Here is a 288,358-nt window from a genome sequence, read left to right as displayed (position 1 = left end):
TGAATCCAATGATTTGGAAGGGTGTCCAATACTTTTGGCGTGTGTGTGCAAACATGTCATTTTAGTGTCAATACATTTTCTGGGAGCCAAATCGGCAATGGCATTGTTGTACCAGTTATGCCACACTTTATAAGTGATATGTGTCGGTTTCTATTATTGTCTGATAATGTGTGCCAAAATTATCAAGTGCTTGCGTCAAAGTTCCAAAATGTACACAATTACCAGAGGGACATAACAATAAGCAGAGGTGTATGGAGGGACATTGAGGAAGAAGAGGTGTGTGTGTGGAGGGGCAATGAGGAGGGATAGGAGAGGTGTATGGATGGACAGTGAGGAAAAATTGTATGGATGGGCAACAAGGAGGGAGAGGAGAGGCGTGTGGGAGAGGAGAGGTGTATGGATGGGCAATGAGGAGCAAGGCGGTAGAGGAGAGGCGCATGGACGGGGAGCGAGGCAGGAGAGGCGCATGGACGGGGAGCGAGGCAGGAGAGGCGCATGGACGGGGAGCGAGGCAGGAGAGGCGCATGGACGGGGAGCGAGGCAGGAGAGGCACATGGACGGGGAGCGAGGCAGGAGAGGCGCATGGACGGGGAGCGAGGCAGGAGAGGCGCATGGACGGGGAGCGAGGCAGGAGAGGCGCATGGACGGGGAGCGAGGCAGGAGAGGCGCATGGACTTGGAGCGAGAAGAGAGGCGCATGGGCGAGGAGGGAGAGGCGAGGCGCATGGTTCAGTCCAGGAAGCCTCTTCCAATCTTTTTAGTCCAGAGGAATGCGGTTTGTGCCATCAATTAATTTAAAGCCCAGCTCTGTGAAATTTGAAAATTTAAAACTCTGCAAGGGTTAACTGCCTATTCTAGGGCAGAGTAAAAGCACCTCTACATACTTTTATCCTCTGCTTCCTTGGAAAATGGTGCTCCCACATGCTCTGAAGGTGGACAAGAAAACTGGAGACTGTTGGGCTGGTTTACTGAAGGAGCTGAGAATTTCCACACAGTAAATTGTATGCATGTTCACTTCAGTTATCCAATCATGTGAATAGTGGATTCTTCTGTACTCATTTCTTCTGCACATGACTGGATAACTGAGTGAATATTCATACAATGTACTGAGTTAGTTTTCAACTTCTTTAGTAAACCAGCCCCTAGCATGGAGGGTTTTTATTTTTTGTTTTGTTTTTTGTTTTCTAGCCAAGTGTTGCTGGGGTGATCTGAGCACACATTCTTGTATCTGAATTGCAGACAAATATCTGAATACAATTCTTCAGGTGTGTATGTGCATATTTCAAAGTCAGGTGATATGAGACACTAGTATCTAAGTGGAAGATATTTTTTCATCTGCAGCTATTCTTAACCCCAACCTGTGTGTCTTTTTATCTTACTACATTTTGATCTATCAAGCAATAATTCTCCATCCCAATCTGGGTAGCAGTTCATGTGGGATGTAGTGGTAACTCTACGACAGAACAATGATTCTGTCACTTTCTGCACAACCATGGCTGAGAACACATCAAATGAGGAGAGATACTATCCTGCTTGTAACCCTCTATTGGCAGTGGGAAGAGTTGCTAATATATGGTGGGTTTTTGGTCATGCATATTGAGGATTTTGCAGAGCAAATCTCATCCCAATGACACGCAAGTACAAAAGTTACCAAAACGTGCCTCTGCAGCCAGGGGCGGGCTGACAACTCATGGGGCCCCTGTGTCCTTGCCCAAACTCAAAAAAGCCTATAAAAAAAGTACCAGGGGCATCACATGGGGGCCCCCTACTGACCCCGGGCCCTCGGGCAGTGCCTGAGTTTCCAATTGGTCAGTCCGCCCCTGTCTGCAGCCATCACTTCTGGGCTGAAACTTTTGGAAATGGGAAGGATGACTGCAAGATCATGTGATCTGATTTTTAGATGACTGTTTTATGGTACTTGCATAAATTTATTGTTCTAGTTGAAAGTTTCTGTATTGAACTCTTTCATTATTCTGGTGTCTTGATTTTTAGTTTGTCTTTACAGCTTTCTCAAGATCACAGGCAAAGATGGCCTACCGTGCGGGTTCACTGAGTTGGGCTTTCATCCTTTTTTCCAAATAATGTGATCCTATATTATTCCTTTCCAAAAATAATCCATACGCATGTGCTACTAAAGGAGAAATTTTGGGGTATTTAAAAAGAAACCAACATCTATGCTGCAGCATTGGTCTGATGTTGCAGCTGTCCCACGTTGGCTCTAAACCAGAGAACTGATCTATTACATAACCATTGATTGCTCAGCTCTGTCTTCTCAAAGCGGAGAGCTGTGATGGACCTGCATTCCTTCTTTGCTATAAGCTCATGCTCCCTTCAGTGACTATGAACTTGCAGTAGAAATGTTCGGCAGACTCTGCTGAACAAAAGGATAGCTCTTATTAGTGGCTAACAAGTGGCTGTTGTTTTCCTCTGCGCCATTTTTAATATGGGGAAATTGAGTAACATTTTACAAAATATCATTAGTTGGTGTGTGGGGTTTTTTTTTTTTTTTTTTTTTTTTTTTTTTAATATACCTCCTGAGCTCTTTGCTGTTGCCAAGGGCAATCTCTGCCGCCTGTCTTTTTGCACTGTGGGTTGTGCCATTTCAGTAGGGGTGTGGTTAGTAGGTATATAAATATTCGCTGTCGCTATTGCTGGTTGCCTTGATAAAGGTGGTCTGTGCTCCACTAAACGTCACGCATATGATAATCTCCTTGTTCACCAATTTGCACCTGTGGCCAAGCCTCAGGTCACAGTCATCTGTCTGCATTTTTATAAAGTGTAGATGTAGACCCAGGCTACACTTCAGTAACATGCATAGTGACCACTGTTTTGAACATATAGCAGGTGATCTCTAGTTTCCTTTTTAACATACTCTATTGCTACAATTATTGGGACACTCCAAATCATTGGATTCAGGTGTTCCAATCACCTCCATGGCCACAGGAGGTGATGCAGACTTTCTATAAACATTTGTGCAAGAATGGGTCGCTCTCAGGAGCTCCATGATTTCAAGCATGGTGCCAGCTGTGCAATAAGTCCATCCGTGAAATTTCCCTGCTACTAAATATTCCATGGTCATTTGTTAGGCTGGCCATACATTATACAATTATCTGCAGATTTTCTGCCCAATTTCCTTTAGATTTACCTTCAACTATGTAGTGCAAGGGCCTGCCTAATTGGATACAACTGAAAGTGTTGTTTAGGTTTGTCCTCCTATTATATGGTTTTTGGTAAATCTAAACCAAAAATCTGCAGATAATTGTATAATGTATGGCCAGCCTAAGTGCTATTATAACAAAGTTGAAAGCAACTGGGAACAGCAACTCTGCCACAAAGTGGTAGGCCGAATAAAATGACAGAGCAGGGTCAGCACATACTGAAGCACACAGTGTGCAGAAGTTGCCAACTGTATGCAGAGTCAATAGCTTAAGACCTCCAAACTTCATGTGGCCTTCAGATTAGCACAACGGTGCATAGAGAGCTTAATGGAATGGGTTGCCATGGCCGAGCAGCTGCATCCAAGCCTTACATCACCAAGTGCAATGCAAGGGTCGGATGCAGTGGTATAAACCATGCCGCCACTGGACTCTAGAGCAGTGGAGACATGTTCTCTGGAGTGACTAATCGCGCTTGTGTCTGGCAATCCAATGGATGTGTCTGGGTTTGGTTGCCAGGATAATTGTACTTGCCTGACTGCATTGTGCCAAATTAAAAATTTGGTGGAGGGGGGGATTATGGTGTGGGGTTGTTTTTTAGGGGTTGGGCTTTGCTCCTTAATTCCAGCGAAGGGAACTCTTAAGGTGTCAGCATACCAAGACATTTTGGACAATTTCATGCTCGGAACAGTTTGGGGATGGCCCCTTCCTGTTCCATCATGACTATGCACCAGTACACAATGCAAGCTTCATAAAGACATGAATGAGCGAGTTTTGGGGTGGAGGAACTTGACTGACCTGCACCTCAACCCGATGGAACACCTTTGGGATGAATTTAGACTGGAGACTTCAAGTCAGGCCTTCTCCGACATCCGTGCATGACCTCACAAATGTGTTTCTGGAAGAATGCTAAAACATTCCCATAGACACACTCCTAAACCTTGTGGACAGCCTTCCCAGAAGAGTTGAAGCTGTTATAGCTGCAAAGGGTGGGCCAACTCAATATTGAAAAAAGGGGGAAAGTGCCATCCAATTTAATACGATAACCGTATCTAGATAATATCTCCGACTAACTTCAAATGAAAGTGTGGATTATAAACCGGAATATACTGAAACACAGAGAAAATGACAGTTGACTAGTGAAAAACTGCCTAGAAAGTGGTTTATTGAAATCCTATGCGGAGTAATGTCCCTACAAAAGTAGATGCGATATTGTATTTGTTCGATCTCAACTCAATATTGAACCCTACGGACTAAGACTGGGATGCCATTAAAGTTCATGTGTGTGTTAAAGGCAGGCAGCCCAATACTTTTGGTAATATAGTGTGTAGTAGCATTGTATCCCTGCTGAAAGAGCCCACTGTTCACAACATGCAATTATTTATTTTATTAATTTCAGGTACTTGTATAGCGCTGTCAATTTACGCAGTGCTTTACATATATATTGTACATTCACATCAGTCCCTAACCCTCAAGGGGTGTACAATCTAAGGTCCCCTAGCTCTTTCCCAGCCCATCTGCAGAGAAACCTCAATGGAAGGAGCTTCTAGTCCTCTGCTGCTGGTCACATGTTCAAAGAAAAAACAACCTTTGGAACAGAGGAAAAATACATACAGTCATGGCCGAAATTGTTGGCACCCTTGATATTTCTCCAGGAAATCATGTATTTCTCACGAAACGTATTGCATTAACACATGTTTTGCTATACACATGTTTATTCCCTTTGTGTGTATTGGGACAAAACAAAAAAAGGGAGGAAAGAAAGCAAATTCGACATAATGTCACACAAACCTCCAAAAATGGGCTGGACAAAAGTATTGGCACCCTTTCACAACTGCGGATAAATAAGAATGTTACAAGCATGTGATGCTCCTGTAAACTCACCTGGGGCAAGTAACAGGTGTGGGCAATATAGAAATCACACCTGAAAGCAGATAAAAAGGAGAGACGTTCACTTAACCTTTGCATTGTGTGTCTGTCTGTGCCACACTAAGCATGGACAACAGAAAGAGGAGACGAGAACTGTCTGAGGACCTGAGAACCAAAATTGTGGCAAAATATCAACAATCTCAAGGTTACAAGTCCATCTCCAGAGAACTAGATTTGCCTTTGTCCACAGTGCGCAACATTATCAAGAAGTTTGCAACCCATGGCACTGTAGCTAATCTCCCTGGTCGTGGACGGATGAGGAAAATTGATGAAAGATTGCAACGCAGAATAGTCCGGATGGTGGATAAGCAGCCCCAAACATGTTCCAAAGACATTCAAGCTGTCCTGCAGGCTCAGGGAGCATCAGTGTCAGCGCGAACTATCCGTCGACATTTAAATGAAATGAAACGCTATGGCAGGAGACCCAGGAGGACCCCACTGCTGACACAGAGACATAAAAAAGCAAGACTACAGTTTGCCAAAATGTACTTGAGTAAGCCAAAAGCCTTCTGGGAAAACGTCTTGTGGACAGATGAGACCAAGATAGAGCTTTTCGGTAAAGCACATCATTCTACTGTTTACCGAAAACGGAATGAGGCCTACAAAGAACAAAACACAGTACCTACGGTAAAATATGGTGGAGGTTCAATGATGTTTTGGGGTTGTTTTGCTGCCTCTGGCACTGGGTGCCTTGACTGTGTGCAAGGCATCATGAAATCTGAGGATTACCAAAGGATTTTGGGTCGCACTGTAGGGCCCAGTGTCAGAAAGCTGGGTTTGCGTCCAAGATCCTGGGTCTTCCAGCAGGACAATGACCCCAAACATACGTCAAAAAGCACTCAGAAATGGATGGCAAAGAAGCGCTGGAGAGTTCTGAAGTGGCCAGCAATGAGCCCAGATCTAAATCCCATTGAACACCTGTGGAGAGATCTTAAAATTGCTGTTGGGAAAAGGTGTCCTTCCAATAAGAGAGACCTGGAGCTGTTTGCAAAGGAAGAGTGGTCCAAAATTCCGGGTGAGAGGTGTCAGAAGCTTATTGATGGTTATAGGAAGCGACTGATTTCAGTTATGTTTTCCAAAGGGTGTGCAACCAAATATTAAGTTAAGGGTGCCAATACTTTTGTCCAGCCCATTTTTGGGGTTTTGTGTGACATTATGTCATATTTGCTTTTCTGCCTCTGTTTTATATTTGTTCCAATACATACAAAGGGAATAAACATGTGTATAGCAAAACATGTGTTAATGCAATACCTTTTTTGTGTGAAATACTTGATTTTCAGGAAAAATATCAAGGGTGCCAACAATTTCGGCCATGACTGTAACTATTAAATAATCATACAAATTTATTTGAACTGTATGTATTTGTATTTCTTCCAATCACAGCCTGTTTCTTGCCTGCTCATCCTGTGTCTATTGTTTGATGGAGGCATCGCCTCCCTGTAATTCTAAACACATTCAATCAACGTGATGGCCACCTCCAGCCATGTTTAGCTGTTTGATGGATTGAAGGAAGAGGGAGTGGGCTGTCTTTTTTTTTTTTTTTTTTTTTTTTTTTTTTTTATCTGAAGTGTATATGCCCACATGTGTGACTCTATAGTTATGTGGGAGGCACAGATAGGAGGAAATGAACAACTTTAGAAGGAAACTAGAGCATGCTCAGTAGATGTGGCAACGACTGTTCTACACTGTCTCCGGCTACTGTGGGGGCACAACTAGGAGGGAGGAACAGTGAACAGGATCAACCGGGCTTTTTTTGCAGACTACCTAAACCAAATCCCATAGTGACTGAGTATTAACAGCATGTACTGACAGGTGTGTGTTGTGGTGTGTTTTTTGTTGATATGGTTTTGAAGACACGTGTTTTTTTATTGTTTTTGTTCTGGTTTTGTTTAGTTTTTTTCAGATGTTGTTGCTTTTAGTAATGTTATCTTATGAAGGACACCATATCTGTCCAGACACCAAGATTTGTGCTTCTCTTGCAGTCTATTACAAAAGGCTACCACTCTAACAGTGTTGTGTTTACAATGTTTGCTAGGTTAATATTTAACTATTTGCTCATTGCTTAATAGGAGCAACTGTTTACAGCATTTTGATTGTGGTTGTTGTGTGTGGTGTGTTTTTGTTTTTTGTTTTTTTTTGTTTTGGTTTTGTTTGGTTTTGTTTTCTTAAATATTAGCAACTGTTTACAAAAGTCTCCCAACCCCCCCCCCCCCCATACTTTCTAATGTCTTTGACATTGCTGCATGTGGTATAGAAAATCCACATGTGTTTGAGCAGGCAGAGGGTGAGGTTTATGGAGAAAGCATGAGTCACTGGAAAAAAAAACAATGTTCTTGAGTGTTTGCTAATTTTGCAGCCAAGTGCTTTATGGAAGATTAAATATGATACCGACATCTTATCTCCTACCTTGTTACAGAATCTCTGGTATTCTAGAACTAAAGGCCTGTTCAGATAATGGAAACCATATTCTGTTTATGAACTGACCTGTTGTGCAGGGAGCCTATAGTAATGAATGGACATGCATTGGCTGTTTGGACCCACACAGCTGAGTTTGACATGTATGCAAAGACCGGTGCATGAGCCCCACTGCAGGGCCTGTGCACTCATCCCTGCCTACCTGTCAATCTGCTGTGAAGTTAGTTCTGCACAGCCGATGCATGTCCATTCAGTAGTATGGGCGGCATGCATGAGCTCAGTGCTAGGACAGAAAAGTAAACAAAGGGCACTTCACAATGTACGAATGTCTCTTATGAATAAGCACTAAATAGGTCTGTCACTGATAAAGGGGTGGGGAATGGAGAACGAAAGATTGCTAAAAGCTACAAAAGAAAAAATACCCAAGTATGCTATTTCTTCATGGCTTGAAAAAGGGTAACGTGTCCCTGTCAGCTCCTGGACCCCTAGAGTATGGACATGGCATTCCTTAACTGTTCCAGTTAAAAGTAGTTGGTTGGACTGACTCCATCTCTCTCCAGTCAGATGTGAGAGGCTGTCTGATGCATGTTAAACTGATTTCTGTAGACATGTTTAGATTTAGGGAAAAGCTCTACTCACACATGACTATGCAGAGTTGTGAGATACAAATCTGTATTTGGGATTGGTGTTCATGGAACTTCTTTTGGAGACCAGACTGATCTAGTCTCTATAGTAATTAGAAGCCAACATTATGAACTCTTCAATCCCCTAAGAAATTGTTAGTGCATTATGGCACATAACCTCTCCATTTGACAGGATAAAAAGGTTGCTGTCTACATAGAAAGTTGTATTTGCTAATACTTTTGTGCATCCTCATAAAACCTAACTTCAGGATTAATGTGATACACTAGTTATCACATTAATAATGTGTGAGATCCATTCACTGCAGTAGTATTCTGAACCGAGGCCAACGTGCTGACTCATTCATAGAAGAAGGCACTGGCTTTTTTTGCAGGTTTCCCCTGTGACCTCTGGGAACATCAAGAAGTACAGCTATGGCTGACTGACAGCAGAGAGAGCTGGGAAGGGTAAGTAAGAACAGCAAGGGACTGCCTCTTGCCATCAGGACATTAGCAGAGAGAGCATAACTTGTTCCCCCACCTACTAATGTGTGTTTTTTGCAAGACCTGACCACATGGGTGAATGACCCCTAGCATCATCCAGCTTCTGTGAGCCTAGGCAGTCAAGTAAATTTCCCATGGTTGGTGGTTGCATCATCACAGTGCCTGTTTTTTCTTTGGGCATTGCTGATAGAGACTAGGAATGCACCGATACCAGTTTTTATCGGCAAGTATGAGTGCCCATACTTTTTGGTCAAGTACATGCTGATACAGATTACCGATAAGAATAGCATGAGTTCACACAGGAGTGGTTCAGAGTGGGGGGATGTATACTCTGGAGGCTCCATATTCTAGGTGGTGGGTGAGGAGAGAGAGAGCAGCGGGGATATCAATTCTCCACCGCTTTCTTCTTGCAGGAATGACTGTTTGGGCTAGAAGACTGTTGATTGGTTAGCACTGTCACATGGATGGTGCTGACCAGTCAGATGCCGTCTAGCCCAAACTGTTATCTCTGCAAGGAGAGGAGAGAGAGCCAATTCACAGATCTTGGGATTTGAAATCCCTGTGGCTTTTTCTCCTCTCCTTTAAGTGATGACACTAAAGGCTAGACTGTATTTGATTGGTCAGTACGTCCATGTGATGGTGCTGACCAGTCAACTGCCCTCTAGCCCGAACTGTCATCCCTGCAAGGAGAGGAAAGAGTGGCAGGGATTTCAAATCCCTATATTTCTCTTCTCTCCTACATCTGAGACTCCGCATGGGATCCCTGCAGGGAGGTTTCCCACACTGCTCCTGTGTGAATTTGGGCTATGACGAGCCTGGATTCACACAGGAGCAGTTGGGAAACTGGCCAAATCGCCATTGATGCTATAAAGGTTCACCAAAGACTACAGGCACTATCGGTCACAAATGCTAGGTGTTAGACTGTGATATTCTACACGTTATTTGCGGTTGCTCTAAAGTTAGACCATTTTGGTCATAAATTACTGTGCAGAAGTTACCAACTGTCTGCAGACTCCATAGCTAAAGACCTCCAAACTTCGTGTGGCCTTCAGATTAGCAAAACAGTTCATAGTGTTTCATGGAATGGGTTTCCATGGCCGAGCAGCTGCATCCAAGCCTTACCTCACCAAGTGCAATGCAAAGCGTTTGATGCAGTAGTGTAAAGCATGCTGCCACTGGTCTCTAGAGCAGTGGAGATGTGTTCTTTGGAGTGATGAATCGCCATTCTCTGTCTGGCAATCCGATGGACATGTCTGGGTTTGGCAGTTGCCAGGAGAACGGTACTTGCCTGACTGCATTGTGTAAAGTTTGCTGGAGGGATTCTGGTGTGGGCTGGGCCCCTTGGTTCCAGTGAAGGGAACTCTTAAGGTGTCAACATACAAAGCCATGCAGACTTCCCAATACTTTTAAGCAATATAGTGTATATATTGTCGCTTCAGTGTTTCTGGTGAAATTTGATTTGAGCACTGCTAAAAAACACTTGCATGGCTATTTTCAAAACCATAGTGTTACATTGGACTTCTATTGAGGTCCTAGATATCAATGCATGGAAGTGTGTAGTATATGGTGTGCTTTACTCTTTCTAGAATAACATGAAGCTACAGTATGTTTTATTAAATCTAACAAAATTTGGGGTGAGTGGATAAGTTATTCATCTACTGTGAACACCATGACCCTGTCTAATGCTTCCACCCCCTGTTTTATGACCTTGCTCTTTATCTTCAGTTTTGTCAAGTTTGTACTCTTTACACCCCCCCCCCCCCCCAAGAAAAACAAATAAATAATGATCCTTTTGTGTTGACCTGCTCAGGAATCACACTAAAGCCTTTATGGCAATGCTGTTGTCCCTTTTTTTTGGAGTTTCACACCTCATTTCCTGAGGCATATGGGTAAATGTAGTCCTGTATAGTCTCTGCTGCAGTGTGTAGGAACTGACAAATCCGTTTAAATCATCCTTCTAATGGCTGCAAAAGCAATGGGTTCTTGGTTAAACTGGCCATACGGGGCTTGGATTTCAATGGATAGCTTGCTTAATTGGTCAAACGTTGCGCTCAGGATGGCCCCATCAGTACCGCTGGGCTCAGCAAATGTCGACTGGAAAATTGACGGAAGAGGGTAGAAAATTTGTCCACCGAACTGTAACAGCATTCAGTCTTGCTGTGGCTGCTTGGATACAATAATGGACTGAACAAGAAAAATCTAGCCATGTTCTGACCAGCTTTAATCCAAGGTCAGGAGTACTTGATGTATTGCAACCTGAAACCAGACATCTTTCAGCACCAATGGAATGCTGAGTAGACTCGTTCCTACAAGGGCTTAGGGTTAGACTGAAATGGTTAGCAAATTATTTTGAAGATTGCATGACTAAAGATTGGCTTTGTTTAGATGTAATTTTATATTTCGTTTTGTGACATTTTATTTTATTCTTACAACTGTATCTCTTCTTTTTCAGGATACATTGCAGCCCCACAAACAAGCTACCCCAACACTTACACAATAATCCAACAGCCAGTGGCAACGACCTCTGTGGTGGTGGTTGGAGGATGTCCAGCATGCAGGTGATTCTATGGAAAAAAAAAGCTTTGACAGTATATAACAATGGGCAGTGTTTTTGCGAAAAATGTTGCAAAACGTGTCTAAATGCTAATGCAAAAACACTGAAAAATGCTACCAGCGTTAATAAAATGCCCAGTGTGCATGGAGCCTAACAAGGCAGGCAAAGAACAGAATGCATTAACCATAAGAAGGAATTGGAATTTTGCTTGTAGTAAATTGACTTGTTCCTAGTGCACATAATCATCCAATTGACTACTTTTAGAGGAGAAGCTCTTTTGGCTGTACTTCTGTGGATCACAGGAGTGCAGTTCCTTCTGCTCTCCTGTGAACTGTTTTTAGCTGACAGGGCTGAAGCCTGCTGTTGGCTGATGTCACTCGTCCAGGCTGGAGAAAGATCCCGACTGTGTATGGATCCAATCCAGAGTCTGGAGTGGTACCTGGCTCAGTCTGTCAGTTAGCCTCAGAGCCTGAGCCAGCTTCTCCCTCCTCCTCCATAGCCCAGCACTCCAGTGAGCGTGGGGTGGGGGCAGAGCTGATAGTGGAGACTGACAGTCAATGCTCTCTGCCCAGAGTGGTTGTGAGAACTCGGCCCCATTCACAGACTTTCAGATCAGGTCCACCTGTCAGTTTTTCAGGTGGACCTGAGTGGAAGCTCCATGTAAGTCTATGGGCAGGTGATGTACATCAGTTTACGTCTGTCCTGGTCCTTAAAAAAAAAAAAAAAAAAAAAAAGATAAAAGTTCTGCATCCTTTCTTGTTTCGGGACCTAGACATGATGGAGGTAGTTTGCTGTAAAAGGACCATTGCATTCGGTTGCTTATAGATCTAATATGGGTCCTGAAAGCTTTGATATTTAAATGGAGGCAAATGCTGAATGGACACAAATGTCACAAAAATATCTGACCCGTTCTGCCTTGATTCAGGAGGGGATCTATTTAAGGACCTCTTGCTGAACAGACCTTGACAGTACCTGTATGAAACAGGCCTTGTTCATATCTTGTCCAAGAGTGAAAACTCTTCCTCACTGTGCTGTTTCTATTAAGGAGAGCATTGTCACCCTAGCACAGGAAGCATCTATGGAGGAGAGCATTGTCACCCTAGCATAGAAGCATCTATGGAGGAGAGCATTGTCACCCTAGCATAGGAAGCATCTATGGAGGAGAGCATTGTCACCCTAGCACAGGAAGCATCTATGGAGGAGAGCATTGTCACCCTAGCACAGGAAGCATCTATGGAGGAGAGCATTGTCACCCTAGCACAGGAAGCATCTATGGAGGAGAGCATTGTCACAATAGGGTTTGAAGTTTAAAGGATTAGTTCACCTTTGGGAACATGTTACACCCCCGTTTTTTAGGGTCGAACATATAACCTGTTCCCAATACCGCAGCCGATTGGACAACTGTCACTAAAGCTGTCACTTTTTAAAAATAGTGCAGCCACGTGGGGCTCCACCCAAACGGCTGTGTCATTCATTCTCGGTGAACTACTACGGTGCTGTGGTAGTTCCTTGACTCTCTGTCAGTGTGTCTGCTTGCTGGTATGGGATGTACTTGCAAGCAGATGCACTGATAGGTCTTCAGGAGATCTGCTGATCGCTGCTGCAATGCTTTACAGGCTCCTGCAACCAGAAATGATGCACACTTTTTTCTTGCAAAAAAATGTGCTTTTTATTTTTGGGGAAAAGGTGAACACTTAAAAGTTCACTTTTTCAGAAAAATTTAAAAGGTAAACTACCACCCTACAATCACTCTACCCCCTAGTCCTCACTAGACTTGCCTCTATGGGTGATAAGCTGTCCCTGCCCACACAGCTGGTGTAGTGGTCCGGGGCTTTGAGCTTCCCTTCTTTCTGCAGGGACTCTGGGATTGATGAGATCTGAATAACTCCTGCTCCGTCTCTGTTGTTTTAAGGACAAAATGGGAAGAAGAGGGATTTTTATTACAAATCCCTGGACTGGTACACTGGCTATGTGGGCAGGGACCGCTCATCAGAGGTAAATACAGCAAGCATCAAAGATGTGGGGTGGTTATGGAATACTGCAGGCATCACTAAATGGTGGACTGCGGTCTGGACCCGGACCAAGTGACAGTCTTGTCCAGACTGCAGCTGCCCCTTTATCAGCTCTCTGAGGTACTGCAGATCTACACAGAGAGCTAGAGCCTTTTCAAATTAACAAGCAGGTAATGACCCACTTGTTAACATAGTAAGTTGGACAGCTCCTGCCTTCCATCCAGATCTGCACTACCTCCTGCTCTGCTTTGAGGATGACAGTGGTGGCTGGGTGAGAGACCCAGGAGAGGACACCCCAGACTGATAAGTGCCTCTTCCCTGCCAAAGGTAGGACTGTGCAGGGGAAGCTTGCGCTGAAAGGGGCACTGCGATGTGAAGAAGACTGCAATGTAAAGGGGCACGTCAAGGGGGGAGGGGGTGTGTGATGTGAAGGGGAACTGAGGACACTGTGGGACTGCTTTAAAGGGTGCTATGGACATTGATGTAAATTGGGTGACTGAGATATTAAGGGGAGTTGTGACACGTTAAAGTGGAAGCATGAGATTTGGACCCATACCGGAAAAAAATTTGACTGACAGACCTCTGCAAACTTTATTTCAAGACCCCTGGTATACAGTGTCCCCCCCCCCCCCCCCCCCCCCCCATTTATGACTATGAAACAACTTATGTTCTAGAGATGAAAAGAAGATAAGGTTGGCGTCCTGCAGTTAAGAGAGAATTGGGAACAGCGCTGATGAAAGTGCAGCACAGGCAGGGTCCACAGGAAATTAACTGCTCACTGGATTTCTGGCAGGATCTGTCACCCTTCCTCACTTTATTTATAGCATCTGTTACATTCAACGGTTATTCCTCACATCAAGAATTTTCTGAGTTGCTTGTCATGTGAAGACTGTATCTGCACAGTGGTTATGCCTTTTTAACAGACTATGTTGAAAACTGTATTTGTGGCCACATGACCTGATGTAATATGAGAGGAGGAAGAGGTCACTGCGTTCTGTTTTTTTTTTTTTTTTGATCATGTGAGTAGACTGTCATGTCAGGATGCTGAGTGTAAACAGTAAGCAGCTATTGTCTCCCTAGGTTCATATGATCACTTGGAAATTACTTCTCCAATGTGTTTAGGACGTTCTATCTCTTCTCCAAGCTCTTTACAAGCATTTTCAAACAAATGTTGGTCACGGCAGCAGATGCATGTATGTGTTGTAAAGGGGTACATGGATTTGGGGGAGGCGACAAGTGGTCAGGGCTCCATACGGACAATCCATCCCCCCCCCCCCCCCTTTTTTTTTTTTTTTTTTTTTTTATATGTCGTTGTGCCTAGTGTGCGTATGTGGTCTGTCTCCGACACTGGAAAGGTAGGCCAATGCTCAGATGTTCGTCTATCTCAGGTGCACTCTGTTTTTGTGACAGACAGGCATTCAGGGGATCCATAGCTAATGGACATCCTGCTATGGAATATGAATCTAATGAAGATGACCGCAACCTTGACGATTGTAACAAGTAGGGATGAGGTAGTGGTGACAAACGTGTTCTGGTACAGGGACAGGCACTCAGCTTGTCTCTGTGTGCCAATTTACATTTGGTCTTTAATTGCCTCCATTGTTTTCATTATCTGTGATAACTGGAGGTAATTTTTGAATCTAGTGCAGCCATAGCTATAAGAATGGCACTACTTAGAATTACCTGAATCTTAGCTATGCTTTTGGTATAGCTGCCAAAACAAGCAGCAGGGCCTTTTTTAAAGGGCTATACAGCCAGCAAAGTGTTTGTAAGTGTTTTATTGAATCCCCCCACCAGTGTGTATTCTTTATTTTGTGTTTGAAAATTGCCTTTTAGATCTACTCCCAGCTTTTGTTCCCTTTAATTAAAGTGGTAGTAAACTTGCTTCTCCCTACAAGTTAAGAGCATAATAGGCTAGTATGCATCGCATACTAGCACATTATGAAAGCTTTACCTGAAAAATAAGCCCTCCAACAGAGCTGTCACGGCTCCCTTCCATGTTCACTCGGTCTTCCTTCTGGGTTAGCGGGCAGTGGCCATTTGATTGGCCAAGCCACGATGACGTCACTCCCATGCATGCGTATGGGAGTTCTGGCTGTGGCACGGCTCTCTCAATAGATGACACGCCATCCATTGAGGGCGCAGTGCGCATGTGCTGCTGACATCAGCGCTGCTGCAGTAAAACTCTCCTAAAACGGTGCACATTTAGGAGATATTTACAGTATCTACAGGTAAGCTTTATTAAAGGCTTACCTGTAGGTAAAACATAAAAAGTAGGGTTTACTACTGTTGCTCATCTAAATCTGCAGTTGTGTAATGTTCCGGCACGAAGTCGTCTTTCCTTTTTTTGGGTATCCACATCACATCACTGGTTGTGTGATGTGGACACTTCCTATTGGGCGTCTAGAGGTGGGGTCATCTTGGAATTCAGAAGCGTATGACATCAGCAAAACAGGATGACGCCGGCATATCTGCAGTGCTGAATTACTGGTCCCCCGCACCTGGAAGCTGCGCTGACCAGGAACATGGCTGACTTAGCATTTTTTTGCCTTTTAAATTATCTTCTACTCACCTGACTGGGTGGGAGGGAGGTTTTCTTTGGCCCACAAATGACCTTCAAACACTACAAACTTTTTTTCAAGAAATTGCAATGGGAGGTGGATAAGATTGGAAACCTCCCAAATGAAGACCTTTGCTCATGTTCAAAGTGTCTCGTGTTAACAGGCCCAAGTGAAGACTATGCCATTGTTCTTGTCCAAGCATTTTGCCAGTGCTTCAGGTAGGTATGTATGTATGTTGTCTTGCAGAGTAAACAGGCTACCATTTATGTTACTGAGTACCTTGGCTTGGTGCTCTGGGATTTTCTCAGTATGCACAATTAACTTCTGCATTCCTTTTGACTAGAGTGTTTGATAAAAGTTCTTGCCAAAGTATTGTACAGTCATGGAAGGAGGAAATGAATTTGCAGCTCATACTTCTCAGGTACAATGTATGTAACTGTGTGTGGCCAGGGGTGATAGGTGTTCAGCTGTTGCAGCAATCTGTTTGGAATCATTGATAGGAGCAGCCGTATGAATCTTCATGCACATCTGAGTGTTTGCATACATACAGTGCCTTGAAAAAATATTCATATCCGTTGAAATTTTGTCATGTTACAACCAAAAACTTAAATTTTTTGTTGTTGTTGTTTGTGTTTTTTGGGATTGTATGTGATAGACCAGCACAAAGTGGCACATAATTGTCAAGTGGAAGAAAAATAATAAATGACTTTCAACATTTTTGACAAATATCTGAAAAGTGTGGTGTGATTTTTGTATTCAGACCCTTTTTACTCTGATACCCCTAACTAAAACCTAGTGGAATCAATTGCCTTCAGAAGTCACCTAATTAGTAAATAGAGCCCACCTGTGTGTAATTTAATCTAAGTATAAATGCCGCTGTTCTGTTAAGCCCTCAGAGGTTTGTTAGAGAACATTAGTCAACAAACCGCATCATGAAGGCCAAGGAACAAACCAGACAGGTCAAGGATAAAGTTGTAGAGAAGTTTAAAGTACAGTTAGATTGTATTAAAAAAAAAAAAAAAAAAAAATATCCCAAGCTTTGAACATCGCACGGAGCACTGTTCAATATATCATCTGAAAATGGGGAAAGAGTATGGCACAACTGCAAACCTACCAAGACATGGCCGTCCACCTAAACTGATAGGCTGAGCAAGAAGAGCATTAATCAGAGAAGCAGCCAAGAGGCCCATGGTAACTCTCTGGAGGAGCTGCAGAGATCCACAGCTCAGGTTGGAGAATCTGTCCATAGGACAACTATTGTGCACTCCACAAATCTGGCCTTTATGGAAGAGTGGCAAGAAGAAAGCCATTGTTGAAAGTAAGCCATTTGCAGTCCTGTTTGCTGTGTGCCCCACTTGGCTTCTTGCAAACTGCAAACATGTGAAAGAAGGTGCTCTGGTCATATGAGACCAAAATTGAACTTTTTGGCCTAAAAAAGCAAAACACTGTGTGGTGGAAAACTAACACTGCATATCACCCTGAACACACCATCTCCACCGTGAAACATGGTGATGGCAGCATCATGTTGTGGAGATGCTTTTCTTCATCAGAGACGGGGAAGCTGGTCAGAGTTGATGGGAAGATGGATGGAGCCAAATACAGGGCAATCTTAAAAGAAAACCTGTTCGAGCAAAAGACTGGGGCAGAGGTTCACCTTCCAGCAGGACAATGACCCTAAACATACAGCCAGAGCTACAACGGAATGGTTTGGATCAAAGCATGTTCATGTGCTAGAATGGCCCAGTCAAAGTCAAGACCTAAATCCAATGGAGAATCTGTGGCAAGGCTATTTTTCAAAGAATGGGCAAAAATGTCATTCTCTAAATGTGTAAAGCTGGCAGAGACAAACCCAAAGAGACTTGCATCTGTAATTGCAGTGAAAGGTGGTTCTATAAAGTATTGACTCTGGCGCAGAGTACAAATGCACGTCACACTTTTCAGATATTTGTAATTGCATTTAAAACCATTTTCTCATTTTTCTTCAATTTAAAGGGGTATGAATACTTTTTTCAAAGCACTGTACGTACGTACGTACATTACTGGGATGGGTGCCCAGCCCTGGAAGCAGTCTGTGTCTGTATTTAAGTCCATGCATCTGTCCCTGTATGGATATATATGCTGGGATATGTAAGAAGATCTGTACAGCCTCAGTATCTGTCAGCCAGTCATTGAGGGCAGCACAGTGGCTAAATGTTTAGCACTTCTGCCTGGCAGTACTATGGTCATTGGTTCGAATCCCAACCATGGCACCTCCTCCCTGGAGTTTGCATGTTCTCCCTGTGCCTGCGTGGGTTTCCTCCAGGTACTCTGGTTTCTTCCCACACTCCAAAGACATGCTGGTAGGTTAATTGGATCCTGTCTAAATTGGCCCTAGTATGTGTATGTATGAATGTAAGTTAAGGACCTTAGATTGTACGCCCCTTGAGGGTTAGAGACTGATGTGAATATACAATATATGTATGTAAAGCGCTGCATAAAATTGACAGCACTATATAAGTACCTGAAATAAATAAGTGATTTTAACAGGTTGCTGGCAGCAGTTTCATGGAATGTCTGTCACTCCTGACCTCAAACACAGGCTGTACAGGTGACTAGTAATGCCTGATGTGTTTGGTACAGGGATCCATTGCAATCAACCAGATTTGTTTTGCCACATTCAGATGTTAGAATATTCCTGACTGGTCTATATAAATTGCTGCATTTATTTTTCTCTAAGTTTTTACGTAAACAGGGATATACAGTAAAAAAAAAATACTAGATATGAGGACTTTAATTCCTGACTTCTGAAAATGCTATACTCGAGATAAAATAGCCATGTGTATTCTTACTTTACTCTTGGTATGTCTTGTATATTTCTTCCAGATCAGTGCAGTAATCCAGTGTGAAACTTTGCCTCTGTGCTGGAGCTTCTTGTAACAAAGACCAGGGATTGCTGCTTTCTTCTTGTGCAAGGTGACTGGTCTTGTCTCCGCTCCCTCCTGTAGTTCTGCAGGCGGCCTATAGTGGGTGGAGACCCCTATAGGTGGCTGCTGCGTCTCCCACAGCTCTGCTCTCTGCAAACGTAAATGACTGTGTGCTGTACATAGGTTGTACAAAGGCATTTGGTGCATACAAAGTGGATTTAAATCCTTTGTGGGTATAGGAATACATTTCCATGAGACTTTTGTGCCTTCGTTCAGCTTCAAATCTTTTGCCTGGTTGGTTGGTTGTTTTTTTGGCTTTAGCACTCTGACTGGAAAAGGTATAGATCAGGAAAATTGGAACTACTTTACACTTGTAGCTCAACTGCACATTTTACTGCCCCCAACCCCCCCCCCCCCCCAACCCCCCTTCATAGGCTGCAAAGGCAGTGGAGGGGGTGTACATAAAATACAAAAACTATCCCTGATGTAGCGTTTGGGCAGTACCAACTGCAATCCATTCAACTGAACGGAAACACCCTGCAGTTGTGTGCAGTACGTGTGGTTGTGGCGCACTGATGTGGGGTCTTGAGGAGGCGATATGTCTTCTCACTGCCTGTGAAATGCCCTCTGAAGAGCAATCCACATTTGGGTCAATCTTCAGAAGGTAACAAATGTCTACTTGACAAAGCCTAATAGACTTCCACTGCAGAAAACACTAGGTGGTCTCTATTTCTTCTAAGTTTCTATTTTAAGAATAACTTTTGGCAGAATAAACTAAAAAGCCTGAAATGGCTGTGTGACTTGAATACCCCTGCTAGACCATATATCCAGCTAGTGAGTCCAGTTTCACAGCTGCAGTTGAACAGTACAGGTTACAGATTGAACATTGAGGAGCAGTGCTCATCACTATGTTCCTCCCTTCTATGATCATGCTCAGGAAGAGTGTGACGGCACTGCACATTGCAGTTGCCCATTTGGTTTACAGCTTTGATCTTCCCTTTCCCAGTACAGGGAACCACTAGAGGTTTTTATCAATACAGATTAAGTTAATTTATGGTAGCCATATTTTTTTTTTTTCCCTTTCTGGAGTTTAGCTTTAAACAATTGCTTTGCCAGTAAAGGCTGAGAAAGGGACCCAACACTGCAAGCCAGTCAAGCTTTATTGTTCTCAAATCAAATTGCATTCATAAAGTATTTGGACCCCTATCACTTCTTCTTTTAGTTTTGTTATGCTGCAGTCTAATACTACAGTCGTTTAAATTAATTTTGTTCTCATTGATCTACACTCATTGCCCCATAATGAAAGCAGAATTTTAGAAATGTCTGAAGTGAAAAGTGAAGTTTAATTAAAAAGCGAAACATCACGTGTTTAGTGTTACTAAACCCAGGACCCTGCATTCACACTATATGGTCTCCCACAGTACACTGAACATGGAAATGCAATTACAGGTGTGCCTCGGTTAACGTAATTTTTGGTTTATGAATGGAAATAATGCCTCCTATTTATGAATATTATTTTTTTTTTTTCGCAATGCAAAGTGTGTGTGTGTGTGTGTGTGTGTGTGTGTGTGTGTGTGTGTGTTTAAATGCAATTGCCGGCTTTTTTTATTCTTCACTATAGCTCACAGAATCAGCTGTCACTTTCCCGGAGTTAAAGAAACTTTGTTAGTTTTAAAAAATTTAAAGGAAACTTTTTTTTTTTTTTTTTTTTCTTTTAACTCTGGGGGGAAAAAAATAAAAGGTAACTTTCTTTCTTTTAGCTGGGCAAGTGACAACTTGATGATCAGTGCCCATCCGTGATGCCTGTCAATGCCCATCATTGCCACCTATCAGTGCAGCCTCATTAGCGCACATCAGTGAAGGAGAAAAATCACTTCTTACTAATTACAAAATTTTATAACGAACTAAAAAAAAAAAAAAAAAAAACTTAAGTGCTAAAAATTTCATGGGTACAATGTTGCATGACTGCGTAATTGTCATTCAAAGTGCGATAGCGCTGAAAATTGGCCTGGGCAGGAAGGGGGGTATAAGTGCCCTGTAGGCAAGCGGTTAAACACCGGCATCATAATAAATAAAACAACGTCGTGGGGTCCCCCCTCCATTCATACCAAGCCCTTCAGGTCTGGTATGGGCTTTGAGGGGAACCCCCACTCCAAAATAAAAAAAAAATAAAAAAATTGTCGTGGGGATTCCCCCAAGATCCACATGACCCTTTCCCGAGCATGCAGGTCAGGAAAGCTGGGGGGACGAACGAGTGGGCTCCCCTCCTGAACCATACCAGGCCACATTCCCTCAACGTGGGGGGGGGGTGCCAAAGCACCTTGGGGATAAGGGCCTCTTCCCCACAACCCTGGCCAGTGGTTGTGGAGGTCCGTGGGCAGAGGGCTTATCTGAATCTGGGAGCCCCCTTTAACAAGGGGGGGGGCTCCCAGATCCTGCCCCCCCCATGTGAATGAGTATGGGGTGCATGGTCCCGCTGCTCATTCACAAAAAGTTTAGTGTGAAAAAAGACAGGAAACTGTCTTTGACCAGTCCTTTTAATTAATTAATAAAAGAAAAAACTAAAAGAATGTCCTCCGCAGTAGATCCAACGTCAATCACAATGTCCACCGCCAACCTAAAAAAGGCTCCGCTCCTGGCCTTGTCTGCTCCTCTGGCATGACCGTTCTTAAATATGTAAGGGGTGGGGCCACCCTGTAAGATGTATGTGGCCTCACCTCCTTGTGTCATCAACCGGGGCATGCTGGGTTAATGATGTCACAAGGAGGTGGGGCCACACGCACGATGTCAGTGGGTGGCCCTGCCCCTTATTTAAGAACTGTCAAGCCAGCTCAGAGGCAGACTGCTGGGAGCAATCATTGGGATCAGAGCCTTTCTTTTTTTTTTTGGGGCGGCGTGATTGACGTTGGATCTACTGTGGGAGACATTCAATTTTTTTTTTTTTTTTTTTTTTTCCTTTTTAATAAAGGACTTGTCAAATACCGTGTCCTGTCTTTTTATCACACTACATTTTTTGTGATTGAGTAGCGGGATCATGTACATCATACACATTCACATGGGGGGGCTGGATCTGGGGGCTAACAAGGGGGCTTCCAGATACTGATAAGCCCCCTGCCCGCAGACCCCCACAACCACTGGCCAGCGTTGTTGGTAAGAGGTCCTTGTCCCCATCAACATGAGTACAAGGTACTTTTTGCTTGCTTATCTACCAACCCCCCCCCCCCTTCCTGACCTGACTGGCTGCATGCTCAGATAAGGGTCTGGTATGGATTTTGGGGGGGAACCCCACACTTTTTTTTTTTTTAATTTTTTTTTATTTTGCTGTGGGAGTTCCCCTCAAAATCCAAACGAGACCCGAAGGGCTTGGTATGGATAGTAGGGGGGATCCCATGCTGTTTTTTTCATTGCCGGCAATTTTCGTTAATGGTTCAGCTCTCAGCGGGGTTCCCCACTGACCGCTGATTGTAAACACATGGTTGTCACTATTTTCTGACCTCCGGAATGGATTAATTGGTTTTCAATGCATTCCTATGGGAAACGGCGTTTTGGTTTATGATTTTATCGCTATACGAAAAGTCCCCCAGAACGAATTACATTCATAAACCGAGGTATGCCTGTAAATATAAACTGATACCTTTTTTCTCATCAGCAGTTAGAGCAGTCTTGTGACTTCTATCAGTGTCCAGTAGAGAACTGGTTAAAGCTTGTAGGAGGAGTTTTCATTCTCCCCTGATTGAATTTTGATGCTGTATAACCCCTGACTCTCTGGACAGTGCTGATTGGCCCTGTACTGATCACAAGCGCACTCCCAAGTGAAAAGCTCTCTGGCAATACACACCAAACTGTGCAGCTTGCCCCAAGGCTCTGTTCCATCAGCACATTGATTGGGGACAGTAGAAGGGGAGAATCCAAAAAGACAGGTTCAAACGGCATTTTTACACACTGCGGAGGATTAACCCCTTAGGTTCCAAAGTGAGTATAACAAACCTGCTTTACTGCATATACAGACTGATTTTACTGTTGTGGGTTTAGTAAGTTCTGTGCTGGTTCCGAGCAACTTCTGAGATCCACACAGTGTCTCCTGCTTCTCGGACATCACTTCCAGCCTACCACCATGATGTAGTGGACACAGGACCAGGACCCAGAGGCTTTTTACTTTTATAAAATCAATCAAAAACACAAAATCAAGAAGAGCGTGCACTTTATAAAATTATATTTGCACTCTGCACTTAGATGGCGCTTCCTTTTCTTGTTTACATGTACAAATGTGAGCATAAGCCTGTACTGGTTTTCTGATGCTAGGAATGTGGTTTACCTTACATTTCTCCCCCCCCCCCCCCCCCCCCAACTGGGACATCCTTTTCAGAGTGGGCTTGGAAGAACTCTCTCACCAGTCTTGTGGCGTGAACATTGCATTTGCGCTCCCATGAGTTCTCCTCAGGATTATAACCTTTCCACTTGATTAAATACTGAATGAGGCCTCTCCTCCTTTAATCCACAGTGGCCTCATTTTCATACTCCTCTTCATTGCCAATCATGATCGGTGCTGGAGGATCCGGATTATGGCCAGGAAAGGGATCTGATACAGCAGGCTTTAGCAGAGATGCATGAAAAACTGGATGAATCCTATAGTTCCTATAGCAAAAGTTCATAAGCTGTTGGATTTATTACTTTTTACAGCAAATGGACCAATGTACTTGGGGCCAATTTCTTGGAATGGCAGACCAATTTCAAATTAGTAGTTGATAGCCAAACCCTATCCCCTGGTTTGAGGTCCAGGTCACTCCTCTTTTTAGCGAATAATTTTTTTTGTCCTGTTGGGCCTTGGCAGTAGCTTCCTGCGCAACATTGTTTGCAGGAACTTCAGTCGTTCTTGAACTGCCGGAACAGGTGAATCAAAGACTGTATCCGGTATGAAGGAAGGGTTAAATACAAAGTTTGCAAAGAATGGAGTTTGACCTGTAGCCAAATGGACAGAGTCCTTGGTGGTGAACTCTGCTAGAGGAAGGAGTGGAGCCCAGTCATGCATGAAAGAAGAAAAACACTGAAGATATTGCTTTAGAGTCTGGTTGTGTGTCTGACCATTTGTTTGAGACGTGGTTATTTTCGGCATATCACCCCCAATTTTAAGCTCTTTACAAAGTTCTTTCCAAAATTTGGACATAAACTGGTCCCCTCAGTAAGGTTGCATGAGGTTCCTTGGAGCATAACCTCTGACCATTTCTTTAACAAATGCTTGTTCAGTCTCTAAAGCCGATTGGTGTCCCAATCATTGCTAAATGCACCATCTTGGATAGCTGATTGACTATCACAAAAATAGTGGTAAAGTTTTCAGCTGGTGGGAGCTGTACGATAAAGTCCATGTTAATCATCTCCCAGGGCTTGCCAGGAATGGGCAAAGGCTTTAACAAGCCCCTTGTTGTCTCCTTTGCATTGGATGCAGACCTCACAAGCCCTTACATAGCCCTGGCAACCAGACTTCATGCTAGGCCACCAAAAGGACTGTTGTAAAATCTCCAAAGTTTTGTGAATCTCAAAATGCCCCAGGAGGCAGGGATTGGCAGATGCCACCCAGGTAGGCAGGATTAGCATTACTCAGCAGCGGTCAGTGTAATGGACAGAAGGGAGGAGACTGTACTACCTGTGATCCAGCCAGCATGATTGGCGAACCCCCCCCCCCCCCCCACTTCAGGATGTGTAGTTGAATGTGGGCTGAAAGGCACCACTATACATGGCCTGAGGAACTACACTTCCCTCGAGAAACTGCGGGGCCTCCGCCTGACAGAGCAGGTAAGTTGTTCCAAACCTCTTGGAGAACTAACTGCAGATTTTCTGTGGATGTAGGCTGCCTCAAATCCTTCTGTCTCTTCATGTAATCCCAGACAGACTTGATTGTTATTGAGATCAGGGCTCTGTGGGAGCCAAACCATCACTTCCAGTACTCCTTGTTCTTCTTTACAGGAAGTGTGTGTTTGTGTGTGTTTTTTTTCTGGAAAAAATAATCCATCTAGGGGCCAGTTTAATGCTGTTGTGCTTTCAGAAGAAGGGAAGTATTAAACTGTTGAATTGACGCTTGTAGATATAGCAGTGTAAACTAGGACATGTGTAACATGATTTGAGATTATAAAATTTTCCCAGAATTCCACAACCCTACAACTTGTACAAAATACAGCCTGGCCCCTAGGTTGCAAATTGCCTGCCTGCATTTGTTACATGTGGCTTCTCTGGCCTCAGATGAGGAATTATATTCTTGTTTCCTTTAATGAAACCCAAGAGTGGAAAGTTAGGGTGTGACTGTCTGTTACCATGTGTGTTTGTTGTGTGGGTTTTTTTTTTTTTTCATATCAAAGGAATATTTCAGGCTTCTTTGTTGTCTCTCCTACTGCAATACTGCTTTGTGAATGCTCATTTTTCTAGCAGCCCCAGTGCTCATATCAAAAAAGCAGGGTGAGAAAATGTCCTTTTGCACAGTAGAGGAACAGAGAAAGTATATCGGTGGTTTTAAAGTTGTAAATCAATCTGTCTGACAGCCTCCTAAGACACAACAGGAAATCGGCTTTTAAGTGGTGTACATTGGTTCTTTAGGAGAACTGTAGACCCAGCGATTTGTACATTTTGCTGACATCTGTCAGAAGACATTCTGTGTTTTATAGCTTCATTAACTCTCGAAGAAACCATCTGCAGATCAGAAGAATTTGGTGAAGGGAATTGCTGCTTGGGACAGTCTCCATATTTCCATATTTCTCTCTGCACGAATTGCCTATAACTTGCAGAATAAATCTAGTTGTGTGGTGGTGTTTTTTTTTTTTTTCTTCTCCTTTCTTCAGTTACTGGAACATGTCATACATCTCAGGAGGGGAAGGAGATGTTTTCCCAGCTAAGCACATGCTTGAGCTAAGGTCAGATGGATTCCAGAAAGCAAATGCTACATGAATCATCTGCCCTTATTCAAGATGGCCACAGCCAGAAATTCTAGTGTTTTTTGTTTTTTCTTTTTTCCAAGTGATTGCTCAACAAAATAAAGCATGGAGATGTGGGTGGATGGGAGAGTTTGCTTTGAATATTAAAAAAAATAAATGTATTAAATAGCATTTTTAGGTGCTTAGATGCAGTCCTCTTTAATACACCCTTTTGAAACTGGGTGCAGTTTTTATAAATGGCACTGGGGAAAATGACTGCAGCAAAATGTTATAATGGTGTCCAGGACCTAAAGCTGAACTTCGGGCAGTTCTAAAAAAGCACAAATAAATGCAGCTCTGCAATTAATAAATTTAACCTGATCAAGGCCTTTTGTACAGCAGAGAAGACTGGGAGAGGGGAAAAACCCGTACTGTGCTACAGTGCTCATGTCCTAACTTGGAACTGCTGATGAAGCAAACTAGAAATGGTCTATGTGCTGTTTTCTCCTTTTTAACTTCATTCACAGGCTGCTGCTTAAAGCGGTAGTAAAAATCTGCTGACAAGCAGGGTTTTTATAACAGAATAGACCCTAGTGGTCTCTTCTGTCATAAATGTCTCCCCTGCCTGTCAATGGGTAGTGAGATCTGAGCCTCACATGCGCAGCTCAGACCACATTACAGTCCACTCTGCGTGCTGTGGTGATGTCACTAGGGAGCGACCTCACCTGTGGCCCGATCATTCAGGTGGCTTAAGATTGAGAACCCAGAAGGAAGACTGGGCCAAGATAGAAGCTGCCGGAGACAAGGGAGAGGCGTGTTAGTGAAGTCAGCGCTGGAAGGCTCTGTCTGATGGTAGGTCTGTCATGTACTGGTATGCAGTGCATCCTAGTACATTTTGACCTAAGCCTGCATGGGGTACTTTTTTTTTTTTTTTTGAAAGAACATTACTTTATCACTTTAAGTCTGCATTCACACCTACAAACACGTCTGTCACCAAATTCATGTGGTTCTGGGTGATTTAGCTGTAGGAGGCAGCCCCATTGAAAGCATTAGGAGGCTGCTGGCTCCCACAGCTAATTGTGTCTGCTCACATATAATCGCTCATGCATCAATCAACTGCGAGTGATCGGCCCTGGATGCAGGCAGATAAAAATGAGTCTTTCTGTCCACCAGACAAAGCTATGCAGTCTTGGAACTGGATAGATAGATAGATGTCCAAATCCTTTGACAGGTAAACGGGGAATTTTCCATAACACCCTGAAATCCCCAGTATGAGGGTTGGGGAAGCTGAGTTGTGTTGCCTTGTGCAAAAAATTGTAGCTTTGAGAATATTGGGCATGAAGTTGGTTAAGTATTTGTCCTGTGTATTTCGACTCTTCTATACCGCATTCATTTTATATTTCATCATGGAGGTTGTTTAAACCTTTCTTACAAAATCTAGCTTGTCATTTCTAAAACCTAGTAACATGGTGGTATTTCTTCTCTTTTGCAGAGTTGGTGTATTGGAAGACTCCTTTACCTGCCTGGGTATCTTCTGCGCCATCTTTTTTTTCCCAATTGGGATCCTGTTCTGTCTTGCCTTGAGGCAGCGAAGATGCCCCAACTGTGGTGCCACGTTTGGTTAAGAAGACAAACTGAGGCAGCTTTCTTTATCCTCCACTTCTTAATTTCCTCTCAGTGCACAATCCCTTCTCTGTAATTTAAATAGCATCTTTGTATCCGGGTGTATGAATAGTCTAAATAGGTGGGGGGGAGAGAATGACTCTGTGCCATAGAGACACATGGAAGTGTAACCCTTCCAGACACCAGTGCCTTCAGAGACTGTAACAATATCCCAACCCTTGGCTGATGTCATCAAGATAGATTCCCTTTGCTCGTGCTCACCTTGTTCTATGTCCGTTTGTGTCATGCCTTCTGTCTTTTGCAAAACTGTTATTTTATAGTAAAATGATACAGCACTGTGATACAAGTTTGTCCTCATTGAGATGAACAAATTGTCTATGACACAGCTGCATCCTTCTTTCTTCTGTGTTTTGAAAGTATACAGATCCAAAGTGTTCCCATGATCCACTTGCATTGGGGAAGCCATTTTATCAACCTCTGTAACCCAAGTCTCTGTTCACACTACTGCTACCTGAAAGTCGCCAACTTGCAGTGCGACTTTGCCAGGCAACTTGAGTACTACTATGAAGATACTTTGAAGCAAGTTTGAAGCACCTTTCAGGGAATGCCTGGGTAGTATTCCTTTTATTGTCGGATCCAAATCGCATCAATATAGATAGATGTCGCCTGCAAGTCGAATCCTTATTAAAGTATATGGACAGAAGTTGCCTTGAAGTAGTACAGGAACCTTTTCTAAAGTCGTAGTGACTTCAATAGTGCTAATCAAGACAGCTCTCATTGGCTAACATGGGATTTCACATTTCATGCGACTTGGGGTCCCTCAAGTCGGATCCCAAGTTGTGACCGTGTGAACCGAGCCTCCGAAAGCAGCTTATTGATTTAATAAGAGCCAGTTATATTATTGCTAAACTAAATTTTTTTTCTTTTTTTTGATGTTTTAAAATGCCTATCTTTTGTAGAATACAGAATTCAGATGCTTGTTGTTATTATTTTGCTCTCCGGCTTATTTCAATTGGTGTCTTGCATGTGGGATGTATACCACTGGTTGTACTTGAATGACCTGGAGTCAAAGTATGGAGAACCAGAAGGCTCACACGACGCTGGTTCCCGCACAGTGGTGCATTGAGGTTTCCACTTTCTAAACTTTTACTTATCTTGACTGACTGGATACTTTCTGCCCAAGGAAAGTACTACAGATATTTTAATTGTAAAGTTGAAGCTAGCCAATTAGAAAGCAGGTGGATTTGATAAACCGTAGCGCAGACATTGTATGCTATTAAAAAAAACAACAAATTTTTGCAACAGCTGCCACTTTTTATTTCAGGGTCTATACTGTCAGGAAAATTTTTTGGGGAGTGGTAAGTAATCTTCAGCCATGTGCATTTTTAACAACATGTGCAAAACAAAAAAAATGGAAGGAGGGGGCTCCATGTCAGCAAAAGTGCTAAAGGAGGGCCGTAGTGAAAATACAGTTTCTAATGACACTTGTATGCCATTGCTGGGCGTCTCGAGCTGCATGTTATTTCAGCTTTTTATTGCAGCCTAGTTTACCTAAAATAAAATTCAGCACAAGGGACGCTTTCAGTGAGATGTGTTCCTTGTGCTGCTTTGTCCTCCTTTTTGCTGAAATCTTTTTCTTCTCCAGTGCCCCACCCCCACTGCTGTAATCTTCTTGTGTGACGGGGTTAATAGATCTAAGAGGCTGTGGTAGGCACGCCATAAAGATTGCCCAACTATGCCTGCCCTTTCCGGCCAGCTGCTCCCATTCATAGAAGTCATTACTACAGCTTCCAGGAATTAAACCGGATCTGTGAATAGAGGATAGGAAGATGATTGATAGGTCCGCCCCCTAAATTCATAGGTCCTGTTTTCCTTCATGGAAGGGGCTTTGAGCACCCTGAAACTGGGATATTCAAAGATATCCATCCAGCTACTGCAGGCTTGGGCCCTGTCCTGCTCATGGCTCACTGACTACTTGTAAGTTCCTGGAGGTGCTTCTTATGCCTCACTGACAAATTGTAAGGCCCTGCAGGGGCCAAGTCAAAACTTTTGATCATCATAGCTGGTTGAGTTTCTTAAAGGATCCCCATGGGTTAGAGCCTCTGAGGTGCATCATAAGATGGATGCAACAAACGGTGTTGAAAATTCACTCCCTGCTATGCTAGCTTAGGTTTTAGCTATCGTGCGTGTAAATTTTTTTTTCTTTTACATGAACTAGTTTGTAATTTTGTGTAATGGCTCTTTTTACTGTATCTCTCAACTTGTCAACTTCTGTTTCTCTGTCATCTGCAACTGTCACAGTACAGAGACCGGTATAAAACATATTGTATGTATGTGTAACAATAGGCAAGTCATGTTCACAGTGAGATGTATATTCCAATATGAAGGGCAAACCAGGAGAACTTGTATAAATGCAGTGGATAGGACCAGACCTGTCTGTATTGGGACAATGCTATGTGTGTAGTTAAGACAGTGATGTCAGTGTAACAGAAACAATTAAACCTTCACAATAAAACAATCAAAACTTCTTTAGATCTTGCTATATTTTTACTACAATTGATATATATAAACAGCAGTCTGAGATTATGTAATTCTTAGTTTAGGTTTGTATTGTTGTATGGTAACTTTTTTATTTTGGCTATTGCCAAATGAGAGGAAATTATATTGCACAGTCTTTAGAAACATAGGGCGATGGTACAAGAGATTGCAAATTGGGTTCCTTTATGGTACAGAAACACCTTTTTTAGGGTTCATGCACACTGGGCATAAAAATTCTACTTATACAGGTGTGGGTTTTTTGTTTTTTTTTTCCCCAGCCTCTAGAAGCAGCTCTGTTACCCTATGTGTCCATGCACATTAGGGAATTCAGGGACATTCGGGAAGGGCACTTAGTGGGGGAAGAAAAAAACCCCTTAAGCATTTTTCTGCTTGAAAGCACCTCTCAAAATTGCAATTCTGAACGCACATAAATGCAGCGTTTCCAGTGTACATTAAAAAATGAGCATAGGGGAATGTTTTTGGGCAAAAAATTATTATTAAAGCAAATGCCCATAAACCAAATCTTGTACAATATGAGCATTTTTTTTAATGCCGATCTTCTGTTCTTTACTTCTGCCAGAGTTTTTTTACTTTTTTTTTTTATTTTTTTTTTTATATAAACCCTAGTGTGCGTGTCCCTAATAGCTGTGATTTCGGCCATTAAGGATAAAGCGACCGATTCTGTTGGAAGAATCCCCTCCATCCACTCAAGCTTACCTATGTTGTGCTCTGTCGAAATGCTTAAAATACTGTAATGGAACTGGACCCCGACTGCGTTAGGGTATTTCCGTTAAGACTCCCGATTCCCTGTCCGAACACAGATCCACGGACACCACTGCTGATCATGCAGAAAATAAGACAGCACCAGACTCTCTTAAAACAGGAAGTCGACTGCTTTATTTTAACACAAACACAAGATCTATACACAGGGCGGGGAAATACAACCAGGAACAGGAAACACATCAGCAGGCCGACCCATCAGGGGGAAGGGCTGCAGGAAACACCCCCCCCCCCCCCCACCAAACCAAGACACAATAGAACAAAGGGTTACACCACATGGCAGTAGACCATACAGGAACACATACATCCCATAATAGTTTGCTGGCAACCAAGACACAATCGAACAATGGGATGCAGCACATGGCAGTGAACAATGGACAACCCCCACATAGGAGCTGAGACGGGTCCCCCCACCCCCAAAAGTCACTCCCGTCACAAATACCCACTGCTTCTGGGTTTGGGGAGGCATTTTGAAATCCTTTTGTAAATGTAACATGGAAATTGTGTAGTGTTTTGTACTCAATATCCAATGGAGGAACAGAATGATGGGGAAAGTGCTTGTAAGTTGACTACCAGTAGGTAGGAAGTAGTTTTTTATGAGTCAAACTGAAGTTCTGAAAATGGAAATGCATTAATTACTTCCACATTTCTGTTATGGCAGGTGTGCATGGCGTACTAGTTTCAAATCCAACTGAGCTTAAAAACATGAGGAGGTTGGTTATGCGCCTTACTGTGGCCTGGTAAGGGCCTCTCTAGTGTTGGAGCAGCTGTGTCCTCTGGGTGCTACATAATGTGGCAGTAAGGATATTTTGCCCTAACCCCATGGTCAGGAGACATTAACAAGTAGTATGTAATTCACGTGTCATGAAACCCACATCACAAAAAAAAAAAATCAAATGCTATATTACATGCTGTTCATACTCAGTCACTGTTGGATTCGTTTTCTGAATTTTACAAAAAAAAAAAAAACCTGTTTTGATCCTGCTGTTCTCTTCATTCTCTCCATGTCTCCAATGCAGTTGGGGATTTTGCAGAGCAGTGTTGGCAGCTAGTGCACATGCTCCGTTTTCAGTGAGTTAGTGTGCTCAGCATAGAAACTCAATCTCCCTATCACACCTGAGTAGACCAGAGTCATTTGTGGGTGTATACACAGTGGTAAATGACAGCCCAAGCCTTCCCTCCATGCCTAATAAATGCAATTTTTTTTTTTTGTTTACAGTTTTATTTTTCAAGGGTAGACTGTAGAACAACAGTACAATTTCAAGTAATGTGTACATTAATAAGGCACATTTGAAAAGTACATTTCAGAAGAGTACATATATGTAAAAAAGATAGGGAGGAAAATGAAAGAGAAAAGATTTTAAGTACATGAGGAATGTAAATGATAAAGTGGGTTGAAAGATACATCTGTCAATAGCATATGCCAAATAACCTTCAAATGGAATGCTTTTCAGTCATGTAATGAATGTCTATGAATCCTCCATGATTCGCATTTTTTATTAAACAAGTGTCTTGTCCAGCAAAATATAATGAATACGCTCCATGAGCATCACAGCGTCAACTCTATGTAAAGCAGAGGCCAAGGGTACCATGGTGGATTTCCAATGTAGGGCGATAGCCCATAAAGTGGCAATACAAATGGTATGTATCAATCTCATAACAGCATCAGAGGCCCCCGGAATATGAGCTCCCAGTAAACAGGACTGTATAGTTAGACGTACCGGGGCAGCTACCTCTGATATCCTACTCCAAACCAAGGATATAGTTGGGCAAGCCCAAAACATGTGAACCAATGTACCTATGAGGCCACAGCCCCGGAAACATAAAGGGGATGTTTGTGGGTACAGTACATGTAGTCTTGGCGGGGTATAATACCCTTTGGTTAATACGTTGAGGGCAGTCTCACGGACAGAAAGGCATCTCGAACTCTTACATATGTTATCCACCATGGAATCCCACTCCTCATCTGAGAAAGTGATATCACTATCCTCCTCCCATCTTTGTCTATATAAAGGGGGTGTGGGAGAGAAACTGATCAAAAATTGATGACAAAGGTCTGAGATAAGACCCCTACCCCTAGGAGAGTCATGGCTAAAACGTTCAAAGAATGAGATCGGAGAGGAGGGTATGAGAAATGCCAATATTTTTATTTTTTTTGTGGGGGGGGGGGTGTTTTACATCTTGATTAATGGAGACTTCACCAGTTATTCTAGATATAGGCTGGAGAGGCATGACACAGCCTGTGACTGGCATAAATCCGCCCACACCATGTTGCTGCAAATATATATTTGACAATTTTAAAGCAGTTTATTGATATTCATTAGTGTTTTTTGACCAGCAGCAGAGGCATAGAAGCTCCTCCTGCCACTGTTTCCCTGCAGACAGGCTGGGAAGGAGCTGGGCCATGTGACAGCTGTATATCGATTAGGGAAAAAAGGTACTTGGATTTTTTTTTTTATTATTAAAATAATTGCAGTGCCATCATCCACATAAAGAGAATAAAATTAAACCGTGTGTGTTTAGGATAACTTTAATTTAATGCTCCTGGACATATAATGTATGGTATTTCTAGCATGGTAGAGGGGAATATGTATTCAATTTGCATGTGTCAGTAGATGTCAGTAAACGTGTGGGTTTTTTTTTTAAATAAGAATTATACACAACAATCTTCTTTTTTTTTTTTTTTTTTTTCTTTGCAGTGTCATGAAGGCACACACCGTGTAAGTGAGGTGTATGTACACTGGTTGGGCTGGATCTGCTGCATCACCAGAGTTATACAGCATGCTTACAGAATAGCTATTTGTGTTCTATATGACATAAGACTCACATGTTGTGTGTGGTTTTTTTTTTTTTTTTCCTTCCTGTACACTTCTGTTTCTAAACTTTTCAGCTGACATGAGGCAGAGATTTTTCCCTGTATTCTCCCGTATGCTGAGCATTAATAGCTTTTATTAGTATTCTGCATTTTTAAACTGAGCAATTTTCTAGGTGTGCTACAGCGCTCACTGGTATTATGATGAGACAATGGGCACTGCTAATTGGAGAGAAATATAGAAACTACTAATGCTGATCTTGTTCTGAAAATACTTGTTTCCTGGCTGCTTTCTTATCCTGTGGATACAATACTTTTATATGTTGCCTACATAGGACAAGCATGCAGCACGTAAAGGAAGAGCTCTTGATCTGCATACCTGTTTTGGATCGGTGCTTTAGAAATAATTATATTCAATAGGTGAGCAGGCATCCTGGGAACTAGCATTTTTAGAAGGCATCGTCTGTGTCATAATGTCTTGTATTTTCTCTCATGACAGGTTTTCTTTAAAGCAGACCTAATGTAAAAAATGGTCCCCTGTCTCTCCTTGTTACCCTGTCCACCTCGCTGCTTTTTAAACAATAGATTGTAGAGTGCATGGAACAATTTTGGTATTCTGGAGAAGTAGTTTATTCAGTCGCCACATTCAGTGATGGGAAAACATTTAGCTCCGTTTCACGCTGCTGTAATTTATCATATGACCTACGACACAAAGTGGCATGACAAGTCAAAATGCATTCATTTCAATGGGTGCTGTCTTAATTTGACTCATGTCACAGTGACAAAAAAGGTTTCTGCAACATTTAATCACAAAAGTCGCAAGGAAGCTGCAAGGAAATTCCAAGTACTGTAAGTCGCAGGACTTTGGGGTCACAGCAGTGTAAACTGAACTTTTAAGGTGTTGGTCAGTCTGAGGCTTGATTGTACTTTGACACCTTCCCTTCAGCGGTGATCATGTTTAGCATTTTGTCATCATGCTGGCTGACATGGGATCTTAGAGCAGAAATTTTTGCAGCCAAGATAAGATTTAACAAAATGTTACTTTTAATTGGCTTTTATTGGAATAGTGTATGCAGGGTAGTGAGGATTTTCTTATTTGAAAGACAAGTCAGAGAAATCCACATGTGCAGAAGTTCATTTTTTTTTTTTATTTAATTTATTTTTGGTTGCAGGAGCCTGTAAAGCTTTGCACCAGTGATCAGTATATTGCTAATGCCATGCAGATCTGTCAGTATATCTGCTTGTCATATGCAATGTACAGGCAAGCAGATATATTGATAGGGATATGCAATGAACTACCATGGAGTTCCACAGCACTGGGGTAGTTCATTGAGAACTACAAGTTGACGGCTGCTAAGGCGGTCACGACTTGCAACTTATGCACAGAACTCTGTGAATGAATGATACAGCCGTGTGGGCAGAGCCATGCTGTTTTTAAAAAGTGACAGCTAGTACATGGAACTTCTCCTGGTACTGCTGTCACAGGGAGGGGGGGGGGCTGCAGCTGCAGCATTAGAAACATGTTACATGTTCCATCTTAAAAAGGGGTGGAACATGTAACATTCCCAACAATAAACTTATCCTTTAAGATAAGTTACAGCACTCTTTTATATCAACAAAATTGTTCTGGAAGTTACATTTTTCTCAATGTGTGCTGCAGTGATTTATGCATAGAAAGTGACAATTATATCACAACAGCTGAGAGCAAAGGTCTAATTCTAACCAATAAAAGAAAACGCATTATAGAAGGTGGTTGTATCCAACCATGCAAGTTCTTTCTGGAATCATGTGAAGCAGGGTCATGTGAAAACTGTCAACTTGTAAAGCCATAGTTCATGGGCCAAGCCTTTTTGATACTTTATTTTTGGTTTAAAAAGTGAATGCAAAAAGAGTGTTATTTCCATAACTTTAAATATGGAAATATATAACCTTTTTTGTATTTTTCTGCCAGAAGTGAAACACCGCTTTTATAGAGGTAAATTTTCTTCCTTTTTTAGTTCAAATACATCACAATCTCCTAAAAAGTGTGTGTATTAATTGTGCAAATGTTGTAGGCAGGTGTGAAAAAATGCTGTAAAGGAAGAGCTTTCAGAAATAAGTGTTCATAGTTGCTTTACTTACTCTTTAATTAAAAGAAACAGAAGTGCAATATAATTCTAATTCATATTTGGTGTGACCACCCTTTTCCTTCAAAAATGCATCAGTTTTTCTAGGTACATTTTCACATACCTTTTTGAAGCCACCCAAAAGGTAGGTGATTTCAAACATCTTGGGTAACTAACCACAGATAATCAGCATGTGGGCTGCCTCAAATCTTTCTATCGCTTCATGTAATCCCAGACAGATTCTGCTCACTGACACAGGGTAAGGGGGGTGAGCAGGGCACGAGTTGGAACATGTTCTATGCTCTATGTTGCACCCAATATACTCGTGTAGCATGTTCGCTTTTAAAACAACTAACAAGTGCCTGACAATAGAGCAGACAACAGAGAGGGATAGACTTACCCTATTGCACCCTAGTTTCTGGCAAAACATTGAAAAAAAAAAAAAAAAAGAGAGGGTCAGACAGAGAATGTCTTGTGATGGAACAAAGGCATCACTTTCTTGTTCAGATGCTAGCACCACTTCACCACCTCCTATTAATGGTAATGAACAAAGATATAATGGTGTGAACCTCCTGCGCTTCTACCTCTAATATGATAAAAAAAGAAGCTGCTAATATCCAATCATATACCAATGATCAATTAAATGCAATGAGAAAAAAAAGATGCAGCGCTACTCATAAACCATCATGTCACATATTATACTAATATATGCATAAAAATAAAAACTATATATATAAAAAGTCACAATGTGCAAAAAGAAAAAAAAAAGTGATTAGATCCATATGGGGTCTAAAGATATTACTGTGATCTGATCCTGACTGGATCCAAAGGTGAATAAGAAGTGACAAATACACAATCATATAAATAGTAATAAATATTTACACCAGGTAAGTAACAAGAGTGAGTTAATCCTAGGTAGGGTTAAATGGTTATGGTGAATAATAGTCCAAGATAAGGACTCATGAGCAAAAAATTGGACTCAATTTAAGAACAAATACATAAACATGCAAGTGAATATTTTTGCAAACCCGATGTGCATAAATAATGCCAGAAAATATAGACTCAAAACCCTAGATATGTATCTGATGTATACATCTTTATATAGATACACTATCAAAAGAAATTAAAAAAAAAATATCTGTGTAATCTAATTTAACATACAGCATGCAACAAAACGCATGACACAAAACAGAAAAAAATTGTGAAAAACAAGAGTGTACAATAATGGTGCTAACAACACCACGCAATCCAAAATCAAGATGTTCACTTGTGCCCGTGGATAGGGAATGTGCGTGACCACAGATGATTATCCGTAAGGAAAACACTAAGTGCAAAATTGGAATACTTTGCTTGCTTTTTAATGCAATAAAACATATTGCACCGTGGGAAGCTTTACTTATGTCTTTTACTGAGATATCGGCTTACACCTTAATCGTACACCTGGAGAGGATATTGCCACTAATACGCACACCCCAGAGAGGGAGTTTGTTGCAGGGAGAGGTATTCTGTAACAGAGGAACCATACACATGGAGGATCCAGTTTTTGTGATCCCAAAAGTGTTTTGACCCCTGCGGGTTGAAGCAATGAGGTGAGAGGCCAATCTAGCCACTTAAGGATAATCATCTGTGCTCACCCACATTCACTATCCACGGACACGAGTGTACATCTTGATTTTGGATTGCGTGGTGTTACACCATTGTGTATTTTGTGTCATGCGTTTTGCATGCTGTAAGTGAAAAATATCTGTGTAATCTAATTTTAACAATTTCATATATATATATATATATATACATACATTTTTTTTTTCTTTTGATATGTATCTGATGTATACATCTTTATATAGATACACTATCTAGGGTTTTGAGTCTATATTTTTTGGCATTATTTATGCACATCAGGTTTTGCAAAAATATTCACGTGCATGTTTATGCGTTTGTTCTTAAATCGAGTCCAATTTTTTGGACATATCGCTCATAAATCCTTATCTTAGACTATTATTCACCATCACCGTTTAATCCTACCTAGGATTAACTCTTTCTTGTTACTTACCTTTTGTTAATATTTATTACTATTTTATGTGATTGTGGATTTGTCACTTCTTATTCACCTTTTGGTTCGAGTCAGGATCAGATCACGGTCATATATTTTTAGACCGCATGTGGATCTAATCACATATTTTCTTTTTGTATGTACTCTCCAGCACCTCAGGATATGCACAGCCAAAAGGGAAGCCAAGGGAACCAGGACAGCGACAACCAAAGGAAATGCTTCAGGGGTGCAGCCCTCCTCAGATGGGGAGATCAGCCACTAGATCAGTGGTTCTCAACCATCCTAATGCCGTGACCCTTTAATACAGTTCCTCATGTTGTGGTGACCCCCAACCATGAAATTATTTACCCAGTAATTATAATTCATGAGTGTCGTTTTACCTCCAATACTGCTGCTTTCAACACAGTAGCTGCTTTCAACACAGTAGGTGCCTTTAACAGAATAGCTGCTTTCTACACAGTAGCTGCTCTTTACACATCAGAAATATGTGTTTTCTGATGGTCTTAAGGGACCCCTGTGAAAGGGTCGTTCGACCCCCAAAGGGGTCACGACCCACAGGTTGAGAACCACTGCACTAGATAGAGAATAAAGAGGTGGTGCACACACCTAGTGCATTATCCAAGGTTTATTGAAAGGTAAAAACCAGCAAGCCTCCCATCATCCATCCACTACACATCTGCACCAGAGGCTGGTCAGTAGCTCTGAGGAAAGGGATTTGTCCCTGAAACTTGTCAGCCATTTGATCGCACTGACAGTTGGAACACCTTGCTTGCCGTTGTGGCCATCGCCATTATGCAAATGCTTTTTAGATACATGCTTCGTCTGTGAATATGTTTTTACCTTTCATACCTTTCAATAAACCTTGGCTAATGCACTAGGTGTGTGCGCCACCTGTATATTCTCTACATATTTTCTTTTGCACATTGTGACACTTTTTATATATATATTGTTTCTATTTTTATACATATATTAGTATAATATGTGACTTGATGGTTTATGAGTAGCGCTGCATCATTTTTTCTCATTGAAACTAGTCAAGATGGTATGTGGATAATAAGTATATTGGGATTTGAAGTGATAACTCTAGTGCTGCTAGGCCACTACCAAGCCACTGTGCAGCATGTCCAGGAGATGCATTGCCCTCTGCCAACAAATCAAAACAAAGACTTGGTAACCAGAAGATGTTGGTGCTGGTGAGGGAGCCCATAGACGTAGTGTCACTGCAGCAGAGGTACCCTGAGGACAATACCCAGTCCCACTGTTTGTGGCTGGCCTGTAATGTTTGCTTTGAGCACTGGATCATACACTAGGTGCTCAGTTTTGCACTAAGGGCTATGGTGCAGAGTGCTATACAAGCCTATGATCCATCTCTATGGTGCACAGACCCTAAAGACCCCTCTAGGGTCTGCCCACCATGGCAGGTGAAGTCTGGACACCTAACGGGCTAAGTGACGTGGATATTAATAGACAACCCACAGTCGTTGGCAAACATATGCTATATATAGACATAGGAGTGGAGTTATTTACTTTTTGTGTTACTTCCTTTTTTACTTGTATCCAATGTTTTTGGCAGTATAAATAATTTTTTCACCATCAGGACTTAATTTTGATGTTGCAACATGCCTCCTGGCTGATGCACATCAACCCACCATATCTGCAGGAAGACATGTACAGCAAGTATTCTTGTTTCCTTCTGCTACAGCCACAGGAATTTGGTCAGCTCCTGGGCTATTGCAGCTTCTGGCCACTCATACACATTCCTTTCTTATCCATTCTGTGAATACCCCACTGGGGATCCCCTCACTTAAGCAATAGCGGATCACAGGTGCAAAGGACCTGGAACATAAAGGGATGAATAGCATGTATTCTGCAGATGGCCTACAGCAAACAAAGAACACCACTTGGGGTGATTGCTATTACCTTGTCCCATACCAATGCCTTTTGACGCCGCTCCATTCCTCCGATTTTACCACTCTCTCAAGTGCACATAATGTGGCCTATCTGATAAAAGCAGATTTCTCTGCCACTGTCTGAATTCTGAAAACTTGGGATGGATGCAAATATTGTAGCAGAAGCTACAGAGGATTTTGTCACCCCTGCATTTATAAGCCACAAGCTTTGGCTTCTTGAAAAATGCTCTCCAGAGGGGACACACTGATGCTGTGTAAACTAGTCTTTATTTATTAGCAACTAAGTCTCCAAAGCCAAAACAATGGGCACTGAGAGGCTGTCAAAATCAAAGAAGACATTTCCCATGCACGCTCAATTTGAAAGTGCACTACATTGGGACTGGCTTAACCTTGAATGGATATTCCTCCTCCTAAGCTCTTTGCTGAAATGTATCCTATGAAAAAGGAATTTAAGAAATATTGGCTGTTTAGGTGGCGAATCCTGATAATTCCAATAAACACTTTACAGTTTCTAGAGAGGAAGCCCTCTTAAAGGCCTCCTTTACACTTGCAGATACAGCTCTATAGTTGGTCATTTCTGCCATGTCTATTTGCCAAACTGTTGTTCGTCAAGACAAATGAATAGAGACCATGAACCTCTCTTTGATGATCCAGTTCCTTTTAGAATAATTGAGGCTGATGTTTTGTGCAGTGCACAGTATGCTGCATTTATGCAACAATAGAGCAACAGCTCCAGGATGGATCCCGCTGCGACAGATGTGAGGGGTTGCCCTTCTGGAAGCTCGCGTTCGAGATCTGGAGGAGTAAGTTGCAACACTGGCCAGAATCGACAACCTTGAGGAGTAAGTCGCAACACTGGCCAGAACCGACAACCTTGAGGAGTAAGTTGCAACACTGGCCAGAACCGACAACCTTGAAAGGGGTCTTCTGCTCTCTGAGCCGGTAGCTAATGGGATTGATGTGGAGGGTGGAGGGGTTAGTCAGGATTATCAGGTAGGAAGATGGGTTACTGTAGCAAGAGGGAATGGTAGGGGCTCACAGAAAAGGAAGGCCAACCCTGGGTTTGAACACCCAAACAGATTTGCCAAGTTGGGTGAAGATGTGGGGGTGGCAAGCTCAGGGATAGCAGTGATATCCAGGGCTACCACCTCTAACAGCAGGGAAGGCAGAACATCTGGGAGGGATGGTGAGGGTAGTGCAGGAAGGCCTAGACAGTTTGTGGTAATAGGGGATTCTATAATCAGACGGACTGATAGCAAACCAGTCGGTTGAGGCGATCCTGGTGACAAATTATTCTATCTCCAAGGTGCCAGGGTTCGGTATGTGGTGGAACGGGTTGATAAATTGCTGGGAGGGGCTGGGCATGACCTAGCTGTCTTGGTCTTTGTTGGAACCAATGACAGAATATATGGAAGGTGGAGGCTCCTTAATCAATTTAAAGAACTAAGCTGCAAGTTGAAGGTAAGGACCTCCAAGATGATGATCTCTGAAATATTACCTGTGCCATGCGCAATTTAAGAAAGACGGGGGGAGATTAGAGAACTAAATGCATGGTTTAAGACCTGGTGTAAGAGGGAAGAATTTGGGTTTCTAGAGCACTGGGCTGACTTTTCATTGGGGTGCAACCTATATTCTAGAGATGGTTTGCACTTGGGGCCTGCTGTGCTGAGGGAGAGGTTTATGGGGAGGCTGGAGTAGTAATTAAACTAGGATCAAGGGGGAGGGAGATCAGACAGGGGTCAGTCCTTATTGGTGGGTGGAATGGGGAAAGAGGGGGGTGAGAGCTATGGCAGGTATTAAGAAGGTTCCCATGTTACAAACAACCATTGGAGTTGATACCATTTGCACAAAAATAAAAAATATGCAAAATGTATGTGCACAAGGTGTCAAAGTGTTCACCAATGCCAGAAGTTTGCCAAGCAAAATAGGTGAGTTGGAAGCTTAGGTGCATAAAAAGAACTATGATTTAATAGGTAATGCTGAATCTTGGCTTCATCCTTCACATGGCTGGGCCATTAATATTTCTGGCTATGTTCTTTTTCAGAGACAGGGTAAAAAGGAAAGGTGGTGGTGTCTGTCTTTATGGGAGAAGTGACCTCAGTAAGTATGAAAGAGGACCTAGTTGATGGAGAGTGTGATGAGGCTGAAGCATTAAGGGTGGAACTGCACATGGGGGTGTGCACTACAAAGGTAGTTGTTGGAGTTTGTTATCGGCCACCCAGTGTTAATGAGGAGGTGGAGACTTTGCTCCTTAGACAGATCAAAAGGGCAGGGACAGCGATAATAATGGGGGATTTTAACTACAGGCATACCTCGGTTTACGAATTTAATTCGTTCTGCGGGACTTTTTGTATAGCGAGAAATTCGTAAACCGAAACGCCTTTTCCCATAGGAATACACTGAAAACCAATTAATCCGTTCCTGAGGTCAGAAAAAAGTAAACGCTACTAAAATACTGCATGAGTTATTTTATCAAGCCATGTGGTATTTTAGTTTTGACAACCATGTGTTTAATTTTTCAGCTGTCGGTGGGGTTCCCCACCGACAGCTGAATGTAAAAGAATTGCTGGCAATTAAAATAAATAAATGGTGTGGGGTCCCCCTTCCCATCCATATGAAGCCTTTTGGGTCTGGTATGGATTTTGAGGGAAACTCCCATGCCAAAATAAAATTTAAAAAAATGGCGTGGGGTCCTCCCCAAAATCCATACCAGACCCTTATCCGAGCATGCAGCCCGGCAGGTCAAGAAGGGGGTGACGCGCGAGCGCCACCCCCTCCTGAACCATACCAGGCCATATGCCCTCAACATGGGGGGGTGCTTTGGGGCAGGGGGGGCTCCTTCCCCCTAAAGCACCTTGTCCCCATGCTGATGGGGACAAGGGCCTCTTCCCCACAACCCTGGCCGGTGGTTGTGGGCAGGGGGCTTATCGGAATCTGGAAGCCCCCTTTAACAAGGGGGCCCCCAGATCCCACCCACCCCATGTGAATGAGTATGGGGTATATGGTCCAGATACTCATTCACAAAAAAACAAAAAGTGTAGTGTGAAAAAAGACAGGACATGGTCTTTGACGAGTCATTATATTAAAAGAAAAAAGTAAAAGAATGTTCCTCACAGTAGATCCAACATCAATCACTATACCTGCTGCCGACCTGGAAAAAAAAAAAAAAAAGCTCCACTTCCGATGATAGCCTGCTCCGGTGGTTTGACAGTTCTTAAATAGGTAAGAGGCGGGACCACCCAAGTGACCCCACCCCATGTAACATCATTGATGTCCCTGGGCGGCCCTGCCTCTTACCTATTTTAATAACTGTCAAACCAATGGAGCAGGCAGATGGCGGGAGCCATTGTCTGAAGTGGAGCCTTTTTTTTTTTTTTCGGGTCGGCGGAGGGTATCGTGATTGACATTGGATCTACTGCGGGTGACATGCTTTGTTTTTTCTTTTAATAAAGGACTTGTCAAAGACCGTGTCCTGTCTTTTTTTTACACCACACTTTTTGTGAATGAGTATCGGGACCATGTACTCCATACTCATGCACATGGTGGGGGTCCCCTTGTTAAAAGGGGCTTCCAGATTCCGACAAGCCCCCTGCTCGCAGACCCCCACAACCACTGGCCAGGGTTGTGGGGAAGAGGCCCTTGTCCCCATCAACATGGGGACAAGGTGTCTTGGTGGGGGCCCCAAAGCACCACCCCATGTTGAGGGCATGGGGCCTGGTATGGTGCAGGAAGGGGGGGGGGGGGCGCTCGCTCATCCCCTCCCCTTTCCTGACAAGCCGGCCTGCATGCTCAGATAAGGGTCTGGTATGGATTTAAAAATCAAACCTATGTGGCTGCAAAAATTGAAAACGAAGGACAGATTGCCAAAGATAACAGGACAAAGCCCCAAATAATCTTTAAATATATTATTAGTAAAAAGGTCAGGTCTGAGCATGCAGGCCTGTTAAAAAATAATCTATAGAGTGGGGGACTGCTATATGGTAAATGTCTGTGAGCAATATCCATCTGTAATATCGCCCATGCCATGTATGAATGCTAATTCACCCTGCACTGCTATATGGTAATCTATAGTGCTTTTAAAAACAACCTCTAATTGAAGCTGATTCATAACTATCAATGTTCCTATTGGTGATTCTTAATGCTTCCACAATCTTTAACTCTGTCCATATTACTTTGGTGTTTATTTTGCTCTTATTGTCTAACCCAAATTTATGAGCTGATCCTAATCTTTGCAACTCTGCGCTCCTGCTCTCTTGTAGTCCTCCTTTGGTGTGAGAAGTTTGCCCTGCTATCCATGTGTCTATCCTATGCATTCCTAATTGATTAATTGGCAATACCACCACCCAACTGAGTATAAATTTAGGCCTTCCTTATGGGCAGCACAGCCAGGGGTAGCATTGGGAACTATCATCTTGGATAAATTATTGATCTTGGATTAAGTATTGAGCATTTCACTTCGGCTCTGCATTTCAGCGAAAGCAAGAAGCAGACAACTTCAAATAATAAACAGATTACAGGTGAGCTGTTTCCCCATCCAGCTCTTACCCAGTCTGCTTCTTCATCTTACCTCTCTATAACATGCACTTCCTTCTCACAGTTGTATCCTCTCTTCAAACACTCTCCTTCACCCCTCTTCTCCACCCCACAGCTTTTATATATAAATATCACCCTCACTCCCATCGTCACCATATTACTGTACTCAACTTCTAATTCTGAACCACATAATAAAACCTCCAGGACACTGGGACCTGCCCCTCCATATACGTCATACTACCTCTCACCCTTCTGCTTCTCCTAACATCTGGAGACATTTCCCCAACTCCTGGACCACCATATTTTTCCTTTGACCAACCCCTATCCCCAAACAGCAGCTGCAATCCACACAATCTGGTTACTATTCCTCTTCTTCCTATAACCAACCTCCCCTTTTCCTTTGCCCTTTGGAATGCCCACTGTGATAAAAAGGTCATGGACAGAGGGAAGTTTGTTACAAAGTCCTTAACCCACTTGCAATCACGGAAGCCTGGCTTCATGAATCTAACTTTCCCTCTCCCATGTTGGTCTCCTCTGAACTCACTCTCCCAGGCCTAGTGGATGGAAAGGAGATGGATTTGGAATCCTCCTATTCCCTCACAGCCCTTTGCAGGTCTTTCATTCATCACCCTCTCCTCATTTGAAGTTCACGGTTTATGCTCTCCAGTTTCTTTAAGAATTGCTGTGATCTATCGGCCTCCCGGACCGATAGATCAAGCTTCCTTAATGACGTCGCAGCCCGACTACCTTACTTTCTCTCTTCTGAACTCCCCACAATCATTCTTGGTGACTTCAACATCCCTGTTAATCTTAACACTCCTGCTACCTCTAAACTTCTGTAGTCCCATATCTCAGTATGTTGGTTCATATCTCAGCAAGTCTGTGGGCTGGCTGACACTTGTAATCCATAGCTCAGCAGGTCTGTGGGCTGGCTGACACTTGGTAGTCCATATCTCAGCAGGTCTAAATGAATAGAAGAGAAATCCAAATCAATATTTGGCGTGACCACCCTTTGCCTTCAAAACATCATCAGTTCTTCTAGGTACACTTGCACACAGTTTTTGAAGGAACTCGGCAGGTAGGTTGATCCAAACATCAGAGAACTAAGCACAGATCTTCTGTGGATGCAGGCTGCCTCAAGTCCTTCTGTCTCTTCATGTAATCCCAGACAGACTCCCTGATGTTAAGATCAGGTCTCTGTGGGAGCCAGACCATCACTTCCAGGACTCCTTGTTGTCTGTGCTGCAGATAGTTCTTAATGACATTGGCTGTATGTTTGGGGTTGTTGTCCTGCTGCAGAATAAATTTGGGGCTAATCACAGGCCTCCCTGGCTTTAAGGCATGATGGATAAGTATGTGCCTGTATTTCATGGCTTGGAGGGCACCGTTGATCCTGACCAGATCTCCTACTCCATTTGCAGAAATACAGCTCCAAACTTGCAAGGAATCTCCACCATGCTTCACTGTTGCCTGTAGACATTTGCTCTCCAGCGAACAAACTGCCTCCTGCTACAGCCAAATGTTTCAAGTCATCAGAACAGAGCACCTGCCACCATTTTTGTGCACCCCAGTTCTTATGTGCTTGTGTATAGTTGAGTTGCAACTTTTTGGGAAAAATACACTTTGAATTTTAGTGTTTACAAAACATTGGGTGGTTGTGTTTTTATTTTTTAAGTATGAAAGATGTTACGCCGAGTAAATAAGCACCAAACATGTCATGCTATAAAATTGCTCACAACTATGTAAATTTTACTATCTATAGGTAATGCTTTAAAAGCCTTTACAGGTTACCCTATAGATTTACAGAAGACAGATGCTAGAACTTCCCATGATCTGACATTTGCGATGATACCTCACGTGGGACGATTGCTCTTTGCATGCGGGTGGGAACAATGCACATGTTCGCCTTTGCACACAAGCACGAGGGGATGGGGGGCACTTTTTATTTTTATTTACACTGTCGTCTTTAAAATCCTTCCCCTGCACTTGAAAGCATTCAAAACACCAAGATCTGTGTTTTTGAATGCTTTCGGATTTTTAAAAATGGTGCAGTTGACTGGAAGTAATGTCAGAGCATTGCTTCTGGTTTACTATAAGGGAAAGCCAATCAAAGTAGATTCTGGCTTTGTTTGGCTCTCCGGCCATCCAGTGGATACGCTGGCTGGTAGCTTGGCACTCCCTGTGAGACGAGAAATCCCAAAACAGCTGCAGAAGGGGACATCCCCTCCCTCTTCTTGTACAAACAAATCGAGCAGCTAGTTGGCCACTCTGATTGCTTGTACAACTGCCGGCTTAAAAAAAAAAAAAAAAAATGGTACGGTGCTGATGCCAGGAATCTGGGTGGATCCAGACATTCAAGTTGGGATCTCTTCAGAGTCTAAACCAGATAAGTGACGAGAGCCCTGGGTCACAGGAGTGCATAACTACGTTCACTCCTGTGGCCTATAGGGCAAAAAGAGCTTTGGCCATACTTCTCTTTATTATTTAAAGTGGTAGTATAGTAACTTTTTCCTACAGGTAAGCTTGTAATAAAGCTTACCTGTAAGTAAAACGAATATCTCTTAAACATTCACCATTTAGGAGATGTTCTATGGAGCAGCAGCCTTTGACATCACCGGCGCATATATATATATATATTTATTAGAGAGAGCGAGAAGAACACAGTAGCTTCCAGTGTCACAGAGCATCCCGGCAGCTCCATGGCAACCTGGGAAGTTCAGCACCCGCCACCTTAGCACGTGTACCACCTAGCCTACTCTGTGGTACACGGAACAAACACAAATGCCATGAATGTGGCGATTACCAACCCCAGATGCCAGCCAGCCCACCCACGGACCTACTGGGATATGGATTACAAGTGTCAGCCAGCCCACAGACCTGCTGAGATATGGACTACAAGTGTCAGCCAGCCCACAAACCTGCTGAGCTAAGGACTACCAAGTGTCAGCCAGCCCACAGACCTGCTGAGATATGGACTACCAAGTGTCAGCCAGCCCACAGACCTGCTGAGATATGAACCAACATACTGAGATATGGGACTACAAGCCAGCCAATCTATGCACAAGTAAGTCACCCCGCCTTAGAAATGTTTAAAACATGCATAACAATCCCTGCACCAAGGGAACCCACTGCACAGGGAGGTTTACAGCCCAAAGGAGGGGTCTTCTTACACAGAAGAGGCTGATCCTGGGAAGGAAATAGGAGAGAGATTTTTCAAGGTGTCCAGAGTGAAGACGAAAAAAGAATGCTGAGTGAGGGGAGACAGCTGCTCTTATAGGCAAAGAAAGAGGTTGTCCTGGAGAGGTCAAAGAGGGAGGAGCTGACCAGTGGTAGGCTGACATGGGAAGGTCCATATATATATATATATATATATATATATATATATATAAAAACATACATACATACACACTAATTTGCCAAACTGTAAAACTGGTGCATATAAAGAAAATTAGTAAACGTGGCTTTTTAATAACTTGTATCCAGCCAAAGCAATCATATTGTCCCCAAATGCCGTGAGAGTGATACTTATCCGTCTTGTAAGGAATCCATAATAGGTCCCTTCATGACTTGCACAGCCTGATCGATTTTGCCAGACCCACCCGGCTGCATCAGGCATGTCATTTTGTTTTTAATTTAAAATATGATATATGAATCCCGGAAAATGATTAAGGGTTTTTAGTGGGGTCTGTTATCTTGACTGTGTTTCTTTGTAATTTTAATTAATAAATGAAGAATTTTGTATGTTAATGTCTATTTTTTTTTCTTACTTTTATACAATGGTTGAAAAAGTGATTTGGGTATAGGTATTAAGCTAAATACATTTTTTCTTTTTTGTTTTTTTTAAATGACTGCCTATGTAGTATGCTGCCTCCCCTATTTAAAGAGATATATAACAAATACATTTGTGACCTAGTAGGATCAAGCATATTTTAATTTTTTGTGCATGTGTGGGAGTGACATCATTGGCAGCTCGGCCATTCAAGCAGCCGTAGCCCACGAACCCCGGAAGGAAGGCCGGGTGACGATAGAAACGTCTGTAGTGGTGACAGCGCACCGCTGGAGGGCTTAATTGTAAGGCAAGTCTTTCATAATGTGCTAGTATATGATGCATACTAACACATTGCCTTGCGTTTTTTTTCTCTATAAAACATGTTTACTACCACTAATAAAGGCTTATTGCATCTATTTCCTACTGACCTTTAGCCACATTATAATAATAAAAGCACAGACACAGCCTACTTTTGTATGAGAATATTTATTATTTCTAAAGATCTTACAACCTGGCATATTCTGATTTCATTCAAAGAAATATATATTCTTTTTCGGAAGCCATGGCTGTGTGCATATACATATTTATATTATACATAAAGGCAATTCACTTTTAATGTAATAACAATCAAAATAACTTAACTGAATGGCTGTCATTCTCTGACACTTGGAAGCATTAAACACTGAGTGAGTATGGTACAGAACATAAAGAAAATGTTTAAAATAACATTATTAAATGAAAAAGATCATTACATTCATAAGGTAAATTGTATTTAGCAGATAGCAAAATATTTGTATCAAAATATATGTATTGATAAATATTTGCTCTTTTGTCTTACAAGGAAGGATTATCCTGATTGGCTCAGATGACTGAGCAAGCTGTATAGCTCCTTAATAAACTGTATACATTGGATAACAAATGTGGACATCAGAAAGGCAAACTAGCTTGTTTCATAATAAAATGCAAAACTGAAGGAAAAAAAAAAAGCTGCAACCCATCAGAATAAAGATTTTTGCTGACTAGTTGATATTGGTTATTGTGCAAAATGATTGATTCGATTATAAACATTTTTATACTGACACGTGTGAATTAAAACTTATGAACCACCTGGCATGTCAAGATATGATTAGCAGCTGTGTGTAGCCAGTACAGAAAGGCTCCTCATTGCTTACTTTAAAGGGCTTCTGAAAAGGAAAATTCAAAATGGATCAACAGGAACAGTGAACATTCATAGATCTAAAATGTTACTTCGACAAAGCGGTTTCTTCTCGCATACTTCTTTTGTCCAATAATCTCATTGATGGGGTCTTTGTTGTCCTCCATAGTGGATGAAGCAAAGGGCTACACACTGCTACATTGCAAGCTTAAAGCTGAACTCCAGGCAGATAAAAAATATATTTCATACTGTATCCATAAACACAGAGCTGCATTAATTTGTCTTCTATAGGTGCAAGCAGTGTAAATACCGGAGATTGTTCAAGTATTTGATATCAGCATCTTGCAATCCCCTATCCAGCAGCACACAGACTGGAAGAGGGATGGGCAGGACTGGGAACCAATTAGGTTTGTCGCATGCAAACATGTTAACAAGGACCATAAGAGGACAGAGCAGAGTGACAAGAAAGAGGAGCTCATTGGTCTGCTGCTTCTCATTTCACAGGTTAGAAGGGCAGAATCTGTAGGTGTTACTTTACTGCAACAGAGAAAACTCAGGTCCTTTTTCCTGCCAGAGAAGCCTATGCAGTTATGTAAATACAGGTGTACCTCGGTTTACAAACGCCTTAGCGTAATTTTTGGTTTATGAATGAAAATCCATTGAAAAGATTGCCTCGGTTTACAAATTTTTTTTGCAATACGAAGTGTATGTCGGCGCCGATTTTTAAATGCAATCGCCAGCTTTTTTTCCCTTCACTATAGTTCACAGAATTAGCTGTCACTTTCCCTGGAACTAAAGAATACTTTGTTTCTTTTATCTCAGGAAACTAAGAGAAAACATTTTCTTTTAACTTGGGGAAATAAACTAAAAGGAAACTTACTTTCTTTTAGCTGGGGGGAAGTGACAGCTGATTCTCTGAGCTATAGTGAAGAAAAAAAAAGCCGGTAATTACATTTATAAACTGGCACTGACCTATAATGACAGCGACTTTTTTTTTTTTTAAACTCCTTTCTGACCTCCGGAACGGATTATTTGGTTTTCAATGAATTCCTATGGGAGACTGCGTTTCGGTTTACGAATTTTTCGCAATACAAAACATCCCAGGCATGCATTAAATTCATAAACCGAGGTACACCTGTATATGTATTTGGTATGTGCTTTTAGTGTTTTACCTAGATCTTAGCTTTGATACAATGTGCAATACCTCAAGTTAAACTGCTAAACTGTAATAATGTGAGTTTCCCAAAAGGCCAGTAATCAAAGAATGCAAACCTTTGCCTGCATAAAAATAATACATTTGATTTCAAATGTACTGTAAAAAAATGAAGGGCAGTATAAGAATGAACCATTTTATCTTTTAATTTAATCTTTTCATCCGAGATTAAAAATCTTTTATATTCCCCAGACAACAGACTTCCTGTTCCATAACCCTACTTGAAGCACCGCAAAAAATTAAATGACTCCATTACCAGAACAGTAAGGAGATTTAAATATACGCTTTGTTGACTCTTATTACCTACTTCACTGGAAGCAGTGTGTATTTAAAAAAGCAATGATGCCATTAGCAGATCCCTGTTGGCTGTAAATAAATGTATTTCCCCTTTTTATTTTTAATTTTGCAGACAACTTCTTTTTACATGTATCCAACCAACGGTGCATTTGTCTCAGATATCCAACACTGGCCTTTACAGAAATAAAGAAATATAGTTTCTATAGATTTTGGATTCCAAAATGATCATAGGCTTTATTTAAAAAGATAAAAAAAAAAAGCCAATCAACGCCTTAATTAATTCATGTCTTTTATAATGGACCATAATAGGACACATGCTTCAAGTCAGAATGTATATATTTTTACAGGAAGTATCGGCGATTAATTACAGCTTGAGTTTTATATTTTATAAATTGATACAATATTCCAGAAAGTCTCTTCCAAGTTTTTTGTTTTGTTTTTTTTTTTAGTTTAGCTGAAATCATTGCACAATCAACACAAAAACAATGAAGAAACAGAAACAATTACTTTACATAACTGAAGATACATAAAAGAATTAAAAATAATTAAATTAATAGGCTCTGCTTATCGAATGATTGGTGCTGATCGGTCGTTTGTGACGGTAGGTCGGAGCTTGACAGTAGCGAATGGATTTTCTCCACTGTAAAAGAAGAAATCCAAATAATTATAGAAAAAGTGATGGTGCAAAGAAAAGCATGCATTGTGTCATCAGAACTATGTACAGACCCCTTGCTTAAAACCTGTTACAAAATATAAAACATTCTTTAGTGAACGTGACTGAAACATTCCTTAATATAACGTCACATATAGTATACAGTATATCATAGGTTAGCAACTTTCACTAAAAAGGTTTTTCTTTTAACACTAAGATCTTGTGCATATATATTGTTTAAATATACAGTTGAAAATAAGACTGATTATGCCGAAAAAAACTGGCTTTAAGGATAGCAATCATATTATTATTATACAGTATTTATATAGCGCCAAAGGGTATGCTCAGCGCTGTACAGTAGCAGGGGGGACAGAACATGAGACAAGACAGTAACAATACAATACACGAGGGGTTCGAGGGCCCTGCTCTTTCGAGCTTACAATCTAGGAGGGAGGGGAAAGTGGTACAGGAGGAAATGGCTGTGGGGGATGGAGTGGTGGGAGGAGTGGAGGAGGTTAGTTGTTAGGTGAGGTCAGGTGTTAGGCGAGGTTGGGGTAGGCTTCTCTGAAGAGGAGGGTTTTCAGGGTGCAACTGAGGGTGAGGAGGGCAGGTGACAGTCTGATGGATTGGGGGGAGGGAGTTCCAGAGGATGGGGGAAGTCCTAGAGAAGTCCTGCAATCGGGCGTGGGAGGAGGATACCAGGGAGCTAGAGAGTAGGAGGTCCTGTGAGGAGCGGGGGGCACGGGTAGGGTAGTATTTGAGTATCAGGTCAGTTATGTAGTTTGGGGCAGCGTTGTGAATGGCTTTGTAGGTCAGAGTTAGCAGTTTGAATTTGATGCGTTGGGCAATCGGGAGCCAATGAAGGGATTGGCAGAGGGGGGAGGCAGATGTGGAGCGGTTGGTGAGGTGGATGAGCCTAGCCGTGGAGTGTAGGATCGACTGGAGTGGGGATAGTGTTCATTTGGGTAGGCCAGTGAGAAGGGAATTGCAATAGTCCAGGCGTGAGATGATGAGGGAATGTACAAGTTGTTTGGTGGTGTCTGGGGTGAGGAATGTGCGTATCTTGGAGATGTTGCGGAGGTGGAGCCTGCAAGATCTAGATAGCAGTTGGATGTGGGGTAGGAAGGAGAGGTGGGAGTCCAGGGTGACACCCAGGACTTTGGCGTGTGGGGTGGGAGAGATGGTGGCGTTGTTAGTAGTGATGGAGAGGATGGGGGGGGGGGCGCGGGGTGAGGGGAAGACCAGGAGCTCGGTTTTGGATAGGTTAAGTTTGAGGAAATGGAGCGACATCCAGTCTGATATGTCGTTTAGGAGGTGGGCGATGCGGGCAGAGAGTGAGGGGGGGGGGTGGAGAGGTAAATTTGGGTGTCGTCGGCATAGAGGTGGTAATTGAAGCCGTGGGAGTGTAGGTGGAAAAGAGGAGGGGCCCGAGGACAGAGCCTTAGGGGACCCCGACAGAGGGGGAGGGATGGGGAGGTGGCAGTGTTGTAGGTGACGCTGAAGGAGCGTTGGGAAAGGTAGGAGGAGAACCAGGAGAGAGCAGCGTCCCTGATGCCAAGGGAGTGCAGTTTGGCAAGGAGGAGAGGGTGGTCGTGTCGAAAGCCGCGGAGAGGTCGAGGAGCAGGAGGATAGAATAGTGGCCATTGGCTTTGGCAGTTAGGAGGTCGTTGAAGATTTTAAGTAGGGCGGTTGAAGCCATTATTATAGTAGTTTGGCTCCTTTTTAAATCATAAGAACAGAAATCACCCAAATGACCCTGACCAAAAGTGTACATACCCTGGAATGTTTGGCCTTGGTACAAACACCCACACACACAGGTTAAAATGGCAATTAAAGATTACTTTCCCACATCTGTGGCTTTTTAAATTGCAATTAGGGTCTGTGTATAAATAAATGAGTTTGTTAATTCTCATGTGGATGTACTGAGCAAGCTAGATACTGAGACATGGGGAGCAGAAGAGAACTGTCAAAACTGCGTAACAAGGTAATGAAACTTTTATAATGACCGAAAAGGATATAAAAAGATATCCAAAGCCTTGAATATGTCAGTCAGTACTGGTCAATCACTTATTAGGAAGTGGGAATCTCTTGATACCAAGTCAAGGTCAGGCAGACCAAGAAAGATTGCAGCAACAACTGCCATAAGAATTGTTTGGGTTACAAAGACAAACCCACAGGTAATCTGAGAAATAAAGACTGCTCTGGAAAAAGACGGTGTGGTTGTTTCAAGGAGCACCATACAAGGATACTTTAACAAAATGAGCTGCATGGTGAAGTTACCAGAAATGTACACTGTAATCTGGAGTAACAAGGCCAAAATAGAGCTTTATGGTCACAACCATAAGCGCTAGATTTGGAGAGGGGTAAAAAAGGCCTATAGTGACAAAAATACCATACCAACTGTGAAGCATGGCGGTGGCTCGCTGATGTTTTTGGGGGTATTGTGAGCGTAGGCAAGGGAACCTTTTTGAAAACTGATAGCAAGACGGATGCAGCATGTTATCAGAAAATACTGGTAGACAATTTGCATTCTTCTGCACTAAAGCTGCGCATGGGACGCACTTAGACTTTCCAGCACAAAGCTAAGTTAACCCTCCAGTAGTTACATCAGAAAAAGGTGAAGGCTCTGGAGTGGCCATCACAATCTGACATTAATATCAAGCCACTCCGATATCTCAAACATGTAGTTAATGCAAGACGACCAAAGACTTTGCATAACCTGGGGGCATTTTATCAAATGAGCAGCTATACCACCTGCAAGAATTCAGTGTCTCAGACAACTATTACATAAGTTGGCATGTTGTCCTGTCATTGATGATAAAAGGGGGCAATACACACTATTAGGAACTAAGGTATGCAGACTTTTGAACAGGGGTCATTTCATCTGTTTACTTGTTTCCATGTTTTGTTTTAGGATTGTGCCATTCTGTTATGACCTACAGTTAAATATGAATCCCATAAGTAAAGAAAAAAAAAAGCAAGCAAGCAAAACGCATTTCTTTTAAAATGGTACTGTATATTATCAATTCTCCAAGGGTATGCAAACTTTTGAACACGACTGCATATCTATACAGTGTGGGTTGGATTTACATAGGCCCTGGGTTATAGGCTGGTATCTTCAGGTGACTAGACACAGACAAATCTTTGCTGGACATGACCACCAGGTTTAGCCCCAATAATGCTAAGGTGGCCATCTGTAATGCTGATTTGGGCACTGGATCCTGCTGGGGCGCTCACCTCAGCACTTTGTGCAACATGTGTAAATAGCCACATGGTGCTATAAAGGTCAAGGGCTGTAGTCCATCCTTATGTAACCCAGACCCTGAAGACCTCTTTGGACCCCAATTAGGGACCAGCTACATGGACAGGTAAAACCGGTTTACCTTGTACTGGATTGGTACTGTACCTTCACTATTTACAGGTTTCCAAAATAGTATTTGTTATGTTAAAACAATAAGGAAATTCAGAATTTTGTTTGAAATGTATTCAGTTGTGTAATGTTAAGCTTTTCAAACTTGGTGGTAAAATTCCATCATTCAGAGAGTCGTCTCAGGTGGATGACTAAGGTATAACATCACACCCAAGGTCACAATATTTTCACCACTTTTACCTAGAGCCCTTCATAGGGTACTCAGGCACTTCCTTCTGGTCTATTGCCACAAAGACTTCTCAACAGAACAGTCTACATCCAGGTTGCTGCATACTCCTTTGGGCATGCTTACCCCATTTTTGCACCCTACCTTGTAAGTATCCCATAGGGGAATACTATCATGGATAGCAATGGTAAAAACCAGGTGCAAGGGAACTGCAGCACCAATTCAAGTGAACAGTCACTTTGCCAAAGGCCTGCAAATCACTTCACCTGCTCAAAGCGTGAACTCTGGAGTAGGACCCTATTTTCACACTGGTCTCTGCATCTGATTCTAGCTCTATCTCCGGCAGACGACAAACAGCCTACTTGACCACGGCAGTTTTTTCTGAAATATCGGACTTTCTTGGACAACTAACAGCCTTAATACATCTATCAACGTCCAGGGCACAAAAGCAACAAGCCCTATTCAACCCCCACTGTCTTCTCTGCATTTGGAAAGGACATACACATTGGGGGAAATGAAGAGAACCCAGAGTGTTAAAGGACGAGGCTGCGGAAGATTTTTCACCCCCATTCTCTTATACCCATAATGTAATTCCTTTATGCAAAATGCTTGCCAACGTAGATATGCTTACTGCTACTGTGCACAAAAGCCTCAGCATTGTCGCAATTGAGTCTCCTCTGTCTCACCTTTCTCTTGGGTAATATAAGACCAGATAAGTTTAAAGAAATTCTCCATTCATGAATACAATGGGCAATGTATGACCACCCAAAAAGAAAAAAAAAATTAGTTCACTAAAAAATTGTCCTGCTAGTAGACCCTGCCATCTCAGTCTTAAATCTTACTGTCCCTATAGATAATGTTCCTTTATCTAAGGTTTCAGCTGACAGAAAATTTGACACAAAAAAGCTTTGTAACATTGCAAGCCCATTTCTGCAACTGGCTATTGTTACAATTTTTGTTTGCCAAACCACAGCTAATTGGACTAGCTCAGGGGTGGGCAAACTTTTTGACTTGAGGGCCGCAATGGGTTCATATATTGGACCCGGGGGCCGGACCAAGAGTAGATGAATGATGTGTATGTGTCATCCATAGTAAGTATAGTAATATTCCCCCATAGTAAGCATAGTAATTAATCCCCCATATAGTAATTCATCCCCCATATAGTAATTCATCCCCCATATAGTAATTCATCCCCCATATAGTAATTCATCCCCCATAGTAATTCATCCCCCATATAGTAATTCATCCCCCATATAGTAATTCATCCACCATATAGTAATTCATCCCCCATATAGTAATTCATCCCCCATATAGTAATTCATTCCCCATATAGTAATTCATTCCCCATATTATTTCATCCCCCATAGTACTATTCCCCCCCAAGTAGTAAGCTAAGTCCCCCCTGTGTCAATTCACTTACCTTTGCTCCGCGCGTTCCTCTCGCCGTGTTCCCGCGCCGTTCCGGTCTTCAGGGCGGACTGTGAGAGGAGCCTAGCTCCCCTCACATTCGTCACGCTGCCCCGCCTACACACATCCTGACAGCCAATGTATCCCGCGCTGTTCCGGTCTTCAGGGCGGACTGTGAGAGGAGCCTAGCTCCCCTCACGTTCGTCAGGCTGCCCCGCCTACACATCCTGACAGCCAATGTATCACGCTCCGCGGGCCGGATTAAAAGGTCCGCCGGGCCGTATACGGCCCGCGGGCCATAGTTTGCCCATTGCTAGACTAGGGCAATGAACAACCAACAGGATCCTATCCCCCAGAATTGAACCTTGGCAGAGAACTTGCAAATACTGGTCTTCCTCTTTGTGTCGATACCTTAGAAAAAGTCATTACACAGATATCCAGAATGGCTCTCATTTCTATCCATATGTGCAGAAACTTACACCTAGACAACTAAAGCTGCTTGCAAATGTCACCTCACATGTATGTACTTTAAAGGAGGCCAATTTGGTAGGACACTAGACAAATCGCTCAAAGGTGACACAGGAGGAAAAATACTTCTACCACAAATGAAAGTTTCCTAAACATAGGGGCTACTGCCTCCTCAAAAAGCAATGTTCCATTGCTCTTCTCAAGCTTCAACTTCATAGCCAAAAACTCAGTCCTTCCTTTCGCAACAAGACTTGAACACAAAACCTACCAAATCCACCCAAAACCTTCTTCACAATGAAGGGCCCCCTCATTCCTAAGAGTGGGGAGACATCTGTTACAGTTTGCCTTTCTCTAAGTCCCAGACCTGTGGGTTCAATCGGTGCTGTCAAAGGGGTGCAAAATCTCTACTCCCTCTTAGTTTACCTCTTTCAAACCAACCAAAATCTCCTCAGGGACAGTCAGATATGCAGGCCGCCCTAAACAATCTCTTGTCCCAGGGAGTGGTCATTCTAGTTCCTCTGGAGGACAGGTTCAAATGATTCTATTGTACCATCTTGGAACTAAAATGCCCAAGCAAGTAGCTTCACATTCTACATTTTTCCATGGAATCCACAAGGTTGGTTATTGCCTCTGGGAGACAAGGAGAATACTTAGCATCAGTGGACATCCAAGATGCTTATCTACATATTTATATTTGCTCATCTTATCAGTATTTTACAGTAGGAGAAAAACACTTCCAGTTTGTTGCACTGCCATTTTGGTAATCCACTGCACTGTATTCACAAAAGGTACTTTTACACTTTTTGCCCTCTTAAGAACTCAGGGCATTCGGGTAACATGGTACCCACACAACCTTCTTCTGAAGAACTCATTTCCCTTTCAACTATCCATAAACTCCCAAAGGAGTACGTGGATACGTTAGGCTCTCAGTTGGGTGATCAACTTTCAAAAATCTGCTCTCCATCCTTCTCTTTAATTAGAATAGAGGGATCTAATTCTGGCCTAATTCTGAGTCCAGGCCAAAGAGTTTTTTTTTTTTCTTCGAGAAAACAAAATTCTCCAAGATCATATGCTTGGATCTTTAGATCACAGAGACATCTCTTGCTGAGATTATCTCTGAGAGGTTTGGGACTCATTGTAGCCTCATTCAAGGCAGTACCCTTCTCTTAATTCTATTCAAGGCAGTACCCTTCTCTTAATTCTATTCAAGGCCTTCCAATGCAATATCTTAACCTGGATCAAACACGCTCCTTCTCTTGACCTTATGGACTTCTATAGCCAAGCAAGGAACTCCCTTGCTTGGTGGATTTCCAATTCAGCCTTGACAAGACAGAAGTCTTGTTTCTACCATACCCATGGAGGGGAAGAACAGACACCAGACATGAAGGCTGGGGAGGAGTGTTCCAGTTTCTCAGAGTTAAAGGTCACATGGTCACCCAACTCCCTATCAACATTCTGGAACTCAATGATAAAGCTTACTCAAAAATAACTGAATCCCCATTCTTCGGTGTCTGATCAGGGTACAATCAAACAGTTTAATGGCTGTGACCTATATCAACCACCAAGGGGATATCAGGTAACTTTACTAGAAGTCTGATTATCCCATGGACAGAGAAGCAATGTCCAGCCCTGGCTGCTGTCTACATCCCAGGAGTGGACAATTGCCATCACTGTCTGGGCCAAGGGGAATGGGTCCTTCATCCCAATACTTCAATCTCAATGGGGAAACAGGTACTCCAGATGTGGACATCCAGGCCTCTGGGTACAGCAAATTATCCCGGTTTGTAGCTAGGACAAAGGATCCTCTACCACTGGAATTGAATGCTCTGATAACTCCTTAGACTGAACTCAGCCTTGACTGCTCCACAAAATACAGCAAGAGAAAAAAAAGTGCAATTTTCATTGCACCAGACTGGCCTAGGAGAACCTGTGCACAAACATAAAAATGTAATTGTGTCCATGCAATTGTGTCCATTAATATGAATAGCAAGCCAGCACACATCTGTGCATCACCCACAGGTAAACAATATGATGTATCAAACAATCCTGTGTATTCCTTTAAAAAAAAAAAATTGTGTCCTTAACCATTACACATAAATAGTCCACTTTCTATCTTCCAGAATCCTTATGTGTTACAAGTGAAAAGTGACAAATAATAAAAAGGTGACATAAAAGTTCATTTATCTTCAAACACTTGTGCACTTTTATACCAAATCTTCTGTTTGTTAGAAGGTGAACACCATGTCCAACACCACCACGCCCGTGTATGTGATTCTGCTCACCTTAGATTTGACCTCCAAATTATAAGATGTCAAAACGGCATCAAGACACAAACCAGAAATCACTCCATGCTTCCACCCTCCATGTTAACAAGGTATGTTGCTCAAACTCTTATCCACGTTTCTGCAAAGTCTGCTCAATTACAATTTAAATGTCCACCCAAAACAATAAAAAGCCACATCTAGTGCTCGCCATATAACATTTTTTTCATCAGAAGATAAATTCACATGCTCACATAAAAAAAAAAAAAAAAAAATTGTTAGCCAGCATATCATACAGATCAAAAAGAATACATCCATTTCTCTAGGGATCAAGGCTATTAAACAAATGCCAGATGAGAACCGCCTCTTGCAAAACAATGTATTGTGAGCAGCAGTATGAGAGTAGTGTTGGAGGTGTTCACCTTGTTACAGACAGAAGATTTTGTATAAAAGTGCATACGTTTTTGAAGATAAATGAACTTTTATGTCACTTTTTTATTATGTCACTTTTCACTTGCAGCATGCTGGATTCTGAAAGATAGGTGAACTTTATCATGTGCATTTTTTTTAGCACTGTACAAAATTATTTTATACGTCACATTGTACACAGTCACACACAAACTTACAGAAGGCCATCACTGGCCTCTTCATAACAGGCCAGAGCTTCTCTCAATGTCATTTACTTTTTACGCATTTTTCATGACACAGCACATAGACATTTTTGATTTTAGAATATTATAATATATAAATATTAGTTGCTGTTTTGGAAGAATATTTACAATTTTTTAGTTGATATATATCATTTTATGGTATAGATACTATTCTTGGTGCATTTTATTATGCTTTGTGTTTGACCATACCATAGTTGAAGGGGTGTCTGACATGTTGGCACTTTCCTATGATGAAGTGGATCTAGAAATATTTGACACTCCATCAAATCTTTGTTTGGCTCTCTCTCTTTCTTCTAATAATTGAGTCACTGACTGAAAACAATTCTGCAACAAGCTAGGTCAGTGGGAAGTCAGAACCTCTGATCTGCATACTAGATATGTGTCTAACTCTAAGAGTACTTAATTCAATGTACTGACATGACAGCCAGGTAACTGGCACTTTCAGATGTCGAAGCTGCCATAGCTGACCACTGTACCACTTTTTAAAGCAAAGAACAAAAATGTATACCTTAGGTATGGATGTTTCATAACCCCATTGGGTGTTGGTTTCTGTGCTGGTTTCTGGAAAAAGCAAGAAAAAAAAATTCCATGTGTTAAACAAGTTTTTTTTTTTATTTTTATGCTGTGTATAGACAATTTGTAAAATGACCAAATGTAGGTTTTCACCTATAACAATGAAAATTGTTTTCACTAGTCAGGGAATAGCCACTAGATGGCAGCAAGATGCCACAAGTTGTTCACAACATATCAGAAGCAGCAACTATAAAAGCAGTTGTAGAGAAGACTAACAATAGAAGAACGGTCCATTTATAAATGTTTTACCTAAGATGTCCACGTTTGTACACGGATTTAGTTGAAAAATTGTGAATCATTGGTGAAAGCTGTGTGAAAAAATATCTACATAGATCCCTATGTGTTATATGCATCTATTGAATCCTAAAACTTTACAGAACCCAGATGCAAACTAGACTACCAATAAATACTATAGCTGGGATCCTATCCATTGAGGTGAGGTACAAACAGAACCTATTTAGCACCACTCTTTCTCCATAAATTCACCATCAATTTGCCCATTGCAGCCTTTCCTAGTTAGTGTTACTACACCCACAACAGTAAAATCAGTCTGTATATGCAGTAAAGCACGCTTGTTATACTCATTGTAAAGCCTAAGGGGTTAATCCTCTGTATTGTGTAAAAAAGCTGTTTGATTCTGACTTCTCTGATCCTCCCCTTCTTCCAGTGTCCCCTTCTTATCCCCTGATGAGACATATCTAGTGGAGTCACTCTGCACATGCTCAGTTTGGTGTGTATTGCTAGAAAGGTTTTTTTTTTTCTTGGGAGAGTGCATGTGATCAGCAGAGGGCCAATCAGCACTGTTAAGACAGGGCTTAGGGGTTCTGCATCCTCCTAGAGCAGAATGAAAACTCCTCCTACAAGCTTTCACCAGTGCTCTGCTGGACACTGATAGAAGTCATGATATTGCTCTGACTGCTGAGAAAAGGTATTTTAGCAGTTTATATTTATGAAAATAATTGCACTTCCATGTTGTGTGTACTGTGGGAGACCAGATATAGTGGATGCAGGGTCCTGGGTTTAGTAACACTTTAAAGCAGGGCTTGACATATTTGCTTTGAATTAACCTTTTTCTTATTTCTTAACCACTTCCCTACTGGTTACTCCCCCCCCCCTTCCTGCCCAGGCCAATTATAAACTTTCAGCGCTGTCACACTTTAAAGGACAATTGCGCAATCATCAAACACTGTACCCAAATTAAATCTGTATTTTTTTTTTTCTTTTTAGACAGAGGTTTCTTTTAATAGACTTTAATCACCACTGAGGTTTCTATGTGTTACTAAATACACAAAGAAAAGACTGACAATGTAAAAAAAAAAAAAACTCTCTTCAAATAAGTAATTTTAATTCACTGATGTGTGGTTATAAGGTGGCACCAATGAGGCTGCCCTGATGGGGCCACTGATGAGGCTGCACTGATGTGGATGCACTAATGGGGCACAGATAGGTGGCCCCACTGGCTGTCATGAATATAGCTGGCTCATGGGCTGCCCAGACCTTACTGAGCCCATTCAGGGTGGGAACCAGAGTGCCTGGGGCATCACCTTCTCCAGCTTGGAGCCATTGCTGAGCTGTCAGTTTCTGCTCCGAGGTAAGGCTGAGAGTCTCCCCAGAGCAGCAGGTGTCCCCGAGAGCCGCACAAGGGACACTTCCTGTCACACCTCCTCTGGCATGCCCCTCCTACTAATGTACAATCCCACATCTCAAACCCAGCCTTCACATTCCCACCACTCTCCTCCTTTAACCCGCCCTCACAGTGCCGCTCCTCCCTACCCCCAGCCTCACACACATGGCAGTGACACCTGCAGGCTGCCCGGCAATGTGCTGCACCTGCCTGTGCTCCCCTATGCTACGCCACTGGCGCTGACAACAGCCCAGGTGCCAGGCCATGGTGACCTTGTGCCCGGGATTTGTCGAGTTCTGCTTTAAAGTCACATTACATGCAATCCAGTGCCGCTCCTGACACTGTGACAGTTGTCACTGGAATTCAATGTGTATTCTGTGTTGGTGGGTAAGGGGAGTAGTAATGTATTCTCACTGTCAATGGGAGGATGTCTCATGCTTTTCCCATACCCAGAAGTGTTTTCCATCCTACAGCAGTGAAGGCAGGAGAGGTGCAGAAACGCTAGTAATGTGAGTATAACAGACAGGAGAGGCCCTTAAAAAAACCCTGAACAGGCAAAGTGATGAGGGCTCTTTCAAATTTTATACCTAAGCAGGTCTACAAAGGGGGACAAAACATGTGACAGAACAATACCAATACAATGCAAAACATGAGGGGATTGAGGGCCCTGCTCTTTCGAGCTTACAATCTAGGAGGGAGGGGATGGTGGCACAGGAGGAGATAGCTGTGGGGGATGGAGTGGTAGGAAGAGTGAAGACAAACAAAATATTGAATGTAAGGTAAATACAGCACACGTTTGTTAAAACAGCGAGATAAATACTGCAATAAAACATAAAATTAATTAAAGTCAATTCACAAAAAGACACGCACATTCGTTATCACCTGGTGTTTGCTGGCGGTATTTAGCAAATGTATTATTATTATTATTATTACTACGAGTTTATATAGCGCCAAAGGGTTTGCTCAGCGCTGTACAATAGGGGGGACAATACATGGCACAGTACAACAACAACAAACAACGTACGAGGGGTAAGAGGGCCCTACTCTTACGAGCTTACAATCTAGGAGGGAGGGGGTAAAGGTACAGTAGGAAGTGGCTGAGGGGGATCAAGTGGTGGGAGGAATGAGGGAGGATGGCCGTTAGGTGAGGGTGGGGTAGGCTTCCCTGAAGAGATGGGTTTTGAGGGAGCGCCTGAATGTGAATAGGGAAGGCGACAGTCTGATGGATTGGGGCAGCGAGTTCCAGAGGATGGGGGAGGACCTGGAGAAGTCCTGCAGTCGTGCATGGGAGGAGGAGACCAGGGAGCAGGATAGAAGGAGGTCCTGTGAGGAGCGAAGGGTACGGGTAGGGTGGTACTTGGTGATCAGGTTGGTGAGGTAGTCAGGGGCAGTGTTGTGAACGGCTTTGTAGGTCAGGGTTAGGAGTTTAAATTTGATGCGTTGGGCAATCGGGAGCCAGTGGAGGGAGAGGCAGAGGGGGGTGGCAGAGGTGGAGCGGGTGGTAAGGTGGATGAGTCTGGCAGCTGAGTTCAGGATGGTCTGGAGCGGGGAGAGCCTGCACTTGGGTAGGCCAGTGAGGAGGGAGTTGCAGTAGTCAAGGCGTGAGATGATGAGAGAGTGTACTAGAAGTTTGGTGGTGTCTGGGGTGAGGAAGGAGCGTATCTTGGCAATATTGCGAAGATGGAGCCTGCATGTGTTTGTGAGTGATTTGACATGCGGTTGGAGGGAGAGGTTCGCGTCAAGAATGACGCCAAGGACTTTGGCTTGCGGGGCGGGAGTGATAGTGTAGTTGTTGGCGATGATGGATAGGATGGGGGGGGGGGGGGTGTTGGCAGGGGGAAAGATGAGGAGCTCGGTTTTGGAGAGGTTGAGCTTGAGGAAATGTAGCGACATCCAGTCTGAGATGTCATTTAGGAGGTGAGTGATGTGGGCGGAGATAGTGGGGGTGAGGTGAGGGGTGGAGAGGTAGATTTGGGTGTCGTCAGCATAGAGGTGATAGTTGAAGCCGTGAGATTGTATGAGTTTGCCCAGGGAGAAGGTGTAGATGGAGAATAGAAGGGGTCCAAGGACAGAGCCTTGGGGGACCCCAACAGAGAGGGGGAGGGAGGGGGAGGTGGCACCATTGTAGGTGACACTGAAGGAGCGTCGGGATAGGTAGGATGAGAACCAAGAGAGAGCAGTATCTCCAATGCCAAGGGAGAGTAGTTTATTAAGGAGGAGGGGGTGGTCAACTGTGTCGAAGGCCGCAGAGAGGTCCAGGAGAAGGAGGACAGAGTAGTCGCCCTTGGCTTTGGCGTTGAGTAGGTCGTTAGTGATTTTGAGGAGGGCAGTTTCAGTGGAGTGTAGGGGACGGAAGCCGGACTGTAGAGGGTCAAGGAGGTTATTGTCTGTAAGGTGGGCGCTTAGGCGATCGTAGACTATGCGTTCAAGGAGCTTGGAGGTGAGTGGCAGCAGGGAGATGGGTCTGAGGTTGTTGGGGTCCGCGGGATCCAGGGAGGGCTTTTTGAGGATGGGGGTGATATGCGCGTGCTTTAGGGGGGAGGGGAATACGCCAGTAGAGAGGGAGAGATTGAAGATGTGGGTGAGGGAGCGGATGAGGGAAGAGGGGGGTGACCGGAGGAGTTGAGAGGGGATAGGGTCCAGGGGGCAGGTAGTGAGGCGGGCTTTTGAGAGGACTTTGGCGACTTCCTCAGTAGTGACAGGGCTGAGGGAGTGCAGTGCGGGGGGGGGGGTTATGGTGGGCGGGGCATTGGGAGAGGAGGGGGGCAGTGCGGTTGTGAGGGCAGAGGAGGGGGGAGATGAAGGGGTGACGGGGGCGAGGAGGCTAGGCGGGGAGGTAGATTGCAAGTTGACGATGTCCTTACGGATAGCGTCAATCTTGTTGTGGAAATGGGTGGCAATCTCGTGGGCGGTGAGAGAGGTACTGAGTGGAGTCGGCGGGGGCAGGAGGAGAGGGTGTTTATTAGGTTAACAAAGTAGGCCTGCTTGGCGGCGTGGAGGGAGGAGGTGTAGATAAGAAATGCAGATTTGTAGAGGGAGAAAGTATGAGGAGACCTGGTTTTGCGCCACAGTCTCTCCAGTGCACGACTGCGACGTTTGAGGCGTTTAGTGCTGTCGGTCTGCCAGGGTTGAAGCGGTCTGGGTTTGATGATGCGTGTGGTTAGGGGTGCCAGAGAGTCTAGGGCAGCTGACAGTGAGTCATTGTACAAGGTGGTGGCTATGTCAGGACATGACAGTGGGAGGATGCTGTCGTGTAGGCAGTCGGCGGCAGAGTGGAGGGGGGCCGGGTTCAGGTTGCGGAGGTTGCGGCTGGTGATGGTTTGGCGTTTTTGAGGGGGGGAGTTGGGGGGAGTTGGGGGAAGGGGAGATGGAGAAGGTGAGGAGGTGGTGGTCGGAGAGAGGGAAGGGGGTGTTCGAGAACTGGTTGAGGGTACAGAGGTGGGAGAAGACAAGGTCCAGGGTGTTCCCTCCGAAGTGGGTGGAGGATTGAGTGTGCTGTGTGAGCGCGAAGGAGGAGGTTAGGTGGAGGAATTGGGAAGTAGCCGGGGTGTTGTCGTTGATGGGGATGTTGAAGTCCCCGAGGATGATGGTCGGTAGCTCAGAGGAGAGGAAGAAGGGGAGCCAGGCGGCGAAGTCATCCAGGAAGCGGGCTATGGATCCGGCAGGCCTGTAGATCACTGCGATCCTTAGGGGGGTGGGTGAGAAGAGTCGGATGCAGTGCGCCTCAAAGGAGGGGAAGGAAAGAGAGGGTGGGTTAGGGAGGACCTGGAAGGTGCTAAGCGGTGATAGGAGCAAGCCGACACCACCACCTCTGCGATCGCTCAGTCTTGGTGAATGGGTCCAGATGAGACCTCCATGGGTGAGTGCCGCAGGGGAAGTGGAGTCAGTGGCTTGTACCCAGGTTTCGGTGACTGCTAGGAGGTTGAGGGAGCGGGAGATGAAGAGGTCATGGATGGCGGTAAGCTTATTGCAAACCGAACGGGCATTCAGGAGTGCAACCGAGAGAGGGGGGATAGATATGGGGAGGAGGGGTACATGTATGAGGTTGAGGGGGTCGCGTCGGCTGGCGTGAGCAGGGGGGGCTCTAGGGGGGGTGTGAGGTGGTGAGGGGCCAGGGTTTGGGGAGATGTCCCCAGCTGATATGAGAAGGAGGAGGGTGAGGAAGGTGGCGTGGGAACGGGAGGTGTAGGAGCGCTTGGGTCTGAAAGTGGTGGCAAGTGGATCACCGGGAAGTGGAGTAGCAGGAGGAGGTGGTGGGTGCCATAGTGGGGAGAGGGGAGAAGTGAGGGGGCGATATAGAGCTGCTTAGCGGGGGTGGGTGGGTAGAGGAAGGCGGTTTTAGGGATGGAGGAGAGGAGGACAAGGAGGAGGAGCGCGGGCGGCATGTTGGGGTGAGCGGGGTGCAGGAAGGGTCGGGGTGGGTGAGGGGGTGCTGGTCAGGGATGGCGAAGCAGTGTCCGAAACGCAGTGGGAGGTGGCTGGTAGTCCCAGGTGGGGTGGAGGGCAGGGGATCCCTGGTGGGATGGTGGCCGTGCTATCCCTGGTGGGTTAGTAGCGATCAAAAACAATGAGAGAAACTCTGCACTGGCCAAGAAGTTAAAAGTATACAATGTATCAGGGTAGAAATGTTCTGCCCTGAGCTCATTAATGGAAATAAATTGTAACATTTCATCAGAGGGAGATCATTTTGTGAATGAACACACACTAGAATGTTCTCATAGTTTCACAATATTGCTGTGTGCCCTATGTTGCAGAGATAGCCTGCAAATAAAAATTTGCAAAAAACCCCGCCAAAACTAAATGCAAAATTTAAGAGTTTTAAATATCACATAATATTTAATGCATTTGGTAAATAAAGCAAGTTTTTTAGTGAATTGATTACTCGAGATAAATACCACATCAATTTTTTTTTAATCAAATGATACTGAAATAAAAGTAATCAGATGACTTCCATATTCACAAAATCAAATGTGATCTTATAGGAGTAAAAGTAAAAAGTTTACAGTTTCCTTTTGATACACAGCTTGCATAATCAAGTATGCTACTAATGAACCATACAGCGATATATAAAGAACAAAGGCTAAACATAAATGTACATTATTTCCCTGTTTTCCTCAGGATTCAGTAGAGGTAAAGGAAAATTCAGTGGAAGATCACCCATATTTATAGAATTTTTGGGGGCATCCTCTATGTTTGTATGTGAATTCTTCACTCTTTAATGGTGAGATTTATTGCCTCTCTCCAGTGCCTGCTTCCAGGGAACCTGTCCTGTTAAACCGCTTTATGGTCTTGGCCCCCGTGCTAAAGCTCAGTTTCAGGGTTTCGGCAATCTTCTTATAGCCTAGGCCATCTTTATGTAGAGCAACAATTCTTTTTTTTCAGATCCTCAGAGTTCTTTGCCATGAGGTGCCATGTTGAACTTCCAGTGACCAGTATGAGAGAGTGAGAGCGACAACACCAAATTTAACACACCTGCTCCCCATTCACACCTGAGACCTTGTAACACTAACGAGTCACATGACACCGGGGAGGGAAAATGGCTAATGGGTCCAATTTGGACATTGTCACTTAGGGGTGTACTCCCTTTTGTTGCCAGCGGTTTAGACATTAATGGCGGTGCGTTGAGTTATTTTTAGGGGACAGCAAATTTACACTGTTATACAAGCTGTACACTCACTACTTTACATTGTAGCAAAGTGTCATTTCTTCAGTGTTGTCACATAAAAAGATAGAATAAAATATTTATACAAATGTGAGGGTTGTACTCACATCTGTGGAAAACTGTACACACACACACACACACACACACGGGGAGGACCAGACCTGGGGTGTATACAGAGGGGAGGTTTATACCTTGGGTGTATATAGGGGGGAGGACCAGACCTGGGGCATATACAGTGCCTTGAAAAAATATTCACACCGCTTGAAATTTTCCACATTTTGTCATGTAACAACCAAAAACGTAAATGTATTTTATTGGGATTTTATGTGATAGACCAACACAAAGTGGCACATAATTGTGAAGTGGAAGAAAAATTATAAATGGCTCTCAAAATTTCTTACAAATACATATCTGAAAAGTGTGGCGTGTATTTGTATTCACCCCTAACTAAAATCTAGTGGAACCAATTGCCTTTAGAAGTCACCTAATTAGTAAACATAGTCCACCTGTGTGCAATTTAATCGCATTATAAATACAGCTGTTCTGTGAAGCTCTCAGAGGTTTGTTAGAGAACATTAGTGAATGAACAGCATCATGAAGGCCAAGGAACACACCAGACAAGTCAGGGATAAAGTTGTGGAGAAGCTTACGCCCCTTGACACCGATCGCACGGAAATTAGCGGCCTCACAGAATTGGGCTTTTTTCCATGGGGATGCTAGTTTACGTACCTGTCATTCTGTTGAAAGCGCGCTGCATGGCACGCTCCCAGCACAAAAGACCGGGGTGTCACTGAGAGCCCTGGGTTCCATTCTAACGCCACACTTTTCAGATATTTGTAAAAAAATGTTGAAAACCATTTATCATTTTGTGTTGGTCTATCACATAAAATCCCTATAAAATACATTTACGTTTTTGGTTGTAACATGACAAAATGTGAAAAATTTCAAGAGGTTTGAATACTTTTTCAAGGCACTGTATAGAGGGGGATGACAGGACAAGTGTGTATACCAAGCCAAGGTCAGGTAGACCAAGAAAGATTGCAGCTACAACTGACAGAAGAATTGTCTGGGATTCAAAGAAAAACCCACAGGCAACCTCAAAAGAAATAAAGGCTGCTCTGGAAAAAGATGGTGTGGTTGTTTTTAAGGAGTACAATACGGTGATACTTGAACAAAAATTAGCGGTTTCTTTCTGGCACCTCGACCATGCAGCTCATTTTTGTTCAAGTGTCATCATATTGTGCTCCTTTAAAACAACCACACTATCTTTTTCCAGAGCAGCCTGTATTTTTCATGTGGTTACCTACGGGTTTCCCTTTGTATCCCGAACAATTCTTCTGGCAGTTATGGCTGCAATCTTTTTTGGTCTACATGCCCTTGGCTTGGTATCAAGAGATCCCCGAACTTTCCACTTCTTAATAGGTGATTTAACAGTACTGACTGGCATATTCAAGGCTTTGGACATCTTTTTATGTCCTTTTCCATCTTTATAAAATTCCATTACCTTGTTACGCAGGACTTTTGACAGTTCTTTTCTGATCCCCATGGCTCAGTATCTAGCCTAGTCAGTGCTTCCACGTAAGAGCCAACAAACTCATTGACTGTTTATACACTGATACTAACTGCAATTTAAAAAGCCACAGATGTGGGACATTAACCTCTAATTGGCAATTTAACCCTTGTGTGTCACCTTGTGTGTCTGTACCAAGGCCAAACATTCCAGGGGATGTAAACTTTTGATCATGGTCATTTGGGTGATTTTGGTTATCAGTATAATTTAAAAAGAAGCCAAACAACTATTTGATAATAAATGGCTTCATATGATCATCATCCTTCAATAAAAGCATTTTTTGGCCTGATCAGTCATATTTTCAATATCAATGCCAAAATATAACAATTTCTGCCAGGGTATGCAAACTTTTGAGCACAACTGTACATTTTTGACACTTTATAACTAATGTATGTTGTTTGTTGAGGTTTGGAACAAGACTGTTATTGATGTACTAGTTTGAATAGCACTATAATAATTCCTAAAGGGGTAGTGCAACACAATTTTTTACTTGTTTTTATTTTACCTTGCATTCAGTTGAGACTCCCACCTGACTGATGTTATGCATTTTATTTCCACCTCAATGTGAGTTGCGAATTGTCTTTCAATAAATGGTATAATACCCACTGTGCACACTCTGCTGTGTTAGATATGGAAAATAACCAGAAATTATGCGCCAAAGTACACCAAAAGACAACATTCCATCTCATCATCAGCAATGCACTCATCAAGAATACAATGCACTGTTGTGTCACAGACTGAAACCTAACGCGTGGCAATGTTACAAAACATACAGTTTCAAAGTTTATGGCAGACACTCTCAATGAGTATTTCTCAATAGCTTGCTGTCACTTTGACCTCTTTAGGCAGCCAACACTGCAATACCCGAATGGTTGAATCACACATTTTTCCTTCTAGCGTTGTTGCTGGCAAATTCCGAGATGGCAACTCTTACTCATGGTAATGAAAGAACAGGAATACCTTTACATGTTTCCATACTGAATGATGCCAAGCAGTATCCTGGCCATTTCTATATTAAAGGGAATGAACAAAGTAACTGGTTCTCTTGAAAGAACAAACCCCACCCACTGATTAGAGGCTAAAACGTATGTAAGCTCCATATCAGAGCTTACACAGGGTTAATGGCCTTTTCCCCTCCCCACAGTGTTCAGGCCTGGCAACTGGCTACTCAAGTCTGAGCACTGCAACCAGAGAGGAAAGGGAGAAGGTGTCATGCCTCCATACCTGGGAGTGCCAGGTGTTTACTAAGGGAGGTGGGGGAGTGCAGGAAAGGCAAGTATCAGTGGGTGGAGGGTGCCCTATCAAAACCTGTTACTTTGCCCTTAATGGATGATTTTATTTCCCATTAATCAACCTGCTCTTCTCTGCAGTCTTTTCACATCTATGTCCCTTTTGTGAACTGGTGCTTCAAATATTAGGCCTTCCTAATGCTTTTCATAGAGGAACACTGTGTCTCTCCGGCACTCTCATCTATGCTTATTCAAGAGCTAGAATAGAAGCTGCAGCTGCCCAGTACCCAATTAAAGATTCCCCTATCTTTGAGACACACTCATTTCCCAGCAGGTAACCCACGGTGGGTTAGGTGTGCAAACTTGGACAACGTCAAAGCTTTGCCTGTCAGAGTGGCCTTAAAGCAAGCTGTAAAATTAGGGTATAAATCTGATACACCCCTAGGTGCTTGAATTGCATGCTTGCAGCAGTTTTTTTTTCTTAAAAGGATTCTCAGAAAGACTTCTTATGCTAAATTTTTTTTTTTTAAAACCACTTGCCAACCGCGCTGTAGCTGTCCTGAGAGGGCGTCATGACGTTCTCCCAGAACGTGCCCTCGGCGATCTCCATGATTGCTGTGTCCTACGGACACAGCTGATGACGTGATGTGGTAAAAGTGTCCAGCAGATCACTGGTAAATGCCGTTGCCGGTTATTGGCCGCACTTTCCTCATGCTGTCAAAGCGTGATGAAAATACTGGCAATAACTGGCAATTGTCAGAGGATTGGATCAGCACCGATCATCAGGGCACGGATGATTGGTGCCCAGATGATCGGTGCCCAGCAGTGCCACCTACCAGTGCCACCCACCGTTGCCCATCAGTGCTGCCTATCAGTGCCCATTAGTACTGCCTATCAGTGCCCATCAGTGCTGCCTATCAGTGCAGCCTCATCAACGCACATCAGTGAAGGAGAAAAATTACCTGTTTGCAAAATTTTATAATAGAAGCAAAGTAAAACATTTTTTTTCAAATTTTTTGCTTTTTTTGTTTATCGCACAAAAAACAAAACACCCAGCGGCGAGTAAATACCACCAAAAGAAAGCTCTATTTGCGTGAAAAAAATGATAAAAATTTCATATGGGTACAATGTTGCATGACCGTGCAATTGTCATTCAAACTGCAACAGTGCTGAAAGCTGAAAATTGGCCTGGGCAGAAAGGGGGTATAAGTGCCCGGTAGGTAAGTGGTTAAAGTGTGCTACATGTAATGTCTGTGCAAAATACTGAACCCAATGCAACAAATCAGCAGTCATAGAATGCGGAATACTGCAACAGACTGCAAGCCCATCCAGAATCTCTCATTGAGTCTGCCTGCAAGGGGTCATGGAATTGCAATTCAAATTAAGTTAATCCAAGTGGACCTTCTTACGGTGTAGATTTGCCTGCACTGCATAAAAAGCAGATTTCTCATCAATTGTATTTGCTGTATAAAATTGCTTATAGTGAGAGCTGAACTTGAACCTGTCCTAAATACTTACAGGAGAATCATTACTAGAGATTGAAGCAGTTTCTTTGGCAAAAGATGGAGTGAAGGAAGCTTCACGGTCACTTGAGCTGCTCAGTGAAGAGGAGTCTAAGTAGTCTGGTTCAGGAAGAACCATGCTATTCTTCTCAACAAGATTGGCTGAGCTGAGACTTCTCACTGGGACGGGACTGGGATTCATGCTAGAGAAGAGAACAGAGAATGATTATTAGAAAAATAGTAACTCACCGCGATGTGGGAATTTGGTATCCCACATACTATTGTTTGTGTTTAATACCTTGCATAAAGCAGCACCAGAGTCGCAAAGTCATCATAACACCAGTGTGCCAGCTGCTTGTTCTTCCATACAAAACAGTCGCAGACCTCTGACAACATGACATAGCCTGCAGGGAGGCATGTTTTAGGTGTGGCATCAAAGCTTGTCTGAATATCACACCCATATACACATTTGCTGCCTAGCATAATGTTTGTGGTTGTGTAAAACATGGCTGGGTGTACAATTATAATGCATAGACTGTTTGTGTTCAGTCACTAAGCCTACAATATCTTGCAGTAGTTGATAAACATTGAAACACATCAAGGTCATTATGTGTATGTATGGATAAGCTATAAAGCAATGAAAATAGCAGTGAAGATCTGTAAAGTGTGTAAATCCCATACCAACCAAACTGATATCATAATGTTGAACTGTGATGACAGAAACATACATATTGATTAGTTGCTATGGGTTAATAAACCACTTACCATCCACTCTATAGTACGGCTACAGGGCAGCACGACTGTGCAAAATCACATATATATCATGTGATTTGCATTTCTGCATAGGGGGTGTGCACGTGCCGCCCTATCCGCGCCACTATTGGTGGCTGGGGATGTCAATCGCTGGGTCCTGGCTGGCAATTCCTGGCCAGCACTCAGTGATAGTCAGCAAAGCTGACAGGGGAGAGACCTGTGTGTAAGCACCACAGGTCTCTCTCCTATCAGCAGAGACCAGGGGCGGACAATTCATGGGGCCCCCGGGCAATAGGGGATCATGGAGCCCGTGTCCTTGCCCAAACTCAAAAAAGCCTACGAAAAAGGTACCAGGGGCATCTCATGGGGCCCCCTACTGATCCTGGGCCCTCGGGCAGTACCCGAGTTTCCAAATGGTCAGTCCACCCCTGGCAGGGACATACTGCTTTATATTTCTCTGCACAGCAGACAGATACAAAGCAGGATGTCAACCAAGTAAAACAGCACACAATGTAAAACACATACAGCACACAGTTTACACAGATGTTAACCCCTTCCTGCCCAGTGTCATTAGTACAGTGTCAGTGCTTTTTATTAGCAGTGATCACTGTATTAGTGTCACTGGGGATGTCAGTGGCAGTTAGTCAGTTTCCACCTAGTGCCAGAATGCCCGCCGCAGTCCCCCTATAAAAGTAAATGGTCACTGCCATTACTACGGTAATATAAAACAAAAAAAAAAATTCCAGTATATATACTGCCATTTGTAGACGCTATAACTTTCATGTAAACCAATATAGAATTATTGGGATTTTAATTTTTTTTTGATATGTAGCAGAATACATTTTGGCCCAAATTTACAAAGAAATTTGATTTTTTTTTAAACTTTTTTACTGGATAAGTTCTGTAGAACAAAATATATATATATATATATATATATATATATATATATATATATATATATATATATATATATATATATATATATATGTAAAAAGAGGGCGCAGCGTTAGGAGAAATACAATTATCCCTGATAAATATACATATAGCAACATATATATAAGAATGTGTGATTAATATGTGCCAAACATTGTGCAAAAAAGCATTAAAAAGTCCTTAAAAAAATAATAAATAATAAAATGGTGATCCAAAAACGTGCGTCTTCCGGTGATCAAAATCAACTGAATCATGCACTCACCAGATGCATAACTCAAATATGCATGTAGATGATATCCCGATATCCAAGCGAAGTTATCTCAAAATCGGATATGGCATCATAGGATCATTGTCTAGGCACATCTGTCCATCCGAGTTCTCCTTATGGATCGTGTGTTTCCACACTAAAACACCTCTCAGCTGTCTCCCCAGGTGGCTCTGCGGGTAATGGACTCAGCAAGGTCCCAAGAAAGAAAGCCAGGATGGTGTGATATCGTTTTTAAACGGAGAAATTTATTGATCCAAAACAAAGACAAGGACTGAACAAACAAAACTGACCATAAAGGTGTACAAAGATGGCCGCCGCTCCATGCGGTGGCGTGATGTCTGGGGTATGCTGCTCTTACTCTGACGCGTTTCGTGCTAAATGCACGTATTCATAGGGAGTGTGTCAGCTCCCTATGAATACGTGCATTTAGCACGAAACGCGTCAGAGTAAGAGCAGCATACCCCAGACATCACGCCACCGCATGGAGCGGCGGCCATCTTTGTACACCTTTATGGTCAGTTTTGTTTGTTCAGTCCTTGTCTTTGTTTTGGATCAATAAATTTCTCCGTTTAAAAACGATATCACACCATCCTGGCTTTCTTTCTTGGGACCTTGCTGAGTCCATTACCCGCAGAGCCACCTGGGGAGACAGCTGAGAGGTGTTTTAGTGTGGAAACACACGATCCATAAGGAGAACTCGGATGGACAGATGTGCCTAGACAATGATCCTATGATGCCATATCCGATTTTGAGATAACTTCGCTTGGATATCGGGATATCATCTACATGCATATTTGAGTTATGCATCTGGTGAGTGCATGATTCAGTTGATTTTGATCACCGGAAGACGCACGTTTTTGGATCACCATTTTATTATTTATTATTTTTTAAGGACTTTTTAATGCTTTTTTGCACAATGTTTGGCACATATTAATCACACATTCTTATATATATGTTGCTATATGTATATTTATCAGGGATAATTGTATTTCTCCTAGCGCTGCGCCCTCTTTTTACATGTTCTTTGTAGGGTTTTTTTGGTACCTATTGGCGCATAGCAGCTCCTTATCTAGCGCTCACTTCCATTTTCCTTTGATTTAATATATATATATATATATATATATATATATATATATATATATATATATATTTTTTTTTTTTTTTTTTTTTTTCAAACTTGTCAGTCTTTTTTGTTTATAGTGCTAAAAAAAATACAAAAACCGCAGAGGTGATCAAATATCACCAAAAGAAAGCTCTGTTTGTGGGAAAAAAATGACAAAATTTCATTTGGGTTCAGTGTTGCATGACCGTGCAATTATCAGTTAACGTAACAGAGTCGTATCGCAAAAAATGGCCAGGTCAGTAAGGGGGGTAAATCCTCTGGAAGGCAAGTGGTAAGCACTGACCATTACACATTTCAAAATATCCATTTTTAAAGAGCAGTGAAGATTTTTAGTATTGCATGGCATACCTTGGCACCTGTATTGCTTCTCTTCCATTCTCTTCCAATGGTCTGGAATAGGATGATGGGAACCAGCCTTTGCTGCAAACAGAACGATATTATATGAGATAAAATAGCAATCTTTCTGCACAAAACAGGTAGGCCTTGTTTATACCAGCACTGCTTTGTAATGAGTGATCTGCAGTGGATTGCTTTTCACAGAGCGGTGGAAGTGATGCTGACAGACATTCAGTAGGCAATACTGAAACCTCTGAGTGCCTTTTTTTTTTGTTTGTTTTTCTAACAGTGAAACAAGCTTTTTGAATTGGAAAACTGTGGCGTGACTGTGATCCTAGTGCCTGACCTGCAGTTGCGGCGCAACTCCGTTTGCTTAAGTGTAAACTAAGCCATATGATATTCAGAGTAACAAATGGCCCTGCAGCAAGGAATAGAATGACTAAATACATAGGCAGCCCATGAGATCATATTGTTTAAAGCAATATTAAACTCAAAACCAAAAATGTATTATATTGAAAATTACCAATCATTAGATGTGGTGGCTACATTAGTTTTTTTTCACCTATTAGTTATTAATATGTTTTCACATATTAGAGTGCCCCCCACCTGGATGAAAGAGCACAGGGGCACGTTTGGACAGCAGCATCGCCAGTCTGGGGGGAGGGGAGTGTTAGATATACTAGCAGGTTTAAATACACTAACAAATAAAGCCAGACTTCAGCTCACACTGCAGTTACACAATCAGTTGCAGCAACACAATACTACATCTGCAAGAGAGCTTGTTCTGTTGAAAAACAAAAGATTTGACCCGACCCATACTTGTTATCAAATTCAGCCAGTTCAGCAGGCACCAGCCAAATTTCAATCCATCTATGGGCAGGCTAGTTGTATACATGCCAAACAACCAGCCTGTTGGGTTTTTCCCTGAACAATCAGTGCTGCTGGCAACAATGACTGCTGTATTCTGGTGGTGGGGTAGTCTTCCCCACTACCAGAATACAATACCACAGCGGGAGGGATTCCTCCATCCACATTTGATTGTGTGGATTGGGCAATCTATGCATCTTTTTTCGTTCACGTCGCTAGCTGAAGGAAAAAAAATTACATAATGTATGGGCTGCCTAGATGTCAGCATCACCAGGTGAAAATAAAGGAAAGAAAGCCTGAAAAGGAAAACAAATACAGCTATCCCATCTAAGAATTGGCAAGCTGGAATATAATAAAAGGTTTGCTTTTGGGTTTAATACTGCTTTAAAAATGTGTTATCTGTATAGTGAGGTGAATTTGAGTTCACCAGATTCAATAACCTAAAGAAAATGCACTCTTCTCTGCCAGATACAAAGAAAAAGATTTGTATAAAAAAAACAAAATATAATAAATACATATATTTTTGAAAGCCAATTGGTATTTAAGGCAAAAAAAAAAAAATAGTGCACAATGCTTTAAAAAAAAAAAAAAAATAGCGCATAATTGTGACCTCTTAAATAATCTCCAGCATTGTTTTGCAACTAAGTGTAATCTTGTTCTATAATGATATGCTCATAAAACAGGCTAATTTAGTATGACAAACAGCAACCTGCAAAGTTCAGTATCCCATAGCAACCAGAGTTCATCTGTCAGTGAACATATTACATTTGGTATAAATCTGACTGGCTGCCCCAGGTTTCAGCTAAATGTGTGATCTGTATTGCCTTAATAAATAACAGTGTCAATGCAAAATTTTGGTTTTATAAAGAGGGAATATGTGTAACTGTGGCAAAATCAACAAAAAAAGTAGCAACAATTGGAAAAAGCAATTATAACAGAGAAGAGAAAAGAAAGTGCCATGCTAAGAAGTCTACGATGACGCACAGAGACCCTACACTAGGAGCAGCTGCTATGCTGGCTTCACTTCCTAGATTTAACTGAAAAATAGAGTCACCCCCAGAACATCACTAACCTTAACATCCCCCCTCCCCCAACATAAAACTACGAAAGGATGATATTCCTGTTGCAAGACAGATGAAGAGTAATCTTGTTAGTAACAGGGTGAACTCCTATTCTATATGAATTGCACAGTGAAAATAAAATATAGTAGGGGGAAAAAAAAGAAGAGGTAAGGAAAAGACAGTAGTGCCAACTTTTATAAATCATTTGAAAGGATGGATGCCGTTAAACTCTTGAAAAAAAAATCCCATTTCTTATACACTATATTGCCAAAAGTATTGGGACACACCTCCAAAGCATTGGATTCAGGTATTCCACTCACCTCCATGGCCACAGATGTTGTCAGGGATCCCTCCTCCGTGCAGCCGTGCGTCGGATCCCGTCTGGCCGTGGCGGTGCGGGAGCGCATGTGCAGGAGCATGCGAGTGCGCGCATGTGCTCTAGCATACACATCACTGCAAGGTGGGCTATTTAAATCTCTAGTACAGTTTAGGCTATGCCTTCTGGTTTATAACGTTCTGCACTCCATAACCAGATTCTGTTGCCTGTATCTGATCTGACCTAAGAAAGAACTCTGCCTGCACCGACCCCGGCTTATCTCTGACTATCCGCTTGCCTGTTCCCTTGTACCTGATTTGCTCATTTGATCCTGACCCGGCTTGTCTGACACTGCTGCACATACATACCTGTATCTGCACCTGCCTGTATCCTTTTTGCCACCATACTTGCCTGCTGCTGCACCTACGATCCTCCACCTGGCCTGCATCTCAGTGACCGCCATACCTGACTGCTGCCGCATCTACGCTTCTGTGTCCGTTCCTGGTCTGCATCCTGGTTGCTGCCATACCTACCTGCTGCTGCACCCACGTTTCTGCATCCGCACCTGGCCTGCATCCGGATCTTCTGGGGCTTTACCTGCCTACCATCAGCTCCAGACCCACCCAGCCACTCCTGGCTCAGCGCCCTCTGTTCCCACTATCAGTGGCTCTGAGCGGGAGTAGTAAGAGGACGCCTCCTCTCCACGTCAGGCTCCCCAACCAGGTACATGACAGATGTATAACATCAAGCACCTAGGCATGCAGACTGCTTCTACAAACATTTTTGAAAGAATGGGTCGCTCTCAGGAGCTCAGTGAATTCAAGCGTGGTACCGTGACAGGCTGCCACCTGTGCAATAAGTCCATCCATGAAATTTCCTTGCTATTAAATATTCCACGGTCAACTGTTAGTAGTATTATAACAAAGTGGAAGCAACTGGGAACAGCAACTCAGCCACCAAGTGGTAGGCCACATAAGATGACAGAACGGGGTCAGCATATGTTGAAATGTACAGAGCACAGAAGTCGCCAACTGTCTGCAGAATCAATAGCTAAAGACCTCCAAACTTCATGTGGCCTTTGGATTAGCACAATAGTGCGTAGAGAGCTTCATGGAATAAGTTTCCATGGCCGAAAAGCTGCATCTAAGCCTCACCAAGTGCAACGCAATCCGTTGGATGCAGTGGTGTAAAGCACGCTGCCACTGGACTCGACAGCAGTGGAGATGTGTTTGCTGGAGTGACGAATCACACTTCTCTGTCTGGCAATCTAATGGACGTGTCTGGGTTTTGCAATTGCCAGGATAACGGTACTTGCTTGACTGCATTGCGCTAAGTGTAAAGTTTGGTGGAGGGAGGATTATGGTGTGGGGTTGTGTTTCAGGGGTTGGGCTTGGCCCCTTAGTTCCAGTGAAGGGAACTCTTAAGGCGTCAGCATACCAAGACATTTTGGACAGTTTCATGCTCCCAACTTTGTGGGAACAGTTTGGGGATGACCCCTTCCTGTTCCAACATGACTGTACACCAGTGCACAAAGCAAGGTCCATAAAGGATGAGCGAGTTTGGTGTTAAGGAAGTTGACTGGCCTGATAGAGTCCTGACCTCAACCCGATAGAACACCTTTGGGATGAATTAGAGCGGAGACTGTGAGCCAGGCCTTCTCGTCTGACATCAGTGCCTGACCTCACAAATGCGCTTCTGGAAGAATAATCAAACATTCCCATAGACACACTCCTAAACCTTGTGGACGGCCTTCCCAGAAGAGTTGAAGCTGGTATAGCTGCAAAAGGTGGGCCAACGCGATACTGAACCCTACGGACTAAGGCTGGGATGTCACTAATGTTCATGTAAAGGCAGGCGTCCCAATACTTTTGGCAATATAGTGTATATCTGAATAAGCCAGTAGAGCATTTATGATAAAACTTTAGCCTAATATTACGAATAGTATAGACTATATAATTTTAGATTGCCAATTTCTATTTTCTCTGCACTATGAAATCTGGCCACAAGATGGTGCCATATAATGTCAGAATCAGGATGCTACATTTTTCAGCAGGCTTTGCTCATCAATGATGATTCCTATTCAAGAAGGCCTATCCTAAGGGAAACGCATGGACTGTCTCGCATGGACGGTCTTTGCAGTCTCTCCTGACAAAGATGTATGCCTGGTTGTTTGTAATTTTTTTTCTGGCTTTCTAATGAGGCACCAACCTGGAAAAAGTATGCAAATCAGACAGACTGGATCACAAAGTCAGAACATATTGCAGCCATGAAAAAGGCTTAACATCCACACTAGAATTTTCAGGAGTAGTTAGAGAAATATAGTTCAAGCTTACTTTAAAGCCTAACTCCAGTCATTGTTTTCTTATAGAGTGAGGAAGACTTAAGAGAAGTATGGGTGTTTTATTTTTATAGTAATCATCAGGGGCGGACTGACAACTCATGGGGCCCCCGGGCAATAGGGGATCATGGGGCCCCTGTGTCCTTGCCCAAACTCAAAAAAGCCTATGAAAAAGGTACCAGGGGCATCTCATGGGGCCCCCTACTGACCCCGGGCAGTGCCTGAGTTTCCAAATGGTCAGTCCGTCCCTGGTAATCATGCTATCCTAGGTGGATACTGCATCTGTTCCCTGCTGGCTGGCTCTAAGGGCGAGAACTGAGCGATCAGACACCACTGATCTCACAGTTCTCTCTGCCGCTCTGAGCAGGCTGAGTGGAATCAGTGGAAAAGGAGTCACAAGAGTGCAGAATGAACGGTACTCCTATGATCCACAGAAGTACAGCCAAAAGAGCTTTAACATTTCTGTCAGGTATTTAATTCTGTATGTGACTCTACTGGGGAGATTTTCCCTCATGTCCTGTATCTGTGTTGTCTGCAGGAAAATGGGGTTGCAGACACCAAAAGGATAGGAAGGTATGGACAATAAAAACATTCTCAGTTGTTCCGACCCTTCTCCATTCTACTAAAATTGTGTTTTTGTCTGTGTGCCTCTTGGAACGACTTCCCAACACTTGCTGTCCTGACAATTAGTTTTGACACAAGTTGGGCTTTAAATAAAAGCTATAAAGTTAGATTTTGGTACCCTACAATACAAGGTTCGCAACCAGCTTTGGTGACTTACAGTTTTGTTGTGTCGTGTTCTCCGTACAGCCACCCATCCTTCTCTTCTGGGATAAGCAGAGTAATGATGTCACCTTGTTGAAAGCTTAGTAAAGTCTTGTTGTTTCCAGTATGAGGAAAGATTGTTCTGACCTTTGTCCTCTTCATTATGTTCAGCCCTGTGGCCATAGACATAGACCGAGGCAAACTGCTCTCCTCATTTTCACCTGTTAGAAATAATGAAAGTTTGGGGAGGAGTCATATGACTAAGTGTCCCATAGCAAACCCTCACATGCTCATCTCCTATATGCAGCACCAACATGTATATACTCATTTTAGGTTCTGTGCAATTCTTATCATGAAGCAACTACCAACAGTATACTGAAATTACATTTCCTTAATTCAAAGACTGGACTTTTTGGTAAACTTAAAGGGCCACTAAATGAATAAAGGCTAATCGGTGGTCTCTGTGATGCACGTAAATCTAACAAGCTTTTATTACTATAAAGGGAAATCAGATCCAAGTATTTATGGGTCACTACAAAGAAAATCAGATGCAGTTGTGACTAAAAGGAAACATATTTAAGAGAAATACCTGCCTACCTTCTGAAAACGCCAGTTGCCTGAATGTCAATCTAATATGCCTGTTGCCAATGCTGACTTCTTAAAACTATTAGGTGTCTGGCTTGCATACTAATCCGGTGGCTTCCTTACTTTGAGTTACAGATAAGCAGATTAGGAGTTCTGACTTCACATATTTGTTTGGGATCAGGGACAGCCAGTCCATAACCAGCAATTACAGGGACATTTGCGAATATTGGTCAAAAATTAAAAAAGAAATATATATTTAGCAGTTTTGCACTGGACATCATTGTCTGTACAATTAGCTCAGATTCCCAAGCCAATTACTAAGGGCAGCACCAGGTTCTGGACATCTGAAGCAAGAAAATGTCTCTCGTCCTTGCTGTTCAGTGTCTTGTAGCTGTAGAGTCCAATCCTGGTCATGTGAGGCATACTTAAGCTATGGCTAACCATGGCTAGTAGCCTGGTTGCTACACTGTTCCTACGCTTCAATGACCCCAAGCAAATATTTCATTTTCTGCATACTTGTTTCTGGTTAGGGAGAACTAAAATACTGAAAGCGTAAGGTTAAAATGATGGCCAGTCAGGAGGAGGAGGCATTGTTATTTCATGCAAAGTTTCCTTCAATCTATTAATCAGATTTTGTTTTAACTAGCTTTCCTTACTTTCTCAAAATTGCATGATGAAAGTTTCAGAAAAACTGCATTCTGAGCTCAATAAACTTGTTACAATTGTTGGGGTAGATGCCTAAGGTCTCAGTGACATCACTTCATATGTAGTGCTTGAAATACTGATTGCACTGGCCTGCTCTCTCTTTTGTGATATAATGTCAGACATTAAATAAGAGCCCTTGTTTGTTTTTTTTTTGCCTTCCCTCCAATCCACATGCATACTTACCTTGCCATTAAATCCTGTGGCAAAATCTTCTCTTCACAGTCAATCACCACAGACCTCTATGGGGCCATCTCCAGAAGCAGATAGTCTCATAGATTATCTCTATGGAGATCCATTAGGCTTGCCAGCAGAGAAAATTTCACCATAGGATATATAACATTGTGGGGAGCTGTGCTGTGGAAAGCTGATTAATATACATCTGGAGTAGAGAGAAGGATAAGTTCGCTTATCTTTTAAGTAATGTGCATAACCTATGGTAAACATGTCATTAGAACATGCCATAAAGTATTCTGGTTGTTACCATTACTGTGTTAGTATACCTGCAGGCAGGTCTCCCATACCTGGTAATGATTTTATCCGGTCATATGCCGGCTTCTGGGTAGCTTCTGGATAGTTGAACATATCTACTAGGGGACTGGGATGTGCCCGGGTTGGAGGTGCTGGAGGCATTCTTAATGTGTTCCTGGAGATTGTGTCACTATCTGCAGCCATCTGAAACATATCCGTAAAATTTACACTGTTAAGACTGTTACATTATTCACATAGATAGAGACCTTATATTGCTTATGTTACTCAAAATGGATAAGGACTACTAAACCATGCAATGCTGCAAACTATGAAAAGTTCTTAGTAATGTATCAGGGTTGAAAGCTAAACAAGTGAAAGCAGTAGATCATTATTACCATATACCTAGAAAAAGTAGATATACCTGTAATATAACTATGTTGACCACTGATACACATCTGAAATGTGAAAAGCAAAACAGTAAAACATTAAAACATGTATGTTTCCTGGTGACAGTGAGTCCTCTATAAAGTTATATTTATACTCTAGAAACAAGGAAAAAAAAAAAGTATCTAATTCTTTAATGTTGTTTGTATTTCTGAAAGTTATATGACCTATGAGTTCTGTACAGTGACCTATAAATTTGTTTAAAGTAGACTACAGCTTTAAAGTAGCCTGCAGGGATTTGTGTAAAATGCATTTTCAGTGTACTGGTCCAAGGAGAATTATATTCTTAACGTGGTTTGGTTGCAAAGGTAGAAGTTTTTTTTTACCTTCATGCCATTGTATGCATAAAGGTAAAAAACCTTCTACATGCAGCTCCCCCCACCCGAGCCTGATCTCGCTGATCCCCATTGGCTCCCACAGCTGTCAATCCCAGTGAGGAGGAAGCGGGGAACAGGGCTGAGACATGCTGTGTGTGACCTATAGACATACAGAGGTAGCTAGTAATTGAGTATTCAGGTGTGCCACCATAGGAAGCAGCTTCCTATGGTGGCACGCCAAGAGCACTGGCTGAGGACCCCAGAAGAGAAAGATCAGGGCTGTTCTGTACAAAAACCATTGCACACAGGAGGCAAGTATGACGTTTGTTATTTTTAATCACTTCCTGTCCAGACACTTTTACCCCCTTCCTGTCCAGGGCAATTTTCAGCTTTCAGCGCTATCGCACTTTGAATGACAATTGCGCGGTCATGCAATACTGTACCCATATGAATTTTTTACCATTTTTGTGAGACAGATAAAGCTTTATTTTGGTGGTATTTATTCACCGCTGGGATTTTTATTTTTTTTACTATGTAAATGAAAAAGTCCAAAAATGTTGAAAAAAAGTTTTTTTTTATAAAATTTTGCAAATAAATAATATTTCATCATAAATCTTGGCCAAAATTTATTCCGTTATTTTTTAGTAAAAAAAAAAAATCCAAATTAGTTTATAACCAAAAATTATAATTTTTAAACATTTTTATTTTATTTTTTTAATATTTTTTATTTTTATTTTTTTTTTTTTACATACTGTCACCCTAGCAGTACAGTGTCACCATGGTGACACTGTACTACTTGTGGGGGGTGATGAAGATTTATTTATTTTTTTACACCGATTGCTTTTACACCCATATAGGATGTAAAAGCAATCATTTCTCTTTCTCTCTGGCTGCATTCTTGCAGTCATTGAGAAGTACTGAGTGAGCTGTGATTGGTCACAGCTTGTCACATGGTACAAAGCTGTATTGAATAGCCTTATACCATATGACCTCTGTGATCATTCACAGATTTCACACGTAGTAAGCAATGATGTCACAAGTGACATCTTGCTTACTACTTTGCATGTGATCACTGATTCGCCAATCAGTGATCACATGATCGGGACATCATACAGAGGTCCCGTCCGACGATCGGTGTTTCACTGTGTCCGGAGGCCAGGGAGCGCGCACAGCTAGAAAAGGCGGGTGCCGTTTATGAACGGCAACCCGCCCCTGGAGTGCCACCGCCCTGCCGTTTATCAACAGCAGGCGGACGGCAAGAGGTTAAAAAAGAAAACTTTGCATTTACATTCACTTTTAATATTCTCACCATGTGTGGCAAGTCCTACCCAGGGGTGCTCTTAGAGTATCAATTCGTACGGAATTTACAGATATCACTTGTTTCCGGCCTCACCAATACTTAATGTTAATATTTATATTCAAGAAGTTATCTTATAATTGTTTTCAGATATGTTGTAGGTAATTTATGGGACAGAGGATTTTTTTTATATGTACATATCCATAGTCTTTGGCTGGAGAAGATTTGTAAATGTAGGTTTTGCTTCTTGTTTCTAGATTAAAAAATCTGATATTCCATAAACTGATTTACTAATATAAGCTGTGCAACTTGTACATTTTAGCGGAAACTTTGCGGGATTGTCCTGAAAACATCCTAAAGGATTCTGTTTAACTAATCGATGAAAGGATTTCCAGATAATGTTGATCATTTAGATATAGGTTTCCTAGGTTATTACCTACATAATGTTAATTAAATTGCAAAGACTGCACTAGAAAATGAAAATAGCACAGTCATGCAGAATATTGAGGCTTGGCTTGTAATGAATGCTTTATCATGAAGGCAATAAACTTGATACACTTTCTAACACAACAACAAACATCAGGATAATTTATTACTGGCAATCTCACTGAGATATGCAACTGGTTGAAATCATTCTAAACACCTTGCTGTGTGACAGGCTAAAAGCATCCAATGCCAATAGTAGTAAGGAGACATGTCACCACTAGCAGCTGAGCGATGCCCTATACTAGTCTTACCAGTGCCTTCTTGTCCATCAGTGGAGATGGTTCCGGGGTACCAGAAATAGGAGTGGTTCCAGGAGTCTTCAGATCTTGGATCATATTACTGATATTGTCTGGGACTTGTGAGACATCAGAACATGTTTCCTGCCACTTGGGTATTTTGGTGGTGAGCAAATCAGTACTCTGTCATGATTATAAAAAAACAATTGTCATAAAATGATTTTCAACAGTGTCTGTAAATTACAGCTCATCTCCAGCTTATTAGGGCTGATTAACAAACAGTGGTGCAAAATTCCAGTTCTTACCCATAGCAACCAAATCAAATTTACTTCCCAATTTGAAAGCTGAATCCTGCTCATATTGGTTGTTAGCTATGGGCAATCAACCCGATAAAAAAAAATGGATTTAAGAAAAATGGAGCAAAAGAACCCCATTGAGTTTCATGAAAACGGGCTGAACTTGTGGAAAAGGATTACAACAGTGCGGCAAAAAAATATTTCTCAAAAGGAAATTAACAATGAATCTTAATATCACTTGTAAAAATTGAATGAAACCAGAGCTCTGTAGAATAGGCGGGTGCCCATGGGCAGACGTATTAATGCTTATAGCTTGATCATAATGATTAATAAATAGAGTCAACAAATTTGGCCATACAAAACTAGAGTGTACATTTCCTGCCCCTGAATGTGCTCACATCTAGGGCCTGTACAATCAAACACATGTATAATAGGGCCAAACTTGGCCTCAAAAAGACTGATCTAAAAGTCCTGCATTGTTCACACCATTGCAGCACATACAGGACTTGTACATCTGTCCTTCTTAGGGGCATGGACTGGGAGCTCCTGTGGCGATTTGAAAATATACGTTTTTCATTACTACCTCGACATACTGGCTAATCTATGGTGTGACATTACTATTATATCATTTGGGCTTAGCTCTCACCTTTAAGATTGTGCCTGTTAGATCGGTTGATTCTTGGTCATATGCAGGTATCCTTACCCAAGAGGCAGTGGCTTCCTGCTTGGCTGATTGGGATGCACCTCCATGAGGAACATTTACATGATCTGAATTCCAGCTAATTGCATTGTTTGGTATCTTTCTACAAATATCAAGTGTGGGTTCCAATGTATTGATTCTCTCACGTGTTCTTGAGGAAGGATTTCCAAAGCACGTCGAATCTACATGTGAATTTTGTTGGATCTATATATATTGTGAACCTCTAGGTAGAGAGTATTTTAATGTGTCTTGTATTGTTTTTTTAATAGAATTTAAATAAAAACGGTTTTATTTACGATACTGTTTCCGCATATACACTCACCAGCCACTTTATTAGGTACGCCTGTTCAATTGCTTGGTAACACAAATTGCTAATCAGCCAATCACATGGCAGCAACTCAATGCTTTTAGGCATCTTGACGTGGTGAAGACAACTTGCTGAAGGTTAAACAGAGCATCAAAATGGGGGGAAAAAGGGGGATTTAAGTGACTTTGAATGTGGCATGGCTGTTGGTGCCAGACGGGCTGGTCTGAGTATTTCAAAAACTGATCTACTGGGATTTTCACGCACAACCATCTCTAGGGTTTACAGAGAATGGTCAAAAAAAGAAAAAATGCTGTGTGGATGGAAATGCCTTGTTTATATCACAGGAGAATGGGCAGACAAGAAGTTCAAGATGATAGAATGGCAACAGTAACTTAAATAACCACTCATTACAACCAAGGTATGCAGAATACCGTCTCTGAATGCACAAAACATTGAACCTTGATGCAGATAGGCTACAGAAGCAGAAGACCACACTGAATGCCACTCTTGTCAGCCAAAAACAGGAAACAGAGGCTACAATTTGCACAGGCTCACCAAAATTGAACAATAGAAGAATGGAAAAATATTGCCTGGTCTGAGAAGTCTCGATTTCTCTAGAGATGATTGTGCATGAAAATGCCAGTAGATAAGCAGTTTTTGAAATACACAGATCAGCCCGTCTAGCATCAACAACCATGCCTTGTTAATAGTCACTTAAATCCCCTTTCTTCCCCATTCTGATGCTCGGTTTGAACTTCAGCATGTCGTCTTCACCACGTCTAGATGCCTAAATGCACTGAGCTGCTGCCATGTGACTGGCTGATTAGCAATTTGTGTTACCAAGCAATTGAACAGGTGTACTTAATAAAGTGGCCGTTGAGTGTTTGTCCACATAAAGTCCATGACTACAAATTAATATTGGTGTTATAAGAATTTCTTTAGATTTATAATTTGAATTCTCACCTGTATGTGATAATAATTGAGGTAATTTGCAAAACTACAGTGCCTGTCCACCAGGAAGCAGAAACGTCTCTTCTCCTCCAATAGTGCGTCTTTGCAGCCCTCAGATATGAATTTCTGGATGTCATTCTGGCGGGAAGTGATGGTCTCCAAGAACTATATGTATAAAAGGAATAGAAGACTAATGAGACAGAGGTTAAAAACTGCTGTAATTCAAAGTATGACTTTTGATACATTTTCAACTTGTTATTAGTAGACAACACTGTTTTGTATACTCCTTCATTTAATGTACATTTTATACACCTTTGCACCCTGTGCAGAATAATCCCTTATTATTTCATACATCAACATATTTTACAATGCTGTATAAAGTGAGCAAAAGGGAATGGCTGGAGTTTAAAGAGTCTGTATAAGAAGGTGCTAGAATGTTGATGGCATTAGATACTGGAAATAGGATTTTAAACTTTACCCTGTTTGCTATAGGAAACTTGTATAAGGACTGACACAGTAAGAAGCAGAATTAATACAAATGAAAGAAAAAGGTAGAAAAGTTGGAGTTATAAATATCATAATAAATGTTGGTGAAAGACGGGCTGGTCTGAGTATTTCCAAAACTGCTGATCTACTGGGATTTTCAACCATCTCTAGGGTTTACAGAGAATGGTCAAAAAAAGAAAAAATGCTGTGTGGATGGAAATGCCTTGTTGATGTCAAAGGAAAATTATTACATAATGGAAATAAGACTTTAAACTTTACCCTGTTTGCTATAGGAAACCTGTACAAGGACTGACAGTAAGAAGCAGAAATAATACAAATGAAAGACAGGTAGAAAAGTTGGAGTTATAAATATATGTAATAGTTGCAAAGATGTATAGCACATACACTATTGTTTAACATACAAACCTCTGATTCCTTCATGTCATACTTGGCTGCATTTCTGGCCCCTTGGCTTTTTCTCCTCAATTTCTTTAGTTCTGACTGCGATTTCTCAAGAGAATCAATTTTATGTCTGTGTTCTGTCTGGAATCTCTTTAGTGTGGCCTGGCAGCAAAAGACAAAATAGGATTCAATATACTGAAAACACAAGCCTAGAATCCTTTCAGTTTTGTAGAAGGCATAGAGCATTGCTTTTATTTATCAAAATGGCAAACAATTTGGTGCAACATACCATGACAGAACCAAAATGCTCAAAAAGGTTTACAGAAATCTCCATTTAGCTGTATGCAGAATCATAAAGCATGAGGCCCTTTTGGGTGGTTTATTTGAAAATATCGCAATTGAAAGGTGAAAAACTAATTTTGGGTGTAGTCCTTGCAGTTAGCATGTGGTTGCAAGACATTGCCCAAATATATTGCTGAGAACCTGAGCCACTCAGTCTAAAGCAGAGGCAAAAATGCAGATGAAATTACAGAAATACAGAAATGAGTGCCAAACCAAAATCAGATAAAAGAGTCCAAGATAATTTTAATTGTTGGTTAAAAAAAAAAGTCATAAAAACATACAACACATTTTGGGGCAGCACCACTCCCCCTTCATTACAACACAGGATAAAACTTGGATGGACTCGGAGAAAACAGTGACTTCACAGTTCTAGATTAAAGCCAGTATTGAATTCTCCACATGGAGTAACAACTTGAAAGCAGTTGCTGAGCAGCTTCAAGGGAAGCCTTGCTGTGTTGAAGCCACCTCACCAGAGCTATTGAGCTTGTTTGAAGTTTTTCTTCATCTGACTACCTTTGCACATCTAGTTCCCATCTGGGGCAGATGTAATTATGACGCCCTTCTCTCTTCTTATCAGCTGGTATAACCTCACAACCGGAGTTCTAAGGTCTAAACAGAATTTTCCAAATTCTCAACAGTAAATTGCAAGTAAAATTATAAAACACACCTCAGTGTACACAGAAATAAAACCACAAGGTATACAAATAGCTAAACACAGTGGCAGTTTACCCATATATGTCAGAGCTATCTGGAAGGTATGAAAGACATACTACTGCAGCTCACATGTTGAAATCCTAACAAGCAATGTACTCACATTCATGTATTTGATATCTTGTTCTGTCTTCTTCTCTAGTTCTCCAATTATTTCTCGGTGGAACTTTCGAAACTGAAGAAAAAAAAATTTTTTAAAATAGACTCCCTAGAATGATGTGGTGGCCACAAATATTCTGTGTCTTATTTCAACAGATATTAGTGTTTTTGTTCCCCTATTAACCTACTTTGAGGTTTATCATGCTGTAAACAGCAACAACTACTACATGTTATAGTATAGCACAGTGGCAGTCAACTTACGTGACAAAGGGGAGGAGGGGGCTCAAGTGCAGATTGTGGCATCACCAAAGGGTATCACATAGAATTCAGTATTTAGAACATTACAGAAAGATGCCAGAGACTGCAGGCATGCTATAGCAGATGAACAGAGACTGAAAACATGCTATAGCTGTTGAAGACTGGGGACATGCTTAGGGAGACATTTAAAGACTGGAAACCTGTTTTAAGAGATCATGCAGCTCTTTGGTGATGTTGGGGCCCCACTTCACACTGCCACTGTACTACATCTGTCTCTACAGCTTCCCTAAAAAATTATTTGAGCCATTTTTATATTGATATTTCTCAGTGAAATTCTAAAAGAGAAGAGGAAAAACATATACAAGGGATGATGAACATTACAGAAAAAGTGAGTGTGTGAAATAAACCCATCAATTTACAACAGACCTACTAAAATCCAATCTAAATAATATTTTTCCTTCACCCTTTTGAGAAAGCAGCAAAACCCACCAAGGACTGCACAATAAATGTCAAAGTGCCGCAGGAGGCCGTTAGGGGCCCAAGGGTAGTGTACAACAGTCGAACGTAAAGCATGCATATGGTTTGCAGTACATTTGTTGAAAACCGTATACAATAATGTAATAAAAGGATTAATGTTAATGTAGTTTATGGTACTACCATAAACTTGGTGAGATTTTTTTATAAATGATTTATAAAATGTTCATATCCTGGAGTACCTGCAGAGGATAAGAATGACCAAATGAGTGCTCTATTGCTATGGACTATATTTGTTAAAGAAAACTTCAGGTAAATGCACGGTTGAGATCAGGGGCGGACTGACCATTTGGAAACTTGGGCACTGCCCGAGGGCCCGGGGTCAGTAGGGGGCCCCATGAGATGCCCCTGGTACCTTTTTCATAGGCTTTTTTGAGTTTGGGAAAGGACACGGGGCCCCATGATCCCCTATTGCCCAGGGGCCCCATGAGTTGTCAGTCCGCCCCTGGTTGAGATACATTTACATTATGTTTACTATTTAACCTGAAAGAGGATTTGTAATTCTATGCACATGATAATTTCACATATTCCCCATACAGCACAGTCACAGAATAAATATGTTATTCTCAAGCTTCCAATGCCACCGGTTCATCTCCAGCTTCCTCAGATAGTGCATCGTCATCATCATCACCACTGTCCAGTGAGCACAGAGCAGTAATGTTAAACTTAGTAGTGGAGTGATTTAAAATATCAGAAGAGGTGTGTGCATCATAAGATTAGCTAGCCAAAACTGCTGACCCTTTGCCAGATAAAAAAAAAAATACAAAGGGTGTTCAAGTCAAACTAGGACTTTTGAGTATATATAATAAACAAACAAATTTCAAGGAGTGTAAACTGCATTTATTTTTCTACATACTCCCCTGCTACAATTATATGCTTATCCCAGCATGTATCCAATGCCTGGAAAGCTTCGGCATAGAAAGATTTATCAGTATGTCTGAACCATCTTAGGACAGCCTGCTTCACTTCGTCCTCATTGTGTTCACCATTCCCACAGAAAGATTTGTGTTTTGTGCAATTTCACGACAGGTTAGGAGTTGATTATTCAGGATAAGGCGTTCCACATGCTGTTATGCACTGTGTTCTTTTTATGTCCTTTTCCATCTTTATAAAGTTCTATTACCTTGTTACGCAGGACATTTTGAAAAAATAAGACTGCGCTAGTAACAGATCCAGTATATACCCTAACATGAACACATGAAAATTTTAAATCATATCAATAAACAAATATAAAAGTCCCACAATATAAATCAATATTTGAAAGTCCCAAAAAATATATATGTGATAGTGAAAAAATAAAAATGCAATAAAATCCTTTTTTGAAATAAAATCCACCAAGTGAATCCACCACCAAATGAACTGAATAAACTCACCAGAGCAATATGCTGATTATATTATAAACCAGCATAAGCGCTTTTTTCTCTGGGAGCAACGATCTGCAAGCAGTTGAGACACAGCTTAGGCTTGGAAGAGATGATTTCCTAGAGCAATACTCTGCAGGAGACTCTGAAGATCCACTTTATTCACATCCCATCTTGTTTTAAGAGGTATTGGAATGGTCACTCGGAATATAAAAAAAGAAGCTCACGGTGCAGTACTTCTTAAAAACACTCTTTTAATAATGACAAAAACACACTTACAAAAACCAGTGTTCAACCGACACCAGCATATTCAGCATAGACAGAAGCCAAGGAGTAGACCCAGCCACAACACATATGCGCTTTTGCGATGTTAGGAGCACGCTGACGTCACACACTCAAACCACGCTCGGTGGATCTTCAGAGTCTCCTGCAGAGTATTGCTCTAGGAAATCATCTCTTCCAAGCCTAAGCTGTGTCTCTACTGCTTGCAGATCATTGCTCCCAGAGCAAAAAAGCGCTTATGCTGGTTTATAATATAATCAGCATATTGTTCTGGTGAGTTTATTCAGTTCATTTGGTGGTGGATTCACTTGGTGGATTTTATTTCAAAAAAAGATTTTATTGCATTTTTATTTTTTCACTATCACATATATTTTTGGGGACTTTCAAATATTGATTTATATTTTGGGACTTTTATATTTGTTTATTGATATGATTTCAAATTTTCATGTGCTAATGTTAGGGTATATACTGGATCTGTTACTAGCGCAGTCTTATTTTTTCACATTTGTATGCACTTTTACAAAGGATAGATCTTGCAGCTGGTTTATTGATTAATTTGGGTCTATATTATTATTTACTAAATTTTGTTGTCTGGCACCACCTATATTTATTCTTCAGTTACGCAGGACTTTTGACAGTTCTTTTCTTTTTTTTAATTTAAATATTTATTTATTTTCAGTATAATATACACATTTCTTCATCAGTTTCATATACAAAAAGATCATTTTCCAAAACCCTAAAATTACTTACAACCCCTAATTTCTTCCCTCAACCACCCCCGAACGCCCACCCAAACCCCCCCCCCCTACAATGCCTCCATTTTCCCAATTAATAAACCCTCCCACTCTGCCAGCTTCTAATAACTTTTCCCTAAATAAATATACAAGAACTTCCTCCTGAGATATTACTTCATAGATCTTGCTACAAAATCTTCCCATTTTCTCCACTTCTTAAAAAATAACCCCATCTTGTCTACTTGCATGTAGTATAATTTCTCCATCTTACATATCTGATTTGTTCTTTCTACCCAGTCCTCCTCTCTCGGTATCTCTGGTCTATGCCAAAACCTAGGAATCAGACCTTTAGCCGCATTCAAGTAATGCCATACACCAGAGTCTTTATATCTATTTACTGGTAGATCTGTACTATGTAATAGACACACCTCAGGGTTCAATCCTATTTTTATCCCAGTGATTATCAAAATTAATTGGACTATTTTCTCCCAGAAGGTTTGTATCATTGGGCACTCCCACCATAGATGATAAAAGGTACCTATTCTTCCACATCCCCTCCAACACTCTAAAACCTTTCCCCCATTCATCTTGTGTTCCACGTTTGGTGCAATGTGCCATCTCGATAAACATTTATAATTTACCTCCACCTCTCTCATACTTATATTTTCGTGTATCAACCTATATATTTTCCCTTGTTTTTCCTCATCTAACTCTAGTTCCAAGTCTCTTTCCCATTTTGCTATATACAGTGGCTTTGTGTGTGTAACTAACTTGGTGAGAATTTTATATACCTTAGCTGTGCCCCGTTTCCCATCTCCACGTGCATCTAACAACCTCTCAAACGGATTCCAATCCCTTCTCATTCTCAAAGGTTTCGGAAGATTTTTAACAAAGAGTTTTAATTGGTGATATCTCCATTCATCTATTTTAATAAAAAGTTCTCTTTTATCTGTTTTCAAGTCCTTAAGTGTTCTCAACTGCTGTCCATCCATTATATCTCTCAGTTGAATATCCTCTTTTTTGAACCATTTTCCTATACTCTCTTCCCTACCTGGGGGAAAAAAATCTGTGTTCCTAAGTGATATTAATTGTGAGTTGAAATCCCATTTCATATATTTGTGCAAATTATCCCACACCTTAAAAACATTTACTGTGAAAACACTCGTGGAATCTTTTAAACCTCTATACTTTGCTGGGACCCATATATTTTTACACAAGGTAGATCCGCTTAAATCATTCTCAATCTTAACCCACCTTTTTCCCTCTGGGTTATGTGTCCAATCGTACATTCTCGCTAAGATTACAGCTCTATAGTACCTCTTTATGTCTGGCATTCCCAATCCTCCCTTCTCCTTATTTCTACTCAGTAGGTCAGATGATATTCTAGGTTTTTTATTTTTCCATATATATCTTGTTAACATCTTTTTTATTACTTTAAAGAATGCCTCCGGGATTTTAACTGGGACCATCTGAAATTTATATAAGATTTTAGGTACAACTACCATTTTTATCAGGTTTATACGCCCTATCCAAGACGGGTCACCTCTTCCCATTTTCCTTAATTCCTCCTTGATCTCATTTAAGAGTGGAATATAGTTTAACTTATATAAGTTCGTATGAGAAGCAGATAATTTACCCCTAAATACTTTATCTCTCTATTTTTCCATATAAAAGAGAATTCTTTTTGTATTTTTTCTTTTTCACTACTTGGGAGATAACATTTAAGATCTCAGTTTTTGATGGATTAATTTTCAGGTTTGCTAGCTCCCCATATTCCTTTAAGCTCTTCATTAAGTTGGGAAGTGTTATCCTCGGATTTCCCACATAAAACAGCAGGTCGTCAGCGAAAGCTGCCACTTTATGTTCTTCGCCTCCTATCTTCACCCCTGTTATATCTATATTCTTCCTAATTGTTGCCAGCAAAGGTTCCAGTGACAGAACATACAGCAATGGGGACAGTGGACATCCCTGTCTAGTTCCATTTGACATTTCTATGGTATCCGACTTCTCCCCATTAACCACTATAACCGCGGAAGGCTCTCTATACAGCTTTCCTATCCACTCTCTCATTCTTGCTCCCACTCCTAAAGTCTCCAGGGTATCCATCATAAAGCTCCAGTTTACTCTATCAAATGCTTTTTCAGCATCAATCGAAAGCACCACTACTGGCGTTTTCCCCTTCTTGGCCTTCTGGATAAGCAACAGAGATCTTAAACCGTTGTCTCTACCCTCTCTTCCTGGCACAAATCCCACCTGATCTGGCTGGATCCAATCTGGCATTAGATCTTTTAATCTATTTGCTAAGACCTTTGCATATAACTTTGTGTCGATGTTCAGAAGTGATATTGGTCTATAACTAGAGCATTGAGAAGCATCCTTCCCCTCCTTTTGGATTAATACCACATGAGCCTGTAAAGATTCCCGTCTCATCTCCATCTCTCCTCCCAGGGCATTCATATATTTCTCCATTTTTGGTAGTAACAAGTCGCTATATTTTTTATAGTACCTCACTGTATAACCATCTGGGCCTGGACTTTTCCCCTTTATGGTACTTTTTAATGCACTTTTTATTTCTTCCTGTGTTATTTCCATATCTAGGGAATTCAAAAGATCCTCATTCAACTTCGGTAATCCTGCATTTTTAAGATACGCTCTTCTTTTTTCTCTACTCTCTTTCCCACCTATATTGACTAGGTCTTGAGGGGCAATATTATACAGCTTACTATAGTATTCTCTGAACACTGTAGTGATCTCTTTGGTAGAATAAACCATTTCTCCGTTAGGGGTCCTTATTTTTTCTACATAATTTCTATTTTTCTTTTCCCTCAGAGCTCTCATCAAATATCTACCTGGCCTATCTGCCCATCTATATCTCTCGCTAGCAACTTTATTAAAGATTCTTCTCTTCTCCTCCTCCATCAAAAACCCTAGTTCTCTCTTTTTTACCATCTTCTGTCTTATCTCCTCTGTTCTTTTAATTTTATGTATCTGCTCCAATTCACTTATTTCTCTTAACAGTCCAGTGAGTTTCTCTCTTCTTTCCCTTTTCTTTTTTGCCCCGATCGCAATCAGTATACCTCTTATATAGGCCTTATGGGTCTCCCACACTGTGGCCACCGACACCTCCCCTGTCTCATTCTCCTGAAAAAATCTTTCGATTTCTACTCTAATTTTCCGGTCGACCTCCGGATCTAGAAGGAGAGCTTCATTCAACTTCCATCCTGTCCCTCCTGACAAACATCTCCCCCACCTCAGTTTCAATGTAACTGGAGCATGGTCAGAGATAGAAATCTCTTCAATTTCTATTTTGTCCACCCTATCTATGAGTTGGTGATCAACTAATATGTAGTCCAATCTGGAATACATCCCGTGGGCATTAGAAAAGTAAGTGTAATTTCTCTCTTTTCCATGTGTCACCCTCCAAATATCCACTAATTGACACTCATACAACACGCCCTTCAGATTTTTCAAAGCTCTACCTCCCTCTCTCTGCACAGATGAAGTCGTGTCCATTTGTGGGTCCATGCAAAAATTCAAATCCCCCGCCACTATCAGAAGACCCTCCTTAAATGCCATCAATTTTCTCAGAACTCCCTTCAGGTATACCTCCGGTCTCTTATTTGGGCAATAAATATTCACAATAGTACCTTTCTGTTCTTGTAATCTACCCTTCAAAAATAGAAATCTCCCCTCCGGGTCTGTTACTCTATCTTCAATCTCCCACCTTATATTCTTTGCAAACCCTATTGCTACACCCTTAGCTCTTTTAATCGGGGAATCAGCACAGAACCATGTTGGATAATTTCTTGAGTACAGCTTTACATTTGATTTAATTTCTAAGTGAGTCTCCTGCAGAAAAACCACTGAAGCCTCTGCTGTAACTCCTTGAAAACTTTAAACCTCTTCCCTGGGCAGTTCAGACCTTTTACATTATATGTTAAAAATCGCAAGTTTTCCATCAGTCTTGTATCAATTTATTCTTATTCCCCGCTCTAGCATGCAGAGACTTAACCCTAAGGCCCCCCCTAATCCTCTTATCATATCCCTCCCCCCCGTTCCCCCTAATCACCCTCCCACTCTCACCTCTCCTACTCACTCCACCTCCCCCCGCCCCCCCCCTATTTAGGCCTTCAAGCCGCCTATCAATCATTTGTGGTAATGGACCCACCTTTGATTTTTATACTTGGGGATTGAACTCCTCCCATGTACGACTTACCCCACCTCCAACCACCACGGTTTCCCACGCCTGTTTTGTTTCTTTAACCTTAGCGGTGCAATTTAGTGAGTTAGGGAGAGAAGAAAAAAAAACAAAAAAACCTCTCACTCTCCCAACTAACTCCTCGCTACCCCTCCCCTACCTACTTCCTGCCATGTTTCTTTTCCCCCAAAGCCTATTTCTATCTCTGTTTCCCACCCACTGATCCTCATTCTCTGCAATTCCAGTCTGTCACAGAAGTCTCAAGTCCTCAGGAAATCTCAAAAATGCTGTAACACCGTTCTTCCATCCGATTAAACACTCTGGGTTACCCCATCTGTATTGCACATTCCTTGATCTCATCTGCTCTAACAGGGGCCTCAAAGCTCTTCTTCTCCACAAAGTCTCGTGCGATAAATCCGCAAAAATCTGGAAATTTATATCTCCATACTGAATAGTTGTTCTTCCTTTAGTCCTTCTCCAAATCTCTTCCTTATCTCCATATTTTTGCAACTGAACAATCACATCTCTTGATTGTTCCTTCGCTTTACCTTGTTGGGGCTTTCCTGCTCTGAAAACTCCATTTAGTTTAAGTTCCTCTGTTACAGGTCTGTCCATGATGGAATTTAACATTTTGCAGACTATTTCTTGTAATTCTCCCCCTTTCAGGATATCTGGGATTCCTCTTATCCTCAGGTTGCTTCTCCTGGACCTGTTCTCCTGTACTTCTATTTTATACTGCAGTTGTTTCTGCATATTCCTCATCAAAGCAGACTTTTTTTCTAAGTCTGTTATGTCTTGGGTAGGTTTGTTAATTTTTCCCTCCATTTCTTCCGTTCTCATTAGCAGGTGCCCTAGATCCTGACGTATCTTTGTCATTTCTTGTTTAATAGTTTTTTCCAGATCCTTAAACATTTCAGCCATCTCTCTTTTATTTGGCACTTGTAGATCTTTTACCAGGTCTATCCTCACGGAATTTTCTTTCCACTGTTGGTTACTATTTTCCGGGCCCAATGACAGTCTAGGACTGTTCTCCAAGGAGGTTTCCATTTCCCCTTTTTCATTTCCACTGTTGGCCCTTTCTGGAGTCGCATTCCCCTGGGAGGAATATTTTTTAATTGTACCCGTCTGGGACCCTTTAAGCCCACTACCTTTAACACTTTTATTCTTCATATCTTCTGCACTGACTGTGCTCTTTAATCAGGGGGAAATTTTAAACTGTATATTGGGGTAATGATGTCAAACAGGCTCTGTCAATATAACACTTCCTTTTCTTTTCCCACTGTTCACTTTCCAAATCCCCTGGGAATCCCCTTTTTTTCTTTATAGGCAATTTCAAAGTCCATTCCCACAGGTCAGCATGCTTAAACAATTATTTGCGTGTGGACTCACCCTTCTTCACCCACTCACCCAGTGGGTCGACATAGATCCTCAGCCGTCCACTCATTACATCTGGCCAATGTCTCTGGGGGATTCCTGCAGGGTCTCCTATGCACTGTGGGTCCTGTTCCTCTTTCCTCTCCTGTATGGTAGGATTGGGGTTTGAACCGGCGTCTCCGCTCTCCTGTTTGGGACCCGGCACTTGACAGGGAACCGGCCGGCGTCTCAGCTTCCCAGAGCTCCCTTGCGGCCAACCCACGTGCTCACTCCTCCTTACTCCATCTCCCCGGCAACCGAGCAGCTGATCGCGGATCTCCGCAGCACGCTCTCCTCCCTTAGCTCGGCTCCCGTCCCTTCAGAGCGCCGGCGTCTCTCCCCCTGGAGACCACCTAACTCAGGTAGGTCTCCACAGGACTAAGCAGACGGGGGTTTCCGTGGTGGTCTGGTTGACAGTTCTTTTCTGATCCCCATGGCTCAGTATCTAGCCTAGTCAGTGCTTCCACGTAAGAGCTAACAAACGCATTGACTATTTATACACTGCCACTAACTGCAATTTAAAAAGCCACAGATGTGGGACATTAACCTCTAATTGGCATTTTAACCCGTGTGTGTCACCTTTGTGTGTCTGTACCAAGGCCAAACATTCCAGGGGATGTAAACTTTTGATCATGGCCATTTGGGTGATTTCTGTTATTATGATTTAAAAAGGAGCCAAACAACTATTTAATAAATGGCTTCATATGATCATCATCCTTCAATAAAAGAGCATTTGTTGGCATGATCAGTCATATTTTCAATATCAATGCCAACATTTCACAATTTCTGCCAGGGTATGTAGACGTTTGAGCACAGCTGTATATAAAATGGCAATCTCTACCATTATCCAGAGAGAGCTGGTATGTCTGGGAACATATACAGTGAATGTCAGAATGAGGTCTTGCAGGCTAATTAGCCCATTGACACAAAGCAGAATATTTGTGTGTTGCCTATCCACATTCTGTAAAGTGATGTCATTTCCTAAAAGGAAAAAAAAAAAAAAAACTGCTCGAACTGGCTTGGGAAAATTAGCTATCAAAAAATGCAGGTAGGCATGCATTACATGCTAGGGCTGGGTTACTTAGGTGTCTAAAACATTTCTATTATTCATGTTTAGACATTCTTTTCTCAAACAAATTGCTAACTATGCATGTGGTTTTCCCTTGGGAAAAATTGTACATGTTGTAATGAAAACCATTTAATACATCTGAGATTCCAAAATGAGTTGACTCAATGGCAAGAAAGAATGTTTTGGTGAATGATTTTTCTGTGAACATACAAACAAAAATCGAACCATGTATGACTAGCTTTAGAAAAACTGTTATTTTCATGTTTCTGGGACTGACTGGATATTGTGCAGAACAGAACTTTAGTTTTGTGAAAATTATAGTCCCAAAACTTTCCAAAGTTTGTCAATAGTTTAAGAAGTATCAGAGGGTAACCTGAGCATTTATAACAGTATTTTGGGCCTAGAGATAACATTCCTAAACAATTCTCACAGAAGTTCTGTGTAGCAAAATAAATTAGGGAGAGTCTGGTTCTTCTGTGAATGCATGTTTCCCATACAGAGCTTTTCCAGATGTTGTAAGAGCCTTGTTTTACTGACATAAATCCTAACTGGTCAATGGATCAAAATAAATGTGTATTCATCTAATCTGTTTGATAAATGGGAAAAAAAGGTCACACCCATTCTAAGTTTAGCAAGAGCTAGGCAAGTAATAATTAATATTTAGCAGGTTCTTGTTAAGTTCACTGATTCCCAAATCAGCTATTCTAGAACCTAAGTACAGCTGGGTTACCCTTCAGGAATAAGGCAGGTCATACATTATATATATATTTTTTGTTCAACCAGAGGGTTGATCGAAAAAAAAATTTACCGCTTCCCCCATCCACACATTTGAGATGGATGGAAGAATCACTTCTGCTGTGCTATTGTGTTCTGATGGTGGAGAGCTTTCCCTGCCGTTAGAACACAATGATCAGTATTGCCGACTATAGCTAGCGGTGCTGATCGGAAGGAAAAAAAAGAATAAACTTTTACTATGCAAAATTAAAAATCGATACACCCATCACCAACAGGTTTGTTGGATTTTGCATGTGTATTGATATATACTAACTAGTGAAAGTGTAGCTAAAGAAAAAAAAGTAATAAGACACTCCTGAAATGTTGATTAGAATCTTCAGTATTTTAGAGTAGAACTATAGGCAAAACTTTTTTTCATTTTGGATAGAGCAAAAGGAGGGTTATAGCCCTTTTCAGTTTATTTTTGCCATCTGTGTCCCATTGCGGAGATTTACCTTTACTTCCTGTCCCATAGCCAAAAGAGAAAGTGAGAGATAATCTCCACAAATTAAGGGAATCCCTTGGAGCCCCCCAGATCACCAGAACTAGTGTCCCCATTATAAGATTTTTCATCTATTACTTTTCTGGGGTACAACCCAAATTTGTTTTGTTTTTTACTTTCACTTTCGATGATCGTGGTAAACAGGACGGATAGAGAGAATCTATCGCTCCAAAAACCAGGAGGTTCTAATCCCTCTCCACTTCATGCAAAACTAAAAAAAAAAAAAAAAAAGTTTTGCTTTTATTTATACTTTAAATAAACTTAATCCCGTAACACACAGATTATTGCATGTATACTTCTATATTATTTTTGTGCTTTTTTTGTTTTGTATAATAACCACTACAAAGAGGTTTCACTCGTTATGATTTTTAATTTATTTTACATTATGGGAAAAAAAAAGCAGGGGGCTAAGATTCTATTGCCAATTCGGGGCATCAAATTGTTGGTACTTTGTTAGGAATACTGTTCGTTTGTTAGGATATTCAACACAAAACATTTCTGGCATCAGAAAATTGAATAATTCCTTCAAGGCTCACAAACTATTACGGTGGTTTGATTAACATTACTACAAAACAATATATTAGCAAAATACATACATTTTCTTCTAAGCTTTCATTTAGCTTTTTGTGTACAGTGGAGATCTCCTGCAGGACCACACCTGTGGACAAAACACAATGTAAGATATATTTCTGAAATGTAATCAATATAACTATATAATTGTTCCTACCGAGCAAAGTACACAGAATAATCATATCATACAATGTATTTTGAATGCTCTAGCTGTTCTTTCTAGAAAATTCCATACAGGTCATACTTCAGCGAGGTCTACTACTATCTGTAATTATTGTAAACGGCCGATCAATATCTGCAGTACGCCAACGGTAAACTGTACAGCAAATGTATAATTCAACAACTTCTAGAGATAAGAGTAATTTTTCAGTGCATTCTGGGCATTTGGGAGGGTCTCCTGAGGTTAACTTTTAAAAACGCTTCTAACGTGCATAAACGCGGTAGGTAAATGCGGCTAAAAAAGTTTTTAACCTACATTTTCTAGTAGTCAGTTTCCAGCGGTCAGAAGAGTTTTTCAAACCCCTGTGTACATGAGCCCTAAGGAGGTCAGCCTCATAAAATAGATTATTATTATTATACAGGATTTATATAGCACCTACAGTTTGCTCAGCGCTTTACAATATAATGGGAGACAATACAACAACGATGCAGTTCAATACAAGAGGGAAAGGAGGGCCCTGCTCCTTGGAGCTTACAATCTAAGAGGGAGGGGCTAGTGGTACAAAAGTTAGTGACTGTGGGGGATGGACTGGTAGGAGGAGTAGAAGATTCAAGTATTAGCTGAGGGCAGGATAGGGTTCCCTGAAGAGATAGGTTTTCAGAGATCGCCTAAAAGTGGGCAGAATAGGCGATCGTCTGATAGATTGGGGTAGAGAGTTCCAGAGGATGGAGGAGGCTCTGGAGAAGTCCTGGAGACGAGCATGGGAGGAGGAGACAAGAGAGCTAGAGAGCAGGAGGCCGTGCGAAGAGCAGAGAGTACGGTTTGGGTGATATTTGGAGACAAGATCGGTGAAATAATTTGGGGCAGAGTTATAAATGGCTTTATAGGTTATTGTTTTGAATTTTATCCGTTGGGCAATGGGAAGCCAGTGGAGGGATTGGCAGAGAGGGGTGACAGATACAGAACGGTTAGTAAGGTGGATGAGTCTGGCAGCAGCATTAATGATAGACTGAAGAGGGGATAGCCTGCGATGAGGTAGACCAATGGAGGAGGGAGTTACAATGGTCAAGGCAAGAGATAACAAGGGAGTGGATAAGTTGCTTAGTAGTTTCCGAGGTTAAGAACGGGCGTATCTTGGAGATGTTGCGGAGATGAAGTCTACAAGATTTGGACAGCGATTTGGATTTGGGGCTGGAAAGACAGATGGAAGTCTAGGATTACACCTAGTACCCTGGCATGAGGGGAGGAACTGATAGTTGTGTTATTGATCTTGATGGAGAAGTCAGGGGAGGGGGCACGGGCTGGAGGGAATACTAACAGCTCACTTTTGGAAAGATTGAGTTTGAGGAAGTGGAGTGACATCCATGCCGATATGTTGCTTAGTAGGTTAGTAATGCAAGAGGAGACTGAAGGGGTGAGGTGAGGAGTAGAAAGATACATTTGTGTGTCATCAGCATAGAGATGGTACTTAAAGCCATGGAATTTTATCAAGTGACCAAGGGAGGAGGTGTAGATGGAGAAGAGTAGGGGTCCAAGGACAGAACCTTGAGGGATCCCTACAGAAAGAGGGAGTGGAGAGGAGGAGCCAGAGTTATACGTAATGCTGGAGGAGTGCTGTGATAGGTAGGAGGAGAACCAGGAGAGAGCACAGTCTCAGAGGCCAAGAAAGTGGAGTTTTTTGAGGAGGAGGGTATGGTCTTTAGTATCAAAAGCCGCGGTGAGGTGAATTAGTAAGAGTACGAAGTAGTGGCCATGGATTTAGCAGTTAGTAGATCATTAGTGAACATATTTTCGAGGAGCAGTGGATTCTAAAGTGTTACATATAAAGTGTATGCCCAGACTTTTTTTTTTGTTTATTTTCAATAGAGTGATGAAGGATTAGAACTCCTGTGCTAGGCCATAAGAGTTGGGACATTAGACACGAGTGTTCTTTTAAGGGTTCTTGCTATTCTTAACATTTGGGTTTTGCGGCCAGTTTAGAGTCACTAACTGTGCTTACAGACTTTCTCTTTTACATCAACTTACTATCAGCCTGTTAGCAGAGATAACAAATCGACACTAGGCTGATCTATAATACGAAACGGATGATCTGCATACCATTCACAGACTGCATGCGATTTTTGTTTATTTTCAGTTGTTCTTTTAACTCACATGATGAAAGGGAAAGGTGTGACCTTGCTGTGCCAAGCGATCAGGAAGCGAAGCTGCTCATACTTGCTCAGCTGCTTTTTAGTTTGTGTACCTTATTATGTATTTTTCCATTACAATTCAATGCAAGATGAATATTTAAGAGGCTCCTGGCATGTCTACAGAGCTGCACTACCACAATATGACATCAGATATTTGCTAAGACTGGTGCAGCTATTTACTAGGTGGAGTTCATTCTTCATGAAAGCTAAAGTTATATACACTACCTGTATAGAGTATGTATACGCTTGTCTGTCCTTCCTACTAGATTAAAGAAAAAAAAAAAAGAGCACACCTTCATCGTGAAGTCATGTTGCCCTGCTTCCTTGCGCATGCACATTTTTCACACCTGCCCAGATATGCTGCAAAAGCATGAGCAAATGAATGCTGAAACTCCTGCGCTGGATGATGAGCTCCACAAGGTCAGTAACCCCACATGGAGTACTATTTGGAAATGCAAGCCTTGCTGCCCTCATCGGACCAGGAGAATTCAAAGGAGCTGTGTGCAAAGAAACAAACAGAGGGTGCACGGGCCTAGTGCATTACCTTCTAAAAATGAGATTTATTGAATAAAAAGTAGTATACTCACAAAATAATAAAATCAAGGCACATCACAAAAAGGACAGCATGGTTCAATCTCCCTACATGGTGGCTATTGGGGAACTGTAGCTCTCCAAATGATTGACGCATTTCGAGGCTGAACCTCTTCCTTCGAGCCAAGGCTATGTGAGCCGGTAAACACAGCCCAGCTCTCGGCTTGAATTAAACTTGTGTTTCTGTGCCAGCAGCCATGGTAAACAGGATGAGGAGGCTGTCTTTCTGTAGCATACCTTTATTTCATTACTAGAAAAGGAAATCAGATGTGGGTGCTAAAAATATCGCCCATACTGTAATATTTATCAATTCGATTTAAAGCAGATCTCAGTCCCCCTCTGTACCAACTACGACCCCCCAATCCCCCCTTCGCTTGCACACCATTATAGCACGTGCACACAATGTGACAGTGGACTCTGCCTGGCCTTTGGGTCAGTGAAGAGGACATTTATGCACATGCAGGTGATTTCCCGTGCATGTTTCCACACAGCCCTGCAGCATATCTGGGTGCAAAGAAAGTATACTCACAAAAGAATAAAATCAAGGAACATCACAAAAAAGACAGCATGGTTCAATCTCCCTAGATGGTGGCTATTGGGGGACTGTAGGTCTCCAAATGGTTGACTCGTTTCGAACCTCTTCCTCAGAGCCAAGGCTCTGTGAGTATACTACTTTTTATTCAATAAATCTAATTTTTAGAAGGTAATGCACTAGGCCTGTGCACCCTCTGTTTCTTTGCACCCAGATATGCTGCAGAGCTGTGTGGAATACCTGCGCATGCACAAGTTTTGCAGTCCTTCCACATACACGGGAAATCACCTGCATGTGCATAAATGTTCTCTTCACTGACCCAAAGGCCAGGCAGAGTGCACTGTCACATTGTGTGCACATGCTATAATGGCGTGAAAGGAAAGGGGGCATGGGGGGAGTGATGTAGCTGGTACAGAGGGGGACTGAGGTCTGCTTTAAATCGAATTGATAAATATTACAGTATGGGCAATATTTTTAGCACCCTTAGCACCATTTCCTTTTCTAGTAATGAAATAAAGGTATGCTACAGAAATTCAGCCTCCTCATCCTATTTACCATGGCTGCTAGCACAAAAAAAAACAAAAAACTGTTTAATCCAAGCCCAGAGCAGGGCCGTGTTTACCGCCACAGAGATGTACAGGTTTCAAGTGCATCCTCATATTGGCAGTCCCATAGCTGTAATTTAGGAGGCAGTGGCTGCATGGATGTCACATGTCTGTGTCCGTACAGTCACTGCATCCCAACGGGACCGCTAGCACAAGGAAGCATGCAAAACCTTTGCATCCTTGTGCTGATAAAAACAGGACCCTGCACGAGGCATTGATTAAATGCCCTGTGTGAATGAGGCCTAAGGCTACATACAGTCAGGTCCATAAATATTGGGACATCGACACTATTCTAACATTTTTGGCTCTATACACCACCACAATGGATTTGAAATGAAACGAACAAGATGTGCTTTAACTGAAGACTGCCAGCTTTAATTTGAGGGTATTTACATCCAAATCAGGTGAACGGTGTAGGAATTACAACAGTTTGCATATGTGCCTCCCACTTGTTAAGGGACCAAAAGTAATGGGACAGAATGTTGACAGCAACAGATTCCAAATGCAAATAGCACACTTGAAATTAACTCTGGACTTTTTATCTGCTCATTGTAATTGCGATAATGAGGGAATAACAAACACCTGGCCATGGAACAGCTGAGAAGCCAATTGTCCCATTACTTTTGGTCCCTTAACAAGTGGGAGGCACATATGCAAACTGTTGTAATTCCTACACCGTTCACCTGATTTGGATGTAAATACCCTCAAATTAAAGCTGACAGTCTGCAGTTAAAGCACATCTTGTTCGTTTCGTTTCATTTCAACTCCATTGTGGTGGTGTATAGAGCCAAAAATGTTAGAATTGTGTCGATGTCCCAATATTTATGGACCTGACTGTAAATGGCAAACATCTCAGCACTGTAAATGCATGGATACTTTTACATACCTCACTCTGAACATTCTTAGCAGTTATATACTGTTAAGTATCTTGTTTGCATTAACCATAATAGTCCTGTAAAACAGACCTATATAATTTAATACTCACTAGCAGTTATCAATCTGCTAGGAACAATCAGCTGATGGTTTTATAAGTAAAATGTGCCTGTCACTGCACACCAGAACGCATTACATGCAGTGCCATTCATTCAGAATCGCACCTTAATGCACAGGAAATGCTGTAGGTGTGTGTTTTGTGGACTAGGTGAGCTGCCAGCCTATGCAAAATGAATGGGCTGCCATAATGCATGGATGGCATCCTAACGTGCCTAGGATTTGCAGGCCAACACCCTTGCATTTTAGCGTAATTCAACACAAAGGTGTAAATCATCCGTGCATTATGGCATTTTGCATAGTAAAAAAAAATGCTACATGTCCACTAAATGTGTGCAGCAGGGTGATGGCAGTCCATCATTCAAAATGGGATGCCTCAACACACATTAAATGCACATGTAATACCACTATGCACGAATGTAATCAGGCCCTAAGAATTCATACATCAAGCTTACAAATTCACAAACACCTAGCCCTATGTTTTGTACGATTGTTACCTTGTGTTTCTTTTATCTGAAATAATATTCAGAACTATATTTACTATATACTATGCCTTAAGCAGTGAAATTACCAAACACACCGTTGAATTCCATTCAGCCAATAAAAACCAGTTAATTTTAGATTGTCAGATTTCATTTTTGTTCTAGATTTCTCAACCAGGATTCCATCGAACCTTAGAGCCCCTCCAGATGTTGTTAGGGGTTACTTGAGCAGTGAGCAATTTTTGTCAGATAAGTTCCCACTGACACCACTGATCTGTAAGGGGGTAATTTTCCCTGCTGTCCACAAGTTTAAGGAGCATTCTTCTCACTGACCATCACACTAATGTATCATCAATTGTAGATAGTCATTTTTTTGAGACTGGAAAGTTATTTCAAAGGTTCTTCTCTGTAGAAAAGATTGAGAAAGGCTGTCCTAGGTTAATCTGTGGATGACAGGTCTTCTTCCATCATGTCCCGGAGGCCTCAGCTGTTGTCACCCTTCCTCACTCTACTCACTGTTACATGTGTCCCTCCCCCCAGGAGTGATGTTCACTAAATTTCCTGTTCAACAACCACTCTTGCTGGGAAAGGTAGTAAGGAAAATCCTTTGCAACAGACAAGAATACCTTAAAATCCTGGTATAGGTTTTAAGCCTTTCCAACTCTAACCAAACCCCCAAAAAAAGTTATTTTGGAATTTCCACTTTAAAATGGAAATAGTATAAGAACTGGGCATTCAAGTACCAGGTTTCTATCCACTGTCTGGTATAACCAATCATAATTAAAGTATACTGAAAAAGGACAGTCTAAGTGCCCCATTCATCTAACAAGAATTCATAGTGTCAGTTTAATCCTGGTCATTGTTCTCCTGCCAATAAACCATGAATGAGACCCAATAACCAGAAATACAATGCCTTAAGATGTAATTTGAGTATTTCTGCCCTTGTGTCAACCCAGTTATCGTCTACATCCAACTACGCTGCTTCTGAAGAACACAGTCTATGCGATCACCAACTCTAGTTAAAGAAACAGGGAGCCTTGCATTGTCTGGATGTCCACAGAAAATCACCAAAGGTGAGTATCTGATGAAAGCACAGTTGTGTGCAGAGAGACCAGGCACTGGTACAGAGTGTAGAACACCAGTACCAATGAAGCCTCATGTTTATTAAATATACATACATGCCTTGGTAATAAACATGAAGCTTCTAGAGTAACCTACAGACTATAATCAGATTAAACAGTCAGAAAGGGAATTAAAATCTTTGATCAGATTAACATTTTGAGCAGGGTGTAAAATGTTCCACTACCTGCCATCCACCTACTTACATACATGGCATGGAAGAACTTCTACATGACTTTGTTAACCCTTCCAGGTGTCAGTATAATAGTATTTAATACTCCCCGATGCCAATGCAACATTTTTACATTTAAACCATCTAACTACCGTGAAGTACATACATGAATGGATGAGGTGGAGGGCAAGTAACCCTCTATTATCAACATACTAGTACCAGAACTGTGGCACTTATAGTACTCCCCAGGGATGAGTGAAAGTAATAGTTTTAACTAACACAGCATAGCTTTTAAATCATATACTCATTATTGAGCGCTGTTCACACTGAATGCCATTTCAAAGTGATGCAATTTGGTCCCATTTGAAGCGCGACTTCAAATCAGCACTGATATAGACACAGGTGCAAAGTCAGTGCCATTTGCCTTACAGTCTATAAGCGTTAAATCGCACTGAAGTGGTGTAAAAGTAATGCAGGAACTATTTTTCAAATCGCTCTATTCAAAATCACACCTGTTAAGACCGTGCCATAGAAATACATTATATGTGACTTAAGGTGCATTTATAAATCACATGTTGCACCTAAAGTCACAGTGGTGTGAACCATGGCTTAAGGTTATGTATTTCTACACAGCAAATGTCCTAAAAATTGTTTTTTCTGGATTTCAGCTTCAAAGCCTTCTATGCAGTGGTCAACAACCCTCACTATTCATTGTATTTTTTGTGTATGAAGTACAGTATTTCTCTACCTATATAAACGTTTACCTAGGTATTTGTCCTCACAACTAACCCTGTATTATATGGATCGGTAATCCTGCACTCTCAGTGCATACACAGCATTCTAGCTCTAGCAATCTATTGGGAAGGCTGGCAGGTAGCTTGTGCCCAGTGTGGCGTGCTGGAGATCTGATACAGTGCAGGCTTTGAGTCAATATTTGCCAATTGGTGCAACATTAACCGTATTGTGCTTTCACAAAAGGTCATAGGAACAGATAACAATCAGCACAATGCACAGCTGATAGACTATGGCCCAAGGTTGGTGTTGCTGAAAAGAAATTGGGATTAGCTGTATTCCTTGGTGGGCCATCCTCCACCTGTAGAGTTTAGAAAGATTTAAGACAGCTGATATATCTGCCATTGTCACACAAGCTCAAAACCGCTCGGACCAATTTGGGGTGGGAAAGGTAACCTCCCTAGTGGTCCGATTATGTCCATATTTCTGTGCTCAAAGCGGTACATTTTTTTGCATGTAAATATGTATTTTTTTATTGTAGGCCTGTAATTTTTAGGAAAAACTCACTGAAATCTGTCCAAACAAAAGTCTAGTAAACATCCCAGGTAGGATAAAACTTGAAACACCAAATCATAAATTATAATTTAATAAATAATCATAAAAAATAATAATATAATAATAATAAATTTAATTCAATAATATAATCAAACCAAAAACACTGAAATTTGAAATATAGCGCCAAGTTCGCACATCACTGAGCAAAGTCGCAAAATTGTTTTCAGTGTCTGATGACAAATTTCCACACAAATCATTATCACTCAATTCTGCAAGTAGTTCTGATTTACTATCGCTGTTCTCTAGCTGGTCTAAAACCGCTTTTGACCTAAAGGGACGCTTTTTGGACGCCATGGACGTTTCTCAGTTTCCAGGCAGGAAGAACAGTAAAATTGCAGGCAGGGCACAGGACAAAGCACTCGGGACAAAATGTATGTGAAATGGTTTGATACAGTAATGTTATACTATGTGATTTTAGTGAATGTCACTTTTTGTCATTTTCAAAATTTCCCACCGTTCCGTCCCCCGTACGTCCCGACGCTCGCAGGGGACGGAACCCAGATGACAGATGCCGGCATCTGCCGGATTACTTTGCCGGGGACACTGCAGGAGGGACATCGCGGGAGAGCAGGACAAGGTAAGTGATCGAGGGATCGTGGAGCAGCGCCGCATGGTAAGCCCGAGTGTAGCTCGGGGTTACCGCTTGTGGTACTGAAACTTTACCCCGAACTACACTCGGGAATACCACCAGGGAGGTTAAGCTATAATGTTTTTGGGTTGAAAGAGCTTAGCAGAGAACTTGTAGAATCACCATATCTTGGTGAGTCCATGCAGATATTGATCCAAAACAGGAGTCTATGCAGGACCCCATTGCTGCAAACCAGGAGAAGCAAATTCAAACAAAAATCATCCACAGATAGAATGGAGGAGGAAGTGTAGCCACCCTAAAACCAGGATGTGTGTTACTGGCTAGATCGCCAGGTAAGAATAATGGAAAAAGCCCAAGCCCCTTTTAACACCTGAGTAATTTGAAGCACGGTTCCATGTTATTCTCTTTGTGCCTGTTCACATCTGAGCTAAGTGCTGTTGGTCACCACTCAGCAAAAGTACAGGAGCTTCTTTGAGGGATATTTGTGCCTTCTTGGCCCAAATAGCTATCAACTGCAAAATGCATGGAACGTGTTTTTCGAACCTTACAACAATTTCCTCCTCCTTATAGCTAGCTTTCTGTTGGCAAAACAAAAACACTTAAACAATAAAGTGTAAAGTGCTCACTCCACAGTGGAGATGTGAAACATCAATATATGCAAAAAATGTGTTTGGGATATGCATGCCCCAAGTTATCTATGTACATGTTTGACTCAAGGGAACTGCTTTATATTTGATACAGAAACGATTTTATTCGATATGACCTCAAAGTGTATGTTTATCTGTATCTAAGCATAATGGATATTTATGCACTTATTTTTCTATTTGTCCTCTGCAATGTACCTTACAAAGCTCGAAATCTTATGTTGGACTTGTGTATGGAGTCAAAACATTTTGTTGCAATAAAGAAATAAAAAAAAACAAAACAAAACAAAAAATCAAAATGTACAATCCTTATAATGATAGTCCACTCTGGCAAACAAGTGCAAAACAAAATGCTTCAATTCTTTGCAAAATTGCTTCTTTCCACCCGGACACCACAAGTGCTTGTACAAATTCCTCTGCCCTATGGGTAAACAATCACTAAACCGCCACGCCTCCCACGCTCATGGTTGGCATAGCTCATTTTAAGAGTTCCACATCTGCTCTCTGGTGGTTAATTTCTACTGGACTCCTCACTCCAATTCACCAAGTATCAACACCATAGAAAATGACAAACCTTCAAATAGTACAATAACCAATACAAAAACTGTATTTAACCGCTTCTCGACCACCCACAACGTACCAGGGATGGGCAGCAGTTACAGGAAAAGCTACTTACCCGTATGTTGCGCCGGCTGTATCAACACAGGGGGGCGCTGTGCGTCCCATGCTGGCGCGCAGCAGGTCCCGGTTAATGGGACCCAATGGTCATGTGATTACAATGTTAGCAAAGCTGTTATATATCAATCTGATTCATAACCGCTCTGTTTCACCTCCTGGTGAGCTGTGATTGGCTCACAGCTCTCACATGGTACATGGGGCCAATCACAGCACCCTGTACCATGTGACCAGCTCAAGCCAAACAGAGATCACTGTATTTTGAACTGTCATGATTGTAACCCATTCATGACAGTTCAAAGCAAGCTCTGCATTGCAAGAACAATCTTTATTGCTCCTGCATTGCAAAGTGGAAAAAAATAAATCCTGATCACCCCCCCCCCCTCCAGAGTAGTACAATGTTACTATGGTAACACTGCTCTACTCTGAATAAAGTTTTTTTTTTCTTTAAATAAAAGTTTAAGAAAAAATACTGTATTGAGAAATTTTTAAGGCCTGCAATGTGTGGGCAAGCAGTGGCTCTGGGCAATGTGATGTACCCTTATGTTGCTTTTTATTTCCTGCTGTCAGTCCAGGGAGAGAGGAGAGAACAGCACACTGAGTAAAAGCACTACATTTTACACACATTAGATTAGCACATATAACCCTTTGATCGCCCCGTCACCCAGCCAGTGCCATTAGCACAGTGTCAGTATATAGACTTTCAATGATCACTGTATTACTGCCACTAGTGACGTCAGATAGTGTCAGGGTCAGTTAGATCACGAACAGAACTATACTAGTGCCTCCTTAGTATAGTGTTCCCAAAAGTAATGGGACAATTGGCTTCTCAGCTGTTCCATGGCCAGGTGTGTGTTATTCCCTCATTATCGCAATTACAATGAGCAGATAAAAGGTCCAGAGTTCATTTCAAGTGTGCTTTTTGCATTTGGAATCTGTTGCTGTCAACATTCTGTCCCATTACTTTTGGTCCCTTAACAAGTGGGGGGCACATATGCAAACTGTTGTAATTCCTACACCGTTCACCTGATTTGGATGCAAATACCCTCAAATTAAAGCTGACAGTCTGCAGTTAAAGCACATCTTGTTCGTTTCATTTCAAATCCATTGTGGTGGTGTATAGAGCCAAAAATGTTAGAATTGTGTCGATGTCCCAATATTTATGGACCTGACTGTATTTTCAGCTGGCGGCCGACTTTCATGTAAAAGCAATCATAGCAGCTAACTAGCTGCTGGAACATTTTTACAAGTAGCGGGAAGGGACTGTGCATCCCACGCACGGCTTTCTCGGGCTCTCCTTTCCCACAGGGGAATCTGAGAATGCAGCCATAACAGAGCTGATCAAGACTCCTACATCTGGCTCTGCTCTCCAAGCCTCATCTTGATATACAGACACATCCTAGTTCATACTTCCTGATCCTACGGACTGAGCTGCTGCTGGACGCCTGGATGTCTCACCTGGATCTTAACACCACACAATGAGTCTTTTTAACTATTTATCTTGTAAGTGCAATTCATCTATTGTTAATTAATAAATTGTCTATACTGCACTTAGGAGGTGCCTTCTTCTCCTTTTCATGGTTAAAATTGAAAAGCCACTGACGAAAAAAAAAAAAAAGTATAAAAAAAACGCTCTTTTCAGTTAACATGTGGATAGGCATCAGGTGTGGTAGTGAAATAATGTCTCACCACCGCTGGAATGCTCAGATCACGTTGCTACGTGGCTTACAGTTCCAGTCCCGATGTCACATCAGGTCGACGTGGCTGTGTGGCAACTGGATGTGATGTCAGAACCAGAGCCGGAAGTACAAAAACACTCAAACCTACAACAGTGTCACTTGCACTGGCTACCACATAAATACTCAAGTCAACTTTAGAGCCACTTTAAGGGACATTGACAGACCTGGAACCTTCTCTTTTTGCATGAGTAGTTGGGGAATACATGGCAAGGCATCTGGGCTCCTGTAATTCTGCAAAGACTTTTTTGGGATTTTCTTTTTAGCAAACTGATACAAAGAGGATTAATACTAAGTAAAAAAAAACCTTATCAAGCCACATTTGGAGTTTACCAAGAGACATACTGGATACCCAGCAAACATATGAAAAAGGTTCTCCTGAGTGAAAAACGTATGGGCCAAACACAAAATACTGTTCATGGAAACACCTTCCCACAGTGAAGCATGATGGTGGTTGAGTCATAATGAGGGAAAGTTTCTCATTGGCAAGAGTGGAAACTGGTCAGGAATAAGGGTACAATGGCTGGAGTCAAAAACAGGGAAATTTGAACAGAAAATCTGTCTTTAAGAGACTTAACTTACAAAGCTTCACTGAGGTGGTTTAAACCAAGAGCCTGAATGTCGCAGAAAAACTGTGTCGAGCCCAGACTTCGAATCAGTTGAGAATTTTTGGACAGACTTTGAACTTGCTGTTCAGCAACGGTTCCTATCCAACCTCACAGAGCTACAGCAATTTTGCCAAGAATAATGGATAAAATGGAGGGGAATAGATGTGAAAGACTGGTAGAAATTAACCACAAAAGGCTTCCATTTGTTACTGCATCTATAGGTTGTTCTACTAAGAACAAATTTGTTGGTAAATTCCTATGCTGCCAACAGGTTTTTTTTGTTTTTTTTTATAACTTTTTACCCTTTAAAGTACAAGTCTAATTGTAAAACAGTGAACAGATCCCCTGCTGAATTGGAGCTGAATGGGTGTCAATTTTTACACAGCAGACATGGGTGGACCCATGATAACGCTATGCATGGCTGGATGTAAACGAAGCTGTGTCTGTTTACATCAAGCTACCACTAATCTGTCGTGCTTAGAATGCAGTCCTTTTCTGTTTTTTTCCCCCTTTTCTAGACCAGGACTTGGAAGTGGGTGTAAATGAATACAAGTCTGTTTACATCTACCTTCCCATAGACCCACATGGAGCCAATGTGAAAGGGCCCCTAATTCCAGGCTGTAACATTATAAAAACAAATTATTCAAGGAGTTGGAAACATACAAAATAATGCAACAGGCACACGCTACACACAAATGATTTCCTGTCCCTAGCTCACACAGTAAGCTATATACATTTAATCTATTGAAAAGCATAGATACACGATTTCAGTAACTGATATGGTAAACATTTTTTCACTGTCTGTCATCGACCCATTTGTTCCTCATTTTATGAGAGAAAAACTAAACAAATTACATTTTCAGCCTTTCGTAATGAAGCAGCTGAAATGGCAAAGGACAGCCCGGACCATTATACTTCACAATGACTTGTAATTGCCTAGCAGTATCTGGTTATTTGGTAGCTATGGACACAGAGCACACAAATACACACCCTATGTGAAAGTCAGGGAACTATACTGCGGTACTTAGGTAATCACTTTAACAGAACAAACTCAAATGTTCAGACAGGGAAGACATCATGTAAAGATACACCGCCCTTAAAAATCTACTTCCTACATGACACATGGCTGATCTATAAATCCGTGGTACAACTGAAAAGCACCAAAAAAAAAAGAAAACAAAAAAAAGGCCCAGTAACAAAACACTGAATTGTTATACAAATGTGGTTAGTACTTTGCTTGCTTTTGAAACAAGCAATCACCATTGGATGAATATTCGTTACTGCCAATCCTTGTTTAACCAACAGGCAATGGATGTGATCTGACCAGTGTTCCTTATCAAGCCATGCCGTTGTTTCTGCAGTGCAAGTTGACTGTCTGTGTCAGGGGTTCATGCATTCCAAATCCTTTGGCAAGTAAAACTGTTGAATATGTAAGTAAAATATGTATATGCTAATGGCCGTATTTTTAATAAAGCAGAATTAAAGATTAATTTAAAAACATTTTAATCATGTAATTAAAGGATTGTCAGTTCAGCTTAAACATCTAAATATGGATCCACTTTAGCATACCTATGGAATACAAAAATGTAGAAGACAACAATGTCTACATAATTATCTTTTTCTACTAACAGGAAAGTAAAACTATATGGCAATAAATCATTATTTGAAAGCAAGAGTATCACCACCATCTCTAGCTAAGAAACGGTGGTTTTCAGTTGTTTGTGGACTAAGGTTACCATTCGTCCCCATTTTACGGGGACTGTACCGGCATAATTCCCGGGAGCTTGGTCACATAGTACAAACCTTGCAGGGTACAGGCGCCAGCCCTACAGTGTCACTGCACAAGCATCAATTCAAATTAGCAGAGCTAGAGGGTTCATGGCAATCTATGTTTTCATGCATACACGGGTACCCCAGTAGTGCCATTTTCAATTGACACTTGTACAATAAACACTGCGCCTACATACTGAATGGTTTACGCTACGTTGCTGGGCTTACACGAATGATGCTGGGGGTTCCTGCAATGCAGAGAGATGGACAGACACTGGGCTTTCAGCAGGAGAAACCACAGAGTCAAAAGAATAAAAAGTGTTACTAAATCAAGGACTGAGTTTCAACATCACTATTATGGTCAGTAGCTGTTTTAGAAAAGATATCCTCAATATTAATCGATCTATTGTCTATGAACACAAAGATCAAGGACCCTACATTCACTATATCCAGTCTTCCACAGTACACAGAACATAGAAAAGAAATGATATTGGTAAATATAAACTGCTAAACACCTTTTCTCATCAGCAGTATACAGCAGTCTTGTGACTTCTAGCAGTGTCTGGCTGGGCACCGGTTAATCCTGTAGGAGGTAGGGTTGCACTGGTGTCGTTACAGAGTACTTGTACTAATGCTCCCGATACCTTTGCGGTGCGATTTGAGCCCATGTAACATGAATGTGCTCAAATTGCACTGCAAAGAACTGCATACTCTTTGAAGAGGAATGTGGTGTGATTCCTGTCCAAATCGCATGCAGTTTCCTGCACAGCTTCTGTGTGAACTCTTAGATTTAAGCCTGTGTTCACACGTTAGCGGTGTTGGAAACCTCCCTGCACGTTGGGTTCCACCAGCTCCCGATCCCACTGTGGACATCAGTGGCTGTGGCTTGGGCTCCTCTGGCCTCTTCCATGGCTCTCTCCCCCTCCAGCGGCTCTCTCTCCCCAGCCTTCAGTGGTTCCAGCCATCCTCCCCCCTGGTCCCGCTGTACCAGATTGCCGATCCCCCCGCTGTCAGACAATAAAAAGCTGCTTCACAGGTCTGGGGATTTGAAATCCCCACGGCTGTCTCCTCTCCTTACAGTGCTGACAGTACGGCCTAGATGGCTTCTGGTTGGTCAGTTAGAATCCCTATAGTTTGTACTCTCAGCACTGCAAGGACAGGACAGAAAGCCATGGAGATTTCAGATCCCCAGACCTGTGAACCAGCTTTTCATAGTCTGACAGCGGAGGATCGGCAATCTGGTACGGCGGGACTGGGGGATATGGGGTGGGGGTCCAGAGGATGGCTGAAATCGCTGAAGGCTGGGGGGAGAGAGCCATGGGAGACGCAGGAGGAGCCCAAGCTGCAGCCGCTGATGTCCGCAGTGGGATTGGAAGCCGGAGCTGGTGGAACCCATTATGCAGGGAGGTTTCCCACATCGCTCCTGTGTGAATTCAGGCTCAAAGTCACTATGACAAGCCTGTGTTCACAAAGGAGCCATGCGGGAAACCACAGGCGATTTGGACAGGAATCGCACTGCATTCCTGTTCAAATCGCATGCAATTCTTTGCAGTGTGATTTGAGCCCATTCATTTTGTATGGGCTCAAATTGCACCTCAAAAAGGTATCTGTACTGGTGAGTACTTGACCAAAAGTATCGGTACTTTCACTTTTTCCCCGCTAGCATATAGTATGAGGTTTCTAAGCTGTTTTTCTACACAACAAAGTGGATATGTGCTTCAGTGTGGCCTCCCGGAGTTTCCTTTGAATTATATCGGTACTTGTACTCGCCAGAAAAAAAAACAGTATCAGTGCATCCCTAGTAGGAGTTTTCATTCTCTTCTGAGTGTCCTATGAGGCTGCATGACCCCGACCCGCTTTCTGGACAGCGCTGATTGGCCCTGTGCCAATCACATGCACCCTACCAAAAAAAAGAAATCTTTAGCAATACACAGCAAACAAAGCATGTATATACTTGCCACTGCTTCTCTGTACTATGGCAAATGAATTGGGGACAGCAAAAGAAGGGGAGGATCAGAGAGAACAGGATTAAACAGCCTTTTTACACAATGTGGAAGATTTACCCCTTAGGTTTCATAGTGAGTATAACAAGCATGCTTTACTGCCTATAAAGACTGACTTTACTGTTGTAGGTTTAGTAACACTTTCAGTACAATATATTTTAAAAAGTCTCAGGTTTTATTCAACCATACTTTCCTTATGTCCCTCTCACTGTTAAGGCAATCTGGCTGCACCCACAAATTGCCAAGATGTATATTACATCATTCCTCTGTTCATAGTACATGTTGTCTTTATACCGTGAATGTCTTGCTTCTTGCTCCAAAAACCTTGGATCAATGGTTTTAGGGAATGTAAAAATGTGTGTGTTAAAATATCTATTTCTGCTTCCTTGAAAATACAGCGACCAGTACTGTGAAGGACATTGTATAGTACAATTAACTTGCACAACATATATATATATATATATATATATATATATATATACACATACACATACATACATATATACACACACATACATATATACACACACATACACACACACACATACATACATACAGTCATGGCCGAAATTGTTGGCACCCTTGATATTTTTCCTGAAAATCAAGTATTTCACACAAAAAAGGTATTGCATTAACACATGTTTTGCTATACACATGTTTATTCCCTTTGTATGTATTGGAACAAATATAAAACAGAGGCAGAAAAGCAAGTATGACATAATGTCACACAAAACCCCAAAAATGGGCTGGACAAAAGTATTGGCACCCTTAACTTAATATTTGGTTGCACACCCTTTGGAAAACATAACTGAAATCAGTCGCTTCCTATAACCATCAATAAGCTTCTGACACCTCTCACCCGGAATTTTGGACCACTCTTCCTTTGCAAACAGCTCCAGGTCTCTCTTATTGGAAGGACACCTTTTCCCAACAGCAATTTTAAGATCTCTCCACAGGTGTTCAATGGGATTTAGATCTGGGCTCATTGCTGGCCACTTCAGAACTCTCCAGCGCTTCTTTGCCATCCATTTCTGAGTGCTTTTTGACGTATGTTTGGGGTCATTGTCCTGCTGGAAGACCCAGGATCTTGGACGCAAACCCAGCTTTCTGACACTGGGCCCTACAGTGCGACCCAAAATCCTTTGGTAATCCTCAGATTTCATGATGCCTTGCACACAGTCAAGGCACCCAGTGCCAGAGGCAGCAAAACAACCCCAAAACATCATTGAACCTCCACCATATTTTACCGTAGGTACTGTGTTTTGTTCTTTGTAGGCCTCATTCCGTTTTCGGTAAACAGTAGAATGATGTGCTTTACCGAAAAGCTCTATCTTGGTCTCATCTGTCCACAAGACGTTTTCCCAGAAGGCTTTTGGCTTACTCAAGTACATTTTGGCAAACTGTAGTCTTGCTTTTTTATGTCTCTGTGTCAGCAGTGGGGTCCTCCTGGGTCTCCTGCCATAGCGTTTCATTTCATTTAAATGTCGACGGATAGTTCGCGCTGACACTGATGCTCCCTGAGCCTGCAGGACAGCTTGAATGTCTTTGGAACATGTTTGGGGCTGCTTATCCACCATCCGGACTATTCTGCGTTGCAATCTTTCATCAATTTTCCTCATCCGTCCACGACCAGGGAGATTAGCTACAGTGCCATGGGTTGCAAACTTCTTGATAATGTTGCGCACTGTGGACAAAGGCAAATCTAGTTCTCTGGAGATGGACTTGTAACCTTGAGATTGTTGATATTTTGCCACAATTTTGGTTCTCAGGTCCTCAGACAGTTCTCGTCTCCTCTTTCTGTTGTCCATGCTTAGTGTGGCACAGACAGACACACAATGCAAAGGTTAAGTGAACGTCTCTCCTTTTTATCTGCTTTCAGGTGTGATTTCTATATTGCCCACACCTGTTACTTGCCCCAGGTGAGTTTACAGGAGCATCACATGCTTGTAACATTCTTATTTATCCGCAGTTGTGAAAGGGTGCCAATACTTTTGTCCAGCCCATTTTTGGAGGTTTGTGTGACATTATGTCGAATTTGCTTTCTTTCCTCCCTTTTTTTGTTTTGTCCCAATACACACAAAGGGAATAAACATGTGTATAGCAAAACATGTGTTAATGCAATACGTTTCGTGAGAAATACATGATTTCCTGGAGAAATATCAAGGGTGCCAACAATTTCGGCCATGACTGTATATATCAATTGTTTTACTTGCCAATGGATTTTTGTAATTCTGTACAGCCATTTGTGTAATGCATACACCTCTGGGAGACATATTCTCAACTTGTACTACAGAAACAACAGCATGGCTTGACCATGAACACCGGTCAGATCGCATCCGTAGTGTAACGGTCAGATAACATCCGTAGTGTAACGGTCAGATCCCATCCGTAGCGTAACGGTCTGATCCCATCCGTAGTGTAACGGTCAGATAACATCCGTAGCGTAACGGTCAGATAACATCCGTAGCGTAACGGTCAGATCCCATCCGTAGCGTAACGGTCAGATCCCATCCGTAGCGTAACGGTCAGATCCCATCCGTAGCGTAACGGTCAGATCCCATCCGTAGCGTAACGGTCAGATCCCATCCGTAGCGTAACGGTCTGATCCCATCCGTAGTGTAACGGTCAGATAACATCCGTAGTGTAACGGTCAGATAACATCCGTAGTGTAACGGTCAGATAACATCCGTAGTGTAACGGTCAGATACCATCCGTAGTGTAACGGTCAGATCCCATCCGTAGCGTAACGGTCAGATCCCATCCGTAGCGTAACGGTCTGATCCCATCCGTAGCGTAACGGTCAGATCCCATCCGTAGCGTAACGGTCAGATCCCATCCGTAGCGTAACGGTCTGATCCCATCCGTAGTGTAACGGTCAGATAACATCCGTAGTGTAACGGTCAGATAACATCCGTAGTGTAACGGTCAGATAACATCCGTAGTGTAACGGTCAGATAACATCCGTAGTGTAACGGTCAGATCCCATCCGTAGTGTAACGGTCAGATACCATCCGTAGTGTAACGGTCAGATACCATCCGTAGTGTAATGATCAGGGCGTCTCTGGATTTAATTTTAAAGTCTGGTACCCCTATCGTGGGCCCAAAAATGTTAACGTTCTACTAACATTAACACCGTTCCATACATCCTGAAGATCTGTCTGTATCCTGTCTGCATACATGTAAAAGACATTATTTGTTTAGCCTAGTCAATGGAATGCTGCAGCCACTGCTTGGCTGGCTTTTCCCCACCCAACTCCTTCACTTTCTTAATGGAAGTCTGTCAAGCTGGGTGGTGTTGGCAGTGCCACTCATGCCCTGTACTTCGCACTGTTAGGCTCAAGCCGCTGTTTTACTTCATCCCTGCTCTATAGGGCAAGAGTTATTTTTAGGCAGCTTAAGGTTAGCATTGGTGTAGAACACAACCTGCTGAAGGATCTTAAGCTACTATAAAGTCTGAGCACACCTCCAGTTTGCGGAGAAGAATGGTTAAGTTCTCACACAAAACTACAAACTAGCACATAATGCATGAAACCTAGAAAGACAGGTGCTTGACTAACAAAGGCCTGAATAGGTTGTGCAAATGGCTGAGATGGTTCGTGTTGTGAACGCTGTGCAGAGAAATACACAGCAGCATGTTCGTACTGCAGGAGAGATAGCTGCATTTACACACAGGTCTCTCCCCTGTTCGTGTTACTTGGCAATCTCCTGCGGGGAATCTCCGTCTGCGACCCTGGTAATTGACATTAATAGCTGCCAATGGCGGCGGGGGTAGAATGGCGCACACGCCCCCTACCCAGAACTGCAAATCATGTATATATACACACGTGATTCTGCGAAGCCCTGCCACCCTGTAGCAGTAATTGTACTATAGAGCAGCGAGCAAGCATGCAGAATTGCTACACAAGTCATTCTAAGTGAATGTTATTAAAATGTTCTTTCCTTTTCAATCTGCAGCACTGTCATTTTCTGTAAAATGCAATGGAATATGGTGACCTGGAGGCGTTTTGTACACAGATGGTGTATGGAATGCCCCCAGAAATGTCATTTTCTGTTTGTGCGATTGGCTCACTGATTTTCCCAAAATTCTGCACTAAGCTACAAGTCAGATTTTTGGCACCCCCTGCAACAAAAATATACATTTTTGGTGAGATACTCCCAAAGGGAAATCACGTCTGAAGGGATGCAGACCCAACAATTCCCCTTTAGAACCATAGTGCAGCAGCTGTGACAAAAACGCTCACATTAAAGAGGAGCTCCAGCCTCCTTTGTAAAAAGTCAAAGTCAGCAGCTACAAAAACTGTAGCTGCTGACTTTTACTAAACAGCCACTCACAATCTGTGCTCACCTCAGCCGGTTTCATATCCTGTCTTCTGTCCCCAGCATCTGAACTGTGGGCACCCTGCTGTGACAGCTTGTGGCTTCATAGAATAGTCCTGCAGTCTTCTGGAACCTGCCACATGTCCCACAGGACTGCGGGGAGGGTGGGAGAACTTCCACTCTGATTGCCTAAGCGGTCGGTCGCAGCAGAAGTGGGTGCGGGCAACTGTCAAAATCAGGTACCCACTCTCCCCTCCTCCAAAAGTGCCATTTCATTACCAGGAGCGGGGGAGGAGGCCTTAAAGAGGAACTCCCCCTTGGGTGGAGCTCCGTTTTAACAGTCATTTTACACATGGACACAAACAGCTATTTCTTCAGAATAACAAAAAGGTAGGAATCTACAAAAACAAAAAAGTTTGTTAAAATCCTAGCAATGTACACTGATCACCCAGAGGGCAAGGTTATTTCTCCCAACAAAACTGAAGTTACTTTTTAAAACTGAATACTGGACTACACAAATATTGTATAAATACAAAAGGCACCCCCCCCGCGGAAAGAGTCTGACACTGATCAACACCAGACACACACCCCCCTCCGGAGAGAGCTTGACAGTGACCACCAACACCCCCCCTGCCCCCCCCACCCGAGAGAGCCTTCCACCAACACCCCCCCTCCCCCTGCAACAGAGAGAAAGGCACTCACTTTCACAGCTCTGGACATCCCCGGGAATGAGAGTCGGGCTCAGTGGCGGACTGACAACTCATGGGGTCCCCGGGCAATAGGGGATCATGGGGCCCCTGTGTCCTTGCCCAAACTCAAAAAAGCCTATGAAAAAGGTACCAGGGGCATCTCATGGGGCCCTCCACTGACCCCAGGCCCTCAGGCAGTGCCCGAGTTTCCAAATGGTCAGTCTGCCCCTGGTCGGGCTCTGCATACACCATCAAGCGGCCCGCAGCCTCTTACAGATCCCACCTGGTCCCCATGCCGCATATGTCTCCTCTTCCTGGGGAAGGGGGGTGCTTCCCCCCTGAAAAATGCCACCCTAGGCAAATGCCTTGTTTAAACTTGTGGTAAATACGCCCCTAAGTTCAGGAGGAAAACTCCTACACTGTGGTGTCTCTGTACAGGAGCTTCCTGTAATACAGACTGCACTCTCTCCTTGTGCAAGGTGACTGGTCTTCTACCTGCCCCCTGTAGTTTTCTGCATGGAACACGTTGGGGGTTCACATTAACCCCTTGACGCCGACGTCACACAAATATGCGGCCTCAAGGAAATGGGCTTTTTTCCGTGGGGCCGCATATTTATTATTTATTTCAGGTACTTATAAAGCGCCGTCAATTTACGCAGCACTCTACATATATATATATATATATATATATATATATATATATATATATATATATATATATATATATATATTGTACAGGGGCGTACAATCTAAGGTCCCTAACTCACATTTATTCATACACATACTAGGGACAATTTAGACAGGATTCAATTAACCTACCAGCATGTCTTTGGAGTGTGGGAGGACACGGAGTACCCGGAGGAAACCCACGCAGGCACAGGGAGAACATGCAAACTCTAGGTAGGTGGTGCCATGGTTGGGATTCGAACCAACGAGCCTAGTACTGCCAGGTGGAAGTGCTAACCATTTAGCCACTGTGCTGCCCATATTTGTGTACTTGTCTTTGTGCTGGTAGTGCGCAGCTCAGCGCGCTCACAGCACAAAGACCGCGGTGTCACTGAGAGCCCCGGGTCCCTAACGATCGGGACCTGGGACTCTCGATTCCAGGTCACATGATTGCTGTGATAGCCTCTGATTGGCTATCACAGTGATCAGTCACTGTCCATCCTGGCCCCCTTGTTTTTTTTCTCTCTCTATGAATGGAGAAGAGAGATACATTGTATCTCTCTAACTCCTGGCATAGAGAGAAAAAAAATGTTTGTAAAAAAAAAAAATATGATAAATATTAAAAAAGAAGAGACAAAATAAAGAAAAACACCTAGATCAAGGTTTGATCTAGTTCAGTGCCAGGGTTAGTGTTTGGGTCAAGGTCAGGGTCAAAGATCAGGATTTAAAAAAAAAATTAGTGTCAGTGTCTGTGTTTTAGGTAAAAAAAAAACAAAAACAATGCGTACTATTGTTTCTGGGCTGTATTACGGATACAAACAACAAATAACATACACATATATGGTATCGCTGCGATCGACAAGAGCTGGAGAATTTATTTTGGGTTGTTCTTTGGTGGTAGGTTATGGTAGTAATGGTAACAAGAAACACACAGCTAAATAAAAAATTTTTTTTTTTTTTTTACTATTTTTGGGCCAGTTTTCCTTTGATGATGATAATAAAAAAAAAAAAAAAAATCAGGAGCTATCTATTTCCATTTACCACCAAATGAAAGCCCAATTTTTCCTGCAAAAAATCAAGGTCTAATCCATCTGGATGTACAAAGTAGTTGTGATGATATGTACGGTTTTACTAACACATGTCAACGTTGCAGAATTGTGCTTAGGCATTAAGATTTGTTTTACCCTTAGGTGTGAAGGGGTTAAGATTAAGGAAAGCTGTACTGTGAAAAATAAGTAGGCTGCCATTACTGACTTTTCTGAAAATGAAAGTACCATAACTGTCTTTGGCTTTATTACTTTATTAGTCACTGGTCAGGTATAGACATGCAGCCACAGATGTCAGCGATAAAGTGGTTTTAACATCTAAAAGGTTTTGACCTAATTGCATCCTCTGCATTAAGTTAAAAAAACTCCCCATTGCCTGTCTTACTCACCTGTCCACAAAAACTTACCTGGCTCCATGTCATTGCTCCAGCGTTGTCTCCAGTTCCAGCAACAATAACCTTACTTTCCACTTTCACAAGAACATACTGTGCTTGTCCATGGACGCACACAGCCCTACTCAGAAGCACACATGCATAGGTGCCTCCTTAACACCTGCCTTGCTTCAAGAGGAATCCATAGGAGGGAGAAGCGGGGGACGGCCATTAGAGGAGGAAAGCGACCTCTCTGTGCAGTATCATTGCAGAGTAGTTAAGTATTTTTTTTTGTTAAATACAAAAAAAAAAAAAAAAAGTGTCTTTTAGTATCATATCAGAACGCCTGATATGAATGCTTGTAGTAAGCCAAACAGGCAATTCACATTTTCAGAATGAGGTTTGAGGTGGCCATCTACATATTTCTCTGAGCATAGGTTCCCTTCTATGTAAACACTGCAATAAAAATCCCAAATATGTGGTCTCTAAAAAAAAATATATCATACTTCTGCAAAGCTAGTTATTGGAATGCTCAACGTTACTCTGCTTTGCTCCATAGTTTCACATTTAATAATAAATGTCACTAACAGAACTGATTTGTATGCAATTCCACATAATCTGAAAATAATTTTAAAACATCTGAGAAACGCATTATTAAAGATAAACGTACCCAGAGAACAATCAGAACTCTGCTTAACAGTCTAGCTTCAAGGTTGCCCTTCATCCTTATTGAGCACAGTTTCGGTGTGCAAGAAAATTAAATGGTGTTTTCACGCTTAGGTAGCCTTGAGGACACGTTAACTGTAAGTTATCACTGTTCCACTTTGAATGTCTTTATCTAAGCTTATTCCAAAAACTAAAGATAAAAAGACAGTATTTTATGCAAGGCTACTATAAAAAATGTGATTTTTTAGCAGGATACAAATCAAAATATGGTATTTCTTTAATTATCATATTCTGCAACCTACTAATTGTAAATAGCAAGGCAGTCAGGCATTTTATGTAAATATACAGAATGCAGAAAGCACCCCACACCAGTGGTAAGAGTCCAAAAGTATATTGGATGATTAGCAGTAGAAAAAAAAAGGCTTGTTTTCATTGCTAATCAACCAATAAAATCTCTCCAGGCTCTATGACCATGGTTTGGTGTTTTCTGCACATTTGGATCTTCCAGGAGCCCCACTCCCTCGATTGGGATACTCCTGTTTCATGGGAGCAGTCTCACCGAACCAATCATGCCAAATAAAGGAAATGGTTGTCATGATTGTGGACATAAATCATCGAAGATATAGTACCTTTTATATATGTACTGTATTCGGATACTTTTATAAATCTACAATGTTGGTGCACAAAAAAACTACACATTTTATTCTTCTGCAGAATCACTAAACTTTCATCTTTTAAGCCAAATCTGTGTTTAAATATTCTTTTTGAAATGAATAGTAATTCTGTATAGCTGGAACCATAATAAAGTGCAGGAGATTACATTCACTGCTTAAGTAAACCTCCACAAACACCACTGTAGACCCCTAAAAAGGTTAAAGCAGAACTCAATACCTGAAACCAGCTTGGCAACTTTGGCATGTGTTAGTTAACTGCATATATCTTTTCAACTGCTTTGTGTATATATATGTATAATAATATATATATATATATATATATATATATATATATAAAATCAATATACTTCAGCACAATTATGTATCACCCTTATATACACTCCAAAATGGACTGCAGCTAATGCTATCTGCATTCCCAGATATATCAAAATCCAATACTACACACACATATATGTGCTAACAACACGTGCTGAACATACATAAATCAAATGCATAATGATTTTATGACACGGAGGTGTAGGTTATTAGTGGTGATATAGGACTCAGCTGCACGGTTATAGTGATACTTGATTGTGATACTTTGTGTATGAGTGAGTTTTTTTTTCAGGACAAAGAGGACCTTCATTTAGTTGTAAACGAAAGAAAAAAGACCCAAATTGTAAAAAAATAAATAAAAATGTTTAACTTTAACTACATTTCTTAACAATATTTCCCACCACAAACAACCACCCAAAATAAATTCTCCTACTGCTGATGAACGCAGCAATACCACATACAGGTGAAACTCAAAAAATTTGAATATCGTGCAAAAGTTAATTTATGTCAGTAATGCAACTTAAAAGATGAAACTAATATATGAGATAGATTCATTACATGCAAAGCAAGATAGTTCAAGCCGCGATTTGTCATAATTGTGAGGATTATGGCTTACAGCTCATGAAAACCCCAAATACACAACCTCAGAAAATTAGAATATTGTGAAAAGGTGCAATATTCTCGGCTCAAAGTGCCCCACTCTAATCAGCTAATTAAGCCATAACACCTGCAAAGGGTTCCTGAGCCTTTAAATGGTCTCTCAGTCTGGTTCAGTAGGAATCACAATCATGGGAAAGACTGCTGACCTGACAGTTGTGCAGAAAACCATCATTGACACCCTCCATAAAGAGGGAAAGCCTCAAAAGGTAATTGCAAAAGAAGTTAGATGTTCCCAAAGTGCTGTATCAAAGCACATTAATAGAAAGTTATGTGGAAGGGAAAAAGTGTGGAAGAAAAAAGGTGCACAAGCAGCAAGGATGACCGCAGCCTGGAGAGGATTGTCAGGAAAAGGCCATTCAAAAGTGTTGGGGACTTTCACAAGGAGTGGACTGAGGCTGGAGTCAGTGCATCAAGAGCCACCACATACAGATGGATCCTGGACATGGGCTTCAAATGTCATATTCCTCTTGCCAAGCCACTCCTGAACAACAAACAATGTCAGAAGCGTCTGTTGCTCAGTGATCCAAAGTCCTCTTTTCTGATGAGAGCAACTTTTGCATCTCATTTGGAAACCAAGGACCCAGAGTATGGAGGAAGAATAGAGAAGCACACACTGCAAGATGCTTGAAGTCCAGTGTGAAGTTTCCACAGTCTGTGTTGATTTGGGGAGCCATGTCATCTGCTGGTGTTGGTCCACTGCGGTTCATTAAGTCCAGGGTCAACACAGCCATCTACCAGGAGATTTTGGAGCACTTCATGCTTCCTTCCGCAGACAAGCTTTACGGGGATGCGGACTTCATTTTCCAGCAGGACGTGGCACATGCCCACACTGCCAGAAGCACCAAAACCTGGTTCAATGACCGTGGGATTACTGTGCTTGACTGGCCAGCAAACTTGCCAGACCTGAACCCCATAGAGAATCTATGGGGCATTGCCAAGAGAAAGATAAGAGACATGAGACCGAACAATGCAGAAGAGCTGAAGGCCGCTATTGAAGCATCCTGGTCTTCCATAACACCTCAGCAGTGCCACAGGCTGATAGCTTCCATGCCACGCCGCATTGAGACAGTAATTGCTGCAAAAGGGGCCCAAACCAAGTACTGAGTACATATGCATGCTTATACTTTTCAGAGGTCTGATATTGTTTTATGTACAATCCTTGTTTTATTGATTGCATGTAATATTCTAATTTTCTGAGATTGTGGATTTGGGGTTTTCATGAGCTGTAAGCCATAATCATTACAATTATGACAAATCACGGCTTGAACTATCTTGCTTTGCATGTAAGGAGTATCTCATATATTGGTTTCACCTTTTAAGTTGCATTACTGAAATGAATGAACTTTTGCACAATATTCTAATTTTACGAGTTTCACCCGTATAGCTGAGTACAGATGGGTACAGCCATTCACTTCTATGGCCGGCAGTATACACCACCTGTGGCACCCGGGCAGAGAAAAAGCTGTGATTTTGTGCTCAAGTAGAATTTAAACCTCAGACTGTCCATGTGCATGAGCCCTAGATAGTTTAAGCAAATAAACTGCACCTAAAGTGGAAGTAAAGTCAGCAGATACTCCCAATAAAGTCAACATCATCTCCCCTATTTCGTTTGGTGTGGGGGTCTTCAGCCATCTTGATTGGCCAGACCAGGATGACATAAATCCTGCGTGTGTGAAGCAGATTGCATTCTAAAGAAGATTGCAAACAAGCAAGTAAGTTTGTTTTATTACAGAACAGATATAGCAGGTCATGTCTGCAATAAAGGGCCTGTCTACTCAGAGTTGGTAAGTGGTGTCCCTAGGGGGGTGCAGGCCGCATTGGGCGACACCATCACAGGGGTTGCAGAATCAGGATGCCAGCAGAGGTTCTGGGTTCTGTGAAGGTCCTGGCCAGTTATTGGGGAGATCTCAGATTCCCGACACAGTGACACCTGCCCCCGGAGTAGCGGTAAAATGAGTATCCTGGACCCGTGAAGATATGTATTCCCTGAAGCAACTGCGCATGTATTGGTTTCGGGCGAAGAAGCCGACCTTAGGAACGCCTCTGGAGTTGGTTCATTTGTGACTTTCGTTCCACTTTAATAATGAAAGCAGCAATTTTTTTTCATTATGCAATGTGCACAGAAAAATATAACAAACATAAAGTAGGTGTTTACCAATTGTGCTGCAAAAATGTGAATACACTTTAAGCTGCTTCATTCGTAAAGGTAAACTACTGTCAACACTTAACATTTATCCCTGAGTTGCATGCAGGAGCATGTAAACTAGGTCAGCCCACAGCTTTAAAGTGTTATTAAACTCCCCTTGTAAAAATGTACTTTTGCTGTTCTTCCATTTTGCATTCTGGCATCTCCAGGAGTTGGTGCATGCAACAGTTCGTGATCAAAATGTGTGTTCCCTTGATTTCTACTTTAAGGTTGGCTACACTAACGTGCAAGGGCTCCCTAGAGCAATTTTCAAATGTATGCTGCTGGTGTGGACTAAACATGCTTGTGTCAGAACACAGATATGCACAAGCAGCATGAACCCCTAGTACTCCAATCTATGCACCCTCTGTGCCACCTTCATACGAGGTGTAAAAATTTAATTCCTAGATTGGACTGTAAATAAAAAAGTTCTCACCTATAAACTAGCGGCTGTTGGCGCCTTCAAAAAGTATTCTCCTTATGAAGTGACGTACTTCTCTAGATGACTATGCCATTGCCAGAAACATTCCTGGAATTTGTTTTTGAAACGCTATGCAGGATCTTTGTCACAGCACGCTGGATGTCCAGAATGTTTTCAAATCTGTGTCCTTTTGAAGGCATTTTTGTAATTTTGGAAACAAGCAAAAGTCACAGGGTGCTAAGTCAGGGGAATAAGGTGGTTGGTCAAGCTTCAAAATGGATTTCCGGGGCAGGAACTTGTGAACGCTTAACCCATCATGTGCAGGAACAGTGTTGTGGAGGAGAATCCACTTTTCAGGCCAGAGTGCCGGTCTCTTCCTCTGAACAGATGCCCATTCAGGCGTCTCACCACTTACAGGTGTCTCTAACAAGACGGAATTACGTCAGTTCCTATAGCTCTGCCTCAACGTACATTTTGTCATAATGACGTCCTCAGGAGGTGTTATCTCTCCTTGGGGCCTGCTCTTCTAATCCTCAGGAGCTGCTTCCACCAAACTTGAGCTTCCATAGGCTCCACACCAGCCTATAATCTGCTGCTGGTAAAGGTCACATATGTGCCTTATAGCTTTCCCACAACCACCACAGCCTATACTTTAATTTACCAAAAATATAGAGCTGGTACATGCACTAAGGAACTGCCTTAGGGTATACTGGTACAGACACTTTCCCCCTGGCGGGATTTTATTGGAATGGAACAGATGATGGGTGTCACAGCTGCTCCCCCTCTCAGCCCCCTTGCTCTGTCCCTGCCCTCTCTCATCCATACCCCTCTCACCTCCTGCAGAGATTAAAGGCATTCCTAAGGACAGGCTGGAGCCACGCCAGCTCTGGCCCGCCCCGGTTGTCTAGGCGACTAGGGGGGCATCCGACATCAGTTTAAGAGGCTGATGCCAGGGCTCCCGGGGAACGCACTGCTGTGTAGCTACGGAAGGAGCCCGAGCTATGGCCGGAACCTGCGTGGCCAGGCTCTGCAGAGACCCAAGCCTGCCTAAGACCCCCCCCTCAGAGCAGGGGAAGACTGCCTGCTAGCCATCAGAGATCTGTGAGTACATGCTCTCTCCCTGCTTCACTTGAACTGTTCCTGTGCTGACCTCACACCACCCCCCGGTTGGATTACAATTGCTACAGAGACTCACGCCAACCCCCCCGTTGGATTACTTGCTACAGAGACTCTTCCTTGGCTCTCAGTGTTGGACTTTAAGTGTGTTGGTTCCTCCTTGGTGCCCTTTACTGGCGTATTCACCCTCCCTGCGAACTCCCCTATTCAGTGACTGTCATCTGTTTGCCTCAATAAATCTTTGTGCGTTTGCCATCTACTCTGTGTGTTCTGTCCTGCCTACCCTCTGTCACAATGGGATACATTTTGAAAGGTCCATATAGAATTGTATAGCATAAATAGACAGGTTTAAATTTTCATAAATAACTCATTTAAAATGAGTTATTGCTAGCATCAAAGCTCTTGAGTAATTAGCTCAGGCCAGGGTCACATCAGCTGGGCTTGATTTATGCTTTGGCATGTGGTATGACAAAAGACATGACATGTTGATGGCTATCTATATTTTATGAGATATGAACATACATTTATAAAGAAGCATGATGTATGCAACACAGTCCCATTTATGGTAATAGTCAACTTTCCAATAATCTCTTATGGTATGAAAACTCTACAGAGAAAAGAGAATGATCCTTCCATGACTGACTAAAAACTCTTCCCTAGAATGCAGACACTCACATAGGACTCAGGGTCCTACGCATACAACGTTTTATGGAGATCGGGAGAGAGGCCTTGTCATTAATGTGCCCATCATTAGAAGTTACAAAATGGAATCTTACAGTCAATATTAGGTGGATTAAAAGTCAAATTTCATCATTCCTAACTGGAGGGTCTGGAAGCTCATGCCAAGGGGCAGGATTTGTTATAGCGGAGTTCCAGTCAGTCTTGTGTTTATTAAAAGTCAGCAGCTACTAAAACTGTAGCTTATGACTTAACAAATACACACTCACCTGGCCCAGGGTCCAGCGATGTGCTCACCTGCGCCATTCCTTCTCTGCCTCTTCTCTGCCTGGTACCGGCATCACAACTGTGGGCACCAGGCTGTGATAGCTTGCGGCTTCACAGCTGGGTGCCCACTGTGCAATGGTGAGTCGTGCTGCGCATTCTCATTGGTATGGCAGTCTTCTGGAACCTGTGAAGGGTTCCCAGGAGACTGTGGGAGGAATGAGGGGGGCCAAACTTCTGGAAAAAGTTCGCTGGAAGCGGGAGCAGGTACCTGTCAAAAACAGGTATCTGCTTCCCCCAAAAGGTGCCAAATATGACAGTGGAGGGGGGAGAAGGAGGAAAACAAGTGGAGCTTCCACTTTTGAGTGGAACTCCACTTTAAAATGCACCAGTTCTATTGCAGCTAAAGCTACCACACTCTGAGAAAAAAAAAAAAGAAAAAAGGCTTTAAAGGATGAACCCAGCATAAATAGGTCATGAGATGATCAGTTTATAAGCATGTAAATACTAGAAAGTTAAGAGAAAGTAGACTTTTTTTTTTTCAAAAATCTGGTAGGACAAAACATAACTAGAAGGCACTTTGCTTGAATAGATACATTTCCAATCTTCTATACATAGTTGCATAGCTTTACAAATATTTTGTATACTATTCTTTGTCGCCCAAAGCAATTTTAGCATTTTACAGCAAATTAATTTTGAAATTGGAAAAAGATGGACTCTGTGGGTGTTCTGTTAAGATGTTTACTGTTCATTATACAGTATATGTATCTGTAAGGATTTCTTTAATATGCTGATGCCACCCACATATATTAGGTTGTCATTAATCCATTTCAATCAAAACTGATTACCACAATCTCAAAACACTTCTAAAGATTGCCTAAAAGGTGAAAACCTCTTAATGGAGGACTATTTAAAGGACAAATAAAAATAACGCTAACTGCACAGCAGAAAGTAAATTTACAGCTGTGGTTAATAATTAATAATAATAAGTTTCACTAGAGAATGATACGAGTACAAGTCTTTCTATCTAATATCATTCCAACTGTAGTAATTCTAACTTTTTTATTTGCATTTGAGTACATATGCTCTTTTTATTAATACGCACATACAAAAAATCTAATGTTAAACAGGTGACGGACTCTGCGAAAGAAACAAGTGTGGGATGTTCCACTCTTTCATGATTTTGTTTTCAGGATACTCACACAAGTATAAAGTACAATATATATATATATATATATATATATATATATATATATATATATATATATATATATATATATATATATATATATATATATATATATTCAAAACCCTCACCATACAACTCATTTTGTTTCAAATAGAAAATAAAAGGCAAAACATTTGTGTATAGATATAAAAACATTATAAACACTTTCTTTTCAGTGATCACATACCCTGTTTTCAGCAGCATAAGACCTAGGGGAGGAGAAACAGCAAAACCCTGATCTTCCAAGTGAAAGACTGTGCGGGGAGGGGGGAGATCTAAGTGTCAGAAGTCTGATCATTGGAGGAGGAGAGCAGATGGAATTCCCAGCACAGCTAGAGAACAGATCACAATATTTCTTTTAATAAAAGTCCATGTATAGCAGGCACATATTAGGAATTTGAAATGTTGGCTTTACAAATTCTTTAAAGTAGAACTGTGGTCAGGCAACGGAGATATAAAAATTCTTAACAAGTAGTCAATGTTACAGAACATGTAAAGCCAACATTTCATATTTCTGATATGTGACCGCTATGCAATGTACTTTTATGAAGAGGTATCCTGTTCTCTTTGTATTGCTTCCTTTGTGTGAAATCCCTGGTGTTCCTGACAGTCCCTCTGCTTTCCAGGAGGACAACTTCCGCTTCCAATCAACTAGGCGATCGCAGGGGAAGTGGAAGCAGGTACCTGTCAAATTTGGGTGCCCCCCTCGCTCCCCAAAGGTGCCAATCCTTAATGGGGAGCGGGGGACAAAGGCTTAAAGCGGAAGTTCCCCTTTTGGGTGGAGCTCTACTTTAAGGTCTTCTGCAGGCTATAAACTTGGCAAACAGGTTGCACACCCAGGCTACCATACTGTAATATTCTGGGAAAATATGGTCAATCCAGTGGAGCTTCTGTAGCCAGCCTTAGGGCTAGTGTACCTGGGTGGCTAAGAGGTTTATAAAGTTTTAATACATGGTAAGACAATAGCAAATAAAGAAAATAAGCCGGCCATAGATGGTTCAAATCTCGGCTGGTTCAGCAGAGACTGGCCGAAGATTCGATCCATGCATGGGCAGGCTGTTTATACCCAAGTAAATTGATCGACTGACTTGGGTACAACCAGGTCGGATTTCTCACATGCAATTACTGCCAGCGACTACAGCCGCTTGCAAAAATCACTGTTCTCTTGGAGGAGCAACTCCCCGTGCCCCCCTCCCCCCACCAGGAGAACAAATTATCTCCGCTTGAGGGAATCCCCGATCAACACTGACCTGTGGTTTCTGGAAAGGAAATGGGTTCATCTACAGCCTGCTTTTGTGATTTTAGCTTAATCTATTGAGCTTTGTAAATGGGCTTTTTCAGCATATTTAAGAAAATAATTATAGATATGGTAAAAAAAAAAAAGAAGAAGAAAAAAAAAAGAAAAAAGGACAGCAACATAAAATGAAAAAAGAGAAGGGATGTGATGGAAAAAAGTTATGAGGGCACAAACCTGGTACACACATGGAAGCAAGGTATGTTATTTGCTTATTTATGTCCTTCCCAATTATCAAAAAAACTTTACAAAAACTCTTATATGAAGTCATTTTTGTTCTATGGTCCATCCGCTGGTCGAAAGCGCAACAAAAAGCTGCCTTGTCTCCCCTACGTGGATTTGTTTATTTGAATGATTCACATGAAAGCATCCTGTTTTTCTGAGTTAGGGTTATCTATATTGCAGGTAAGTTTGAAAAGAACAAGTTAAACTGGTTTTGCTTTTAGTTTCCATAAATGTCCAGTCCATCCATATCACTGACATGAAGAGTTAAAGTCAGCACAATAATTCCCTGTTATTATGGATGTTTACATCTCTTGTGTGTAATGAAAAAGGTATTTTAAGCCCAACTATTAGCCTGCTCTAACTATTTAGTTTGCTAACTGATGGATGCCTCTTAGCAAATATAGGAAATGGCAAAGGACATGAAGTAATCAAATGTCCCTAATTGATTTGATTAAAGTACTTTGTGAACAGTGATAACCCAGGAAAGACTTCTGCAAATGCAACTGTTCAAGCTACTAAGCACCTACTAATCCCAGCATGCATTGGCAGCTACAGGTTTGGCAGTGCATCAGCAGGCATTTTTTAATTAGAATCCCAAACAAGAAAGGTCTGTCTTATTCCAGAGCAACCAATGTGATTCAGACTTGAATTTTTCAGCGCTTCTAAGGGGCATGACAGGCAGCTGTTCTGAAAACACACAGATAAAAATATAGCTTAAAGCATAATTTGTTAGTCATCAAAAACTAGAGCTCTACAAAGCAGATGATCCTGTTGTTGGAGAATGCACTTTAAAAGGAATATTGACAAATATAAGCCGGGTTATCTAAAAGTGTTTTTAACTACCTGCGTGTACAAAGTTTATGGAAATTCTCAGAACTGATTATTTTCAAAACTACAAAATCAACCCTTACACTTCTGGCAATTATAAAATTTTTTGCATCATGTGTAGAATTATTTTGTTTCAGTCGAAGTTTAAACATCGAATACTGTATGTCTAAACCTTATTTTTTAAATTACTCTACAGGTTTCCTTGATTCAGTTGTCGCAGATGTAAAGCAAACCTGTCATGATGAAAATATCAAGGCTGCTATACTGACTTTTGCTCTTGAAAATACTATTTGGCAGGATCACAGGCTGACCCCTTTTCCTTATTACCCAAGCTGGGTACACAAGCAAGGTGGATGTGGATTCAGGAATCTCCACTCCCCCCACCCCCGAGGACTCTCCACTGTAAGCCCTAGTTCACATATATGCGGCCGTGCGGGCCTCATTTTGCGCGGGCACGAAAGCCCATTCATTTGAATGGACTTCTGTGCCCTGGAACACGAAGAGAATAAGTCCCTGCGCTTCTTCTGAAAATGCAGCCCGTATGGGAACCTTGGTTCCCAGTACGGTTGTGTTTTCCAGTGCGGTTAGCATGCCATTAGAACTAATGGCACCTGCCCACGGGTCCAAATTTTTCTGTGCGGGTGGTGCGACTGCAGGGATTTTCGTGTGGATCCGCAGCGGCACCACCCGCACAGATGTGAACCTAGTCTAAGAATACATTGATCAGCACTGCGGCCGACTGACTGCAAGCCACTGATTGGAGAAGGTTTCCAGCAGGTCCGATCAGCTTTATCAAACAGAGAGGGCTACATAAAGCACACATTTTGGCCGGTCTCTACTGAACTGGCCAGATTTTGATCCGTTTGTACCCAGCTTTAGAGTTACTAACCTGAAAAAATGGATAGAGATTAGGACTTTGGACCGTCCTCATCTACATTCATGCTCTGGGTCAGCGATTCAGAAAGTAGCTAGTGGGTCAGCAAAAAAGCAAGGCACCTAGCGGGGTCACAATGGCAGTCCCTGTGTCCCTTTCTTGATAGGTTCACTTTATTGTACAACATGTGTATTAGAAGGCGCTGTTCGCCAAAAGAAATAAATAGAATAGATGGAAGGGTGCTTCTAAGTGACAAATTGTAAAAAAAAGAAACGTTAATAAACTCAAATACGGGTGCACACAAAATATGTGTAGAAATAAAATGGTTATAAAAGTGACCCTGCACTATGGCTATGAGATTAGAGATGCCTTAACATACATGCCTTCCTCCGATCTAAATTTGCAGCTGCTATGGAGAAGAAAAAAAAAAAAAAAGGAAGGATGGTTTGCTCCTGTCCACCCTCCGGTATTTGCTGTTCTATGACCGCTGAATTGCTCACATGGCATTTTGCATTCATGTGCTTTCAGTCACAGAAATCCACTTCACTACCAGCAGAGCAGTTTCCCTGACAGTATAAGCAGTAGAAGTCCCTATTTAATTACAGCTTTCTCCATCTGCTCATGCTGTCACAGTTTATAAGCACCTTAAACAACAGGAAATTCAACGAGCCTTCTTAAGAACAGTGGCCTCTTATCTAAACAAACAAAATGGCTCTCAACACACAGCGTCAGCCAATGGGCATGTTTTGGTCTAAAGAAATTTGAACGTACATGCAATATTTGAACCAGCAACATCTATTGTTTAGAATTACCGGCATTATTTACAGTCCTGGCAGATTACTTTCACATATCTTGGCACAAGCCACCAGAGATACTGGTTTTGTAGCTGTGAAATCATCTTCTGCACGATTAAGAAATTCAATTTCTGTTGCAGGAACTAAGCACCTTCTCACACTGTGAGTCTGTGTTTAATGCTTGACTTTCAGAAATCAGTTAATCCAAATAGCTAAGCTGCTTGAAGCCAGTCTAGTAGCTTATGAGATCGAGGCACTTGACAGCTACTAGTTTAAAAAAGAAAAGAAAAAGAAATATCTTGTTTTCAAACAGAAAACTATGCCCTTAATAATTCATACAACTAAAAGGGCTTTAAGTAATAAATGAAGGCTCTGACATCTCTGGAGTAGAGATGAGCGAATCGAAGTATCCGAAGTGGAATTCGAGTCGAATATCGGAAAAATTTCGATTCGTGCCGAATCCGAAAAACAGCCTAATTCGGACGCGCGAATCGAAATTTTTCCGAAAATGGCGGCTGACATGTGCGGCGACGGAGCGGGGATGTCGGGGAAGGCGCGCAGACAAGGCGCGCTGCCCCATAATGCATTCCTCAACGACATGTGATCGCATCAGCCAATCAGCAGCCAGCCAGCCAGCACTGTGTAATGGTCGAGGTATATATAGCGGCCATTTTGGAAATCTTCATTTGCCTGCAGTCATTGAACAGAGGCAGACCGCTCTGTACTAGGGACAGGGACAGAGTTAGGGCCACAGAAATGAGAATTGGGGACAGAGAGAAGTTACTTAGGGACAGAGAACCATTACTCAGGGACACAGACTTGTTAATGAGGGCCACAGAATCGTTATTTAGGGACAAAGAAACGCTAGTTAGGGCCACAGAATTCATACTCAGGGACAGACAGAATTGTTACTCAGTGCCAGAGAATTGTTACTTAGGGCCACAGAAACGTTATTAGGGCCACAGAATTTTTACTCAGGGACAGACAGAATTGTTACTGAGTGCCAGAGAATTGTTACTCAGGGACAGACAGAATTGTTACTGAGTGCCAGAGAATTCTTACTCAGGGACAGACAGAATTGTTACTGAGTGCCAGAGAATTGTTACTCTCACAGACACAAAATTGTTACTTGCACAGACACAGAATTGTTACTCGCACAGAGACAGAATTGTTACTCAGGGCCACAGAATTCATACTCAGGGACAGACAGAATTGTTACTGAGTGCCAGAGAATTGTTACTCAGGGACAGACAGAATTGTTACTGAGTGCCAGAGAATTGTTACTCTCACAGACACAAAATTGTTACTTGCACAGACACAGAATTGTTACTTGCACAGACACACAATTGTTACTCAGGGCCACAGAATTCATACTCAGGGACAGACAGAATTGTTACTGAGTGCCAGAGAATTCTTACTCAGGGCCACAGAATTCATACTCAGGGACAGACAGAATTGTTACTCAGGGACAGACAGAATTGTTACTGAGTGCCAGAGAATTGTTACTCAGGGACAGACAGAATTGTTACTGAGTGCCAGAGAATTGTTACTCTCACAGACACAAAATTGTTACTTGCACAGACACAGAATTGTTACTTGCACAGACACACAATTGTTACTCAGGGCCACAGAATTCATACTCAGGGACAGACAGAATTGTTACTGAGTGCCAGAGAATTGTTACTCAGGGACAGACAGAATTGTTACTGAGTGCCAGAGAATTCTTACTCAGGGCCACAGAATTCATTCTCAGGGACAGACAGAATTGTTACTCAGGGACAGACAGAATTGTTACTGAGTGCCAGAGAATTGTTACTCAGGGACAGACAGAATTGTTACTGAGTGCCAGAGAATTGTTACTCAGGGACAGACAGAATTGTTACTGAGTGCCAGAGAATTGTTACTCAGGGACAGACAGAATTGTTACTGAGTGCCAGAGAATTGTTACTCTCACAGACACAAAATTGTTACTTGCACAGACACAGAATTGTTACTTGCACAGACACAGAATTGTTACTCAGGGCCACAGAATTCATACTCAGGGACAGACAGAATTGTTACTGAGTGCCAGAGAATTCTTACTCAGGGCCACAGAATTCATACTCAGGGACAGACAGAATTGTTACTCAGGGACAGACAGAATTGTTACTGAGTGCCAGAGAATTGTTACTCAGGGACAGACAGAATTGTTACTGAGTGCCAGAGAATTCTTACTCAGGGACAGACAGAATTGTTACTGAGTGCCAGAGAATTGTTACTCTCACAGACACAAAATTGTTACTTGCACAGACACAGAATTGTTACTCGCACAGAGACAGAATTGTTACTCGCACAGAGACAGAATTGTTACTCAGGGCCACAGAATTCATACTCAGGGACAGACAGAATTGTTACTGAGTGCCAGAGAATTGTTACTCAGGGACAGACAGAATTGTTACTGAGTGCCAGAGAATTGTTACTCTCACAGACACAAAATTGTTACTTGCACAGACACAGAATTGTTACTTGCACAGACACACAATTGTTACTCAGGGCCACAGAATTCATACTCAGGGACAGACAGAATTGTTACTGAGTGCCAGAGAATTCTTACTCAGGGCCACAGAATTCATACTCAGGGACAGACAGAATTGTTACTCAGGGACAGACAGAATTGTTACTGAGTGCCAGAGAATTGTTACTCAGGGACAGACAGAATTGTTACTGAGTGCCAGAGAATTGTTACTCTCACAGACACAAAATTGTTACTTGCACAGACACAGAATTGTTACTTGCACAGACACACAATTGTTACTCAGGGCCACAGAATTCATACTCAGGGACAGACAGAATTGTTACTGAGTGCCAGAGAATTGTTACTCAGGGACAGACAGAATTGTTACTGAGTGCCAGAGAATTGTTACTCTCACAGACACAAAATTGTTACTTGCACAGACACAGAATTGTTACTCGCACAGAGACAGAATTGTTACTCAGGGCCACAGAATTCATACTCAGGGACAGACAGAATTGTTACTGAGTGCCAGAGAATTGTTACTCAGGGAAGACAGAATTGTTACTGAGTGCCAGAGAATTGTTACTCAGGGACAGACAGAATTGTTACTGAGTGCCAGGGAATTGTTACTCTCACAGACACAAAATTGTTACTTGCACAGACACAGAATTGTTACTCGCACAGACACAGAATTGTTACTCAGGGCCACAGAATTCATACTCAGGGACAGACAGAATTGTTACTGAGTGCCAGAGAATTGTTACTCAGGGACAGACAGAATTGTTACTGAGTGCCAGAGAATTGTTACTCTCACAGACACAAAATTGTTACTTGCACAGACACAGAATTGTTACTTGCACAGACACACAATTGTTACTGAGTGCCAGAGAATTGTTACTCAGGGACAGACAGAATTGTTACTGAGTGCCAGAGAATTGTTACTCAGGGACAGTCAGAATTGTTACTGAGTGCCAGAGAATTGTTACTCAGGGACAGACAGAATTGTTACTGAGTGCCAGAGAATTGTTACTCGCACAGACACAAAATTGTTACTTGCACAGACACAAAATTGTTACTTGCACAGACACAGAATTGTTACTCGCGCAGACACAGAATTGTTACTCAGGGCCACAGAATTCATACTCAGGGACAGACAGAATTGTTACTGAGTGCCAGAGAATTGTTACTCAGGGACAGACAGAATTGTTACTGAGTGCCAGAGAATTGTTACTCAGGGACAGACAGAATTGTTACTGAGTGCCAGAGAATTGTTACTCAGGGACAGACAGAATTGTTACTGAGTGCCAGAGAATTGTTACTCGCACAGACACAAAATTGTTACTTGCACAGACACAGAATTGTTACTCGCACAGACACAGAATTGTTACTCGCACAGACACAGAATTGTTACTCAGGGCCACAGAATTCATACTCAGGGACAGACAGAATTGTTACTGAGTGCCAGAGAATTGTTACTCAGGGACACCTAATCGTTGAATTAAATAGTATGTCAGACAACATGCAGAGGAGTGGCAGAGGAGGCAATGTTTTAGGAGCGAGCAGACGTGGCAGCAGAGGAAGGGGTCGAGGCAGCAGTATTCGCAGCCAGAGGCCAGTGCTCCCGGTGTCATCCAGCGGTCGTGTCTCCACCGACAACCCTGCCGTCATTGATTGGTTGGCTCGGTCGTCTTCCTCTTCCCAGGTCACCTCTGACACCTACAGCCAACGGTCGGTGGGTACGTCAGACACAACCGTTAGTTGGCATGGCCCGGGACCAAGCCCACTGAAATCACGTGTCCTCTACCTGCCCCTGTCCTTTGCTGTTCCCTCACCAAGCGAAGTATCGCATGCTGTGGGCTCAGCCCCACTGTACAGTGAGGAAGAGCTAACAGAGGGCGGTCAGGAACGGGGGGAGACATCGGCCTTTTCAGCAGCCAAGCGAACAAGTACTGGCGAGGAGAGTGGCTCGGTAGCCGGTCTAGAGACAGGTCTGTCTCCTGACCCAGACGCAGCCGAGGGGGCTAGTAGTGAGGCGGAGACCCTACTTGATGATGAGGAGGTTGATCGCACTTGGCAGCCTCGTCGTCATCAGGCAATTTCTTCCGCATCATCAGGAGAAGAGGGTGGCAGCTTGGCAGCGAGCAAAACAGTCGGTGGGTTGCCCAGGAGACAGCAGCAGGGTCGCATCAGTGTCAGTGGAGCCAAACGTCCACGGAGTAGAGCACCAGCTCCACTGCAGCCTACCACCACGGCCAGTAGTGGTGCCGGTGCGCACGGAGGAAGTAGCAGTCAGCCAGTGAAGAGTAGCGGGGGCAAAGTTTCCTACTCGGTGGTGTGGCAATTTTTCCTCAAGCCGCCCGAGGAAGTAAACGTAGCCGTATGTCGACTATGTGGCCAGAAATGCAAGCGTGGCCAGGGGGCCCATGTTGGGACTACAGCGTTGCGTCAGCATATGCAGCGTCACCATTCGGTGGCCTGGGAAAACCGTGATAAACATACGGCGGTTCTGCCTGCCCCAGCCCCCGCTCCATCACCCGCTCCGTTACTTGCTCCGTCACCCGACGTCGTCAATCGCCCTCTATCAGCCAGTCAAGGCTCCAACACCTCTGCTGAGGGGAGTTGTCGCTCGTTGGCATCTTCCGCTCGTTCAGATGCTCCTTCTCCTGCTACTCCTCTTCTCGGATTCCGTCAACAGTCTTTCTTGGAATCCGTATCCAAGAGACAACAGTTTGCGAGCACGCACCCGACGGTGCAAAAGCTGAACGTCCTCCTGTCCAAGTTGCTGGTGCTGCAGTCCCTCCCTTTCCAACTGGTGGACTCAGCACCTTTCCGAGAAATGATGGCTTGTGCCGCGCCGCGGTGGAGAGTGCCAAGCCGTCATTTCTTTGCCCAAAAGGCAGTGCCAGCCCTGCATTCACATGTAGAAGAGATGGTGGGCCAGTCTTTGAGCATGTCGGTCTCTGCCAAAGTGCACGGCAGCGCCGACGTGTGGAGCTGTAACTACGGTCAGGGACAGTACATGTCATTTACGGCCCACTGGGTGAACGTGGTGCCGGCACAGCCGCACCAGCAACTTGGACAGGTCACGACGCTTTTGCCTCCACGTTTGCACGTCCTTGGTCCAGCAAGCATGTCCGCCTCTACCACCTCTTTTTCCGCCGTGTCCTCAGCCGCCACCCCCGTGCCAAGTCCCATTACCCGACCGGCATATCACATGTGCAGGGCGCAACGGTGTCACGCTGTGCTGCACCTGGTATGCCTTGGCGAACGTAGTCACACAGGGGAGGAACTGCTGAGTGTAATGAACAGAGAAATCGACAGATGGCTGTCTCCGCGCAAACTAAAAATCGGAACCATGTTGACTGACAACGGAAAGAACATGGTGTCTGCTCTGCGTCAAGGAAGGTTGTGCCATGCGCCATGCATGGCTCACGTGTTCAATCTGGTTGTCAAGCGGTTCCTAAAATCCACCATCCCACTGCAAGACATCCTTAAAATGTCACGTAAACTGTGCATGCATTTCAGCCATTCCTACACCGCAAAGAACACCCTCATTGAGCTGCAGCGGCAGAACGGAATTCCACAGCATCGCCTGATCTGCGACGTTGCAACAAGGTGGAATTCAACCCTACACATGTTAGACCGCCTTTACGAGCAGCGAAAGGCCATCACCGATTTCCTGATGTTACAAGCGGATAAAGGTACTCCCCTGTGTAACTTAGATGTCAGCCATTGGCAGCTCATGCGTGACACCTGCCGCTTGCTCAGGCCCTTTGAGGAGGCCACGCTATTCGTGAGTCGGCAGGACTATGGGATGAACGACGTCATTCCTCTGTTGCACGTCCTGGAACAAATGCTGTTAACAATGGCTGGTCAGGGTGCGGTAGACGTGGCGCACAGATCTCAACGCCACATGACCCCTGTGGGGGCAGGACAGGAAGAAGAGGAGGAGGTAGAGGAGGACATTTGTGCTCAGGAATTATTGAGTGAAATGGGTGGTTTTTCCACTCAGCGGACAGGAGTGGAGGAGCAGGAGCATCTGGTAGAGGAGGAGGAGGAGGAGACAGAGGACCCAGACGCACCGTGGCAGTATGCTGTGGAGATGGAGGCAGGGAGTCCCTCGCATTCCTTGGCACAAATGGCCCATAGCATGCTCGGTTGCTTGCGTAGCGACAGCCGAATAATAACCATCAGACAGAGGGATGACTTTTGGCTGTCCACCTTGTTGGACCCTCGCTACCGGTCCAAAATGGTGGCCTTTTTCACACCTGCTGAGAGGGAGGCCAAAATTACGTACTATAAAAACCACCTATGTAGTCAGTTGGTCTCTGCCTTTGTGCGCCATCGTCCATCCTCAGACACTGTGGGCCCTGTGCGCTCGCGTTCCGCTGGCATGGCAGCAGGGGAGGGGTGGGGTGGTAGGAGCAGCGGCAGCTCCACCAGCAGCGGCTGCCTCAGTCTGCAGTCGATGATGAGTAGCTTTCTTCACCAGCGCAGTGAGGAAACTACTAACCAGCCGCAGCAGCAGCAGCAGCATCAGGTGGACCTGGAGCAGGAGCTCAAACAACAGGCTTGGGCCTACTTGGACAGCACCCTGCCAACCGAGGTAGACAATCCCCTTGACTACTGGGCAACGAAACTTGACCTTTGGCCCCAACTAGCTGAATTTGCCCTTGAAAGGCTGTCATGCCCGGCCAGTAGCGTGGCATCGGAGCGCGTGTTTAGTGCGGCAGGAGGTATTGTAACTCCGCGGAGGACACGACTGTCCACCCAAAGTGTGGAGAGACTCACGTTTGTGAAAATGAATCAGGCGTGGATTAGTCTGGATTTCAAACCACCAGTTCCTGACACAACTGACTAAATCCGCCATGAATCATGCCTCAAACATGTGCCACTTTCAGGTCTCCTCACACTGCTGGTGTGTTGAATTTTTTGACATAGGGTGCTGGCAGATTACGGGCCTCCTATAGCTGCTGCCAGGCCCCTAATCTGCCATAGGCCCCTATATACCACCTCCTCCTGCTGCTGCCAGGTCCAGAGTCTCTCATGGGTCCCTGTACGGCCTCCCATTGCTGCTGTCTCCATCGCCACACTCTGCTGCCATGTGCCACTTTCAGGTCTCTTCACACTGCTGGTGTGTTAAATTTTTTGACATAGGGTGCAGGCAGATTACGGGCCTCACATAGCTGCTGCCAGGCCCCTAATCTGCCATGGGCCCCTATATACCACCTCCTCCTGCTGCTGCCAGGTCCAGAGTCTCTCATGGGTCCCTGTACGGCCTCCCATTGCTGCTGTCTCCATCGCCACACTCTGCTGCCATGTGCCACTTTCAGGTCTCTTCACACTGCTGGTGTGTTAAATTTTTTGACATAGGGTGCAGGCAGATTACGGGCCTCACATAGCTGCTGCCAGGCCCCTAATCTGCCATAGGCCCCTATATACCGCCTCCTCATGCTGCTGCCAAGTCCAGAGTCTCTCATGGGTCCCTGTACGGCCTCCCATTGCTGCTGTCTCCATCGCCACACTCTGCTGCCATGTGCCACTTTCAGGTCTCTTCACACTGCTGGTGTGTTAAATTTTTTGACATAGGGTGCAGGCAGATTACGGGCCTCACATAGCTGCTGCCAGGCCCCTAATCTGCCATGGGCCCCTATATACCGCCTCCTCATGCTGCTGCCAAGTCTAGAGTCTCTCATGGGTCCCTGTACGGCCTCCCATTGCTGCTGTCTCCATCGCCACACTCTGCTGCCATGTGCCACTTTCAGGTCTCTTCACACTGCTGGTGTGTTAAATTTTTTGACATAGGGTGCAGGCAGATTACGGGCCTCACATAGCTGCTGCCAGGCCCCTAATCTGCCATGGGCCCCTATAAACCGCCTCCTCATGCTGCTGCCAAGTCTAGAGTCTCTCATGGGTCCCTGTACGGCCTCCCATTGCTGCTGTCTCCATCGCCACACTCTGCTGCCATGTGCCACTTTCAGGTCTCTTCACACTGCTGGTGTGTTTAATTTTTTGACATAGGGTGCTGCAAGATAACGGGCCTCACATAGCTGCTGCCAGGCCCCTAATCTGCCATGGGCCCCTATATACCGCCTCCTCATGCTGCTGCCAAGTCCAGAGTCTCTCATGGGTCCCTGTACGGCCTCCCATTGCTGCTGTCTCCATCGCCACACTCTGCTGCCATGTGCCACTTTCAGGTCTCTTCACACTGCTGGTGTGTTAAATTTTTTGACATAGGGTGCAGGCAGATTACGGGCCTCACATAGCTGCTGCCAGGCCCCTAATCTGCCATGGGCCCCTATATACCGCCTCCTCATGCTGCTGCCAAGTCTAGAGTCTCTCATGGGTCCCTGTACGGCCTCCCATTGCTGCTGTCTCCATCGCCACACTCTGCTGCCATGTGCCACTTTCAGGTCTCTTCACACTGCTGGTGTGTTAAATTTTTTGACATAGGGTGCAGGCAGATTACGGGCCTCACATAGCTGCTGCCAGGCCCCTAATCTGCCATGGGCCCCTATAAACCGCCTCCTCATGCTGCTGCCAAGTCTAGAGTCTCTCATGGGTCCCTGTACGGCCTCCCATTGCTGCTGTCTCCATCGCCACACTCTGCTGCCATGTGCCACTTTCAGGTCTCTTCACACTGCTGGTGTGTTTAATTTTTTGACATAGGGTGCTGCAAGATAACGGGCCTCACATAGCTGCTGCCAGGCCCCTAATCTGCCATGGGCCCCTATATACCGCCTCCTCATGCTGCTGCCAAGTCCAGAGTCTCTCATGGGTCCCTGTACGGCCTCCCATTGCTGCTGTCTCCATCGCCACACTCTGCTGCCATGTGCCACTTTCAGGTCTCTTCACACTGCTGGTGTGTTTAATTTTTTGACATAGGGTGCTGCAAGATAACGGGCCTCACATAGCTGCTGCCAGGCCCCTAATCTGCCATGGGCCCCTATATACCGCCTCCTCATGCTGCTGCCAAGTCCATAGTCTGTCATGGTCCCTGTACGGCCTCCCATTGCTGCTGTCTCCATCGCCACACTCTGCTGCCATGTGCCACTTTCAGGTCTCTTCACACTGCTGGTGTGTTAAATTTTTTGACATAGGGTGCAGGCAGATTACGGGCCTCACATAGCTGCTGCCAGGCCCCTAATCTGCCATGGGCCCCTATATACCGCCTCCTCATGCTGCTGCCAAGTCCAGAGTCTGTCATGGTCCCTGTACGGCCTCCCATTGCTGCTGTCTCCATCGCCACACTCTGCTGCCATGTGCCACTTTCAGGTCTCTTCACACTGCTGGTGTGTTAAATTTTTTGACATAGGGTGCAGGCAGATTACGGGCCTCACATAGCTGCTGCCAGGCCCCTAATCTGCCATGGGCCCCTATATACCACCTCCTCCTGCTGCTGCCAGGTCCAGAGTCTCTCATGGGTCCCTGTACGGCCTCCCATTGCTGCTGTCTCCATCGCCACACTCTGCTGCCATGTGCCACTTTCAGGTCTCTTCACACTGCTGGTGTGTTAAATTTTTTGACATAGGGTGCTGCAAGATAACGGGCCTCACATAGCTGCTGCCAGGCCCCTAATCAGCCATGGGCCCCTATACCGCCTCCTCCTGCTGCTGCCAGGTCCAGAGTCTCTCATGCCATGTGCCACTTTCAGGTCTCTTCACACTGCTGGTGTGTTAAATTTTTTGACATAGGGTGCAGGCAGATTACGGGCCTCACATAGCTGCTGCCAGGCCCCTAATCTGCCATGGGCCCCTATATACCACCTCCTCCTGCTGCTGCCAGGTCCAGAGTCTCTCATGGGTCCCTGTACGGCCTCCCATTGCTGCTGTCTCCATCGCCACACTCTGCTGCCATGTGCCACTTTCAGGTCTCTTCACACTGCTGGTGTGTTAAATTTTTTGACATAGGGTGCAGGCAGATTACGGGCCTCACATAGCTGCTGCCAGGCCCCTAATCTGCCATAGGCCCCTATATACCGCCTCCTCATGCTGCTGCCAAGTCCAGAGTCTCTCATGGGTCCCTGTACGGCCTCCCATTGCTGCTGTCTCCATCGCCACACTCTGCTGCCATGTGCCACTTTCAGGTCTCTTCACACTGCTGGTGTGTTAAATTTTTTGACATAGGGTGCAGGCAGATTACGGGCCTCACATAGCTGCTGCCAGGCCCCTAATCTGCCATGGGCCCCTATATACCGCCTCCTCATGCTGCTGCCAAGTCTAGAGTCTCTCATGGGTCCCTGTACGGCCTCCCATTGCTGCTGTCTCCATCGCCACACTCTGCTGCCATGTGCCACTTTCAGGTCTCTTCACACTGCTGGTGTGTTAAATTTTTTGACATAGGGTGCAGGCAGATTACGGGCCTCACATAGCTGCTGCCAGGCCCCTAATCTGCCATGGGCCCCTATAAACCGCCTCCTCATGCTGCTGCCAAGTCTAGAGTCTCTCATGGGTCCCTGTACGGCCTCCCATTGCTGCTGTCTCCATCGCCACACTCTGCTGCCATGTGCCACTTTCAGGTCTCTTCACACTGCTGGTGTGTTTAATTTTTTGACATAGGGTGCTGCAAGATAACGGGCCTCACATAGCTGCTGCCAGGCCCCTAATCTGCCATGGGCCCCTATATACCGCCTCCTCATGCTGCTGCCAAGTCCAGAGTCTCTCATGGGTCCCTGTACGGCCTCCCATTGCTGCTGTCTCCATCGCCACACTCTGCTGCCATGTGCCACTTTCAGGTCTCTTCACACTGCTGGTGTGTTAAATTTTTTGACATAGGGTGCAGGCAGATTACGGGCCTCACATAGCTGCTGCCAGGCCCCTAATCTGCCATGGGCCCCTATATACCGCCTCCTCATGCTGCTGCCAAGTCCAGAGTCTGTCATGGTCCCTGTACGGCCTCCCATTGCTGCTGTCTCCATCGCCACACTCTGCTGCCATGTGCCACTTTCAGGTCTCTTCACACTGCTGGTGTGTTAAATTTTTTGACATAGGGTGCAGGCAGATTACGGGCCTCACATAGCTGCTGCCAGGCCCCTAATCTGCCATGGGCCCCTATATACCGCCTCCTCATGCTGCTGCCAAGTCCATAGTCTGTCATGGTCCCTGTACGGCCTCCCATTGCTGCTGTCTCCATCGCCACACTCTGCTGCCATGTGCCACTTTCAGGTCTCTTCACACTGCTGGTGTGTTAAATTTTTTGACATAGGGTGCAGGCAGATTACGGGCCTCACATAGCTGCTGCCAGGCCCCTAATCTGCCATGGGCCCCTATATACCGCCTCCTCATGCTGCTGCCAAGTCCAGAGTCTGTCATGGTCCCTGTACGGCCTCCCATTGCTGCTGTCTCCATCGCCACACTCTGCTGCCATGTGCCACTTTCAGGTCTCTTCACACTGCTGGTGTGTTAAATTTTTTGACATAGGGTGCAGGCAGATTACGGGCCTCACATAGCTGCTGCCAGGCCCCTAATCTGCCATGGGCCCCTATATACCGCCTCCTCATGCTGCTGCCAAGTCCAGAGTCTGTCATGGTCCCTGTACGGCCTCCCATTGCTGCTGTCTCCATCGCCACACTCTGCTGCCATGTGCCACTTTCAGGTCTCTTCACACTGCTGGTGTGTTAAATTTTTTGACATAGGGTGCAGGCAGATTACGGGCCTCACATAGCTGCTGCCAGGCCCCTAATCTGCCATGGGCCCCTATATACCGCCTCCTCATGCTGCTGCCAAGTCCAGAGTCTGTCATGGTCCCTGTACGGCCTCCCATTGCTGCTGTCTCCATCGCCACACTCTGCTGCCATGTGCCACTTTCAGGTCTCTTCACACTGCTGGTGTGTTAAATTTTTTGACATAGGGTGCAGGCAGATTACGGGCCTCACATAGCTGCTGCCAGGCCCCTAATCTGCCATGGGCCCCTATATACCGCCTCCTCATGCTGCTGCCAAGTCCAGAGTCTGTCATGGTCCCTGTACGGCCTCCCATTGCTGCTGTCTCCATCGCCACACTCTGCTGCCATGTGCCACTTTCAGGTCTCTTCACACTGCTGGTGTGTTAAATTTTTTGACATAGGGTGCAGGCAGATTACGGGCCTCACATAGCTGCTGCCAGGCCCCTAATCTGCCATGGGCCCCTATATACCGCCTCCTCATGCTGCTGCCAAGTCCAGAGTCTGTCATGGGTCCCTGTACGGCCTCCCATTGCTGCTGTCTCCATCGCCACACTCTGCCATGTGCCACTTTCAGGTCTCCTCACACACTGCTGGTGTGTAGAATTTTTTGACATAGGGTGCTGGCAGATTACGGGCCTCCCATAGCTGCTGCCAGGCCCCTAATCTGCCATGGGCCCCTATATACCGCCTCCTCATGCTGCTGCCAAGTCCAGAGTCTGTCATGGGTCCCTGTACGGCCTCCCATTGCTGCTGTCTCCATCGCCACACTCTGCCATGTGCCACTTTCAGGTCTCCTCACACTGCTGGTGTGTTGAATTTTTTGACATAGGGTGCTGGCAGATTACGGGCCTCCTATAGCTGCTGCCAGGCCCCTAATCTGCCATGGGCCCCTATATACCGCCTCCTCATGCTGCTGCCAAGTTCAGAGTCTGTCATGGGTCCCTGTACGGCCTCCCATTGCTGCTGTCTCCATCGCCACACTCTGCCATGTGCCACTTTCAGGTCTCCTCACACTGCTGGTGTGTTGAATTTTTTGACATAGGGTGCTGGCAGATTACGGGCCTCCTATAGCTGCTGCCAGGCCCCTAATCTGCCATAAGCCCCTATATACCGCCTCCTCATGCTGCTGCCAAGTCCAGAGTCTGTCATGGGTCCCTGTACGGCCTCCCATTGCTGCTGTCTCCATCGCCACACTCTGCCATGTGCCACTTTCAGGTCTCCTCACACACTGCTGGTGTGTTGAATTTTTTGACATAGGGTGCTGGCAGATTACGGGCCTCCTATAGCTGCTGCCAGGCCCCTAATCTGCCGTAGGCCCCTATATACCGCCTCCTCATGCTGCTGCCAGGTCCAGAGTCTCTCATGGGTCCCTGTACGGCCTCCCATTGCTGCTGTCTCCATCGCCACACTCTGCCATGTGCCACTTTCAGGTCTCCTCACACTGCTGGTGTGTTCCATTTTTTGTCATAGGGTGCTGGCAGATTATGGGCCTCCCATAACTGCTGCCAGGCCCCTAATCTGCCATGGGCCCCTATACCGACTCCTCATGCTGTGACGTTGCAACAAGGTGGAATTCAACCCTACATATGTTAGACCGCCTTTACGAACAGCAAAAGGCCATCACAGATTTCCTGATGTTAAAAGCAGATAAAGGTACTCCCTGTGTAACTTAGATGTCAGCCATTGGCAGCTCATGCGTGACACCTGCGCTTGCTCAGGCCCTTTGAGGAGGCCACGCTATTCGTGAGTCGGCAGGACTATGGGATGAACGACGTCATTCCTCTGTTGCACGTCCTGGAACAAATGCTGTTAACAATGGCTGGTCAGGGTGCGGTAGACGTGGCGCACAGATCTCAACGCCACATGGCCCCTGTGGGGGCAGGACTGGAAGAAGAGGAGGAGGTAGAGGAGGACATTGGTGCTCAGGAATTATTGAGTGAAATGGGTGGTTTTTCCACTCAGCGGACAGGAGTGGAGGAGCAGGAGCATCTGGTAGAGGAGGAGGAAGAGGAGACAGAGGACCTAGACGCACCGTGGCAGTATGCTGTGGAGATGGAGGCAGGGAGTCCCTCGCATTCCTTGGCACAAATGGCCCATAGCATGCTCGGTTGCTTGCGTAGCGACAGCCGAATAATAACCATCAGACAGAGGGATGACTTTTGGCTGTCCACCTTGTTGGACCCTCGCTACCGTTCAAAAATGGTGGCCTTTTTCACACCTGCTGAGAGGGAGGCCAAAATAACGTACTATAAAAAACACCTATGTAGTCAGCTGGTCTCTGCCTGTCTGCGCCAACGTCCATCCTCAGACACTGTGGGCCCTGTGCGCTCGTGTTCCGCTGCCATGGCAGCAGGGGAGGGGTGGGGTGGTAGGAGCAGTGGCAGCTCCACCAGCAGCGGCTGCCTCAGTCTGCAGTCGATGATGAGTAGCTTTCTTCACCAGCGCAGTGAGGAAACTACTAACCAGCCGCAGCAGCAGCAGCAGCATCAGGTGGACCTGGAGCAGGACCTCAAACAACAGGCTTAGGCCTACTTGGACAGCACCCTGCCAACCGAGGTAGACAATCCCCTTGACTACTGGGCAACGAAACTTGACCTTTGGCCCCAACTAGCTGAATTTGCCCTTGAAAGGCTGTCATGCCCGGCCAGTAGCGTGGCATCGGAGCGCGTGTTTAGTGCGGCAGGAGGTATTGCAACTCCGCGGAGGACACGACTGTCCACCCAAAGTGTGGAGAGACTCACGTTTGTGAAAATGAATCAGGCGTGGATTAGTCTGGATTTCAAACCACCAGTTCCTGACACAACTGACTAAATCCGCCATGAATCATGCCCCAAACATGTGCCACTTTCAGGTCTCCTCACACTGCTGGTGTGTTCCATTTTTTGTCATAGGGTGCTGGCAGATTACGGGCCTCCCATAGCTGCTGCCAGGCCCCTAATCTGCCATGGGCCCCTATACCGCCTCCTCATGCTGCTGCCAAGTCCAGAGTCTCTCATGGGTCCCTGTACGGCCTCCCATTGCTGCTGCCTCCATCGCCACACTCTGCCATGTGCCACTTTCAGGTCTCCTCACACTGCTGGTGTGTTCCATTTTTTGTCATAGGGTGCTGGCAGATTACGGGCCTCCCATAGCTGCTGCCAGGCCCCTAATCTGCCATGGGCCCCTATACCGCCTCCTCATGCTGCTGCCAGGTCCAGAGTCTCTCATGGGTCCCTGTACGGCCTCCCATTGCTGCTGTCTCCATCGCCACACTCTGCCATGTGCCACTTTCAGGTCTCCTCACACTGCTGGTGGGTTCCATTTTTTGTCATAGGGTGCTGGCAGATTACGGGCCTCCCATAGCTGCTGCCAGGCCCGTAATCTGCCATGGGCCCCCGTACCGACTCCTCATGCTGCTGCCAGGCCCGTAATCTGTCATGGGCCACTGTTGTCGCTTGTTGGCATATTCCGCTCGTTCAGATGCTCCTTCTCCTGCTACTCCTCTTCACGGATTCCGTCAGCAGTCTTTCTTGGAATCCGTTTCCAAGAGACAACAGTTTGCGAGCACGCACCCGACGGTGCAGAAGCTGAACGTCCTCCTGTCCAAGTTGCTGCTGCCAGGCTCGTAATCTGTCATGCGCCCCTGTACCGCCTCCTCATGCTGCTGCCAGGTCCAGAGTGTGTCATGGGCCCCCGTACCGACTCCTCATGCTGCTGCCAGGCCCGTAATCTGTCATGGGCCCCTGTACCGCCTCCCCATGCTGCTGCCAGGTCCAGAGTGTGTCATGGGTCCCTGTACGGCCTCCCATTGCTGCTGCCAGGCCCGTAATCTGCCATGGGCCCCTGTACCGACTCCTCATGCTGCTGCCAGGCCCGTAATCTGTCATGGGCCCCTGTACCGCCTCCTCATGCTGCTGCCAGGTCCAGAGTGTGTCATGGGTCCCTGTACGGCCTCCCATTGCTGCTGTCTCTATCGCCACACTCTGCCATGTGCCACTTTCAGGTCTCCTCACACTGCTGGTGGTTTCCATTTTTGTCATAGGGTGCTGTATGGCCTCCCATTGCTGCTGCCTTCACCGCCACACTGTGGCTCCACACTCTGGTTTTGGCCCCGTGACTGCCCAAATGAGTGAAGTGTGCGGTGATTCTAAGATCGACGGCACTCATCTGCATGTCATACTGACTGACAGTATTATTTCTCTTCCCCAGCAGACTCCAAGGGCATTTAAATTAAAGGTACAGTGTTCTGCACTAATATTAAGTCTCTCTGAAGCCTAGAAACACCCTTTTTTAAGTTAAATTCACAGCGAATTTATTCGACTCGAATCGAATATTGTCCACGAATTCGCCGAATCAGTCGAATCGAATTTTTCATTTCTTCGCTCATCTCTACTCTGGAGACTCTTGTAAAGAACCCACTCTAGATTCTGCTTGGCCCAACTTCAGTAAAGCCCCACTGCTTTTGCTACAGCACAGGAAATATCCTCTTCCCCAGTATACTCTCTCTGACACAAAGTAGATGAAAACCACTGATGGAGGACAACCAACAGGATGGTCTTGTTCCCATGAGCAATAAAGATTGTAGCATGGTCAAATCCCAGTGCGGCTTTTATCTGTTTAGGAATGATAAATATAAAGCTCACTTCCAGTTTCCTGACTGTCATTCTCAATACCTCAGAATTGGTCCTCCTTCCAAATTTCTTCCTAGTCATCTCTGCTTTTTCTTAGTAATCCCCCCCCCCCCCTTACTTCTTTTTCTTAACTCATTTAACTGTTGACATGTATACTACTCGGCTGACTAAGAAGCCATGTTGACTAATCTTAAAAAGTTTATCTAAAAGCCCTTCCTTCAGTTCTGGAAAGAGCAAGTTTGTGTTTCCCTTCACTTTCTGTCCCAGAGTGAAAAGGTAGTTAGTGGAAGTCAGTGGAACTGAAAGGAATTCTCCTTTAGACAGCTGACACAGGAGCAGGCATCCCCATTGCACAATTTACCATCACCTACTTTTCTGGTGACAACCCTAAAATTTTGGATTTCCCTTTACTTTCTGTCCCAGTGACAATGGACATCGAAATGAATAGCGGAGTACATTTCCCCAGTGGAGACAAAACAGCAATAAAAACTTGACAGTTGGTCTAACCAGTGCCCACTCTATTCAAAATTTTTTTAAAAATTGCATTTACATACACTTTACCTTTGATGTGTCTAACAGCTTTAAAGCAACACAATAGCAAATGTACACACTGTCGAGGCCTCTTTAGGAATACAACGTTCATTTTTTTTATACATAGCGGCTTGAATTAATATATTAGTCAGGAGAATGGATTTAGTGCACATTTCCCATATTATATTAACACTAAGCACATCTACTTAAAGGGTCTCTCTCTCTCTCTCTCTCTCTCTCTATATATATATAACTGTCTATATCTATCTATCTATATCAATCTCGTAAAAAATTTCAATTACAATATGATGTGAGCTGCACGTTATTAAAATGTACCTTTCCTTTTCAATCTGTAGCACATTCTGTACACAGATGGTGTACAGAATGCCCAATGAAAATGTAATTTTCTGCTTGAGTCTCCAAGAAATCTGCACTAAGATACAGTACAAGTCAGATTTTTGGCATCCCCTGCGACAAATTTAATTTTTGATGAGATAGTCCCAAAGGGAAATCACGTCCAAAAGGGATGCAGACCCTGCCAAGTGCAGCAGCTGATTGATAATTGTAAAACAACTCCCATACATACTCACAGACAGACAATCAGCTATTTCTTATGAATAAAAAAAAAAAGGTCGCAATCTGCAGCAAAACTTGTTAAAATCCTTGCAACGTACATGGATAACCAAGAGGAGAATGTTTTTTTTCTCAACAAAAGTGGAGTTATGTTTTAATATTACTATGTTTCCTGCCATGTTTTATAAAACATTTTACTTTAACTAAAAGGTATAGGGCAGCACTGTGGCTAAATGGTTAGCACTTCCGCCTGGCAGTACTAGGGTCGTTGGTTTGAATTTCAGCCACGGCACCTCCTGCCTGGAGTTTGCATGTTCTCCCTGTGCCTGCATGGGTTTCCTCCGGGTACTCCGGTTTCCTCCTATACTCCAAAGACATGCTTGTAGGTTAATTGGAACCTGTCTAAATTGGCCCTTGTATATTAAGGTGAGTTAGGGACCTTAGATTGTACGCCCCTTGAGGGTTAGGGACTGATATGAATGTACAATATATATATATATATATATATATATATATATATATATATATATATATATATATATATATATATATATGTATATGTAAAGTGCTGCGTAAATTGACGGGGCTATATAAGTACCTGAAAAAAATAAAATAAAAATAATTATATTAAAAATGTAACTGGAAAAGCGACCTCTCTCACAATGGCTGTTGCAGGTGGGTGCACTTGGGGGCATACAGACCTTTACAGGTTTGCATACCTATTTTAATTTTCAGAATAGAAAAATCGGGGAATCTGCAGTTTTATGAAGGCGTAAAACTCCTCTAACATATAATGCTAGTATTAGAATCACTTTTCCTCATCTTTACCGACTACCAAACTACTGCATCTGTGTTTTAAAGCCTACCCCCAAAATAACAGAAGTATTGAGAGCTTATACCAGACTTCTTTGTTTGATTAAAACAAATAACAAACAGGTCAGAATGTGAAATCCGGTCCAAGTCCATGAAATATGCTTTTGTAATACTGATTTGATCTTTGTTCTTTTTGTGCTTTAAACACATTTCTGCTGAAGGAAAATTTATTGTGAAAGACTTAACCTAATCCTTCTGTTTGATTACTCTGACCTGCAGCTGCTGCAAAAAGAACAGGGACTATAGGAGGCTCTGTGGCTGGATATATTATATAGCTGAGACTCATGCAATACAGAGAAGCACGGAAATTTACTCAAATTGGGCATATATGTGTCTAATCAATAACCGTAAAAGTCCTATGATTGAAAGAAACAGAAAAGAGTGAAGAGAAAAACTGACTGCCATCACTGACCTATTAAAAATGCTAATTGCCAGGCTTCCATTCTGATCCATCTCCTTCAATTTTTTGAGTTGCTGACTCTGAAGTAGTGTATGTATTAAACATTCTAATTTTATTTTGTCATCATTGGTTGCATACTTGTAAATACGCTAATCAGAAATATTAAATATCTAGGATAACTAAGCATTACAAGAAATAGCAAGTTTCCTTTACAGCAGTGGTTCTCAACCTTCCTAATGCCGTGACCCTTTAATACAGTTCCTCATGTTGTGGTGACTCCCAACCATAAAATTATTTACCCAGTAATTATAATTCAAGAGTGTCATTTTACCTCCAATACTGCTGCTTTCAACACAGTAGCTGCTTTTAACAGAGTAGCTATTTTCAACACAGTAGCTGCTTTAACAGAGTAGCTGCTTTCAACACAGCAGCTGCTTTCTACACAGTAGCTGCTCTTTACACATCGGAAATATGTGTTTTCTGATGGTCTTAGGGGACCCCTGTGAAAGGGTCGCTCGACCCCCAAAGGGGTCGCGACCCACTGCTTTACAGGTTAACTATCCTTTAGGTTATACTCCCACTGCCACCACTACGAACCTATTGGCCAGGCCCCAATTTATCTGCACATATGTGGAGAACATCTCTTTCATTCTAATGGAATGCTCTTCTGTCCTTGGGATGCTTAATGGACGGCCTTCTATACAGGAATTAATACGATTTTCTCAGTGCATCCACAGAAGAATTAAGGGTCCGAGAGTTGCAGTAGCCTCTGTGTAAATCTCTATGGGTTGCACAGTGCAGATCTCACAGGAGTGTGGACGAGTACAAGGCTTTTGGGAGGTATTGGGGATGGGGGTAACTTAAAAAGATAATTATACAAACATATATTTATCCTACAAAGCTGGGGTAGCACAGATTACCCAACCTTAAATTTTATACAGATTCACTAGAATACCAGATCAGTTCAAACTGACTAATGAATTGAGTTATAAAAAGACTATAAAAATTACTATGACAGAACATGAGCAGTGAGTTTGTCTTCTTTCCTAATACCTTCCAATCTTCAAGCTCAGAACAACAAAATATGGCTAAATTGGTCACCGATGAAGAGCCAAACTCCATTTAATGTGGGGATGTGTTTAAAAGAATCCTTCAGTCTGTCAAAAGGAGAAAACTGAAGCACACACCAGGAGCCATGCCCTGCTTACGCGTTTCACCATCTCATGGGCTTAATTGTAGAGCAGGTCACAGTAAAAGACTCCATTGCCATTGTAGCAATATTGAAGTGGAACTGCACTGCATCTGAGTACCACAAACCAAATATGCTATATAAATTCATTTTTAATATTCAAAACAAACTCCTCCATCCATCCATGTCTCCATGCTTTATTTTGCTGAGAAATAGTTTTGAAAAACACCTCCTGGCATTTCTGGGAGTGGTCATCCTGAGTAAGGGCAGATAATTCATGCAGCAATTACTTCCAGGAATGCATCTGTCCTTAGCTCAGGCATTGGCTGAGCTGAGAACCCTCCCCTCCTCATTACTCCTGGGATGTATTACATCATTTGCCTAGGCATGGAAACCAGGAAGTAAATGAATAAATGCAAAAGGCTAAAACAAGTAAATATGATATACTTTCCTATCTATTTACTAATGCTAGCAGCATAATGATTAGAAATAGTCCATGTTGATTGAGAGCGTGAAGTTCTGTTTTAACTTGTAGAGCCAATCATCACTTTTTAAATTCAAAAAAAGCAGATAGGCCCTGTTACTTCTTAGTAGACCTGCATGCTGAGGAATTTTCTATTGAACAGTGCACCAACATGTCTACCATCCTACATGATGATGTATGCACAACAATAAAGTGTTTTACCTACTGTTTCAGTACAAGGGGTGTGGCCTTGAAATCATAACTCAGCGTTCTGTGCCTGTGGCTATTCCACATACAATAGAGGACACAATAGTTCTGCTGCCATTAATCTTATGAGTGAATATATCAGGCCTCAAAGACTTCCCTATGCTATTGTAAGAGATTCTGGCAATGTTTTAAAGTAACCTCCCTGTAGGTAAACGCAGTGTTTCCTTATAATATTGCCACAAAAACATTATTAGGCTTTCTTCTATAACTTGATTATAAATTTATTAATTACTGAAATAACTAATAGATGTAACAGATGTGCCTACAGACGTAATTTAAGCAGGGGTAGTCAATAAATTGATATATCAATAACACTGATGAAAGCATAATAAAACAATATAAAAAAAAACCCCATCAGTATAGAGAATTATCCATTGTGAATGGAGATGGGATGAGGTAAGCCGTACAGAGAAGTGATTATTTGTAGGTCTAGGGCTAGTGATACTTGAAGCAGGGACTATATTCTCAATTCCCTGCCATTGTGTGTAGCAAGGAATCTATCACTGACTTAATTTTTGACACTCAGAGATAAAAGATGGTAAAAGATCATTAACCATTTTACTACTTGCTGACAATCAAAAAGGTGCAACCTTGGCTTTACCAATTCTTTACTTGTTTGTAGACACCAATATAAGCAAAGGCATGAAAGTCTTCAAACATGGGTAAACAAGAAGGCTTCCCCATACAGACATATTCAAATCTCCTTTTGAGCAAATAAATTGCAGGATGGAGTTTAACCACTGGGCATAGTTTTCTTGCTATAATAGAAACTAATTCATAGGTGGTTGTAGCAGCGCCAAAGAGCACGGAAGGAGCCGGGTGACCCAATCTCCTAAGTAGGAGCGAGTGGAGCTGTATGTTATCCAGCATCAGAACCATGAGTATACACCCATGATATGGGAAAATGGCGTTTATGTACTTTTTTTAATGTGAGTGGGCAATTGGCTTTGTTTATTTATATATCCAATAAAAAGCAGGATTACACTGTGGAGGATTTGTTCTGTTTTTAATATTATCCTACTATGGTCACGTGGATTTGAGTATCCCTGAGATAGGAGAAGATCCAGAAGCAATAAGGTCGTTATCCTTAGCATTCCATCCCTGGTGATATCTTTCCTGATGCATGTGGGCCACCCACAAAGTGAGTTGACCCGTAGGGTCGCAATAAGGAGGTGAGGGGCCATTTTGGCCATTTGTCTGCACATCGTGTGGCACTGTGATCACCCCACGTAGCTTGCTGTGTCGTTTTGGTCACTAAATTTGGAAAGTTTTTTCTTATGGACTTTCACATAGCATGAACTGCATTTGAATATATGAGCACATGCACTGTATCACTGTAATTAATAATTCCGTTTGTGTATTTATATTATTGTACACCCATTTTATTATGCTATCCATTATATTGCATTACAATATGTTTGTCCTAGAACAGTAGGTTATGCTAGCGCTTCACAATTTTTTCCTTTTTTGTACTTACCTTGTGGTTAAGGCGAGTGTGAGCAGCTTAGAATTAGGTTATCCATTTTAGCGCAGGAGGTCTTTTATTATTAATTCATGAACTCGGATTATATTTTGAAAGAGGACCAGTCATATACACATTACAAAAAAATTTCCCAGCATCTTAAAAACAGAGGATTTAGTTTGCACACATTTTCAAATCTATGTGTAAACTGCAGTGCCTACATCAAGGCTCCTCTGTATACCAAGGTCCTAACTATAGTATTGAAAGAGTCTAAGTTGGAGCACACATAGCAGTGGATAGATTAAGGGCAGGTTTGCTTGAAAGAAGCCCACCCTCCTTGAAGGCACAGGGATGCTCAGCAAGAGCACAATGGCAGCTGAAGGCATCCAGTGCATCCCCGCAGACCAGTCTTATATACCCTTTTGCAGGAACACAGAGCTTCCAGTGTAATATGTTTTCAGGTTACGTTTTTGCCTTTGAAGAAGGGTGTAGGATCTGAGCACGTTAAGGAAAAAAACTTCACTTCAGAGTCATCTGCATATTGTTTCCAGGGCAGTGACATCATTGAAAGTAAAGCAGAGTACATTTAAATCTGTGTCCAACAACAATCCTACAACTAACTCTCAAATAACGGTGGACATGATTGCACAACCTCCAAGAGGTACCTCAAATATACATTGTGCCATTTAACATTCGGCGTTTAGTGGTCCTTCAGGTAGTCTATATATAACCTTGATCTGTATTTTTTCTCTTTTGATAATCATTCTGCTCTCACAGTTGAACCAAACCAACTATGCAAACAGAGATATAAATTCTTCAGATGTCAATGTACTATGTTTGCTCCCAAACACACCTTTAGCAAGAGAACAGCCAGGAGAACACATTACTTTAGTTACATTGGAAGTTACAGATTCTCCAGTAACATCCAGAGACAGAAGACTATTTTACCCTCTAATAATTTTCCATTGAACACAAAACAGAAAAGAATGTTTCTTTCAGAACTTACCTAGTTCTTTTGATACTGGTGATACTGTAGTCATCTCTCCCACCCTGGCCAATCCATCATAATAAGCTTTTCCAGCTTGTACCATTGCTAGAAGAAACATACAATTAGTAAAAACAGGAAACGCACATGACATAATCACACTATTTAACCCACTTTATAAAAAGGATACTCTAATATACATTGCACAAACCCAGTAAACCGTAATTATAGAGCCCTTGCCTGTATACCAATATTTGTTGTGAAGATTATGGAACATCAATATCATCTCTGTTAAAGTTGCACTCCAAGTATGGATTTTATTGCATTGTCCAATCAGAGGGTGCCGTGTATTCATTGAGAAAAATGCAAGGCATTCTGTAAATGGCACCCGTGCACAGTGAGCGACCCCTTGTGTTTAATACGCACAATATGTACAATCTTACTATGGTAAAATGGTGCAGTGCTTATTATACCAAAACCTTATTATAAATGCATGCGGAAAAAAAAAATGATAAAAAGGCATGTAAACACAAAAATTCAAATAAAGTCTCTTGAACGCAAACTTTGTCAGGATATTGAATCACACAAAGACTCAAAACGTTCAGTGCCCTTTCTCGTAAGGTTTTTCCACCTTTAAAAAAGATGTGATTATCCTCATACATGTGTTGCCATCAACACCAGATGTCCTCTCACCTTAAAAGTACAACCTTACACATTATGCATGGTCAAATGTGCCTTTTGTCCTTTACCAGACAAATAATGGACCTCCAGATTCTTCAGATGATTCAGCTTTAAATTGCAATAATCCATCTTTATTTTATGGAACTTTCCCTTTACGACACCTTCTCATCTCCTTCTGGAATCAATGACCAGGCTATTTACTGCATGGTCAATATTGGCCTCTATCCCCTTTGAATGGACATGTATAACCATCAGGATTCATTTTCCAAAATTCCTCCTCCTTCAGGTTCCCAGAACATCAAAGTGCTATTTCATATACCAGGTCACTTTCCCTTTAAAGCCACTTTCTCCAGTTTTTCCTGCTCTCCTTCACTCAGCCACATACAAAAGGAAAAACTCCAGTAAGAAGGCTCATCATCCAATGTACCATTGTCCCTATGTGTTTTGTTGCCGGGTCATGCGACTTCCTCAGAGGGTTATGACTGGATGACCCATAAGTCCATCTTTACATAGTCCCTCAGGTGCCGTTTTTAGAAGACCGCACCATATTGCCATAGTCCAAATAGCATTGTACAGGCACTATTTTATTGTAAGTAAATAACCAGATACACCATTAAACACAGAGTTCCCAACGCCATCTTATCCTTTTTACATATAACCTTCCCAATAAGAAATATTGCTTATACAAAGCAAAGTCCTGTGTCCAGGTTGCGTGCGCGCCCAGGTGCACACACTTGTTAGCCAGATCTGAGCACAGTCCAGGGCAGTTGCTGCCATTTGGATTCAGAGCCCTGTCAGGAGACCTGCTGGTTGCATCTGTCTGACACTGCATCCCTGGTGAGAGGGACTTCTTGCCTGGAGGCACAGGGAACGCTGTGACAGCTACACAGGCATGGGAGACCAAGAGAGAGTCTAGTAGGCTGGGAAAACCATGACAGCTAGCAAGTCCAAGGGGGCTGGAAGAGGTCTGGAAGTCTCGGGAGAGTGAGCAAACCTGGAGGGGTTGGGATTGCTGGAGAATCCTGTTGAGTCAATAGTAGGCCTGTGCAGCAAGGAACTGCAAGTCAGGGCAGAGCAACCCTAAGAGCCAGGTAGCTTGGTATTTTTTTCCTTTTGTTTTATTTACTGGAGAAGAACCCCTGTGTGGGTAACTCATGTTTGTATGAACATTAATTTTGTTCCTTTTACTAAAAACAGACTGCCACACCCTTAAACCTAATAGCCGACTGCCGTGGACTCACTAAACAAAAACTTCATCTACCACCGAGCTAAACATCCCTCATATCACAGTGTATAAGTTAGCAGAGGGGTTGCTTCTTTCACCTCTCCTACTGCTTCTAGATTATTCTCCCATCAATGCTCAGTTCAAATATTATCAGGAAGTAGCTGTGACCAGAGAAAATGCCTGCCTCTACCAAGATGTACATTGGTTGGAACAAGGCGTTGCAAGTCAGTAATGAAAAATGATCAACTGCAGGGAGCCCACAGGTAAAACTGCAACTAGTCCTTTAACTTGCATTTTTGGGCACAGCCTGCATAGTACAGGTCCTCTTTAAGAGTTAGGTATTAACGCATGTAAATTACCAGAATTAATAGTTTGTCCTCTGCTGGCTTAGGACATTCTGTAAGAAGTAGGATTATTAAAATAGTACAGAAAAGCCACTGGGTGTATTTTATTGCAAAGAGCACAGATCTTGATAGCCAATAACTCAGAGTAAATCATCAAGAGGCAAGTCCTAGGCAGTAGGTAGGAATCTGCACAATGTTATTTTAGAAAGTCCTGATGGCAATGTACACTTAATCTATCTAAACTGCTTCAGTATTTGATACACCGAATCAGATTTCAACCTGCTACATTTCAGTGGCACACAATGTCTTAATTATTTAGGATAACTTCACTTAGATCCAGATACTACGCTCTGCACATGGCTATGCTTTCAAGCCTTAAATAGACACTGCTTGGCAGAATGAATGGACTTTCCAAATTTCAAAAGTATAAACTCAAAGTGAATAAAGGCAGAAACTTAAGGGAATGTATAACAATTTGTATACATTTGTGGTCATGGAAAATACTAAAAATATACACATACATATTTCATGCATACCTATTTCCAACCAGCAGCTGGAGCAATAAAAATCCTTTCACTGTTCTATGGAACCATCATATAGAATACAGAGCTCAATAGCTCAGAAGAGTGATTTCTTCCCTATCTGGCTGATCTGTTCAGATGGGTTATAATATATGGATTTTCCATCAAATAAAGGTGGTCTGAAGTCAGTATTAAAAGTTTATTTGTAAAATAAATATTTGATATAAACTGTGAAAATAAAAAGATATAAAACATTTGTTTTACATCATCAAGCCTTAAACAATGAAAGTAGCATTAACCCAAACGTTGTTGTTTCCATGTGAATCTGTGCTGGCAAAAATGTCTAATAAAATGATAGGATGCCTTAACAGTGGTTCGCTCAAACCATCTTACATTGCCTGTATTTGTACATTAACCCACCACTGTTCACCTCACAGCTCTGCCATGATTTACTCCATCTGTTATCACAATCCTAATGCAGGACCCTTGGTGGGCAACAGGGAGGCCACAAAATGATACTGTAAAATACACTATATTGCCAAAAGTATTGGGACACCCCTCCAAATCATTGGATTCGGGTGGTCCAATCACCTCCATGGCCACAGATGTATAAAAGTTCTACAAACATTTGTGAAAGAATGGGTCGCTCTCAGGAGCTCAGTGAATTCAAGCATGGTGGCGAGTCTGCAGTTGGGAATCCATACACCATTTGATTACCATAGCGTGCTTTGACCTCCCAAAACGGAGGTCAACACCTTCTGGTTTACCATTACACGTGGTGTTGAGAGAGAGGACTTTACATAGATTTGCATTTCAATTTTTATGCTTCAGTGAGAGCTACTATAAGAAGGGGAGACTAGAGATTCATCTTATGATGACACCATTTGATTACCATAGCGTGATTTGACAAAAGAGAGGTCAACACCTTCTGGTGAGTGGGAAATTCATTTATTACGCACGAGTGGTGGAGAAGAAATTATTGAATCTGTGCGACACCCTCCTGTGGGACTCTCATTCATCTTTAAGTTTTTGGACTTGATCATACCCTTTACCCTGAATTTTCCACAGGCGGAGTCCAATCAAGTTGTGGAAACATCTCAAGGATGATCAGTGGGAACAGAATGCACCAGAGCTCAATTTTGAGTGTAATGGCAAAGTCTGTGAATACTTATGTACATGTGTTTTTGTCCTTTTTTATTTTTAATAAATTGCAAAGGGCATTGTTATGAGGACTAAGTCAGAAAGCAAGTTACATTTGCTAATAGGTAAGGCTAGCATATAAAACAGCTCTGATACGTGTTGTTTTCATTGCCTACCTACCATAATCTCCAGAGATGCACCGAAATTTCAGCCGCCAAAACATATCGGACGAAAATAGCCCTATCGGCATTTTGCCAATAGGAAAAATGTAGCCGATACAGGTGCCGATACAAGTGACTGTGTGTACTGCAGATGTGAAGGGCGCGCGGTGGAGAAAGACAGGAGAGGAGCATTGTATACAGTGACTGGCTGCCTATATGTCAGTGCTGGTTTTTAAACAGAATTAAAAAACAATGCCGTTTTTTAAATGTAATTACCGTCTTTTTTTCCTTCACTATAGCTCAGAGACGGATCAGTCATTCTCAGGGAGCTAAAGGGAAAACTACCCAGTGACCCCGCCCCTTTGTTTCCTTTAGCTTCGGGGAGAGTGACAGCTCATTTTCTATGCTATAGTGAATTAAAAAAAAAAAAAAGCTGGTAATTACATTTAAAAACGGGCACTGACATACAGTGACAGCCAGTGAGGGAGCCTCTGTGTATACACTGCTCCTTCACTGTATACACTGCTCCTCTCCTGCCCCCTCCTTGCACACACTGCCCCCCCCATCCCCTCCCCCCTACAAAGAGGACCTGTCACTTATATGCTATCACATGGGGGACTATTTGTCCCCCATGTGATAGCAAAATCATAAGTTAAAAAAAAAAAATAATAATATACATTAACCGCCTCCCGCCCACCATATAAAGGTAATGAGGGGCGTAAGGCGGTTCTCTCGTTCTGGGACGACATCATATGACGTCCTCCCACTCTAACCGCGCATGCGCGGCTCCAGGAGCGCACAGCGCAGCGATCACCGATCAACAGAAAGAGCTGAAGATGTCGGCTCGGTTATGTGATTAGCCGTGTACAATCACAGCTGATCGCATGTAAATAGGGAAATGCCGGTTATCGGCATTTCTTTCATCACGAGCTGTCACGCTGACAGCTCGAGAGGAAAGGAGAGCCGGTAATCAGCCTTCCACAGAGGAGACATGTACACTGATCATCAGGGCACTGATGACCAGTGTGCCCTGATGATCAGTGTAGCCTCAGCAGTGCCATCTGTCAGTGCTAATCAATGCCACATGCCAGTGCCCATCAGTGCCTCATCAATGCCACATACCAGTGTCTAAAAGTGCACACCAATGCCACATATCAGTGCCCATATGAGCTGCCTTTCAGTGCCAATCAATGCCAGTCAGTGCCGCCTATCAGTGCCAGTCAGTGAAGGAGAAAAATCACTTATTTACAAAATTTTATAACAAAAAGTGCAATATGAGTGCTGCCTTTCAGTGCCCATTAGAGATGCCTGTCAATGCCCATCAGTGCCACCTACTAGTGCCTCCTCATCAGTGCCCATCAGTACAGCCTATCAGTGCCTCATTAGCGCACATCAGTGAAGGAGAAAAATCACTTATTTACAAAATTTTATACCAAAAATAAAGAAAAAACTTTTTTTTTTTTCCAAACTTTTCAGTTTTTGGTTTGTTTAGCAAGTGGTTAAAGCAGAAAAAAATACTGAAAAAAACTGGAGCCTCCCTACCCCCACATACACAGACATTTCGGTTATCGGCCACATGCATTCTGAATTTTCGGTATCTGTTTCAGCACCAGAATTTTCATTTTGGTGCACTACTAATAATTTCAAAACAAAACAGCACATTATACATCACCCTCTATTACCCCAGACTCTGAACCCAAAAACCACAACTTACTCATTACATGCCAATCCCTTTACATACTTAAGTTTGAAAACTCAAAAAAAAAATGTATTAAAAAGGTATGGTTTAATTTTTTCTAACACTGTTGCTTTAGAGTGGACATTTTCCTCCTTTCACAAACCCACATCAGCATTCAACTCTGCAAGCAGATAAGAAATCACCTTAAATTATTTAAACTTTGCTTTTACATACAATTATGATTTTTCCACTTCCTGGTCCTGGCCCTGACACACATGCATCCTGGGAAGGTTACATCACCAGTGCCCTCTCCCTCAGATGAAGTTATAGACAAGAGTTACAGGAAGTAAAGGGACATGGATTCATCTGTCTTATGCAGGCCATAGACAGTTCGTTTATCCGCCGATTTTTCCTACGAAAAACGAAACATCGGTCGTTCTGTTGCCACCAATGATTGCGAAAATCGGCCATTTTTCACAAATTTTCCAGCATGACCGATAAAAGAAATGAGGAGCCGCGAAAATCGGCCGATGCCATTGCCCCACTAACAGTGCAAAAATCAGCCTATTATTCTTTCGGACGAAAAATTGGTCGATAAACGAACCGTCTATGGCTTGCATTACTTAAAACTGATCTCCATGAAAAGAACGAGCAGGAAAGGGAAAATAAGGTATGCAAATCTTAAAAAGCCTGCAACTGTAATTATCTGATTGTAAATTGCCAATACTAGACATTTCTAAAACTGTAAATTTTTAGATAAGGGTACAGTTCCTTAACTATGCGGCCAAGATGAAGCAACACAAACTCAAGCAGTTTCACACTGTGAATAATCAATGGCCCTTGGTGCAAGAAACCATTGACTAGAATATTTGTGCAGAGATTTGTAGGATAGAATAAGATGTATACAAGATTTTCTGTTCAACAGCACTAATGTACAAGAAAAGTATGTGTATTAAAGTGGAAGTAAAGGCAAAACCTAACTTTATATCCTATGCCCAGCCACATTCTATGCAGGGTCAGACTGACCATTTGGAAACTCCGGCACTGCCCGAGGGCTCGGGGTCAGTAGGGGGCTCCACGAGGTGCCCCTGGTACCTTTTTCATAGGCTTTTTTGAGTTTGGGCAAGGACACAGGGGCCCCATGATCCCCTATTGCCCAGGGACCCCATGAGTTGTCAGTCCGCCCCTGATTCTATCCCTAATCTATCTAGCCCTGTAAAGAAAAGATCACTATACTTGCCTATTCTGCAGCCGCTCTGGTCCGGTCTCCAATCGTACTCTATGTGTGCAGGAGACAGACAAAAATGGCCAGGAAATGCCTGGGAAGTGATGTTGCCCATAGACTTACTATGGGGCCACCATTGTCAGCTAACTCTCCGACACCCTGAAGCTGCTGTTGACAGCTCAGCCTGGGACTGCACTGGAGCGACTGCTGATTAGGCAAGTATAGCGATGTTTTCTTTACAGGGGTAGCTAGATTAGGCTTAGAACGTGGCTGAGAAGAAGTTTAGAGCTAGTTAGGTTTTGCCTTTACTTCCACTTTAACTGGTTTTCTTCAGTAATTTGCCATAAGATGAGATCTGATCCTCATCTAAGTCACAACAGACAAACTTATTAGAGGGGATTCAGTTAAGCTGCTGCACCACTTTTCTGTCATTAATCCCTCTAGTTAATGTATTGTAGCTAATTCATGAAGCATTTGCAAAAGTTTTGGTTCTGACAGCGACTCGTGCACCCAGTTCAGATAGTTTTAAAATGCCCCACTTTTACAGTGTCATGGAATGAATGTGTCAATTTCAAGATAAAATACCACTACTTCATAACTTATGAAATTGGAGCTAATTAACACCAAATTTTTGGCGTCAAGGTAGAGAAACTGGTGCAGACAGATTTTGCAAAAGTGTATCATATACATTCTAAAAATGGTGCAGCATGCGCCAAATTCTAGGACAAGTTTTTGAAAGGTGCATAAATTTGCCACATTCTGCACCACTTTTAGAATGCATGAGAGACATTTTCGCAAAATCTGTCTGTGCCAGTCTTTAAGAATTCCAGGGAATGTGCTTAAGTTAATAACACGCAAATAGTTCTAATTTCTTATGTCTTTATTAACTACGCCCATTGAACATTCACAGTGCTGGAGGAAAAAGTATGTGAACCCATAAATTAATTACTTCAATGAAAGCTAATTGGAGTCAGCAGTTTGCACACCTGGAGTCCAATTAATGAAAGGCATTTGGAAGTGTGGTTTAGAGCTACTTTGATTGATAAAAAAAAAAAAAAAATCAGACATTTTGGGATTGCTGTTCATAAGAAGCATCAGCTGATTTGAACCATACCTCGCATAAAGGAGCTCTCTGAAGATATACGATCAAGAGGAGTTCATCTGCATAGGGCTGTAAGGGGATACAAACAATCTCAAAGTGTGTAAGCATCCATCAGATGACAACTAGATGAATTGTCTATAAATGAAGACAGCTTAGTACTGTGGCTACTCTTCCTAGAAGTGGGTGCCCAGCCAAGAGGACTCCCAAGGCACAACACAAAATCCTCGAGGTAAAGAAGAACACAAGAATGACAGCTAAAGGCATCACTGGAACTGGTAAACATCCCTGTTCATGAGTCTACCATATGCAAGTCTTTGAGCAGGCAGGGTGACCATGGCAGAACACCACGGAGGAAGCAGCTGTTCTCCAAAAGTTTGCATGCCTGAAGATTGTCGAAGAGAAACTTGGCAAACTGTAGTGCTATTGGGAAATTTTTTGTAGACTGTTGAAACAAAATATGAATTGTTCGGGAAAAATACTTCGCACTATGTATGGCTCGAAAAGGGCACAGCTTGCCAACACCAATGCATCATTCCAATGGAGAAGCATGGTGAGAGGAAACATCATGATTTGCTGCCTCAGGGCCTGGACCACTTGCCATAGAGGGGAAAATGAATTCCCAAGTTTACCAAAATATCCTATGGATCAATAATAGCAAATGCAGCGCTCAACAAATGATAAATAAATCGACATATATATACTGTAACAAACGTAAAAACATGCGCTGTGAAGCGCTATATTAGATTGTGATAATAACCATAACTTTAGTCATCCAATCAGTGAGAGCTAGCCTCTATTTAATCAGCCCTGATATGGCTGTCGTTACTTCCTAAAGATGCCGCCAGACGAAAAGTACGTCCAAAGCGTGATTCCGTCACTTCCAGGTTCCGGTGACATCACGTCCAACCCAGAGAGAGCGAGGCTTGTAACACACGTTGGCCATTTTCGATCACTTAGGCTGTACATACTGGTGCCGGTTAACAAGCCACCTGTACATGCGGATTCCTGTTATTTCCATTTTACACCTATGACTGGTCCTTAACACTGGATGGGATTTTTGCTGGAGAGTAATAGTCTGCTGATCACCTGATGTGCTGACATGTGCCAGATGATCCTCCGAGTTACCCTTTCGGATCCAGATGACCAGGAGTGGTTTGATGTACTCAAATGAGTGATTTATTGCACTTTCTGGTTAGTTAATATACATTCGTTTTCCAGCCACTGGAGTCACGGAATTCACTTTATGCTGATTCTTTGGATTTTAAATTTATATATTTATTTATCTTTGTGTCACAACTGCACTTTATACGTCAAATCAAGATATTATCACCATCTAATATAGCGCTCCACAGCGCATGTTTTTATGTTTGTTACAATATACATATATGTCGGTCTATTTATTTATCATTTGTTGAGCGCTGCATTTGCTATTGATTTATTGGAAGGATTTCAGGTTTTACCTTAAGGGCTCATTCACACTTGACTGTTTTACCAACGCTTGCAAACCCCCCTATAGCGCATGGAACGCGTTGGTCCGACGTTTGCGGAGCGTTTAACACTCGGCAAACGCCACATGTGCGGTTTAGTGGCAGTTGCTAGGCGTTTGCCGAGCATTAAAAACGCCCCACAATCGCCTATAATGAAGTTTAAATGGTGTTACCGCTCCACAAACGCCCCGCAACCGCACCGCAAACACCGGCCGGGCGTTTGCGGAGCGGCACCATAGACTAAAATAGGAGGCTTCAGCGCCTTCTGACTACTCGACCAGAGGCATCCGTTTTGCTGCGACGCTAATGCTTAGAACAGCACCATGTGCTGCAATGTGCAGAATTGTCCGAGGCATTTGGGAAGCGGTAAAAACATTTCCCAAACGCCTCTCTGCCACCTGCACACAACGCTAGTGTGAACGTAGCCTTATGCTAGCGGCTTACTTCTTTTACCTAGCGCTCGTTTAACCTTTATTTTAAATATCCTATAGAATGATGTCAGGATGGTTCTCCGCCATCTAAACCTTAGTAGAAGTTGGGTGATGCAACAGGACATTGACCCTAAGCATTGAAATAAATCCACCACTGGCTACCTTCAGGAAAAAAAAATGTGCCTTTTGGAGTGCCAGTCAGTGCTCAGACCTTAACCCCATAGAAATGTTGTGGAATGACCTCAAGAGAGTCATTCACACCAGACATCCTACAAACATGTCTGAGCTGAAGCAGTTTTGTAAAGAGGACTTTGTGCAGGTCTGATCAAGAGCTACCAAAGGCACTTGATGAAGTCACTGCTGCCAGCTATTAACTTCAAGGGTTCACCTTTTTCCTCCAGCACTGTAAATGTTTAATGGGTGTGTTCAATAAGGACACAAGAAATTAGAATTGTTTGTGTGTTATCACATTGTGTTTATGTATTGTGACTCAGATGAGAATTAGATCACATTTTATGGCACAGTACTGCAGAAAAGCAGGTAATTCTAAGGGGTTCACATACTTTTTCTTACCACTGTATTTCATGCGGCACAAATGTTCTTCGAGCTATTTATGTCATTGCTCCAGTCAAATCAGGGAAATTCACCAACAGACATACTACATGCAAATCAGTAAAAAAACAAGGAAAACACTGGCATGAAGTAACAGAAGGAAACCAATACTTCCAATTCATTATATGAACTCTTGTGCAGCCAAACTATGTTACTATGTAGGTTCCAGAAGAGACTGGGTTAATACACAAACACATATGGTAAACAAAAATATGCAAATAGGATATTCCAAATACATGGTGTCACGTGTTGATATGGTTGGCAGATATGCAAAGCATAGAGGAAGTTTCTAAAGCTAGGAATCAAGGGATTCGGAGTTATATTCATAATATTTATAGCATTAAAAAAAAAAAAAAAAAAGATACAGGAAAACATGCACATTACCAGTATTGGTATAATCAGTAGTACTAATAGTTAATACGTTGGGAGGAGGGAAAAAAAAATTAGCAACCACCAATGCACCGGGGTACCAAGGTACTGCAACAATCAGAAATGACAGTCAAGGCATTAACAATGGTATGACACTACATAAACACCCCCCCCCCCACCTTAACAGTACCTAAACAGCGTTATTCCATTATATTTCCTGTACCGTATCATGACAGAAGGCATCAATCACTCATCCGGCATCTTTTCAATTTACGCTATGTCTCACTTCTGTTACCTTCCTTAGTCCAGGGTTCGACAAATCCCAGGTGCCAGGTCACCATGGCAACTATAAACTGAATCCTGGCGCCTGGGTTTTCGTCAGCCAATTCACTGTTGGCACCAGGCATGTGATTCTGCATTTCTGCTTTGTTCCCACTGGCTCCCTTACATGCCGATCACCAGGTCCCGGACAATGATTCATGGCTGTAAGCTGCCGATCGTCGGAGAAAGTGACAGGAGAGAGATCTGTTTTGTAAACACAGATCTCTCTGACAGCAGGGATGTGCCAGTTTTTGTCTCCATGCTAAGCAGGGAGACAAAAACAGCACATCCCTAAGTAAAACAGTACACAGTGCAGTTACATTACACTCTCTAGGCACACAGTTAACCCTTTGATTGCCCCAGATGTTAACCCCTTCCTACCCAGTGTCATTAGTACAGTGAGTGCATTTTATTAGCACTGACACTATTAGTGTCATTGGTGATGTCAGTGTAAGAATGTACGTCTTACTATAACAGTCCCACTATAGGTTGCTGATCGCTGCCATTACTAATATAGAAAAAAAAATTCCAGTATATATTACACTGTCATTGTAGACGCTATAATTTTCACGCAAACCAATTAAGACTAGGTTTACACCTACGCAGGTTGCGTTTGAGCCATTTCTGCACTGCGTTTTGAGTTTTTGCAGTTGTGTTTTTGCCGCATTTTGCATTTTTTTTTTAATTTTTCTTGTTGCTAGACAGATTTAAAACGCAAAACACACCAAAAACGCAATACATGCTTTTCTGCCGCATTTCCTTTGAAGTCTATAGAAACAAAAACGCAACTTTTTGCATTAAAAAAAGTCCCTCACCCTTTCCAAAAAACCAACTGGGTGAAAACGCACAGGTGTGAACATGTCCCATAGGAAATCATGTTAAATGGACTGTACTGCGTTACTGCAAAACACTGCAGGAAACGTTTAGGTGGGAACCTCGGGTTATACACACACTATTTGGGATTTTTTTTTAACCAAAGACATGTACCAGAATACATTTTGGACTAAATTTATGAAGAAATGTAACTATTTTGTGGGATGTTTTATAGCAAAAAGTAAAAAAAAATATATTTTTTTCAAAATTTTCAGTCTTTTTTCATTTATAGCACAAAAAATTAAAAACCCAGCAATGATCGAATACCACCAAAAGAAAGTTTTTGTGCAATTGTCAGTTACAGAAGCTTAGCATTGTATAGCATAAAATGGCCAGGTCATGAAGGGGGGTAAATCTTCCGGAAGTCAAGGAGTTAACATCTAAAAGGAAGCTTTTTTTAAAATTCTTGACATACTGTCACCTCTGTGTATTCTCCACCCTTTCCCCCAGTAGATCCATTGCTGGTGTGCAGAGATTCTCCCACACTCCCCTTTCCTTTGGCATTAGCCAATCTGTGTGCATCGTGGTTATAAAGCTTTATTAGTTTAAAAAAAGCTGGCTCCTATATTCAACGCAAATTTTCAAGCCTTGCCTTAGCTGAACACTTCAAATTTAAATGATCTGTTCATGATACTCTTTGAGGCCCCATTCACATTTGAGGGTTTCGTAGCTCAAAGTTACAAAATGCTCAGAGAAAGAAAAAAAATCCAATATTCTCTATGGTGGTGGTTCACATCTGCACTCAAATGCCTGAAGCTCAAAAAAAAAAAAAAAAAGTTTTGAGAGCTACTTTTGTAGCTCAATTCAGGCAGATTGGTGCATTTTTTAAGCAGCTAAAAACCACATAGCAACAAATGATGTAAAAGGTGATAGTTTTCTCTATTGGCTAATACAAAAATGTCAAAAACACCAAAATCCTCCAATATACACGCAATAAAATGACCCAAAAAAAAAAAAAAAAACAGAAACATGACACTCAGGTAATAAAGTCACCTTAGTGAGCCACATTTCAACATCTGCATTCTTTTATGTTTTAAACTTTTCTTTTTATTTTAGATATGGATAGAAATAATCATTCATTTTGACTTGTATAATGTTGACAACGGTTTACACCTTATCCAAGCCACTTCTTCAGGTCTTGCGAATGTCAGGAGCATACCCCAACGTTTACAGCCACATGCGTAGTTCAAACACCTTAAGCTACAATGGAATGTTTCACAGCAGATCTTGATTGTCCAAAAACTAAACAAAAAGGTCAAAAAGTTTGTGGATCAAAATATATAAAGTGCAGCGCTCTCCACCTGTGCTGAATTCCCACCAAAAGAAAATGTGTATATATCAGAAGCAAAACAAAAAACATAAAAAAAAACCCCACATAAAACCTTCCTCGCAAATACTTGTGTGCTTTTAGCACACAAATCTCTATAAAAACACTGCAAAACCTTCCTGTGAATAAAACGTTCAAAACGTGCAAATTCAAAAAAATTTTAAATTACAACACATTACTCTAACTTGTGCTCATAAAAAGCAATATAAAATATATCATGAACTATAGTAAAGTCCCTAAATATTCCTCCATGTGAAATATAGTAAAAAGTCCACAGCAGAATTATACGATCTGAATATACACGATATACTGCATATATAAATATACATATAAATATACGCTCTGAATCCTTACACTACTAAAACACTACTACACACTAAGAAGAGTGTGGGTGTATTTGCACAAGAGGATTCAGATCATAAATAATCCTGGCACTGGCTAGAGCTCGTCTTATGGTGGAGGCACCTTTAGACAGCATTATCCATTTTGGGGCAAGGGAATACACAAGCAGATTTAGAAGAATTTGACTATCACATTAAAACCAAACTAATGCAAACACTTTTTAACCACTTCAGCACTAGTACGGTTTTAATTTTTTGCACATGTGTAAAAATCTGCATTATTGGCTATAAAATTATTTTAATCCCCCAGAACAGGACATACTTTCTGAAAGCACAGGACCTGTTACATTTTTTTATGTAGTATAGTATTTGCGTAACTGTTTATTAAATGCATATTTTCAAGAAAAAAATATAATTAAATGAATTTTAGTGCAAACAAACACACTAAAAGACTGATTTTTGGTAGAATATATAACATGAGGTTGCATCGAGTAAAAAGATACCAAACATGTAAAGTGTTAAAACTGTGCCCGTGATATTGCTAAAAACTATGGTACCTATAAATCTCCATAGACGATGCTTTAAAAACCTTTACAGGCTCCATCAACTGTGATCGCTGTTTACATACATGTGAGCGTCCTGTGGGCTCATTTGTGTTTGTGGGTGTGTGCAGGGCAACGGGAGTTAAATTTTTTTTTCTTAATAAGTTTTACTTTTGATTTTATTCATCTTTATTGCTATCACAAGGGGCTAACAAACCCCCATTAGGCAGACGACCAGTACTCTTTATGGAGACATCGGGGGGTTTAATAGACACCAATGTCTACTCTGCCCTCCAAAGCAGGTAACAGAGCTGAGATCTGCTTGGTTACATGCTTACCTGGCTGTATTAAGCTGATGGCTACTGCAGCCATCAGCTTGTGCCCAACTCCTAACTCTCTAGAAAGAGTCCAAAGAGCTGAAATGTTTTAGCATCAGCTTTTTCCTTACGGGATAAAGGTATTACATAAATGAATAAAATAGGGAATCCTGAATGAGATGAGGAATGGCACCTACAGAGTATTGATTAACAACATTAGTTATGTCTGGGAGCACATGAAGAGAGAGAAGTAAATGAAATAATAAAAACTGTAATTCGTTCTTTCGAGAGGTTTAGAACAACCTTCCTGCCGAGTTCATACATCGCTGCAAGGGCTCAGGAATACTTCCAAAAAATCCCCATCTGTGAACACAGTTTGCCGTGCCATTCAAATATACAAGTTAAAACTCTATCATGAAAAGAAGAAGCCATATCTCAACATGATCCAGAAACACCACACGCTTCCCTGGGCCAAAACACATTTAATATGGTCTTTTACAAAGTGTAAAACTGTTCAGCGATCAGATCAATCTATATTCTTTTTGGAAACCATTGGCACCGTTTCCTCTGGCTAAAGAGGAGAGGCATCTTCCAGCTTATTATCAACATTCATGTCAAAAGTCTGCATTCTCTGATGGTATGGGGGTGCATTAGCGCGTATGGAATGGGCAGTTTGCACATCTGGAAAGGCATCATCAATGCTGAAAGATATATCCTGGTTTTAAAGAAGCATATGCTCCCATCCAGATGTCTTTTTCAGGGAAGGCCTTGTATTTTTTAGCAGGACATTGCTAAATCGCATACTACATCTATGACAACAGCAAGGCTTCGCAGCTGAAGAGTCCAGGTGCTTAACTGGCCTGCCTAAAGTCCAGACCTTTCATCCAACTAAAAACTTTTGGCACATCTTGAAACAAAAAATAAGACAAAAGACGACCCAGGACAGTTAGAATCCTATATCAGGCAAGAACGGGAAAACATTCTTCTGCCAAAACTCCAGCAACTGGTCTCCTCAGTTCTCAGATGTTTAACGAGTGTTGTTAAAAGAAGTGGGGATGATACACTTTGGTAAACATGGCCCTGTCCCAACTTTTTTGAGATGTGTTGCTGCTATCAATTTCAAAATAACTTTATTTTTTCCTTAAAAATGGTACATTATCTCAGTTTAAACCTTTGAAGCTCTTTCCATTTTATACTGCAAATAAAATGGGTTTATGAGATTTGCGAACGTGTGTCCTAACGTTTTTGGAATTGGGGTTGTACATCCCGGAGTTAAAACTTCGTTCATAGGTACAGTATATAGCACTATATCTTTTATCATTTATAATTTTTACTTCACTCTTCAGCAAAGCACAGGGTACAGAACAAAAGGAAGCAGTCTTCCACACATGGCGGAACACTGTCAGTCCAGAACCATGTCATCTTGCATGACTCTCAAATCATTAGAGATCCAATTACATGGAAAACAGTAGTGCAAAACAAAGCCCCTAAAACATATAAATTCGTGACCACACAGTGCATGTCCACAAGCAGGGGTCCGACCCATGTAGGTTTAAGCCAAAAGAGCATTTTTAAATCCAAATTATATCATATATGGGTATCAGGAAAAAAATTAAAGTGAGAGAGGGGAAAAAAAAAAAAAAAAAAGTACTATATCTTTTCTCTTTATAAAGAACTTCTATGTTCCTCTTCTATGCTGACAGAGAAAAGTAAGGCCTCTGTAGTTTTATGGTTACCAGGGCAGAAAAGTAAGACCCACAGGAACCTGCACTGCTCAAAAAAATTAAAGGAACACTTTTAGATCAGAGTATAGCATCAAGTCAATTAAACTAGAATATTGATCTGATCAGAGGGGGGTAGCAGAGGGGGTTGTCAATCAGTTTCAGCTGCTTTGGTGTTAATGAACTAGAGGTGCACTAGATGGGCAACAATGAGACAACCCCTAAAACAGTTTTACAGGTGGAGGCCACTGACATTTTTTCCCTACTCATCTTTTCTGACTGTTTTTCACTAGTTTTGCATTCGGCTAGGGTCAGTGTCACTACTGGTAGCATGAGGCGATACCTGGCCCCTACAGAGGTTGCACAGGCAGTCCAACTCCTCCAGGATGGCACACTAATACATGCCATTGCCAGAAGGTTTGTGGTGTCTCCCAGCACAGTCTCAAGAGCATGGAGTAGATTCCGGGAGAGAGGAAGCTACTCTGGGAGAACTGGACAGGACCGTCCTTTGTGTAAGAAGGAACAGGATGAGCACTGCCAGAGCCCTACAAAATGACCTCCAGCAGGCCACTGGTGTGAATGTCTCTAACCAAACAATCAGAAAGACTTCATGAGGGTGGCCTGTGGGCCTGACATCCTCTAGTGGGCTCTGTGCTCAATGCCTGGCACCATAGAGCTCGAATGGCATTTGCCACTGAACACCAGAATTGGCAGGCCTGTCACTGGCACCCTGTGTTTTTCACAGATGAGAGCAGGTTCACCCTGAGCACATTTGACAGACGTGAAAGGGTCTGGAGAAGCCATGGAGAACGTTATGCTGCCTATAACATCGTTCAGCATGATCGTTTTGGTGCCAGGTCAATGATGGTCTGGGTAGGCATATTCATGGAGAAACGCACAGACCTCTACAGGCTAGACAATGGCACTGACTGCCATTAGGTATTGAGATGCAATCCTTGAACCTATTGTCAGAATCTACTATGGTGCAGTAGGTCATGGGTTCCTCCTGGTTCATGACAATGCTCGGCCTCATGTGACGAGAGTATGCAGGCAACTCCTGGAGGATGAAGGAATTGATACCATTGAATAGCCCCCATGCGCACCCGAGCTAAATCCAATAGAACACCTCTGGGATATCATGTTTTGGTCCATTTGATGCCACCAGGTTGCACCTCAAACTGTGCAGGAGCTCAGTGATGCCGTGGTCCAGATCTGGGAGGAAATACCCCAGGACACCATCTTTTGTCTCATTAGGAGCATGCCCCAATGTTGTCAGGCATGCATACAAGCACGTGGGGGTCATACAAACTACTGAGTACCATTTTTGAGTTGCTACAATGAAATTCCAGCAAAATGGACTAGCATGCAGCATCGTTTCTTCACTTTATTTTCTAGGTGTCTTTGAATTCAGTCCTCTGTGGGTTTAGAATTTTCATTTCCATCAAGTGATGGGGCATCCTTACAGTCCTAACACATTACCCAGTCCATATCAGTATAGCTATCTAGTGTGATATTTTTCCCCATTGAGAACGGATGTGTTTTCAAAATGTTGCTTTAATTTTTTTTGAGCAGTGTATAAATCAGATGCATTGTGGGACCCTTACTGACAACATGAGAACCAGCTGCAGATTCGAAATTCCCTGTACTATATGCAAAAACATAAAGGTGTAGCTACTGAGCTGTGCCACTAGGTCTCGGCTGGATATATTTGCAACTTTCTGTAGCAGCCCATCATATGGACTTGCGTCTACAGATGCCACTGGCAGGTAGCGCATTTTGAGATTAGCTTGAGGGTAGAAAACCTAAAAAAATTTGAGCAGAAGAGAAAACAAAATAGGAGAAAGATTTTATGTATGGTCCTGCATGGTATAGAATGACATTGGTGTAATAGGAGCAAGACTAGTCAGAAGTGCAAAAAAAGGCTTCAGGGAAGTGGTCCTCACAACCACAGCCAGCAGGGAGAAAGTTTGCTGGATTGTAGATTAACCCCTTTACGCCGGCCGCACATAAATGTGCGGTCTCCCAGCGTCTGGGCCTAGACGCCGAGCGGCCGGACATTTGCATTCATGTAACAAAAAACATATGTGCTGAGAGCGCGCGCCCTGCGCGCTCCCAGCACACGTGTCCGGTACTCATGGAAAGGTCCGGTCTGCTCTTTCGATCGAGACCTTTCCCGATCATGTGACCGCCTTGACGACGCGTCACTGCGGTCACATGATCCCTAAGCCACTCCCCACCCACCCCGCCTCCCGGCGTCTGAAACTCTTAAAGGGCCGGGAGGCGCCGGTGGGAAGGGGTTAAGTATTTCCCTCTATGAGACTGGCCGTAAAAAAAACCGAAGCATCTCAGATTGTAAGCTCCAAGGAGCAGGGCCCTCCAATCCCTCTTGTATTGAACTGTATTGTCTCCCTTTATATTGTAAAGCACTGAGCAAACTGTTGGCGCTATATAAATCCTGTATAATAATAATTATATCCTGCATATTGTGGATACATCATTTTTGTAACCGTCTGGAGTTGGAATTTTAAGTGAGCATTTCAATGCACTGCAGCAATGTAAATGACATTTTACATGCCGTAACCATTCTTTGTAACAGTTTAACAGATACATTAAATTTTTAAACTTACCAGAGACTGCTTTTTCATAATTTCTTCCCAAATTAACCAGATTCCTTAATCCGGGGTTGAACTGGTCCATAACATTCTGAAATATACATAAAATACTATCTCACTTAAAGTCAATAAAGGCAGAACATAAATTACTTCAACTGTATCAATGAAAATCAATGACCAAAAGGTAACTAGTGTTTAATAATTCATCATACATACTTTGTGCTACTCTTTTCACAAGAGAACTACGAAGGCTTCACATTGTAAATTTAATTATGAAATAATATACAGTACTTTAAATATATTTGACATGCAGATTCTGAATGATGTTAGCAATAATAGTAAGAATTTTATTCAAATCTTCCATTATATTATAATTCATAAAATAGGTAAACTGGAGATTACCTTCCAATTTGTACAGTATATAGTCAATACAAAACACCACATTAACCAAGAATATTCAGGCTTGCTCATTGAGGTGCTAATATCACCGTCATTAGCCATGGCAATCCGCCACAGCATAGTAAAACCTAGTACTAACCACAGATGGCGAGGAAAACCACGCCATCCACTGCAGTGCTTGGAATCTGCTAACCCCAGACAAAGAAAGAATTCACTGAAGCATCATCTACAAAACTGTGATCCAAATAGAACTGGCAGATGTACTATTTGATGATCCAAAACACAAAGCTGCCAATTCCACTCACGTAAAATGGACCATCACAAATTTAAAGAGGTTCTAAAGTCTAAATGTTTTTACCTTAATGCATTAAGATAAAATAAGTTCTCTGCATTACTTGTTTTCCCCCCATCCCTAAACACTTACCTGACTCCTCTCACCGCTCCAGCACTGTCCCGATTGCAGCACACCTCCTCTCACTTTCTGGTCTCACAGGAGACATTGAGGGCAGTGGGAGCCATTGGCTCCTGCAGCTTATCAGTCAAACTTGTGTGAGGAGGTAGCAGGACGTGGCTTACCACCGCTGTGAACGTCTATGGATGCACACAGTGAATGAATGAATAAACTACAAGTCCTGTCCGTCACCGTGGAAGATGATCAGCATGCTTGTAGTTCATTTACAGCTTAGGAACAGACTGCCCGTACAGTTTGTGCAGGAGCATGACATTGCACCTGTGACTGTGGATGTGGATGTAATGCTCTGCTAGCTCCTGTTAAAAAAAAATCTCATCTTATTGCATTTTTTTTTTTTAAAACTTAAATTTTTGTCTTTTAAATTACAGGTGACAATTATGGACTCATCTCATGGCGCGGATACTTGGCAATTGGCTTAGGGCTGTTGAACAAAGTTACACGCACAAAAGGGGAGTATGTGCTGCTGGGGAGGAGAAAATCTGTTGCTTTGGCCACCAATGACCAAGTGCATGCTTGCTTAAGTCCTCATGCACACTGGACGTTTTGATAACGCTGGTAACGTTAGCGGTGTAAAATCACATTAAAAACTGAGTTTTTCAGCTTTTTTTTAGTGTTTTTGCATTAGCGTTTACCTGCGTTTGCGGTTTTTACAAAAAAACCTTTTCGGGGGTCAAAAAAACGCCCAAAAAACGCTGATTTGCGGAGTTTTACCGCATTTTGCAGCGTTAGTGCGTCTGTCTAAAACTAGAAAAAAATAAAACAAAAAAGGTTTTGCCATTAGTTATATTTTAAAGCCTAACTAAACCCAAGAGAAAATGTAAAATACTAAGGCTCCTCAAGCTTCTCAGTCCTTTGATCATCTTTTTTCGAACTTTTTCCTTTATCATCATCTGGTGATCCTACCTGTAACAGACTTCCTGTTCTATGGTGACAATTATCACTCCCCTGTATCTATAGAAGAGCACGGTTGTCACCCCGGGGCAGGACTGCAGAACACCTCCCTTTCTCTATAGTCCTCAGATATCTGGGTGTTAATGTACCTTATAAAAGTGCAGCAGAGGAAGTTATCAGTTCACAAGGTTTCTGACAGGATCAAGAGGTATAATAAAATGCTTTTAGACCAAAGAAGAAGTTCATTGTTGCTAACTAATCAGTGCTACATTCTTGGGTAGATAAGGCTTGGCATTATCTGCATCACAAGAAAGGTTTATGTCCTACTAGGAAAGGATACGTCCTTTCATGTACAGTATACCTGTGCGGCAGCAGTCCAAATTCCATGTAAAGACTTCACAAGCAGTAAACTATCTTTGAGCTGTTAAGGCGGCCATGCATGGATTAAAATTCAATAGAGACTAGCCGAACATCGATCCATGTATGGGCAGACAGTTTTTTCCTGAACGATCAATGTATTCTGATGGAAGGGAATGCTCCATGTTGTCAGTCAGAACACAATAATAGCATAGCGGGTGTGATTCCCCCATCCACATTGACTGTGTGGATAGGGGAATTGAGTCACCGATTTCTAAAGTACTACATGCATTACTTTTCATGCGATTTGCATAGACATCTGTGTCAAATGTCTTGCAACTCCCACCTGAAATCGGCATGTCCCCCGACTCTGAAATCACGCGACTTCACTGTAAGACGCATGATTTCAAAGTCGGACTTGATGTGACCGGGGTGTTAGGGATTTTTCACACAGGCGTTGAAAACCGGTGGCTGGGTCGCATTTTTACCGCTTCCCTACCTCCTATCAATGCCAATGGGAGCACATCGTTGCTGTGAGGCAAAAACAATGCTGCCTACAGTGCTCAGCTGGCATTCATGCTTTGCAACCACCTCCATTCACTTCTACTGACACATACCACAAGTGCTCTGTAAAAGTGCTATAAACATGCCTATGGTGTTTGCAACCGCACCTTAAATAAGATGTAAAAAGTGTCAAAAGTGATCATTTCCCATTTGAGGCTCCATGTACACAGGGCATATTGCTAACGCTGGTAACATTGGCTAAATGGTTAGCACTTTCGCCTGGCAGTACTAGGGTCGTTGGTTCGAATCTCAGCCACGGCACCACCTGCCTGGAGTTTGCATGTTCTCCCTGTGACTGCGTGGGTTTCCTTCAGGTACTCCGGTTTCCTCCCACACTCCAAAGACATGCTGGTAGGTGAATTGGACCCTGTCTAAATTGGCCCTAGTATGTGTATGTATGAATGTGAGTTAGGGACTGATGTGAATGTACAATATATATGTGATGCGCTGCGTAAATTGACGGTGCTATATAAGTACCTGAAGTCACGTTAAAATGTTTTTCAGCTTTTTAAGCATTTTTGCATTAGTAGCGTTTTTCCACATTTGCGTTTTTTAGCTTTTTTTTTTTACCCCCCCAAAAATTTTTTGGGTTAACAAAACGTCCAAAAACGCTGGTTTGCGGTGTTTTACGTTTTGCCGTGTTTTTCATCGTTAGAGCGTTTTTACAGCTAAAAAACTCCTAGAAACCCACAAGTCCTGGGTTTTTTTTCCAGCCAAAAAACGATGATTACAGTCTGTGTGTGCATGGACACACAGGATAACATGCTGGGGGGTTTATTTGCTGTAGAAAAAAATGTCAAAAGCAGCTGTAAAAACATCAAGTGTGCAAAAAAAAAAAAATTCACAGGGCATCTGATATACATTGCCTGATATGACGAACGCCCATGCAACACTATTAGTATTATTATTATATAGTGGGAGACAATACAGTAACAATACAGATCAATACAAGAGGGATTTGAGGGCCCTGCTCCTTGGAGCTTACAATCTAGGAGGGAGGGGCTAGTGATACAATAGGTAATAACTGTGGGGGATGGAGTGGTTGGAAGAGTAGAGGATTCCAGTATTAGCAGAGGGCGGGATGGGCTTCGCTGAAGAGATAGGTTTTCGGTGATCGCCTAAAAGTAGGTAGAGTAGGCGATAGTCTGATAGATTGGGCTAGGGAGTTCCAGAGGATGGGTGACGCCCTGGAGAAGTCTTGGAGATGAGCATGGGAGGAGGAGATAAGGGAGCTAAAGAGTAGGAGGTCTTGCGAGGAGCAGAAAGTACGGTTTGGGTGATATTTAGAGACAAGATCAGTTATGTAAATTGTTTGTGTTTTGAATTTTATCTGTTGGGCAACTGGGAGCCAGTGGAGGGATTGGCAGAGAGGGATGGCAGATACAGAACGGTTAGTAAGGTGGATGAGTCTGGCAGCAGCGTTCATGATAGACTGAAGGGGGGATAGCCTGCGATGAGGTAGGCCAATGAGGAGGGAGTTACAATAGTTGAGGCGTGATATGACTAGGGAATGAATAAGTTGCTTAGTGGTTTCTGGAGTTAGGAACGGTCAGATCTTGGAGATGTTGCGGAGGTGAAGTCTATATGATTTTGTCAGCGATTGGATCTGGGGCTGGAAGGACAGATGGGAGTCTAGGATTACACCTAGTACCCTGGTGTGAGGGGATGGATTGAGGATTGTGTTATCGATATTTATGGTGAAGTCAGGGGAGGGGGCACGGGCTGGGGGGAATACACTCATTAATGCTATAGTTTTGTTAATGCACATTAAAGGTTACTTTAGAATTCAACGCTTGTGTACAAGGGAGCCTCATTAACACTTGCGCTGCTCCCTGAAGAGAGATTTTTGTTCAGATCACTTTTCAGAGTTCATTTGACAGGCAGTGAGGAGGTGTTGTATTGCCTCCTTGCCACCTGTTAACGCCACACTACTGCCCTGCAACCACACGCATTGCGTGGCCCTATTCACTTGATTGAGTTGCATTCGGCGGGCAGTGACTGGGTATAATTCTTGTTGCGGCTTGGATCTGCTAGCGCTTGGATCTGAATAATCTGTCACCAGGTTAGAAAACCCGGGCATGGAGCAACACCATCAGACGCTGAGCTTACTCAGACTGCAAGAGGGAGAAGTCCTTCATCTTCCACCGTAGTGAGCTAGGAAATGTCAAGGACATCCAGGTAACACGGCATGTTAAAGGTTGGCTTTTCACATTACTTCTGGATGGAAAGGCAGCCTCTCGCATGGTTCTGTGCAATCCAACCACATTCTGTGTTTGGTATAGAGGACAGCGGTCAGCCTGAGAACAAACCAGCCCTAGTTTCAACAGGCTCAGGATACCAGCAACCACAGGAATTTAGCAAACAGCAGAGCCAACTGTACAAGAGGAACGCCAAGATGAAAATTAAAGCACCACGAGGCGTGTAGTGTCCCCGAGTTCAAATGTTACACATCCAAATCTGAGCAGACTACACCTTTAAATGGATTGTTCTCGGTGTAGGGTATACACACTGGGTAAAGGAGTGGCCAGAAAGATTAGTAAACCCTTGGGAACCTGCTGGCACATTTATTTTTTCCTCCTTATCTTTGGCATTTTTACAGCTTCAAGATATACGCATAGCCTACTCCATACATCCAGAGTTTATTGCACTCAGTTACACAGACAGCACAATTCAGCCTGGGTTCACACATATGTGGTGTGGTATATCGCATGTGATTCGCACAGGATCAGCACCGCATTCCTGTGCAAATCACATGCGATTTGTGTGCAGTGAGATTGGAGCCATACATTTTATATAGCTCTAAATCGCGCCGCACCTAAAAGGTGCAAGATCCTTTTTTTGGTCTGCACTAGAATTGGATCACATGGGTATTCACACCTATGCGATCCGATTCTGCGCATCGCACATTTTGTGGTCTGCTTTCGGAGTGTTAACTTAAAGTTGAGTTGCACTCACCTGTCAAAAAATAAGTCAGCAGCTACAAAAACTGTAGCTGCTGCCTTTTAAAAAACAGCCACTTACCTGTCCCTCGGTCCCGCGCTGTGTCCCCTGCAGCCCGTTTCACCGGCCGTCCTGGATTCCAGGAGGCTGGCATCTTCAGTGTGGGCTGTGATAGCTTGCGGCTTCCACTGCGCATGCGCGAGTAGCGCTGCGCTTCATGAATGGTCCTGTAGTCTTTTGGCAGCTGTCACGTGTCCCAAAAGAAATTGAGGGAGGACACCTTCTGTTTCTGATCGCCTAGGTGATCGGACCAGAAATGGGAGCGGGTACCTGTCAAATTCGGGTACCTGCTCCTCTCCACCCCCCAAAGGTGCCAATCCTTAATGGGGAGTCCTTAAAGCAGAACTTCCCCTTTTGGGTGGAGCTCCGCTTTAACATACACACCCTCAGAGGTTCGCATGATCGGGGTGCGATTCTGATGCAGTGTGGAATTCGCACAGAAAATGTGAAACCCGCACCGCATCAGTTTGAACCATTGCTAAAATAACTTATTGTTCATTCCATATTGTTCAGGCTTTTCCTGGCTTCTCATTTTATTACACATAATAGGAATTAATGTTTGTACCTGCAAGATTCACACAGTTCTTTTGTCTGTATCAGAAGCAACTATCACAACAGCAGTAAGAAATGAAGTTTTAGTTTGCACTGAAAACCCATTGGGCTGGTTGATAAAGAGATAAAATGATAGAAAAAGGTGTGCTTCATAACAGCCATACAATCCAAGCCAATACATTTGATTAAAATGGTTGCTCTAAGAAAAGTCTCAAACTTTTTAACTCCAGATAAAACTCACTGGATTGGAATGGAGGAAACCAGCTGCTGGAGTCTAATGCTGATCTGATGATTCAATACATACTAATGCACTGACTTACAAGTGTGCAGGTCAAGAGCATTGATTTCACCTGTTTTGAACATGCATGCTTGTGCGAGGTCACCAAGAAAGTTTTAGGGCCAAAGATGGCCAGGGAACAGATATTTTTAGAGGAAGGTTGCAAATGATGGCCATGTTTCTCTCAGCACAGGTTTTCTTTTATCTAGAGATGAACTAATAGATGGAGGTGAGTCTGAAAACACAAATATGGTGAAAGGATTATGTGCAAAGCCCTGTGAAGATCACATGCACCCTCCCCCAAAAGATCTCTCTAGCAATGCACAACAAACTGAGCATGTGCAGAGTGTCCCCTAGGGCTCTGTACTATCAGCAGATGGATTGGGGACTGTGGAGGAAGGGGAGGATTAGAGAAGACAGGATCAAATAGCCTTTTTTGCACAATGCAGAGGATTTACCCCTTAGGTTCCACAGTGAGTATACCAAGCATGCTTTAATGCATATACAGACTGATTTTACTGTGTGGGTGTAGTAACACTAAGTTCGAAGGCTGTGTTTTCTCACACGGGGATGCACAGGTCTTCCATGTATCCTGTCCCACCCTATCCTGTCAGTGGCAATTAGTTCCCTCCCCAGTGTCAGAATGCCCACCGCAGTTCCCCTATAAGTTGCTGATCGCCGCCATTACTAGTATAAAAAAAAACAAAAAAAAACAACAAACATTTATACCACCATTTGTAGACACTGTGACTTTCACGTAAACCAATTACTGTATTTTTCGCTCCATAAGACGCACCTGACCATAAGACGCACCTAGGTTTTAGAGGAGAAAAACAAGAAAAAAAATATTCTGAACCAATGGACTGCGGACACAGTACGGGAGATGACCAGAGACTGCAGACACAGTACAGGAGATGGCCAGAGACTGCGGACACAGTACAGGAGACGACCAGAGACTGCGGACACAGTACAGGAGATGGCCAGAGACTGTGGACAGTACAAGGGATGACCAGAGACTGCGTACCTTTGGGGAGGGAGGGGTAGCGGGTACCTGAATTCGTCCTTCCTTCTTCCCGCGGTGGCTTCTAAGACAGCCGGGTGCCCACTGCGCATGCGCGAGCAGCGCTGCGCTTTGTGAATGGCCCGGAGCCTTCTGGGACCTGTCATGTGTCCCAGAAGACACCGGACCATTCACAAAGCGCGGCGCTTCTCGCACATGCGCAGTGGGCACCCGGCTGTCACAGAAGCCGCCGTGGGAAGACTGCAGCGCTGGAGCGAGGAACAGGTAAGGTCCTGCAGGAGAGAAGAGCTAAGCGGCCGGCCCGATATTCTGACATGGTGGCAGCAGAAATACCGGACCGGCCGCTTTACATTCGCTCTATAAGACGCACTGACATTTTCCCCCCTTTTTTGGGGGGAAAAAAGTGTGTCTTTTGGAGCGAAAGATACGGTAATTTACATGTAGGGATTTTTTATTTTTAGCAAAGACATGTAGCAGAATACATTTTGGCCTAAATTTATGACAATTTGATTTTTTCAATTTTTTTTAGTGGATATGTTTTATAGCAAAAAGTAAAAATAGTTTTTTTTTTTCAAAATAGTCGGTATTTAATCACCTGTGCGTTTTTTTTTTTGCGCAAAAAAAAAAAGACCACCAAAAAAAAAAGCTCTTTTTGTGGGGAAAAAAAGGTGGTTAAAATGCTCAAGGTTAACTTATAAAGGCCACTAAAAACAGCTCTAATATCTACTCAATAAGTCAACAACTTCCTTTTTCAGTATACAGGGCAATCTTTATTCTTCCATTCCCAGAATATTTGTGCAACGCCCATATTTAAATACCTGGCACAAAAGCCCCTTTGCTCCAGGCTCTGGGCTGTTTATACAAGCTTTAAGCCTCTGGGGTCAAAGGTCCTGACAAACCACAGACTACAGCTATATGAAAAGAGGGACAGAAAGACTCAGAAAACTGCACTTTTCAACTCCTGTTCTGTCCCAACCGAAACATTTTCTCTGAATCACAAATGGAAATAAACTTCAAAATCTTCTAATAAAACACACTTTTCAGAGTGTTGGAAAAATAAACCATCAGACAGGTGTGACTCAGCTTTATAAATAACACATGTTGTTCTATTCCTGTTAAAGAGGTTCTCCGCAGTTATTTGGCCAATGGCAGAGATACAGATTTCTTCCCTTTCTGCTGATTTCCATTTACTGTGCTTACCATAAATACAGCTGTTCAAAGAATCGCTGGCTTGCTAGGGACTTTGCTGCCAAGCAAGAGACGTCAAATCACAATATAAAAGTCTAAATGTGTTTATTTGTGCATTGCTTCCAGTTCTATGCAGTAATCCAGTGTGAAACTTCTGTGCAGGAGCTTCCTGTAATAAAGACCAGTCACTGCTGGACTCTCTCCTTGTGCACGTGACTGGTCTTGTCTCCGCCCCTCCTGTAGTTTTCTGTAGAGGATGGCGACTGCTAGGCCCCTCCCACAACTATGCTATTCGCACAGGAACAGCACAGTGATGACATCACACCTACTTTTACATGGTAATATCTACAATTATAAAGACATTTGATGGGCAAAGTCGATTTATATACGTTGTGGCTATAATATATTTAAATGAAATTTTAGTGCCTGGATTTCAACTGTAAAGTGTATATCAAAAAAGGCACAGCACAAAAGGACATTTGTTGATCCTGACGGGAATCCAGTGAGCTCCTTACTCTGTTGAGCAGAAGATGTTGCCTCTGCTACAGCAGAGGTGAGAGATTCCACGCACTATTAGCCAACACGTATGTTACTGACATGCAGAGAAGGGAAGGTGTTCTGTAGTTCAGCAGGGGAGAATTCAGTGAGGTATGAAATAACTGTTTTGGATCTCAATACAACAGAAGCAGCATTTTCATCAGAAGAAAAAAAAAAAAAAAAACATACCAGGAGCCCATTAAAGAATATGTAAACCCAACATTTTATATTCCTGATATGTGCTTGCTGTATCATTTACTTGTATGGAAAAGTATCCTGTTCTCTTTGTATTGCTTCCCTTGTGTGACATCCCTGGTGTTCCCTTGTGTGACATCCCTGGTGTTCCCTTGTGTGACATCCCTGGTGTTCCCTTGTGTGACATCCCTGGTGTTCCCTTGTGTGACATCCCTGGTGTTCCCTTGTGTGACATCCCTGGTGTTCCCTTGTGTGACATCCCTGGTGTTCCCTTGTGTGACATCCCTGGTGTTCCCTTGTGTGACATCCCTGGTGTTCCCTTGTGTGACATCTCTGGTGTTCCCTTGTGTGACATCCCTGGTGTTCCCTTGTGTGACATCCCTGGTGTTCCCTTGTGTGACATCCCTGGTGTTCCCTTGTGTGACATCCCTGGTGTTCCTGCCAGTCCCTCTGCTTTTCTATTAAATACTGACCACACTAAGCAGGAGAACACACAGTGGTCAGTTTTCTAGCTGTGCTGGGAATGGGAACTGATCGGACCTCTGCTCACACAACCCGCACACACAAAGGGGGGGCCCTCGTCTGCACAGTCATTCACTGGGAAGCTCAGTGTGCTGCTGTTTCTCCTCCCCTCCCCCCTTAGCTCTCTGTTGTCAGCTACATAAGGAGAGCAAGTAATCACTTCTAAAACGGGGGGGGGGGGGGGAATGTATAATTTTTTTTTATATCTCATTTCATTTCTATTTTAAACTGAATGGGCTGTTTGACAAGGGGATGGTTTATATATACTTTAAAGTGATACTAAAGCTAAATTTAAAAAAAAAAAAGCAACACTCGTTATACTTACCTGCTCTGTGCAGTAGTTTTGCACACAGCTGCCCCGATCCTCTTCTTTTCGGGTCCCGCGCCGATGCTCTCGCTACTCCCCTTTGAGCAGTGCCCCCAGAGAAAGCTGCTTGCCCTGGAGGCATTCCTACGCACTCGCTCCTGAGCCACTGCTCTATGCGTTCTTAAGACACAAAGCCACGGCTCGGCCTCGACCCCCCGCTTTACTGGCTGTGATTGACAACGGGCTCCCCTCTGCTGTCTCAGCCAATGAGGAAGGAGGGTCCCCCTACAGTCGAGGCTATTGTGAACACTGCTGGATCTGAGGGGGCTCAGGTAAGGATGGGGGGGGGGGGGGCACAGCAAACAGAAGACTTTTTTTTTTACTTTACCTAGAATGCATGAAGGTAAAACATCTTGAGCCTTTACAACCACTTTTAGACCTCTGCTGTCTACACTTGTGGTGACAAAGGATACGCTGACAGGAGGAGTGAGACAAGTCTACGGCTACTCCTTCACTGTCCAATCACATGCTGGGGAAAGGCAGATAACCAAGTTGTAATGTTTAAAAGCTACCTACGGTGGCATCCACAGCATACTCACAGCACAATGGCTAAATGGTTAGCACTTCCGCCTGGCAGTACTAGCGTCATTGGTTCGAATCCCAACCAGGGCACCACCTGCCTGGAGTATGCATGTTCTCCCTGTGACTGCGTGGGATTCCACCGGGTACTCCAGTTTCCTCCCACACTCCAAAGACATGCTGGTAGGTTAATTGGATCCTGTCTAAATTGGCCCTAGTATGTGTATATATGAATGTAAGTTAGGGACCTTAGATTCTACGCCCCTTGAGGGTTAGGCTGGCCATACATTATACAATTATCTGGAGATTTTTGGTTTAGATTTACCAACAACCATATAATAGGACAAACCTAAACAACACTTTCAGTTGTATCCAATTAGGGAGGCCCTTGCACTACACAGTTGAAGGTAAATCTAAAGGAAATTGGGCAGAAAATTGTTAGATAATTGTATAATGTATGGCCAGCTTTAGGGACTGATGTGAATGTACAATATATATGTAAAGCGCTGCGTAAATTGATAGCACTATATAAGTACCTGAAATAAATACTCACACCCAGCAATCCTAGCAGTGTGCTGTGATCTGCTATTCCTCTGCTGTACATCAGGTCCTGCATCCATTCTACTCTTAGGGTCTGTTCGCACTGCCCTGCTGCACAAAACGCTGCTGCTTGTACAGCGTTTTGAGCTGCAGAACCGTGTGGCATGGGGTGGTGTGATGCACATTTTATCGTATCACACAACTTCACCCCCCGCCTTTTTTTAAATAAAACTTTATATGTGGGCACCACAGTGGCTCAATGGTTAGCATTTCTGCCTGGCAGTACTAGGGTCACTGGTTCGAATCCCAAACATGGCACCACCTGCCTGGAGTTTGCATGTTCTCCCTGTGCTTGCGTGGGTTTCCTCCAGGTACTCCGGTTTCCTCCCACACTCCAAAAATATGCTGGAAGGTTACTTGGATCCTGTCTAAATTGGCTCTAATATGTGTAAGATTGTAAGTTGGGACCTTAGATTGTATGCCCCTTGAGGGTTAGGGACTGATGTGAATGTACAAGATATATATGTAAAGCGCTGTGTAAATTGACGGCGCTATACAAGTACCTGAAATAAATAAATTTGAAGTGTACAAAGTGACACTTCACGTCATTGCACAGCTCTGCTGTACTCTACACTTGCTGTGCAGTGACAAGAATAAAGAGGAAAGCTTTCCCTGGGGACACTATGGGGACAACTGAAAGTGGGTATTTCCTTCACTTTGAAAATATATCCTCGCTCTTTGATTCTACAGGACAGGAAATGAATGAAAATTCCACAATGAGAAATATACGGCAAAAAACACCCCCTACTCTTTTCAAAAAAAAAAAAAAAAAAAAAAAAAAAAGATTTTGCAGATACATTTTAAGAAGATAAAAAAGATTTGTCGATGGGCACCTATAAAAACAAATCATTCTTCCAGTATGTAAAGGAAGTTTCCATTTGCCACACATTTGCAATATAGTAAAATAGGAGCTTTTTCCTCTTCCTCTTGCAAAATATCCAGAGATGCAAAGCCTGGAAGAAAAAAACGCAAAGAAAAAAGTACGGCTTTCATTTACTGCACATGTAAATTCACTAAACAATGGCCAATGTGATTTTAAAGTAGAACCCCTGACAAGAGTTGCTTGGGACTGTGTGAAGCAGAGTAAGGGCTCATGTACACTGCAGCTGATAAACTCATGTTTAGGAGCTGTTCAGCGTTTTTTTCAGCAGCCCCTGAACTCTCCCTAATGTCTTCCTATGTGTCCATGTACAGTGGGGCAAAAAAGTATTTAGTTAGCCACCAATTGTGCAAGTTCTCCCACTTAAATAGATGAGAGAAGCCTGTAATTGGCATCATAGGTAGACCTCAACTATGAGAGACAAAATGAGGAAAAAAATCCAGACAATCACATTGGCTGATTTGGAAATAATTTATTTGCAAATTATGGTGGAAAATAAGTATTCAGTCAATATCAAAAGTTCATCTCAATACTTTGTTATATATCCTTTGTTGGCAATGACAGAGGTCAAACGTTTCCTGTAAGTCTTCACAAGGTTGGCACACACTGTTGCTGGTATGTTGGCCCATTCCTCCATGCAGATCTCTAGAGCAGTGATGTTTTGGGGCTGTCGCTGGGCAACACGGACTTTCAACTCCCTCCAAAGGTTTTCTATGGGGTTGAGATCTGGAGACTGGCTAGGCCACTCCAGGACCTTGAAATGCTTCTAACGAAGCCACTCCTTTGTTGCCCGGGCGGTATGTTTGGGATCATCGTCATGTTGGAAGACCCAGCCACGTTTCATCTTCAATGCCCTTGCTGATAGAAGGAGGTTTGCACTTCAAATCTCAGGATACATGGCCCCATTCATTCTGTCCTGTACATGGATCAGTCGTCCTGGTCCCTTTGCGGAGAAACAGCCCCAAAGCATGATGTTGCCACCCCCATGCTTCACAGTAGGTATGGTGTTCTTTGGATGCAACTCATTATTCTCTCTCCTCCAAACACGGCGAGTTGTGTTTCTACCAGACAGTTCTATTTTGGTTTCATCTGACCATATGACATTCTCCCAATCCTCTTCTGGATCATCCAAATGCTCTCTAGCGAACTTCAGACGGGCCCGGACATGTACTGACTTAAGCAGGGGGACACGTCTGGCACTGCAGGATCTGAGTCCCTGGCGGCGTAGTGTGTTACTGATGGTAGCCTTTGTTACGTTGGTCCCAGCTCTCTGCAGGTCATTCACTAGGTCCCCCGTGTGGTCCTGGGATTTTTGCTCACCGTTCTTGTGATCATTTTGACCCCACGGGGTGAGTTCATGCGTGGAGCCCCAGATCGAGGGAGATTATCAGTGGTCTTGTATGTCTTCCATTTTCTAATTATTGCTCCCACAGTTGATTTGTTCACACCCAGCTGCTTGCCTATTGCAGATTCAGTCTTCCCAGCCTTGTGCAGGTCTACAATTTTCTTTCTGGTGTCCTACAACAGCTCTTTGGTCTTCACCATAGTGGAGTTTGGAGTGTGACTGTTTGAGGTTGTGGACAGGTGTCTTTTATACTGATAAGTTCAAACAGGTGCCATTGATACAGGTAATGAGTGCAGGACAGAGGAGCCTCTTAAAAAAAGAAGGTACAGGTCTGTGAGAGCCAGAAATCTTGCTTGTTTGTAGGTGACCAAATACTTATTTTCCACCATAATTTGCAAATAAATTCTTTCCAAATCAGCCAATGTGATTGTCTGGATTTGTTTTCTCATTTTGTCTCTCATAGTTGAGGTCTACCTATGATGCCAATTACAGGCCTCTCTCATCTTTTTAAGTGGGAGAACTTGCACAATTGGTGGCTGACTAAATACTTTTTTGCCCCACTGTACATAGTCGTTTACAGGCAGTTGAGTTTACAGTCGTTTTTTTTAAACGCACCAAACTTGCGTTCAGGAGTAGATTTTACCGGCATTTCAAACACCAAACGCTTCTAAACGCGTATAAAAGCGGTTAACCCGTTTATAAGCGTTTGTGTTTATAAGCTTTTTTTTTTTTTTTTTTTTTTTAACTGTTCCATGTCCAGATGCTGTCTAGAGCCTTTTTTCATCATCAGAAATGCATGCAAAGTGTTTTCCGTGTATTCAAATGAACCCAGTACACCAGCACAGTCAGTTCCAGGTTTCGCGTGAAGGAAACGGTAGAACGTGCTGCATTATGCTCATGATGGGATCCATAGTGAATAAAACCAGAAAAGACAGGTCATCTCAACACATACTGCTCTCTCTGCTTCTGCTCTCTATTTCTCTTAAAATGTCTGAAATAGTTAATTCTGTACTATTTTTCAGTGCATTCTGGGCATTTTGGAAGGTCTCCTGAGATTAACTTTTAAAAACGCTTCTAAACATAAGTGCGGCTAAACTGACGTTTTTTAACCTATGTTTACCAGCAGTCAGTTTCCATTGTTCAGAAGAGTTTTCCAAACGCCCCGTGTACATGAGCCCTTACTGATGCAACAAAACATCCAGTCTCATGTCCGTTGCTGTGATGGTATAATCAAATGCACTAGTGCTGGCAGAGGTAACACCTAATTGGATAGAAATTGTAGAATCTCTTACCCTAAAACCCGAAAACAAAAATGTAATCTACTGCAGCTCAGCACTTCGATGTGGTGGCAGCATTTATTTTTTTCAGGCTTTATTTTAACTTGGTGATCCTACCAGTAACACATCTGGGGGAATTCAATACAGCATCACCCAACTCTTTTGGTGCTATGACCCTTTAAAATATTCCATAGGAGATGGCCTGGGCTAGATTCAAAAATCCCTACTGCCTATTTCAGTAACATTGGTGACAGGTACAACAGATTCAGGTAGTTCTTACAACACGCAGTAAGCAGATTCTAGAGCCAATAGCAGGCTGTCTGTTGCCTAAGGACCCGCTCACTTCTTGCTGTCAATCACAAGGAGAGCTGAATGATGGGGAAATTTTGTCTGAATCCCCATCAGGCTCTGCCCATCCAGATTCAAGATTCCTACTGCTCTGCTGCCTGTGTGACAGCCGCACCAAGGCTGGACTGTCAAAATGAATGCTCAAACATTCCGGATCCTAGTGTCTCAGGCACTTGATATTGTCATACGGTGACAAAGTCCACCCACTGTACAGTATTTGATGGGCAGTGTTATTACCCTAGAACAGGACTACAAAACATCTTCCCTTCATCTTTTCTATTGCATAGGGGGGAGGTGTTCTGTAATTCACAGAGTTAGCTGGCAACGGGGCAAACTGATAATCAGCAGAGGCAGGGAGTACATTAAAGTGGTTATAAAGGCTCAAGATTATTTACCTTCATGTATTCTATGAATGAAGGTAAAAAACCATCTGAGTGAAGCACCCCCCCAATCCTTACCTGAGCCCCCTCTGATCCAGCGATGTTCACGATAACCTTGGCTGTATGGGGACTCTCCCTCCTCACTGGCTGAGACAGCAGCGGGAGCCCATTGGCTCTGGCTGCTGTCAATCACAGCCAGTGAGCCAATGAGGAGAGAGTGGGAGGGCCAAACTGCGGCTCTGTGTGTCTTAAGGACGCATAGAGCAGCGGCCCAGGGGCAAGCAGTGATGCCCCCCAGGGCAATTGGTTTTCTCTGGGGGCACTGCACAAGGGGGAGGAACCAGAGTGCCAGTAGGGACCCGAAACCACTGCACAGAGCAGGCAAGTATAGACATGGTTATTTTATAAAAAAAAAAAAAAAAAAACACAACAAAGCATTAGTATCACTTTAAAGCTAGCCATACATCAGAACTTTGTTAAACTATTTTGTTCTCTATCCAGTCGCTCGATTTTCTAACACTGGAGTTTGAGGAGTCAAATCAAAGTTTGATTTTGACCATTGCAACGAGAAAATTCAAAGGAACTGGATGAAAATTTTTCTCAAAATAAACTGCTAACAGTGTATGTGGTTTTCTTTCAGCAAATTCCACTCATACTGAAATCAAATGTTAAAAAGCAAACTAAATGTTTAAGTACTTTCAAAAGACCTTCAAGTCTCTGCAGGCATCATTGAATGTACTGGAGAGATTTTTTGGATGAACATTCTGGCAGGACCACCAGGTATTTTTTGCCCTTAACAATAAATAGAGATAACAAAATGCTTTCAAAGATAAAGTTAGCAGAACAAAAGGAAGCAAGTGAGAAAAGTGAAGTCTTTCATACATGTTCAGTAGGCCCTCACGTTACAAAATTGTTTGCAGAAAGAAACTGCACAGATATCCTACATTCAGAATGTTACGTTTGTGGGAAACTTTTTTGTATTTGTGTTCCACGGCAAATATGAAGCAACACTGCACTTCCACTAACAAATCAACACAATATGCAACTTTATGCAATTCACAACCAGCGACGATAATTCACAACCACCAATATTTAACCTGAGATAGTAAGGCCTTGTTCACCCTAAGGTGATTTTTTTATGCAACTTAAATTGCAGAGGGATGTTGAAGACAGATCTGGTTTATTCAATCTAACAGCAGATATCAATGTTTCTTCCAACCATCCCATTTATTGTTGAATAAATGCATTTTATCTAATAAAGTATAATGAATACATTCCATGAGCATGACGATATCAATTCTACGTAAAACAGAAGCTAATGGGACTACAGGTGATTTCCAATGCAGGGCTATGGCTGATAGGGTGGAAACGCAGATAGTATGAATCGGCCTCATCAAACTGGCAGAGCAGCCCGGAATGGATGAACCCAATAAACAAATCTGTGGTGACAGAACAACCCAAAAGCAGAGGCGACCTCCAATATCCTACGCCAGCCTTTCTCAACCAGGGTACTTGAGGTTTCTTCAAGGGTGCCATGGCAAAATGTCTAAAAACTGCCCAAAACTTGTATAAAAGCCAGCGGGTAGAACAAGCCAGCATTTTAGTTACACAAATGCCACAGGTTTTCATTGTGCACCATTATGACCTTCTAGTTGCCGGCGTCTTTTTTTCCTTGGGGTAGGACAGTGTTTCTCAACCTTTTTTCAGTCAAGGCACCTTTTAAAATTATGGACAGTCCCAAGGCACCCTTTAAAATTATGGACAGTCCCAAGGCACCCTTTAAAATTATGGACAGTCCCAAGGCACCCTTTAAAATTATGGACAGTCCCAAGGCACCCTTTAAAATTATGGACAGTCCCAAGGCACCCTTTAAAATTATGGACAGTCCCAAGGCACCCTTTAAAATTATGGACAGTCCCAAGGCACCCTTTAAAATTATGGACAGTCCCAAGGCACCCTTTAAAATTATGGACAGTCCCAAGGCACCCTTTAAAATTATGGACAGTCCCAAGGCACCCTTTAAAATTATGGACAGTTTAAAGGCACCCCTAGACTGTCCATAATTTTAAAAGGGCACCCCATTCTAAAATGTGAAAAACTATTCTAATAGTTTTATATAACGCAGCAACATCCACACAAGTAGGACACCCAACATTAGAGGTGATTTATTCTTCCAAAGCAAATACACTTTTGCACACTGGTACTGACTAGTATTCCAGTGTTTCTCTCCTTCCTCAGTTTTTCTCCATCGCTGTGCTAATGTGACCCCAGCACTGAATGAAAGGTGCAGGAGAGGGTCAAACTAGGATGCTGTGCAAGCAACCGACATACTCCTCTATTGATGATGTCATTGGTTGTCAGGATGCCGGCAGCTAGAAGGCTGTAATGGTACACAATGAAAATCTGTACCTTTTGTGTAACTAAAAGGCAGACAGTCTTGAGGCACCCCATTTTAAAATGGGGTGCCTCAAGACTGTCCATTATTTTAAAGGGTGCCTTGGGACTGTCCATAATTATAAAAGGTGCCTTGACTGAAAAAAGGTTGAGAAACACTGTCCTACGCCATATCAGGGAAAGACCAGGACAGGCCCAAACCATGAGTATGAGAATTCCAGCAAGGCTGCAACCCCTAAAACAGAGGTGCGAATCCAAGACGATTTTGGCGCCACAGACGTCAATGGAAATGCACCAAAATTGCATGCATATGCAATTCTGATGCAATTTGGAAAGCGATTTCACTTTTTTTTTTTAACCCTGAACTTTTCAAATCCTTAGTCCCTCAAAAGTAGTAGTAACACAAAGCTATAAAATCATGTAAAAACGCGCAGGATTACAATCTCCTCAAAAATCGCAAAAAAGCCACACTACATAATCACACCTAAAATCGGACCAAAATCACATAGCACTAGTGTGAACTAGGCCTAAAGCTCATCACTGGTTGGTGAATAAATCATAACACCACATCCTAAATAAGACAATAAAGATATTAGGGCACGTGACCTTAAAAGGATAAGTTCACCTTTGGAACACGTAGGATGTTCCAGGTCCTGCCTCCTCTCCCCCCGATCCTTCCCTTCCTGTGACAGTGGGCAGGAGATCTTCTACCTATACCCACTGTCACAGTTTTAAAACAGTGTGGCCGAGCCCACACCTCAGCATCATTCATTCACAGATGGCCGATGGCTTGTACAGTGCCTTGAAAAAGTATTCATACCCCTTGAAATTTTCCACATTTTATCATGTCACAACCAAAAATGTAAATGTATTTTATTGGGATTTTATGTGATAGACCAACACAAAGTGGCACATAATTGTGAAGTGGAAGGAAAATTATAAATGGTTTTCAAAATCTTTTACAAATAAATATCTGAAAAGCATGGCGTGCATTTGTATTCAGCCCCCCACCTTTCGCTGCAATTACAGCTGCAAGTCTTTTTGGGGATATTTCTACCAGCTTTGCACATCTAGAGTGTGAAATTTTTGCCCATTCTTCTTTGCAAAATAGCTGAAGCTCTGTCAGATTGGAAGGAGAGCGTCTGTGAACAGCAATTTTCAAGTCTTGCCACAGATTCTCAATTGGATTTAGGTCTGGACTTTGACTGGGCAATTCTAACACATGAATATGCTTTTATCTAAACCATTCAATTGTAGCTCTGGCTGTATATTTAGGGTCATGCTGGAAGGTGAACTTCCGCCCCAGTCTCAAGTCTTTTGCAGACTCGAACAGGTTTTCTTCTAAGATTGCCCTGTACTTCCCCATCAACTCTGACCATCTTCTCTGGCCCTGCTGAAGAAAAGCATCCCCACAACATGATGCTGCCATCACCAGGTTTCACGGTGGGGATGGGGAGTTCAGAGTGATATGCAGAGTTAGTTTTCCGCCACACATAGCGTTTTGCTTTTAGGCCAAAAAATTTAATTTTGGTCTCATCTGACCAGAGCACCTTCGTTCACATGTTTGCTGTGTCCCCCACATGGCTTCCCGCAAACAGGACTTTTAATGGCTTTCTTCTAGCCACTATTCCATAAATGCCAGATTTGTGGAGTGCACGACTAAGGCTACGTTCACATTAGCCTTGTTTTCAAGCGGCAGAAAGGCGTTTGGGAAGCGTTTTTACCGCTTCCCAAACGCCTCGGACAATTCTGCCCATTGCAGCACATGGTCCTGTTCTAACGGGAGCGGTAGCGTCGCGGCAAAACGGACATCTCTGGTTGAGTCAGGAGGCGTTGAAGCCTCCTATTCTAGTCTATGGTGCCGCTCTGCAAACGCCTGGGCGGCGTTTGTGGAGCGGTAACACCATCCAAACTTCATTATAGGCGTTTGTGGGGTGTTAACGCTCGGCAAACGCCTAGCAACAGCCGCTGAACCGCGCATGCGGCGTTTGCAGAGAGTTAAAAAACGCTCCGCAAACGCCGGACCAACGCTTGCCAAAAGCTATAGGGGCGTTTGGCAAGAGTTGGTAAAACAGTCAAGTGTGAACGAACCCTAATTCTTGACAGATTCTCCCACCTGAGCTGTGGATCTCTGCAGCTCCTCCAGAGTTACCATGGGCCTCTTGGCTGCTTCTCTGATTAATACTCTCCTTGCCAGGCCTGTCAATTTAGGTGGACGGCCATGCCTTTGTAGGTCTGCAGTTGAGCCATTCTCTTTCAATTTTTGCATGATGGATTGAATAGTGCTCTGTGAGATGTTGAACGCTTTGGATATTTGTTTATAACCTGACCCTGCTTTAAATTTCACCACAACTTTATCCCTGACCTGCCTGGTGTGTTCCTCGGCATTCATGATGCCGTTTGTTCACTAAGAAACCTCTGAAGGCTTTACAGAACAGCTGCATTTATACTGAGATTAAATTAAACTATTTACTAATTAGGTGACTTCTGAAGGCAATTGGTTCCAATAGATTTTAGTTAGGGGTATCAGAGTAAAGGAGGCTGAAAATATATGCACACCACACTTTTCAGATATTTGTAAAAAATGTTGAAAACCATTTATCATTTTCCTTCCACTTCACAATTATGTGCCACTTTGTGCTGGTCTATCACAAAATAAAATACATTTATGTTTTTGGTTGTAACATGACAATGTGGAAAATTTCAAGGGGTGCGAATACTTTTTCAAGGCACTGTATCTCTCAATGAACTATGAGGGCACTCAGTTCATGGATTCTTCCTGCCATTCAGTAACTGTCTGCCCATACGAGGTATGGGCAGACAGCTGTACCGAGTGTCTGCAGGATCCCAGCATTGCAAACACGATCCGCTGCTCCAGGGTGCAATGCCTTACAAGCTGCAGAGTAAAAAAGTAATAAATGCACATTTTTCACCTGAAAAAAGATGCAAACTTTAAAAGTGTGGATGGTTGGCAATTAAAAATTAACATCAAATATCTAAAACCCTAATTTTTTATTTTTTCATTGTTAAAAACACACATAACAAATGGAATTTCCTTCAAGTGTGTGTTATTAAATGATACAAATGAATACACAAACAATATGCAATCCCTTGCGACTACCCTTTACGATGCATTAAATAGACTAGATTTTCTGTAGCTGTTGCACAACTGCTCATCCTCTCAGAATACTGTACCTAAAAGTGAAAAGTGTGCATTTTGCACATAACTAGATTCATCCAAAAAAAGAAAAAAAAATAGCTCATTGGGAAAGACAAGATATGACACTGCCATTGGACAGTTCCTCAAAAAAAAAAATTATTTAAGCTGCTGTGATCTCACTAAATTGGACCCCAAATATGAATCCACCCAGTGTTATGTAGGACACAAGGTGCTCTAGTTTGCAGAGACCAAGATAAGAGCTAATCTTGCACACATACAATGGTCACTTGTGTGTTCATAGGACCACGTGATTATATATAGTTTTTAAATGCTAAATAAAAGCCATTGTAGGCATTTATAGAGCACATCAACACATTTCAAAACCTGGTCTTGGTATTTCCGTCAACCATCAACTATGGCTTATATTCCTGAAAATGTTGAGCAACTAGGTTTTATGTTCCCAATTTTTTTTTATAGGAACATCTGAATTTCAAGTCAAAATCCATTTGAAATTGCAAAATCGTTCTAGTAGGTAACAGAACTTGCTTTTCATCTTGAGATGGATGCCAGATTTCCAAGATGACCTCAGAAGGATCAACAGGAATCTGCAAATGTCTTTTACAGAATCTGGTTGCAAGACATTTGGCACTCGGTTTTGTAAGAGAGGGGAATGCTGCTCTGTATGCAATCACAAAAGGAACAAATCTGTATATTTCCAGTAATTCTGAGCCTTGCAACTTCTAAAGTTGTTTATATTTCATAGGGAAGTATGCGGCTATTCATGGAATAACTCCCAGTATCATACAAACTCAATAGGGGAAGAATTGCCATCTTATCAGAAATATATAGGAGGATTTTTTTTTTTCTACAAAAGTTTCTGACTTTTATGTTCTGTATACAAATAGCAGCATATCTTCAATTTGAGATCATCTAAGGCACTGCTGCTTTTTAAAAACAATTATCCCCATTACCACTACCTTGGCGACAATACACAAACTAAAACCCCATAAACCCAGTGGAGTCAGAGTGTCACTATGACATCCTGTTGGGAAACATTGTAGAATTTTATTTTGTGTTTGATGGCTTAGGGCATTTCACGTTTATTGGTTGTGCTACAATTTTTCAATATATTTATACTGCTGCGCATGGTTATCCATGATGAAGAGGAACTTGCTGTACCTGCAGGCATGCATCTTCCTACTTCTGCTTCATCCATACTGTAAATCTGAGCTTCCTCCTTGCCTGCTTCTTACTAAATATTACCTTATTAGTCCTCAGATCATCAGTCACCAGGTGGGCACCCTGTCCCTCTGTTAGCGTATTATAGCACAATTTCAATGTTTCAGGTCCTCTTATCATAAATATTTTATCGTTCCATGATAGATTCCCCTTAAATGCACCTGCTATGGGATATGATGGATTTAAATAGACTGGGACAGCAGTCGCCTAGGGGTACACATAATATAACTCTGGTTCACCAATAATATGATAATGGATAGAATTTTTAAACCAACCATCTTCACTCACAAGTGCACCATTTAAGCGTTTGTAAAAAAAAAAAAAAAAACAGAAAAGAAAAAAAAAAACACACAAACTTATCTGCTCCGTGCAATTGTCTTGCAAAGAGCAGCCCTAAACTTCCTCTTTTGGGGTCCACCCGCCAGAGCTCTTGGTTCCTACTCTTCTCAGTGTGCCACCATAGAAAGCCCCTTCCCATGGTGGCACACCTGCTGGCTTGATCCAGAGCTGGCCTATGTACATCTGTTGACACACACACAGAGCAGCTCAGCCCCGCAGCCTCTCACTGCCCACAGAATTTGACTGACTGTAGCAGGAGCCAATGGCCTCTGGATCAAGATGGGACTCATAAGTACAAAGGGGGGTGAGGGGGCGATACAAACACTGGGACATTTTTTATCTTAATGCAGGAAATGCATTACGGTAAAAAAAAGTCCAGGCTTTAGAACCCCTTTAAGAGGCATTATGGTTGAAAAAAAATGCTCACGTGCAAACAGTAGTTGACAATTTAAGGAATCTTGAAAGTACACATGTAATGATAGTATAAAGACAGCTGAAACGGCTGACTGTTTTAAATAGTACAGGCTCTGGGTAACATTTTGATCCTGCTTTCCCAATAATGTGAGTCATTGACCTGGAACAAGGACAACAGAATTTCAGATATTTTTTTTTTTGGCTGCACATATGTTCCACGTCAGTCACTTTCTGGGCAGGGAGGCCAGAAGTAGGCGCCCCGGGATCTAGTCACTTTCTGGGCAGGGAGGCCAGAAGTAGGCGCCCCGGGATCTAGTCACTTTCTGGGCAGGGAGGCCAGAAGTAGGCGCCCCGGGACCTAGTCACTTTCTGGGCAGGGAGGCCAGAAGTAGGCGCCCCGGGACCTAGTCACTTTCTGGGCATGGAGGCCAGATGTAGGTGCCCCGGGACCTAGTCACTTTCTGGGCATGGAGGCCAGAAGTAGGCGCCCCGGGACCTAGTCACTTTCTGGGCAGGGAGGCCAGATGTAGGTGCCCCGGGACCTAGTCACTTTCTGGGCATGGAGGCCAGAAGTAGGCGCCCCGGGACCTAGTCACTTTCTGGGCAGGGAGGCCAGAAGTAGGCACCCCAGGACCTGTACCAGGAAAGTAGACTCTCTCACATCCTCATAGTATCTTCAGAACACCCTGACATCTCAAAGCAATGCATCACTCCGTTATGCAAATATAAATCAAATTATCCCTGGTCAAGTTTTGGCCCACCCCCTTCCACCCACCCCATCTGATCATTTAGGCAGTTCATACATTTTTAATCTTTTTTTAATTTTTTTTTTTTTTATTTCATTCAACCAGCAGGTTGGGAAAAAAAAAGAAAAGGATCCAATTCACATTTGATGTGGATGGGGGAATCTTCCTACTGTGCCTTCCCCCGCCATCAAAATACAATGATCAGTGTCTCCAGCTATAGCTGGCAGCACTGACAGATAGGGAAAAACCTGTCAGGCTGGTTGTACAGAAGTCAATTGGTAGATCAGCTTCTGTACAACCAGGGTGTCCATGCATGCATTGAAACTGGTCCAGTTCCTGTTAAAAAGACTGATTTTTGACCCATGTATGGCCAGCTTTAGTGTTCACTGAAACCACGGACATGAAAATGATGTACATCTTTACTGCAATCATGCATGGAATGGTATTTTTCGGGTCTATAAATAGCTGAAAGACAAGCAACAGTTCTAGTAAAAAAAAAAAATTATATGACTTTTTGACTGAGTTTTATGATTTAGAGAAAGTTCATGTAGAAAAGGTAAGTGGAACTTCTAACACTTTTTATTAGCTGCACGGATAGTTCCTTAGCATTAAGATGAAGCCACCATTGGAAGCTACTCTGTTGAATGGCTAAAATAAATGTAAAGGTTTCCTATTATTTTACTGATAGCAGACTTTAAAAACATACTATTCTACTCCTGTATAGCAGGGGCCTCCAAACTTTAGAAACAAAAAAAAAGTATGAGTTCACATCAGTTTTTCATCCGTTTACGTCCGTCTTTACATCTGTTTTTTTTCAAAGGAAGAAAAATAGGGGTTTCTTCCGTTCCAAAAAAAAACCCCAAAAAAACCCAAAAACATGTTAATGGAGTCGGACAGGACAGCGCAGTGGCTAAATGGTTAGCACTTCTGCCTGGCAGTACTAGGGTCGTTGGCTCGAATCCCAACCACGGCAGCACCTGCCTGGAGTTTGCATGTTCTCCCTATGTCTACATGGGTTTCCTCCAGGTACTCCGGTTTCCTCCCACCCTCCAAAGACATGCTGGTAGGTTAATTGGATCCTGTCTAAATTGGCCCTAGTATATGTATGAATGTAGGTTAGTGACCTTAGAGCAGTGATGGCGAACCTTTTTGAGCCCGAGTGCCCAAACTGCAACCCAAAACCAACTTATTTCTTTCAAAGTGCCAACACTGCAATGAAACCTGAATATCGAGCTTTTGGTTTAGAAAAAACAACTCGTACAGTAGTGCAAACTAATTAATAGTACAGGGATGACCAGAGACTGCGGACACAGTACAGGGATGACCAGAGACTGCGGACACAGTACAGGGATGACCAGAGACTGCGGACACAGTACAGGAGATGACCAGAGACTGCGGACACAGTACAGGAGATGACCAGAGACTGCGGACACAGTACAGGAGATGACCAGAGACTGCGGACACAGTACAGGGATGTCCAGAGACTGCGGACACAGTACAGGGATGACCAGAGACTGCGGACACAGTACAGGGATGACCAGAGACTGCGGACACAGTACAGGGATGACCAGAGACTGCGGACACAGTACAGGGATGACCAGAGACTGCGGACACAGTACAGGGATGACCAGAGACTGCGGACACAGTACAGGGGATGACCAGAGACTGCGGACAGTACAGGGGATGACCAGAGACTGCGGACAGTACAGGAGATGACCAGAGACTGCGGACAGTACAGGGGATGACCAGAGACTGCGGACAGTACAGGGGATGACCAGAGACTGCGGACAGTACAGGGGATGACCAGAGACTGCGGACAGTACAGGGGATGACCAGAGACTGCGGACAGTACAGCGGATGACCAGAGACTGCGGACAGTACAGCGGATGACCAGAGACTGCGGACAGTACAGGGGATGACCAGAGACTGCGGACAGTACAGGGGATGACCAGAGACTGCGGACACAGTACAGGGATGACCAGAGACTGCGGACACAGTACAGGGATGACCAGAGACTGCGGACACAGTACAGGGATGACCAGAGACTGCGGACACAGTACAGGGATGACCAGAGACTGCGGACACAGTACAGGGATGACCAGAGACTGCGGACACAGTACAGGGATGACCAGAGACTGCGGACACAGTACAGGGATGACCAGAGACTGCGGACACAGTACAGGGATGACCAGAGACTGCGGACACAGTACAGGGATGACCAGAGACTGCAGACACAGTACAGGAGATGACCAGAGACTGCAGACACAGTACAGGAGATGACCAGAGACTGCAGACACAGTACAGGAGATGACCAGAGACTGCAGACACAGTACAGGAGATGACCAGAGACTGCAGACACAGTACAGGAGATGACCAGAGACTGCGGACATAGTACAGGAGATGACCAGAGACTGCGGACATAGTACAGGAGATGACCAGAGACTGCGGACATAGTACAGGAGATGACCAGAGACTGCGGACATAGTACAGGAGATGACCAGAGACTGCGGACACAGTACAGGAGATGACCAGAGACTGCGGACACAGTACAGGAGATGACCAGAGACTGCGGACACAGTACAGGGGATGACCAGAGACTGCGGACAGTACAGGGGATGACCAGAGACTGCGGACAGTACAGGGGATGACCAGAGACTGCGGACAGTACAGGGGATGACCAGAGACTGCGGACAGTACAGGGGATGACCAGAGACTGCGGACAGTACAGGGGATGACCAGAGACTGCGGACAGTACAGGGGATGACCAGAGACTGCGGACAGTACAGGGGATGACCAGAGACTGCGGACAGTACAGGGGATGACCAGAGACTGCGGACAGTACAGGGGATGACCAGAGACTGCGAACAGTACAGGGGATGACCAGAGACTGCGGACAGTACAGGGGATGACCAGAGACTGCGGACAGTACAGGGGATGACCAGAGACTGCGGACAGTACAGGGGATGACCAGAGACTGCGGACACAGTACAGGGATGACCAGAGACTGCGGACAGTACAGGGATGACCAGAGACTGCGGACAGTACAGGGATGACCAGAGACTGCGGACAGTACAGGGATGACCAGAGACTGCGGACAGTACAGGAGATGACCAGAGACTGCGGAAAGCACAGGGATGACCAGAGACTGCGGACAGTACAGATGACTGCTGACCTTTGGGGAGGGAGGGGGAGCGGGTACCTGAATTTGACAGGTACCCGCTCTTACTTCCACAGAGTTTTTTTTTTATCTTACCTGTTCCTTTATGCAGCCGCGCGCTGTCTTCCCGGCTTCTGTAGTGTGGGCGCTCGTCGGACAGCCGGATGCCCAGTGCGCATGCGCGAGAAGCGCTGCGCTTTGTGATTGGTCCGGCGGCTTCTGGGATCTGTCATGTGTCCCAGGTACCGCCTTACCATTCACAAAGAGCACTGCTTCTTGCGCATGCGCACTTGGGACCCGGCTGTCACGCACACTACAGAAGCCGGGAAGACAGCGCGCCGCTGGATAGAGGGACAGGTACGGTCCCACTGCAGAGCTGAGCGGCCGGCCCGGTATTCTGACACGGCGGCGGTGGAAATACCGGACCGGCCGCTCTATATTCGCTCCATAAGACGCACTGACATTTTCCCCCCTTTTTTGGGGGAAAAAAAGTGCGTCTTATGGAGCGAAAAATACTGTATTCTCCTGGCGTGCCCACAGTTAAGGCTCGGCGTGCCGGCTGTGGCACGCGTGCCACGGGTTCGCCATCACTGCCTTAGAGTATACGCCCCTTGAGAGTTAGGGACTGATGTGAATGTACAATATATATGTAAAGTGCTGCGTAAATTGATGGTGCTATACAAGTACCTGAAATAAAAAATTAATGGATGTAACTAGATGATCATCCGTTTACATCCACTAGTCCATAGAAATACATGGGTGTCTGTTTTTCATCCGTAAACTGATGGATACAAAAAACAGACATACAGAACGCTCGTGTGAAAGGGGCCTGAGAGTAGAAAATGTTCTCAGTGGGAGCAGACAATGTTTCAGACTTGGTAGTCAGTAGCAGGAGCAATAAAGCCCCATCGTTGGTGTCTGTAGGAGGAATAGTGCACCATCATTGGTGTCAGTGGAAGGAATATCACTATTGTTGGAGTCAGTGGAAGAAATGGTGCCTCATATCAATGGCAGTAACAGAGCCTCATATCAGTGGTAACAACTTTGCCCCAAGGGTCAGTTAAAGTCACGCTCAAAAGGGCTGCATGTGGCTCACGGGCCGCAGTTTGGAGACCACTGCTGTATAGTTTAGAGCTAGATTGTCACTTTTAGTTTTACACTACGGGATTCTGTCTCCAGTCAAGAACTTAAGTGATCACAGCATGCCCTCAAACCCCCCGTACAAAACATATCTCTTTCCAGGAACCACACCAACAAGGAGACAGTTCTTCCAATACACAGAGCTTGAAGTATATCTACAGTCAAAGTGTTTATTTCCATTTTGAATAGATTAGGGAATGGTTTTATCACTATCCAAAACAAAATTTTTCATCTCAATATACAGTATACTTTAATAGCCAGTTTTTACACCAGTCCTGTATATGCTTTTACCTCTCAGTGTTGAGCCTCGATGACATAGGCATTAGCCCCTCAGTGACCATTCTCCATATTATGTATTATGAAACGCTCAGTGTTCAGGCTTTACAATTTGAACATTAACCCTTCAATGATCACTAAAACATATGCATTTTCCCCTCAATGAGCATCGGCCTGTTACAGAGCACCCTCTTCCTCAGTCGTCATAGTACTAAACTACTAAGACATATTTGCAGGGACAATATTTCCCAATTAAATTAAACGAGACTAAGAGTTCTCTCCCCACTCTCTGGTTTATATTTTGAAAAGTGGGATTTGTCAGTAAGCTCAGTCTTACACAGATCGGTTGCAGATAAGGATACATTGTGAAGGAGCCCTGGAAATACCCAAGAACATACATCACCAGAGAAAACGTGATTTTAACTCTTGTGCCCAAAAAAGCAAAAAGAGTCTATCCTGTCTGCTGAGCGAGGTGTGAATAAGGACAGGGGTTACCAAGAAACGTTTTTTAGAATTTTTTTGAGTGCCAAGGCACTGGTAAGGAAGATTTGTTTATTGGAAGATTGACTGGAAGATATGAACACGGAGCACTGAGTGAACGCACATCTTATGTATATTATTAATTGAACAATTTTGTGATGCGCTATAAATTCATCTGTTTGGAATATTTCCCAATAATTGCTGTAATCATAAATTACAGGGGAAGCACACCCATAATTCAGAGTATGCCCATTCACAATACACTGTGTAAAGGTAGAAACTGGAAGTCTTGAACTGCAGTTGATGGCCTTCTTTCTTAGTGTAACGGTGATCCATAGACTACAGTCCCGACCAACACGAATCCCCAGATGCTACCTTTACCATTTACTTTATAGTGATATTCCATTTCACATCAGAAATTTCCTCTACCTATGTTGCTTTGACAATCATCTTATCGAATGAAGCATCTACTCAATAATCCATCCGTACATACATACATAAAATGGGAAAATCTGAAAGCTACACACAAGAGAGATGTGTATTTTTACTTGATTCTTGATGTGATTTATGTATTTCTTCTATATCTGTGCAGTAATTCAGCATGAGTCTTTTCCTTTGTGCAGGAGCTTCGTGTAATATAGACCGGTCACTGCTGTTCTCTCTCCTTGTGCTGACTTTGCGTCCACCTTCCTGTAGCTCTGCATTTAGTGATTGGGGCCTTCTGGGTCTGATCCACAGCTCTGATCTCTGCACAGTGTATGTACAGCACATGCCCGGTACACGCTATCAGATTGTTTTAGTTTAACCCACTGAACGAGAAAAAAAAAAAAAACCTGGCATCTCTGTACTAAGGCTAAGTTCACACTAGCTTTGTTAGCAGGTGTTTGGGAAGCGTTTTAACTGCACATGGCAGCACACAGTGGTGTTCACACTGAAGCCTTAGTGTTGAGGCAAAATTGATGCCTCATGTGGAGTCAGGAGGAATTGAAGCCTCCCATTCAAGTCTATGGTGATGGTGACGTTCCTCAAACGCCTGGTAAGCGTTTGTGGAGTGTTAATACCATTACACTTCATTATAGGCGTTTGTGGAGCGGTTTTAACGCTTGGCAAATGCCTATCAAACCCCTCAAAAATGCACATAGGGTGTTTGGGGAGCATTTGAGGAGCATTAACGCTTCCCAAACACCTGCCTAACGCCTGTCAAACACTATAGGGGAGTTTGGCAAGAGTTAGAATTTAGTCAAGTGTGAACGAGCCCTTACACAAGCGGAGTTAGTACAGCGATCTCCCCCATTGTGCTATTGTGTTCTGACAGGGGACTGCCCCCTACTGAAACACATAGATCAGTACTCTCAGCCATTGGCTCACAGCGCTGATCAGAAGCTGATCAGCAGACCTTTTCTGGTTATGCCCCTTCGCTTCTGTCAGACCGGCTACTACACACGGGCTAAACGTCACCTGTTTCTGTTGAACCGACCGACACCACGCGATTTTCCACTTGTGTATGGGGCCTAAGGCTGGTCTACTAAAGGGATGCAGACACTAAAGTTTTCCTCCTTAGAACACATGACTGTTGGACTTGCAGAATGCCGAGGCTAATACTTACCCCCAAGCCATAAAAACTACCACCACCCTTCAAAAACCTTCCCCACCCAAATGACCACGCGACTCTCTTTCTGGTGTAAAAAAACAGCCATAGCAGCCATTTAACATAACTCAACATAACACTTCTTACAGTAAACTTAATTAATACCTGACAGTAAGATCCCAACCGGGTCCAAGGTCTTCGAAGGCACCATTACTCCCATCACAAAATTTGTCTGTATCTGACACCCAATGAAAGACCCCCAGCCGCTACTACACCGCCTCGGGGACAATACTAGTTACGTAGTCCCAGATACAGCCAATGAACTCCCACATTACCAACCTGACCTTATAATTGGGAAGGGACACCCATACCTACGATGAGCCCAACCCATAATTCACCAAATTTTCACTCCAACACCATCTTCAAAGACCCATCAACCCCGCCGGCTGCCATGACAAAAACAAACAAACACCTCGGGACAGAAACAGCTGTCCTGAACAATGAACAAACTCAAACCCACACAAAACAAACACCACGAACAAACCAAACAGCAAAAAAAAAACCAACAGGACAAACACAAAGGATAAACCATGACCAACACCTCAAACAAAATACAAAAACAGCTCCAGGGAGGGAGGGCGGGAGAAACCACCCAGTGATGGCACAAGCTCCGACTGAACTCCGACAAGACCCAACCCCCCTTTTCAAATCCTGGCAAGACCACCCTTCAATGCTGCGTACTCCCATCAAGTAAGTAACCACCCCCCCCTTTTTCTCTTGCATAGACTCCCACCCAAAATACACGCTCCACCTCGTCTGCACGCCCCCATTCATGCTGGCCCTCCCTTTTAGCTTCGCTCAGTCCAGGCCTTGACTTATTTGCTTGGGTGATAAAATGAGTGTAGACCCTCCTATTCAGGAATTATTCTGGAAGGGACATGGTAAAACAAAACTATTTCTTCAGAACAGGGATAAGGTAGAAATATTCAGTTCTTGCAGTTGTGTACAAAAATCACCCAGAGGGAATTATTTTTAGCATTTCTACAACCTAGAATCACTTGTAAAATTCCACTATAGTGCTTTTACAACATAAACAGACACATGTAAAAAAAGCCAGAAGCCAAGCAGACTACAGACCAAAGGTTAATGTCTGGTCCCAATGAAAGCAAGCGCATATTTACAGAATTCTAGCACCAACCTAATCTATACAATGTACATAACATGCCCTGGAGCTTCTGTCATTATAACCTGTCCTAGATGTATTATAGTGTCTAAATAGCAATCCATTACAAAGACCATCTTTATACAGTAAGAACCTATACACCCCCCCCCCCCCATCTATGTAACTACAGTGTCCTCTGTAGAATGCAAATGTTGCTGGCTGACAGAAGAGAACTGGATACGTAGTAAACATGCCATATATAATGGATTTTTTTTTGTAAACCCGCCATTAATAAAATATTCATGCTGCCCAAATTTGGAAAATTATCGTTTCTTGGCTTTTTCTTTTTTTTTTTTTTTTTTTTTAAGAGACCACTGGCTTATGTACTTTTCAAACCATCCTAAAAACAAGTAATATAAAAGAAAAGTAAAACATTATTTTCATGTTTGTTCCAAGTAACCGGTTCTAAGGACTAGTTCAAATGTGTGGCAGCCTTTGCTTCCCCTCTGAAAAATGATCTGCAGTGGATCAATTTTCAGTTGGCAGTTGACAGGCAGCTAAGAAAGGCCTACCACCTTGTCCAACCATGTGCATTGCTCACTTGAATGAATTGTGTATGGAAGCAGTACTAACAGGATTTCATTTTGCAGCTTGTCTACAGAGTGGCTGTATGTCTTTGTTTGGCTGGGCAGTCAGGGCGTGGCAATACCATGGCTCAACCACCCAATTTTATCGCCCATGTGAATGGGTCCTAATAATTAAAGCAAAACGATCAGCATGACAGCCAAGGAACAAGCATTTTCACAACAAGAGGGCAGCATGACATCATCTAGGTTTCCCCTATGACACATTTCTGTTAACATGTTATGTTATATTCTGTACTGCCCATTAAAGTTGTCCATAAAAGATCAACAATTGTAAAGAAAGCGACCAATTGCTAAAAAAATGACAAGGTTTGGTACAGAAGGTCAGCGCCAACAACTTTTAGTTTTCTAAGTTTTAACTAAAGTCACTAGACTCAAATGATATATCTCTATATTAGAAAATTCTAATTTTGTACAGATTGCAGATTTCCTGATGAAATGCACCAGGCTCATTTGTAAATAACTAGCTGGCAAAGCCGACTCTGAATGACACCCCCCCCCCCCCCCATGGCAGTTGGGCGAATTAGTGATGGATTATAAACCTTAAGACATTCCAAATGAAATTACCTCCGAGACATTTTGACTGGATATCACCTTACCCTACAGGTTCAACAATGATGTCACACTGAAACAGAAAACAAGACTTGATGAAACTACGTCTATTTTCTCCTGTAACGTTAAGTCCTCATGCACACTGGACATTTTTAAAGTGGCAGTTTTTGGCTTTTGACATTTTTTTCTACAGCCAGTAAACCCCCCAGCATGTTATCCTATGTGTCCATGTACACACAGACTGTAATAAATGTTTTTAGGCAGGGACATTTTTTGGCTGGAAAAACCTCAGGACTAGTGGGTTTCTAGAGGAGTTTTTTTAGCTGTAAAAACGCTCTAACGCTGAAAAACATGGCATACTGGCGTTTTTGGACTTTGAAAAAAAAAAAACCCCACTAAAAAAAGCAAATGCAGCTAAACGCTAATGCAAAAAGGCTAAAAGAAGCTGAAAAACTCACTTTTTTTAACGTGACTTTACACAGCTAACGTTACCGGTGTTATCAAAATGCCCCCGTGTGCATGAAGCCTTGAGCAGAACTACACTACATCTGAGCACGTAAAGGCAAAAAAAATTCAAATAATATTCAAAGCGAATTCTCCCATCCATCCATGTCTCTATACTTTGTTTTGTTGAATCATCATTTGAAAAACACTCCCCTACAGGGGCGGACTGACAATTCATGGGGCCACCAGGCAATAGGGGATCATGGAGCCCCTGTGTCCTTGCTCAAATCAAAGCACACCCAAAAAAAACTATAAAAAAAAAAAAAAAAAAAAAGTACTAGGTGCATTTCATGGGGCCCCCTATTGACCCCGGGCCCTCGGACAGTGCCCGAGTGCTCGAATGGTCAGTCCGCCCCTGCTCCCCTAGCATTCCTTGCTGTGACCATCTTGAGTAAGGGCAGATGATCCATGCAGCATTTACTTCCTGGAATTCACCTTCTTAGGCATGCGTGCAGGAGGGTGTTGCTTAGCTGAGAAAGCCCCTCCTCCCCTCCGGAAGACTTGTGGGCCATATATCATTTGCCTAGGCAAAGTAACTGGAGAGAAGTTTGAAGTAAATATGATATACTTTCCTATTTACTAATGCTAGCAGCGTAAGGATTAAAAATAGTTGATGATTGAGAGAGTGAAATTCCACGGTATTCAAGAGCCCTGGTGCTCCATAGTGACTACAAAGGTCATGACAGCTGCTGTTCTGCAGCTAGGACACACCCTTAAGCTCATTATCCAAGGACCATTGCTCTTGAATAGCCTAAACATCCTTTTATCATTCAGTTACCTTCTAATTTCTGCACCTGTGAGAACTGACACAGATGTGTATATAAGATCTGACCATGCACAAAGGAAACTGGACAACTACACATTGTATAAACCAAACCTTTGCAGCATAAATTCTCAGAATATCAAACGGGCAGATTGGAGTATGGAGCAGTGTTATACAGTTCATCCACTCACACTATGGCCCCAACCTATTAAGTCCTGTGAAGTGCTAGTCTGGTAAGGGGAATGGGGATCCAAGTGTCACCGAAAGCTCAGTTATGATGGATCCTCAAAGAAACCAGATCTTCGTGTCATTTGAAAGATGAATGTTGGTTAAAGTCAGACATCTCCATTTTAGCTTGGTTCCATAAACCATCCTGAGTAAGTTAACAAATACAATTAAAAATGTTAGACAATAAGCCTATGTTCATACTAGATTGCATAGTTAGTCTGGCTGAAAAAAAAGACAAAAAAGTCCATCCAGTTCAACCATAAAAAACAAAACAAAAGTTATAATCCTATACCCACAGTTGATCCAGAGGAAGGCAAAAAAAACCCCAGCAAAACATGATCCAATTTGCTCCTGCAGGGAAAAAATTCCTTCTGATCCCCCGTGAGGCAATCGGATATTCCCTGGATCAACTTTACCTATAAATGTTAGTATCCAGTTATATTCTGTGTATCTAAGAAACAATCCAGGCCTTTTTTGAAGCAAGCCACTGAGCTGGCCAGAATCAACTCTTGAGGGAGTCTATTCCACATCTCTCACTGTGAAGAAACCTTTCCGTGTTTGGAGATTAAATTTCTTCTCCTCCAGACGTAAAGAGTGCCCCCTTGTCCTCTGTGATGACCTCAGGGTGAATAACTCTACACCGAGTTCCCTATATGAACCACTGATGTATTTATACATGTTGATCATATCCCCCTTAATCTCCTCTTCTCAAGAGAATAAATTCACTTCCTCTAATCTTTCCTCATAGCTGAGCTCCTCCATGCCTCTTATCAGTTTGGTTGCCCTTCTCTGTACTTTCTCCAGTTCCCCAATGTTCTTTTTGTGAATTACTGTGAGGGATATCCACAATCCACCGCCCTTGCAATCTGAAGCAGGTGTCCGTGTAATCCAAAGGACATCCCAAAGGAAGGCCGCAAACGCACTGCGTCTGCCTGCACTGCATAGTACAATGCGACCATGCAATCTGATTGCAGTGTAGTACCAAAATTGGTGCATGCCCGAAATGAATGGGCTCAAATCTCACTGCATTGAATCGCCTGTGAACTGAACAGGAACGAGGTGCGGTTCATGTATAATTCATATTCGGTGTGTAGTGTGAACCAGGGTTAAAGGTCAAAGAAAAACAAAGTAGTAAGAAATGTAACATCCCGTCTTGGCAGTGCTACAGTCCTGGGTTCACCATGTCTATGGTATATGTTCTCCCAATGTTTTTGTGTTTTCCTCTACATGTTTTCTTCTTATTCTACAACCCAAAAACCAGTAGATTAACTTGCTTGCATATGCTAAGGACCCACCACGATATATGCCTTTAAAGGATAAGTTCACCTTTTGCACAAAAATAATAAATGCACATTTTTTTTAAAGGTATTTGTGTCTGCAGGAGCCTGTAAAGCATTGCACCAGCGATCAGCATGTTCCTAAAGGAACTTATCCTTAAAAGCAGGGGTCCCAAACTTTCCAAAAAAGGACCAGTTTACGGTCCTGCAGACTTCTGGGGGGCCGGATTATGTCCAGTGTCCAGGCCATGGGTGATAGTAAACAATGCCTCAGGTATGGTGTTCAACTGCATAGTGCCTGTGGTCAGTAGGAGGAGGAATAGTTACCCGTCATTTGCATTACCAGGAGCATTAGTGCCCTACCATTGGTGTCAGTGGGAGGAATAGTTCCCCATCGTTGGTATCAGTTGGGGAATTATGGCCCACTGTTGGTGTCCGTATTAGGAATAGTGACTCTAATCAGTGGGAGTATTAGTGCCCCAAGGGCCAGATAAAGGCTAGCAAAGGGCCACATCCGGACCTTGGGCCACAGTTTGGAGACCACTGCTTTAAAGTGTTACTAAACCCACAACAGTAAAATCAGACTGTATATGCAGTAGAGCATGCTTGATATACTCACTGTGGAACTTAAGGGGTTAATACTCTCCCGCAACCACATGCACACGCTCAGTTTAGTGTGTATTGCTAGAGAAGTTTTCTTTTTCTTGGGAGAGTGCATGTGATCAGCACAGGGCCAATCAGAGCTGTCTAGACAGAGGGTCAGGAGCTTTGTATCCTCCTGAGCAGAAAGAAAACTCCTCCTACAAGCTTTAACCAGTGCTCTGCTGAAGTCACAAGACTGCTCTAACTGCTGGTGAAAAAAGGTATTTAGCAGTTTAGATTTACTAAAATAATTGCACTTCCATGTTGTGTGTTCTGTGGGAGACCAGATGTAGTGAATGCAGTGTCCTTGGTTTAGTAACACTTTAAACCCTAGACGGCGAGCGCACACAAATATGCAGCCACTCGGCATCTGGGCCTTGATGCCGAGCGGTCGCATATATACGTACCATTTGAAAATACATATGTGCTGAGAGCGCGTGCCCCCACATATGTCCTTGACTCACAGAAAAGTCCAGATCTCCCTTTGCGATCAGGACCTTCTCCGATCATGTGACAGCAAATTACAGCGGTCACATGATCCTAAAACTCCGCCCCACCTCCCGACATCAGAAACCTCTTAAAGGGCCGGGAGGCCCCGGCTCAAAAGGGTTAAGGAAGCAAAGATATGAACGGTCGCATATACTTGAACACAACATCCTGCAGAATATGTTGGTATCCCTTCAGTATACAAATGAATAAAAGAAACCAGGAAGAAAGTCCTAGAGAGATAACAGAACACTTTATCTGCAGTTAGTGAAGGTGAGTGAGACAGAACAGGTAAAAGCAGTTATTTACCCCAACTCCTGTGTCAATACAAACGACAACAGCCGTTCCTCTCTGGCTCGCCCGAGTACACAAGAATAAACGTTGAAAGGTTTTTCACAAATGTCCTCGATTCTTTACATAAGTGCAGCCAAAACAAAATCAGGACAATGGCATGATCATCTCAAGTCAAAAAGCTACTATTTTTGCTTTCTTGCAATCAAAAACTACTTCAGCATTTTTATCGTCATATTCTGTAAACCGTGCTCAACTCCTAGCTTCCTGGATATTACAGGATTTTATTATGCATAAAGATATGACAGATTTGCATAAACAATTTCATATGGGCAGAATTACAATTGCTTGTTAAGACCGGCATGTTACACCCCCCTTCTTGTTGACTGAATTATTTAGTTATGCATTAGTTTACCCAAATTAATTTTATTTTCTTTTTTAAACAGACACAGCTTACCTTTGGTGGCATTTAGTTCTATATAAAAGAAAAAAAAAAAAAGAGTAACATTTTTACAAACAAATCTGTTGCCCTAATAGAATAAAACGAGGAGAAGCTGGTGGATAGTCCATCCTTGAAGCTCCTTTTGGCTTTGTACTGCGCTGTTTGACTGTTCCTTTTCAGAGTTGTCAATGTACTACTGTATGGTCATATACACTGTATATGTGTGATATATATCACACATATACATACACACACATATACACATACACACACATGTAATACATACATACACACACACCCACTGCCTTGAAAACGTTTTCATACCCCTTGAAAGCAGGGTTACGCTATAAAAAAAAAAAAATATCCCAAGCTTTGAACATCTCACGGAGCACTATTCAATCCATCATATGAAAATGGAAGGAGTATGGCACAACTGTAAACCTACCAAGACATGGCCATCCACCTAAACTGACACGCTGGGTAAGGAGAGCATTACCAGAGAAGCAGCCAAGAGGCCCATGGTAACTGGAGAAGCTGCAGTGATCCACAGCTCATGTGGGAGAATCTGTCCACAGGACAACTATTGGTCGTGCACTCCAAGAATCTGGCCTTTATGGAAGAGTGGCAAGAAGAAAGCCATTATTGAAAGAAAACCATTAGTCCCATTTGCAGTTTAAGAGAAGCCATGTGGGGGACACAGCAAACATATGGAAGAAGGTGCTCTGGTTGGATTAAAGACCAAAAATTGAACTCTTTGGCCTAAAAGCAAAAAACGCTATGTGTGGCAGAAAACTAACACTGCACATCACCCATAACACACCATCCCCGCCGTGAAACATGGTGATGGCAGCATCATGTTGTGGGAATGCTTTTCTTCAGCAGGGACAGGGAAGCTGGTCAGAGTTGATGGGAAGATGGATGGAGCCAAATACAGAGCAATCTTAGAAGAAAACCTGTTAGAGTCTGAAAAAGACTGGAGACTGGGGCAGAGGTTCACCTTCCAGCAGGACAATGACCCTAAACATACAGCCAGAGCTACAATGGAATGGTTTAGATCAAAGCATATTCATGTGTTAGAATGGCCCAGTCAAAGTCCAGACCTAAATCAAATTAGGAATCTGTGGCAAGACTTGCTGTTCACAGATGCTAGCCATCCAATCTGACAGAGCTTGAGCTATTTTGCAGAGAAGAATGGGCAAAAATTTCCCTCTACATGTGCAAAGCTGGTACAGACATCCCCAAACACACTTGCAGCTGTAATTGCAGTGAAAGGTGGTTCTACAAAGTATTGACTCCGGGGGGGGCTGAATACAAATGCACACAACACTTTTCACATATTTGTAAAAATGTTGAAAACCATTTCTCATTTTCCTTACACTTCACAATTATGTGCCACTTTGTGTTGGTCTATCACAAAAAATCCCAATGAAATAGATTAACGTTTTTGACTGTAACATGACAAAATGTGGAAAATTGCAAGGGGTATGAATATTTACACACACAATAAATATATATATATATATATATATATATATATATATATACATACACATATATATATACACACACATACATACACAGTGGGGATCGAAAGTTTGGGCACCCCAGCTAAAAATTTGTATTAATGTGCATAAAGAAGCCAAGGACAGATGGAAAAATCTCCAAAAGGCATCAAATTACAGATTAGACATTCTTATGTCAACAAAAGTTAGATTTTATTTCCATCATTTACACTTTCAAAATAACAGAAAACAAAAAAATGGCGTCTGCAAAAGTTTGGGCACCCTGCAGAATTTATAGCATGCACTGCCCCCTTTGCCAAGCTGAGACCTGCCAGTGTCATGGATTGTTCTCAATCATCGTCTTGGAAGACCAGGTGATGTCAATCTCAAAGGTTTTAAATGCCCAGACTCATCTGACCTTGCCCAACAATCAGCACCATGGGTTCTTCTAAGCAGTTGTCTAGAAAACTGAAACTGAAAATAGTTGACGCTCACAAAGCTGGAGAAGGCTATAAGAAGATAGCAAAGCGTTTTCAGATGTCAATATCCTCTGTTCAGAATGTAATTAAGAAATGGCAGTCATCAAGAACAGTGGAAGTTAAAGCAAGATCTGGAAGACCAAGAAAAATATCAGACAGAACAGCTCGCAGGATTGTGAGAAAAACAATTCAAAACCCACGTTTGACTGCACGATCCCTCCAGAAAGATCTGGCAGACACTGGAGTTGTGGTACACTATTCCACTATAAAGAGATACTTGTACAAATATGGTTTTCATGGAAGAGTCATCTGAAGAAAACCTCTTCTACGTCCTCACCACAAAAATCATCGTTTGAACTTTGCAAATGAACATATAGAAAAGCCTGATGCATTTTGGAAACAAGTTCTGTGGACTGATGAGGTTAAAATTGAACTTTTTGGCCGGAATGAGCAAAGGTACGTTTGGAGAAGAAGGGGCACAGAATTTAATGAAATGAACCTCTGTCCAACTGTTAAGCATGGGGTTGGATCAATCATGCTTTGGGGTTGTGTTGCAGCCAGTGGCACAGGGAACATCTCACGAGTAGAAGGAAAAATGGATTCAATAAAATTTCAGCAAATTTTGGATGGTAACTTGATGCCATCTGTGAAAAGGTTGAAGTTAAAGAGAGGATGGCTTCTACAGATGGATAATGATCCTAAACACACCTCGAAATCCACGGGGGATTACATCAAGAGGCGTAAACTGAAGGTTTTGCCATGGCCTTCACAATCTCCTGACCTCAACATAATTGAAAATCTCTGGATAGACCTTAAAAGAGCAGTGCGTGACAGACAGCCCCAAAATCTCAAAGAACTGGAAGACTTTTGTAAGGAAGAATGGGCAAAGATACCTCAAACAAGAATTGAAAGACTCTTGGATGGCTACAAAAGAGTTTACAAGCTTTGATACTTGCCAAAGGGGGCAGTACAAGATATTAACTTTTGCAGACGCCATTTTTTTGTTTTCTGTTATTTTGAAAGTGTAAATGATGGAAATAAAATCTAACTTTTGTTGACATATTATAAGAATGTCTAATCTGTAATTTGATGCCTTTTGGAGATTTTTCCATCTTTCCTTGGCTTCTTTATGCACATTAATACAAATTTTTAGCTGGGGTGCCCAAACATTTTGATCTCCACTGTATATATATATATATATATATATATAAAGCAATTTCACCTTAGGTAGCTTTCCTGGTTTTGATTTAGTCTACGAACTCCTTCCCCTCTTCTTATTTCCATTGCACCAGGGGTACTTGTAGTCCACAGAAGTTAGTTGGGAAGGCTTTTAACACTGATAGAGATTTCAGTTCTGTGCACAGAAAAGTACGGCACTGGATTTTGGCAAGGTCAATGGGTATTTTTTGGACACTTGCAGAAGAGGCAATACATCCAAGGATAGGCATGTTGCAATATCTATTATTGTTACTGATTTTAGATATTCTTTATAGTGGTTCTAAAGTTAAAACTTTTTTTACCTTAAATGCATTCTATGCATTAGGATAAAAAAATGGTTTTCCCACTTGTTGAGCTCCGCACTTCCTCCCTAAGTACTTACCACTCTCCTCTCACAAGCCAGCACTGTCTTGGCTTCAGTTCCTCTCTTCACTTTCTGCTCTCACCGGCTCCTGCTGCCTTCAGTCAAATCCCATGAGGAGGGAGCGGGGGCGTGGGCGAGCAGCACTGTGAGTCTGTAGACGCACACAGCTCAATTTGGTAGTGCACCCATACAGGTACCCCCCTCTCAGCACACAGCTTGCTGGGGGGGACACTCGAAGAGGAATGGACAGCACGCATGGGGGATCCAGAAGCGGAGGTAAGAGATGGCTTTATGCACAGAACATGTAAGTATACACTATTTTTTTTTTAATTTTAACTTGTGCTTTGGAGCGCCACCCCAAATCATTTCCATATGTTACAACTACTCATCAGTGCCATGTACAGTGGGTTTATTTACCTAGTCTAAAATAAGGACTGAGATGTTGGTGACTTTTGATATGTTAAATATAAATGATTAGACTTTACATAATAAAATACACATCTCCACAAAAAAGGACCTAAATATGATTATCTGCCATGACACTAGTTTTTCTAAATAATGTTTGTTCTAAATGTTTTTCTAAAAGCACTGTTTCTGTCAATGTTCTCCAAGCATGGGATTCTCAGGACAGTACACCTGGTATTCCCCAGCAGACGCAGATTCCCTATGTATGGTGTTCTTCTCATGAAGCTCTTCCATTGTATAAAACACTCAGCCTGGGGCTATAAATGTACGTGTGTTTCTCCAGTACATGTGTACAAAGATATACAAACAGTATGGGTAAAAACCACATGCATGCATTAGTAATTATATCATTCATACTTTAGTAGCAGCAGGAAACCAAGGATCATGACTTGCAGTCAACAATAAAAAAATTAAAATAATGTACTTCAATTATATCTACATTCAACAGATAATAAAAAGGAAAGTTCAAGTTCAAATGGACTGATGAGAATGGTAAGTTGCTGGAATGAACAAATTAAGAGTAATAGGAGGGCTACAATAATGATCTTTTCTGGAGAAAATGCTGCTCCAGGCTTCTAATTTGCATAATAAAAAACCGCCAGTGGCAGCCTCATTTTATCACTACAGGTTTTTGTTTATGGTTTTTATGGTGTCAGTTACACAAGTAATTTGTAGAACTAAAATTTGGAGAAAGGTGGGATCAAGTATACTTATATTCCATTTGCATAGCTCACATCATAGAAAGTCATTTGTTAGGTTTATGAATCAATCAACAGCTACCCTAAGGACTTATTCACATTATCCACTCCCTCATCATATCACGACGACTACTGCAACTCCCTCCTCACTGGCCTGCCTCGCCGCTGGCTATTCCCGCTTCAGTCGATCCTGAATACAGCTGCCAGACTCATTCACCTTACCAACCGCTCCGTTTCCGCCACCCCCCTCTGCCAATCCCTCCACTGGCTTCCGATTGCGCAACGGATCAAATTCAAAATCCTAACACTGACGTACAAAGCCATCCACCATACTGCCCCGAACTACATCACTGACCTAATATCCAAGTACCGCCCAGCACACACACTCCGCTCCTCACAAGACCTCCTTCTCTCTAGTTCCCTGGTCTCCTCCTCCCATGCCCACCTCCAGGACTTCTCCAGGGTGTCACCCATCCTCTGGAACTCCCTGCCCCAACCCATCAGATTATCACCTACTCTCCTTTCCTTTAGGTGCTCCCTGAAAACCCATCTCTTCAGGGAAGCCTACCCCACCCCCTGCTAACTTGCCGACCTCCTCCACTCTTCCTACCACGCCATCCCCCACAACTATCTCCTCCTGTGCCACCATCCCCTCCCTCCTAGATTGTAAGCTCAAAAGAGCAGGGCCCTCAATCCCCTCATGTTTTGCATTGTATTGGTATTGTTCTGTCACATGTTCTGTCCCCCTTTGTAATGTACAGCGCTGAGTGAACTATTGGCGCTTTATAAATACTGTATAATATTAATAATTTGTGTTGCAACACATCAAGATATCTCAAAATATCAGTTGTGACAGTAAACATACAAACCAATACATGTACATTGCCGTACGGTGTTTGGGGGAGCTATTCCAAATAAATGGCAACGCATGTAACATGCTTTGACACGTTTTCATAGATGTAACTTGGCCCTTCGTGATTAATCACTAGCTGAACTGAGCAGCTAAAATCACTCATGTACTCATGCAATATCCTGAATTTACATGTGGACAAAAATAAACTAAAAATAAGAATACACATACAAAGCACACAACACAGATATCACAACCACATGTAGTTTGAATCTAATTAAGTGTTCTTGCATGGCAAGACCACTTACTGTTATCTCACATACATATTCTTATTATTATAGCCAAATTTACCACCCTAACTCCTCCCACAGTTTTTACACTATATAGACAGTAATATACCGAAACGTGCGGATTGTTCCCGATTGGTGTGCTATTACTTTGTGGAACGTTTCACAGAATGGTTCACAAAATATCAGCGTTTTTGTAGTGAAATTGGTCCCATAGGAATGAATGGCGGAATGTTCAAAACTAGAGTGGGAGCTGAAAAAAGCTAGAGTGTGAGCTGAAAAATCAAGACATGATTTCTAAACTGCCCCCACTCCCTCATTTCCGAGCCCACCTACACAAATCTTATATCAAAACGTTCAGCTATCCCTGCTGCCACTAAAAATGCCCATGGCTAAGCCATAGTCCTGATAGTTTTCACAATATGACCATTTGTTTGCAACTCACGCCGCCCATTGACATTCATTGAAACTCCACTCTAGCCACCTCAAATTTGCAGGGCAATTTCTAAACTGCGACTGTGCCTTCATTTTTAATATTTCAGAGACATACTATGCATCAAAATGTAGGTCTGGGTCTTGTGATTCTCATAATATATAGCTGTTCGGTGTAGGATTTACAATTTTTAAACTACAACCATTTGAAGATGGCAACTGCCAGTCAAGTGAGCAAGTTGGAGCAGTTTGTTTTTAACCGCTCTTCTCTGCCCTTGCTGTAGAGTGAGTTGCCATAGGAATCCAGGTCTGTGAGCAGGCAGCAGAGTGACAAGCCACTCCACCCAGTTACTCCGCCCACTTCAGTTGTAGACTACTGGTGGAGGCAAGAACACTTCACACAATTTCCCCAGAAATTGTAGCTTTTCTAGTTTCTATTACTATGCAACAGATTTAAAATGAACAGGATTCTCTTCATACTAGGAATAGAGGAAGAGGAGGTCCTAAGTTTCTAAAATGCAAAATGTATGAAGAGTCACAAAAGGCAATCAATCTGCAATACTGTTACTAAAAGAATAAAAAACAATTATAGCATGCACCCCAAAACATAAAAGCTGTTCTAGATCTGGTGCAGCCTCTCTCAACCAGGGTGCCCATGCACCCTGGGGTGCCTTAAGGTTTCTTCAGGGGTGCCTTGGTGAAATGTCTACAAATTGCCCAAAACTTGTATACAAGCCAGTGGGTGGAACAAGCCTGCCTTTTAGTTACACAAAAGGTACAGATTTTCCTTGTGTACCATTACAGCCTTCTAGCCGCCGGCGTCCTGACAACCAATGACATCATCAATAGAGAAGGAGTATGTTGGTTGCTTGCACAGCATCCTAGTTTGACCCTCTCCTGCACCTTTCATTCAGTGCTGGGGTCACATTAGCACAGCGATGGAGAAAAAGTGAGGGAGGAGAGAAACACTGGAATACTAGTCAGTACCAGTGTGCAAAAGTGTATTTGCTTTGGAAGAATAAATCACCTCTAACGTTAGGTGTCCTACGTGTGTGGATGTTGCTGCGTTACATAAAACTATTAGAATAGTTTCTCATTTTAGAATGGGGTGTCCTTTTAAAATTATGGACAGTCTAGGGGTGCCTTAAGACTGTTCATAATTTTAAAGGGTGCCTTGGGACTTTCCATAATTTTAAAGGGAGCCTTGAATGAAAAAAGGTTGAGAAACACTGATCTAGCATATGCCTCACCAACATTGAGATGCTGTAGCACTATATCTGCTTGCTTTAACTTCCAGAACTTTGAAGGGACTTTCAAAGCAGAACGGGGCAGTTTGCAGTAAGATGATGGCTGTGCAAGGGTTACAGGAAGGAAAATTAGTGCAGACACTGCAATGTCTACCGGGCTCCTGGAAATGAATCAATCCTGCAAAAACAATACTAAACACTGTGTGTTTTATATATATATTTGAGTGACATAAGCTTTTAATTTTTTGAATCCAGTACAGATTGTCCTCACTTTAGAACATTTTCTACATAACTGTCGTCACCGTCTTTCACAGCAGCAGCGAAACCTGCCAGGTCTTTTTCCAGATAATTAGCCAAGTGTCATCCATCTTACCGAATAAGGACAAGACACAGTAGTCATCATTTCTACCAATTTTCCACAAAGTCCTAACCAACATTCAAAGATAAAAGGGCCATTTCAGACATCAAAGTGTTCTGTGAAAATCTATGTGCTGGCTTTTTAGTGTGAACTGCATCACATCCACAGAGGTTTAACTCTTTACTTCTTTGTGAAATAAAACACCATTATTTAACGGAACAAAAAAATTACTAATGTATTGTACTGTGTTAGCCATTGATTAATGTAAACGTTTGGCGTTTAAGCGATATCCTTTATTGCAGTGGTTCCCAACCTGTGGGTCGTGACCCCTTTGGGGGGTCGAACGACCCTTTCACAGGGGTCGCCTAAGACCATCGGAACACACATATTTCAGCTGTGTAAAGAGCAGCCACTGTGTAGAAAGCAGCCACTGTGTAGAAAGCAGCCACTGTGTAGAAAGCAGCCACTGTGTAGAAAGCAGCCACTGTGTAGAAAGCAGCCACTGTGTAGAAAGCAGCCACTGTGTAGAAAGCAGCCACTGTGTAGAAAGCAGCCACTGTGTAGAAAGCAGCCACTGTGTAGAAAGCAGCCACTGTGTAGAAAGCAGCCACTGTGTTGAAAGCAGCCACTGTGTTGAAAGCAGCCACTGTGTTGAAAGCAGCCACTGTGTTGAAAGCAGCCACTGTGTTGAAAGCAGCCACTGTGTTGAAAGCAGCCACTGTGTTGAAAGCAGCAGTATTGGAGGTAAAACGACACTTCATGAATTATAATTACTGGTTAAATAATTTTATGGTTGGGGGGGTCACCACAACATGAAAAACTGTATAAAAGGGTCGCGACATTAGGAAGGTTGAGAACCACTGCTTTATTGGATCACTAAAATCGCAACTTTAACTGACATTTAGACCCTCCCCCATCCATTTTCCTCTCTGCCATCTTCAAAAATCCAACAAGTGAGCAGATGTGCTGTAGGTCTCTGGTGGGGAGATTTCGGTGCATGCGGGTGTGAGATAGGTGTGAAGTGGCAATCCCAGGAAGCAGCAGGACCCAGTCTTTGCTAGAAAGCAGGGAGTGCTGCCTTGCAGTACAAAAAGATACTACACTATGCAGGTAAGGATGCAGCCACACTTGTCAATGCGCCCTGTCTGCGATCAGCTGAAAGAACCCAAGCGAGGATTCCTGCAATTAGCTGCAAGTAGACAGCATCATTGTAAGCAATGGGAGGCAGCCTGTTCTCCAAACTAATCTCATCCACTTGCACAGAATAACTCAACCAGCGATCACATGCGAGTGATCAGCCCTAGAAGCAAGCAATCTGTGTTCATGGCCAATCACTCGCATGGGATCACTGCATGAGTGATTTCATGCAAGTGGGCCAATCACAGCTGGCGTTCTCGCAGCTGATCACAGACAAGGTGCATTTGACAAGGGTGAATACACCCTAATAGAGATACTTTTGTAAGGGGGTGGGGGGATGAGGAACAAAAATCAAAAAGGAGAAAAAGGCATGTAATGTGTTAACCCCTGGTTCACACCAGTGGGACTTATGTGACTTGAGAGCTCAAAATCAAATGAAAATTTGCACCCCATTACCAGCAACTAAACCGTTCAAATCAGTGTGACTTAAGTCGCAGCAACTTTGAAAAAGGTCCATGCACTATTTTTGTGTGAGTTGCATTGATATCTGTTAAATGAAATCACAGAATGTGGGCAAACCGCAATGAAGCTGCACTGAATAGTTGGCTTCAAAGTCACACTGGTGTGAGCCAGGGCTAAGTTCTACTTTAAGCCTAGGTTCTCACATTTCCGCTGCAGGACTCGTACCTGTTCCTGCAACCGCAAATACGCACACAGTGAAAAGCAGAAGATGCAGGTGGGTGCCATAATCCTAATTAAAAAAAAAAAAAAAAAAAACACATTGTGTCCCTGATCACCGCCACACCAGTTATATGAGGACACTGTACTGGAGATAGATAGATATATATATATATATAGATAGATATATATATAAATATATATATATATATATATATATATATATATATTCTGATTTTTTTTTTTAAATTTCTTCATTTTCCAAAAAATTGTAACAAAAAACTACAACTTCATAAAACTTGCCATGCCTCTTACTAAATACCTTGGACTATCTATTTTCCAAAAATGGGTAATTTTGGGGGTATTTTACCGTCCTGGTGTTTTCGGGCCTCAAGAAATGAGATTTCTGTCAGTACATCAAGATTTAATCGATTATCAAACACTATATTGGCAAAAGTATTGGGACACCCCTCCAAATCATTGGATTCAGGTGTTCCAATCACCTCCATGGCCACAGGTGTATAAAATCAAGCACCTAGGCATGCAGACTGCTTCTACAAACATTTGTGAAAGAATGGGTCGCTCTCAGGAGCTCAGTGAATTCAAATGTGGTACCGTGATAGGTTGCCTGCTGTGCAATAAGTCCATCTGTGACATTTCCTTACTACTAATTATTCCACGGTCAACTGTTATGCAGGCCATAAACTGGTCGAAAATCAGCTGATTTTCGCACCGTTAGTGGGTTAATTGGTTGGCCGTTTTTCGGGGTTTTGGCACATTTTTTTTTATCGGTAAAGTTGGAAAAAAATTGGCCGATTTTGCCGATCTTCCCGGCAATGATGGGCAGATCGGCCGATCGTTTTACCGATAAAAAAATCTGCGCATGAGCCATGACATCTATGGCCTGCATAAGTGGGATTATAACAAAGTGGAAGCAACTGGGAACAACAGCAACTCACCCACAAAGCAGTAGGCCACATAAGATGACAGAGAGGGGTCAGCGACTGCTGAAGCTCACAGTGCGCAGAAGTCGCCAAATGTCTGCAGTCAATAGCTAAAGACCTCCAAACTTTGTGTGGCCTTCAAGATTTACACAACAGTGCATAGAGAGGTTCATGAAATGGGTTTCCATGGCCGAGCAGCTGCATCCAAGCCTTACATCACCAAGTGCAATGCAAAGCATCGGATGCAGTGGTGTAAAGCACACCGCCACTCCGTTCTAGAGCAGTGGAGATGTGTTCTCCGGAGTGACCAATCACGCTTCTCTGTCTGGCAATTCTATGGACGTGTCTGGGTTTGGCGGTTGCCAAGAGAACAGTATTTGCCAAGCGTAAAGTTTGATGGAGGGGGGATTATGGTGTTGGGTTGTGTTTCAGGGGTTGGGCTTGGCCCCGTAGTTCCAATGCGTCAGCATACCAATACATTTTGGACAATTTCAACTTTGTGGGAAAAAGAAACATACAAGGGGTACAAAAGGACTGCCATAGCCAGATGAATAGTGTGAATAAGTCCAAAGCATCATGTACAGAAAATATACATTAGGTTGAAATATATATATATATATGATTTTGCACACCCCTGCTGCCCTGTAGCAGTATATCTGCTATAGGGCGGCGGGAAAGAGGTTAATGCTACGCTGCTACTGTAAAATATACATGCCAAATCAAACAATTGAATATGAAAACATCAAATATACCTAAAACGTGCATAAATCATAAAAATGATATGTGCACAGAAAAGTCCATGTGAATATGAATTAGAACTGCCCATTTAATTTAGTTTTTTTAATCACTTTTACTCCTATCACAAGGAATGCAAACATCCCTTGTGAAAGAAATAAGCAGTGAAAGGTACTCTTTATGGAGAGATATGGGGTCAACAAGACACATCTCTCCTCTACAATATAAAGCATTAGATTGAAAAAAACCATTGACCTAGTGCTTAAAAAAAAGAAAAGAAAAAAAAAGGCCTTGTTTACAAGGCGCTGGTACGTTCGTCGCTCCGGTCCTCCAAGGGCATAGAGATGAGTGGAGGCCATCATTCCTTTACTGATCTCTATGCCCAGAGCACCGGGATCACTGAATAGGTTCTCAGGTAAGGCTGAGAACCACCAAGCAGCTTCTGGGTTATTTTCGGCACCTGTATCGGTGCTTATTTTCATATCGGCCAAAGGCCAATAGGGGTATTTTCATCTGAAACGTTTCGGCCACCAAAATTCTGGTGCATCCCTAGCCAGAATATAAAAATTTTTTCTGGTGACTGAAATGAAAAATTGCTCAAGCACTAAATGTGCCTAGGCATGTTTACATGTGTTTTGTTCTGCATAAACACTTCTCTTTTGATCACATAAGTGATTTTTTTTTTGCCTCTAAACTCTGGGAAATACCTATGTGTGCATGGACAGAGTGTGTGTGTGTGTTATGAGGCAGTTCTAGATGAAGGCGCGCAAAAACACTTTTGGACAGTAGCATTTTTTAGTTTGGGGGAAGAGAAGTGTTAGATGCACTAGCAGATTTAAATACACTAACAAATTGAAACCAAACTCTGGCTAGCACTTTATAAGCTGTTACAGCAATAGTTTTTGTTCCTTTTGGGATAACTGTTTTACCGAAATCAGTGGTCTCCAAACAGAGCTGTGGGCCAGATGTGGCCCTTAGCTTGCCTTTATCCGACCCTTAGGGCACTATATCCCACTGATAGCAACAATGGGGCATGCTTCCTTCCACTGACACAAAACATGGAGCACTATTGATCCCACTGTCACTATAGATGCCTTCTACTGACACATAGATGGGGCACTATTCCTTCTACTGACAGCATGGATGGGGCACTATTCCTTCTACTGACAGCATGGATGGGGCACTATTCCTTCTACTGACAGCATGGATGGGGCACTATTCCTTCTACTGACAGCATGGATGGGGCACTATTCCTTCTACTGACAGCATGGATGGGGCACTATTCCTTCTACTGACAGCATGGATGGGGCACTATTCCTTCTACTGACAACATGGATGAGGCACTACTCCTCCCTCTGATACCAATGATGGGGGACTATTCCTCCCACTGACACCAACAATGGAGGTTATTCGTCCCACTAATACGGCCTACTGCTCACAGGCATTACGTAAATTATTTTACCCATGTTGACCACCAAGTCTGAGGCATTTTCTACTCCCACTGGCCACAATCCGCCCTCCAAAAGTCTGAAGGACAGTAAATTGACCCTGTGCTTAGAAAATTTGGAGACCCCCGACATAAATAGAAGCTGACCACTGCAAGCACCCGTCAATGGTAAATGGTTTGTCTCAATCTCTACCTGCTACATCTGCTGAACAGCTTGTTTAGCTGAAAAAATAACACACTTACTGGCAGCTTCACCAGGTGGAAAGAAAGCCTAAAGAAGAAAACTAATGCAGTCAACACATCAAAGAACTGGTAAGATGAAATATAATACATATTTGCTTTTGGGTTTAATACCTCTATATCATTTTCACAATATTTCCAAGTTAAATCAAGCCTGTACCTTGTCCCTAGTTGGCATATAGTAGCTTTGCTGCCTGATAAGCTGCCTGTATTTACTTTCCCCATGTTCCCCTGCTTTTTGACTTTCTGAAAGTCTAAACTTACACAGGGCTTTGCATATTCCCTTCTGCTCCCTTGTAACAGCACCTGGGCCCAGTGACTGGCAAACCAGAAACAAAGCTCTGAACTGCAGGGAAGCACAAGTGATATATGTGCCCTGTTACCCAATAGTACAAGGCATCAGACTAGCAGGTGAGCATGTAGAAGGTACATACAGGCAGCTTTCAGTGAAGTACAGGCTTGCTGTAAGGATATGACTAATTTTCAAGGACATTGCTATTTGTTTTATCAGTATGGGAGTAGTAACAATGTGAATATACAGAACACTAAATCTGAACATTTCAAGACACTGAGTCATATATTTTTTTCTTTTTTCTTAGTGACAGGATATAGATACTATGGGGTGACACCACCTATCAAGGCGCCATACCAGCAACATAGTAACTACTTCAACCTATTCTGACACTCAAATTGTTACACTAAAACAATGAAGACCTCACGCACACTGGACGTCAAAATCAATGCTTTTAGGGTGTTCACTTTTTTTTCTGCTTCTAAATACTCCACTATGTCAGTCTGTGTGTCAATGCACACAGGCGTTTTTGGGGAAAAAAGCAGCCCTACACACCAAAACACGTATAAATGTGCCTGAACGCCATGACGAATGAATGCCAAAATGCTTGATGTGACTAAAGGAATTTGCAAAACCTGGCTTTAGCCACTTCTTTAATGCTGCAAGTAGTTAAATCAGCTGCTGAAAGGGCTCAAAAACTGAACGTTTAACATCAAGGGCTAGAACCTTTGCCAGATATTTAATGTTGTCTTATCCAAGCTGAAGAAGACAAATCACCTTATTTTGCTGAGGCTTTTGATTACTTTCTGCTGTGTCTATGACAGAAAGTAAAGGTAATTCTCAAATAATAGGTCACAGATAGTAAAAGGGAGCCTTACAGGGGTTTCATTCATTCCCTACTCTGCAATAAGAATTATGCTTGGGCCTTAGAAATACTTTAAAAACAATGACAAAGCAAAACAGTGATTGACATAGATATATATATATATATATATATATATATATATATATAAAATTATTTTTTTAAATCTACAAAAAAATCACTTATATTACAAGCAGTTACAATGATCAGATCGAATACAAATTACAAAAAAAGATTATACAATAAAAAAATAGATACAGTTCTAGGATACTTCAGTAAAATAAATATATATTATATTTTTTATTAAAGTATCCTAGAACTGTATCTGTATATCTTCTTAGAACCATCAGCCTGCTGCCTCCAATTACTCTCTTCATTTTTCTTTTGTGTTGAAGTAGTTCTAAAAGGCTAGACATTTGTTTTAGTGCATTCTCTGCATTAAGGTAAAAAATGTTCCACTAGTTGTATTGCCCCCTCTCCTCCCTTTATATTTTTCTCAATCCAGCAATGTGCCTGTCTGCAGCAGCGCTTTTCACCCCCTCGCATCTCGCAGGCCATTGGCTCCTGCTGCTGTCAATCAAATCCTGTGGGGAGAAAGTGGGGCCGAGTCACACTGCGTATGTAAATTGATATACACAGTCCAGGTCAAAAGCTGGCTTGCAAGTGTGCTACCATAGAAAGCAGTTTTCTATGGTTGCATACAGGGAAGAGTTGTTAAAAGCGCCAGCAGGGGACCACAAAAGTGGAGGTTCTGGGCAGCTCTGTGCAATACCACTGCACAGAGCAGGTATTTTCTATTTATTTTTTTTATTAGAAAAAAAAAAAAACACACACCCCCAACCCTTACAGCTGCTTTATACTAAAGAGATTGCTGCAAGAGGAATCATATTCCCACTGCCCTGTAAATGAAGGAGTCAGACCTGGCAGGGACTGCAGAGTTGGGGAAGCATCTCCATTGGAATATCCAACTAAAATAGTCAAACATTGTACGAAAATTTTGCCATTCAAAATTATTATTTTTTTATTACTTTTAAAGTGATTATAAAGGCTTATTGTTAAAATTAAAATAAAAAATACGTTATATTTACCTGCTCTGTGAAATGGTATTGAACAGAGTGGCCTTGAACCTCCTCTTCTGGGGCTGCTCACCAGCGATCTTGGCTCCTCCTCTTTTGTCTGTCCCCATAGTAAGTCACTTACTATGGGGGCAGATGTGTGGGCTCACTCCCAAGCCTTGCTATGTAGACACATACAACATGGCTTGGCCAAAGACCCTCCCCCCCACTCCCTCCTCGCAGGATTCCCCCCACTCCCTCCTTGCAGGATTTGCCAGACAGTATTTAGGGGAGAGCTGAAAGGAGCCGATACTAGAAGGTTTTGTACCTTAAAGTACAGAACGCATTAAGGTAAAAAGCCTTTAGAACCATTTTAACATTGGATTTTGGAAAGAATGGACCTTCAATATCTCCGGATCATACAGCTGCACCTCCAGTAATGTTGTGTACCTTATCCAGTGCAGAAAATGCAGCAAAGGATCTTATGTTGGTGAAACAGGACAGAGGTTGCAAACACGGATGAATTTACACAGACATACCATCAAGGAACATAAAGAAGATGACCTCTGCACACCTGTAGGACACCATTTCTCACAACCAGGCCACAATATGGAAGACCTCAATATTTTAGTTCTGAAAGGAAAATTTAAATCCATCCAGGAAAGAAAAACATTTGAACTAAGAATGATAATTCTATTTGACACTAAAGATAACGGTCTTAATTTGGACATGGGATTCCTCAACCACTATCCGACAGCTTTATGACTATCTATTAGCTAAAACTTGACCCCCTCTGTGTGAGTGTTGTATCCCCCCTCCCCCCTCACTCATGTATCTTATCTGTAGCCCTTTTTTTTTTTTTTTTTTTTCTCTCAATCCATTCTAACATTCTGCTTAAACTTTGTGATTTTTAATAGTACTGCTTAGACCTTGAAGAAGGGGACATACCCCGAAAGCTTGTCCTCAAAATTGTATGTTAGTGCAAATAAAAAAAGTATCACGGACAGTACTCAATTGTTTCTGTCGCAAATGCACTAATACGGCTACAATCACCTCAAGCAAAATGGAAGATACTGCATATAGCCGCATAAAGAAGCAGTTAACCAACCTAATCACAAAGGGGAAACAGATCAACAGTGATATTTTCTTTCTCTCAAGATGCAAAAAGAGGAATCTCATACCACAAGGCCTGCGGATTAAAAATCCTTGCGTAAATACAATCAACTCTCCTTATGCAGAAGGACTTTGCAGACGCACCAGTGAGAGATTAAGGAATCACCTCATTCACAAACTGTATGGAAAAAGGGTAACTATCAGGATACAGAAGCAGTCTTTGTTTGAAACCCTAACATCATTGGACCCTACCAACATTAACCAAATCAAGAATGAATTGGAAACTTTACAAAGACAAACACAAAAACTTGCCATGAATGGGAAACAAAAAAAAACTTCAGAAGCTGCACCAAGAGCAGACCTTTTGGATACAACCTAAACATAAAAGCAACCCAACATCTATACCTCTTACCATCAGTGACCTGGAATCTAATCGGGAATCCCAAGGTATCCCTTGTGTAAATGCTGACCCGACTGAAAATGTGGATATTACAGAGGAACTTGGAATCATCAACTTGTCAAATCATAAACTTTCTGAACCAGAATTAACTATCCTCTCCAAAGGCCTTACATTCTGCCCAACCACCAAATTGGATCATTTACAAGTATTGTCAGATATGGAGGATTTCTTCAGGAGACTAAGGCTCAAAGAATATTTCCACAATAATGAAAGGAATCCTAGGACAATGGAGTGCTACACAAAGAAAAAGAACAGCTGCTTCACACCTCCACAAGGACGCAACCCCAAACTGGACACCTATATTGATAGCTTCAGATTGCGAGCTACATCCCTGATATCCACCCAGCAAAAGAAAATTCTGTACAATCTTTCACCACTAGAGCGAAGGGCTATACACGATTTGCGCAACAATCAGGCCATCACCATCAAACCAGCGGACAAAGGGGGAGCAGTTGTTGTGATGGATACAAACAAATACATACAAGAAGGCCAGAGGCAGCTGGAAAATGCCATCTACTATAAAAAACTGGATCATGATCCAACCCAGGACTTTACAAAGCAATTAAAAGGTCTCATTAAAACACTTCCAGCCCACCTACATTCAGAACTTATAAATGCGATTCCGGATCATCCAGAAATCGGGGACTTCTACATGCTGCCCAAAGTCCACAAGCCAGGAAATCCAGGCAGACCCATCATAACAGGTATGAATACACTCACCGAACAAATCTCAGGCTTTGTAGAAAAAATTTTAAAACCGCTAGTCATGAATACTGCTAGTTTCCTGCAAGACACAACTGACTTTCTGAACAAGATCAACAACATCCAGCAATTACCATCTAATACACTTCTAGTGACTATGGATGTAGTATCCCTGTATAGTAATATCCCTCACAAGGATGGATTAGCTGCATGTCACAGATCCCTATCATCCTCACCAAACAACAAATACACTGCTGAGGATGTTACACAGCTCATTGAATTCATACTTACACACAACTACTTTGCTTTCAATAAGGACATCTATCTTCAATGTATGGGCACTGCGATGGGAAGTAAAATGGCACCCCAATATGCAAATTTATTTATGGCTGACATGGAGGAACAATTCCTGAACAGCATGGAACAAAAACCATACAGATACTTTCGCTATATTGATGATATTTTCATCATATGGACGGAAGGTGAAGAAAATCTAAAACAATTTTACTCATTGATGAACACTTTTCATCCATCAATCAAACTAAAAATGGAATACTCAAACACACAGGTCAACTTCCTAGACACCACAGTATACATCAGGGATGATACGCTTCACACCTCAATATACAGGAAACCCACTGACAGATGCAACTACCTCCACAGTTCTAGCTTCCACCCCCAACACACGAAACGTGCCATCATACACAGTCAGGCCATCAGATACCACCGAGTATGTTCTGACCCAAGAGACAGAGATAAACATCTTGGGACACTAGCAGACGCCTTCCATAAGAAAGGTTACAAGGACAAAACTATCAACACCAGCATAAACACAGCCTTGAGAACCCGAAGGGAAAATCTGCTTCAGTACAAAGAGAAAAAAACAAACAACCGTGTACCTCTAGTAACTACATACAACCCAGCACTAGAAGGGATAAGAAAAATAATCAAAGATTTACAACCCATCATAACAGAGGATGGAACTCTGAAAGAAATATTCCAGCAACCCCCAATACTGGCTTTCAGACAACCCCCCAACCTCAGAAATAAACTAATCAGTAGGAAACTTCCTTCTGATTATGATGCCACAAATAATGGAAGCAAACCCTGCAATAAGAAACGCTGCAAGCTGTGCAACCAAATCAATCCATCAAAAAGTGTCAGACACTCAAAAGGGATCTTCAATATCTCCGGATCATACAGCTGCACCTCCAGTAATGTTGTATACCTTATCCAGTGCAGAAAATGCAGCAAAGGATCTTATGTTGGTGAAACAGGACAGAAGTTGCAAACACGGATGAATTTACACAGACATACCATCAAGGAACATAAAGAAGATGACCTCTGCACACCTGTAGGACACCATTTCTCACAACCAGGCCACAATATGGAAGACCTCAATATTTTAGTTCTGAAAGGAAAATTTAAATCCATCCAGGAAAGAAAAACATTTGAACTAAGAATGATAATTCTATTTGACACTAAAGATAACGGTCTTAATTTGGACATGGGATTCCTCAACCACTATCCGACAGCTTTATGACTATCTATTAGCTAAAACTTGACCCCCTCTGTGTGAGTGTTGTATCCCCCCTCCCCCCTCACTCATGTATCTTATCTGTAGCCCTTTTTTTTTTTTCTCTCAATCCATTCTAACATTCTGCTTAAACTTTGTGATTTTTAATAGTACTGCTTAGACCTTGAAGAAGGGGACATACCCCGAAAGCTTGTCCTCAAAATTGTATGTTAGTGCAAATAAAAAAGTATCACGGACAGTACTCAATTGTTTCATTTACTGTTAGAAATTTGTGAAAAATTTCCCATCCTGCGCCTTCGAGCTTTCTTACAACGGAAAACAAATGTAGGTTTGACCCCATTAACAGTTAGAAAATTGAACAAACTTCTTAAAAGGAAATTTTCTGAACAAAATTCTACTTCTGCATGGTCAGCTTTAGGGGGTTAAAGTATACATGTACGGTCAGCAAAGATGTAAGGACAAAATTAGCACATAATGTGCACATATTTTAAATTAGGTCTCCAACAGTTCCAAAGCCAATATATACTATTTTCACATTTGCTTCTATAAAAAGGAAAAAAGTAGGAATATTACTGACAAATCTGTACATGATCTAGTATATTTAGTTTACAATGAGGTTCTAAGATATTAGCACTTCAATCCATCAACAGTGGGGGTTTTAACGTACAGGTAACTTGGTACCTTCTCAGGGTTACTTTTGGAGATTAGCTACTATTGAAGGGCATGGAACACATGGGTGCCAGTGATATGATTGACAGCCAATCAATAGCACTTCCTGCACACTTCCAGACTATTCCGAAATATATGTGCACAGAGGGAAAACAATGATTAAAGTTTCTAGGATTTTTAAAAAAAAATGTATGTTTTTTTGGTCAGATGTCACTCAATTTGTTTCTTCTCTGACTACAATTTCAATCCCAACAAAAATGTAATTTTGTCTCCTAGGATTGGTGGGCCCCTTAGACTTTCACCCAGCTACCAAGACCCTTCTTGGCCTACTATTGCTGTATGCAAGGAAAGCAATTGCTTTAAAATGGAAATCGTCAGAGGCCCCTACCCTCAAATTTCTAGAAATCCACAGTAAATGCTGCTATAGCCCTCTATAAAGCTAAATACCTTTATTGAGGATGTCTGTGCAAGTTTAATAAAGTGTGGGACCTTTGGCTTGATTCACCATCTACTGAGATATAGACAAAATTATTGTATCCCTTTTTAGAGCCTGCATTTTGGCGACATTGCCAGCCTTTGGGAGTGGGACTGTTGTATTATGTCTTTCACCTGCTATGTATGGAGTCATTGATGGAGCTGTCATATTTTACCTTGCCTTGTTTTCTCTAATCCAGTAAATTGGAGAGTGGATGATTATTACGTTTTCTACCTCCAATGATTTGCTACTATAATGTTCACTGAGCAGACCCCATGTTTGTGTGTTTCCAACGTTATTTTAACTGGCTTTTTTTTTTTAGGGTGCTGTTGCATTGTATACCTTTGAGCCATGGAATGCCCAACAGCTCTGTTTTGTATGTACCACTTTTTCTTATAATAGTAAAAAAAAAAAAAAAAAAAGTTCTATGATTTTTAAAGGCCATCAAAAAGGTGCCAGAAAGCGGTCTAATGCAACCCAAATCTCCATAAATCTACAAAATTAATAAAAACAGTAAAACTTGACTGTAAAGCACAAGAAATATATTGTTAGGAACCCATAACAGACAGTCCATACCTGCAGCAGTAGAGACTAGATCAGATGATTCAGCAATTAACATGCCCTTGTCAGCACAAAAAGTGTTTACTATTACAGGTTATGGATACAAGGAGACTTTAGCCTGGAACAGCCTGTAAGCAAACTGCATTCAGAGTGAAATCTAGATAAGCAGGTGTTTACAGACACACCTGGATAACAGGCACTTTTGGGTTCCATATAGTACACGTTATTATTGGCGGTCCCTCTCATCAGAGCAGTGCAGGATCCTTTTCAAAGACCCAACTTTCAGGTTATGGAGCAAGTGGTACATGGCTACCTTCATGCCTTATCCAAGTTGGTACCTATGGATCTACATTTGCAGGAAGGCTGCAGGCGTATCAAGACAACAGAAAATTCTGGGAATCACCCAAGATTTGTACTGCTTATAAACACCCTCTTTGTAAGGATATGTCAGAATTTCAAGTGAAATGTTTGAAGTGCTCCCCATTTTAATCCACCATAAAGCATATGGAGCTGCCATTGCTAGTCCCCTCCTAGAGAAGCTACCGCCTAGCTAGCACCTGACCAACTGGCTTCAGTTGGGTTTGAGTTACTGTCTTACAATGAGTATGTGGTGATATATATATCTCAAACAAATTAAGTGTTCCGTGAATTTTTTGTGAGCAGTGTGTATACATACATATGTACATGCACACAAATATATACACTGCTCAAAATTAAAGGAACACTTTTTAATCAGAGTATAGAATCAAGTCAATTAAGCTCCTGGGATATTGATCTGGTCAGTTAAGTAGCAGAGGGGGTTGTTAATCAGTTTTAGCTGCTTTGGTGTTTATGAAATTAACACGTGCACTAGATGGGCAACAATGAAACAACCCCCAAAACAGGAATGGTTTTACAGGCGGAGGCCACTGACATTTGTTTCCTTACTCATCTTTTCTGTTTTTTCAAGCCATGGAGAATGTTTTGCTGCCTGTAACATCGTTCAGCATGAACGTTTTGTTGGTGGGTCAGTGATGGTCTGGGTCTATTCATGGAGGGACGCAAAGAGCTCTGCAGGCTAGACAATGGCACCCTGACTGCTATTAGGTTTCGGGATAAAATCCTTGGACCCATTGTCAGACCCTACGCTTTTGCAGTGGGTCCTGGGTTTCTCCTGGTGCACGACAATGCCCGGCCTCATGAGGCGAGAGTATGCAGGAGAGTATTCCTGGAGAATGAAGGAATTGATACCACTGAATGGCCCCCATGCTCGCATGACCTAAATCCAATAGAACACCTCTGGGATATCATGTTGCGGTCCATCTGACGCCACCAGGTTGCACCTCAGACTGTCCAGTTGCTCAGTGATGCCCTGGTCTATTTCTGAAGGAAAATACCCCAGGACACCATCCGTCATCTCATTAGGAATTTGCGCCGACATTATCAGGCATGCATACAAGAATGTGGGGGGCCATATAAACTACTGAGTACATTCGGAGTTGCTGCAATGAAATTGCAGTAAAATGGACTAGCCTGCTGCATCATTTTTTCACTGTGATTTTCGGGGTGTCTTTGAATTCAGTCCTCTGTAGGTTGATAATTTTCATTTCCATCAGACAATGTGGCATCCTTACGTTCCTAACACATTACCCAGTCCATATCAGTATAGATATCCAGCATATTTTTCTCCATTGTGATCTGTGTTTTCAGAGTGTTCCTTTAATTTTTTTGAGCAGTATATATATGTGACATCCTTATCTACATATATGTTTCAGGTAAGGGACAAACTATTGAAGCAAAAGGGTAAACATGACAGCCAATGAACTAAAATTTGCAGAATGAGAAGTATGAAAGGTAGACGAGGTCTTTCTTAGAAAAGTTTTCTTTAACCACAGAATCCAGGTATACACTATCTGGCTGTGTAGATACTATTACGGCTCATTTGCACAGGCTCTGAGGCAGTGGTTCTCAACCTTCCTAATGCCGTGACCCTTTAATACAGTTCCTCATGTTGTGGTGACCCCCAACCATAAAATTATTTACCCAGTAATTATAATTCATGAGAGTCGTTTTACCTCCAATACTGCTGCTTTCAACACAGTAGCTGCTTTTAACAGAGTAGCTGCTTTCTACACAGTAGCTGCTCTTTACACATCGGAAATATGTGTTTTCTGATGGTCTTAGGGGACCCCTGTGAAAGGGTCGTTCGACCCCCAAAGGGGTCGCGACCCACAGGTTGAGAACCACTGCTCTGAGGGCTGTATACTTGTGTATAGGCAGATACTGTGGCTCTATGCACATTTGAGCGGTTACATGCACAAGGGGAAAAATGAGTGGCTCTGCACGCAGCCTGTACAAACCAATGGCAGGCTGACAGATGCTGCGGCTGTAAGTACATCTGAGCAGTAACATGCATACAGGGATAGAAGAGCGCCCCTGGAAACAAACTGTCTGCATCCAGGAATGCTCATCCATGCCAATACAAAGGAAATTCCTCAGATGTGCATACAGCCACAGGATCTTTAGCCTCCCTAGCGGTCTGATTATGTCCATATTTCTGTGCTCAAAGCGGTAAATTTTTTTCATGGAAATATGGATTTTTTTTATTGTAGGCCTGTAATTTTTAGGAATAACTCACTGAAATCTGTCCGAACAAGAGTCTAGTAAACATCCCGGGTATGTTAAAATTTGAAACAAGAAATCATAAATTATAATTTAATAATCACAAAAAATTATATACTAATAAATTTAATTCAATAATATAATCAAACCAAAAACGCTGAGATTTGAAATATAGCGCCACGTTCGCACATCACTGAGCAAAGTCGCAAAATCGTTTTCAGTGTCTGATGATGAATTTCCCCACAAATCATTATCACTCAATTCTGCAAGTGGTTCTAATTTACTATCGCTGTTCTCTAGCCGGTCTAAAACCGCTTTTGACCTAAAGGGACGCTTTTTGGACGTCATGGACGTTTCTCAGTTTCCAGGCAGAAAGAACAGTAAAAATGTAGGCAGGGCACAGGACAAAGCACTCGGGACAAAATGTATGTGAAATGGTTTGATACAGTAATGTTTTACTATGTGATTTTAGTGTATTTAGGGAATGTCACTTTTTGTCATTTTCATATTTCCCGTCGTTTTGTCCCTGTATGTCCCGACGTCGCAGGGGACGGAACCCAGAAGACAGATGCCAGCATCCGCTGGAGGACATTACAGGGGACACTGCAGGAGGGATATCGCGGGAGCGCAGGACAAGGTAAGTGAAGAAGAGAACCCAGAGCAGCACCGCATGGTAAGCCCGAGTGTAGCTCGGGGTTACCGCTTGTGGTACTGAAACTTTACCCCGAGCTACACTCGGGAATACCGCCAGGGAGGCTACGCCTGTCATTGATTTGTAAAGCCTGCTGGTTGGGGCAAATACATCAACTCCAAGCAAAGAAACATGCTTAAAGTGTTACTAAACCCACAACAGTAACAGTCTGTATATGCAGTAAAGCATGCTTGTTATACTCACTGTGGAACCTAAAGGGTTAATCCTCTGCATAGTGTAAAAATGATGTTTGATCCTGACTTCTCCGATTCTCCCCTTCTTTCAGTGTCCCCTTATCTCCTGATAAGACATATGGTATGGAGTCACTCTGCACATGCTCAGTTTGATGTGCATTGCTAGAGGTTTTTTTTCTCTTGGAGTGCATGTGATCAGCACAGGGCCAACCAGCACTGTCCAGACAGAGTTCAGGGGTCCTGCATCCTCCTAGAGCAGAATGAAAGCTCCTCCTTCAAGCTTTAAGAAGTGCTTGGCTGGACACTGATAGAAGTCATAAGTCTGCTCTGACTGCTGATGAGAAAAGGTATTTAACAGTTTATATTTACTAAAATAATTGCACTTCCATGTTCTGTGTACTGTGGGAGACCAGATATAGTGAATGCAGGGTCTGGGGTTTAGTAACACTTTAACTCTATTGTTATATGTCTCTCTGCGCCTGTGTGAATGAGTTCTTACAATGTAAACTATTTTCAAGGAAAATATCTCTAGTCAATGGAAGCAGACATTTTGTTGTACACAAAACGCAGGAGCTGTTGGAGTGAGGCCTGGAGACTGCTCGTTTTTGTCTATGGGAGAGGGGAAAGGAGAAGCCCAGGTCTAGTGCTCTTGGGCAGTGGACTGTTCTTGATGTCAGCAAGCTCAGAGCAGGCTCCATAGACCAGAACAGTCCACTACTGGACCGTGAGGGGAGTGCTGTTTTTCGGTGGAACAGAAAATCAGGCAAGTATTTCTCCTCAATCCTAGACAAAACTAGCAGTTGGCTTTAAAAATACAGTAGGCCCTAAAAAAAATGACTTAAAACCATGCTAATTCTTCCAGTCTCAAATTCTGCCAACACCTTTGGTGTTCCACTCCCTTATTATCTAGAAACGCTTTACAAATCTTGGTATGACCTCCCTGGGATTTCCAGCTGTATATTGTCACACTACACATTATCTAAAAGACATCAGAACACAAAGACCATAGATACAATCTCATGAAATTATGGTTTATATTATGAAAGGTTTGTATTTCATCACTATAGGGATTACAGCAGTTTATTAATATTAATGAGTCATGACAATGATACAGTAACTTGGAAGATAAGCCTTGGGTATAATAGAAGGAAAACATCCCCAGCATGTCCACATTCCTTTCTGCTATAAATTCTTTCCATGAGTTTCGATTACGCTTTAGATGTCGTGTCAAAAAACTGCATACATAGAACAATGATGTCAAAGGGAGATAAAAGGTAAAGCCTTGCACAAGTAACAAACATATTACATGTAAATTATGAACACTAGATGAAGGCAGAATTGCGGCAGGTACTGACCTACCAGATTCCAGACGTCATTTTTTTTTTTTTTTATTAAGAGTGTCAAAAGATTACACTGGACTATTCAGAGCAATCCAGATCTTCGTTTGGTCTGCTTTTTATTTAACCTGCTCCAATCAGCTGTGGCATATATGCGGCAGCTGGGCTTTAATGTCAAGTGATCACATATGTATCCGTGGGGAACAGCATTTCTGTGCTGACAGCATGCTCAATTCATGTTACCAGCACAGTAACTAAGGTGTCATGGGCAGCGTCCAATGCATGCCTGCAATTAGGAGCTTCCAATCATGTGATTGCCATGGCAGCCAATCACAGCAGTCAAAGGATCTGAAAGCCCAACTTCACTTCCCGGCATTTAAATTGCCTTAAAATGCTGGGAGGCAGCAGTGACGGGGTTAAATTAACCCAACTGGTGCTTAGATGGGGGGGGGGGGGAAGACCATGTATAAAAACTAAATCCGTGACCATAAAGGATACAGATTTCATTTTCTATGCTGCCCTAAAGACATGACAGGAACAGGAGTATTTGCCAGAGAGCAGCTACCATCTTTTGTGCTGCAGCTCAATAAATCAGTGTCAAATGTATCTGTGAGGGACCGCCGAGCGGCACCACTAGCACTCCACTGGTCAGGCGTGCCCAGAGAGCGGAGTCTAAGCCCCAGGGTACTTGTTCACCAGGGCCCCTGATGGTGGGGATGGACTTGTAGTACCCCGAGACCAGGTCGCCTCTACTGAGCACACCTGTCAGTGGTAGTGGTGTTCGCCAGGGGTTCCAACCAGGGAGAGCCAGATGTGAGGAGGTCGGGTGACCCCGATGGGATGGATGGATGGATGGCTGAGCAAGTGCGTAGTCAGACAGGCCGAGTCGGTAATGTAGAGGACGGTAAGGTACAAGGGAGCAGGCAGAGAATCGTCGGGTCACACGCCAGGTCAGCAACAGGAGGTCAGATCTAATAAGGGGCATCCAGGGAGAGAGGTCAGGCAAGCAAGGGTCTGGGCAGGAGAAATCAGCAAGGTCAAGAGTAATCCGGGTCAATAACTTACTAGGCACAGGTACAGGAACACAGGAAGCAGGTAAGACCAGAAGGCAACGAAATGACAGCTCAGGGACCTTTAAATATCCCGCCCTGCGCTGCCATTGGTGCCCAGCGGGCGGCCGCGGCTTCTACTGCGCATGCGCGAACTCGAACGCCGCGGCCGGCCCGGACCTAGTGCCCGTGTACTGGGTGGAGCAGTGCGCCTGCGCCGCGCCCAACGCGGCGGGGATCGAGGAGATCCCTGACAGTATCACAAGCAAAAAAAAAAATTCAATTTATTGTGAGGTCCTATTTAGTAGATGCAGACCTCTCACTACTTAGAACACCTTGGATGCCCAAAGCTGATGGTGTGTACACCTCAATAAGAAGCAGCAGCATCTCAAGTCATGCACTCCTTAATAAGTTGGCCAAATTTCGATTTGGTGTGTTATTGGCCAGGTCACCAGATGAAAACAAATGGAAAAAAACCCTGAAAACGAATGCAGCCAATACATCTAAGGATCGGTAAGCTGCAATGTATTACATTTTTGGTTTTGGGTTTAATACTGCTTTAAAGAGGTAGTAAAGTCCATAAACATACATACAAGCACACATTATACATACATATACACACACCTACAGGTAAACCTATAATAAGCCTTACCTTTAGGTAAAATAAATATCTCCTAAATGTGCACTGCTTCAAAAAGATTTACTTGTATAGCAGCCGGAGACATCACCGGGACATGCGCACTGCGCTCTCAATGGACGCATGCCATCCATTGAGAAAGCTTTGCTGCGGCCGTGACTCCCGTTTGCATGCATGGGAGTGACATCTTCACGGCTCAGCCACTCAAGCAGCCGGGGCCCCCAAACCCAGAAAGAAGACCAGGTGAAGATGGAAGCCTTGTCAGTGGTGACTGCATGCCGCTGGATGACTTCATTTTAAGGCAAGTTCTTCATAATGTGCTAGTATGCGATGCATTATGCTCTTAACCTCCCTAGCGGTATTCCCGAGTGTAGCTCGGGGTAAAGTTTCTGTATCAAAAGCGGTAACCCAGAGCTACACTCGGGCTTACCATGGGGCGCTGCATAGGGAGTCCCTGCAGAGCTTACCTTGTCCTTTGCTCCCGCGATGTGTCCCCTGCAGCGTCCCCGGCCATCTCCTCCGGCTGATGCCGGCATCCGGCTTCTGTGTTTGGGTCCCTGTGACGTCGGGACGTACGGGCGGCGGGAAATTTGAAAATTTTAAAAAAATGTCTTTTTTTTCAAAACAAATTTTACATACATTTTGTCCCTAGTGCTTTGTCCTGTCCCCTGTCTGCATTTTGACTGTTCTTTCTGCCTGGAAACAAAAAGCGTCCCTTTAGGTCAAAAGCGGGTTTAGATCAGCTAGAGAACAGCGATACTAAATCAGAACCACTTGCAGAATTGAGTGATAATGATTCGTGGAGAAATTCGGCATCAGACACTGAAAACAATTTTGTGACTTTGCTCAGCAATGTGCGAACTTGGCGCTATATTTCAAATTTCAGTGTTTTTGGTTTGATTATATTATTGAATTAAATGTATTATTATTATATTTTTTATGATTATTTATTTAATTTTACTTTATGATTTTGTGTTTCAAATTTTATCATACCCGGGATGTTTAATAGACTCTTGTTCGGACAGATTTCAGTGAGTTATTCCTAAATATTTCAGCCTACAATAAAAAAACTACATATTTCCATGCAAAATAATGGTACCGCTTTCAGCACCAAAAATCTGAAATAATCATACAACCAGGGAGGTTAACTTGCAGGATGAAGAATTGTTTGGAAGTTTTTTACTGCTTTAAGGCTGTATCAGGGAGCGGTAGCAGGATTGCTGTGCTCATAGTCCATACCAGAGCTGTGGATAGCAGTTGTCAAAGAATAGAGGATTACGCTGCATGGAACCGACTTTTTTAGCCAACTACTTTGTCCTCAGTAATGCAGGCCATAGACGGGTCGTTTATCAGCCGAATTTTCGTCCGACCGAAAAATCGGCAGATATTCACACCATTAGTGGGGCAATGCCGTCGGCCGTTTTTCACGGATCTTCTCACTGCTTTTTAATCGGTCATGCCAGAAAATCTACGAAAAATGGCCGTTTTTCGTAAGCATTGGTGGCAGCATCCATGGCAGCAACGACCGATTTTTCGTTTATCGGCTGACAATTCGGACGATAAACGCCCATTTATGGCCAGCCAAACTCACAAATCTTTCAGAATCTCAGACAAAGTCCTTCCACTGCCACAGGAAGCAGGTTCTGAAAGAGGCAGACTAATAAGTTTAAAAAGCAAGAGTCATGGTAGAAATAATAATGACCATGGCGATATTTTTATATTAGAGCATAACGGTTAGTAATTCTGCACACAATTACCGGTACTCTATAACCCCAATACAAACATCCTAAAATCCTAAATCTTTTTTTGGAGGTTTTTTTGCAGAACTACTAAAAACTTATCTTGTCAGTTTTTGACTGAGAAAATACACGGCCTGAGAAGTACTGCATTAGGTGATAACGGTTTATTTCAGTGCTGGTTGGGATGACCTCGAGGGCAATAAATCTACACTAAGGCAGCTAATCAGATTCTCCCTATTGCACAGCCTTCAAAAAGGGAGGTGCGATAATGAGGCCTCATGCATACAGGGCGTTATTGTAGCCATTTTTAGGGGCGTCAGGTGTTTTGTTTTTTTTACTGCCGGGGTTGATCTACTAAAAAGGTAAATATACTTTTCGGTCAAGTGCATTTTGAATTTTCGTTTTCAGGACCAGATTTTTCATTTTGGTGCAACACAAAAAAAAAAAATCCCACACAGGGCCAGTTAGTCCAGGAGCAGCAGCATTTTGGCAGGAAAACATACCACTTGATGTATTTACACACGTCTAAACTCATGTTACTGCTAGGTGCGTTTAGTGCTTGAGCATTAATTCATTTCAATGGCCAGAATATTAACAAAATTAATTAACACCCAAACGCTTGAGGTCTGTAAATGCACATACCGGTAAATGCTTTTACAAGTGCCAGGTGTGTTTTCTGTCAAAACAGTGCTGCCAAGACGAGGGTTTTTTTTTTGTTTTTTTTCAAATCCTGTGTGCATGAGGCCTGAATCTGAAGTCTCCTGTACATCAGATGTCAGCTCTCCTTAAATGGAGAGGTCACAAGGGGCTTAGGGTCAATTGCATCCTCTCCAACCCTTAAAGCGGAGCGTCGCACAAAAGGGGAAGTTCTGCTTCAAGGCCTCCTCCCCCGCCCCACTTTAGGAAATAGCACTGTATTCAGATGGGAGGGGGGGGGGGGGGACGTACCTGGTTTTGGCCACCTAGGCGATCCTTTCCCCCTCCCTCCTTGGGACACGTCACATGCTCAGCGCGGCTCTGGCATGTGCAGTGGGCACCCAAGTTGTAACAACCGGCTGCCTACAGTTAAGATACCAGCACCTGGGACCGAAGATGTATAGAGAAAACAGCTTGGGTAAGTGCTGAACCCTGGGACAGGTGAGTGTTTATTAACCTCCCTAGCGATCTGATTATGTCCATATTTCTGTGCTCAAAGCGGTACATTTTTTTGCATGGAAATGTATTTTTTTTATTGTAGGCCTGTAATTTTTAGGAATAACTCATTGAAATCAAACAAGAGTCTATTAAACATCCCGGGTATGTTAAAATTTGAAACACGAAATCATAAATTATAATTTAATAATCATAAAAATAATAATATAATTTAATTCAATAATATAATCAAACCAAAAACACTGACATTTTAAATATAGCGCCAAGTTTGCACATCACTGAGCAAAGTCGCAAAATCGTTTTCAGTGTCTGATGACGACTTTCCCCACGAATCATTATCACTCAATTCTGCAAGTGGTTCTGATTTACTATCGCTGTTCTCTAGCTGGTCTAAAACCGCTTTTGACCTAAAGGGACGCTTTTTGGACGCCATGGACATTTCTCAGTTTCCAGGCAGAAAGAACAGTCAAAATGCAGGCAGGGCACAGGACAAAGCATTAGGGACACAATGTATGTGAAATGGTTTGATACAGTAATGTTTTACTATGTGATTTTAGTGTATTTAGTGAATGTCACTTTTTCACATTTTTAAATTTCCCGCCAGTTCCGTCGATGACCCAGAAGACAGATGCCGGCAGCCAGAGGACATTGCAGGGGACACTGCAGGAGGGACATCATGGGAGCGAAGGACAAGGTAAGTGCAGAAGAGATCCCGGAGCAATGCCACAAGGTATTCCTGAGTGTAGCTCGGGGTTGCCACTTGTAGTGCTGAAACTTTACCCCTCGCTACACTCGGGAATACCTCCAGGGAGGTTAAAAGTCAGAAGCTACAGTTTTTGTAGCTGCTGACTTTTAGCCCTGGTTCACACTTATGCGGTGCGGAATTCGCAGTGTTTTCAGTGCGAATTACACACCACATCAGAATCGCACCCCGTTCATGCGAACTGCTGCGGATGTGTATGTTAACAACACCCAAAACAGATCCGCAAAACGCGGTGCGATGTGCAGAATCGGATCACATAGTTGTGAATACCCATGCGATCCAATTCTAGTGCGGACCCAAAAAAGGGTCCTGCACATTTCTGGTGCGATGCGATTAGAGCCATACAATATGTATGGCTCCAACCGCACACAAATGACATATGATTTGCACAGGAATGTGGTGCGGTTCCTGTGCGAATCACATGCGATATACCGCACGTGTGAACCCAGGGTTCATTTTTACAAATATGACTGGAGCTCGCCTTTAAGGAAATTGCATTGGATGTGTCATCTTCACATGCACATGTTTTCTACTTTAACTTTTCCTCAAGAGCCCCCCAACTGGGCCATCCCTGGGCCCCATAGCAGCTGAATGGGCTGCTATGACTACTGTTCCATTATTGGATACTGTACTAAGGATGTGTCACTGTTCTTGCTAAAGCACAAAGAAATGTAAAATGAAACCAAATAGCTTCCACACAACTTCCACATGGTCACTAAACAAGGCAAATTAGAGCTCTAATAAACCTTAAACCACATGCTCTTAAATACAAATTACCCTGGATCCACAATAAAGGGAGGTTACTCTTCCGCTTTACATCATTGTTCTGTATTCACTCATGACACATAACATGCTCTGTAGCCAATGTTTAAATCCCAGTATAAATAACACTGCAAGTTGAGAGCACAGCCACCATAACATTTAAACAAAGCAGCAAAAATAGTTTGCATTTAACACGGAGTATATGTAGAAGAGTACATAACCTATCCATAGGTGACAACACATTTTGTCTTTATAGGTTCTAAAGGTAAACCAGCTTAGAGGCAGACAGACGTATTATCTGCCTGTAGCTGTCCTGAATATCACTCCGGGCAAAAATGTTATTACATGTTTAAAAAGGTTTGCTTATCTTTCACCACTTCAAGTCCAGACACTTTCACCCCCTTCCTGTCCAGGCCAATTTTCAGCTTTCAGTGCTGTCACACTTTAAATGACAATTGCGCGGTCATGCAACACTGTACCCATATGAATTTTTTTAGCATTTTTTGGAGACAGAAAACTTTATTTTGGTGGTATTTATTCACCACTGGGATTTTTATTTATTTATTTTTTTTGCTATATAAATGAAAAAGTCTACAAATTTTGAAAAAAAAAAAAAAAAAGTTTTCTTATAAAATTTTGCAAATAAATAATCTTTCTTCATAAATCTTAGCCAACATGTATTCAGCTATATTTTTAGTAAAAAAAAAAACAACCCAAGTTAGTTTATAATCAAAAATAATTTAAACTTTTTTTTTTTACATTTGTATTTTATTTTTTATACTATTATTTTTTTTTAACATACTGTCACCCTAGCAGTACAGTGTCACCATAGTGACACTGTACTACTTGTGGGGGGTGATGAAGGTGTTTTTTTTTTTTTTTTTGTATATGCATAAAGGTTGTAAAAGCAATAATTTCTCCTCTCTGGCTGCATTCTTGCAGCCATTGAGAAATACTGTGACAGCTGTGATTGGTCACATCTTGTCACATGGCACAAGGCTTTTGTGAATAGCGTTGTACCATGTGATCTCTGTGATCATTCACAGATTTCACACGTAGTAAGCAATGATGTAAGAAGTGACATCTTGTTTACTACTATTCATGTGATCACTGATTGGCCAATCAGTGATCACATGATCGGGACCTCACACAGAGGTCACGTACAGCGATCGGTGTTCCTCCGGACACAGTGGGCACCCGGATCACAGGGTCGCGCGCTCCAAGTGAGCGCACATAGGACGAAAATGCGGTTGCCGTTTATGAACAGCAACCCAGTCCTGCACTGCTCCCATCCGGCCGTTTATATACATGGGCCAGATGGGAAGTGGTTAATGTATAATAATAATTTGCATGCGTAAGTATCTGTTACCGAGAAACCATGACTTCTAATTCAAAGGTCTCTTTCTCCTTAAAATCTGTTTTAGAAGACTGGTGGTCTCGAATTCCTTTATCTCCATGGTCTTGTAACTTCCTCAATGTAGTCCTTTTTGTAGCCAGGGGTGTGATAGTAATTTTGCCGCTTGCTGTAGTAGGTGGACCTTGTTTTCTCAAACTCCCCTTCTGAACCTCCCAACTGTAAGGCTCCATTCACGCCTGAGCGTCTTGTTTTGGAGCGTCTTTTCAAGAGTTTTTAAATCGTTTTTTGCTTTGACTTTTTAAAATAGCCAATAGAGAAAAATAACAGGTTTCATCATTTTTTGCTAGTTTTCAGCTTTTTCATCAGCTTTTATTTTTTATTATATTTCATTTTTTTTTTGTTTAGGGTAAAGGGTTAGAGTTAAGGTTAGGTGTTCTGGTTAAGTTTAGGGTTTGAGGTTAAGTGTTAGGGTTAAGTGTTAGTCCTCATGCACACGGGACGTTTTTACAGCGGCTATTTTTGGCTTTTGACTTTTTTTTCTACAGCCAGTAAACTCCCCAGCATGTTATCCTATGTGTCCATGCACACAGACTATAATCGATGTTTTTTGGCTGACAAAAAACTCCTCTAAAAATCATTAGTCCAGTTTTTTTTTAACTCTAAAAAACCTGGCGTTTTTGGACTTTTTTGACCAAAACGCTAAAAATGCAAACATGGAAAAACGCACGAAAACCCAGCAAAAAGCCATTAAATGCAAAAACTCTCAAAAAAGCTGAAAAACTCTTGTTTTTAACATGACTTTACACAGCAAACGTTATCAGCATTATCAAAATGCCCCGTGTGCATGGAGCCTTAGAGCTGGGATTCATTTTTCATTTATCTTTAGCCTTCACATGGACTCTTTGGTTTATTTCTATTCACTGTATGCAATTCACTAGGATTTAAAATGAAATTCACGGATGAAATATCCATTGTTATAATCCTTTGGTTTTTATTGATATTTGTTCACTAGCGTTGTTATTTTGTTTTTATGTTTTCTCACTTGGCGTCACAGTGATTAACAGCTGCTTTACATTTTTGTTGTTTTTTTCCCCATCTTAGCGCAGATATATTTTTTTCAGCTTATTATTTATTTGTTAGTGTTTATTATTTTTATTAATGTATTTTTGTTAGGGGGTTAAAAGGGGTTATTTATCATTACATATTTATGACTTTTTATTTATATATTTATATTGTTTATTTAACATTTATTCATTCCTTTTTTTTTTTTGTAATTTTTTCATTTGAGCAGAAAAATGTCCCAAAAATGCAGCTCAAATGTTTCAATGCATTTCTATGGGGGGAAAAAAACACTTAAAAAATGCACCAGTATGCCAAATAAAGCTTCAGGTGTTTGGCTTCAGGTGACATGAAGTAGAGATGTGAACCATCTCCATAGAAAATTCCTGGAAAAGCACAGAAAACACACCAAAAGGCACACTACAAAAACGTGTTTGGTTTACAAAAAAAAAGGTGCAGGAGCTACTTTGGTGTCTTTGACATGTATAGGGCATCCCATGTAAATAAAAAGGTTGCCCTATGCTGTCACAGGACAAATACGCAAAAAAAGCAGGAAAAAGTGTGTCATATCCCAAAGGTGTGAATGCAACCTTACTGTGTTGCTTTATTGAAGCTCCTGGTCTCTCCATCCTCCCATGACCACACATTGATGGTCATGCCAGAAGTCTCCTGGTCTGTCCCTGCCATCCATGCCTGTTACTTCCTCAGTTCTGCCTACATTAATGTCCAGTCACTACAATTCACTTGTATGATGGGAAGTGTAGTTTCCCTGCGTTGCTGCACAGACAGGACGCATCCACTGCCATATCTCCTCTGGGTGCCCAGCCATAGCTGTACTTTATGAATGGGAGTGATGACGTCACACCATTTTACAAGGTATTTATCTGGGAAACAGGAAAGTTGTATTTTCACTAATAAGCGACTTATACATACCTGACAACCTAAAGCTGTAGTAAACCCCAAAATATAATGCAGCTTAGCAATCCTTAAATATGCATTTATTTTTTAAGCTTTTTTCCATTTGGTGATCCTTCTTGTCTTAGAGTGTCACACTGTATGGAGGAGCAACAGACACCTTTAGAAAGCAGCATTGTCAATCTGGGGAGAGGGTAGTGTTCGCTGTACTAGCACATTTAGATGGACTTCTAAACTGCAGCGATCACTTTTTAGGCAGTTATAGCTATATATAGGTGCAGCGCTTAATAAATATATAATAAATGAATATCCAATAAAAGGCAAATAGTATATAAATTAGTCTGATAATATAAATCAATTCAGGTGATAAATCCAAGGGTAGTGAAATCGGCAGCAGACAGACTTGTGACACTAGCCAATAGTTAAAGTATGCACTCACCGGAAGCGCATAGGTAATGCGCATGTAATATAATAACCACCAAGGTAACTCTAGGCAGGCGGGATAGGTAGGTGAACTTCCATCTATCACCTACCTATCCTGCCTGCCTAGAGTTACCTTGGTGGTTATATTACATGCGCATTACCTATGCGCTTCCGGTGAGTGCGCACTTTAACTATTGGCTGGTGTCACAAGTCTATCTGCTGCGGATTTCACTACCTTTGGATTTATCACCTGAATTGATTTATTTATATTATCGGACTAATTTATATACTATTTGCCTTTTATTGGATATTCATTTATTAAGCGCTGCACCTATATCTTACTGATCTATTTGAAGGTTTATCTTGGTACCTTTTTGGTGTTCTAGCAGCTTCTTTAAGGACGCTCACTATTTATACATTTTACAGTTATAGCTATAGATTGCTTTCCTTTTAGGATAAAAGCTGACCACTGTAAGCACACCTTTCAGGTTTGTCTCAACCCTCTAACTGCCATTTTTGCTGGACAGTTCAGGTCTGTTAAATGAAGTTGAAAAATAACAGACTTGCTGACTGGGATCACCAAGAAAATGAATGCAGCCACCATATTTAAAGCAGAACTTCATCCAAAATAGGATTTTCTGCTTTTCTGCCTTCTTCCCCCCCCCCACCCCCTCGCCTAACAGGTTTGGACACAAATTTATTATTTTTGAGGAACGGCAATGCAAGAGGAAGTTTGCCCCCATCCCCTTTTGCTGCAGCTTTCTGGGACACGTCACGTTCCAGAAAGCTACAGGATCACTCACAAAGAGCAGCATGGCTCGCAGTAGGAAACTAGCTCTGAAGCCAATAGGGCTCCCAGCTGACTTCCTATAGTAAAGATGCCAGCGCCAGGACCAAAAAACCGGGGAAGAAACCAGTCGGGTGATGACAGCGCTGCATCCAGGGAAAAGGCAAGCTTCCTTACATTACTGTAAGTCAGAAGGTACAGGCTTTGTAGCTGCTGACTTCATTTTTCTTGAGGCCATCGAGGATCCTCTTTAACCCATCGATTTAAATGTTTCCCAAAACTGTTACATTCAAGACAGGCTGTAAATGATATTTGTCACAGCTGCTTGTGCTCTCAAACAAACTGTCAAGACATCAAATGGCCAATGTCATAACTGATCTGTAGTTGCCATGGTGCTGCACATCTGACAGAACACAGGCAAAGATGGCAGCTTCCTTGGCTACAAAGGATAGGAGGGATTAGTTCTACTTTAAGAATTGGTGAGCTACAAAGTACCACATTTTTGTTCCTGGGTTTATGACAACTTCAAAGTGGAGTCCCCCCCCCAAAAAAAAACTAATCTACAAATCCTGTAGCTGCTGACTTTCACTATAAGAGCACTTACCTGTCCAGGGATCCAGCGGTGCCCTCACCACTGGCCAATTCTTCAATCGGCTATTAGGTACTGGCACTTCCATCTTGATTAAGGGAAATCGGCAGTGAAGCATTGGGGTTTCACAGCTGGTTTCCTACTGTGCAGGAGCCACAGTCTTCTGGGACCTGAGAAGTGTCCCAGAGGGCTGCAGAGGGGAGACAAAACTTCTGGTTCAGTTTGCCGTGCCAAACTGAGCTGAAAGTGGGAGTGGGTTCCTGTCAAAACCAGGTACCTGCTCCCCCCAAAAAGGTGAAAAAAGTGGCAGCAGAAGGAGGGGGGCAGAGGCAGATAAGCAGAGATCCCACTTTTGGGGAGAACTCTGCTATAAGGCAGGGTTTACACTGGTGCGCTGCAGTTTCGCAGCATATTATATTGCGTTTTCCGTACATATTAACCGCAGTTCCATACTTCTATTAGGTTGTGCGTAACTGCCGTTTTGTGACCGCACACCAAAGATGCGGCCTAAGGATGATTCTGACTTATTGTAGTGTCTGGATTTTCTGCGGTGGAATTGCACTGCAATCCCGTATCGCTAATCTCTGCAAACAATACAGAATGCTTCTGAAAGTTCACATAAACCTCGTTTCTATATTCACTTTTTCTGCCAATTTTCATTACAGTTTGCCAACCTCTACGGTAACTGATTACTGCAAGCAACACTAATATCGTCACCAACTGATGTCACCTACTGATATGGACCAGCAAGGAGAAAAGGTTACGAGACATAATCTGCACCACAGAGACTGAATTCTGAACACCGGAGGAACAAGGTACAAGCAAAAAATGAAGCCTAATCAGTCATTATGGACACCAACTTCCGTTCTGTTTCTTTCTTCATCACTCCAGTTTACAGAAATCAGGTCCAATGTTTCCTTGCCAAAGAAAAAAATCAATTGGTTTTATTGAGAGATTTAGATGAGCTCATAAAATAAAGACGTTTCCTACAAAAATCACAGCCAGTCACCATCAGACGACGCATGTATTCATTCACGCTGCTTGACAGTTGTCGTAGGATGGCTTTCTTCAAATCAGCAGTTAGATTGGAAGCATTGCAGTGACAACTTTATACCAATTATACGATACATCTATTGTAGAACTAGAATGTTGTGCTTTTCCACAATGACACAAATGCCAGCTTTACACACCACAATCTGCCATCAATTTCTATCCGTATTCACAAACACAAATGTCAATCATCAAAGCTATGCTCAACACTGTGAGACACCTGGAACTGCTGGTGATTTGAGGATGATGATGGTAATTGCCTGACAACTGACATGTATGGCCAGCACTGAACTATACAGGACACTATTATCTGTCAAAGGCTTTGTATTTCTATCCATCCAGTTCTGAGATTTACACCGCACACCTGAGGTTTCAGTTATGAATTTCTTACAGGCCTTGCCCCTCTCCCAGCCTGCTTCCAGTGAAAGGAGAAGCAGCAGTTTGATGAGCTCACTTCATAGTCACTCTGCTCTCTCCTACCATCAGCTTGCTCCTTACTGGGCACGAGCACTGCATTAGAAACTAGAAAATGCTACAATTTCTGGGGAAATTGTGTGAAGTGTTCTTGCCTCCACCAGTAGTCTACAACTCACACTCTAGCTTTTGTCACTCTGCTGCCTGCTCACACACCTGGGTTCCTATGGCAACTCACTCTACAGCAAGGGCAGAGAAGAGCGGTTAAAAACAAACTGCTCCAACTTGCTCACTCCACTGGAGGTTACCATTTTCAAACGGTTGTAGTTTAAAAATTATAAATCCTACACCGAAGAGCTTTATATTGTGAGAATCACAAGACCCAGACCTACATTTTGATGTATAGTATGTCTCTGAATTATTAAAAATGAAGGCACAGTCGCAGTTTAGAATTTGCTCTTCAAATTGAGGTGGCTAGAGTGGAGTTTCAATGAATGTCAATGGGCGGCGTGAGTTGCAAACAAATGGTCATATTGTGAAAACTATCAGGACTATGGCTTAGCCGTGGACATTTTTAGTGGCAGCAGGGATAGTTGTACGTTTTGATATAATATTTGTGTAGGTGGGCTTGAAAATGAGGGAGTGGTGGCAGTTTAGAAATCATGTCCTGATTTTTCAGCTCACACTCTAGCTTTTGTCAGCCCCCACTCTAGTTTTGAACATTGCGCCATTCATTCCTCTGGGACCAATTTCACCACAAAAATGCCGATATTTCGTTAACCATTCGGCGAAACATTCCACAAAGTAATAGCACACCAATCGGGAACAATCCGCATGTTTCGGTATATTACTGTCTATGCAGTGTAAAAACTGTGGGAGGAGTTAGGGTGGTAAATTTGGCTATAATAATAAGAATATATATGTGAGATAACAGTAAGTGGTCTTGCCATGCAAGAACACTTAATAAGTAGAGGATGTGCCCATATAGGCACCCACCCCTGCAGGCCTATCAAATCCAGATGTGTTGCTGTGGCTGTACAGCCCCTGCATCCCCATAGAGTAACACAGGCTGCCTATATGCAACTCTAGGCGGCTCCAGCCACATAAACGGCTCATTCACACTGCATGGGCCACAGCACCCGACTGAATGAGACCAGAATTACAGATGATCTATGTAACTTGTGTGGTTTACAAAAAACTTTCCTGGAGTTCAACTATAAATGATGTTTAATGGACACAGAAATGTATTAATTTGTGTTTTTATATCTGCCTGGAGTTCAGCTTTAAGTGGTCATCAACCCAGTACATCTGATCGGCCAACTGTTCATTTACAAATGAAGCCAATAAAACGAATATAACCTACTAAAAGCAGGAACCCAAATGTGCCGAATGTTAGGTTCTCTTAGAGTTTAAAATAAGGACACCCTAATCCCGAAGAGAACCCCCCAATCTTGAGAGCTATTCCATGATCGTGAGGCGAGTCCCCTGTTCCCGAGGAGTCTCCCAAATCTAGAGAAAGTCTCCTAATCCAAAAGAAAGTCCCCCAATAATGAGAGTTATTCCATGGTCCTGAAGAGTGTCCCCCGATCCCTAGGACAGTCCCCCAAATCCATGGAAAGTTTCCTAATCCCATAGAAAGCCATCCAATCCCGAGGAGTCACCCAGAACTGAGCGCTATTCCATGATCCTGAAGAGAGTCCCTCAATCCCTAGGACATTCCCCCCAAATCCGTGGAAATTCTAATCCTATAGAAAGTCCCCCAATCCCGAGCAGAGTCACCCAGAACTGAGCGCTATTCCATGATCCCCGATCCCTAGGACAGTCCCCCAAATCCATGGAAAGTTTCCTAATCCCACAGAAAGTCATCCAATCCCGAGGAGTCACCCAGAACTGAGCGCTATTCCATGATCCTGAAGAGAGTCCCTCAATCCCTAGGACATTCCCCCAAATCCATGGAAATTCTAATCCCATAGAAAGTCCCCCAATCCTGAGGAGAGTCACCCAGAACTGAGCGCTATTCCATGATCCTGAAGAGAGTCCCCCAATCCCTAGGACATTCCCCCAAATCCGTGGAAATTCTAATCCCATAGAAAGTCCCCCAATCCCGAGGAGAGTCACCCAGAACTGAGCGCTATTCCATGATTCTGAGGAGAGTCCCACGATCCCTAGGACAGTTCCCCAAATCTGGGAAAAGTCTCCTAATCCAATAGAAAGCCCCCCAATCAAGAGGAGAGTCACCCAGAAATGAGTTATTTCATGATCCTGAAGAGCCCCCCGAACCCTAGGACATTCTCCCAAATCCGTGGAAATTCTAATCCCATAGAAAGTCCCCCAATACCGAGGAGAGTCACCCAGAACTGAGAGCTATTCCATGATCCTGAGGAGAGTCCCCTGATGCCTAGGACAGTCCCCCAAATCCGGTGAAAGTCTCCTAATCCCATAGAAAGTCCCTTGATCCTGAGGAGAGTTACCCAATCCTGAGAATTATTCCATGATCCCGAGGAGCACCACAGATCCTGATTTATTCCATGATTCCGAGGAGAGCCCCACGACCCCAAAGAGACACCCCGATCCCAAAGGGAGTCCCCTGATCCGGAGAGTTATCCCCTGATCCCGGGGAGAGCACCGTGACTCCAAAGAGCCCCCTGATCTTGTACTTTATCCCATGATCTTGGGATATGCTGGAGGAGGTGATGAGCCGTACCGCTGACCGCACCATTCTTTATGCGGACTGACAGGCACTACCAGTGTATTGTCATTAACGGTGTTTGAAATCTAACTTACTGGAACATCAAAGTCATAGGCGTGTGTGTCTACAACTGTCTCTCAGCATGGAGGAACCCTTCAAATACCTTTCCAGCCTCAGAGAACCCCAGGCAACACTTACTATACATACAGCTCACAGGACATTAGTGTGATGTCAGTAGGAAGAAGACTCCTCACATTGGTGGTCATTGGGAACAATCCCCCCTTACAGAGAGATTATAGATCAATGGTGTCAGTGGGAACTTATCTGAGAGGCAGAAATTGCTCACGGAACCCCTAACAACCTCTGGAGGAACCCTGGCTGAGAAAAGCGGATCTACAGTAATATATATACATATATATATATATATATATAAATCAGGTGTACACCTCAAGAGTCCCCCAATCACTGATCTGACCCCCGACTCTGAGCTCCGGTATACCAGATTCTCCGGGACACAGAAGAGCTTTTCCTAAACTAAAAAAAGGGAAGGTTCAGGCTCTAGAGCCGCTATAGATCCGTCAGCTCTGGAGTACTCACACTTCACTGGCTGCATGCTTGTTTTGCGTCAGTCTGTCAATGAGCTTAGAGGGAAGGGTGAGAATGACGGATCCAAGATGACATCTTCCTAAATATTCCACCAATGCCAGCCCCCCTTCCTCCATGGGTCTACAGTGACTACGTGTCTGGACAAGGATTCCAAGCTCTGAGGGGTCACCACCTTCATCAGTCTATGGGAAGGAACACAAAGTTCACAAACCTTGCTCTACCATAATAACCTCCCCTGTGTACAGCTCCCAGCATTCTCAGTGTAGAAGACACTACAAGTCCCAGCTCCATTAGGACTACAAATCTCAGCAAGGCCCATTAAAAAGAACTACAAGTGCCAGCCTGCTCCATTAGGACTACAAGTTCCAGTATACTTTAAGAAAAGTACTACAGGTCCCAGCATGCTCCACTAGAAGGACTGCAAGTCCCAGCATGCTCCACTAGAAGGACTACAAGTATTAGCAAGCTCCACTAGAAGGACTACAAGTTCCAGCATGCTCCGTTAGAAGGACTACAAGTCCCAACATGCTCCACTAGGACTACAAGTCTCAGTATGCTCCATTTGGAGGACTACAAGTCCCAGCATGATCTACTAGAAGGACTACAAGTCCCAGCATGATCTACTAGAAGGACTACAAATCTCAGCAGGGCCCATTAAAAAGAACTACAAGTGCCAGCCTGCTCCATTAGGAGGACTACAAGTTCCGGTATACTTTAAGAGAAGTACTACAGGCCCCAGCATGCTCCACTAGAAGCACTGCAAGTCCCAGCATGCTCCACTAGGAGGACTACAAGTATTAGCAAGCTCCACTAGAAGGACTACAAGTTCCAGCATGCTCCATTAGAAGGACAACAAGTCCCAACATGCTCCACTAGGACTACAAGTCTCAGCATGATCTACTAGAAGGGCTACAAGTCTCAGTATGCTCCATTAGGACTACAAGTCCCATCATGCTCTACTAGGACTACAAGTCCCAGCATGCTCCACTAAAAGGACTACAAGTCTCAGTATGCTCCATTAGGACTACAAGTTTCAGTATGCACCACTAGAAGGACTACAAGTCCCAGCATGCACCACTAGAAGGACTACAAGCCCCAGCACTCTCCCTGAGCTCCAGGCAGTAGACTGAGGAGTCGGTGTCGCCCCTCTGTACCTTGTAGGTGTTCTCCGTGATCTTGGCCACGGCCTCCGGGTCCCGGGACATGTCTGCGGTCCTCAGTGGCACACTTTCCTGCTCCGCACACCGGCCCGGCTCCTCACCATACCCCCTCCACCTCCCACCGGCGGCGCCCGACAACTGTGACAAGTAGAGGGAGCGGCGCCGCGGGCAGAGCGGAGAAGGTGGGGCCGGTGAGGTCAGCAGCAGGTGCCGGCCAGAGAGGGGAGGGGCCGTACCTGGGCGGAGGGGGGGAGGAGCGCGGGGTGAGGAGAGAAGGGGGCGGGGAAATCACCTAGGAGGGTGTGTGAGGAGGAGGGGCAGAGTGTGGACTTGGTACACCGAGCCGTATGCACAGCAGCCGTAGACGGAGCTCAGTGTAGGCGAGAGCGGGACATTGTGGAGACAACACTGAGCCTGTGAACTCCGCCGGTCCTACTCACAGGGAACTTGTATAACATTCGTCTGTATCCGAGATTCCCAACTTCAGTCATGGAAGGCTATCGGCTCCATTCACAAGGGGCGTTCTCAGGACGCTGGAAGCGTCAGCTGTGTAAAGTTAAAAACCCGAGTTTTTTTTTTTCACTGAAAATCAAGTAAAAGTTAAATATAAAGAAAAAAACCCGAGTTTTACAGAATTTTTTTAGCGTTTTTGCATTAGTGTTTTTCCGCGTTTGCATTTATAAAAAAAAAAAAAATCTTTGCTAAAGAAAAATCCCCCCAAAAAACACCAGTTTGCTGCGTTACCCCATTTACCAGCGTTACAGCGTTCTTACAGCTAGAGAACTCTAGAGACCCACTAGTCCTGGGGGGGGGGGGTGCAGGCAAAAAACGATTAATCAGTTCCCAACCGCACTATAGCCGAAGGACTGTCACAGTGCGGTTGTCTAGTTCTGGGACAATGTCCATGGATGTCATTCCAGAACAAACCCCCCCAGTGCACCGCCGGTGACCACTGTGTCATACGGATACAACTGATCACGTGATACGGTAAACAGCCGCCCACCTGTGCCCATCAGTGTCACCCATCAGTGTTGCCCATCAGTGCCACCCATTAGTGCTGTCCATCCATGCCGCCCATCAGTGCCACCTATCAGTGTTGCCCAGCAGTGCCACCCACCTGTGCCCTGCAGTGCCACCCACCTGTGCCCATCAGTGCCACCCATTAGTGCTGCCCAGCTGTGCTACCCTACAGTGCCACCTATCAGTGTTGCCCAGCAGTGCCACCCACCTGTGCCCATCAGTGCCACCCATTAGTGCTGCCCAGCCGTGCCGCCCATCAGTGCCACCTATCAGTGTTGCCCAGCAGTGCCACCCAGCTGTGCCCTGTAGTGCCACCCACCTGTGCCCATCAGTGCCACCCATCAATGCTGCCCAGCAGTGCCACCCACCTGTGCCCTTCAGTGCCACCTACCTGTGCCCATCAGTGTCACCCATTAGTGCTGCCCATCCGTGCCGCCCATCAGTGCCACCTATCAGTGTTGCCCAGCAGTGCCACCCACCTGTGCCCTGCAGTGCCACCCATCAATGCTACCCATCAGTGCCACCCATCAATGCTGCCCATCAGTACCACCCAATAATGCTGCCCAGCAGTGCCACCCAGCAGTGCTGCCCATCAGTGTTGCCCATCAGTGCCGCCCATCAATGCTGCCCATCAGTACCACCCAATAATGCTGCCCAGCAGTGCCACCCAGAAGTGCTGCCCATCAGTGTTGCCCAGCAGTGCCACCCACCTGTGCCCTTCAGTGTCACCCACCTAGGCACATCAGTGTCACCCATTAGTGCTGCCCAGCCGTGCCGCCCATCAGTGCCACCTATCAGTGTTGCCCAGCAGTGCCACCCACCTATGCCCATCAGTGCCACCCATTAGTGCTGCCCAGCTGTGCCACCCTACAGTGCCACCTATCAGTGTTGCCCAGCAGTGCCACCCACCTGTGCCCGGCAGTGCCGCCCATCAATACTGCCCATCAGTACCACCCAATAATGCTGCCCAGCAGTGCCACCCAGCAGTGCCGCCCAGCAGTGCAGCAGCATCAGTGCCAGCTCATCAGTGCCGCCTATCAATGCTGCCTATCAGTGCCCATCAGTGCTGCCTATCTGTGCCACCTCATCAGTGGCCATCAGTTCTGCCTATCAGCGCAGTCTCATCAACACACATCAGTGATGAAGAAAAATGACCTGTTTGCAACATTTTATAATAGAAACGAAGAAAAACTTTTTTTTCAAATTTTTTGCTCTTTTTTTTATTGCAAAAAATAAAACACCCAGCAGTGATTAAATACCACCAAACGAAAGTTCTATTTGAGAAAAAATGATAAAAATTTCATATGGCTATAGTGTTGCATGACCACGCAATTGTTATTCAAAGTGTGACAGCAATGAAAGCTGGAAATTGGCCTGGGCAGAAGTGCCCGGTAGGCAAGTGGTTAAAGCCTACAGTCTGTGTGCATGGACACATAGGATAACATGTTGGGGAGTTTACAGGCTGCAGAAAAAAAACACTAAAAACAGCCGCTGTAAAAACATCCAGTGTGCATGAGGACTTAAGCTGGCCATACACGGGTTGAATTCCAAAAGAATTTTCTTTCGAAAATCTTTTCTAAGAATTTTCGTTTGAATTTCACACCATTTGTGGGCCACAGAAACGGGAAATTCTTGTGTGACCATCGAATTTGAGTGATTGGGCAATTCTTTGAAGTGCCGTCATTTTCTGAGGGTTAATTTGGAGAACAGATAATGCCAAAAAGCGAGAAAGAAGGTATTGTAGATTAGGCAGAGAGGTTAGGGGATTTGTCAAGGTAAGGAGTGCGTCATCGGGAAATAAATTTGCTTTGTGATGGGTTCCTGCATTAGGGACCACTGATATATTGGGGTCCAACTGGAGAACAATGGTTAAGGGTTCGAGTGCCAAGACAAATAAAATGGGAGAAAGTGGGCATGCTTGCCTATTGCTTCGGAAAATAGTGAAAGGTTCAGAAAGAAGACTGGCATATTTCACACAAGCTGATGGAGAAGAGTAGAGTGCTGCTATCCAGGCCAAAATGGGATCGCCAAAACCCCAGCGTTGTAGGACATATTGCAAGTAATCCCAAAATAGGGGATCAAAAGCCTTGTAGACATCAAGGGAAAGAATAAAGCCCAGGATCTTTTGGTGTTTCAGGATATGCATTTAATAGATCACCTTCCTGATGTTGTCTCCTGCCTGTCAGCCTGGAGTGAAGCCTACTTGGTCTCTATGAATCAACTGACGAAGGTACTGGTTGATACGGGTGCTGATAATCTTCCCTAAAAGCTTCACATCCTCATTCAACAACGAAATGGGCCTAAAGTCCCAAGGGTCAGAGGCATCCTCTGAAGATTTGGGTATCATAGTGATGTGAGCTTTGAGGGAATCGAGGGAGGGCACGGAAGCTCGTTTTAAGTCGTTGAAATAGGCTGCCAGATAAGGTGCCAAGATGGAAGAGAACTTACAAAAGTATAAGCCAGAAAAGCCATCTGGTCCGGGGGCCTTGGAGGTGCGAATATTCTTGATGGCCTGTATTACCTCTAGTTCTGTAATATAAGCCTGTAGCGTCTCCTTGTCTGACCTGTCGAGAGAAGGGAGGTGAAGATCCTGAAAAAAATTATTCACGAGAACCATGGGGAAGGGGGCTGGTTGCTCATATAAGGAGGACAGAAATTTGGCAAATGAAGCTGTAGTCTTGATAGGCTCCAAAGGCAGGTTTCCATTAGGGGTGAGGACACAGAGCAGCTTATGAGAGTGGTGCCATCCATTCAATTTGTTTGCCAACATTGCGCCTGGTTTATTTGCAGAAGTAGAAAACTTGTGTTTAGTCCACCGAAGGGCTTTCTCCGCCAGGTCAATAGCTAGAAGATCAAATTCCGTTGCCAGGGAGTCTCCTTTCTGTTGATTGCTCACCGAGGGGTGAGACTTCCACAGGGTGTCTGCAGATGTGAGCTGCGTAAGTTCTTGAAACTTGTGCTCTCTAGCACGCTTTTTAGCGAAGGCTATCTAAATAAGATGTCCCGGAAGAGTCGCTTTATGAGCTTCCCATAGAGTAGTGGCCGAGGCGACAGAAACGACATTGTCAGTTAAGTAACACTGGAGGCAATTCTGGATTTTAGCACATGAGTCCTGGGACGTCAAGAGGGAATCATTGAGTCTCCAATGGAAAATTGGGCGAGTGAGGCCGGAGAGAGAGAAGGAAAGAATCAGTGGGTCATGGTCAGACCAGGGGGAGGCCTGAATAGCGATTTTATATACTTGGGAAAGATGTCTTAATGAGATAACAAAATGGTCAATCCTGAAGTAACTTTTACGAGGGTGAGAATAAAAGGTGTATTCACGGCCCCTGGAGTGAAACTCACTCCAGGCATCAAGAAAGCCATGGGAGCGAAAGAGAGCACGCATTTGGGCTTCTAGACCTGGGTCATGAGAGGGCTTAGCCCCAGGTGCATATTGCCTGTCTATAGAAGAATCCAAGGCCACGCTGGAGTCACCCATGAGGAGTAAAGCATGTTGTGTTACTACTTGAAGAAGATGGGAGAAAAATTTGTTTTGAAAGCTGTTGGGGGCATAGTAGGACACTAGAATGACCTCTTAGCCATTAAGGGTGCCTTGGAGCAATAAGTATCTGCTGATAGGATCTGCAATTCAATTTCTTTAGTGCAGGAAAATAAAAGATTCCGACGGAAAGCTATCAGCACTCCTCTGTGTTTCTCAGGGGCCGAAGCCAGAAAAAAGGTAGGATAATGTGGAGAGAGAAATCTGGGAAAAGAGGAGGAGGAAAACCTGGTCTCTTGTAGACATACTATATCAATGTGGCTAGTCTTAAAGTGGTGGAATATCTTTGTCTGCTTTATAGGGGAGTTGACGCTCTGAATATTGTGGGAGTAAATCTTCAAGGGGATTTCAGCCATGATGGTAAAAAATGGGAAAAAGCCAAACAGAAGTCCCACCAGGGTTTTGGGCAGTCCAGGGAGAGGAGTACTTCCATAAGGGGGGGATCTAGACCTGCAGGAGCTCAGAACATAGAAAGAGAGAGGATAAAGAAAGTAGAGAATCGAAAAAATGCCAGAAGGGCAAAGAAAGGAAAAGAAGGTGGGTAGTATATGCCACTCAAAGAGTGGAAAGCATCCTAAGCATGGGATATTTTGGTGTGGGAGAACTCTGCTGCTGGACACATGGTGGTTATCGCTTAAAATGTACAACATGAAAACACTGGGGGAATACAATGTAGATCAAAAACTATATGGGCTCTGCGCTCTTGATTATAGAGCAAAACCTGGTTCTATCATACAGTCCATAAACTTGTAATAACCTTTGTTAACAGAAGAAAGGTAAATGTAAACAGTTACCATAACAAAGCCCAGGAGTGGGTATAACAACCTAAATCAAAAAGCCTCCGAGGTCTAAATACACCCGAAGGCTGGAGCCATCATCAGGAACCGACTCCCCCTGCGAAGACCAGGGGGGTGGGGGACCAGGGTATTGATAGCCAGTCATGCATGCAGACCAATACCAAAGATCTCAAGTGAGGTAGGGACGATGGAGCGGGGGGGAGAGGAAGGGAGTGAAAGGTCGGAGGGGGGGGGGGAATGAAAATGTATTTTTTCTTTTCTTTTTTTTTAATGCAAAACCCTGTGGCAATAATTATATCTGCAAAATACTCACCATGTCCATTGTCATATTCTTTGGGTTGTCTACTTGTTGCCAAAAGGGGGTCATTTGGGGAGGGGGGTGCTTGTACTATCGTGGCATTTTAGGGCCTCCGAAACTGTGATAGGTAGTGAGGAAGTTACATGAGGAAATATGCCCTTTGAAAGCCTGGAGGTGGTCACTGGATTTTCGGGGCCTGTATGTAAGTCTCTCCCATAGTATCCCATAGTATGGTATCCCATAGTAGCAGAATGTATTCTGGGGTATTATTCCCCATATACCCATGGAAAAAATTAGCAATTTATAATTTCAGTGACAACTTTGTGTAAAGAATAATAATTTTTTTTGTCATATTCCAAAAAATTGTGGCAAAAAATAAAATCTCCCAGAGACTCGGTATGCCTCTCAGCAAATTCCTTAGGGAATTCCTTACTTTCCAAAAAGGGGTCATTTGGGGGAAGTTGTATTGCCCTGGCATTTTAACACCCAAAGAAATGTAGCAGAATGCATTTTGGCCTACATTTATGACTAACTTTGAGTTTACTGGATATTTTTTAAATGGGAAGTGGAAAACATTGTTTTTTTTTTAAAAAGTCAGTCTTTTTTCGTTTATATCACAAAAAAACCCAGTCGTGATCAAATACCACCAAATGAAAGCTCTATTTGTGTGAAAAAAGGACATAAATTTCATTTGGGTACAGTGTTACATGACCATGCAATTACCAGTTGAACCAGTGCCGAATAGCAAAAAATGGCCTGGTCATTAAGTGGGGTAAATCTTCCGGAGGGCAAGTGGTTAAGCAGCATTAGAAGGCCCACTCTCCACTAAACATTTTTTTACATTTTTTTTCACGTTGGTACCTGTCCCTTATGGCAATGTTCTATGCACTTTTTTTGCAAATTGGTCTTGAAAGAGACTAGAAAACAATTACAAGATTTGGCTCCCATAGACTTCAATGGGGTTTAGCCTTTATGTCGGGATTAACAAATTTTCCACTGGATTCACTGAAAGTCCATTGAACTGAACTTTTGTCAGTTCGCTCATCCCTGTTAGCCAGTAGGTGTGATTTTTGGTTTGGTCCTGACTTGGGTTCGGACCGACCCTAGAAGGAAGTTGTCATTCCAGCCCAGTGCTATCCAATCAACTGTGGGCAGGGTATTCCCCGCCCCACAGCTGCACGTACATAAAGGAGTTGGGATGCTTGTGAGATCATTGACCTAATGTGTAATTATTATGCCAATGATGTCACAAACACCCCCTCTCCTATGTGTATGTGCAGTTGATTGGGAGGGGGAATGACAGCTTCCTTCTAATTAGGTCCCAACCCAAGTTCGGACCAGAGACCCTTGTGGTGAGGAACAGATATATAAACTATATTGCCAAAAGTATTGGGACACCCCTCCAAATCATTGGATTCAGGTGTTCCAATCACCTCCATGGCCACAAGTGTATAAAATCAAGCACCTAGGCATGCAGACTGCTTTTACAAACATTTGTGAAAGAATGGGTCGCTCTCAGGAGCTCAGTGAATTCAAGCGTGATACCGTGATAAGTTGCCACCTGTGCAATAAGTCCATCCCTGAAATTTCCTTGCTACTAATATTCCATGGTCAACCGTTAGTGGTATTGTAACAAAGCAACTGGAAACAGCAGCAACTCAGCCACGAAGTGGTAGGCCACATAAAATGACAGAGCAGGGTCAGTATATGCTGAAGCTGAAGCGCACAGTGCTCAGAATTTGCCAACTGTCTGCAATAGCTAAAGACCTCCAAACTTCGTGTGGCCTTCAGATTAGCACAACAACAGTGTGTAGAGAGCTTCATGGAATGGCTTTCCATGGCCAAGCAGCTGCATCCAAGCCTTACATCACCAAGTGCAATGTAAAGCGATGCAGTGGTGTAAAGCATGCCACCACTGAACTCTAGAGCAGTGGAGATGTGTTCTCTGAAATGACCGATCACACTTCTCTGTCTGGCAATCTGATGGACATGTCTGGGTTTGGTGGTTGCCAGGAGAACGGTGCTTGCCTGACTGCATTGTGCCAAGTGTAAAGTTTGGTGGAGGGGGGATTATGGTGTTGGGTTGTTTTTCAGGGGTTGGGCTTGGCTCCATAGTTCCAGTAAAGGGAACGCTTAAGGTGTCCACATACCAAGACATTTTGGACAATTTCATGCTCCCAACTTTGTGGGTACAGTTTGGGGATGGCCCCTTCCTGGTCCAACATGACTGCGCACCAGTGCACAAAGCAAGGTCCATAAAGACATGGATGAGCGAGTTTGGGGTGGAGGAACTTGACTGGCCTGCACAGAGCCCTGACCTCAACCCCTTTTGGATGAATAAGAGCAGAGACTGGGAGCCAGGCCTTCTTGTCCAACATCAGTGCCTGGCCTCACAAATGCGTTTCTGGAAGAATGGTCAAACATTCCCATAGACACACTACTAAACCTTGTGGACAGCCTTCCCAAAAGAGTTGAAGCGGTTATAGCTGCAAAGGGTGGGCCAACTCAATATTGAACCCTACAGACTAAGACTGGGATGCCATGTTTATGTGAATGTAAAGGCAGGCTTCCCAATACTTTTGGCAATATAGTATATATATATATATATATATATATATATATATATAGTCAATACATAATGAATCATAGATTTGCAAGTATACATGCATGCACAATTTTTAACCTGCAATTTCAGAATGTTTGCATACAAAATTTACTATATATACTTTAGTTCTGTTTTAAGCTCCCTAACTCTTGGCACAAACCTCTAATATAAACCGAACACTAAATAAACCCTTAAAAGAGTGTACATGCCTATGTAGTGCTAATTGTATTGATGCCAAAAGCATATAGCATTACACCAACATCTATAAGCAGTTACTAATGGCTCATTGAAGAGCCAAGAACTTCAGTATAGAACTCTTGCAGTCCACTTCTGATCACCATAAGTGACTTCAGGAAAACATGCCAAAATCCAGAGGAAAATCCATAAAACAATCTTGCTAAGAATAGAGCCTGAAAATGCTGAAGTCAGTAGCAATGGAACATCAACTTGGCTGGACTAATGACCCATTTCTAAGGTGTCAGGAATGCTGGGATATAAGTCTACACAGAAAATGACTTTACATTATTGAGGGAGTGGATAGATGAAGCGATGAAGCAGATCATAAAAAGAATTGAAATTATTAGCGTGACACGGCCAGAGAGATTATTTCACTCCTTGGACATTTAAAAAGAGAAAATCTAAGTTTTCTATGTTAGAGTCATGGCATGCAATATTGTGCATACACACGCTTAATTCCCCATACCTTAAAGTGCTATTAAACCCAAAAGCAAATATTTTTTATATTTCAGTTTACCAATTCTTAGATGTAGCGGCTGCATTGGTTTTCTTTTTTTTGGGCTTTTTTTTTCTTTATTTTTACCTGGTGATCCGAGCAGTAAGTCTGTTATTTTTCAACAGAACAAGCTGTTCTACAGATGTAGCAATCAGAGGACTGAGACAAACCATTTACCACTGACAGGGTACTTACAATGATCAGCTTTTATCCCAAAAGAAAAAGCTGCTGTAACTGCTGGAGTTCAGCTTCAGTTGTCAGTGTATCTAAATCTGTAGTACATCTAACACTCCACCCCAGAATAACAATGCTGCTTCCCAAAGGTGCCTCCTGTGCTCCTTCATCCAGAGTAGAGGCACTCTAATAGAGGAGTGTGTTACTGGCCAGATCAGCAGGTGAAAACAAGAGGGGGAAATGTCTAACAAAGAAAACTGATGAAGCCACCACATCTAATGATTGGTAAGCTGCAATATGTTATATTTTTGGTTTTGGGTTTAATACCTCTTTAAAGCCACCTTTACACATGTACAGGTTAGTGCAATTACATTGAAGTGCAACTGAATCAAATTTGTTTTTTGGGGGGGGAGTGGGAAGATGGGTTGTAACCAGGGGCGGACTGACAACTCATGGGGCCCCTGGGCAATAGGGGATCATGGGGCCCCTGTGTCCTTGCCCAAACTCAAAAAAGCCTATGAAAAAGGTACCAGGGGCATCTCATGGGGCCCCCTACTGACCCCGAGCCCTTGGGCAGTGCACGAGTTTCCAAATGGTCAATCCATACCTGGTTGTAACCCCTGTCAGGCTCCTATTGCTGTCTGTGTTACCCTCTCTATTTGCCATGGTGGTGCTGTCACTAGGACTGAAACTGAAGGAAAATGCTAAATTTTTAGCTGTCTCTGGAAAAAGATTAGAGGGGAAATCTACCAATGGAGACAATTGAGTGTGGTCTGTGATACTTTTTTTATTTGCATTAAGATTCAAATTTTCAGGACAAGCTTCTCAGGTCCAAGCAGTACAACATTATACAACATTTTAGGTAGGACAATCTTCGAGAAAAAAACAAAAAAATAAAAAACAAGAACACACACATGCACATCATTGGGATAGTTGGTGAGATATGAAAAGATATGAAACATGGATACAATTACCTTACTGTGGAGAGATTTCTTCCGACTTCCTGTTGGGTCTTAAGACATGAAATAAAGGGAAATCTACCCAAAGCAACCTGGACGGGAAGAACAAATCTGGCAGGATTTTAAATGTTTACTATATACAAAACTGAAAAAAGTTTGGGGTTTAGATGTACCACTCCAGTTCACACTACCGACCCAAAGTATGGATGGTGATGTCTTAATGTACTTTTTTAACTTTATGGAAGTGTCACAGTGTGAGTTTTCATTCTTTTATATGCACCACAGCAGAGCTTCAGTGCTTAGCAATACAAACAGAAATGGTGGTGTAGGTGATCCGTGCTGCGGGTTGGAAAAATGCAGACTTGCTGCAGATATATGTATGGCAGCTCAACCAAAGTCTGCATTTTCATGCGAACAAGGTGCATAAAAAACGTTTGTTTTCTTTGTGCCCTTGCGGAGATCTACTACTTTCTCGGGAAGAAACACAGTGATCTCTGCCCAAGCGTGAATCAGCCCTTAGTATTTAGTGCATTATGTTAAGGGAGCCCATTTATTTAGAAACTTTTTGGTTAAGTCAGTAGATCAGTTTTACCGCTTCTATTGAGACATAGCATCAGTTCCTACTTGCAGTAAGTTGCTAGCATATGAAAAGCCTTAGTACTTACAGCTGAACTCCACCCTTACCTTCCATCTTACAGAGAATGTCACAGGATCTGGGAATGGAGGTGGCAGAGCTACCTGTCTTGCCTGTCTCCCATTCAGAGATCCCGTGCTATTTCTAGAAGCTGTAGTACAAATTCTATGAATGGATATGGCACTGCAAACTGCATCGTCATGCTCTCTTGATGACAGTTCTTGACAGTCCCTTTGTATTAGCTCCTGCCATACCCAAAGATTACGGTGGTGGAGGTGGGGTAGGCAGGTGGGAGGAGGATTTCCCCTTAGGCCTCAAGAACACTGAGCATTTGCTCAACTCCTCTGAATGCCTTTTCTAAAAGTAAAAGTCGCGTATTGCATGTTCGTTTATGTGCATTTTCGCATATGTGCATTAACCTATTGACCAGCATATTCATTTATTCTGACCAATAGAATGCATTAATGCTCAAACATGCATAAACAGGTCTAGAGTTTATGCACATTCTGTGTATATTTTTTGCCCAAATGCTTCTCTGCTGAACATACTGGTAATGTTTTTTTTCTGCCTGTAAACACTCCTTTTCTAATATGCCTCTAAATCCTACAGTGGATATAAACAGTTTACACACCCCTGTTAAAATGTATGGTTTCTGTGATGTAAAAAAATGAAAGATAAATCATTTCAGAACTTTTTCCACCTTTAATTTAACCTATAAACTGTACAACTCAGTTGAACAACAAACTGAAAGGTTTTAGGAGGAGGGAAGTAAAAATAAAAAACTAAAATAATATGGTTGCATAAGTGTGCACACCCTTAATCTAATACTTTGTTGAAGTACCTTTTAATTTTATTCCAGCACTCAGTCTTTTTGGGTATGAGTCTATCAGCATGGCACATCTTGACTTGGCCATATTTGCCCACTCTTCCTTGCAAAAATACTCCAAACCTGTCAGATTGTGAGGGCATCTCCTGTGCACAGCCCCCTTCAGATCACCCCACAGATTTTTGATCGGATTCAGGCCTGGGCTCTGGCTGGACCAATCCAAAACTTAATCTTCTTCTGGTGAAGCCATTCCTTTGTTGATTTGGATGTATGCTTTGGGTCGTTGTCATGCTGAAAGATGAAGTTCCTCTTCATGTTCAGCTTTCTAGCAGAAGCCTGAAGGTTTTGTGCCGATATTGACTTGGCTAAGGCTTCAGTTCCAGCTGAAGGAAAACAGCCCAAAGCATGATGCTGCCACCACCATGCTTCACTGTGGGTATGGTGTTCTTTTGGTGATGTGCAGTGTTGTTTATGTACCAAACATATCTTTTGTAATTAGGGCCAAAACGTTCAGCCTTGGTTTCATCAGACCTAACACATTTTCCCACATGCTTCTGGGAGACTTCAGATGTGTTTTTGCAAAATGCAGCCGAGCTTGGATGTATTTCTTCATAAGAAAAGTCTTCCATCTTGCCACTCTACCCCATAGCCGAGACATATGAAGAATACAGAAGATTGTTGTCACATGTACCACACAGCCAGTACTTGCCAGATATTCCTGCATCTCCCTTAATGTTGCTGTAGGCCTCTTGGCAGCCTCCCAGACCAGTTTTCTTCTCGTCTTTTCATCAATTTTGGAGGGATGTCCAGTTCTTGGTAGTGTCACTGTTGCGCCACATTTTCTACACTTGATGACTGTCTTCACTGTGTTCCATGGTACATCTAATGCCTTGGAAATTCTTTTGTACCCTTCTCCTGACTGATACCTTTTAACAATGATACTTTGGAAGCTCTCTGCGGACCATGGCTTTTGCTGTAGGATGCAACTACAGTAAGAAATTGTCAGGAAAGACCTACTAGAATAGCTGAAATTTATTTGGGGTTAATCAGAGGCACTTTAAATGATGGCAGGTGTGTACTGACTCCTATTTAACATGATTTTTAATGTGATTGCTTAATTCTGAACACGGCTACATCTCCAGTTATAAGAGGGTGTGCACACTTATGCAACCATATTATTTTAGTTTTTTATGTTTACTTCCCCCCCTAAAAGATTTCAGTTTGTTTTTCAGTTGAGTAGTACAGTTTGTAGGTGGAAACAGTTCTGAAATGATTTATCTTTGTCTCATTTTTTTACATCACAGAAACCTGACATTTTAACAGGGGTGTGTAGACTTTTAAATCCACATAGGCTAACATAGAGTTACATTTACAGGCAGAAAAAAAATCAAACAGCGTTTTTTTAGGTCCAGTGTGCATTAGGCCTAAAAGCAGAAGAATCAGTACAAGGAACACATCATATCCCTTGTGACTGACTGGCACTGTTAGGCGGCACTGATAGGCAGCACTGACAATCACTGATAGGCGGCACTGATGCACAATGATAGGCGGTACTGACTGGCACTGATAGGCGGCACTGACTGGCACTGATAGGTGGCACTGATTGGCAGCACTGATAGGTGGCACTGACTGGGATTGATTGGTGGCACTGACTGGCACTGATGGGTGACACTGAAAGGCAGCTCAGATGGGCACTGATATGTGGCAATGATTTGGCACTGATGGGCACTGAAATGTGGCAATGATTTGGCACTGATGGGCACTGGCAGGTGGCATGGATGAGCACTGAGAGCTGGCACTGATGGACACTGACAGGTGGCGCTGCTGGGGCTACACAGATCATCAGGGCACACTGATCATCAGTGCTCTGATGATCTGTGTACATGTCCCCTCCGAGGAATGCCGATTACTGGCTCTCCTCTTCTCACGATCTGTCAGTGTGACAGCTCGTGGGGAGAGAAATGCTGATAACCGGCATTTCCCTGTTTACATGTGATCAGCTGTGATTGGACACAGCTGATCACATGACCGAGCCGACATCTTCGGCTCTTTCCGTGGATCGGTGATCCGCTGTGTCCGAGGGACACAGTGCACCGCCGATCGCCGCGCGCTCCAGGAGCCGCGCATGCACGGTTAGAATGGGAGGACGTCATATGACATCCTCCCAGAACGAGAGAACCACCTTGCGTCCGTCATATTACTATATGGTGGGCGGGAGGTGGTTAAAGTGGTTGTAAACCATTACCTATATCCAATGATGTGACTAGTCTCTGGTGATACACAAAGGTGAAACAAATCAGCTTACATACGTTTCACCTGTTTACTTGCAGCAATTTGTCCTGTACATCCTTATAAAACTCAGAGCTTAAAAGTATTTTTACAGACTCACAAAGCAGGGAGCAGGGAGCTGCAGTTACACACTGTACAAGAGTTCTGGGAGCTGATTGGAGGGAAGCACATAGAGCTGAGCTGTCAATCACATGCTGTGCCTTCCCCTGTCACCTTTTTAGCTCTTGGTGTCAGAAAAACGTCAGAAGTGACTCATGCTGATAGCAGAGGAACTAGACAGAAGAAAGAAATTACACTTAGTGCTTTGAAGAGAGGCAAGTAAACACAAATATAGATTCATTTTTGAGATTTACAACCACTTTAAAACTGAAATCCAGGATAATGAAGGGCATCCTTACAAACTGCTTAAGAAGTAATAGTTTATCATATAATACTGAGCCAACGTGTACATATAAATGTAATGTACTGTACATGTAAAGGTTTCCTAAAAAAAAAAAGCTTTAGTACTATTTTAATCTTCTATATTTTGATGAAGTGCAGCTTTAAAATGTATTTATAGACAAAATTTTATTTTTAATTTTTGATAGCGTAGGAAAGGATTAGACCCCCAAGTCAAATCTACTGTTTTAGAAAAACACAGTTGATACTGCTTACTGTATGTGTAATTAAATAGAGAAGGGACTGTGAAGGATTTATAATGAAATATCAGATTTTTTTATTTTGATATATTAATAAATAAATGAGTATTAATATATAGAAAATATACAGTCTAAACACATTAAAATTATATTTTATATATTTACTGTATATAGAGAGATGCAGCTTTCTTAGTCCTAGTTTGTGTTATAAGACGTTTTATCACGATTTACAATACTATGCACCAACATGACCCAGTCCATATGGTACACGATGCTCTGCACTTGGCTTACCTTTTATTGTTACACTGGAAATCTTATGACAGTTAAACAAATACTTTGCAATACTTCAACTTTTGAACTTTTTGCATGAGTTCACTGAGAAGAGTTCAAGAGCAGAGCGTTTGGTATTTTATGTAGAGGGTTATTTTGACACTTTGTTCCTTTTGGCAGGATCTAATAGCACCAATAGTAAGCAGTCACATACCTGTTTTGTTTACTATTTTGCAACAGCCAGGAAGTGAATCGTGGACTGCCGCAAAACTCCCTGATCTCCTAGCTTGATGGAGTGGCAGCACCTACTGCTGCCACCTGCCTATGTCAGCCTCAGGCATCGAGAATTGTACTTTCATTAAACAGGATGGATGGTCATGCTAGTTATATAGGCAAGTAGGTAATCAACCAAAGGTGCTTCTTGTTCACCAAACCTGCTACTTTACATCATACATATTATGGACCCCGTACAGGATTGTATTAGTCTGGTTATGGATAGGAAAGGTCAGTGGAATGTGCCTGACTGATCTGACCCCTTAGGCAATGATGCTGTCCAACATTTACCTAAATAAAAATGGTTGCATTCAGTAGCTGTTGGTACTTAGACCGATGTACAGAGATGTGCTACATACACCTCCTGTACCTCCATACTTGGAATAGTAATTGCACAATCTTTTAAAATCTGCTATCCTAAAGTTCTATTCTCACATATGTCTGCTGGCAGTGCATAGACATTAGAATAGACATGAAGTTCTTTAAAGCGGAGTTCCACCTAAAAAAAAAATAAATAAAAGTCAGCAGCTACAAAAACTGTAGCTGCTGACTTTCAAAATACAGCTGCTACAAAAACTGTAGCTGCTGACTTTTAAAATACAGCCACTTACCTGTCCCTTGGTCCAGCAGTGTCCTCACCATGGCTGGTTTCACCGGCCATCTTCTCTCCCTGGCGCTGGCATCTTCAGTGTGGGCACCCGGCTGTGACAGCTTGCGGCTTCACAGCCGGGTGCCCACTGCACATGCGCGAAAAGCGCTGCGCTTTGTGAATGGTCCTGTAGTCTTCTGGGACCTGTCACGTGTCCCAGAAGACCACGGTGAGGGAGGGGGGAGGACAACTTCCAATCGCAGCAGAAGTGGGAGCGGGTACCTGTCAAATTTGGGTATCTGCTCCCCCCACTCCACAAAGGTGCAAATACTTAATGGGGAGTGAGGGACAAAGCATTAAAGTGGAACTTCCCCTTTTGGGTGGAGTTCTGCTTTAAGTTCATCTTTACAGTAGGCCCAGACAAAGTATTAACTCTCTTTTTATATTTTCAGTGTGTACAAAAGCATACAGTATGTAATGGCAGTATTTCATCTTTTATGGTTGTACTAAGGTTTATGTGTGTCTGTGAGACTCTAAAGCTGGCCACAGATGACTCGCCTAGCGGATTCAAACCTCCTTGCATCTCCCCTCTCGCAGTAGCTATGAGCTCATTGATGCTGTGGTCGAGGAGATAATGTGTATGGTTTCGAGAGCTTGCTCCTGTGATGGTGGGGGGGGGAGCAGTAATGCCTGAAAGCATATTATCAATTTCCTAGCAACAACGCAGGACAGGATGATGCCATCTCTGCGAGTTTTTCAGGAAATGACCTACACTTATAGCAAAGGCATTGTCCAACTTCAGTCAGAGCTGCACAGATTGTTTTTATCTACAGATGCCACTTACCCAAAGCATTGTTTTTTAAAGGTGAGCTAACCCTATAAAGCAAAACTACCTATTTTCCCCCCACTTTCTGTCCTTGTGACCATTAAAGACAATAAAAACCTGAAAAGTGGCTTGCTCTTTCCCACTCTACTTTAAAACAGTTATTACTGTCTTTGCCTTTTTTTCATACCTTCTGTCTTAGTAGCCAAACATGTTCTAACTCTTCTCCACTTCCCATTCAAAACTAAAAATATTTTGGCTCGAGTTAGCATTACACACATATGAAAAGGTACATATATTGCTTTGAATAATCTACAATTGTATAGAAAGGGGGAAATGGTTAAAAAAATACATTCTACTTTCTTATATAGTCAACTCTTTCTATTGAATTGTAATAAAACTGTCTGTACTTTAACCACTTCAAAACCGAGGCAGTTCTGACTTTTCTTACATACCTTGTTAACATTTTATTTGCTAGAAAATTACTTAGAACCCCCAAACATAATATATTTTTTTAAAGCAGAGACCTGGGGAATAAACTGGTGATTGTTGAAAATTTTTATGTTGCACAATATCTGCACAGCCATTTTTAAAACACAAATTTTCAGGAAAGAATACACTTTCATGAATTTTAGTGCACAAAAACACAATATAATACCCAATTTGTTGATAAAATATAAAAGATGATGTTACACTGAGTAAATAGATACCTAAATTGTCATGCTTTAAAATTGCGCATGCCTGTGGAATGGCGACAAACGATCGTATAAGCAATTATCCATGGGTTAAGCTTTAAAAGCCTTTAAACCTTGGAGAGGAAAAGAGAGAAGATTAAAAAGACTGCTTTCTAGGTCGCAGCTTTACCCTGCAATGCCACTGCCATGCCTGCTACTGTATCTTGTGTATGATGTCTAGCCAGTTTGGCTGCTAATAGTGGTAGGCCAATATTAACCATTTCAATACCGTACAATTTTACACCTTCCTGCCCAGGCCATTTTTCAGGTTTCAGCGCTCTCACACTTTGAATGACAATTGCGCGGTCATACAACATTGTACCCAAACTAAAATTTTATCATTTTCTTCACACAACTAGAGCTTTCTTTTGGTGGTATTTAATCACCGCTGGGGTTTTTATTTTTTGCTAAATTAACAAAAAAAGACCAAAAATTTTGAAAAAAAAACACATTTTTCTTTGTTTCTGTTATAAAAGTTTACAAATAAATAATTGTTCTTCATAAATTTAGGCCGAGATGTATTCTGCTACATGTCTTTGGTGAAAATAACCCAAATTAGGATGTATTATTTAGTTTGTAGGAAAGTTATAGAGTTCACAAATTATGGTATAGATCTGAATATTGATCAATCCTGAAGTACTGACAGCCAATCTAATTTCTTGAGGTCCAAAAATGTCAGAATAGTACAGATATCCCCAAATGACCCCTTTTTGCAGAGTAGACAGTCCGACGTACTTCATAAGAGGCATGGAGAGTTTTTTGAAGTTGTATTTTTTTGTCATAATTTTTTGGAAAATGAAAAAATTAAAAAAATTATTTTCACTATTTTTTTTTACATACTGTCACCAGTGCAGTACAGCGTCATCCTATAACTGGCATGGTGGTGAACAGGGACACTGACTGGTGACAGTATGAAAAAAAAAAAATATATATATTTTTTTAAATTTTTTTAAATTTTTTTATTATATTTAATTTTTTATTAAATTTTTGTTTTATTTTTTTCAAGATTTTTTTTTCATATTTTACTATGACCAAAGTAGTACAATGTTACCATAGTAACATTGTACTACTTTGGGGAAGTGATCAGTATTTTTTTTTTTTTTACACAATTTGCTTATAGCAAAGAATTACTTTGCTATAAGCAAGCATTTACCTGAATGAAATCGATTCATTCAGCTTTTCTTTTTTTTTTTTTTTGTGCTTAGCTGTGATTTGGTCACAGCTAATCACATGACATGTGCATGTGATTAGCTGTGACCATTCACAGCTAGGCACTAGTATACAATGGATGGCATCATGAATGAAGCCATCCATTGTATACAACTGTCATGTGACCTGCTGTGATTGGTCACAGCAGGTCACATGGTACCAGCAACGGGAGCCTGTACTCGGATCTGTCATCGGCCGTGTCCGAGGTGCACGGCCGGTGACAGATCGCACTGCTGCGCCGCTCTGCATTAGCGCAAACGTGTATTGAATTGTATTGTTACTGTACTGTCTCGTGTACTGTCTCCCATTATAATGTACAGTGCTGAGCAAACTGTTGGCGCTATAAAAATCCTGTATAATAATAGTACCAAGAATAGCTGTACAAAATTGTTACTATATTGTTAGGTCAGCAGCTGGGATTTGTTAATGCAGATGATAAAGTACGCCTTCATTTTGCTCATAGTTCATGACACATTGCCAGTCCAGATGAATGTAGACTGTCAAGAAAAAACACCACATATACTGAAATGACCACATAAACAAGGAAATGTTCCTAGTCGTGAATTAAGTTCTTCAGTTAGAGGCCACATAGGTTGGTTATTTATAGAATGATGACATGAAATGTTTGGCAAATCCATTACTTCGTAGCTGGCGTTAGAAACGGTTCCATAAGGATTACTTTGTATATTCACATAGAGTCAGACCTTCCTTTTATATTTAATAGGGTTTTCCACATCCCACTTTTAGTTTGTTTGTGTTAACTTTCCACTGGAGAGGCAGCTCCGTCTCTAGGCTTCTATCGCAAGCAGGAAGAATGATTCACCTTGTCTGCTGGCTTCTGTGTCCTTACAAGAACCAATCATGATATTCACTTCTAGGTACAGGTAAAGACCTTGTGAGACTGTCTTTTATATTACAAGTTGTGTCCTCACAAATTCAGCTGCTGCTGGAAGGAGTATAAGTATTACCATACTCAGTGATGTTATACTTTTAAAAACCCTGACACATCACTCTCAGAAAAAAAATGTCATGCCAGTAGAGCAGCCCTTCACAAACTTTTCAACACAAGGGAACCCTTGAAATAACTTTCTGATCTGAAGGAACCCCTGATAAAAAATCTACAACTCATAATACATTAGTGTGATGATCAGTGGGAAGAATGCTCCTTACATTTGTGGTCATTGGGAAAATGTACCCCATTACAGATAGCTAAAAAGATCAATGATGTAAGTGGTTACTTATCTGAGAAGCAGCAATTGCTAGGAACCCCTTGCAACCTAAGGAGGAACCCTAGTTGAGAAATCTGCTGTAGAGGTTTTTGAGAATCAGTCAGGTACCTTCTAATAAATGACCACAAAAAAGGATATGCAAGCAATGAATACTTTTAAAGTGAACATATCATTAGATACCACACTTCACATGATACAGAAGAGTACAAGTCTACATGAATAAATTCCTGATGTGGTACAATATGCAGCAACATATACAGTTGCGCTGAAACGTTTGCATACCCTGGCAGAAATGATGACATTTTGGCATTGATATTAAAAGTATGACCGATCATGCCAAAAAAGTATTTTTTATTTAAGGAGAGTAATCATATGAAGCTATTTATTCACATGCCCTCCAGAAGATGTACCCCCCTTCATGACCATGCCTTTTTTTTTTTTTTGCAATACAACGCTGCATTATTTAACTGCCAATTGCACGGTCTTGCAATGCTGTACATAAATGAAATTTATGTAATTTTTTCCCCACAAACAGAGATTTCTTTTGGTGGTATTTGATCACCTCTGCATTTTTCTTTTTTGCGCTATAAACAATTTTGAAAAAACCCTGTAATATTTTTGACTTTTTGTTATAAAACATATTCAATAAAAAAATAAAATCCCAGTAAGTGTATATTAATAGGTTTGAGTGAAAGTTATATCATCTACAAATGGCAGTACGTATACTGGAATTTATATATTTTTTTAATACTAGAAATAGCAGCGATCAGCAACGTATAGTGGGCATTCTGACACTAACTGGCACTGGGAGGGAACTGACTAACTGCAACTGACATCTCCAGTGACACTAATACAGTGATCAGATTTTTTTGTGTTGCCTAGGGCAGCACAATACCTAAAGACACCACGGCCTTAGTACAGACTCACAAGGTGACACACACAGGTTAAAAGGCAATTAAAGGTTAATTTCCCACATCTGTGGCTTTTTAAATTACAATTTGTGTCTGTGTATAAATAGTCAATTGAGTTTGTTAGCTCTCACATGGATACACTGAGCATGCTGGATACTTAGTCATTGGGGAGCAGAACTGTCAAAAGACCTGTGTAACAAGGTAATGGTACTTTATAAAGATGGTAGAGGATATAAAAAGATATCCAAAGCTTTGAATATACCAGTCTATACAGTTCAATCATTTATTAAGAAGTGGAAAATTCAGGGATCTCTTGATACCAAGCCAAGGTCAGGTAGACCAAGAAAGATTGCAGAACAACTGCCAGAAGAATTGTTCAGGATACAAAGAAAAACCTGCAGGTAACCTCAGGAGAAATACAGGCTAGTCTGGAAAAAGACAGTGTGGTTGTTTTAAGGAGCACAATTTGCCGATACTTGAACAAAAATGAGCTGTATGGTCGAGTTGCTAGAAAGAAGCCTTTACTGTGCCTCTAAACTTACTAAACTCACAACTGTAAACTCTGTATATGCAGTAAAGCATGCTTGTTATACTCACCGTGGAACCTAAGGGGTAATCTTCTGCATTGTGTAAAAAGAATGTTTGATCCATTCTTCTCTAATCTTCCCCTCCTTCCACTGTCCCAAATCCATCTGTTGATAGAACAGAGCCTTGGGGGTAAGCGGCACATGCTCAGTTTGGTGTTTATTGCTAGAGAGATTTTTATTTTCTTGGGAGAGTGCATGTGATCAGCACATGGCCAATCAGCACTGTCCAGACAGATGATCAGGGGTCCAGCAGCCTCATAGGACAATCAGGGGAGAATGAAACTCCTCCTACAAGCTTAAACCAGTGCTCAGCTGGACACTGATAGAAGTCACACAACTGCTCTAACTGCTGATGGGAAAAGGTATATAGTAGTTTATATTTACTAAAATTATTGCATTTCAATGTTCTGTGTACTGTGAGAGACCAGATATAGTGAATGCAGGGTCCTGGGTTTAGTAACACTTTAAGTACCCCCTACATTTACCACCACTTTAAATCTATGAAATTAGAAACATATTTTCCAGGTTAGGTGCCAATGGTTAGAACCCTATTTAGGTAATTGCTTAATCTGTCTTCACCATGTTGTGCTATAGCAAAAAAAATAGTAAAGAGGCGTTAGAGGAGTACACAGATGGGGCCTGTCTTATTTAAACCTCAGATATCTAGGGTCTCATGTTCTCCTTGGTATTGATGTGTGTAGTGTTTTTAATCCAAGATCAAGAGAGCTCTAGGACCCTCGGAAATATGTGGATACCATGGGCCTGGCAAGGGATTTAAAGAGATTTCAAATGGCTATTAATTTGTCCTGGACTTGCCATCCCAGCAAATTCAGACCAAGAACAAACAATTTTATTCTAAAAAAAAAAAGCCTTGAAGAACCCCAACATTTAATTGCAGGATCTGCAGGTAACACTTACTACAGCTGGTATCAAAGTACATGCATCTACAAACAGAAATAGACTGCACCAATTTAAAGGATAAGTTCACCCTTTGATAAAAAAAATTATAAATGCACATTTCTGCAGGTAAGAAAAAATGTGAATTTATTATTTTTTGCTGCAGGAGCCTGTAAAGCATCAGCAGATCACAGGTGCCATACAAGTCTCCTTCAGATCTGTCAGTATATCTGCTTGGCCGTACAGGATGTATGAGCAAGCAGATATACTGACAGGAAGATTCAATGAACCCGCACGGCCACATTTTATTTAACCACTTGCCGCCCAGCCACCGCATATAAACGGTGGCAGGGTGGCACTCGTAGGCAAAAGCACGTTTTAAAACGGCTGCCTTCAAAACAGGTAGGGGGCACGCGCGAGGCTCGCGCCCGCCCTACCTGTCCCTCGGGTGTCAGCAGCGGGTGTCAGCCGACGGGTCACGGCCGGTTTTTACTGGCCATTTTCCCGCGATTGACGGTGATCGCTGACACAGAGCAGGGCTGCATTGTTTACACACAGCCCTGTTCTGTGTCAGTTCTCTGACAGCTTGTGAGAAGCTGCAGAGTTTCTCTCCCTCGATCAGCTCCCCCCTCCCTCCCCCCCCCCTCCAGTACACACCCCCGCCCCCTAGTAAAACACTCCTCTTACACAGCAAATTCTAAAAATGTTAACCCCTTCCTCCCCAGTGACATTAGTACAGTTTCAGTGTTTTTTTTTCACTGATCACTGTATTGGTGTCACTGGGGATGTCAGTGACCCCAAGTCAGTTCCCCCCAGTGTCAAAATGTCCGCCGCAGTCCTGCCATAAGTCGCTGGTCGCTGCCATATGTCACTGATTGCCGCCAAAAGTCGCTGATCGGCGCCATTATTAGTATAAATAAAAATGAAAAATTCCAGTATCTTTCCCGCCATTTGTAAACGCTATAACTTTCACGTAAACCAATTAATTTACATGTATTGGGATTTTTTTTAGCAAAGACATGTCGCAGAGTGCATTTTGGCAGAAATTTATGACTAAATTTGATTTTTGCATTTTTTTTTACTGGACATGTTTTATAGCAAAAAGTCCAAAATATTGTTTTTTTTTCCTCAAAATTGTCAGCCTTTTTTTTTTATAGCGCAAAAAATAAAAACCGCACAGGCGATCAAATACCACCAAAAGAAAGCTCAATTTGTGGGGAAAAAAAGGATGTAAATTTCATTTATGTACCGTATTGCATGACTGCGCAATTGTCCGTTAAACTAGCGCAGCGCTGTATAGCAGAAAAATGGCGTAAATTGCAGTATTTATACCATAGTTTGTAGACGCTATAACTTCCACACAAAGCAATCAATATACACTTATTGGGATTTTTTTTACCAAAAACATGGAGCAGAATACATTTTGGCCTAAATTTATAATCAACTTTGAGTTTACTATATATTTTTTATAGCTGAAAGTAAAAAATATTGTTTTTCTTCAAAATTTTTGGCTTTTTTTTGTTTATAGCGTGAAAAATAAAAAGCGCACAGGTGATCAAATTACACCGAAAGAAAGCTCTATTTGTGTGAAAAAAAGGACGTAAATTTAGTTTGGATGCAGCATTGCATGACCGCGCAATTATCAGTTGAATTAGTGCAGCGCCGAGTAGCAAAAAGAGGCCTGGTCATTAAGGGGGGTAAATCCTCTGGAGCTCAAGTGGTTAAAACTTCCAGAAACAGGAAAAACCAACCACTGACCTTAGGGAAACCCTGACCAGACCAAAAAGTAGATCATTACCCCACTGTGTACAGTGGAGCCAAAATCTAAACTTAGCTTAAAGGGTAACTCCGCTTTTGTGGGATCTATTTACCAAAGCAAATCACATGCGGTATTTAGGTGTCCGGACACATTTTCCCTAATTATCACGTGATCCTGAAATTGTCAATTCACTATGCCATTTTGCGGTGTTTACCGCAAAATGCTTGGTAAACACAGCATAAGTAGGGGTAAAAGTCAATTCAGAGGGAATCAAACAATTTAATGCATGTGGTAATTAAAGCGGAGCTCCACCCAAAAGGGGAAGTTCCGCTCTAAAGACTGGTTCCCCACTCCTCGTTAAGGATTGGCATCTTTGGGGAGTGGGTACCCGAAATTGACAGTTACCCGCTCCCACTTCTGAAACAGAAGTTGTTCTCCCCCCCTCCATAGTCTTCTGGGACACATGACAGATTCTAGAAGACTACAGGACCATTCACAAAGCGCACCCGGCTGTGAAGCCACAAGTTGTCACAGTCGGTTGCCCACACTGAAGATGCCAGCGCCGGGAGCACAGCGTGGCTGGTACAACGAGCTGCGGGGGGGGGGGGGGGGGGGTTACCGCAGACTCCAGACTCGAGGGACAGATGAGTGGCTTTTTTTTTATAGAAACCCAAATATGGAAGTATAAAAATCACAGGGGTTGATTTACTTAAAGTATAACTGAAAGAGAAACTTTTTTTTAGCTGTGGATAGAGTTGAGGTGGATTAGAACACCTGTCAAGTTTTTATTGCTATCCGTGACCCCATTAGGGAGATTCACCTTCTCTATTTCTCCTGTTTACCATTATCATTGAAAGTGAAAGTAAAAGAAAATCACAAGTTTTGGGTTGTTCCCTGAACGGTATTAGAGGGAAAATTGTCCAATGGGGACACTGATCCTGGTGACCTGGGAGGGGGAAGGGATTCCTTTAATTTGTAGGGATTTCCCCTCACTTCTCTTCACTGAAAGTGAAAGTAAAAGAAAATCCCAAGTTTTGGGTTGTCCCTAGAAAAGTAGTAGAAGAGAAATCTTTCACTGGGGACACTAGTTCTGGTGATCTGGGGGTCCCCAAGGAATCCCCTTAATTTGCAGGGATCTGTTATCACTTCCGGTTTTGGCTATGGGACAGGAAGTGAAGGAACATTTCTGCAATGGTTCACAGATGGTTGAAAAAAAAATCTGACAGGGGTTATAACCCTACTTTGCTCTATCCAAAATGAAAAAAAAAGTTTGCCTATAGTTCTACCTAAAGTAAATACAAAATATCTTTATAAATGTCAAATATTAAATGAAAATAGTCTAATAAAAATCACACACATATATAAATACCCTTCTTCCAGCAGTAAAAAAGACAACATTGTAGAAGAAGGGTATTTATATATGTGTGTGATTTTTATTGGACTATTTTCATTCAATATCTGATATTTGTAAAGATACTCTATATTTACTTAATTTAAGGTGGTTGTAACCTTAAAAAACATGCTCCTGTCCCTTTAAGGCATAATACATGAAGAATGGACCAGAATCACAGCTGAACAATGCATGCAACTAGTTTCTCCATATAGGAGGCATCTTGAAGCTGTCATTACCAACAAAGGAATTTGTACCAATACATTTCAGTTAGCGTGTTTTTCCCTGTGTCATTCTATTTTGTTACTCATAGCTTAATTTCTGAACTAATTTGTTTTGGTTTCTTTGTATGTATGGATTACATGGGTTGTTACCAACATGTGGTGAAATTTTCATGTCAATAGCATCTTTAGAAATATATTTACTGAGAAAAACGGTGTTGATTACTTATATACATATACAGTATCAGCTACTGCACTTGCAGGGCTCTAATGAGGAAAATTGCAGGGTCTGCATCCCTTTAGATGTTATTTCCTATTGGGACTGTGCTTTACACCACTGCATCTATGCTTTGCATTGCATTTGGTATGTAAGGCTTGGATGGAGCTGCTTGGCCATAGAAACCCATTCCATGAAGCTCCCTATGCACTGTTGTTGTGCTAATCTGAAGGCCACATGATGTTTGGAGATCTTTAGCTATTGACTCTGCAGACAGTTGGCAACTTCTGCACACTGGGCGCTTCAGCATGCGCTGACCCCACTCTGTCATTTTACGTGGCCTACCACTTTGTGGCTGAGTTGCTGTTCCCAGTTGTTTCCGCTTTGTTATAATACCACTAACAGTTGACAGTGGAATATTTAGTAGCAAGGAAATTGCACGGATGGACTTACTGCACAGGTGGCAACCTATCACGGTACCACGCTTGAATTCATTGAGCTCCTGAGAGCGACCCATTCTTTCACAAATGTTTGAAGAAGCAGTCTGCATGCCTAGGTGCTTGATTTTATACACCTTTGGCCATGGAGGTGTTTGGAACCCCTAAATCCAATGATTTGGAGGGGTGTCCCAATACTTTTGGCAATATAGTATGTATGTATGGATCACATGGGTTGTTACTGACATGTGGTGAAAATTTCATGTCAATAGCACCTTTAGAAATATACAGTATTTACCTAGAAAAATGGTGACATGTTTAATACTTATTTTACCTGCTGTATACTGTATATATATATATATATATATATATATATATATAGATAGATATATATATATATATATATATAACTGTTGTGTTGTTTTAGTTATGTTTTTAGAACCAGTGTCATGATTACTAGATTCCTGTGCTTGCAATACAGGCAGATCATGGCTGATGGGAAGTGCCTTAGCAGCCCTCTGAAGAGTCCTCAGCCCTGATGCAAATATTGGACTGGATTTTGGCAGGTGTTATTAAGCCCTCATGCGCATTTGATGTTTTTACAGCTGTTTAGCTGTTTATGGCTTTTGACGTTTTTTTCTACAGCCAGTAACCCCCCCCCCCCCCCATCTATGTGTCCATGCACACATAGACTGTAATCAATGTTTTTTTGGCTGGAAAAAAAAAACAGGACTAGTAGGTTTCAAAGAGTTTTTTAGCTGTAAAAATGCTTTTTTGATCCAAAAAATTGTTTTGGTCAAAAAAACCTCTAAGAATAGCAAACACAGAAAAACGCTAAAAAAAGCTGAAAAACTCACGTTTTTAACGTGACTTTACACAGCTAACGTTACCAGCGTTATCAAAACGTCCCGTGTGCATGAGGACATAAACATCAAAATTACTTGATGGGTAGGTGTCAGTCTGGTGAAATGGGCATTTGCATGCAGACCACCCTAGGCGACCTTCACATTTTATGCTGGACCTCTATATTTTAAAGAATGGAAATAAAGTAAATGGACAAGGGACAGTCAAGCTGGGGAGAAAATGACAGGCTGTATCTGAATTTCTACAGTTTCTATCACACACTGTGAGATGCTCACAGCATGCAATTAAATAAGGGTAAGCAATTTTAGTAGCGGTAGTAGTAGTAATAGAGAATTATGGAGAAAAATCAGGTCTTCTCCTCTTCACACAGGTTTTAGCTGTGGGGCAGAGCCTTGATGTTTCTGGATGGACAGAAATTGAAATTCTTTGGCAGGTAAAGTAAGTCTCATATATGTATTTTTTCTGTGTATTTAGCCTTGGGCTTAGCTTTTAACAAAGTTAGCTGCTGGAATTATTGCACTATTATTGCATACAACTGGCCATGTAATTGTGAAGTAATTATCTTCATGCAGGTTTATTTAAAGAGCAATAATATCTAAGGAAATTACCTAGACCTAATTGCCCATAAAATGTCCCTGCATTTTATAACTCTGATTAGATTTACAAGCATTTATTTTGTCTCTGCCAAAGATAATTAGTATAGAAACATGTATTGGCAAATTTTGAACATTTTATCTAAACTTTTGTGCCTGTCCTGATACACTGTTCTGTAATTGCTCCTCTACAACATTATTATTAGATATTTTGGTTCTAGGTGGAGTTGGATCATATACACACACAGGTGTTTTATGTTAGCTTGTTATATTAGTAAAAGTGTATCTAAACCCAAAATCTAATAGATTGCAGATTGGCAATCCTTAGATGTGGTGGCGGATTTAGTTCTCTGTTTTACACCCCGATCACATCGGGTGCGATTTGGCATGCGATTCACATGCCAGGCGACTTGCAAATCATATGCCAAGTCGCACCCTGTTGTCCGCTATTAGAGAGGTCATATCGGTGCGGTTCCGACTCGGTCTGATTTCTAAAGTAGTGCATGCATCTCTTTTGTTGCGATTTGCATAGACATCTGTGTCCAGATGTCTTGCAAATTGCAACTGAAATCGACAGGACACCAGATTTTGAAATCGTGCGACTTCACTGTAAGTTGCACGATTTCAAAATCGGCTTGCATGTGGATGTTTCTAAATGTCCCCCCATCCATTGCCTGTGCGCGCTCCCTGGAAGCGGTGCCCGCTGTGTCTGGAGGACATAGCAGCGCACAGATCGCTGTACGGGACCTCTATGTTTGGTCTTGATTCATGTGATCACTGATTGGCCAATCAATGATTGCATGAATAGTAGTGTCACTTCCTCACATCATTGCTTACTACTTGTGAAATCTGTGATCACAGAGGTCACATGGTACAAGGCTATTCACAACAGCCTTGTACCATGTGACAAGCTGTGACCAATCACAGCTCGCACAGTGTTTCTCAATGGCTGCAGGAATGCAGCCAGAGAGAAGGAGAAATGATTGCTTTTACAGCCTTTTTGGGTGTAAAAGCAATCAGTGTAAAAAAAGACACTGTTCAGCTAGTGTGACAGCATGTTAAAAAAAAACAAAAAACAATAAATAATAATATAAACAAGTGCAATTTGAATGTGGTGCTGGTGATGCGAATGGATTGTGTGTTTCCCATACCTCATTGTGGTGTGAACTGAGGCTTAAGATTGAAATAATAAATCTCTAGCTGACACCCCTTTCGATAGAAATGCCACTCGTGGGGAAGTAGATTGTGATCGATAGTTCCTATGATTGTAAGTTATGGATCAAAACCCTGATTCCACCATGTAATCTTATAATCAGATCCATTAACCACTTGCCCTCCTGATGATTTACCCTCCTTCCTGACCAGGCCATTTTTTGCATTACGGAGCTGTGTTATTTTAACTGACAATTGTGCGGTCATGCAATGCTGCACCCAAATTAAATTAACGTCCTTTTTTCCCACGAATTGAGCTTTCTTTCAGTTGTATTTGATTGCCTCTGTGTTTTTAACTTTTTGCGCTATAAAAAAAAAATCTGACAATTTT

General features: G+C 42.6%; 2 protein-coding genes across 2 annotated transcripts in view; one reads left to right on the top strand and one right to left on the bottom strand.

The window, feature by feature from the left end:
- BRI3 (brain protein I3) overlaps positions 1–29,701 on the top strand; it is a 35,517-nt gene extending 5,816 nt beyond the window's left edge. Inside the window, exons 2-3 of the mRNA XM_089682741.1 lie at positions 11,075–11,180; positions 27,044–29,701. Coding sequence (XP_089538867.1) covers positions 11,075–11,180; positions 27,044–27,176 — 239 coding nt within the window. The 3' untranslated portion in view covers positions 27,177–29,701. The remainder of the gene's footprint in view (positions 1–11,074; positions 11,181–27,043) is intronic.
- An 18,440-nt stretch (positions 29,702–48,141) lies between these two features.
- Positions 48,142–259,479, bottom strand: BAIAP2L1 (BAR/IMD domain containing adaptor protein 2 like 1). The gene is made up of 14 exons (XM_089682739.1): positions 259,293–259,479; positions 178,918–178,993; positions 159,894–159,980; positions 100,866–100,927; positions 89,149–89,220; positions 88,017–88,154; positions 87,117–87,269; positions 84,866–85,033; positions 82,124–82,274; positions 80,329–80,533; positions 74,978–75,049; positions 71,569–71,755; positions 59,901–59,953; positions 48,142–50,977 (listed from the first exon to the last, which is right to left on the bottom strand). Exons 1-14 carry the CDS (start codon positions 259,341–259,343, stop codon positions 50,902–50,904), a joined length of 1,551 nt encoding a protein of 516 aa, XP_089538865.1. The 5' UTR covers positions 259,344–259,479; the 3' UTR covers positions 48,142–50,901.
- Between the last annotated feature and the right edge of the window lie 28,879 nt (positions 259,480–288,358).

This window comes from Staurois parvus, unplaced genomic scaffold, assembly GCF_062004578.1.
Source record: "Staurois parvus isolate SC_StPar_1 unplaced genomic scaffold, SC_StPar_1.0 ptg000297l, whole genome shotgun sequence".
NCBI lineage: Eukaryota > Metazoa > Chordata > Amphibia > Anura > Ranidae > Staurois > Staurois parvus.
The sequence above is the reverse complement of the archived record's forward strand: the minus strand, read 5'-3'. Positions and strand labels throughout refer to the sequence as shown.

Coding starts and splice junctions, on each gene's coding strand:
- BAIAP2L1 (XM_089682739.1), bottom strand. CDS start 259,343: ATGTCCCGGGACCCGGAGGCCGTGGCCAAGATCACGGAGAACACCTAC. Junction 89,221..100,865: donor ATGAAAGCTTAGAAGAAAAT/GTATGTATTTTG, acceptor TTTTTTCTTCAG/TTTCGAAAGTTCCACCGAGA. Junction 88,155..89,148: donor AAGATATCAAATACATGAAT/GTGAGTACATTG, acceptor TTTTGCTGCCAG/GCCACACTAAAGAGATTCCA.